This window comes from Gopherus evgoodei, chromosome 1 (assembly GCF_007399415.2).
Source record: "Gopherus evgoodei ecotype Sinaloan lineage chromosome 1, rGopEvg1_v1.p, whole genome shotgun sequence".
Taxonomy (NCBI): domain Eukaryota; kingdom Metazoa; phylum Chordata; order Testudines; family Testudinidae; genus Gopherus; species Gopherus evgoodei.
The window spans coordinates 338,483,848-338,767,133 of record NC_044322.1 but is presented as its reverse complement, the minus strand read 5'-3'; the positions used below and the strand labels follow the sequence as shown (position 1 = coordinate 338,767,133).

General features: G+C 43.4%; 3 protein-coding genes across 3 annotated transcripts; 1 reads left to right on the top strand and 2 right to left on the bottom strand.

Annotated features, from left to right (window-relative positions):
• Window positions 1-46,916: 46,916 nt before the first annotated feature.
• DLD (dihydrolipoamide dehydrogenase) lies at window positions 46,917-75,159 on the top strand. Its single transcript, XM_030541323.1, has 14 exons — window positions 46,917-47,082; window positions 52,048-52,123; window positions 53,262-53,341; window positions 59,061-59,129; window positions 63,208-63,277; window positions 63,714-63,814; window positions 64,197-64,340; window positions 64,555-64,656; window positions 67,090-67,280; window positions 69,035-69,205; window positions 69,805-69,994; window positions 71,489-71,626; window positions 72,445-72,534; window positions 72,676-75,159. Exons 1-14 carry the CDS (start codon window positions 47,044-47,046, stop codon window positions 72,739-72,741), a joined length of 1,527 nt encoding a protein of 508 aa, XP_030397183.1. The 5' UTR covers window positions 46,917-47,043; the 3' UTR covers window positions 72,742-75,159.
• Window positions 75,160-76,961: 1,802 nt separating this feature from the next.
• LAMB1 (laminin subunit beta 1) lies at window positions 76,962-150,627 on the bottom strand. Its single transcript, XM_030540039.1, has 33 exons — window positions 150,443-150,627; window positions 149,764-149,936; window positions 145,455-145,590; window positions 141,955-142,028; window positions 136,924-137,112; window positions 136,762-136,825; window positions 134,898-135,100; window positions 133,209-133,329; window positions 132,829-133,017; window positions 132,299-132,478; window positions 131,777-131,889; window positions 130,468-130,547; window positions 127,121-127,256; window positions 123,794-123,952; window positions 122,967-123,094; window positions 122,622-122,745; window positions 121,872-122,076; window positions 121,558-121,701; window positions 120,923-121,154; window positions 119,546-119,709; window positions 117,765-117,989; window positions 115,734-115,951; window positions 114,926-115,022; window positions 93,638-94,007; window positions 91,752-91,936; window positions 90,528-90,769; window positions 86,419-86,622; window positions 85,870-86,014; window positions 84,184-84,391; window positions 83,852-83,993; window positions 80,655-80,831; window positions 78,311-78,470; window positions 76,962-77,283 (listed from the first exon to the last, which is right to left on the bottom strand). Exons 1-33 carry the CDS (start codon window positions 150,477-150,479, stop codon window positions 77,147-77,149), a joined length of 5,361 nt encoding a protein of 1,786 aa, XP_030395899.1. The 5' UTR covers window positions 150,480-150,627; the 3' UTR covers window positions 76,962-77,146.
• Window positions 150,628-165,318: 14,691 nt separating this feature from the next.
• On the bottom strand, window positions 165,319-256,683 carry LAMB4 (laminin subunit beta 4). The gene is given in 39 exon segments (XM_030554265.1): window positions 165,319-165,458; window positions 167,361-167,379; window positions 167,381-167,515; window positions 168,541-168,717; window positions 169,031-169,169; window positions 169,934-169,964; window positions 169,967-170,140; window positions 180,151-180,225; window positions 180,228-180,294; window positions 184,763-184,934; window positions 184,936-184,964; window positions 186,016-186,221; window positions 189,344-189,504; window positions 191,263-191,638; window positions 192,540-192,633; window positions 194,372-194,592; window positions 194,998-195,222; window positions 197,300-197,457; window positions 198,843-199,074; window positions 199,861-200,004; window positions 205,167-205,344; window positions 206,423-206,543; window positions 207,493-207,616; window positions 210,369-210,552; window positions 216,206-216,337; window positions 220,272-220,422; window positions 221,450-221,529; window positions 222,473-222,582; window positions 226,885-227,064; window positions 227,869-228,057; window positions 230,244-230,364; window positions 231,477-231,691; window positions 231,886-231,949; window positions 241,060-241,221; window positions 241,224-241,256; window positions 243,059-243,132; window positions 246,717-246,852; window positions 254,951-255,108; window positions 256,650-256,683. Coding segments are annotated over 39 exon segments (5,421 nt in total).
• Window positions 256,684-283,286: the final 26,603 nt, after the last annotated feature.

The following is a 283,286-nucleotide window of genomic DNA, read 5'->3' as shown; positions in this document are numbered from 1 at the left end:
CGGCGCGCACACCTAACTGGAATGGATGTGAGCAATCACTCAAAGAAGAACTTGACCTATAACTCCCATAGACCTTTGGGTGAGTCATTTCTATCCCCCAACATGTTGTGGGAAATTTCCCAAAAGGCATTGCACCAGATGGTGGCATGTGGTCCATTGGGATACTTGCCTGCAGTGCACCACACAGTTTGCATCAGTATAAACACTCCTGGTAAGTACATGCAGCACCAACGCAAGCAGCCTAGTATGTATGTGCCTGAGCAATACAAATTTCAGAGGCTGTATTTTGATGTAACCTTCATGGAGCAAAGTTTATAGTGTAGACATGGCCAAACTATTACTGTATTACCTTTACCCCTTAGCACTGCAGAGCCAACATATCTAAGAAGGAGGTGGATTCTATGCTTTCTTGTGTATCATCAGCAGATTATTTACTAAGTGCTGATGAAAGGGCAAATCAATTGCAAATGTCCCTTATCTTTATAATGAACCAAACCAAACTCTGGATCTAAACATGTTCCATCCCCAAACTTTGGAGTGTTTGAAATCAGCTATGGATTTGGATATTTGACCTGGATTCATCTCTACTAATAGCCAGCTCTTCTCCTGAGATTTGCGCACCCCACACTGTAACGGGATATGGAGTATTTCATCTTTTGATCTCTGCTTCCAAGAATATTTATATGGTTTGCTAGCAGCTAAACCTTCCCATCTTAAACATTTTTGCAGCTGTGGTGAAATGAGCTCCCAGTCCCCACTGGGCAGAAATCCACTTCACAGAAACCACCAATATATTTTTTCAGTGGATTATCAGGATTTCTCCGTGGCTGATAATCTCACTTCTCACAAGCTCCGTTTTCACTTAAAAACATATTTTTTTATAAAACTATAAAGAAAGATCATCATGTTGCTTTGATTTTTTTATCAAGATACTAAGGTAACAGTAAATTTGTACTCAGAGGTGTACATTTCAATGTATATTATATTTGGCACTGTTCAAAGCCAGAAACATTAACTAGGGTTTCTCTACATTTCAGTAACTACTGGAAGAAATTCCTTGAATGTTTATATTAATTGATCTATTTTTATTTGTTATCTCACTTAAAGGTGAAATAGAAATAATGTGGAATATTCTGCCTGTGACATGAACCATTTCAGTGGTTAATATTTCTGCATAATCCTGAATTTCATTGTAACAGTCAGATATCAATCTAAGACCAGCTTCTCAAGATACTACCAGAAAAAAACAGATGAGAACCTGTATTGTATTGTTTTATCTTTCAGATAAAATGTCTTTCACCATAAATGTGAATAGAGGAAGATAAGGGAAAAATCCAAAGGTTGAGTTGGTGATTAATGGAAGTTAATATGCTTGTCTTGGTCATTAGAAAAGGACAGAATTAGAGACATCTCATGATGCTGAAAAAATCTACTGTATACTGATGTAGTCACTCAGCCATCCATTTTGTCTGATTGTTTTCAGAATATTATAGAAAATTTTATAATACCATTATATAAATCAATAATACAACTTTACTAGGGTTGTAATCAGTTCTGATCACTCCCAACTAATAAAGACAGCAGAAATAAAAAAGCTTCAGTTCAGAGCTATGAAAATGACTAGAGATGTGGAAATGCTTCCATTGGAGGACAGATAGTAATGATTAGAATTGGTTTAGATCAATAAGGGAATATGAGAGAGAGAGACATAATGAATAGTACAAGGCAGTTCATTTCATTGGCCCTGTGTACCCTTTCCAGTAATAAAAGAGCTAAGTGACATCCAAGAAATTAAAAAGTGACAAATTTAAATTTGATGAAAAGAAATAGGTTTTTTTTTTAAACATAAAATTCAGTTCCACAAGGTATACAGGCAAAGAACTCAGGAGGATACTAAAATAGATTAGACAATTATATTTTTGGACCTTTGGTTTACGTGGCTAGCCAGAATTTGGGGCTAGGATTGTTTCTGTTACAACAACAAATTAATGACACAAGTCATATATAGTCTTAGCATACATTTGTTTACTTGCAAAGAAAGTTCCCAATGTCCTGTCTCTCTGAACACAGTAGAAGCAAACAGCAGCAGGCAGCTTCGTTGCTCAGAAATCCCCAAGTCTGGTACTCCAGCAAGCTCTGTGCCCAAGAAGCTCTGTCTCTCTGCTTCCCCTTTGGGTCACATTCACAACTCCTCTTGTCTTTCTGCCTCCAAATCATACAGCATGCTATTGATATTCCTGTCATTGCAACCAGGACACCCCTTACTCCACACAGCTTAGCTTTACCATGCCCTGTAGGCTAGTGCTTTGGATGCTCACCCCACATCCTCTAGTTGGTTTTCACTATATGACCGAGCTTGATTGCTCCTTCTTTTGAGCTTGAAAGAGGGCGGCTGGCATGGTCATTGGCTTTAATGGGTCTGTGATCGTCTTTGGATTCAAGAGTCACAGACTAGCAGCCAATAGTGCCTGTCGGTACAACAACATGAATGATAAAAATGTCTGCAATTATACTAATGAAAATAAAAATGTATAAGGAGATAAACCCTCATGTTGCAGGACATAAGACAGTTGATAACCACTTGAGGTTAGGGAAAAACTTCTCTGATGCTATTGCAAAATTGTCCAATCTGGGGATTTGTTGCACCCTCTCTAAAGTACTGGCCACTGCCAGGGATTGTATACTGCACCAGATGTACTTCTGATCAGATCTGACATTTCAATTCCCATGTTCTGGGCCAAACCATCTTAGATTGTAATTGTGTCTGATATCACTAGCAAAACATGATAAGATCTAATCAGTTCTGGGATGAAAGACACCCAAGGAAAATCAGCTGCTGTGGAAAATGTTGTTATTCCTCAATAGCTGACATTCTTCCTACTGAATCAACAATGGGACTTAGAGCAGGGGTGCGCAAACTATGGCCTGGGGGCTGCATCTGGCCCTCCAGATGTTTAATCCGTCCCTCAAGCTTCCACTGAATGGGGTTGGGGGCTTGCCCCGCTCTGTTTGGCTCCCAGAAGCAGAGACATGTCCCCCTTCCGGCTCCTACGCATGGGGGCAGCCGTGGGGTTCTGCATGCTGCCCCTGCCCCAAGCGCTGCCCCCAAAGTTCCCATTGGCCAGGAACCATGACCAATGGGAGCTGCAGGGGCAGCGTCTGTGGACAGGGCAGCACACAGAGCCGCCTGGCTGTGCCTCCCTGTAGGAGCCAGAGGGTGGACATGCCGCTGCTTCTGGGAGCCACTTGAGGTAGGTACCACCTGGAGCCTGCACCCCTGACCCCCTTGTGCACCCCAACTCCCTACTGCTACCCTGATCCTCATCTCACCCTCCAAACCCCTCAGTCCTAGCCCAGAGCACCCTGTTGCATCCCCAACCCCTCATCCCCAGCTCCACCCCAGAGCTCTCCCCCTCAGCCGGAGCCCTCTCCCCTGAACCCTACCCCCTTGCCCCAGCCCAGAGCCCCCACCTGCTGAGAGTTATAAAGAAAAGCACTTAGCTCAGTCAGGGGCAGCCTAGAGTAAGGAGAGGCCTGCAAGGTAGGCTTTCCCATGTTAGAACCAGCATGATGGTGGGCTGAGGAAACCTACCTGGAGTTAAGCACTGTGGCAGCAGGGAGGGCTGTGTATACCTGGCTTGAAAGGCAAGAGCAGTTTAAGCCCAGAGACCAAGGCTAGGAAAAGACTTGTGGGGAGGTGTCTCCAAAGAGGTCTGGGGACTGGAGAGGCAAAATAAGTGGAGTACAGCTAAGCTTCCTGCTCATGTAACCAATGATACTTGTATACACACTCTTTATGTGTTATCTCCAGATATTGTGAGGGAACATCAGAGCAGAGGAGGCTATGGGACTAGGGATCAGTTGGTGTATACACCATGATCCCCTGAGAAAGGCAGTTAAACTCCATTGCTGCCATTCCAACCTCCAAATGAAGAGAATAAGAGTGTGCAGCTGTGGTCAAGAGCTAAGGACGGCACAGTTCAGATTCTGATTGTGCTGCTGGAGGCCAGGTACTGGAAAGTATTCAGCAGCATCTCATATCCTTGTGTCCAGTGTCCAGAGAGCCACTATGTGATCATGTGAAATTTATAGATTCTGTAGGACCAGAAGGCTTGTATCATGAGAAGCTCTTTCTGTTCCTGTGGAACATCTAAACTCCACCGGTAACTTAGACCTGGTGGGCTGATCTGCTCCTTTAGAATAGCTAAGGCCTGAGTCAGTCCCACCAGGGAGCCTGTGGAATTTAAATGCTCTGCAAGTGACCCTGTGGGCTCCTCAAATATCTGTACCTAATATCTCCAAATGGAATTATCTAGCTTTTAAAATACACCCCAAAGGCTCTAGGCCTCACTGTGGAAAAACTAATTCAACTAATGTGAAGTCTACGGATGGAGGCATTTTTATAATATGATGTTCCAAATTAAGGTTAGAAAATAAAATAAACATTCATTTTCTGTTAGGAGACCACACAAGAAAAATGTAGCTGCAGAAAGTGTTTGCTTGGAGGAAGTTAGAAGAACACATGCCCAAAATCAAGCTTGGTATGGAAAGCCAATGTCTACGGTATGTAACTATAAAATTGTACACTTTAGATGTTTAAAGATACAGCATGAAATTCTGAAACAATATTATAAAGTGAGAGAGTCTGGATGGCACGCTACATGTGAGACAGAGATATAAATGGATTTCCTGTCCTTTGTATGACGTCAGTGAAATCTCCTATAGAAGTGTTAGTCAATTACAGTTGTGCATTGTTAAGAGTCCTTGTTTCCACATGCTCTTTTTTATTCATGATTATAAAAGCATTTGTAGCTTTCTAAGCTACAGTGGCTTCGTCAGATAGTTCATGCCTTCCAATTATGTGTTCTTTTTATTAACTGCTTTTGTGGCCAAAAGGTAATTAACTTTGAACTATTGACTAAACACTGGTGCTAAGTAACATGTTCCAAGAGTCCTTGAAAGGGCGTTGTTGTTTATTTCCAGGGATGGACCCAAAGCAAAATCACAGCTTCAAGCACCCTTGTAAAACATCAGCTGGATACAGTCACGTGTTATTGTCAGTAGAAATCCTGAGTGACCTGTGATATGCCTGGAGGAGCAGCACATCTGTGGTTCTTTATCCTGTTAAATCATTCCACTTTTTTCTAGCAAATTCAGCCTTTTATTTACTAGGGACTGATCCAGGGCCCACTAAGGACAAGAAGAGTCTTTTTGTTGACTTCAGTGGGCATTGGATGAGGTGTTTAGCGTGCTTTCTCTGCCATGGAGGCATAGACACAGTGGATCATCTGAGGGTCTGATCCTGAGGGATCTGAGTCCCTGGAGCTCCCATTGACTGCAGCACATCCAGGGAGCAGGTTCCTAATGAACAGGCATAATAAATAAATAATAGATGTGCTTTTAAATGTGTTTGACCTAATATTACAGAAAGCACCCCTCGAAACTGATTACTCTTCCAGATGGTCTGGGTCCTGCCATTTTGTGGATTGACCTGCTCAAAGGATCACTTTCAACAGGTTCTCCCCTGATTAAGGTGGTTTCTTTAAAGTAACTCCAAGGTTTCTGGAACAATTTCCTGTCATTTTTTTGTTAAAGGTGAAATTCTCTCAGGCAACTGATTTTTGCTTGTTCTTTGGATGGTTGCTTAAGAGATGTCCCACTGTACCGAGAGATACTTGATACCAAGAATGGATGGAGATTGTTGGGATGATGCAAAGAAGAATGCCAGGACATATTTAAAAGGAAAGCAAAGGTAAAACTGGTTCACTAACATGAAGAAGCAGCTATGCTGAGAGACACAAAAGAATGGGTGATACAAACAGAAAGCAGTTAGAGGTATTGGGGGATTAAGGTGAAGGAACTTGTAGAAAGCTTATGAGGATAATAGATGAGACAATAAATATAAACATATAAGGCTACATTGCAACTTGGGCTCTGTGCTTAGCAACTTAGCAACCCTGTGCAGGCTACCTGTAGCTTGGGTCTGGGCATGCAAGGGAAGTGGACACTGGGGGCCCAGTACTTGCTTGCTGTTGGAGGGGATGGATGTGGAGGGATAGGGATAGGGTGGAGTTCCTCCCCCACAACCAATGGAGGCCAGAATACAGAGTATCATAATTTCCCCACTTAGCTAGAAGGATTCTAACTGTTGGTGTTTATAGGGGTGGGAGCCATGGAAAGCCAGGGCAATCTAAGCGGCTGCCCTGTACCCACACTTTGGCTCTGTCCTCTGGCATTCCTCCAACCACCTTAGCTTCCTGCCTGCAGAGAGCCATTGAATTCAAAATGCCAAGCAACTCTTCTGCCCTTCCTGTCTCATGGGTGCTGGAAGAACTGCAAAAGGTGTGTGTGTGTGTGTGTGTGTGTGTGTGTGTGTGTGTGTGTGTGTGTGTGTGTGTGTGTGTGTGTGTGTGTGTGAAGCAACCAAAACTGGCAACATTTGAGTGGCATTGTGAACCCAAGCTTCAGGTGCCAGCAGGAGGGGGATCTACCCTCATGCCACCCAACTCTGCTCAGGAGCAAAGACGGGAGAAGCTTGAGGCTCTTGTTTCCCCCTGCCCTTGTTGCATCCCTGCCAAGTTCAGGTTCTGAAAAGTGGAGGCCATAGCCTCCCCATTTAAAAAATGGTGGTGGGGAAATGGCCCTTCAGTCACCCCTATCTCTGGCACCCATTCTCAGTCTCCCTAAGGGATCAGATGCAAAGCTATTACAGACCCACAGGGCTGGAAGAGGGATGATATATATCCCCTTTGGTCCTGCCTCCAGATCATCTGTTTCACCCCCAGCCCATGCAAACTCTCTCTTCTCCCCCATCTTTGAGCAGACCCCTGGCCACTGAGGAGGGCTCCTTAAAGACTAGGAATGGACAAAGAAGCACCTGAGTGTTCCCTCTGTACACAGGAGAGGAGATCCAAATGCGGAAATAGGATGTGTATGATACAGTCCATTAATAACAACACTTCAAGAATACAAAACCACACAAACAAATGTACATTCCTTAGTGGGGACAATCTGAAGTTAGATTTTCTGCTTGCCAATTCCTAAATAACCTGTTTCTATCCAAAACTAAACTTTGTTCACAAATAGAAAATAAAACTTTATAATGGTTGCATGAGAAAGCTGACATTATAAGATGGCCCTAAAGTGCTGCAGGCTATTTGAAGTTAGAGAGCACTTTGCTTTGCAGTGACCGTGCATTACTGATGAAAATTGCCATGTTAATATTTAAACCTGAACTTTTGACTCCTGTGGTACGTAACAGTATAACTGTTTGTTTTACCTGTGTTATGTGATATAATGCTTGCCTGGTTTGAATTCATGGTGAATTCATAGCTCAGATATGCCACCTATAAACATATTGTACCAAGGAGATGCAGTTGGACTGAGAGTTGAGATCTTTGACATGAAAAACACAGGACTTTCTCTGGAAAGTTAGAGGAACTCTAGTTCAGATAAAATTTTTATACATGGACAAACTGTCATATTCAGGATGAGGGGACAGAACATATTCTCTGTGACACAGAAACACAGACCTTCACGTATACACCCGCCTCCACCCCTCGTTTCATCTCTAACCTCATTGAACATACTGTTTGGAGTACCTCTCCTCCAGTCCCATCCTAAACCAGCTTCAATCCAGCTTCTTGTCCTTGCACTCCACTGAACTGCTTGCACCAAAGTCTCTAATGACCTCAGCCAAAGCTCAGAACTAGTATTCTATGCTCATCCTCCTTCAGCTCTTCTTGAAATCTTATCCTCCATTGACTTTTAGGACTCATAGACTCATAGACTCATAGACTCTAGGACTGGAAGGGACCTCGAGAGGTCATCGAGTCCAGTCCCCTGCCCTCATGGCAGGACCAAATACTGTCTAGACCATCCCTGATAGACATTTATCTAACCTACTCTTAAATATCTCCAGAGATGGAGATTCCACAACTTCCCTAGGCAATCTATTCCAATGTTTAACTACCCTGACAGTTAGGAACTTTTTCCTAACGTCCAACCTAAATCTCCCTTGCTGCAGTTTAAGCCCATTGCTTCTTGTTCTATCATTGGAGGCTAAGGTGAACAAGTTTTCTCCCTCCTCCTGATGACACCCTTTTAGATACCTGAAAACTGCTATCATGTCCCCTCTCAGTCTTCTCTTTTCCAAACTAAACAAACCCAATTCCTTCAGCCTTCCTTCATAGGTCATGTTCTCAAGACCTTTAATCATTCTTGTTGCTCTTCTCTGGACCCTCTACTATTTCTCCACATCTTTCTTGAAATGCGGTGCCCAGAACTGGACACAATACTCCAGTTGAGGCCTAACCAGCGCAGAGTAAAGAGGAAGAATGACTTCTCGTGTCTTGCTCACAACACACCTGTTAATGCATCCCAGAATCACGTTTGCTTTTTTTGCAACAGCATCACACTGTTGACTCATCTTTAGCTTGTGGTCCACTATAACCCTTAGATCCCTTTCTGCCATACTCCTTCCTAGACAGTCTCTTCCCATTCTGTACGTGTAAAACTGATTGTTCCTTTCTACATGGAGCACTTTGCATTTGTCTTTATTGAACTTCATCCTGTTTACCTCAGACCATTTCTCCAACTTGTCCAGATCATTTTGAATTTTGACCCTATCCTCCAAAGCAGTTGCAATCCCTCCCAGTTTGGTATCGTCCGCAAACTTAATAAGCATGCTTTCTATGCCAACATCTAAATCGTTGATGAAGATATTGAACAGAACCGGTCCCAAAACAGACCCCTGCGGAACCCCACTTGTTATAGCTTTCCAGCAGGATTGGGAGCCATTAACAACTACTCTCAGAGTACGGTTATCCAGCCAGTTATGCACCCACCTTATAGTAGCCCCATCTAAATTGTACTTTCCTAGTTTATCTATAAGAATGTCATGCGAGACTGTATCAAATGCCTTACTAAAGTCTAGGTATATCACATCCACCGCTTCTCCGTTATCCACAAGGCTCGTTATCCTATCAAAGAATGCTATCAGATTAGTTTGACATGATTTGTTCTTTACAAATCCATGCTGGCTATTCCCTATCACCTTACCACCTTCCAAGTGTTTGCAGATGATTTCTTTGATTACCTGCTCCATTATCTTCCCTGGCACAGAAGTTAAACTAACTGGTCTGTAGTTTCCTGGGTTGTTTTTATTTCCCTTTTTATAGATGGGCACTATATTTGCCCCCTTCCAGTCTTCTGGAATCTCCCCCGTCTCCCATGATTTCCCAAAGATAATAGCTAGAGGCTCAGATACCTCTTCCATTAACTCCTTGAGTATTCTAGGATGCATTTCATCAGGCCCTGGTGACTTGCAGGCATCTAACTTTTCTAAGTGATTTTTTACTTGCTCTTTCCTTATTTTCTCTTCTAAACCTACCCTCTTCCTGTAAGCATTCACTATATTAGACATTCCTTCAGACTTCTCAGTGAAGACCGAAACAAGGAAGTCATTAAGCATCTCTGCCATTTCCAAGTCTCCCATTACTGTTACTCCCTCCTCATTGAGCAGTGGGCCTACCCTCTCCTTAGTCTTCCTCTTGCTTCTAATGTATTGATAAAAAGTCTTCTTGTTTCCCTTTATTCCCATAGCTAGTTTGAGTTCATTTTGTGCCTTTGCTTTTCTAATCTTGCCTCTGCATTCCTGTGTTATTTGCCTATATTCATCCTTCGTGATCTGACCTAGTTTCCATTTTTTATATGACGCCTTTTTATTTTGTAGGTCACGCAAGATCTCAAGGGTAAGCCAAGGTGGTCTTTTGCCACATTTTCTATCTTTCCTAACCATCGGAATAACTTGCTTTTGGGCCCTTAATAGCGTCCCTTTGAAAAACTGCAAACTTTCCTCAGTTGTTTTTCCCCTCAGTCTTAATTCCCATGGGACCTTGCCTATCAGCTCTCTGAGCTTACCAAAATCCGCCTTCCTGAAATCCATTGTCTCTATTCTGCTGTACTCCCTTCTACCTTTCCTTAGAATTGCAAATTCTATGATTTCATGATCACTTTCACCCAAGCTTCCTTCTACTTTCAAATTCTCAACAAGTTCCTCCCTATTGGTTAAAATCAAGTCTAGAACAGCTTCCCCCCTAGTAGCTTTTTCAACTTCCTGAAATAAAAAGTTGTCTGCAATGCAGTCCAGGAACTTATTGGATAGTCTGTGCCCCGCGGTGTTATTTTCCCAACATATATCTGGATAGTTGAAGTCCCCCATCACCACCAAATCTTGGGCTTTGGATGATTTTGTTAGTTGTTTGAAAAAAGCCTCATCCACCTCTTCCGCCTGATTAGGTGGCCTATAGTAGACTCCCAGCACGACATCACCTGTGTTTTTTACCCCTTTTAGCCTAACCCAGAGACTCTCCACCCTTCCGTCTCCTATGTCCATCTCCACCTCAGTCCAACTGTGTACGTTTTTAATATATAAGGCAACACCTCCTCCCTTTTCCCCCTGTCTATCCTTCCTGAGCAAACTATACCCATCCACACCAACATTCCAGTCGTGTGTATTATCCCACCAAGTTTCAGTAATGCCAATAATGTCATAGTTGTATTTATTTATTAGCACTTCCAGTTCTTCCTACTTATTACCCATACTTCTTGCATTTGTATAAAGGCATCTAAGATACTGGTTTGATCTTGCCTCCCAGCTTTGCCCTGACCCTCCTTCCTCTCTGCCATTATAGCCTGTGCTCCCTCCTGTTTCCAACCCATCTCCCAGGTCTTGTTCCCCACTTACCTGTGGGCTTTGCTCACTTGTCCCCGTCGAACCTAGTTTAAAGGACTCTGCCCTCTTCTCTAATTGCTCCCTCTGCATGTCCTTCAGAGGTTCCTGCTCATTCCCCCTCCAACTTTCTGTGTGGGTTCCTGAGGTGTCTAGCCTTGGTCTTCTTCAATTTTGCTTCTACACTTTATCTCTAGGTAATCTCATCAGCAAACAAAAATTCAACTACCATCCCTGTGCTGACAACTCACAGATTTACCTCTTGACTCCAGATCTATCTCCTTCTGTCCAAACTAAAATAACAGATTGGGTCTCTGATATCTCCTTGTGGATGTCTAACCATCAGGTCAAGCTCAATATGGCTAAAACAGAGCTCTTAATCTTTTCCCCTAGTTCTCCCCAGTCCTCCTTTCTCAATCACTGTGGACAGTACCACCATCCTGCCTGTCACTCAGCCTGTAATTTGGGCAATATTTTTAAGTCAGAGCTCTCTCTAGGTCCTCACATCCAGGCTATGTCTAAGCCTTGCAGAGTCTTTCTGCATAGCATCTTTAAGATAAGGCCTTTACTGTCCATCCACACAGCTACAACTTTGTCCGGGTTCTCATCATCTCTCATTTTGATTGTTGCTATATTCTTCTCTCCCTGGCCTTGCTGAAAGGAAACTTGCCCTGCTCATATCCATTCAGAGTGCTGCTGCAAAGATCCTTTTCCTTCTCCATCATGCTGACCATCCCCGCCCTCTTTTTGTATCTCTGCTCTACTCCCCCTTCTCTATCATATCAAACATAAGTTACTTGTCCTTACCTTCAAGACCTTTCCCAAGCTATGTTAAATTTTCAAGTGGGCACTTTCATGCTTTCTCCCATGCTGCCCTTCACAACTGGGAGTAGCTCCCTGTAAACATCTGCAAAACTATCTTATTATCCTCCTTCAAATCCCTCCTTAAAACTAGGGTGACCTGATGTCCCAATTTTATAGGGACAGTCCTGATTTTGGGGTCTTTTTCTTATATAGGCTCTCATTACCCCCCACCCTCCATCCCAATTTTTCACACTTGCTGTCTGTTCTGCCTACAAAAAACTTGACAATGGCTAGGCTGATGGTGCACTGAGACCACAGACAATCATGCTGACCAATATTATCTTGTTGTTTTGTTGTACTTCCCCATTGGCCTGAGTGTATTAATCTATTGTCTCTTGACTTGTACTTAGACTGTACTCTCTTTGGAGAAGGAACGGTCTTTGTTCTGTGGTTGTACAGCAGCTAGCACAATGGGCTCCTAGTCACTACAGTAATGAAGATGATGATGATTGATGATGTTACTACCATTTCTAATGCTAACATGAGAAGCACTGCAACTGTGTAATCTTCCAGGGAACAAAAGATCGCTGTTACTAACTTTAGACAATCAACTATATTTTCTATACGTGTCCCATCCACAACTAGGATCTTTCTAAACCATTTCCCTCTCCTCCTCCTCCAGTCTGTGCAGCCCTTAGATCTTTTCTGCATGTGTTCTGGCAAAGAAGTGCACAGACACAGGGGCACAATGATTGTCCCTTAATAATCTGTTTTATAGCTTCTGCCAAATGCATAACAGTGGTTCATGGGAAATCAATAAAATCATTGATTTATAGGTGTGTTTTGCCCAGGGACCATTTTGGGGTGGAGCAAGTGGGGACAAGGTTTAAAACCAGGAATGTAACAACAAAGAAAGGGGGTATATTGGTGAGGATGGTAGGAATCCATTGCAACTTACCAGCCTTGGATTCCAGTTCCTGTTGTGGTCCTCCTCAAGGGGGTGTCCTCAACATATTCCTCCGGGCAGAGGTTCAGAATGACATGCCCTTCACCCTCTGGGTCTTTGGGGCATCCTTTATGGCCCCTGCTGCCTCCTTGCCCTGGCTCTCATAAGCATCCCATTGGACAATAAAGTCAGTGGGGTTGTGAGTCACTTCAGGCTCTGTACTGGGAGCCCTTGACAGCACCCAGACTAGCTTGTCACAGAAGGGGCATGTATGATGAGTCCTCCCAGAATGACTGTTGAGTGTTTTGCCCTCCAGTACAGGAACCTCAGGTGCTTGATGCATTCCCGGCACTGGGTTGGAGTCCACTCAATACCCACCAACTCCAGTCTTCCTGGTACAGGGGACTATTCCTGCTGCTTCAGGCACAGCTGTGGAGTACAGTCTACTCCAACTACACACTGATCAGCACCCAGGTGTGGTCAGCGTGCCAGGTGGCTGCTCTTGGAGCACGAGCCGTGTAGTGCAGCAGAAAACTGTTCTGAAGTGCTTAGTGTCGCTTGCTACTAGTGATGAGAATGGGGGAACAGGCACCTTTATAGACTGGGTAAGGCTCAGGCAGAAGAGGGTTTATTGCACTTTGGGAATGGGGATGGAGGACTATTGAAACTTGAGCCCATCCACACTGCTCCCATCCACACTGCACATCGCCATAGGTAGGGGGCCATGCCTGAGACAGGTACTTACTCACACATCCTAGGTGTGCTAGTTTAATCACCCTGTACTCGCCTTCAGACACGTAATTATGAGTGTTAGATGTGGACAACAGCGGGATTATGGCACAATAATGTGCTTGGGCATATGTACAATCAACTTTAAGGGCTTGTTGACACATAAAATGCTACAGAGGCACAGCTGCGCCACTGTAGCGCTTCCGTGTAGAGACTGCCTATGCTAACAGAACAGGTTCTCCCATCAGTGTAGGTAGTTCACCTCCCTGAGAGATGGTAGCTAGGTCAGCGGAGGAATTCTTCTGTCAGCTCAGCGCTGTCTAGACAGGGACTGGTTGGCTTAAATACTCTGCTCAGAGGTGTGGATTTTTTACACCCTAAGTGATGTAGCTATGCCAACCTCATTTTTTAGTGTAGACCAGGCCTCAATCTAATGTCCAATTTATCAATGTGATATACCTTTCTGTAAATATCTCTACTTATATTGTCTTTTCTAATTATAGTTTATAGACCCACCATAGCTTATTAAGTGATAGTAGTTTGATTAGAGGATCAATGTCCCTCTAGTTATACTTGGAGTATGCTGGAGTGTCAGTATTCCTGCTATTGCTTCATTCCATAGTTAAAAATTACCAGAGGTATCTCTGTGATAATATATTAAAAATACAATAACACTTTGTACTTCTATAGCACCTTCCATCCAAGGATCTCAAAGGACTTTCCAATCATTAATTAATGTAGTCTTACAACATTCCTTTGTAGTAGGTAAACATAATTACCCCTAAGTCCTGAAACTGAGCCACAGATTCATAAAATGATGTAGTCTGTGTTACATCAGAAGTCTGTCCTTGATTAAGTCTTATTACTAAACAAAGTAGTTTTGAAACCTTTCCTGCAAGGACCTTTTCCCTTATTGTGCCAAGACAGTCAAGAACAATTCCTGCTGGAGGCAGAGTTTGGCTGTTAGTAATCAATATTTTCCATTGTTCTATAAATAAAATATCCTTGACATACAAGAGCTTTGTGAAAACCAGATATGAATGTTTAATGATTTATTTTCTTTCTGGCAATGCTCTGGACCTGGGGCCCAATCTTGCTTACCTGGAAGTCAGTGCAAGTTTTGCTTGAGTAAGGATTGCCAGAGTAGGCCCAGTATTTTTTTTTCTCCTAGTATATTATTGAGGATTGCCACTGGAAGCCGCTCTTGGACTTCTGGGTCTCATACTCCAGGGGTTAAGAAACACCACTCTAGAAAACTGCTCCCTACTTCAAGATCTGCTTTTTAAAAGAATGTGAGATGATCGTGAAAGACAGAACGGAGATTTTGGGGGAAAAGGTAACTATTTCTCTTGTGTCACAACCATAGCTGAGGTCTGTCTCTGACACTGTTTTCATCTCACTTGCAACTGGATGATGATGGCCTGCAGAATTGTCAGTACGTTCTCTTGTAGTCTGCACTAATCTGCTCAATGACTGACTAGTTAGACAGGTCAGCAGATATTTATAGTTTTGGTCAGGACATTCTGCATCCGCTGTATGAACTGAATGACCTGATGATTGATTGTGTGTGCTGTCATCCAAGAGGATGTATCTCCACTTTTCCCCAGAGGTGTCTTTTTGCGTCCATTCTCTCTTCTTGTAAAATTGGGCCACCAGCAAGGGTTCTAGATGTGCACTTACCTTGACCCCCTGGCAGAGTTATCTGTGATGGTTGTAGTGGGCATACATAATAAACATACATAATGAACATACATAATGAATGCAGATAAATTAATGATATGTGTTTGTTGAAGATATCCTGAGTGTGGTTTCTGCCCATCTCATAATACAACAGCAAGCGGATATGCAACGAAATTGAAAGGTGGCATGTTCAAAGCTGATACGAGGAGATACTTTTTCTCCCAATGCACAATGAAACTGTGGGACTTATTGCAACAGGCTGTTGCTGAGGTCAAGAACTAGTAAGGTTCAAAGGATATGGATAAGAATATCCAGAGTAGCCGGGCTTAAAATCTCACAGATGATTTCTCAGAGTCCCAGAGCTCGGGGCTCCAGCCCCACAGGTGGTGCTAGGGCTTGGGGTTTCTGCACCATGGGACGTGCCGGGGTTCGGGGCTTCAGCCCCACAGGAGGTCACTGTAGATCAGGGCTTCAGCCCTGGAGGCACTAGGTCTCAAGGCTTCTGCCTTGCAGGAGGCACTGGAGCTCAAAGCTTCTGACTTGCAGGAGGTGCAGGGCTCTGGGCTTCAGCTCTGCCAGCTTGAAAATATTTACCACAGCTCTGCTCCAGATGGCTCTGGCTGAATTTCAGTCCTGCAGAATTGTAATAGGCAGCGTTTCCTGTTATGAAGATTGCCCAGCACTTCCCATTGTAAGACCCTGCTTTTAGTTGTCCATAACTTTGCCAAACTTAACTGTTTGTGCTGAAATTTTCCATGCCAGGTATCTGCCTAAGTCTGACATATGTTTATTTTAAAGTTTCAGCTAAAACAGTTCAGACATTTCTGAAAACAAGGCTAGGGAAAAATATGTTTTCTGTGGTAACAAATCACAGATTTACCTCTTGACTCCAGACCTGTCTCCTTTTGTCCAAACTAAAATATGAGATTGTCTCTGTGATCATAGGCGCCAACTCCATGGGTGCTCTGGGGCTCGAGTACCCAGGAGAAAAATTAGCGGGTGCTCCGTACCCATCAGCAGCCAAGCTCCCCGCTACTCACCTCCTTCTCCCTCAAGTGTGCCACGTCCTCACTCCTCCCCATCCCTTCCTGCACTTCCTGCCCCCTCCACTGCTTAACAGCTGTTTGGCAGTGTTTAGGACTTTCCGGGAGAAACGTGGTGTGCTCAGGGGAGGAGGTGGAAAAGAGGTGGGGCAGGGGCGGGGACTTTGGGGAAGGGGTGGAATGAGGGTGGGGCAAGGGTGGTGCAGTGGCGGGAAAAGGCAGGGAAGGGCTGGGGCCAGTGGTGTGAGAGGTCGAGCAGCCACTGGGCAGAGGGGAAGTCAGCACCTATGTCTCTGATATCCCCTTGTGGATGTCTAGCCATCAGGTCAAGCTCAACATGGCTAAAGCAGAGCTCTTAATCTTCTCCCAAAGATTTCCGCTTATAGATTCATAGACTCTAGAATTGGAAGAGACCTCGAGAAATCATCGAGTCCAGTCCCCTGCCCTCATGGCAGGGCCAAATGCTGGCTAGACCATCCCTGATAGACATTTATCTAACCTACTCTTAAATATCTCCAGAGATGGAGATTCCACAACCTCTCTAGGCAATTTATTCCAATGTTTAATTACCCTGACAGTTAGAAACTTTTTCATAATGTCCAACCTAAACCTCCCTTGCTGCAGTTTATGCCCATTGCTTCTTGTTCTATCCTTAGAGGCTAAGATGAACAAGTTTCCTCCCATCTTCTTATGACACCCTTTTAGATACCTAAAAACTGCTATCATGTCCCCTCTCAGTCTTCTCTTTTCCAAACTAAACAAACCCAATTATTTCAGCCTTCCTTCATAGGCCTCTAGGCCTTTAATCATTCTTCTTGCTCTCCTCTGGACCCTCTCCAATTTCTCCACATCTTTCTTGAAATGCAGTGCCCAGAACTGGACACAATACTCCAGCTGAGGCCTGACTAGTGCAGAGTAGAGAGGAAGAATGACTTCTCGTGTCTTGCTCACAACACACCTGTTAATGCATCCCAGAATCACGTTTGCTTTTTTTGCAACAGCATCACACTGTTGACTCATCTTTAGCTTGTGGTCCACTATAACCCTTAGATCCCTTTCTGCCATACTCCTTCCTAGACAGTCTCTTCCCATTCTGTACGTGTAAAACTGATTGTTCCTTTCTACATGGAGCACTTTGCATTTGTCTTTATTAAACTTCATCCTGTTTACTTCAGACCATTTCTCCAATTTGTCCAGATCATTTTTAATTATGACACTATCCTCCAAAGCAGTTGCAATCTCTCCCAGTTTGGCATCATCTGCAAACTTAATAAGCGTACTTTCTATGCCAATATCTAAGTCGTTAATCAAGATATTGAACAGAGCCAGTCCCAAAACAGACCCCTGCAGGACCTCACTTGTTATACCTTTCCAGTGGAATTGGGAACCATTAATAACTACTCTCTGAGTACGGTTATCCAGCCAGTTATGCACCCACCTTATAGTAGCCCCATCTAAGTTGTATTTGTCTAGTTTATTGATAAGAATATCATGCGAGACCATATCAAATGCCTTACTAAAGTCTAGGTATACCACATCCACCACTTCTCCCTTATCCACAAGACTCGTTATCCTTTCAAAGAAAGCTATCAGATTAATTTGACATGATTTGTTCTTTACTAATCTATGCTGGCTATTCCCTATCACCTTACCACCTTCCAAGTGTTTGCAGATGATTTCCTTAATTACTTGCTCCATTATTATGATAGAACAAGAAGCAATGGGCTTAAACTGCAGCAAGGGAGATTTAGGTTGGACATTAGGAAAAAGTTCCTAACTGTCAGGGTAGTTAAACACTGGAATAAATTGCCTAGGGAAGTTGTGGAATCTCCATCTCTGGAGATATTTAAGAGTAGGTTAGATAATTGTCTATCAGGGATGGTCTAGACAGTGTTTGGTCCTGCCATGAGGGCAGGGGACTGGACTCCATGACCTCTCGAGGTCCCTTTCAGGCCTAGAGTCTATGAATCTATGAATCTATGAATTATCTTCCATGGCACGGAAGTTAAACTAAGTGGTCTGTAGTTTCCTGGGTTGTTTTTATTTCCCTTTTTGTAGATGGGCACTATATTTGCCCTTTTCCAGTCTTCTGGAATCACTCTCGTCTCCCATGATTTTCCAAAGATAATAACTAGAGGCTCAGATATCTCTTCTGTTTGCTCCTTGAGCATTCTAGGATGCATTTCATCAGGCCCTGGTGACGTGCAGGCATCTAACTTTTCTAAGAGATTTTTAACTTATTCTTTTTTAATTTTCTCTTCTAAACTTACCCCCTTCCCATTAGCATTCATTATTTTAGGCGTTCTTTCAGAAGTACCTCCTTTCTCAGTCACTGTGGACAATGCCACCATCTGGCTCAAATGCAGGGCAGGGGGCGGGGAGCAGGGCAAGAGCCAAGAGAAGGAAGGGGAAGAAGAAATAGACTGGGACAAGGAGCATGGGGAAGAGGGAAGGGGGAGAGAGCAATTATGGGTGGGAGCCAGGATGGAGGGACTGACCTGGCAAGGGAACTGGGACAAGGAACCAGTGAGGGTGAAGATTGGGACAAGGAGCCTGGGAGGAGGTGATAGGTGGAGACTGAGATTAGATGAAGAGCCTAGGGAGGAAGACTGAGACTGGGAGTCAGTAGGAAGACGAGAATTGGAGGAAGAGGGTAATGACTGGAGGCTGATAGGGTGAAGAGACAGATCAGGAGTCAGGAGTGGGAGACGAGGACTGGCTGGGTGAGCAGATTAGGAGTGGGATGAAAAGCCTGAGGAGTGGAGACTGGGATTGGCTCGGTGAATGGGATTGGGCGAAGAGATAAGACTAGGTTGGGGATATGTTGGAGCACATGTGGCAAAAGGGATCAAGTTTGGTGATGAACAGGCAGAAGAGTCTATGCACGGTAGAGCACATTCCCCTCAAGAGCCTGGAATGGAACCCAAGATTCTTGACTCTCCCCATTCCTCTGCTGTCAGCACAAATCTGTGAAACCCACTGGCAAAGTGACCCACCCCTCTCATGCTGGTCCACATAGAGGATGACAACTGACTACTGCTATCAGTTACTCTGTTAGCTCAGAGGTCTATGAGGTAGATCTAAAGGTTCCAGCTGATGCAAAGGTTGCAAAATCAAACCCTTAAAAATTAGGAGATGTCAGAAATTCAGGTTACTTTAGAAATGGCCTCCCTTGTGTGTTTGCATTATGACACAGCCTTTAATTACACTTCTGTCCTGTTCATTGAACGAGGCAACGGTCCTGTGGAAAATATCATATGTGGTCAAATAATTTAAGACCATATCACAATGCTATATTCATAAAGAGGTTGAATTAAAGTTCAACAGCTATTTCTTAGCATTTAAGTGCTTGACTTTGTAACCTTAGTGGTGTTCTTTTGATGAAGTGTTTTGGTATGTAATAATAGTTAATGCTACAGAAAGAGTTTTGAAAGGGATATAAAACCTCATGCTTCAGGGCTTAAGCCAATCTCTTACTATTAGGGGTTAGGATAAGATCTCCAAAGGGGCAGAATATCCCATATCTGCCCACTATGCACCTTCCTCCAAAGCATCTGGCTACTATTGGAGATTGGCTGCTGGAATAGATGGATGCCAGGTCTGATCCTGTATGGCTATTCCTATGTTTACTTTTTGAGGTGATAACCTCCCAAGCTGATACTCTGAAAATATCAATTGTACTTTGTTCAGTAATATGAACTGTAGAGATTTAATGACTGCAGTGCTGTAATCTGACATTAAAGCCACTGTGGGTATATAGTTTAATGGAGTATTAATTAGGGAGCAAGTAGAAAGGAGTCTCTAGTAGTAAGGAGACTTGTGGAAAGATGAATGAAATCCTGGTAATCAAAGATAAAGTCAAGAGAACTTTATCTATCTGGACTGTAATATTAGTTCCAATGTGTATTAATACATGAATATCCAAGCACACTTGCCAGATTTCCCTTGTGTATTGTGAATTCCCAGCTCAGAAGCAGAAATTAGGTTCAAAGCAAAAGTGATTATCAAGAGCTTTGAAATAAGCCTTCTTAACTTCTCTTTCAGGACAGCAAAGTGAATGAGATTTCTGGTTGTAGCAGAGCACCCAGTGCATGGCCGCAATCCTGCTAGTGGCTGGGCCTCTTCTGGAGGTGCAGAGCTCCCTCGTCACCCCTCAGTAGGAGTGAGAAAAATATTTTAAAATTGTATAGGCATAAACATGCTCTGATCATAGAAAATGGGTGCAGAATTACAGCATGGTCATTTACAAATATATAGCAAAGCGCACCCAGAGCTAAATCATGAGAACATAAGAACGGCTATATTGGGTCAGACCAAAGGTCCATCTAGCCCAGCATCCTGTCTTCCAACAGTGCCCAATGCCAGGTTCCCCAGAGGGAATGAACATAACAGGTAATTGTCAAGTGATCCATTCCTTGTCGCCCATTCCCAGCTTCTGGCTTCTGACACCATCCCTGCCCATCCTGGGTAATAGCCATTGATAGACCTATCCTCCATGAATTTATCCAGTTCTTTTTGAACCCTGTTATAGTGTTAGCCTTCACAACATCCTCTGGAAAGGAGTTCCACAGGTTGACTGCGTGTTGTGTGAAAAACTGCTTCCTTTTGTTTGTTTTAAACCTGCTTCCTATTAATTTCATTTCGTGACCCCTAGTTCTTGTGTTCTGAGAAGTAAACAACACTTTCTTATTTACTTTCTCTACCCCAGTCATGATTTTAATAGACCTCTATCATATCCTCCACTTAGTCATCTCTTTTCCAAGCTGGGTTTTAAAAATTGGCATCATATTAGTGTCACATTAGCTATCCTCCAGTTATTTGATACAGAAGCTGATTTAAATGATAGGTTACAAACTACAGTTAGTAGTTTTGCAATTTCACATTTGAGTTCCCTCAGAGCTATCTGGTCCTGTTGACTTATTACTGTTTAGTTTATCAGTTTGTTCCCAAACCTCCTCTAATGACACCTCAGTCTGGGACCGTTCCTTAGATTTGTCACCTTAAAGGAATGGCTCAGGTTTGGGAATCTCCCTCACACCCTCAGCCGTGAAGACTGATGCAAAGAATTCATTTAGTTTCTCCACAATGGCCGTATCGTACTTGAGCATTCTTTTAGCATCTCAATTGTCCAGTGATCCCACTGGTTGTTTAGCAGACTTTCTGCTTCTGATGTATATAAAAACATTTTTGCTATTACTTTTTGAGACTTTGGCTAGCTGTTCTTCAAATTCTTTTTTGGCCTTCCTAATTATATTTTTTCACTTCATTTGCCAGAATTTATGCTCCTTTCTGTTTTCCTCGCTAGGATTTAACTTCCACTTTTTAAAGGATTCTTTTTTGTGACTCACTGCTTCTCTTATTTTGTTGTTTAGCCAAGATGGCACTTCTCTGGTTCTCTTACTATGATTTTTAATTTGGGGTATACATTTAAATTGAGCCTCTATTATGGTGTCTTTAAAACATTTCTATGCAGCTTTCAGGAATTTTACTTTTGGTGCTATATCTTTTAATTTCCGATTAACTAACCTCCTCATTTTTGTGTAATTCTCCTTTCTGAAATTAAATGCTACAGTGTTGGGCTACTGTGATGTTTTTCCTGCCATGGGGATGTTAAAGTTAATTATATTATGGTCACTATTACCAAGCAGTCCAGCTATATTCACCTCTTGGACATCTCTGATGGCTGCCATTATGAAACAAGAGAGTCAAATGAGCAGATAACTCACCTGGTAATCCTCAAAAATATCCATTTAAGGCAAAGTGGCAAAAAAGAATGTTGTGCATTTGATAAAATCGTCCTTTATTTCTAGAGTTGTGAGCCCTGCAAGGGGGCAGTCAGATTTGCTCAGCTGATTTGGCTGCACTGGAAACTGATCCTAAAGAACTGAAGTGAAACCTGAAGCTATTATTATTAGTCATATTCAGTGTAGTCAATGGGACTGAGGTATGTGCTTACACGCTTTGCTAGATAGAGATGGACTTAAGTCCATGTTTAAGTTCCTTGCTGAATCAGGTCTGAATATGAGCAAAGTGCAATAACATAGATGACTATTGCCAAAAAATCAGCTAAAATTATCATCAGATTATTGTATAAACAGAATGTTCCATTACACCATGAGTGCAGTATCCTAATTTACTTACAGATACATTGATTCTATTCACTTATTTAGGGCCTCATTCTGCCTCGCTTCTTCACACTGAATAGTATTTTATTCTGTAATTTGTCCCTGAACCCATGGAATTAATTGCGGAGTAAGGTAATATTCACTCTGAGTAAAGATGGCAGAACTTGGCCCTTAGACTTACAGTGCAAAGCAATGGGTTTCTCAAAAGGACTGAAACTGGAAAATAAAAAGTTTGGGTTTCCTTAGCATTTTGGAGTGAGCAGATCCAGAGCCTTTGCAGGCATCAACTATGTATTTTATGTTAATAGAATCATAGAATATCAGGGTTGGAAGGGACCTCAGGAGGCCATCTAGTCCAACCCCCTGCTCAGAGCAGGACCAATCCCCAACTAAATCATCCCAGACAGGGCTTTGTCAAGCCTGACCATAAAAACCTCTAAGGAAGGCGATTCCACCACCTCACTAGGTAACCCATTCCAGTGCTTTACCACCCTCCTAGTGAAGAAGTTTTGCCTAATATCCAACCTAAACCTCCCCCACTGCAACTTGAGACCATTACTCCTTGTTCTGTCATCTGCCACCACTGAGAACAGTTTAGATCCATCCTCTTTGGAAACCCCTTTCAGGTAGTTGAAAGCAGCTATCAAATCCCCCCTCATTCTTCCTTAGACTAAATAATCCCAGTTCCCTGACCCTCTTGTCATAAATCATGTTCTCTATCCCTCTAATCATTTTTGTTGCCCTCCACTGGACTCTCAACTTTTCCACATCCTTCTTGTAGTGTGGGGTCCAAAAGTGGACACAGTACTCCAGATGAGGCCTCACCAATGTCAAATAGAGGGGAACGATCATGTCCCTCGATCTGCTGGCAATGATCCTACTTATACAGCCCAAAATGGCAACAAGGGCACACTGTTGACTCATATCCAGCTTCTCGTCCACTGTAACCCCTAGGTCCTTTTCTGCAGAACTGCTGCCTACCCACTTGGTCCCTAATCTGTAGCAATGCATTGGATTCTTCCTCCTAAGTGCAGGACTCTGCACTTGTCCTTGTTGAACCTCATCAGTTTTCTTTTGGCCCAATCCTCTAATTTGTCTAGGTCCCTCTGTATCCTATCCCTACCCTACAGTGTATCTACCACTCTTCCCAGTTTAGTGTCATCTGCAAACTTGCTGAGGGTGCAATCCACACCATCCTCCAAATCATTAATGAAGATATAGAACAAAACTGGCCCCAGGACCGACCCTTGGGGCACTCCGCTTGAAACCGGCTGCCAACTAGACATGGAGCCGTTGATCCCCGCCTGTAGAGCCCGATGATCTAGCCAGCTTTCTATCCACCTTATAGTCCAATCATCCAGCCCATACTTCTTTAACTTGCCAACAAGAATACTGTGGGAGACAGTATCAAAAGCTTTGCTAAAGTCAAGGAATAACATGTCCACTGCTTTCCCCTCATCAACAGAGTCAGTTATCTCATCATAGAATGCAGTTAGGTTAGTCAGGCATGACTTGCCCTTGGTGAATCCATGCTGACTGTTCCTGATCACTTTCCTCTCCTCTAAGTGCTTCAAAATTGATTCCTTGAGGACCTGCTCCATGATTTTTCCAGGGACTGAGGTGAGGCTGACTGATCTGTAGTTTCCTGGATCCTCATTCTTCCCTTTTTTAAAGATGGGTATTAGCCTTTTCCCAGTCATCTGGGACCTTCCCTGATCACCATGAGTTTTCATAGATGTTGATGCCTTGTGTTTGGAAAATCCTGACCATTTCCACCAAAGGATTAATGTGTTCAGAGGTAGGCTGGAGAATTTGCACAGCACGACTGCCCCATCACTCAGCATCACATTTGTCTTTATGGCTCTTTTTAATTCTTGTAGAAGCTGGTCCAAGGGATCCAGGACCATCCTCTTTCCAACAAATCCTCTCCTTGCTGTGCTAGGTCCACTTGCTGTCATATCCCTAAGGCAATGACAAGAAGAGAAGGGACCACCAGTCAAATGGGGAGCCCAGAGTGGATTTCTTACATTTACATTCATTGCAATGTTTGTCAAAAATGAGAAGCCTGCCTCTTCCCTTCACTAATCTAACACTGGTCTTCCCTCTATCCTTTCCTTTCTGCTCTGTAGGTTCTGATACCTGGAACAGCCTTCATGTACTTTTCTACCTCATCGGCTCTCTGGCTCAGACCCTTCCCCACTTCAGGGCAGCTTTGTCCCACTCCAGCAGGGCAAACCTGTTCTAAAGGTGGCAGATCTGGGAACTTCTCTATTGAAAGGGAAAACCAGAATGGCATAAAGCTGCCATACTGGCCCCTATATAGCCCCCATCCCAGCTGCCAGTGCAAGACTCATGTATTTCCCATGCCAAAAGGGCAGGGCTGGGCTGTTCCATTTGGCAGAACTCCAGTTCATTTCTATGATCAAAAGTGGCATGAAGGTGGCTTAATGCCTTCCTATCTTATATCCTCCTGTAGAGTGTTATGGATCACAGTTAGTATGAAAGACACAATGCACCATAACATTATATTGTGTTCGAGGGGGACAAACCCAGCAGCTGGATCTGAACATTCCGGCACTTTGGAGGAATTCTGCATCCAAACCTGAATTCTAGGTGTAAGCAGAGTCAGGATGAGCTCTACCCTGATATCTGGTGGTGAATTATGGGGAGTGTGGAAAGAATTTCAGGGAGTATGGAAAGGAATTTCAAGTATTTGCATTGGTACACCCACCCCACCTAGCATAGCCCACGGCAGCCTGGGATGGTTATTTTTGACAGCTCTGGGATCCCCAATTTCTTTGTTATTGGGGCAGGAGGAATAAAGTGTTTGTCACCCTGATTATGTGAATGAGGAACTATGAGACTGCTTTATGACAGAGATGACTCAACCTCAATTAAGTAGTACTTACTAGACAAGAGACATGGGTTCCAAAACCCAGTGAATTGAGAGAGGTAGGGGACTGGTGTGTGTGTATCTGACGGTATGTGCCCCTTTTGAGGGCCTGGAACACCAATTGCACATCCTTCCTCTCTCCACTGTTAAAGAGTAGAGCTAATTTTGATTCCATTAGGAGTCCATCTAGAGGCGGCTGAGCTGAATTCACATTGGGCCAATGGTGCTATGAGCTGAAATCACTGAGTGCTGCGTTAACTAGTGGGGGAGCCTGAAGACCTATTGCTAAGCGGCTGACAGAATGGAGCAGTTTGCAGCACGTTGGAGCAGCCCATGGAACAGTGAGCGGAGTGGAGCGGTTTGCGGGGACGGCTGGCGTGGTTCATGGGTCAGCTGGAGTAGCGGCACAGCTGGTGTAGTGGAACTAGTCATGGTGAAGGCTGCAGCAGAACTCCACAGAGAGGTGGAGCAGTTGCCCTGGCCCACATAAGGTGCCCCTTAACACCTTGTGTGGGCCCCCCCCATTTCCACCCAGGCTAGGGGGTAAAACTCTGCAGATAAACTTTTGAACTCTGGGGTGGCACTGACCAGAGACTTTCAGGTTGTTGTACTTTGGGGATATTGGACTTAAGACCCTAAGGGGGAAAGGACATTTCCAAACATACTTGGAGGTGGGTTTTTGCTTATGGTTTGTGTTATAATCCTGTTTGTGGTGTTTCTCCAATGTGATGCTGCATTGTTTCCCTCCTTTATTAAAAGGATTTTGCTACACTCAGACTCTGTGCTTGCAAGATGGGAAGTATTGCCTCCTAGAGGCGCCCGGGGTGGTGGTATGTAAGTGTCCCAGGTCACTGGGTGGGGGCTCTAGCCGGTTATGCATTGTGTTATTGAAACAGAACCCCTGGATACTGAACCCGGCCCTTGTTGCTGCCAACTCAGAGAGGCAGAAAGGTTACATTGGTTTGAGCCTTTTCTTTATGCTAGGGGTTGGGCCCACCTCTGAGGTACAGAATACTCCTACTACTTCAGCTTTGCCATGTTTATGAACTGATGGGCCCAGCTCTGCCGGTAGATATGCATGCATGTATCCCATTGACTTCAAAAGAAGCTGCATGGGTATATCTAAGGGAGACTGTGTATCTCTGTGATCACTCAATACTGTATTACAAAGTAGTGGACTATGTGGCTTCCAGCTGGATTCTGATTCTCTTCTCACCTGCACTGATGTAAATCAAAAGTTCATCCACTGAAGTCAGTCTAAAATTGATATGAGAGGAGAATTAGACCATCAGTGTATTATCTTGGTATCCTTCCAGCCCAGGGATATAGCTGAGGTGGCTTTACGTTCTCTACAGCCTCATCAATTCCCAGGGGCTAGACAACCCCTCCTAGTAATTCCCACACTCTGACTCACTAATGCGGCTCACTCACTAAGATCAAGAGTGACTGAAAATCAGAGGAAAACTTTCCAAGCAGCCGCTACTGCATTTCCATGTTAATATGTTAACTATAATTAGCTTTTGCATGGGTTTATGTAGGCGTGTAATACAATGAAGGTGAAGTTCACATTTTAGAGTTTTACGTTTATTGATCCTGCTTGAGGAGAGATAATAATTAACGTTAGTTCTCTAGTAAACCCAAGGAAGTATCACTGTAGCCCAGGTTGGAAGAGTTGCAATAGTCATTACTTTTGCGGCCCTTCCTGTTTATTGCCAGTAGGAATAGAATGTCTGGTATCGATGTTGGGATCATCTTGAAGTTCTGGAGAAAGAAAAACAACCGAAAAGTACATTGGATGGGAATGGCATGTGGGGTGACATCCATTGGCTACATTATGTCTGTATTTTAAAACTAGGAATAAGCTTAGCTCACAACCTTAGATTTCTTTCTGACTCCTCCCTTCCCTCTCTTCACTGCTCACACACAAGTTTTTCCATTTCTTTCTCTATGACATTTCTAAACCCAGACCCTGCTTCATTCTATGGATTTCTCTTGCTTGATCTACTGTGACCTCCTCTTGCCTGGGCAACCTGACTCTTCTTTCTTCAGCTTATTCAACATATAGCACCTAAAACAAGCTTCCCCTGTTTCTCCTTGGACAAGTCATTCTGCTGTCCTCAACTCTCTGTTCCACACAAATTTCAAACTCTCTTTCCTTACTTTTAAGGCTCCTCACAGCTCTGCTCCTGCCCACATCTCCTCTCTCATCACCTGGTCCCTGCACTTTGACTGCTGTGTTGCCCCCTTTGTCTCCTCTTTTTGCTTTCACTTCTATGACTCTTTCATTCTCCTCTTTACACCTGGAAGTGCATCTCTTTTCCTGGGTGCCAAGCATCCTCACTCCCACTTCCATTCCTGCTCAGACCCTTCTTTCTCTCATAGACTTCCCTTCCGTTGCTTCCTACCCTTCCCTCTTATCCTACCTAAGACTGTCTTGAAGTATCAGAACTTAACATATTTGTTCACTATGTAGGGTGACCATATTTCCCTATGCTGAATACAGGATGCTTGGTAAAATTACTCAAATTCAAGCAAATTCAACTGCAATCAATCAGAACTATGCGCTACAAACATCCAAATTCACATCAAGTTGACTAAGCCTCTGTTAAAAAGAAGTACTGCATAGTTGGATTATTTTTATTTACCTTCTTATCCTTAAGGCTTTAAAGATTCACATTGGAGAGGTGACACACATACTTCCCTACACCTCTCTTACAGAGGAGGGGTGACCGACCCACCCGACCTCCCTGCCTGGCTGTCTCCTCCCTCCATGCAGGGGCAGATTAGGGTTTTGTGGGGCAGAGGGGGCTGCTGTGGACAGGGCCAGCGCTTCCATTTAGGTGACCTAGGCGGTTGCCTAGGGCACCAGGATTTGGGAGGGTGGCATTTTGCCGCCCGTGGTGGCAATTCGGCGGCGGGGGGTCCTTCCGGGCTCTGGGTCGGCGGCAGCAATTCTGCAGCGGGTCCTTCACTCGCTCTGGGACCCGCCGCCGAAGTGCCCCGACGACCGGGAGCGCAGAACGACCCCCGCCTAGGGCGCCAAAAACCCTGGCGCCGCTCCTGGCTGTGGAGCCTACAGGGTCAGGGCCTGAACAGGCTGCAAATCGCTTCCTCCCCGCCATTCCAGAGCTTAGCTGAGGGGTGGAGAGGCTTCCCCATGCCAGCAGGGGCTTTGGCACGTGCAGGCTTGGCTCCTCGTGGCCAGCACCCTGAGCTGGAGGGTCTTGGGCTTTCCTGGGGTGCCAGCCCAGTCAGAGGCAGTGGGGGAAGGAAGGAAGAAGCCTGCTGGCCAGGCTGTTGGTGAACTGAGCACTCCAACTGGGGCTGGTTTTCCACACAGCGCTGGGAGCAGGATGCGCCCTGCCAAGTGGGATATAGAAGAGCAGTGGGGCTGGGTGTGTGTGTGAAGGGGCAAAGCAGGGAGAGGACAGCAAGATAGGGAGCATGTAAAGGGCCGATGGGAGGGCTGCAGAGGTGACACATAACCAGTCACCACCTGGCACCTGCTCCGACTCACCAGTTACTGCAGCTCACAGCAGTGTGCAGCCAGCACCATCCAGAAATGGGATGGGAGTGGGCAGAGCCCTGCTGGCCAAGAGCCAGCACACAGCAGAGGCTGTGCTTATGAACCAGCAGAGGGATAGCCGGTACTGAGGGCTGCAGCTCTGCCCCTCCACCACCCTTGCACACCCACCCCTATCATCAGGCACTGGTCCCCCACCACTGAAATGCCAATAGTCATCCTAGGGGATCCATACTACCGCTTACTTCCCTAGCTCAGGTAGCCATACACTGGTATCATCAAGGAAAGATTCAACTACTAGCTCAGAAGGTGCAGAATGATTGCTGAATGTGCTTTTGGTAGATTTAAGGGACACTAGTGGTGTTTACTCACTAGATTGGATCTCCTCAAGAAAAATACTCTGAGGGTTATAGCTGCTTGTGTACTGCCACTGGGTTCACATGTTCTATAAATTTGAAAGGGCCCAAGTACTGGTAGTTTAGTTTGGCAGATTTAAGGCTCAGTTTAAGGTGTAACCAGAATCAGAATGAGCTCTTCCCTGACATCTGGTGGTGAGCTGTGGATAAGGACTTCAGGGGCTGATCTCATTTGCAAGGGCACACCCACCCTGCCTAGCATGATGGACTGCTTGCCCAAATAGTCACTTTGGCTGCTGTGGGATCCCCAGTCTCTTAGTTATTGGGGCAGGAGTAATAAAGCATTGTTATCCTGGTTACTTGAATCAAGGACAGTAGAACTGTACTTGGTATTTTATGATGCCCATTACTTCAGTGGCTATGGAGAATAATTGATCATCATCCTCTTTATAACATCACTTGACATATTTGAAGACTAATATCAGGTCTACCCTTCTTTTCTCAAGACTAAACATGGCCAGTTTTTTAAACTTTTCCTTATAGATCAGGTTTCCTAAACCTTTTATCATTTTGTTCTCTCCTCTGGACTCTCTCCAATTTGTTCACATCTCTTTTAAATTGTGGTGTCCAGCTGAGGCCTCACCAATGCAGAGTACGATGAGACAATTACCTCATGTGTCTTAAATACAACACCTGCTAATATATCCTAGGAAGATATTAGCTTATTGTATCACACTATTGAATCATTTTCAGTTTGTGATCCACTAGAACCCCCAATCCTTTTCAGCAGCACTACCACCAAGAAATGTATTTCCCATTTTGTAGTTGTGCATTTGATTTTTCTTTCCTAAGTGAAGTACTTTGCACTTATCTATATTGAATTTCATCTTGTTGAATTTAGACCAGTTTTCCAATTTGTCAAGGTCATTTTTAATTTGAATCCTATCCTCTACAGTGTTAGCAATCCCTCCAAGCTTAGTGTCATCTTCAGATTTTATATGCATATTCCTCACTCCATTTTCCAACTCATTAATGAAAATATTGACTAGTCCCAAACACAGGAGTGACTCCTGTGGGCCCCCACTAGATATGCCCTCACAGTTTGAAGTGAAACATTGATAACTACTCTTTGAGTATTGTCTGTCTACCAGTTGTGCACTCACCTTATAGTCATTTGATCTAGGCTGGATTTCCTTTGTTTGCTTATGAGAATGTCATGTGGAACTGTGTCAAAAGCCTTATTAAAATCAAGTTATATCACATTTACTGCTTCCTCTCTATCCATGAGGCCAGTAACCCCATCAAAGAAGAAAATTAGGCTGGTTTGGCATGATTTGTTCTTTTCAAATCCATTCTGCATATTCCTTATAACCTTATTATCCTCCAGATGCTTAACTGATTGTTTACTTTGTTCCACTATCTTTCCAAGTATCAAAGTTAAGCTGATTGGTCTATAATTCACTGGGTCTTCTTTGTTCTTCTTTCTAAAGACAGATACTACGTTTGCCATTCTCCAGTTCTCTAGTTCCTCCACCAGTCCTCCGTGAGTTATTGGAGATAATTGCTAACAGTTCTGAGATTGCTTAATTTAATTCCTTAAGTGCCCTAGAGTGAATTTCATCAGGCCCTAGTGACTTGAATATAGCTAGCTTTTCTAAATATTCTTTCACCTGTTATTTCCGAATTTTGGCTTGTGTTCCTTCCCACTCGTTGTTAATATTGATTGTATTGAGTATCTTGTCACCATTAACCATTTTAGTGAAGACAGAAGGAAAATGGGCATTTTAAGTGAGGTGAAACTTGGGGGTACGCAGGACAAATCAGGCTCCTGAAAAGGGTACAGTAGGTCTGGAAAGATTGAAAGCTGCTGCTCTAAAGTGCCTGTAATTCAGGTTTGGAGATAGAATAAATGCACCCAATGGGAACCTTGTGGGACAGCTGCTGTAGGATGGTTAGGGTCAACACACATAATACAGTGTCTACACTTGCACTGCATCAACCTTAGTATGGTGACCATGGCTCTTGATCGCTCAGGGGGCTGGTGTATTGTGTTGCTATAATGGGTCACTTACATCTGCAAGAGACAAACTTTGATGTAGACAAATGCACAATTTGGTTAAACTAACTTTTAATGTAGACCAGGCCTTAGTTTTTGAGAGGAAACTTCACCTTAATTACCTTGTTTTCCACAGTACCATAATAATTGCTCCTGGGGAAATTCCATTTTATGGATGCAGATTTCACCACCACTGCATGCATGCAAAATTCATCACCTCACAGATTTCTTTGCTTTCCTGCAGAAAATGACCAAGAAGCAAAGGGAAGCTGCAAGAGCAGTCATGCACTCCTCTCCAGCAGCGTGGGCATGTTATTTCAGGCACCCGGAACAGCTAGTGGAGAGGTAAATTGTCTGGTGGGGGAAGGGGGGGGTGAGCTGGAGATGCCCTGGCCAGTGGCTTCTACCCTGCACTAGGCTCAGCTGGGGAGGACGAGACTCGCTCTTTCCCTGCAAGGAGCAGCCAGGGCTGAGTTGGACACCCCCCCCAGAAACCACCTTTGCTCTGCACACACACACCCTGCTGCTTTCTGCACCCATTGCTCCTCAGTCATGGAGGGAAGGGTCACTATATGAGAAGCTGCTCCCCTCTGTGCCCAACCCCAATGCACCCAGACCACCCCAGACCCAGACCCCCTAACTAGGACTCATCCCCCCCTGCACCTTGAACCCCCTCCCACTGAGTCCCTGCACCTGAACCTCACCTCATCAAGTCTCACCCCCTGCATCCAGAACCCCCCCTGCACCCAAGACTGACCCTGCTGAGCCCCATCTCCCTAACTGCCCCTGCTAAGCCCCAACCACCTTCACCTGGACCCCTCTGCAGAGTACCATTCCCCCCACACCTGGAAGCTCCCAAGCCTCTGTGCATCTAGATCTCCCATGCACCTCCCCTCCCAACCTCCCGCTGAGCTGCCCACACCCAGATTGCCCCACAGAGAACCCTCTCACTCCACACCTGGATCCCCCACACTAAGCGTGTCCACACTTGGATCCTGCTGGGCTGAGCCTGCTTGCCCCACACCTGGATTGGGCGCCAGGAGTGGACATGTGTGTGAGACTCTGTCCCTTTTGTTTACTGTATTGGTGCACCTGGCATTGGTGCACCCCATGGTGTTTCGGGGGCCGACTCAATCCTTGTGCTGTGTCAGGGTTAGGTGCATCCTCTTCACTAAGTCCATGTCCCCGGACGGGAGGGCAGGGTGTTCTCCCAGCTCTATGCAGCCAGTGACCTGTGCTCCCAACTGCCATGCTGGAGCCTCCACATTGTTAATATTACAGTATTAAAACGTGACCTAAGACAAAGGCAACATACTTTATTTATTATAACCATTATCATTGAGAAAACTCAAAGCTGGATGATAATATTATCTGCTAGTGAGAACTTTGAACATCATAAAAAATGGATGGTCTAACACTGGGAGTTGCTACTTCAAAGCATGTCTATCTCAGCACTTAAAATGAGTTGGATTCTGGATCTCAAAGTTCTTTCTCTCTTCTCTTTTCATCACAGAATTTCTAGCTAAGGTTGTGGAAAGACGATTATCACAGCATATGACCTGAAGATCAGTGTTACCTTTCCGTGAGCAGAGAGGATGCCACTTTCTCTGAACTGACAACCAGGCTTTGGAAGTGTAACCCTTCTGCCCCTCTGAGTTGGCAGCAACAAGGGCTGGGTTCAGTATCCAGGGGTTCCGTTTCAGTAACAATGCATAACCGGCTCGAGCCCCCACCCAGTGACCTGGGACACTCACATATCACACCCCCCTGGGCGCCTCTAGGAAGCAATACTTCCCCTCTCGCAAGCATGGAGTCTGAGTGTGGCAAAATCTTTTTAATAAAGGAAGGAATCAATGCGGCATCCCATTGGAGAAACACCACAAACAGGGTTATAACACAAACCATAAACAAAACCCACTTCCAAGTACGTTTGGCACTGTCCTTTTTCCCCTTAGGGTTTTAAGTCCAATCACCTCAAAGTCCAACAACACAAAAGTGTCTGGTCAATGCCACCCCAGAGTTCAAGAGTTTATCTGTAGAGGTCCTCCCCGCAGCCTGGGTAGAAAGGGGCACCTTACGTGGTCCAGGGCCAACTGCCCTGCCTCTCCGTGGGTTCTGCTTCCGCCTTCTCCACGAACTGCTCCGCTTCACCAGCTGCTCCACTCTGCTCCTCCAGCTGTCCTCAGAAACTGCTCCGCTCCACCAGCTGCTCTGCTCCATGAGCTGCTCCAGTTCTCCCTGCAAACTGCTCGGCTCCGCTCACTCTGTGGGCCGCTCCACCCGTCCCACAGCTACTCCGCTCTGCCAGCCGCTCCGCTGCCACCAGCTGTCCCGTGATCCACTCCAGCCGTCCCCACAACTGCTCCACTCCGCCAGCCGCTCTGTTCCACAGCATATCTTCAGGCTCCCCCACTAGTTAGCACAGTACTCAGTGTTCTCAGCTCAGTAATTTTAGCTCTTTAGTGATTTCAACTCTTAGTGATCTCAGCTCTTAGTAGGGGAGCCCCCGTGCTAGTGCACCATTAGCCCAAAGTGAATTCAGCTCAGTAACCTGTATTTAGATTCTTGAGGGAATAAAAAAAATCAACTCTGACATTCCACAGTGGAGAGAGAAGGGGGTGGAACTGGTGCTTCTGGCTCCACAAGGAGACTGCATCACTAGGCACAGATACCTGTCCCCAGCCTCTCTCAATTCACTGGGTTTGGAACCCATGTCCCTTGTCTAGCAAGTACCACCCAACTGAGAGTGAGTCATTTGTCACCGAGCAGTCCCACAGCTCAGCAGTCTGGGATAGGGTAGGCGCGCCTATGCAAATACACTCTCTGAAATTCTTTCCACCAGATGTCAGGGTAGAGCTTACCCTGACTCTGCTTACATCCTCCCCCCAGCCAAGAATTTGTCGTCCCGACAAATCACATTCCCTACTATACCAACTTATTGGTCCCCTCCAAAAGGCATTAGATAGCCCACTTTAGCTTTCACAAACCTGTGTGCTAAATGTATAGGCTCCTCACTAATCACCCCAGGTGCATCGTAAGTTAACCGTCTCACTGGTCTTATTATCCTGTCTCGCCTATTGAGAATCTCTGTTGCTATGGTAGGGGGGACATCCTCTTGAGTGACGGATGGGGAGGTTTCCTGTGAGTTCCCCTCGGATACTGGCATAGGCCCCTGCATTTCTAGTTCTAACAGTGGAGGGTCGCAGGTGCTCTGGACATCCTCCATCTGTATGTCACCACTGTCCAATAGCCTGTATAAGTCATTACATGGGGGTCCCACCAGTGGCTCAGGGATGTCAGGAATGGGCCTAAATACTTCTGCCATAGGGTTTAGGGCGGAAGAGGGTGTGCTGTCTTCTGATTCAGCGGATCGAGACTGAAATCTTGTCTTCATCCCAGGATAAACCATGGTTGTGTCTTCCTCCTCAGACTCACTCTCAGATGTGCTGAGTAGGGGTAGGTTAGCTGCAGGGAGCCGGCTGTCCACGTTGGAAGGCGGTTTTGGCACAGCACCTTCGTTCTGCCCAGTTGCCGGTTGTGGCCAATCTCATAAGGGCTGCCTACCAATTCCCCCACAGGGAGCAAAAGGTTTCTGTGCACGGTCTTTGTCTGCCCTGTACCCTCTTCAGGTTTGATCTTATAAATCGGCAGGTCTCCTAGCTTTTCCATCACTAGGTAAGGTATTGCCTTCCACCTGTCAAATATCTTGTGTTTGCCAGCAATACCCAAATTTCGCAGTAGGACTCTGTCCCCTGGCTGGACCTCTTGCAGACGCACCCTAGCATCATATCGCTTTGTTGCGGTCTGCATTCTTCCGAGCTGCAGACGTAGCTAAGTGATAAGCATCCCGTAGCTTTTCTCGTAGTTGGGATACATATTGCTGATGGGTTTCATAGCTATCGCCATCCTCTGATACACCAAAGCACAGATCTATGGGTAGTCTTGGTTCTCGCCCAAACATCAAGAGATATGGGGTGACCCCCGTAGCATTGTTCTTTGTGGCGTTGTAGGCGTGCACCAGAAATGCAACATGTTGGCTCCAGGTTGCCTTCTGCTCTGGCCGCAAAGTCCCTAACATATCCAATAGGGTTCGGTTGAACCTCTCTGGCTGAGGGTCACCTTGCGGGTGGTAAGGCGTTGTTCTCGACTTTTTAATACCTGCTATCCTCAGCACCTCCTTCAGAAGGTGACTCTCAAAATCTAGTCCCTGATCCGAGTGCATCCGGGCTGGGAATCCATAAACTGAGAAATATTTTTCCCACAGTACTCGAGCGACAGTGGTGGCCCTCTGATCACGTGTGGGATATGCCTGTGCATATCACGTGTAATGGTCGGTCACTACTAGGATGTTCCCAATATTCCTCTTGTCCACTTCTAAAGACAAGAAATCAATGCAAACCAGCTCCAGAGGTTTGTTGCTGGTGATGTTCTTCAGATATGCAGCCCTCGTGGGCAGAGTTTTCCTTTGAACACATCGCGCGCAGGTCTCACATTTCCTGCGAACATCTTCAGTCATCCGTGGCCAATAGAATCTACTGCGGATAAGTTCCAGGGTCCTCTCCATCCCTAAATGTCCAAAGTCATCATGCAGGGCCCTCATGGCCAGGGCTCTGTAATCTTTTGGCAGCACTAGTTGATTCCGTTGCTTTTGTAGAGGGTCTGTGGTCATGCGGTGTAGCACTCCCTGAATCAGTTTTAGTTTGGTCCATTCTCTCAACAGTAGTTTGCTCTCTGGGGTAGGTGGGACAACCTCAGCTGGGCCTCGCCCCTCTCTTTTGGCAAGTTGTGTATCACGAATGTCAATATCTTGCAGCTGGGCTTCCTGCCAGTCAGCCGCATTGAGCATGGGCAAGGGAGATTGGTCCAAAGCGATATAGTTCACTGAAGCAGAAGGCACGCATTCAGGGGGTAGGCCCAAAGTTTCAGCAACACATCCATGAATGCTCTCATGGGACTCTGGCTCTCGGCGGCTCACACTGCAAATAGCTCTCACTCCATCCGTGGGTATCACAGCAAGTCTTGGTGCCTGTGGACGCCTGGACAATGCATCTGCATCTACATTGCTTCTCCTTGATCGGTATTGAATGCTGAAGTCATAGCTAGCCAAAGCGGCCACCCATCTTTGCCCTGTAGCATCCAGTTTAGCACTTGTTAACACATAAGTCAGTGGGTTGTTGTCTGTCCACACCTGGAACTGAGCCCCATACAAGTAGTCTCGAAATTTCTCAGTGATGGCCCATTTGAAGGCCAAGAACTCCAGCTTGTGGGTGGGATAGCGGGTTTCACTATCAGACAGTCCTCGGCTGGCAAAGGCTACAGGTTTACACTTGCCTTCCACCTCCTGGTACAGTACCGCCCCCAGACCCTCCAAACTGACATCAGTATGTAGGATAAATGGCTTGCTTGGGTCAGCAAATACTAGGACTGGGGCATGAGTTAGGCAAGTAATGATTTCTCGAAAAGCCCTTTCACATCTCTCATCCCACCGTGGCCCAAAGGGTTCGAAGGGGCCATAGTGTCTCTGCACGGAAGGCCCTTTATTCTTGGTCTTAGATTTGTCCTTGCTGGACTGATATCCCCTGGTAAGATCATTGAGGGGTTTTACAATTGTAGCATAGTTTTTCACAAATCTGCGGTAATAACCATTAAACCCAAGGAAGGTCTTAAGTTCCCTGTAGTTGCTTGGACGTGGCCATGTAGTGAGTGCTTCTATTTTATCAGGATCAGTACTCACACCCTCTTGGGACACAATGTGCCCCACATACTTCACCGAAGTCCTGCAGAACTGGCATTTGTCAATTGAAAGCTTCAAACCATAATCCTCCAGCCTATCAAGCACTTTAAGAAGTCTTTCTTCATGCTCCTCCAAAGTTCTTCCAAACACAATCAGGTCATCCAAATAAACTAACACTTGCAGTAAATTCATGTCTCCCACAACTTTCTCCATAAGACGTTGAAATGTGGCAGGTGCTCCAGAAATCCCTTGGGACACGCGTTCGAACTGATAAAACCCTAATGGGCAGATGAAGGCTGTCTTCTCCTTATCTTCTTCACCCAGAGGGATCTGGTAGTATCTACTCCGAAGATCCAACACAGAGAACCACTGGCTTCCCAGCAAACAGTCTAAGGCATCTTGAACTCGAGGCATTGTGTACTGGTCAACCACAGTACGGCGGTTTAGGGTGCGGTAGTCAATACACATCCGGATTTTCCCATTCTTTTTACGGACCACCACAATGGGCGAGGCGTCTGAGCTGCGGGACTCTGTAATGATGCCATTTGCAGCCAGCTCTTGAAGATGTTGTCGCACATCTTCCATCTCGGAGAGAGCAAGCCTCCTAGATCTCTCTCTGAAAGGTCGAGAGTCATGTAGTCTGATGTTGTGCTCTACTCCTTTTGCACATCCCACATATGCAATGAGAACACCTTGGATCTTTCACAAAGTTTCCTTCTTAGGCGATCTTTCCACTCCTCGGACAATGGTGAATCTCCAAAGTCAAACTTTGCTGGGTCTATTGTTGTCACTTGAGTCTCACACTGGGGTTTTACAATTGATTCTGGCTCAAAGAGGTCTGCTATCTTTTGTCCTTGCCTCACAACAACATCTCTACTTGTTTCATTAGTAATCAGTATAGTCACCTTTTCCTGGGCTTCAGCAAGTAGGGTTATGGTAGGTGTGCCTATGCAAATACACTCTCTGAAATTCTTTCCACCAGATGTCAGGGTAGAGCTTATCCTGACTCTGCTTTCAGAAGCACAGATCAAGTAATGCATAGGGGAGAGCTTGCTGACATTTTTTGGACCAAAAATTGACTTTTTTGACCAAAGTGAAAATTTGTGTAGAAAATTTTCATTTTGGTGAAGATTTTCCAGAATTTTTGACAAAAAATAAAAACAAAACCACCACAACCTGAAAATAAAAACTTCTGAATACGTTTTTTAGATTTTCAACACAAATTTTGTACTAAAACCAAAGCTTTTTCTATGTGTTTTTTGAAAACCAAAAATATTTCAATTTTGGTTTAGGTATAAAATTGAGAAACAAAACATTAATGAGAAATTTAAAACACATTTTTTTTCAAAATTTACTGTGAAAAATACTTCGCATTTTTTGGACCAGCTCTAGTATATCATATATGCACATTACACATTTTTAAGTGGACTATGAGAAACATGAGTAAATAAAATAAAATTTCAGTTGTATTTAATCCAACCCTCTGTGAATGTAATATAATTATTCAAATTATAACAACTACAAAAAATGTGTTCCATGTTAGGTCAGCTTTCTTCTCTTCTGATTCAGGTAGAGAGGAGACGAGGTGAGGGTGCACAGCATTGCTTAAATCAAGTTTCCCCATTTTCCAGCCAATGTGATCTTCAATTTCCTTGTCACAACCTGACTGTGTGGTCATCAGTCCTCTGTGAATGGACCCAGTTGTTGGGTCCCATGTGCTTCTAAGCCCACTGGGTCTGGGTACAGTTTAATCACTCTTTGTAGCTTTGAGTCACTAGGGCAGGGATGGACAAACTTTTTGGCCTGAGGGCCACATCTGGGTATGGAAATTGTATAGTGGGCCATGAGTGCTCACGAAATTGAGGGGTGGGGTGCAGGAGGCCATGAGGGCTCCGGTTGGGGGTGCGGGCTCTGGCGGGGGCTGGAGATGAGGAGTTGGGAGTGCAGGAGGGTACTCTGGGCTGGGACCGAGTGGCTCAGAGGGTAGTAGGGGATTAGGGCTGGGGCAGGGAGTTGGGGTGCAGGAGGGGATGAGGGGGGCAGGCTCCAGGCAGCGCTTACCTCAAGCAGCTCCCAGAAACAGTGTCATGTCCCCCCTCTGGCTTCTACATGGAGGCGCGGCCAGGCAGCTCTGCGCACTGCCCTATGCGCAAGCGCCGCTCCTGCTGCTCCCACTGGCTGCAGTTCCTGGCCAATGGGAACTGCAGGGGCGATACTTGGGGTGGGGGCAGCATGCAGAGCCCCCTGGCTGCGGGGCATCTGCTGCTGCTTCTGGGAGCCGTGTGGAGTGGGGCAAGACCCTGACCCAGACCCTGCTTCCCAGCTGGAGCTTGAGGGCCAGATAAAAATGTCTGGAGGGCTGGATGTGACCCCCGGGCCATAGTTTGCCCACCTCTGCCCTAGGGCATAGTCTCAGGCACAAACTTTTTTTCTGATGCCCTTCCTGGTGTCAGAAACAGTGATGGGGATGGTCGGGCCTAGTGGTTGAAGCCATGGCCATTGGGCCTAGTGGTCGGAGCCAGGGATCAGAGCTGTAATCAGGTGTCCAGAGTGGGGTTTGGGCGAGGCTGGAGTGAAAGCAAGGCTGGAGCAGGAACAGGGTGGAAGCAAGAGCAGGACTGAAGTAGAACTAGGAACAGGGCTAGAGCTGGAGTTAGAGCAAGACAAGAGCAGGGCTGGAGCAAAGCTTAGGGAGTCTGTTGCCACTGTCAGGCACGAGAGAGTTCCAAGTTCTTGAGTGACATTTAGCAGATTGAGCTGCTGTTCCTCCTGTGGGGTTTCTATACTGCCCTAAGAGTCGCCAGACCAGCTCCTGGCTTGCGGGTTGGCTGGAGCCTAGCACAGGAGTGACTCATCACCTTATACCTTCGGATGTGGAGTACTGCTGCCCAGCTGCTCCCCAAATCAATGTCTGAGACCTTTAAGCCACTCCACTTATTTACATGTGGTTCCTCAGAGCCCCACCTAGCCTGTGGGCCCTCTGGGCTTCTAGTTTAATCCTTTCAGGGACAACATGGCAGAAAAGCAAGGAACACAAGCTTTCAGAGTGGTAGCCATGTTAGTCTGTATCAGCAAAAACAATTAGGAGTACTTGTGGCACCTTAGAGACTAACAAATTTATTCATCAGAATCTGATGAAGCGGGTTTTAGCCCATGAAAGCTTATGCCCAAATAAATTTGTTAGGCTTAGCAAAGGAATTTCTTAATCAGACTTTACTCTTAAGCACTTAAGTTACAGATCTTTGAAAACAACAGAAGTCCTGAGATGCATCCTCCCCTATTCTGATCTCACCCCTTCTGTGAGTCCAAAGCTTGTCAATGTTTCAGGATGAGCAGAGTCCATCCTGCCCCCTGTCCTGCAAGGCCTTCATGTGTGTGGTGATGGTTGGCTCCCCACTCAGAGCAGCACCCCACTCTTAAGTAAAGTCTCTGTCTCTTTTGCAATGTGCTCCTCAGAGATTCTCCAGCTCCTTCCCACTTTGTCACGCTTGCCTCACCTGTAAGCCCCTGTGTAGAGAAAACATTGTTCCAGGATAGGCCAACAATTGAAAGACAGTCAATGGTCCTAGATTGCAGTCAGGATGACTTCTCCATGACAATCCTTCGACAAGGTGTCAAGCAACTTTCCCAGATAGGGGAACTGTCTGGAATGCAGTACAATAACCTGCACTAAGGCAAGATTAGACAACATGTGTTCGATACATAATACAAAATGGGGTTCAGTAAAAGATATTACCTCTCATATCCTGGAACCAACATGGCTACAACATTGCAAACAATTATTATTTTAATTAATGATACACTATATACAGTAAATGATATTCTGGCATGCAGAGCCAGTCACTATTATTATTACAAACTGATTGGTAGTGGTGAATATTCCTAGGTGTGAAGGACTGAGTCATTGGAGGTAGAGTGCCTTCCACCTCACAGATTCAAGATGATAAATTGAACCTGTGCTTCAGAAGAGAAGCATCCCCTGCTCCCCTTTTATGACACAGAATAACTGATGCCTCCCTCTAAAGTTTCAGATACTTGGCGCTGCCAGAAGCAGAATGCCGGACTCCATCATAGGTACTCAACCTGGGGGCTAAGAACATGTCCAAGGGAGTTGTGACCACTCTCACTTTCTTCATGGCTACCTGGAAGAAGGGCCTGGAACCTTTTTTCTTTTTTAACATGGCATTACAATATGGAAAAAGTTGATGGCCACTGGACTAGACAAAGCAATGGTCTGATGCAGTGTGGCAAATTCTATATCTCTCTTTGTCCAAATCAATATCTTACAATACTTTTATGGCTTATGCAGTGTTAAGAATGTGATTCAAATCAGCAAAAGTGAAGAGAATTAGAATTGCTGATTCTATGTCACATATATACTTCACTACCTGAGCACAATGGGGTGGCAGAAGGATGGAGTTTCAGCCTTTGCACTGATGCTTCCTAATGGTGTGATTATCAAACACATCTGCACAGTTTTTGTAGTGTGGCAGACTCTGTAACCAATAGCATTCCTTCAGCATAGTTGGATGTGTGTTTGTGTTCCTCAAGAACATCCTTGTCAGATGTGCTATGGACTATTGTGTGTAATCATGTTGCCCTCTGCTGGCTAAAATGTATAGCTGCATTATCATTCTTCCCCAAGCTCCAAATCTAAATCACATTGGTAGGGTAGCATGGGAAGTCCACACCGCTGCTGCTCTGCTTGCCCTGTCCTGTCATTATCCACATGGTTTCATTCTCGAGGACCATTAGTCTGACACCTTGCACAAGCACTAAAAATTACATTTTAAAAAAAGCATCTGCAAGTGCTATAAGAGTGAAATTATACCAGCCAGCTCCAGCTCTAATTTTATTGGTGAAAGGAGGGACAGCAGCCGGAAAAAGCTGAATAAAGATGAGCTCTTAAAGTCAGATTTAAAAGCAACAGAATTGAAAGTACTCAGATTAAAATGGATAATTATTGCACAAGCGTCATGACATAATTGTGTTGGGAATGGGATCTTTATGGTCTGGTGACAATGACTCACAGCTATAAACTCTTTGGAAAACATTTTTACCAGACCCAAACACAGGTAAACCCTATCAGTAGGTTCAGATTGTGTGATACAAACAAGAGAGAACCAGATAACTAACTATGTTTTGAAATCATGTGCAGTTGGGAGGTCAATGGATGTGGAAATATTGCTTAATTTCTGCTGGGAAAATGTAAAGGGTAGGATAAAGATGACAGTTCTTAAATTCATGGGAAAACTTGACCAAGAGAACCAGGAAGGTGTATATAACTTTCTGAGGAAATGCACTGGCATCACAAGTGAAGCTATGTTGGGATAACATTTAAATAAAGAATAAGAATGGGGCATTAACTTTCTTTGGGCTCTCAGCTCTTTTGGCCCTAATATCACAGTTGATGGACATATAAAGATTTAGCTTGTTTGTTTTTGTCTTTGTGCAACAGTATTTTGTGTCTAATACACTCACTGCATCCTTTCATCATTGCACTCTTTGCAGAGACATTACCAGTTACAATGGGTGGGACTACTCTTCTCATGCGGAAAAACCTACACGGAAGGCTCTGGGGGAGGAAATCTCATGAAAATTCCCCTACATCATTCCGTCAGCATGGTGAGTTTTGCCTTCCCACAGAAGATGTAGAAGGGCCTTTCCACAGTCTGGCATATCCCCAGGTTCCCTAGGGGATCTACAGCTGTCTGTGGCCATCTGTGCACCCCTGGAGCTACTGCGGCCTCTAGGGCACCCCCTTCTTTGCAGGGCAGACACTAGCCATGGAACTTCCCTGCCAAGGATTTCTCTTGGCTGTGGTTGCTCCCAGAATTTGGAATGAGAGGGTTTTGTGGAAAAAATAGTACAGCTATGACAACCAGCATCCCAAGGGGAGAACAGGGGGTTTGAACCTCAAAGAATAAGCAATTGAATCAGCTGATTGTATACGGTGGTATTGTGCTATAAAACATATGTTGAGTAAGGTCTTTTATGAAAGCTTGTAATGTTACTAAACATTATGAGGTATGTAAACAGGCTCTTGTTATACATTTATGTGTCTGTGTATATAGAGAAATGTGATCATAAACTTCAGCTCCACCTCACAGCAGTGACCAGAAAGAGAGAGACACCTCCCAAGCCAAGTATTTATATAGATCAGACTCATGTACAACCCAGATAGTGGCAGATTAACACACAGGCCCATGTGGCCCATGCCTAGAGGTCCTGGCCAATTTGGGGGCCCTACAGGAGTGCTGGAAGCTGTGTAGAAGTGGGCATGCCACTGGTGCTGGAACTATGACCCCGCCCCTGCTCCTCCTCTTCCCCCAGGGGCCACGCCCCCTGGCCAGGCTGGAAGCCAGAGCCAGGTCGTGGTAAGAGCACTGCCACCTTACAGAAGCCTTTGTTGCTATGCAGGAAATAAGAACTGGCAAAGAATGAATGATTGACAGAAGTCCTAAGTGCTCCTTAAAAATTAAACAACTATTTTAATTAAAGTTCTTCACAGAAAATATTCTCACTTTTTGGCATACACAGGGCAAGTGACATATTAGGCAACTGCATATTCCTTGTACAGAGTTACATTTAAATGTCCATGACATAATGTGAACATAATAATTTAGTTCACACATTTTAGTAGAGGTGAGATAGAATCTGGAAACAACCTAATCTTGCTTCTACCACTCTTCCTCCATGGGCAATGGGGTGATTTACATTTTGAAACGATGTGGCCACATGATTCAATATCAAAGCACTAAATAATATGTCAGGGGAGGGCAAACTTCAGCCCACTGGCTGGCCCAGCCCATCAGGGCTTTCAATCAGGCCCATGAGATTCCCAGCTCCATGGCGCAGAGGGCCTAAAGCAGGTTTCCTGCCTGCCCTGGCCCCATGCTGCTCCCAGAAGTGGCCAGCACCACATCCTTGTGGCCCCTGGGGCAGGGGGGGAAGAGGGCTCTGTGCGCTGTCCTTGCCTACAGGCACCGCTCCCTGCAGCTCCCACTGGCCAGGAATGGGGAACCGTGGACAATGGGAGCTTTGGAGGTAGTACTCACAGGCGAGGGCAGCGCATGGCAGAGCTGCCTGCCTCACCCCACCCCTAGGAGCCACTTCCGGACATGCTAGCCACTTCTGGGAGTGGCGTGGGACCAAGGCAGGCAGAGAGCCTGCCTTAGCCCTGCTGCATGCCTCTGCCACCCCGGAACCACTCAAGGTAAGCAGTGCTGGGCCAGAGCCTGTACCCCAAACTCCTCCTGCATGCTGCACCCCAACCCCCTGCCCTGATCCTCCTGCTGTACCCCTCCTGCATCCCAACCTAGTGCCCTGAGCTCCATCCCACACTCCACATCCCCTCCTGACCACGACCTCCTGCCCTGAGCCCCTTGCTGCACCCCACACCCTGTCCCACACCCCGCACTCCCTCCCACACCCCAACCCCTTGCCCCAGCCCTACATTCATGGCCCCACATACAATTTCCCCACCCAGATGTGGCCCTCGGGCCAAAAAGCTTGCTCACTCCTGTAATATATCCTTGTTGCCAGAGAAAATGTGTTTGGTAATGTACTAAAATGAGCTGGAACTTTTCCAATATTCAGATCTTCTCTTAAAATGAACTGAAATTCATACCCATCTTTTCTTCAAAAGTTAGTTCTAACAGGGCAGGATGAAATCATTGTCCTGCAGACCTTCCTAAATAAGAACGGCCACACTGGGTCAGACCAGAGACCAATGGTCCATCTAGCCCAGTATCCCATCTTCCAATGGTGGCCAATGCAGGTGCCCCAGAGGGAATGAACACAACGAGTAATCATCAAGCGATCCATCCTCTGTCGCCCATTTCCAGCGTCTGGCAAACGGAGGCTAGGGACACTGTCCCTGCCCATCCTGGCTAATAGCCATTGATGCACATATCCTCCATGAATACAGAATTCTGTTTTTTTGTTTTGTTTTGTGAGGGAGGTATTTCATTTTTATGGGTTTATTTTAGCAATTCTTTAGTTTTATCTAGATTTCCAAAAATCAGAGGTTTTCAGGGCTTTCTCTCTGTATATGTTGTAATGAGTATTGTATATTATAGAGATTGCTCATGCAGTAGTATACACTATAATGAGTAATCTCTTTGTAACATTGCCTAGTGTGCTTTAACATAGTACCGTTTCAAACAGTGGTATATTAAAGTGCACCAGGAAACCTTTCGTGTGTGCCAGTGTGTCTACATGGGCCAATTCATGCACAACGTTAGTATGCTTCAGAAATCATACCCCCATAGTGTGCATTACTGCTCCATGTACATAAATCCATAGATACAAGTAAACGTTTCTAGTATTTCTATAAACATATACACCACTACCTTGATATAATGCCACCCGATATAACATGAATTTTGATATAACGCGGTAAAGCAGTGCTCTGGGGGGGGGGGGCTTCGCACTCTGGTGGATCAAAGCAAGTTCAATATAACACGGTTTCACCTATAACGTGGTAAGATTTTTTGGCTCCCAAAGACAGTGTTATATTGAGGTAGAGGTGTACATTTCATTTTTTTTAAAGCAGGGGTGTTTTATCAGTGTTCTTCAGTTAAAACCCTAAATCAGGAGCCCTAAATATACCTCTCCCAATATTTAACTGGAGGGGAGGGATAGCTTAGTGGTTTGCATATTGCCCCCCCCCTCAACCTAGGGTTGTGAGTTCAATCCTCAAGGGGGGGCCCTTAGGGATCTAGGACAAAATCAGTACTTGGCTCTGCTAGTGAAGGCAGGGGACTGGACTCACTGACCTTTTAGAGTCCCTTCCAGTTCTAAGAGATTGGTATATCTCCATATATTATATGAGGTGCCACCTAAAGAGGGTTCGCAACTGGGTCTTTTTAAAATTGGACAGTGTAGTATTCTGCAAGACATATTTGCAATATGTAACCATCCCTTCTCTGATACTTCAACTTGTTGCTTTTCCATCCATTTTTTATTCTGTATGACTGTTTGAATTTGTAAGATTTTAGTATACTTTTCCTTTAACGCTTTGAGGCAATGTTAACTATTCTGGTTCTGTTTGTTCTCATGTGGTTTGGCAAGCCTAGAGAAAGAAAGTTTCTAATTTTCAAATAGAAGAGTGAAGGAAAGTCAGCAAGTTTTACATTTTGTCTTTACCATAGACTACTTCCATGGAACAAAGGCAAGAGCCAGAAAATGTCATTTTTCTATATTTGGGCTAGTTATCAATCATAACATCTTTATGGGTCAAGATTTCAGCACTGGACACTCTATTCTGACAAATACCACTCTGGTCTTGCTTATTTCTTGCTGAGGCACATGGCAGTTCTGTGCTAGAATATCCCAGCTATTTCCAAGGACTCACTGTGCACCTGTATGTAACTGGAAGGAATCAGTACAATTAAATATCAGACAAACCATGTTTGATGTCCTAACACTACATGGGTAAAAAACTCAACATGATGTTTCCAAAACATCACCCCATTGCGATGTTGCTTCGGAACCTACATATCCCCTTCCGGACGTTGTCAGCAGGGCTGGCTCCAGGCCTCAGCATGCCAAGTGCGTGCTTGGGGCAGCATGCCACCGGAGGCACTCTGCCGGTTGCCGGGAGGGCAGCAGGCGGCTCCGGTGGACCTCCCGCAGGCATGCTTGTGGAGGGTCCGCTGGTCCCGCGGCTCCGGTGGAGCATCTGCAGGCACGCCTGCGGGATGTCCACCGGAGCCGCTGGACCAGCGGACCCTCCGCAGCCACGTCTGCAGGAGATCCAATGGAGCTGCGGGACCGGCGAGCGGCAGAAAGCCCCACACAATGTGCCACCGTGCTTGGGGCGGTGAAATGGCTAGAGCTGGCTCTGATTGTCAGGATGATGTCCTGCTACAATATTGCATGAAACACATCTGTAATACAGCAAAGAGTCCTGTGGCACCTTATAGACAAACAGATGTTTTGAAGCATGAGTTTTCATGGGTGAATACCCACTTCGTCGGATGCATGTAATACAGGCATGCTGGCAAGAGATGAGGAGTTGCCCAATGAAATCTGGAGAGCCCTGGGCCTCCGGGGCCAGGGAGAGCCAGTTGTTGGACGCCACATTGCACTGGGCCCTGGAAGCAGGGAGGGGCAGCTGAGCGGCAACAGCCTTCTGTAGGCCGCGTCTAAAATTTCTAGGCTCTGTAGCTTTAAGAGGCATATCTACATAGCCACGCCCACTGTGGCGGGTCCTGCCAACGAGCTGCGCTAGCAGGCCGCCTCCGCCAGGGGTCAGTGTTGCGCCCTTGCGTGGGGCTCAGACGACGCCACTCAGTCACAGCGTTGTTGCCCCCTCGTCGGGCCTAGTGCGCCTGCGCGAGTCCGCGGAGACCTTGGAGGCGCGGCTGCCAGGGACGAGGCGCTGGGACGCGAGGTTAACGCTGAGGCGGCCGGAAAATGCAGAGCTGGAGCCGGGTCTGCTGCGCCCTCGCCCAGGTAGCGGCCCGGCCCGGCCCGGCCAGCGCGGGCGGGGGGAGCGGCGCTGGGCGCTGCAATCCCGGGTTGGGCCTGGGATACAGACGCGGCCTGGGAGCGGGGGGGCCCGACCCGACCCGACCCGACCCGACCCTACCCTACCCTCTAGTCCGCTCCGGGCCTTGGTCCGGGCCAGCCGGCACCGACCTTCCCCCGGGGCCAGGCCAGCAGGGTGCGAACGTGGAGACCCCGTCTAGCTCCGAGCTCGGGGGCGGGGGCTGCAGGCTGCTCTGTGACCTCTCCCCTCAGCTTGGGCTGCGTGTCCCCGTCCCCCCATCCTCTGAGCCGGGCAGGGGGGGTCTCGGTCCCTGTTCCCCTGCCCCCCATCCCCTGAGCTGGGCAGGGGGGTCTCGGTTCCTGTTCCCCTGTAGCCTGAGCTGGGCAGGGGCCCCCTTGCTGCCTGCTGCTTGTGTGTGACCCTAAGGGCCCCTTGGGTGCCATGGCAAAGGGCTTGCTGTTCTGTAACAGCAGTAACTCGTATCAGGGCTGACAAACTCAGTACCCCTAACACCTTCCTGTTACCGTATTTATATAGAACGTTTCATGGTTGATGTCAAGGTGTTTCTCCCCAGCTGGTTTTGTCAGACAAATGGATGTATAATCATGGATGTATAGTCACGTCTGCCTAAAATCATACGATATGTAGATTAAGCATAGTAAAACCAACACAGTGAGCTACATTTGCTTTCCAAGTCAGTTTGAGGATATGAAGACAACTTGGGGCCAGCACACAGGAGAACAAATGGGGGAAGGGGAGAATCTCAGGGCATTGGGAAGTGGGGCACAAACAACAGGCACCAAGATCCCCTCTATGCAGCTCAGAGCATTGGGGGGAAGAGGCACAGTGTGACGTGCTCCAGGGTTAGCCAAGGTTGAAAGGCATCTCATCACTACCTTCCGTTAGTGTGAAGCAGTCTTGTCTATGCCTGCTGTGGCCTAGCTCCCTGAAACCAACAGCTTCTAGAGTCACAAGCACTTACTTCCAGGTCTATGCAGACCTAACCCTTTCTATGCAAGTTAGTGCTAGGTATACACCAACTCTCTCTACCCCTTTCCCCCTCCCTCAGTGCTCCCTGCAATAACCAGGACACTGGACACTCACAGTAATTACCAGGTAAGCTGTCCCCAAAGAGACAATGTACACATGGCTTGATGGTACAACTTAGGATCAGGTCCTTTGTAACATTACAGCACTGGAATATATTTATAGTGAAAACAATCACTTTTATTAACAAAGACTACAATTTGTCATACTGAGAAAAGAAAAGTGGAAACTATTGGTTACACACACACAACAAAGCATAAAACGCAATCCGAGGTCTACATTTTTTATGGTTTACCTTTCCTCTTTAATAAAATAGATCTGCCCCCAAGAACTGAGTCCTTGACAGAGCTACTGGTTTTCAGGCAAAACCAGGAAAAACGGTTTTCATGAATATCCCCACACTCTTCAAGGTATAGGTCCCGATCTCCGTGTCCAAGTCTGGTAGGTGTTGAACAGGAGAGCGGGTAGGGGTGGGGTCTCTGCAAGCCGCACTTTAATCATAAAAGAGCATGTGGCTCGCAAGCCAAGTTTTGCCACCCCGATATAGCCTGATGTTTGAGCCCCTCTTCGTCAGCCAGCTCCGTAACAACTCTTAAGGCTATTGTATGGGCCTGTTGGTTTTATTACCCAGGACTTTTATTGCATGTCCTCTGGGATGGTGACTGAAGCATGATGGGACATATGACTCTTTAGTTCATAAGGCACATAAATATCTTGCGATGCCAGCTGCAAGAGTGCCATGGGGACACCTGTTCTCACTTTCAGGTAAAATAAACAAGAAGCAGGCAGCATTATCTGTTGTAAATTGTAACCAGACTTGTTTGTCTGAGTGATTGGCTGAACAAGAAGTAGAACTGAGTGGACTTGCAGGCTCTAAAGTTTTACGTTTTTGTATTTTTTTAATACAGTTATTATTTTGTACGTCATTCTACATTTGTAAGTTAAACTTTTATGCTAGAGATTGCACTAGGATACTTGTATTAGTATTAGGATACTTGAATTGAAAAATACTATTTCTTTTGGGTTTTTTTAGTGGAAATATTTGTCATCAAATATAAATATAAAGTGAGCACTGTACACTCCATTGTAATTGAAATCAATATATTTGAAAATGTAGAAAACATCCAGAAATATTTAAATACATGGTATTCTCTTCTTGTTTTAACAGCACGATTAATCGTGATTAATTTTTTTAATTGCTTGACAGCCCTAGATTTTTTTGTTGCTTTCCCTGAATTCTCTTCATAATTATCCCTGGGTTTAAACCAAAGCCTGTCTTACCCTCTCCCCATATTTACAGGTAGGGTTAGTGAGCGAGATAAGATGAAATGTTGCTTATCCTCTTAGACAACTGAACTATGGATAAGGGGTAGAAATGACTGTTCCCTGCCTGTCTCCCATTCAGGAAGTAACTGTAAAATTGAGCAATAAGATGGTCTATTATTGAATTGCCCCACAGTCCTTCCACAGAAAAGTTTGAATGGGGTTTTGTAATCTGTGCTGCCATTAGTTACTATCTGATAATGCCTACTGTATAGTAGCTTTCCTAAAAGAAAAGGACAATCCCTGCTATGAGGCGTTCACAATATAAAGGCAGAGGATGGGGAAAGGAGTACAGCATATTAGTAGAGTGTTCAAAGCCACATATGGGAAATATATTTATATAGGTTTTGTTTTCCATAGGAATTACAATACTAGTTGCGCATCTAGTCTGGAGTTCTTCTCCAACAGTGATCAGTATCATATGCTCAGAGGAAATTGCAAGATACCATGTAGTTAACAGTTACAGGATAATAAGAGTTGTTTCTTCCTAATCCTAGCAGTTAGTAGCTGGTTTGTGCTGTGAAACAGGTTTTGACTCTTGTGTGTTAGATGCTATGCATGCATGTGGTAAGAGACAGTTCCTGCCCTGAAGATCTTAGAATCTAAGTGGACACAATAAAGGTTAGAATGGAAATAGAGGTTCAGAAGGATGAAATGATTTGCTGTAGGAAGCACAGCAGTTTAGTGGCAGAGCTAGGTTTTCCGTATCCCAGAGCAGTGCGCTATCCACTGAACTTACTTCTACTGATTTTTTTTTTTGTCTATGTAATTGTCATGGTATAATTCCCCACTTTGAACCTTAGCGTCCAAAAGATGGGGTACCAGCATGAATTCCCCTAAGCTCAATTACCAGCTTAGAACCTGTAGTGCTGCCACCAACCAGGAATTTCAGTGCCTGGTACACTCTAGTCCCCCCAAAATCTTGCCCGGGGACCCCTAAGATCCAGACCCTCTGGATCTTAACACAAGGAAAGTAATCCCTTTCCCTCACCATTGCCTCTCCCAGACTTCCCCTCCCTGGGTTACCCTGGAAGATAACTGTGATTCAAACTCCTTGAATCACAAAACAGAGAGGACAATTCACCTTCCTCCCTCCTTCTCTTTCCCCCTCCCAGACTCTTCCTGAGAGAGAAAGTAAGCCTGACACAGAGAAATCAGCCTCTCTCTCCCTCTTCCCTCCTTTCTCCCCACCAATTCCCTGGTGAATCTAGACCCAGTCCCCTGGGGTCTCACCAGAATAAAAAAACAATTAGGTTCTTAAATAATATGAGTGAACAGTGTGATACTGTTGCAAAAAAAGCAAACATGATTCTGGGATGCATTAACAGGTGTGTTGTAAACAAGACACGAGAAGTCATTCTTCCGCTTTACTCTGCACTGGTTAGGCCTCAACTGGAGTATTGTATCCAGTTCTGGGCACCGCATTTCAAGAAAGATGTGGAGAAATTGGAGAGGGTCCAGAGAAGAGCAACAAGAATGATTAAAGGTCTTGAGAACATGACCTATGAAGGAAGGCTGAAGGAATTGGGTTTGTTTAGTTTGGAAAAGAGAAGACTGAGAGGGGTCCTGATAGCAGTTTTCAGGTATCTAAAAGGGTGTCACCAGGAGGAGGGAGAAAACTTGTTCACCTTAGCCTCCAATGATAGAACAAGAAGCAATGGGCTTAAACTGCAGCAAGGGAGATTTAGGCTGGACATTAGGAAAAAGTTCCTAACTGTCAGGGTAGTCAAACACTGGAATAGATTGCCTAGGGAAGTTGTGGAATCTCCATCGCTGGAGATATTTAAGAGTAGGTTAGATAAATGTCTATCGGGGATGGTCTAGACAGTATTTGGTCCTGCCATGAGGGCAGGGGACTGGACTCGATGACCTCTCGAGGTCCCTTCCAGTCCTAGAGTCTATGAGTCTATAAGAAAAGCTTTTAATTAAAGAAAGAAAAAACAGTAAAAATTATCTTTGTAAATTTAAAAAAAAATGGAATAGGTACAGGGTCTTTCAGCTATAGACACTGGGAATACCCTCCCAGCCTAAGTATACATGTACAAATTAAAATCTTTTCAGCAAAATACCAGTTTGAACTCCTTTCAGCCAAATGCACATTTGAACTCCTTCCAACCAAATACACATTTGCAAATAAAGAAAACCAACATAAGCCTAACTCGCTTTATCTACCTCGTACTCACTATTCTGGATCTATAAGAACCTGTATCAGGGAGATTGGAGAGAAACCTGGTTGTACATCTGGTCCCTCTGAGCCCCCAGAGTGAACAACAACCAAAGCTAACAGCACAGCACAAAAACTTCCCTCCCTCAAGATTTGAAAGTATCCTGTCCTCTGATTGGTCCTCTGGTCAGGTGACAGCCAGGTTCACTGTTCTTGTTAACTCTTTCCAGGCAAAGAGATATGAAGCACTTCTGTTCTATTAACTCTTACTTATCTGTTTATGACAGTAATGTAACTGGATTTTCTAATTAAACAGATTGTAAGAAGTTGCTGATTCTTATACAGTTATTTTCTTTATGGAGAAAGTTAAACTTTTGTTTTTTCCCCCCTCTAGAGAAGCCATTTTAGTCGAATCCATCATGGCCTACAGGGGATTTGTGCAGTGTCTCTGAGGAGCTATGCTGATCAAGGTAAATTTTGATTGCTGTAAAATAGCTTTCAGGAGACAAAGTTGTATTTCAAATTGAGGCCCCAATCTTACAAGTGATTCTGCAGCCACAAGAGCCCATCCATGTGGAGACAATTGTATCATACCGGTTGATGGTATGAGTGGTTCTTAAACTTTTGTATTGGTGACCCCTTTCACATAGCAAGTCTCTGAATGTGACCCCCTTATAGATTAAAAACATATTTTTTTATATTTAACACTATTATGAATGCTGGAGGTAAAGCAGGGTTTGGGGGTGGAGGCTGACTGTGCACAACCCCCATGTAATAACCTTGTGACCCCCCGTTTGAGAACCCCTATTCTACAGCATAGATATCAGGTTACAGCGTGCAGTGGATTGGATTGACTATACTAATCATTTATACAACATTATTGTTAGAGGTTAAAATAATCAGATATGCCATTTTTCTTACATTGCACAAATGATGTGGAAGGGTTGCTTTTGTGGACCACAAGTTAATCTTTCTATGGACTGGTAGCTAAATATATAGACTCTGCTTCAATCCCAGTTTCTCTTGATTGTTGAGCATGAGATGTGTAACCTAACCCTGTTCTCGCACAGGACAATGTAAAGGTGTAATATTAGTCTATCAGCATTTTCCTTATTTTTTTTAATATCTGTAATAATGCCACATGACACGTTCAAGACCTTTCTTGTAACAGTTTTTTCAAAGGCAGTTAAACATAACTACAGATACCTTTGTCCAAATTCTACAAAGATTTATAGCATATGCAATCCCAGAGTAGATGCAAGGAGTGCAGGTCAGACCAGGATTCAGTCCCTTTACTTCAATTCACAATGGTTTTGTTCTCAAATCTGTAAAAGTGGTTGTTTTTATTTACAGAACAAATAGTGCCCCGAACCATTCCATTTTTTGATTCAGGAGGTTGCTTTTGGTAGTCAAAATTTACCTGTCTAAATTAATTGAACAGCACCATCATTTTTAAAAACTAGCTACTCAATCTGTGGGTAGTCAATGTGTGGCACTATCTCAGAATGTTGCAGGCTAGGTATTCCTATAGTAAAACTAAAATAAACCTACATTATAGCAAGAAAAGTAACTTGAAAACATTTTAAAGTTTTGTATTTTTTCTTTTAGCTGATGCTGACATTACAGTTATTGGTTCTGGGCCTGGAGGATATGTTGCTGCTATCAAAGCAGCTCAACTTGGCTTTAAGGTAAGAGGGAACTTGTGCTGGATAAACCGGGTAATATAGCACTAATCCAGATAAATTCAGTAGGGGTTCTTGCAACATTGGAAAAATGAAGTTCCCTGTCACTGGGCAACCCCGAGCTGGAGCATCCTCCTGATGCAGGCTGTGTTCTGGCAGGCACACCTGCCTCAGTTTCTCTTCAGCCTCTCCCGAAATAATCCAAAGCATCTTCTCAAGTATAAATATAGCCGGAGGAAGGGGAGGGATTACAGAAGTCTCATGCATATAAATCATAACAAAATAAGCCCCAACACCGTAATCCAAATTTCACCAGCATAGTCCAATGAATACATGCAACATACCGGCTTGGCAGGCCCCACCATGCCCCGACTCTCCAGCGCAGTCCACCTCAGCCCTTTCAACTGGATTGCAAGCCTGATCTTTCCAGCGGGAAACACCTTGCTGGGAGCATCCTTTCTAGGGGAATATCCCTTCTCCTGTCCCTCTCATGGTTCATGTTGTTCCACCCTCCTAGCCCCGAAGATGTCTGTGAGTAAGCCCCTCTGCTGCTCCTCTGCCTTCAGCCTGAGACTTTGGCTAGCAGGCAGCCCCCATTGCTGCTGCTCCTGCCTTGAGGCCTCTCCACCCCTCTGACCCAGCCAGCAAGCTCCTGTTGCTGTTATCTTGCTTCATCTTTCTCCCAGCTCCCAAACATAGTCTCCTAGCCAATTCCTCCCTCTTCCCCAAGGAGGGCCTACAGAGCTTTCCACTCTGCAGACTCTCTCTCCCAGGCATCTGTCACCTGCCCTTCCAAATAGAACCAGACTGTTCAGATTCTCAGGGATTTCCTCTCACTGAGTCTCTCCCTGGTCCTATATAGTCCACACATGCTTGCTGACCCTTTTAACGGGCAAAATGGGAGCATCTGCACTGGTTTTCCAGGGCTGTTTGTAGCTTGGGACACCCATACTGTGAGAACTTGATTTCATTTCCAGAATATATAAGAACTAGTTATTACCATTAGTGTTCTTCATCATTAGAGCTCAGCATTTTACAGAGGTCAGTATCATTTTCCCCATTCTACAGATGTGAAAACTGAGCCACAGATACGGGGGAAGTGACTTGTCCAAGATGACCCGAAAGCTCGTGGCACTAGAACCCAGGTTTCCCGTGTCCAATCCAGTGCTGTATCCACTAGACTATGCTGTAGATTAACGTCCTTAACTTTGTCTTAAGCAGACACTGACTGTAGAGGCACCATTTTTCATGTTGGTTTGTTAGTATCTTTTGAACTGCGATTATTAAAATAAGTCATAGTTGATTTTTGTCACTCCGCATGAGGGCCATCAAACTGGCTTAATTTTTATTTCGAATTTATAGATTAGACGGAAACCAATGGTAAACAATAGTCACTACGAGGTGAAACAGCTACATTTTAAATACAATGAATTGAATTGGAGAGGGAAGCATATTTATAAAAGTAGTAAAGAGAATGCCAAGAGGAAAAGTAGTTTTCTCCCAAAAAATAAAACTGTTGGGTTGTAATCAAAAGCAACTTTTAAGCAATCTGCCAAAAAGGATCAGAATGAATAACAAAATTAGTGCCTAACTGCTGAGAGATTCTGTGAAATTGGCTGAGAGAACACCAATAAAAATAATACCCAAGTCTTATGTAGCGCTTTTCATATGTAAATGCAGGATTTCCTGGAACTCATCACCACATTCGTTTATTCTGAAAAACAAAAATTGGTGGAAAGAGAGAATCATTGGTGTGCTTAAGAGCAGTGGAAATGTGCCCCTGCAATGAAGCCAAAGTTATTTAATGCCAGAGTGACCGGTTAAGTACTGTTTGTCATGAACATGAATAAAGATGACTTGGGGCTATATTAAATACATGGACTGAATGTTGGAGATGAGACTATAGATATAGATTATCCTAGGTGTAACTTATATGCATGAGCTTGTTCTTTTTGCTATTCCCTCTGCCTCCTTTGAATGTCCTTTATGAACAAAGCTGCTTTCATGTAATGGGTACTAGTTATTCGTAATTTAGACAGATGATTCAAGTGACCTCTGTTTCACTCTCTGAACAATGGGAAGTAAATGAGTTTTCTAGAGTAATTTTTGAAAATATTGAGAGATGAAAATATATTTTTCTAAAGATATCACAGTTCAGAACAACTGCCCTACATTTTCCCTCAGTGGTCCAGCAAGGGCACCCACTCTTAGGTTTCTAGCTCCCCAGCTGTTGCCTCTCTTGGATGGAGACCCACATCTCACTCCGCTGTGACCAGGGTGTGTCCGGTCTGCCCAGTTCCCTGCTTTCACTGTGTATTTCCCTGTAAAGATGATCTGCCTAAATAGACCTACTTGCTTTCCCTTCACAGATTGGTAACAGAGGTTGCTCTGGGTAGATGTTACCATATAGTTCTTTCTAAGCAAGCCTACTTCATTCTTCACCCCACCTCTGGGGTTTAACTTACTTCAACAGTTAAGTAAGGTTTAACTTAATTCAGTGAGGCTTGTTCAGGATATTGCAGCCTATTGTCAGTGTCTCATATCTCAGCACGAGTCTCACTTCATGAACATAGCTTTACTGGTGGAACTCCCTTAGTTTTAAGCGCTTTTGTTTTTTTTAACCTCCTGGAGGGTGGCAGTTGCAGAGTATTATTTTCCAGGCCCCTGCTGGCTGTCGTGTCCCAACTCCACCCAAGTATAAATGCTGCCCTCTGAATGTTCTGATAGGTTCTTTTTGTGACCACAGTCCCTACAGCACCATATGGCTCACTGGCCATTGCACCAGCTTTTTTGAATCTCAATGGCCTCGTCCAGACTAGGGGAGGAAAATCGATCTTAGATACGCAACTTCAGCTACGTGAATAACGTAGCTGAAGTCGAATATCTAAGATCGAATTACTCACCCTTCCAGACGGCGCGGGATCGATGTCCGCGGCTCTCCGTGTCGATTCCGGAACTCCGTTTGGGTTGATGAAGTTCCGGAATCAATGTAAGCGCGCTCGGGGTTCGATATATCGCGTCTAGACTAGACGCGATATATCGATCCCCGAGCAATCGATTTTAACCCGCCGATATGGCGGGGTAGTCTGGACGTGGGCATAGATGCCTTGTTAGGGATCCTTTAATATTCTTTTGCTTTCTGTGCAGGTCTGGTACAATTGTGCTAAATGAGAGTCCATTGCCTCTAGCACTTTGGCCCCTGTCGCAGTGCTTCAGTGCAAATAGTTCTGTTGCCTTGACCCTTCCTTTGTATATTGGCGGCCAGTACCCTGGTATGACTGAGGTTTTTTGTTTGTTGGTGTTTCCTAGAGTTGGCGCACCAGTACCTGAATTAAAGTGCTCAGCACTACAGCTTTTATTAGGAGCCTTAAAGCTACTTGGCTCCCTAGTTCCTGTTCCATTCTTTTGATGCTACATTTCTTTTTGTGGCTCTATGCTTACTTCTCTTTTGGTCCAGTGTTTCCTCCTAGACATTTATAAATGATGCGTTGTGACATCTAAGGAGGGAGCTTTTAAACCTAATCAGTCTGCATTGTCTGCCTCAGACTCATCTGTGGTATGCAGGGGTATTGAATATGTTTGGATGCATCATGCTAAGCATTGAAGAAACATGTGTAGTGCCTTCAAGCTCTCCTTGAGGTGATCCAGTGGGAGACTCCTCTCAATCTGGCATAAGGAGGAATGGAGTTCTTTGAAGTTTAAGCTCTTAAAGCAAAAACCTGATTCAGCCAAATCCATTGCACCCCAACATTGAGTGTTAGTGCTACCTGCATTGACATAGTCCCTGGTCCCCATTAAGACCAGTGTGGTGACTTTACCCTTGAAGCAGCATGTGCTGTGGTTGAAGCAGAGGGTTCCAGTAAGTAATGGCTTCTCATTGTACTAGGTGAGGCCTTGGCACTTGTAGTTGATGGTACTTAGAAAAATGGCTCGCTGGATGAGATAGTCTGCACACGAGATAAAGGCAGGAGGTGCCAGAAGGGAGCTAGTAGCTCCTTAAGGCGGCAGTCAGAAAGATGTTGGATTGCCCCTCCTGCATTCATGTGCTTGAAGGGCGATTGGAAGAATCTGTGCTCAATGCAAGAAATTCTGGCCTTGACAATGGCGCTTCATGCTCTGGCACGGCCATCACTGGTTCTTATCAAAGCACTTATGCCATTGCCTAGTGAATTCCAGTTAGCTGACTAAGGGCTTGTTGACAGTTAGGATGATGAGAGCTGCTGTTTGGATTCAGATGAGACAGAAAAGTCATCTGATACCGAATACATCACTGTGGAGAAGCACTAAGACTGTGAGTCTGGAAGGGACAATCCTGCCTTTCCTCAATCCTTGCAGAAACTGTTCAAGACAGCTACTTCTAACTGAAGCTGGTCACGGAATCTACAAGGACTATATCTTAGAGGTATCTTGGCCTGGAAGCCCTATGCAAAAGGGTTACCATGCATTTGTATCCTGTTTTGGACCAGCCTATGAATAATGCGGGGCTGAATGTAGCTGCTGTGGTCTTGAAGGCAGCTGAATAAAAGTTTTAGCTTCAAAACGTAGCTTCATTAAGTCCCTGTTCTGGGCTTTCCAGCAGCTCTTCAACATCAGGTTGGTTCAGGAGTGGTTTTGGTCTTCACACCCAAAATGGAAAAGATCAATCCGTGATTATGCTATTATATAGGAAGGGAAAGGGGCTTAAACTTAAACGTTGTTTTAGCAGTTTTAATGCTAACGTCTCATTTGCTTTGGCAGAAAATGAGCAATTTAAGGAAATGGTTAAAGCGCTTCACCCGGATATTCTCCTCCAGACAAAGTTAAACTTACAGCTCCCAAAATGAGGGACTCCCATGTTGAACCCTGTGCACTCCAGAACTTGTTTGCAAGGAGGCAAGGCCAAGATTTCTTGTTTCCAAGAAAAGTTTTGTTTTCTTTCCAGGTATCCCTTCTTTGTTAGCCAATTTTTGCACAGGATGTTGTTCCTGACTGATGCCTTTCTGGAGACTTGTATGTTGTCTGATGGATTTTGAAAAGAGAGATCTTTTCTATCCATCCTTTCTTCCTCCCTGTTTAAACAGTGGGCATTGGCCTTGTTATTGCTGCTCAGAGCAGATTTATTTACATTTTTCTTCTGAGATATCCCTAGAACTTCTTTCTCTTGAAGTGAGAATCCCACAAGGTGGCGGTATTTTTACAGAGAGAAACATTACTTGCCTTGTAATTGTTTCTCTCAAGGTAGAAAGATCATTTGACAAGATTTACTCACCAATCCATTCCCCTCGGTGTTAAAGGTTCTCTTTTTACTTGTCTTTCCCTATTTCATCTTGTTTTTCATTATTCTGAGGCATTTTTTGATCCTATGTCAATTTAATTCAAGGCAGTCATCTTTCAGAGAGCTTCAACTCCTGCTCAATTGAAAGAACTTATTGAAATACTTGAAGGGGGAGGGCAGTGTTTATACTTCTTTACAAGTATGAATGGTGACAGTGGGTTACCCTGCTGTCCTTGCTCAAAAAGTATTTGTTTTAAAAAAATAGAAAGAGAGAGTGAAGAGCTAGGGGAGTTCAAAAAAATCTCCAGCTAAACCCAGGAATGAGAATTCTGCACAATATTTTGTGAGAAGTAGAATTACAGGATGAGTAATTTTCCTTTGTCATTGGTATTCACTGAGATTTTCAAATCTGCTTTTAGGAAATAAAAATGTACTATGGCTCTAAAAGGGTTTTCTCCTCTTCTATTCCAGACTGTGTGTGTGGAGAAAAATGAAACGCTGGGTGGAACCTGTTTGAATGTTGGCTGTATTCCTTCCAAGGCAAGTGTGCATTTATCTCTAATTGGTATCATGTTTTCACTGTGGATAATGGCGATGCAGTGTGAAGAGATCCTCAGATGTTGTAAATTGTCACAGTTCCATTGACTAGAATGGAAAAAAAAGGGGAATGGATAGCAACACAAGGAAAGAGAAACAGATTTATTTCAGAGTGCCAATGAGCTGACAAGATTATGGTGTTAACCAACTAAACACAGTCTAGTCTCTTATACTAGAAACACTGTGATTACCAACAATGAGTCCTGTGGCACCTTAAAGACTAACAGATGTATTGGAGCATAAGCTTTCGTGGGTGAATACCCACTTCGTCAGACGCGCATCTGATGAAGTGAATATTCACCCACGAAGGTTTATGCTTCAATACATCTGTTAGTCTTTAAGGTGCCACAGGACTCATTGTTGCTTTTTACAATTCCAGACTAACACGGCTACCCCTCTTATACTTCACACTGTGATTACTGCAGATGATCAATTCTTTAAACCTCTAGCATAAGTGAGCTTATTCTGAAAGGGCTTGCAGCATTAAGTCAAAGATGGTCATAATGCTGTTTCTGCATTTACAAATGAGTGAGCCATTTATGGTTCATAGTCATTTAGTGTCTATTTTCAGGTTGTTGTTGGCTGTGGCAATGGTCACCTTGAGATGTTCTTGGAAAGGAAAACTCCCATTTCAGATGATTTGCTATTGGGATACTGCAGCTAATATTGCCCCATGTCTGTTGTAATGTATTTACAAATATTTTATATAGATTTACAAACTAACTTGTCTGTTGCCTTTTCTGTTGTGAAAAAAATTGTTTTCCTGTCATCTGATAACATATTTTGCCACATTGGTAACTATTTCTGTTTTCTCATTCTGACTTCTTTGTCTGCTTAAAAAAGGAAAAAACATCATTACAAGCCTCCCATCTGAACCAGTCTTTCAAAGCCCACTTGGTTGGGAGGAATATCTCTGGGGTTTGTTTTGTTTTTTTTGATGGAATTTAAACCCAAGGTCTTAAGCACATCCAGTCATTAAATATCCCTATTTCATTCCTGGTGTCAATAGTAGTGTTTTGGACAAATTTCCAATCTGGGTTTTACTTACTTAAATTCCCCTTGAAGTTTCAGTTGAACACAATAATCTTTGCTCCCGATTTAAGCTATGGTGCAGAAATGTTGCTCTGTGCTGTTGTTTCAGTGGCGAATGAAGTGATCCCTGTATAGAATTTATCTTTTTAAGTTTCTAAAGCACTTAGATAGCCTTCAAGATGAGAGGCTTTGGGAGCAGCACATAATGCAAGATATATTTTATCTGTCACTTGGGAGCTATAGTTAGGGCTCTGGGTCGGTCACAGATTCTGTGACTTCATAAAACCTCCATGACTTCTGCAGTAGCCAGTGTGGCTGACCCGCAGGCCGCCTGAGCAGCTGGCCCCGGGGACGATCACACTGGCCGCTGCTGGAGTTGCTCAGCAGCCAGCCACACTAGCCCTTCTCTGGCTGCCCAAGCAGCAGCCAATGTAGCTGGCCTCGGGAACTGCCTGAGCAGCGGTCCCAGGGGTGGCCAGAGCAGCAGCTGTGTTTCGTCCACCCGCTCCCCCTCGCCCCCCAAGCAGTCGCTGGAACAGCAGTGGACCCTCCACAGCTTTCCCCTCCCCAGTGATGGCCAGAGCAGCAGCAGGTCCCTGGGGCTGCTCTCCACCCTCCCCACCCAGAGCAGCCGCTGGCCCCCCTGGGGCTTCCCCCTGCCTCTCCCTGTGCTCCCCTCCCCCCCCCCCCCCCGAGATTCAATCAGGGTTATTTATGATGCAAGTCATGACCAGGTCATGGTCCATGATTTTTTTGTTTCTTGCCTGTGACCTGTCCATGACTTTTTCTAAAAGTATCCGTGATTAAATCGTAGCTTTAGCTATAGTTATATGGTTAGCTCTGTGATTGCCACCTAACTTCTCCACTTACAAAAATAGGGTAAGAATTGTGAAGTGGGATTTATGCCCTGCTCCTAGGTCTTCTCCTGAGGCTATTTATCACTGCCCTGTGTAATAGGGAGTGCTGAATAGGAAGTATACTGAATCCAAACTACCAGATTGACCGCAACACTCAGAACATGTGCAATATTTTTCATTACAAATTGCGCTCACAGCATGCAAGTGAATAACATAACAGACATAATGATAAACTGTCTCTCACTATTTCAAATTCAAGTTTTTACTAAATCTCCATGGTAATGCCTTCATAGCAAGAGATCCATTAATATCTAAACAAAAGTTTGCACTGCTTTGTGATACTTAGCTTCTGAGCAAACAGGTACATAGAAGGGCTCAGTGCATTTAAAGTTTAGTAGAAAAAGAATTCTAATATAAATACTGGCACATCTGTTTTTTAATTTTGTAAGTCAGCTGAGCATTCTTCATAACAGTCTCTAATAAAGGTAATAGCTTAACTCTATACAGTGTAGTGAAAACCTTTCCAGGCATCTGTTGCAAATCAGGTTTAGCGGTGAATAGTATTGGGAAATGACCTTGAGGATCTGATTAAGGAGCTTTCACTCTTTTATGTCTTGAATTTATCCTCATTTAAGGTTTTTTATGTACATGCTGTTTGAACCTCACAGGCTAAACTTAGATGTCATCCACAGTTTATTTTTGAACAAGGAGAAAAAAGGTCTGTTAATAAAAGGAGAGAATAGTCCGTACTCATTAAGGCAATAGTAAGTTATTAAGTTCTCTGCCAAAATCCAATCACAGTAAAAGTGTTGGTGTGTGTTTGTTCATGGCTTATCTAACATAAACATTTTTTCCTTTCTAATTGCTGAAGACTTACACAGTGGTGATGATGACCGGAGAGTAATTTCTAAGTAGTCACAAATTAAAAAAACAGTTTGATAAAAATGTTCGTTTTGCACATTGATGCTGCTTACATTTATCTGGTTCACAAAAACAAACCTGATTGTCTCAGCCTGACACACTGTAGTTTTACGCAGAAAATATATATACTGTATTATCGTAAATATAAATTATGTATTTTTGAGGTTCATTTGCAGCCTCCCATAGTCCTAGTTTTCTAGACTCTGGCATTCTGCAGATTTTTGCTCCTTTGCCCTGTTGCAGATTCACTGAAGTACAAACACGTCATCCTCATGCATCTCCTCTGGCTCTCCACTTCAGAATACAGTTTAGAATTGTCCTTGTTACAGCAGAACCTCAGAGTTATGAACATCAGAGTTGTGAACTGACCAGTCAACCACACACTTCATTTGGAACCAGAGTATGCCATGAGGCAGCAGGAGAGACGAAAAAAAAAGAGGCAAATACTGTGTTAAATGTAAACTACTAAAAAAAAAAAGGAAAGCAGCATTTTTCTTCTGCATAGTAATGTTTCAAAGCTGTACTAAATCAATGTTCAGTTGTACATTTTTAAAAGAACCACCATAATGTTTTGTTCAGGGTTTCGAACAACCTCCATTACCGAGGAGTTTGTAACTCTGAAGTAGTATTGTATCAGAAGGACAAATATAACTTATTTTTTGAACTAGGTCTGTTTCCTGCTCCTCCTCAAGGTTTTCCTACATCCTCATGTTCCCTCAGATGTGATATTACGTGGTAGGGCAGAGAACACGACAATTTTCCTCTGCAGCTCTGTGTCTCTGGAACATGCTAATTGTGTCTGTCTTGAAGCTCCATATTATTGTAATTCTCAGTGATAATCGACTGGGCCAAATTCATGCCTGCTTTAACTCTGTTAAAGTCAGCAGAATTAAATGAGGCTTGAATTTGGCTTTTCTTTCTCTCGTTTAATTGTCTTAATTTTGCTCTCTATCTGCTTGCAGTTTAACTTTGTAACTGTGTTTAATGCCGAAAAATTTTGGAAAATGGCTTATATAAAATATACCACATAAAATGAAATTGTGTCCTTTGAATAAAGGTTTCATAGTGATAATGGTGAAAGTTTTATTGAAAACTAGCACTAAAATAATTTCTGCTGATGTTGGAATGAACAGTGATCTCAGCTGCTTGAAAGTTTTTAACATGATATTCCCTGATTCCATACTAATGAATTCTTTTTGTCTGTGTGATAGGCTTTGCTGAACAACTCACATCTGTATCATTTGGCCCATGGAAAGGATTTTGCTAGTAGAGGAATTGAAAGTGAGTATGCAGTACAAGTTAGTGGCACTGCAAACAAGTGTGGTTTCGTGCAGTGTCTTTTAAATATGCAAATCTTTGACTACTTTAACTGCTTGAATCGGTAGTAAGAAAACTTAGCAGGTTTTCCAAAATCAACTGAAATGTTAGAGACTTGTTTCTATTCTTTGAAATCAGCTTCTTGGATAATTGTGACTTAGGATGTTTCATTTATTGCTGCAACAAAATAGAAATGGCCTCTAGCCATATTTGAAAAATATAAGGGTTTTTTTTGTATTTTGATGGCTGAATGCTGTCTTTAGCCCAGTTAGTGGGTGTCATTCCGCACATCTTACTGTGACATACAGAACTTATTTGTTTTCAGATAACTTTTGAGTTAAGAGATGGGTAAAGACACTGAAATATAAGGGAAAAGTAAAGCTGTATTAAAAAATTATAGTTACAGGAATCCACTTGAATTTAGAGAAGATGATGGAGCAGAAAAGTGGTGCAGTGAAGTCTTTGACAGGTGGAATTGCCCATTTGTTTAAACAGAACAAGGTTAGTTTGGGCTGTTTGTCTGTCATATTATTTTTCTGGGTAAATTTCTCCTTTTCTATTAAATCTGCTTTTCACCTCAGAGATTAATTAGAATGGGTAATGAATGATCAGCAATGATGGAGTTTAACCGCTTCACTTTTTGGAAGACTTGATTATCTGCAGTTCACTATTTTTATATTTAGAGTTATTTTTTCCTTTTCTTAAAAGAAGGGTGTCGCATTATTCTCCAGTTTGTAATGTAGTGATATCAAGGTTAGTTTGTCAGTGGAGAATTCATGCTTCATCAGAGAGATATTGAGATTCAAGTTATTTTGGTTGTAAAATATTTATGTATTAATTTAAATTGTGAAAGTTTGTATTTTCTGTATTCTCATTTGTAAAGGTCGTACATGTGCCTGGATTTGGAAAAATAACTGGCAAAAACCAAGTCACAGTATCCAAAGAGGATGGTAGCACTCAGGTTATCAATACAAAGAATATCCTCATAGCCACGGGTTCAGAAGTTTCTCCGTTCCCTGGAATTACGGTATAATTTAAATAGTGACCTTTAATGGTACAGTGTTTTTCATTGTTGTGTTATTACTGGTTGTCATTATTGAGTAACAATTTTCTGTAGCTTATTAGTTATTGCTGTGAGATAGCTACTTTAGACAGTTGGAATTTTTTATGTAGTATACAGAAATTCTGTGTAAACGTCCTTTTTGAGGAGGTAAAAAGCTTTCTCCTTTGTTCATTATTAGATTGATGAAGACACAATTGTATCATCAACTGGTGCACTATCCCTGAAACAAGTCCCTGAAAAGATGGTTGTAATTGGTGCAGGAGTCATTGGTGTGGAGTTGGTAAGAGGCTTATTCATACAACTTATGCTTCTCGTAGATAAAGAAACAGAATATAACCATTTGACACAGAATTGCAAATATTAATCTGTACATTGTGTTAGTATTTAATAGGGGATGATATGGCTGAGGGAATTTTTAATGTGTGAGAGAGAGAGAGAGCATTTCCTCTCCAAGTCACTGGTTAGATCATCCCACATTGGCAGTGTGCAAGAGTTGTGATCTGATGGCTGGCTGATAGTCTATATGAAAAGCCAGGTTGTAGTTTAGTTCTCAGAGGACAAGTGTCCACATTATTAAAACTACTGTAACTTATTGGCAGTCTCAGCAGAGAGTTGAAGGATTGAATGAGCATAAAGGGTGAAGTACATTCTTGCTTCTAAAGCCCTCCCAGTTCAGTGTTATGGGGAAGCTTGCACTGCAGTTGCCCCTGCTGAACCTGCTCTGTACATTAATAGAGAACTTTCACTCTAAAGGGCTGTCATTTTAGCACCTTTAGAAGCATAAACACACTTGCAGCATTTAACATCAGGAAATCTTGTTGATAGGATGTTTATCATCGCTAATAACCAATGGAGTAACATTTTGGGATTGAAAGAGGCCATGCAGCACTTCTAGGTCTGTCCCCTTTCTCTCCCTGTACCCTGCCCATCCCCACATAGATCTAATATTTTAAAAATGCATTCTTTGGCCTTACAAAGCTATCTTGAAAATTTGGTCAGACCATGCCATGGCCAACCCAGGCACAAAATCTGCTCACCAGCCTTTTACCTTGATTTTAATGGGGAAAAACAGCAATATTTTACTTTCTCTCTGAAGTGTATGGGTGTAAGTAGGGGAGACTTGTTTAGGACAAGTAGATTTTTGCAAGGGTGGTGATGATGATGATAGCTCTTGCTTTTGCAATTGCTTATGCACTTTTTGGGGCAGTAACTTGGACAGTGAGTTCTCTTAAGTAAAATTAAAGCTATCTGGCATTGTTTTGATAGGTGTCTATATACAACATTTAATTCTATTGCCAAGGCAACTAGTGAGCTAAGTAGCGTGCACAGCTAGTCTGCATGGAAATGAGCTTATGTTATTGTATGTCCTCCCTTTGCCATTCCTGTTCCCTAACTTTTTGCAGGTTTGTTTCATACACCGTTTCATCTTATTGATCTAGACTAGGGATCTCAAAGTCAAATCACCATGAGGGCCACACGAGGACTAGTACATTGGCCCGAGGGCCGCATCACTGAAACCTTTCCATACAACGATACAAAAATATAGTCAAAAATGAAAAAAAATGAAGAGTAATATAGTGTGCTATTGAAAGTCAATGTATTAACTTTTTAAAAACTGTAATGCGAAGAGGGGTTTTAGTAAAATATAAACACCTATAACTATTCCTTATGTGGTCAGTAATGCTGATAATTATCTACACTTTCAGTCTATCAACATAGCTGTAATGGCAGGAACTTTTTAACGTAACTATTCATACAAAATACTTTGTCAAGTATCAGAGGGTAGCCGTGTTAGTCTGGATCTGTAAAAGCAGCAAAGAATCCTGTGGCACCTTATAGACTAACAGACGTTTTGGAGCATGAGCTTTCGTGGGTGAATACCCACTTCCTCAGATGCATCTGAGGAAGTGGGTATTCACCCACGAAAGCTCATGCTCCAAAACGTCTGTTAGTCTATAAGGTGCCACAGGATTCTTTGCTGCTTTTACAAAATACTTTGCCACTTTTAACAAACATTCTTCCCAACTACTCACAGCAAAGAATCATACATGCTGAACTTCATACCTTAGACTGCTTGTCTTGTCCATGAGGCCCTGCCTCTTCCCACCCATTCCAACTCCTTCCCCAAATCCTCGCCCCGGCCCTATCTCTTCTCCATCTCCTCTCCTGAGCGTGCCATGTCCCTACTCCTCGCCCCTCCCACCTTCCACCTGGAAAGTCCTAAGTGCCACCAAACAGCTGTTTGGCAGCAGGAAGTACTGGGAGGTAGGCAGAGGAGTGGGGACGTGACGTGCTGGAAGAGGAGGGGAGCTTGGCTGCCAGTGGAGTCGGCGTCTATGGCGGGCTGCAGGAAATAACTCCAGCCCATGGCCGCATGTTTGAGACCCTGACCTAGACTATAAGATCTTTGGGATAAGGATTGACTTTTTATTACAAATTTGTACAGCACCTAGCACCACAAGGTCACAGTCCATGTGACTGTAATACATGTAAACAATGTAATACATACGTATTCCCAGGTGGAATTATGGGCGCACATCATGTTTATCACCATTGTAGTGCCCCAGTGAAGGCCTTGTTATGGTATGCATTGCCCTATTTTGAAGAACTTAAATCTAAGCAGTAAATATTAAATCATGGAAGATTGCAGTTTCTCTTTCAAAGGTGTTTTTATTTTTAAAAACAAAATAATGGTTTGTTGTATTGACTGCAGGGTTCAGTTTGGCAGCGTCTTGGTGCAGATGTGACAGCTGTTGAGTTCTTGGGCCATGTTGGTGGAACGGGTATTGATATGGAGACCTCTAAAAACTTTCAGCGCATCCTTCAGAAACAAGGACTCAAATTTAAACTAAATACCAAGGTTACTGGTGCCACCAAGAGGCCAGATGGAAAGATTGATGTTTCGTAAGTGCTTAACACGTGAAATACAGGACTGATACATCCTTCCTTACCGGAAATCTAACTAAAAGTACAGATATAATTTACTGTATAAATAAAAGTACAAACAGTGACAGTGGGACATGAATCCAAACATCAACTAAATTCAAAGCTAAGTCTGGTTTAAACTGTACTCCTAACTTATTCAGTTGTTACAGTGAACACAAGGATATAAAATATTTTTTTCTAACTCCAGTATTTGTCTTAATACCAGATGGGGTGAATGGAGGATGCAATTTCAGTCACTACTGAATACCTTACAGTTTGGAAGTTTAAATTAGGCCCTTATTTCCCTGATCCTACAGCACCTTTGTGGGCAAGACTCCCATTGACTTCAGTCTGAAGAGTTGCCAGGGTAAAGACATGGTGTCTTAGTGAAGTTAATAGCAGAAACAAAATCAAAACCTCACCTTTATTGGAAAACGTTCCCTCTGATACAGCATCAAAATCAGTATTTTTATTCTTCAGCGGATGCATCTCCATGAATCCATTAATTCTTGACTCTTTGGTAACTGGTGTTGAGGTAAGGGTCATTTTGTCCATTATAAATTTTCTGGAGGCAAGGAGAGAAATCCAGAATAGAAGGTAGTAAACTCTCCAGTAATGTATTTTCATAACCAAACTAAAAACCCACGGATCGGATTTCTAATAGAAATGCTGATATGAAAACATACAGAACAGATACTTTGTGAAAAAAACCACACTTTGATGCTTTACCTGTATTTTCAGATTGTTTTCTCCCTGTATGGTGTTAGCAACCAAGGAACCTTAACATGAAATATGAATTTTAATGTCTTCAGAACTTATTTGCTTCTGTGCCATCTAGAAGTTAAAATTTTGTCTCACAATATAACTCTTACTACATAATTTTCCACTGCAAGCACTAGTGATTTTTCAAATGACTATGAATTCAGGTGTGGGAAGGAACATAAGGAGTAAAGTCTTTTTTAAATTGAAAAGTAGTATTGGTTTATTAATGAACAAGAAAAACGAACAGTTACATTGACTGTACACAGAAATTACACTTTGTACACTTATCCATAACAAACAGAGAAATAAAACAGCATACCCTTGTCCTTAGCTCGGAGAGGAAGAACTGACCACATGAAAGGAAATGACCTGCTGAGCATGGTTAACCACAGAAACACTCAGATATTGGGGTGATGGGAGCAGCTTATGGACCTAAATAAAATAGTATAACTCAATATATTAGCAATGCTTCATAGATTTCTGATATAGATGAACTCTGAAAAGATCTTGAGATCCCTGCCATCTGCAACTGTGAGTCACTGCAAGAGGGTGATTTCAAGCATTTCCACAATGCTCTCTAACTTCAGAGGTACAATGCTGTGGCTATTGTTTCAGTATTTGTAGTATAAAAACAGAGAATCTAGGATAAAATATTACTCAAGTAATTGTGTAAATTTATGAAACTCATAGTTTATGCTTTAGTTTAGTATATCACTTAATTGTAACAAGAGATTGTAGTATGAGGTGAACTTAAACCGCAAGTCCCATTTTGATATTCTTAAGCATACTATAGTTTGAAATAGTTTCTTGCATTTTATTGAGACCTTTCAATGCCCGTTCCTCTTCACTGGTATCTCTGTATTGATTAGTCAAAGAAGTTACCAGGTCTCAGTGATATTTAACATCTTCATGTTTTCTTGTAAGTGGTATCTGTTGAGAGTTGCTTTTTTTTTTTCCCTCCTATCTTTCAGTATTGAAGCAGCTGCTGATGGAAAGACAGAAGTAATCACCTGTGATGTATTACTCGTTTGCATTGGTCGACGTCCTTTTACTCAGAACCTAGGGCTGGAAGATATTGGAATTGAACTTGATAACAAGGGTAGAATCCCCATCAATACCCGATTCCAAACCAAAATTCCGAAGTAAGCAAGATGTTTAAAACAATTTTTGTTAGCTTCCAAATAGTCACATTATACTTCACGTATTCCTAGCAAAGATAACAGGGTTTTTATTTAGAATTAGAGATCTTTATTAAGAAAGAAAAAAGTTCATTACTCTACAAAAATACTCCTTTTTGTTTTTAATAGTAGCTGATGATAGTTTAACTTGTCTAAGGAAAGGAAAATTCAAATTTACACTTCCAAATAAATTGCTACTGCCTATGGCGTTTTAGAAGCACAAAGGAGGCAGAGCAGTATACAGGATGTGGCCTTTAGTTTTCTCTCGAGTTAAATCAGGTCACATGAAAAGTAAGCATTTAATAAATTACAGTAAAGTTTATAAAGTTATTTGAAAAAATATAACTAGCGCTAATCTATAGAAAATAGCTCTTCAGATCAAATTGGAGGGCTAACCTAGCAAATTAAGTACAGAAGCAGTACACATTTGGCAATTATTTTCATCTGTTTTTGTTAGACTTTCTATTTACAAACATGTTTAAAGTACATTTATCATATATCTAAAATTCTCCACATGTACTTTTTAAACAGCCATGTTTTGCTCTTTTTCATTTGTCTCATAGCATCTATGCTATTGGTGATGTAGTTGCTGGGCCGATGCTGGCTCACAAAGCTGAGGATGAAGGCATTATCTGCGCTGAGGGGATAGCTGGAGGTGCAGTTCACATTGACTATAACTGTGTGCCCTCAGTGATTTATACACATCCTGAAGTTGCCTGGGTTGGCAAATCAGAGGAACAGTTGAAAGAGGAGGTACTGTCTGGTTTCTCTTTGGACCATATTACTTTAGGGTCTTGGATAAGTTAAAGTAAATGCATTTATGGGTTGTGGCTGCTCTGAATCACCATAGATGTGTGTGCCAAGAACAATGTCATGTATTCACTCTGTCAGTGCTCTGATTTAATAAGGCTGGTATCTCAGCATCAAACAGGGTTGAGTCATTGTGAAAGTTCACCCATTAGCAATGTGTATCGAATAGCTGTTGTTTGGTGATGATATTCATCTCTCCCTGTTGCCAACGTTGTGTAAAGCAGATGCAATTCATAACCCAGGGGAAAACTCTTCACAGTTTATAACAAGCTTTTAGTCTGAAATGACCTCTTTTTGTGGCTTAGTTTTATCACGAGTGTTTGGGGAGCTATGTGCTATTATTGAGCAGTGCATTCAGCAGGCATGTAAACTGCAACTGCATGCTGTGGTTCAAAGCACGCTATGCCTAGCATACTGAGTCTGTACCTGCACAGTCATTGAATGTCTGAAAAGCATATATTAGGGGAAGAGTCTGCAAGTACATACTGTAGTTAGTGTACAGATGAGGTCTTAGTGCCATCAGAATGGGATCTGCTGCAGACCTGGTCTTGAAAAGCCACTACTCCTGCTGGAAGTGGGAGTACAGCTGGCCCTGTGAATAGGGCACCAGGGATAGTAAATAGTGCCACACCAAAATATGTCCTCTTGCAGTCTCACTGTTGCTTTCCAAGCACAGCTTCTCTGCCCCCGGGCAGGACTGGCTTTGTTTGGAACCGTAAATGTAAAAAATGTCTTGTCTGGCTGGGAATGCCAGATTGTGGAGGTGAGTTGGTTGGTTTTGTTTTTTGATAAATTGGCATCTGTATAACACGTCTTTGCAGTAAGAAAATACTTGATTTGAAATCATCACCTGTTCTAATTATTTACATTTGAATTCGTGGTTTCTCTTTAATGATTTTTCCAAACATGAAGCAACAATTTAAGAGCTCTAAACTGGTCTCTTGTGAAAGGTAATTTAAATGGTGCTGAATGTCTTTAGTTCATGTCCAAAGTAAGATGGAGCAGTTACACCTTTACAATTCATGCTAATGAACTACTATTCTTGAGTCATGTTTTATCTAATACTGGTAACAGATGTTAAACATTTGTGAGTGTTTTATGAATGGAGAGCAATGCAAATAGTACAATGTAATAATTGTCAGTCAGGTGGGAGCTAACCAAGGGTTTAGATTAGTCAAATAGGTCATCTAAGCTACAGTTTCAAGTGAAAAATGAAGTATACCTGAATTTATGAACGTGTATGAATATAATTTATGCTGAGTATATTAGATGGTAAGCACCTTGGAGCAGGAACTGTCTTCTGTGTATTTGAACAGCGTCTGCACAATACAACCTTCACCCACTCCTGCAATATACACATTCACTAGTCCTTTGTGCACTATTTGTTTCTGCAGTACACTGTGTGAATTGTCAGTGACCCATACCTATATTCTGTAGGGGACAGAATACAAAGTTGGAAAGTTTCCTTTTGCTGCTAACAGCCGAGCTAAGACTAATGCTGACACAGATGGCATGGTGAAGATACTGAGTCACAAAACAACAGACAGGATGCTGGGTGCTCACATTCTAGGCGCAGTGAGTATGATTAAAAATGGGAACCTCTTTCCCAATTTCTTGGCTCCAATGGTGATAACTAATAAATTAAGAATTGTGTTTTTGTATATCTGAAAAATGTAAATCTTCTACTTACCAGATTTTGAGAGGCAGAAGTGTCCTTCCCAAAAAAACCAAAACAAACCACAAATCAGGCCAAGCTTTGAGTCTCTTGAAGTCACTGTATTAGTATTTATTTTACATACTTTATTAACTCTGAATTAGACCTCATCATTTTCTGACCAAGAAAGGGTGGATGCCACTTTTTTTGGGGTTAATCAGGTCTTCTCCTTGAGTCTCCAGGAGGGGGCAGTACAGAACAATGTGAAGTGTTGAGCCATGCCATGGAAACTGAGCTAGCATGTCAAACAATAATAACTAAGAAAAGCATGGGTCAGAATGACATTTTTTTTGCCTTCCTGGCAATTTGTATACAATTAGGGTATTGTTTACCACTGCCATCAATATCAAGAGCGAGTTTTTGGTTGTATGTATGCTTGCATTCTGTCATTTACTCTGGTGTGAATTATTATAGCAGTATAGAACAGTGCAACTGTTGTGTATTTTTATCCTTTCTCAACTATACTGTGTATGTATGACAGGTATGGATAGAGTCATTGACTAAATTAACCAGATGCTAATACTTAGCACTGCTGAATCTGACTAGTTTTTTAGCAAAAGACAAAGCCTACAGGCAAGCTGGCTGGTTCATAGCCAGCTAGTAAGTTAGAAAAGCTTGTGCATAGTTTACATGTCTTTGCAATTGTACAGTTTGCACTAATTATACATGTTACTTACAGGGTGCTGGGGAGATGGTTAATGAAGCTGCTCTCGCTATGGAATATGGAGCATCATGTGAAGATGTAGCCAGAGTTTGCCACGCCCATCCAGTAAGTTGGCATTAAGTAATTTATCATTCTGTAATTTTTTTCTTCATGTTTGGCATATAGCATATACAATTACATAGGAGTTAAAAACTTGTCCCTTCATTCTGTTCTAATGACTTTTACCTTTGTTTTTGCTTCCTGCAGACTGTCTCAGAAGCCTTCAGGGAAGCAAACCTAGCAGCATCTTTCGGCAAAGCTATCAACTTCTAAAATGCAAGCACAATCGTTTGTACATATATAGCACATTTCTTCTGAAAATGGACTGTTGGCTTTTGCAGAAGACTGGGTCTCTGAGTATTTCTAGAACTGAATTAAGTGAATTTCTTTTGTTTAAACATCAAATATTTAAAGACACAGGGTTTGGAACAAGTGGAATTATCCAGTCGCTGTATATTAATACACTTAGAAACGTGTTTGTGCATCATGGGTATTTCAGAAACAAGCTTAAGAGATAACAATTAAAAACCAGAACACATTTCACTTTTGCACAGCATAATGAGGAACGCCGGCCACAGCCCATGGCTAATACCGTCCTGGTATCTGCTTTATTCTTATTTGAAATATTGATATTCCAGTGGAATGCTGGCACTTCAGAATGCCGCTGTCACCTGGGTGCAAAGATGTTGTGGCATTCTTTTATGTGAAATCTTTCACTATATATTAACTTTTTTTTTTTCTTTCCTGAAATGCAGTAACCAAACCTATTGGTTACTTTGATCTAGTAGAGTTGGGATTATTTGGATGAGGCTGTTTACTGCAGGTGAATTGAATCTTATCTTTATTTGTAGAAAGCTAGTCTGGCAGTGTTGGTACCCTTTATCTCCATGCATCATGTTTTCATATTGAAAACATGTCTATAAAATTCTACTTTAACTTGCAAAAAAAATCAAGCGTTTATGGAGAAATGAAAATTCAGTGGAGGAAAATTAACTGAATGTTATTGCCACATAATCGTATCAGTCTTCTCATTTCTAAGGAATTTTCATCGTTCAGAGATGGTTAAAATTATCCTGAAGTGCTTTAAAAACATAAGTTTGTGGAAGGCTAAGCAACATTAGATCTGAGTGCAATGGCACCCTGGGCAAAGATGGGGTTAGGCACCTTTCTGCACTTTCCAAACATACTGGCTGCAGCGGTGCCATGTCAGTTCCACAGCAGATTCTAGGGTGCTTGTTTCCCTTCTTTTTATTTCTGTTTTGTCTGTTCTCGCCTCTACTATTTAATATGTTTTCCTGCAGCAGGAATGTTTCATATTTTGGCTGGGGATTTCAAGTATTTGTAGGTGGCTTGACAGAGAGCTTGATATAGAAGGGTTAGTTCTGCAGCTAACTCCATGCACTCCTTATCGCGGTTCCCTCAGCTCGTCTGCACTGAGGATTTTCTGCAATTCTTCTACCATTGCTCTAGTACAGATTCTGCTTCACTGGTGCAAGTGCAGACCGGCTGTTGGTGTTTTTACCACTAGGTCATCAGAACTGGTCTAGAGCTGCACTGCTGAGCTCCAGAATTTCTGGAGACCCATGTAATGCCTGTGCCTGTCTGTCCCTGAAACCAGCCAAGTTCTTGTGTGCAAGTGATAGGTAACTGCTGGGTATGAATGCACAAATGGATAAGACAGTTAGTCTGTCACTGTGGACTGCTGCAGTTCGCACAATGATTGTGTGAGGGGAAACTGCCCAAGGGGAGCAACTTGTTTGTTTTCCTTGTGGGCTTCATTTACTGGGCTCTTGTTTTGTCCTGTTTCCCCAAAGCATAAATTTGATAGGTCTTGGTGTCAGATGCAGTCATTGCTTCTAAACCCTAATGGGAGGGAACATGCTCAATTGATGCTTTAAAAGAAAAAAAAAAAAGTTGCACAAGATCTGGTCAACTTTGTGTTTGCATGATGAGACTTTTGGTAGTTGTATCCTCCGGCTACTGAACTCTGTATTGATCTGTTCTCTATTTTGAGTAATGGAACTATGATCAGCATTTGGCTACTCAGTATTTTTAGGAAACTAAATAATAGCAAAACTCTGAAATTAATATGCTTTTCTGTCTCTTCTGACTTGTCTTCAGTATATGTGGAGGTGGATTGAGGCCAGCACCCTCTTTTGAGCCTGTCTCAGTGTTCTGAGCTGGCTGAATGCACCCATGAGTTGGTGAGAGAGCCGGAATAAACATGGGCTTACGTGGTAGTGATAGCAAGGAGTTCCCCAAGGGAAGCAAAGATGAAGTGTGTTTTGTGAAACGGGAGGAGAGCTCTGGGACACCTGGAATGGGAAAAAAAGCCTTACATTTTAGTGGATCCAGGACATATTTACTTCTAATCCACCTCTGCCTTTTGGATAAATTCGTTGGAGTCGTCCCCTGGCATATTGTAAGCTTTCTATATGTCCCTTCTGCGGAATACCTGCTCTCTACTTACTAGGGCTGGCCAAAACAATGGGAAACTTTTTCACATCTTGTGAAAAAAAAATTTTTAAGTGCTTTATGCCTGTTTGAACATCAGGGTGAATTTTTTTCACAAATTTCATCTTGTTTTTGTCAAAACAAAACTTCAGAAATTGACTAGCTCTACTACTTACTAATGTGTTTGGAGGCCTGGTTCTCCCTAACCTCTCTAAATAAATAAAATTCAAGCCCTCACATCTTGTTAATGTATCATTCTTCTGTCTCCATAATTCTCCCCCAACTACTCATACAAAAGAATATTTGTAAAGGGTAGAGAAGTAAAATAAGGATACTAAGAACCACATTGTTGGGAGCATACAGACCTGCTGTCAGTTACTCCTTTAACTGTTCTAACAAATGCTTGATGTTGGCAAGAAATTAAACACAATGTGAGAACTTGATACATATTCCCCCCCCCCCAAAAAAAAAAAAAACTTGCAGATAAATTGGATACTTATAGCAATGTAAAGTGGGAATAGAGATTGGGGTAAAAATTGTTAGCTGAACTTATTTTTCCTGTCAAAAATATTTGTTTCAGTGCTTTACAATGGAGATCAAGTCTCATTCTGATTTTCACCAACATTAGTCAAAGTATAAGTGAGTGAAGCATAGTTATGTCTGGACTACCGAAATATGCAGTGCATGTAGTTACATGTTTTGGAAAGTCTTAGTAGGAGCTGGCTGCTATATAGCCATGTACTTGAACATTTTTCAAATATGTAACAGTTTTAAACAAACTGAAGCCTAGGGGAAAATATATGACTGGCAGTACATTTTAATAGACTTCCTTAAACTCATGTATGTAGTGATGTGGGTTCCAGGATATGAGAGAGAGATTTCTTTGTAAGCTCAAAAGCTTTTCTCCCCACAAGAGAAGCTGGTCCAGTAAAGGATATTCCGTCGCCCAGCTTGTCTTGCTAAATTCATGCTGCAGTCAAAGATACTGGCTAACATGGTTGAAGACCACATTGACTGCTGCAGTTATTCTGCAAACATTTTCACATGACTGAAGCAGGAGATTTTTGTATACAGTTCTAATACTCATCTCTGTCTTTCAATCTTTATACCTGTACAATGCAGGCTACCAGTGTTGGTTTGTGTGCATTAGTCTTTAGACATCGTGGGCTCTGCCCTCTATTGCAGAGAAAACCAAGATGTGCTACAACTAGCCTCTGTACAAAGGCAAATGGACAAATTCATTTAAAAGATGGTGAAGCCATTCACATGATTTAGCATCTTTTTTGATAAAGTTTTGGTCCCAAAAGCTCATCTTGTCCTGTGTTCTTTATGAATAAGAGGTTGGACACTGGTGCTAGAAATCCAAACTGCTCTCAATACTACACCCACATGAGAAACACTGTTTGTGAACAAGGATGTGAAACTTGTGTGTCAAAACTACCAGCTAATTTGTATTTAAATGAACATCCTGTAGAAAGTAAGTATTCAAATGGAAATGCTGACTAGTAAAACAACTCCCCAACTCCCAGGCAGGAACACTAGTTCTTCACTCTAAAGGCTGGTCTACACTACCCTCCTAAATCAATCTAAATTACACAACTTCAGTTACATGAATAACATAATTGAAGTCGACTGAGTTAGATCCACTACAAGGTGCTGTGTTGACAGGAGAGCATCTGTCATCTTCCCTTACACTTCTCAGGGAGGTGGAGTACACAAATAGATGGGAGAGTGCTCTCCCATTGATTTAGCATGTCTTCACCAGACCCTCTAAACTGACACTCGCATCGATTGCAGCAGTGCAAATCTACTGGTAAGTGTAGACATGCCCAAAATGTTTTGTCACCCTTCTGTATTTCACAGAAAATGGAACCGCCTTAGTCAAAATTAACTTGTTAAAAGCCCACCTTTTGGAGCTAAGATTTTATTAGAATAGTACTCTATTTGGGTTAAACAAGATTTGCATAAGCTGAAGAAATAATTGATTTACTATTCCAGCTAGTAACAATGAAGTTAATGAATCATACTAGATACATACAGTGGTACAAAAGTACTGTTTTTATTTTCAACATAAAAAAAATTACTCTTTGGTTTTGTAACTTTAAAAAGTGAGAAACCTGTCAAGGTTACCAGGTCTTAGCGTGATGTCAATGAGAACTAGTTTAATCAAACTTAATACTTTTAAGCCCATCCAGGATACACTGGGTCCAGACTGTTTTCCAAGTTACAAGCAGGTGCTGTATACTGCAACTTTCTGGCTGATTGCCTGTAAGAGGGAGCGCACTGTTTCTTCTAGCTCCACCAACTGTTTGGCCTTGTCTTCCAAGACTTTTTGATTGTTCTCATATGTGCTTTCCAAATCTACAGGGAGAAGGGAGAAAAACTAACAGATGACTTATCAGCTGTTTTTTGGGCAGTAAAATCATATCCCTATTTAAAGTATTAATTTATATCTTTGAGCTAGAAAGCTTGAGATCAGATTATACAAATCTGGGCATGACAACTTGTCTCAATACTGTGGAAACAGTGGGAAGTACCGATAAATGAAAACATACAACTGTGTCCTTTAATTCATGTTGTAAAAATGGCTTAGGGATTCTACACAGACTTGAAAGGACATTAGTGTGTGTGTTGGCTCAGTTATGGTCAGACTATGCAGTGAACCGTTGCAAATAAGGGATTGATGTAAGGAAGAATGGCTGGGGGTGAGTACAGCTTCCCCATGTCTGGTAAAAGCAGACAAAACTCCCGTTCCACCCTGGTTGGTAAGGTGAGAGTTCCCTCTCCTGTTTTAATGTGCAGCACTAAATGGGGAATTCTTAGAACTGTTCTGTTGGAGTTAACTTCAATTTTCAAAAAGCAACTCTGCCAGTATCACTTTGGGTTATGATCATGACAGGTCTTACTAGAATAACAGTGCTTGGATGGGAGATATCCAAGACTAAGGTGTGACAGGAAATCACTACTTTTAGTCTTTCAAGGTGCCATGGCACTTTAATCTGAGTAGGCTAATATGTCGTTAGGATAAATTATGTTCTTAATCCTCCCAGCTGAAGTTTCAATTGGATACGATTTTCATTTTCTTTCCTAAAGAGTTGTACAATGTTATGTGCTGTTGATCAGCGACTGCGTTTCTCCCAAGAAGTGGTTGCACCACACCAGTGGGTGAATTGATCTCTGTAAGCGTGTACAAGGATGTTTGGATCATTAGAAAAGTGTTCCATATACTGTGTACATAAGTGTGTGAACCTCCAGCAATTAATGTAATTGGTTAGGAAATAAAATGAACTGTTAATGTTCAGCAGCTGGAGAAAGCACAGTTCATTCTGCAACATGAAACATTACTTCAAAATCTGAAAGGAAAACCTTCTCATGCAGGCAATCTTACCTTTGAGCAGCTGGAGTTTGCTGTTTGCTTGAGCTAACAAGGATTTAGCTTCATTCTGCAGCATTCCAGCTTTCTTCCTGGCATCAGCAGACTCTTCTGTTTTTTTGGCAATTAGGTTTTCAACTGTTTTATATTTGGCATGCAGTTCACTGTCAAGCACCTGCAGTTTCAGATTCACAACACAAGGTGGGGTTAGTGTTCAGAATACTGCAAAGCAAATGCCTGTTTCACCACTTGAACAGATGGTCTTGAAACTTCTGCTGCTTCAGTGAAACAGACATTACCAGTGAGGATGTAGGAATGATTGATTTGACAGCACAGACTGTGTTCTAGTATCATTGCAGCGTTTGGCTCAGTTGTCTCAACATTCAGCTTTTGCTTTAGTTACTCTGCCCCCCTCCCCCCCAAATATTAGCACTCTCATTCATGTTTAATGCCTGCTAATAGCAGATGCTTCTGGTGATCACCCACCCTTTCTAGTTATGTGGCTGGTCTGTTTCAATATCTAAACTTTCATACATTGTACAGGATTCAGCCACAGAATTTGTGACTGGTGAGAGCAAATCCTGCATAGCCTTCCAATATAAGGGTGACTAACAGGCATTGCTTCTGGAAGTGCAGATTCAGTACAGAAGTGACCATGGCATTGCTCCTATTGTTGACTATTGTCAAACAGATGGAGTTGAAAATAGGGCAGCTTGTTACTTAAAGTACTACACCTCTACCCCATTATAACACTGTCCTCGGGAGCCAAAAAAAATCTTACCACGTTATCAGTGAAACTGCATTATACTGAGCTTGCTTTGATCTGCCGGAGTGCGCAGCCCTGCCTCCCTGGAGCATTGCTCTACCACGTTATAGCTGAATTTGTGTTATATCGGGGTAGAGGTGTGTATAATCTTCAACTATCATGAACAGCTCTGGAATTGGTGGTTATCTCACCTATAGTGACTCATGAAGTCACAAGCACTTCCCAGATGTTACAGAAAACACAAGGTTAGTGTCTCAGCTCCACTTCACTTTTTTGCAGAGCAGAAATCTCCTGCAAGTCTCCAAATATCCCTGGCAGGGAGGAGATCCCATCAGGTGTAGAGCTGGCAAAGTCAGCTCCTACATCTCCCTCCATGCAATCCCTGGCCAGGACAAGTGTTGGGACAGGTAGTGGATGCACCAGACAATCTTGTCTGTAGATTAGAATCCTGAAAACTCACCAGCAGTATGAGCAGCATGAAATGTGCCATCTACAGCATGGGTAGGATCTGGGAAAATTGTCACTACTACAGCAAGGTGCCTGACAACATCTGTTACCACTCTTTTTTCTGTCTTTCCTCCTCCCATGCTAGATAATCAGACTCTTGTACTTGTTATTAAGCAGCATTTTAGAGGCACCTTGTTTAAAACTAAGCGGTGCTTAAAGGTTAATTCCAATATCTTCACTCCCTTGGGAAAGGGAAGGCTCCTTTGAGACAGATGACTGTATTGTGGACAATAGATTGGAGCAGTGAGACATCCTTTGATACAGAACTTTTGTTTTCAATTGTCTGAAGGCTGAAGTAAATCAGAATCGTTCTGAAAAAGGTATTGACTTTGGGAGAGACTCCATATAGACATGGCTTAGAAAGACACTGCTATGCTCGCAGAATATTTGACACTTCAGAAAACTGCTTACCAAACACTAACTAGAGGAGCAGGCTGGCAGGTGTTACATTGAGAGATGGAATCTTTTCTCCAGTGACTGAAGCAGTGGGGGAATTCCCTTCAAAGTGCCAAATTACAAGTACCTTGTTTGACAGCTGAATAATGTATTGTACACACAGTGACCTCATTCATAGACCAAGGCACTTCACAGAAGGTAAGAAAACTATTTAAATCCAGTTTAGAGATGGTGAAATTGAGGCACAGGGAAGTGTTGCCCAAGGTAAAGGTCAGTGACAGTTGAGAGTAGAAGTGAGATTTACCTATTTGTAACCCTACACTTAAATACATCAGAATATGGAGATCGCTCACCTCTCCACAACTGACAGCTTTCTGCTCATCTAGGAACTGGAAGTTGGCAGGCTTTTTCTGCCATGTAGGTTGGGGCCAAACCAAGTACAAATTAATGTATTGGCAAATGGACCCAGCATTACCTTACTAATAAATGAATTGGAAGCAACAGATCTGACCTAGTTCACTGAACAATGCCAGTAATATTCCTGGGCAGCTAACTCACTGACGCCTGATGCTTACTAAGCAGGACAAGATTATGGCTAAAGCTGGCAGTAGCACTGAAATGCGTTTGTACCGAATATAGTTCCCAGGGATTGTGTTTTTGAGGAAGTCAGCTGGCAGGTAGGCGTCTCACCTCTTTAACTTCTTCGGCATTTTGTTTCACAGTAGCAATGGTTTCTTCAATCTCTTCCACATTCTCTGAATTTGTAGCAGCCTTTTGTTTAAGACCTTCCACACTCTTCTCTAACTCAGTAAGACGTAGGGTAGCATTGTTTAAGGTTTCTTCAGATGCTGCATTTTCAGATTCAATCTAACCAGGAATGAAAGAACAGTTTAAATAATCCCCCAACAAATGTATGTATTGATATTTGAAATCAGCTTTTTGGAGAAAAAGTCTTGACCAACTATTTAAAACGTCAAGTATCAGAGGGGTAGCCGTGTTAGTCTGGATCTGTAAAAGCAGCAAAGAATCCTGTGGCACCTTATAGACTAACAGACATTTTGGAGCATGAGCTTTCGTGGGTGAATACCTACTTCTTCAGATGCATGACCACAGGATTCTTTGCTGCTTTTATTTAAAACGTCAAGTATCAGAGGAGTAGCTGTGTTTGCTGCTTTTACAGATCCAGACTAAGAGTCCTGTGGTACCTTATAGACTAACAGACATATTGGAGCATGAGCTTTCGTGGGTGAATAGGATATTGAAGTGGGTATTCACCCACGAAAGCTCATGCTCCAATACGTCTGTTAGTCTATAAGGTGCCACAGGACTCTCTGCTATCTAAAATGTCTGTTTCCAAAGTCTATCCTCAAACTGGCATTGTGCAACTCCGAAATATCAGCCAAAATACTATGAAATGACATGAGGGTTTTAAGAGTACGAATTACAATGTACAATTCAAGTGAAGAAAGAGGGGAATCAATTTTGAAAGTGAACTAGGTTGTATGTCATTAAAAGCATACCTTATGAAATGGAGAGAAATAACCCTTCATTCCTTGTACAACCCAAGCTGCCTGAAATCACTGACTTTTGAGTGTCTAAGAATGCAAGACTGGAGCTATAATGTGTTTGTAATTGGTAAGGATAGAGTTCCACTAACTTCTGAGAGCATTCCTGCTGCACATCTGCTACTCCAAAGTGGGGGAGGAGATGCATCTCAGTGTAAGACGTCGCCAAGACATCTGTAGTCTTTGGCTTCAATTAATTGTAAACTCACATGAAATACATGGGATTTCAACAAGCATTTACACATGTTAGGAATCATTCAGCTTCCAGGGCAAAAAAATTCCAGATTTGAAAACGTGAAAGGCATTAGTCAAACCAACAGCTCAGCTAGATCCATTACTGTTCATTTAAATGGAAAGAAAGCACTGCTGTGTTATTTACCCTTTCAGCAATGGATAAAGAAGGGCTGGGTAGCTTAGGAATCTAATAAACTGAATATTGACACTATCAAATTTTAGTATCAGAGGGTAGCCGTGTTAGTCTGGATCTGTAAAAGCAGCAAAGAATCCTGTGGCACCTTATAGACTAACAGACGTTTTGGAGCATGAGCTTTCGTGGGTGAATACCCACTTCCTCAGATGCATGTAATGGAAATATCCAGGGGCAGGTATATATATGTGTGCTAGCAAGCAAGCTAGAGATAACGAGGTCAGTTCAATCAGGGAGGATGAGACCCTGTTCTAGGAGTTGAGGTGTGAAAACCAAGAGAGGAGAAACTGGTTCTGTAATTGGCAAGCCATTCACAGTCTTTGTTCAATCCTGAGCTGATGGTGTCAAAATTTGCAGATGAACTGAAGCTCAGCAGTTTCTCTTTGAAGTCTGGTCCTGAAGTTTTTTTGCTGCAGGATGGCCACCTTAAGGTCTGCTATAGTGTGGCCAGGGAGGTTGAAGCGCTCTCCTACAGGTTTTTGTATATTGCCATTCCTAATGTCTGATTTGTGTCCATTAAATTCATCCTGGTGTAAATTTTTATTCATACCAAAATGAAACATTTCTAATGTCACACATTATATTGTTACTTCTGCTCTACAGCAAAAGTGCAAAAGATGTTAAAGTCACTGCAGCTATTGTGAAAGAAGCACTGGAAGAAGCTGAAAAGGCCCAAAATGCAGCCGGAAAGGCCATCAAACAAGCTGAAGAAGACATTAGAGGAACGCAGGACCTACTTACACAAATCAGACATTAGGAATGGCAATATACAAAAACCTGTAGGAGAGCACTTCAACCTCCCTGGCCACACTATAGCAGACCTTAAGGTGGCCATCCTGCAGCAAAAAAACTTCAGGACCAGACTTCAAAGAGAAACTGCTGAGCTTCAGTTCATCTGCAAATTTGACACCATCAGCTCAGGATTGAACAAAGACTGTGAATGGCTTGCCAATTACAGAACCAGTTTCTCCTCTCTTGGTTTTCACACCTCAACTGCTAGAACAGGGTCTCATCCTCCCCGATTGAACTGACCTCGTTATCTCTAGCTTGCTTGCTAGCACACATATATATACCTGCCCCTGGATATTTCCATTACATGCATCTGAGGAAGTGGGTATTCACCCACGAAAGCTCATGCTCCAAAACGTCTGTTAGTCTATAAGGTGCCACAGGATTCTTTGCTGCTTTTATCAAATTTTAGTGCTTTACAGTCTTGTCAATGGGGCGATCTATGAAGTGGTTCTTTATGAACTGGACTTGATGAAATGAGAATGGTCAAAGTCTTAAGACTTGAGTGAACCAAGTTCTAATGCTAATGGAAGATACTTCATTCTTATAAAAGCCCACTATGACTATTGAAGGTACTTAGGTGGGCTTATTTATGACTGGGAAGGGCCCATCTCTCATTATTTGTAAAGCATCAAGCAAGCACACTTGGACACTTACTAATAATGGATTAGTCCTTTACCTAAATATTCATGCATATAGGGCTCTGCAGTGACATCATTTGACAAACAACAATTAATGCTTCAATAAAGGATTAATGCTCATGTGTTTTCACACTGTACTGGCAAAGTCTTTTACATGGATGGGAGAGTTGGCAGCATGGCTCAGCTACCAGATAATAGACCACCTGCCTTGTAGGATTTCCTGGAGATCTGAGGACACCTGCTGGGTTGGAAGGCACATCCCAGTTCATTCTTGGCACCATTTCTGCACCCACTGCAGTCAGTAGCAAAGCACCGATTGACTAGTGGGGTGGAAAGCGCTCCTTGTTGTTCTCCTAATTCAGAGAAGTTTGCTGTTTGAAGAGCTCCTCTTCCCTTAGCTAAAGCAGTTACCAAGCATCAAACTAGATACACAGTGAATATTTTTTATATATAGTTAGGACTTACTGAGGTAAGTAGGTCCTGCGTTCCTCTAATGTCTTCTTCAGCTTGTTTGATGGCCTTTCCGGCTGCATTTTGGGCCTTTTCAGCTTCTTCCAGTGCTTCTTTCACAATAGCTGCAGTGACTTTAACATCTTTTGCACTTTTGCTGTAGAGCAGAAGTAACAATATAATGTGTGACATTAGAAATGTTTCATTTTGGTATGAATAAAAATTTACACCAGAATGAATTTAGCTTACTATGTTTTTTAAAAATATTTGAATGAAATAAAATAGTCTGATTTAAATCAGTGATTTAAAGAGACAGCTGATACAAAACCGTGTATAGTACATGTTACCTTGCTTTATTTGCTTCCTCTAACAGCATTTCAGCTCTAGCAATGTCTCCAGCACTCTGTTGTAAGATAATCTCTACATCAGAAAGGCTTTCCACACGCTCACGGATATCCTCTGTCAGGGTCTGTAGCTGCTGGGGGCTACTTGGCATCTCCATCTTCAACACTTCATTAGCAACTGCTTCAATGCTATCCAAATCAGCGCTATCCTCTAAAGGTGGCACAAATTCAACAGGATAAGCAGACAGTGAGAGGATTAGCAAGCCATCCATGCCAATGTCAAATTACACTACTGAAATCCTTGTCAGTGTGGTTCCTTAAAAGCAAGAAACTGACAAACAGCAATGGCAAACGAAACATCACCACCACCACCACAATTTGCAGAAAATATGTAGAAAGGTGGTGGTATGCTCAGTTAGGGTAAAATTCACTTCTCTGCAGAATACCACCACAGAGCATAGAGCCCTGCTTAAGTCCCATTTCAGCTTCTTGAGGGGTACTTTTCACCCATTGGCCTCCAGTGGCTTGAGCACAGCTTGGTAATCAGTAGAACTGTGTAATTCCTAACACTGACTTACTGCATGACTTTGGGCAATCTCAGACCTTGTCTGCCCCCCATTTCTTCAGCTGTAAAAGATAATTTGACAGCCTCGTGGAAGCTGTAAGGATCAATTAGATAATGGACCCATGTTCCATGGGAGTTCAACGGGAATGAATTTGATCCAACGTTTGTAATGCTGTGTAGAGTGCAAAATATTATGAACTGAAATGGAATAAGTCATTCCTTTGGGGCACATTCATACATTTCTAAAGTGAAAGAGGGCCATGCACCATGTTTAGATACATGTAACAGCAGCATTTTATGGCTGCCAGGGATTGGGGTTTAAGCAAAAGTTGCCTCTATTGCTCAGATGGTCCTATGGTGCTCTTACATGTATCTAAACATTCCTCCCTGTGTTTGCACAGGACTGAACACATTCTTAACATGTAGAAAACATTGATGTTTGTAGGCCAGCAGTTGCACATAACAGACCTCCCCAATGGAGACTGTGCTCCATCTTCCAAAAGATCTCGCACTTCTCCACAGGTTAGCACAGCTAATGATTGAAATTTCAGTGCTGATTGATGAGGAGAGTTAGCTACACAGTTCCCTTGAAATTAATGGGAGTAGCATGACAATCTCCTAGTAAGTTTTAAACTACTCCACTCCACCACCACCAATCAGCTCTATTGCAGAGGAAAAGGCAAAGTCTGTTAAAGTTCCAATCATGCTGAAACTGAAAGGCCTTGCTCTTCCTCACTGGGGTCCATTTTTTTCATAGCATTGTGCAAAGAATCAATTGCCAATCTGTATTGATAACCTCACCTTTCACCTATAAAGCTGAAAATGGATCCTACTGCTTATAAAAATCTTAAACTTAAATGAAATGGATAATCAAGACAAGAATCGCAGAAACTATAGTATTCAGAAAGGATTTTAAGACTAGGCTAGGCAGCTACCTAGAGAAATGCACGAGAAAAGCTATCTGCAGCATGTGCAGAGTTGGAAGAGTCCACTATTTTGCATCTGTAAATGTTACAGATGTACAACATCCTAACTTTATTAAGGCCTCTAGAAATAAGCTAGCAGAATTTCTCATAACAAAGATAAAAATCACTAATGTCAACTAAGTTAAAGATCATCCTTACGCATCAGAAATTCCCTGATCTGCTTAATAAGGTTTCTTAGGTCTTCATTGCTTCTGTCCACTTGCTCTTTTGTGGCATTGGTTTTGAGCAGAACTTCTTGTGCATTTTGTTTTGCTTTATCTGCTCTCTGTTTTGCCTCGGAGACCTATGGGAGGTAAATAAGGTGGCCTGGTAAAAAACTTCTTTGCACATTAAGGCTCATTTTGCAAACCAAAATGCAATTGATATTTGGAGTCCAAAGCAGTGTGGAAAACTTGTTCTCATAAAAAACTCACAGAATGCTTTTAAAACATGCCGGAATCCACAACACCAATGCTACCTTAAACAACACAGACAAATGTTTATGGATTACACATGGAATTTCAGTTTAAACAAGTTCACTTTATGAGGCTCTTTAAAAAAAATGCTGGTGAAGTTATGCAACTGGAAAGAAACATTTTAAAATGAATGTCTGGAGGAAAAACGTTCTGTAGTTTTGTATCATATCCCTGTTGGGGAAATTTCTTTCATTTTAAATTAATGTTTAGTGATCTACTTGGAAAGAGTTACCATTTTAGAGAGTTCTTCAACTTCCGCCAATGCACTGAGTATGTCTCTGTCAAAATCCATGGCTTTCTGCCATGCACTGTGAGCCACAGTAACCAACCCCTCGCAGCCTGGTCCTCCACATTTCTTTTCGCCTTCATCTGTTCGGCAGTTCAGACCGCCACACTCTGAGTCAGCACAGGAAGCCCCTGAGGGAGTTCCACATGTCTGCAACAGACCAACAAGAAATAGTCACATTTAATTGCCCTTGCTTTGGGGGATGGATGAGGGGGGGAAGGAAAGTGGACCAGAAGCTTTCTGATGATGCTGGAAACATGTAGTGGTACCCGCACCCCTGGCAGTGAAATCTCAGAATGCTTGAGAAATAAATGGTCGTGTAGCTGCTGTACTGCAGCATCAAAAACTAGGGCATTCCCTACTTCACACCTGTATCGTGAGATTTGCTCCAGTACAGAGTGATGAGGGAAGGAAAGCTCCTATGTATAAACACATAGTCCTCCAGGCACAAGTAGTTTGGGTAATAATGGCAGTACCAAGACAGTCATCCACCCTGCACTGGCTTACTAAATGATATAGAATTGGCACAGATTTGGTTCTTTCAATGGAAAATTACCCTCAGACTTCCATTAAAAATGGAGAGGGAAGAGGAGGGCCCTTCCCTCCTGAAGGCAAACCTATGGCTTCAGCTGGCTGAAACTCAAACTTAGTCTTGGGGAAATTGTGACATTTCAACATTTGGAAGAAATCCAAAAATATTTTGAAATTCCTCAAAAATGAAATTTTCCAAAAGATACCATTTGGGGTCTAAGTAAAATGTTTTGTTTAAATTAAAATGTTTCATCCTGAGTTTGACTTTGAGAGTTTTATGTAAAAGTTCAAAAAATTGTTTCGGAACAAAAACATCAAAGTGTTCAAATGTGACTTTATCAAAATGCTTTTTTCTCAAAATGAAATTTTGACAAAAATCAACATGTTCCCCTGTAAAGGTTTAATTTTGAAGAAACAGCATTTTGTAATGTAAATACATTTGATCAGAAAATGTTTAGTCAGCTCTATCTGTGAACTACCCCCAGAGTCCGGATAATAAATGGAATCATTAAAAAAAAAAATCTTTAGGAAGATGGAAGGTTGGGCAAAGTTTTCCTTTTTTGGCAGGGCATGGAAGGAAGCATGACAGTCACAAAAATAAACGTTTTTCAGGCAATATCCCCCCAGTAAAGGTACACAAAACTGCATCAGGTTAATTTTAAATTCTCTCTCTCTAACAAACAGCCTTAGCCTTTTCCTTTCCCTGATGCTTGGCATGCAATCCACTATTCTCAAGAATAGTGTGTCTCAACTTTTCCAGACTCCTGTACCCCTTTTAGGAGTCTGATTCGTCTTGCATACCCCAAATTTCACCTCAACTTAAACTACTTACTCACAAAATCTGACATAAAAATACACAGCACACTATTACTGAAAAAGTGTTTATTTTCTCAGTTTTACCATATAATTATAAAAAATAAATCTAACAATATAAATATTGTACTTACATTTCAGTGTATAGTATACACAGCAGTATCAACATGTCATATGAAACTTTAGTTTGTACGGACTTTGCTAGCTTTTATTGTAGCCTGTTATAAAACTAGGCAAATATTTAGATAAGTTGATGTACCCCTGGCAGACCTCTGCATACCCCTAGGGGTACATGTACCTCTGATTGAGAACCACTGCTCTAGAAAGCAGAATGTCCTGCAGGGGGCTGCACATTCTTAAGGCTCCCAGCAACTAATGATACTGCCTAGAACCTTGATAAACTTTATTTAAACAAGAGGGACAGGAATGTGGGGGAGGGATTCCAACTAAAAGCGCCTCCCCAAGAAAAAGAAGCAGTGTCATGTTAGATAACAATTGCTAAAAGGAGGCATGGCGGAGAAAATAGGAGGGACAATGCAATCTTTAAAGCAAGGGTCCCCAACATGGTGCCTGTGGGCGCCCTGGTGCCCGCTGGGGCGTCTAAGTGCGCCTGCATACTGGCCAGCAGACGAGCATCCACTAAAATGCCACCGACAAGCTGTGTCATCCAGAAGCGTCGCCACCGAAATGCCGCTGATTTTTGGCGGTATTTTGGGAGCGACACTTCTGGATGACGCTACTTTTTGGCAGCATTTTGGTGGCGACGCCTATTGACATTGCTGCTTGTTGGTGGAATTTTGGCGGATGCTCATCTGCCGCCACGGTCCTCCGTGGCTCATCGTCTGGTGCCTGCCAGACAAAAAAGGTTGGGAACCACTGCTTTAGAGAACTCATCCTATAACTTACCTCTAACCACTTAAGTTAATAAATAGGCCCTCTCCATCATATTTGCAGGCCGAATTGTTTTCTAACTGCAGCTGATTTACTTCAAAGGAAAGTTGCAGAAGGAACACTGTGAAATCTCCCAGGAAAAAGCCACCCTACCTCAGATTTACTTCAGCTTTACCGCTGTGCAGAGAATAAGCACCAGACTGCTTCTCAGAGTGTCCTTTTAACTCGAGAGCTCAGAAAAAGGTCTGTTGTGTCTTAGACAGATCAGAGAAGTCCAGGGCAAGCACACAACACGCATAAAGTGGCCACTGGCACATCTACCATCCCCACCTCTACTGGCATTGTCCTACATCCACAGCCTTCTCCTCTCATTTTTACTGGACAAACCCACGTTTGGTGCCATATCCTACTGGACAGGGACAGTGCTGCACAAAACATGGACGGTTGGACTTTAGGCTAGATGAATAGCCTCCTTGAGCATGCATCTAGCTAAATACAGTAACTCCTCACTTAACGTAGTTGTGTTCCTGAAAAATGCAACTTTAAGCGAAACAATGTTAAGCGAATCCAATTTCCCCAAAAGAATTAGTGTAAATATGGGGGGTTAGGTTCCAGGGAATTTTTGTTTTTTGCCAGACAAAAGGCATTATATACATTTTAAACAATTTTAAACAAGCAATTTAATACAGGTATAACTTTTAAACAATTTTAAAGAAACAATTTAATACTACAACCATCATTGCTGAGTATGAAGCAATAGGAGGTGTCCCCACCTTACCCCACACAGGCACAGCTCACTGGCACTGCAGACAATGAGGCAGGCAAGGAGGCTGAAGGTGCCATAGGGCAGGAGAAGTACGTTGCACCTACTGTGCAAGCACCAGGTACGGGGGGCTCAACCCTCGGCCCTCCCACTCCACCCCTTCCCTCAAGCCCCCCGCCTCTCCTACCCCCACCCTCCACCTTCTTCCCCTTTACTCTGCATGCTGTATCCTCGCTCCCCTCCCCTCCCTCCTGCTTCCTGAACTCCGCAAACCAGTTGATTGCCATGGGGGCAGGGGGAAGGCGTTGATCTGCGGGGTCCGCTGGCAGTGGGAGGCGCTGCAGGGGTGTATGGGAGCTGATGGGGGGCTGCCAGCTGTGAACAAAGCAGGCAGCTAAATGATGGTATAGCGGATCATTGCACAACTTTAAATGAGCATGTTCTCTAATGGAACAGGGATGCAAGATCGAAACAACGTTAAGTGAGAGGACCTTAGGTGGGGAGTTACTGTACTACACAACTGTAGGACAATATTTAAAAAAAAAAAAAAAGGGAGAGAAAACAGATGCACCCAATGAAAATTCCTGTAAATCCAAACCATTACATCAGCCAGAGTGAGGCTCAGAGAAGAAACTTGTTGAAGAAGAGTGCTGCAGAGGCCTAGTGGAGTAGTTTTTGATCTTTTGGGGCTCATGACCCCCAAAACCTGGTCTTATAATCAACCAAGTCTGATAATTCTTTGTGGGTGCAGAGGACTGTGGGATTTGGGTCATGGGAAGAAACAATGGGATGACTGAGTACTGTCAGGGAGAGGAGGTTGGAAATGGGATGGGTGCGGTGGGTGGGGTTTGAAAGCTAGTGCATCCCTTGTGGTCCACAAGTCATGTAAGAAGTTCCAGTTCACAATCTCTCTCAGCACACCAGACAAGCATTTTTCCATAAGTAAAACCCACTTCCAACAAAGTAGCACGCTCTGCCTTCCTGCCTGTCATTTCTGCAACAGCACCACTGATGGTTTCCTGCAGGTTCTACACCCAAACAAATCTTAACCATGTACCTTCTCAGCCACTTCAGAAAGATCCAGACTTTGCAGCTTGCCTGCGAGTTCATCTAGAAGGCGTGACTGTTCCTCTTGTTTTGCCTTGAACTGGGCCTCTTGCTCACTGATTAAGTCTTCCACTTCCTGTCGTGTCTGAGCTGACAATTCCACAAGGCTATCAGGGTGAACAGTGGAGGCATTGACTCTCTCTTCTGCCTCCAGGGACATCTGAAAATATTTGGTGATACTATCCAAGGCTCCTGCAGAAATTAGATCCAACTGTTCAGCAATCAGCCCTCATTGCTGAATTTATAGTACAATTTTTATGGGGAATCTAGTGGATGACAAAATTGTATAAGGCCATTTCTTTATAAAACTGAATACAAAGTTATACAAACATTATTACTGTTAGTATGCTTGAACTACGTATGGGGAAAATTCTGCTATCCTTAATCAAACAAACCTCCCATTGATGGTCCCACTGATGCTTTGATTTCAGTGGTCTACAGAATTTGACTAATATTAAAAAGTTTGAAAATTCTTGCAGACTAAGGGTCTGATCCCGCTCCCACTGAAAGCAAAGGAAGATCTGGTCCTAGATTTATAACGCTAGATACTTCTGTGATTCTTTGATTCCATGGAACTGCCTGGTGAGTAGGTGCAATTCACCCACGAGCCGTGGTCCAGCACAAGACCTACACACCACTGAAGTCCAGGCTTGCCGGGGAATACATATTGGCCAATCCTAGTGCAGGCTTTCTACACAGGGGTTAATGTCACTCTCTGTATGAGTGGTAGAATCTAGCCCTGAAGTGTGACACACATTCACAAAGATTCATGCAGTCTTACATACATGAGATTACTAAATTTCTGTAATTAAATGTGAACTAAAGTAACTTCAGACATCTGTATGTGTACTTAATTGTGGTATGTAACAAAATGCAAGTATATCAGAGGGCTTACTGTTAGTACATGTAACTGGTCTACAACTTCTATACATTAAGAGGTTTTAAGATGACTTTGTTCCCTAAGATCTTGAGCTAGTTTTGCAATGCACACAAAAACAGAGACTTCAAAGCAATTCCTGCTAGATCAGCAACTCTGCCAAAACTCAGAAGGAAACTGCACTCACAGAACATGTTTTATTACAGTTTAGAAGATTAACCTGATATTTAAAACAATACACTTATTTAATCGTTTGCTGCCCTGGCTCTTTTCCTTTTTCCCCATGGTACACCTCACCTCGGATATCGGAGATTTTTATAAACTCGAGTTGTTCTGCAAGTTCTTTCACAACATAGTCTAGGCTCTCTGCATCTGTTTCCAGTGCCCTCAGGTGAGTGTCCGTGTTATTGCTTTTTAACGCTATTACAGAGAGCTTATCTTCTATTTCAGCCATCTTTTCTGTAACATCTGCTGTTAGCTTGCTGCAAGCAAAAACACAGAACCTACCTTTACTCGAGGAAAAAAAAATCTATTAGCCTTGAATTTTTTTTTTTTTTTATAAAGAAAGCTGTACAGTAGTTACAATCCTTCCATCCCTCCCTGATCAGTGCTGTAAGCGATTTGTAACAGCTTGCCTTCCTGAATACTGGTTTTGTTTCCTTTATCACAAAAACTACTTTTTAATCTACAACACATTTATAAACTCAAAGCACCCAATTGCTCAGAAAACAGCTGCTTTGTGTAAGATTAACCAGAGCCAGATTCCAGAACTCTGCTGTAATGCTCTTGAACCATGGCAACTGCATAGGTCAGCGTGTCAACTACTATGATCCATACAGAATTTGCTTCTCATCCTACACAGCTACAAATGCATTTTTTGATTACTACAACTGAATGTCAGAAACAAACAAAAATTCTCTGAACACAATGGATTCTTTTAAATACTTTATAAAGATCCCCTTTTGTCAATGGCATCTTCTGGGTGGAGGTGGGAGAAAACATCCCACCTCCAGCAAGAAAGGTAAAAGGTGAGTGATATCAGCTCTTTCCTCTGTTCAGCAAGCGGTTCTCTGCCTGCCAGTCTTTTTGCTCCAACAAAAATTCCAGACTTCTGTTGTGAGGCCTAATAAAGTGGAACCAGAGAGGTGACTGCAGCCACAGTTCACTGACATAGGTACATTGTCATCAATGTGACCTGAACCTGGGACCTCCAGCACCAAAACGCATCCAGCTCTAAGTAGCAGGCTCTTATAAGGCCTCAACTAATAGGAAGACTTAACTGACCTCACTAGGCTTTGGATAAGGACCATCATCACTGGGGCAAGGCACCACCCTCCCCTTCGCCAGGCCAGATGGAAGGGAGGTAAAGGTGAGGTGGTTTATCGAGGAGGTGAGAGGAAGAGTGGTCCCTCTGCATGCCGTCACCTCTCTTGGAATCCAGCACCCATGTATAACAACTCTCCAGGGATCCATGTTAATGGAGCTGGGGAGCAGCCACAAATCATTAACTACAAAACCTCTTCACGAGCATTTTAGCCTCCCCTTCTGGTTTGGATGGGAACGTTTTAAAGGTGCATGGAAAACACTCATATTCTATCAACTGCTTTAAATTATTTCAATCAATAACTATAAAGATTGTTGGTATTTAACCGTCCTAGATTTCACAGGGGCTCACCCTTCTGTCTCCTTATTTTTAAATACCATGAATACAGGACTTCTGCATCTGACACTTCATGAAATGGAGACAACCAGTGTTACAACACTGGTGTTTTCTGTTGACAATGTTTAGTTTTTTAGATTAGAAAGAAGTCTGCATTGCTATCTAGATAGCTATAAAACAAAATTCCAAGAATTCAATCTCTGTCCCTGCATTCTCTCACATAATAGCTGTGCTTGTCCTTTGCCCTGGGGGATCACAAGGAATCAACGTGCTGGCTCCATGTTAATTGGCTGGCAGGCTGACAAAATACAAGCATGGCCGCCCCCTCCAAAGTTTCAAAGATCATGACAGTTTTGGGTCCCAGCTGCATTTTTTTTGCACTCAGTAGAATCTGACTAAGAGCACTGCAGGCTCTTTCCTGCCAGACAGTGAGCGCTCTCAGCTCTAACTGGGGAGTTGAGCACACTGGAGTATCGAGCCCTAACTGAGCTGGAAATAGACACAGAACATGTACTGTACTCACCCTGCTTCCTCAAAGAGATTTCCAATGTTTTTAAGGGGCTCAGCAGCTGGATTCTGAGCAAGGATACTTTTAATTTCATTCAGTTTCTCTTCCATAGTGTTGATAGTTTGCTGGTAAGGGCCACTGACCCCACTGATTTTCAGGATTTTTGCTCTCTCCAGGAACCTCTGTGTCCTATTGGTCAGTTCACTAATGATGACGTCCCACACAGCGAAACACTGATGACATGGCACACAGTCAGGGAAGATGCCAGAGTATCCGCGGGTGCACTTGTCACAGTGGGGTCCCTCGACACCCTCCTTACAGGCGCACAGCCCCGTGGAGCGATTGCACTGAGGTGTCTGGATTCCACGGGGATCACAATCACAAGCTGCGAGGGGAGAAGTAGCAGCAGCAAAGCTTAGATAGGATGAAAATGATAATAAAGTTGGAAGGAAAAATCTTCAAAGCTCTTAATAAAGAAAGAGATGGCAGCAAAAAACAAAAGGGAGAAGCCTTGCAACTATTCTGGAACTGCCATTCATATCTTCCTAGCGAAATGAACCCAAAATAGATCAAACATACATTCCTTTAACATCTAACAAGAGGACTTTGACACCCCGCAGATGAAAGCCTTCAGTTACACATCACATCTTTCAAGAATACCCCATAAATGTAACACATACTAATACTGTGTTCTTGACGGATTTATGGGCCATTTGTATGTTCCTCTAGCAGAGTTATAGGCTATTGTTAAAGTCCCTTCTGAAAATGTCCATGTTCCTGCTAAACAGGCATTCCCCATTTAAAAATGACATGGAAGCAAAATAAAGCAGGTAATCTACACCAGTGGTTCTCAACCAGGGGTACAGGTACCCCTGGGGGAGGTATGCAGAGGTCTTCTAAGGGGTACATCAACTTATCTAAATATTTGCCTAGTTTTACAACAGACTGCATAAAAAGTGCTAGCTAAGTCAGCACAAACTAAAATTTCATACAGACAATGACTTGTCTATACTGCTCTATATACTATACACTGAAATGTAAGTGAGATATTCATATTACAATTGATTTTATAATTATATGGTAAAAATGAGAAATTATGCAATTTTGCAGTAATAGTGTGCTGTGATGCTTTTGTATTTTTAAGTCTGATTTTGTAAGTAAGTAGTTTTAAGTGAGGTAAATCTTGGGAGTATGCAAGACAAATCAGGCTCCTGAAAGGGGTACAGTAGTCTGGAAAGGTTGGGAGCTGCTGATATATACTGCTTGCTTTCATGCCATTACTTCATAATACATCCTCAGTCCTTAACCAATTTATTCTTTTTTTTTTTTTTTTTTAAAGAGAGCATGGATACAACAGATACCAGAATACAGAAATGACTTCTGTTCCGGGCGAGTCAGTTTATGTCTGCACAATTTGGCAAAATGGTCCTTTTGTCCTCTGAATTGTACTCCAACACAAGAGATTGTTTTTACTTTACATCAAAGCGCTTAAATAGTCCCACAGCAATTTGCTATGGAATATATTCCCCACAGGCAAATCCTCAGGCTCCTATTTGAAGGAGGTCAATTCACCCTTTCATCAAACTATTACTCCTGGAAATAAGACACTCAGTAGAGTGGTCAATTAGCAAATTCCATTATACCAATGTAACAGAAAGTAGTGTACATGATATGTAAATTTTCTCCTTCAAAAGAGCCCTAGATTATATTGTATTACATGTGAATTAGGCAAATCAGATCACGGTTTTATTTATAATGTATCTGCAGATTTAAAAAGCAATCAGTTAAAACTATTTAGGCAATTCTAATCTGGCTTTCCAATCAGATCACAGCAAGCAAATAACTCCTGCACCATCATTTACATGATAAAGTGCATCCAAACACAGTGCTCCACTTTGGAGATGTAGAGAAACAAAACAATAGAGGATGTAACAGGGGGAAAAGGAGGCTGAAATTAAGCATTTCCCAATCCCCAGACTTTCTCAGGATAACCAAACTCTGTGCTTCAACTGTCAGCACAAATGTACTAAGTACAGCTAAGATGTTGGATCTAAGATGCCATTATGGATCACAGAAAAGCAGAAATTATATAGAATCTCAAGGGAATAAATCCAATGTTTACAAAATGCTTTGTAAAAATGACACTTGCACACTTTAACTATGTGTTATTTGTGATGTCTTGTAACCTATGCCACAAACTGCTACTAGGACTGCAACATCATCCAGACCAGAAGATAAAGCACAAGTTTATTTCTAAGTAAAACAATCTTAGTTTAAAGAGAAAGCACAATAAAACCTCCCCAAGGACTAGCATAATAAGAAACAATAGAAACAAAAAGCAGAGCTTTATTTTAATCACTTTTTAATTTGGGAGAAATGTTTACATGTTTGTGGTATGGTTTCTTCAGCTACAGCCAACTTGTGCTTCCTCTGTAGCAGTAACAGAACATAAGAACGGCCATACTGGGTCAGACCAAAGGTCCATCTAGCCCAGTATCCTCTCTTCTGACAGTAGCCAATGCCAGGTGCCCCAGAGGGAATGAACAGAACAGGTAATCATCAAGTGATCCATCCCCTGTTGCCCATTTCCAGTTTCTGGCAAACAGAGGCTAGGAACACCATTCCTGCCCATCCTGGCTAATAGCCATTGATGGACCTATCCTCCATGAATTTATCTAGTTCTTTTTTGAGCCCTGTTATAGTCTTGGCCTTCACAACATCCTCTGGCAAGGAGTTCCACAGGTTAACTGTGCATTGTGTGAAAAACTACTCTCTTTTGTTTTAAACCTGCTGTTTATTAATTTCATTTGGTGACCCCTAGTTCTTGTGTTCTGAGAAGTAAATACCACTTTATTTTCTCCACACCAGTCATGATTTTAATAGACCTATATCATATCCTCCACTAAGTCATCTCTTTTCCAAGCTGAAAAGTCCCAGTCTTATTAATTTCTCCTCATACAGCAGCTTTTCCATACCCCTAATAATTTTGTTGACCTTTTCTGAACCTTTTCCAAGTCCAATATATCTTTTCTGAGATGAGCAACCAGATCTACATGTAGTATTCAAGGTGTGGCCATACCATGGATTTATATACAGGCATTCATGATATTTTCTGTCTTTTATTATCGAACCCTTTCCTAATGGTTCCTAACAGTCTGTCGGCTTTTTTGACTGCCACTGCACATTGAGTGGATGTTTTCAGATAACTATCCACAATGACTTCAAGATCTCTTTCTTGAGTGGTAACAGCTAATTTAGATGCCCATCATTTTGTATGTATAGTTTTAACCAGTTACCAATCCATGAGAGAACATTCCCTCTTATCCTTTGGTGAGGGACCATGTCAAAGGCTTTCTGAAAATCTAAACACATTATATCCACTGGATCCTCCTTGTTCACATGCTTGTTGAGCCCCTCAAAGAATTCTAGCAGATTGGTGAGGCATGATTTCCCTTTTCAAAAACCCTGTTGACTCTTCCCCAACAAATTCTGTTCATCTATGTGTCTGACAATTTTGTTCTTTACTATAGTTTAAACCAGTTTGCCCGGTACTGCAGTCAGGCTTAATTGGAGCCCTTTTTAAAATTTGGCATCACATCAGCTATCCTCCAGTCTTTTGGTACAGAAGTTGATTTAAATGATAGGTTATAGATGATGGTTAGTAGTTCTGCAATTTCACATTTTAGTTCTTTCAGAACTCTTGGATGAAGACCATTTGATCCTGGTGACTTATTACTGTTTAGTTTATCAGTTTGTTCCAAAGCCTCCTCTACTGACACCTCAATATGGGACAGTTCCTCAGATTTGTTACCTAAAAAGAATGGCTCAGGTTTGGGAATCTCCCTCACATCCTCAACCGTGAAGACTGACACAAAGAATTCATTTAATTTCTCTGCAATGGCCTTATCGTCCTTGAGTACTCCGTTAGCATCTCAACCATCCAGTGGCCACACTGATTGTTTAGCAGGCTTCCTACTTTTGATATACCTAAAACATTTTTTTTGCTATTGCTTTTTGAGTCTTTGGCTAGCTGTTCTTCAAATTCTTTTTTGGCCTTTGTAATTATATTTTTATACTTCATTTGCCAGAGTAAATGCTCCTTTGTATTTTTCTCATTGGGATTTAACTTTTTTAAAGGATGCCTTTTTGCCTCTCACGGCTTCTTTTACTTTGTCGTTTAGTCATTGTGGCACTTTTTTGGTTCTCTTACTATGTTTTTTAATTTGGGGTATACATTTAAGTTGAGCCTCTATTATGGTGTCTTTAAAAAGTTTCCATGCAGCTTGGAGGGATTTTACTTTTGGTGCTGTACCTTTTAGTTTCTGTTTCAATAATCTTATTTTTCTGTAGTTCTCCTTTCTGAAATTAAATGCTACAGTGTCGGGCCGCTGTGGTGTTTCCCCCGCCACAGAGATGTTAAATTTAATTATATTATGGTCACTATTACCAAGAGGTCCAACTCTTGGACCTGATCCTGTGCTCCACTAAGGACTAAATCAAGAATTGCTTCTCCTCTTGTGGGTTCCAGGACTAGTTGCTCCTAGAAGCAGTCATTTAAGGTGTCAAGAAACTTTATGTCTGCATCCCTTCCAGAGGTGATATGTACCCAGTAAATATGGGATAGTTGAAATCCCCCTTATTATCACTGAGTTTTTTATTTTAATTGTGTCTCTCATCAACCTGAGCATTTCGTAGTCACTATCACCATCCTGGTCTGGTGGTCTGTAATATATCCCTGCTGCTATATTCTTGTTATTCAAGCATGAAATTACTATTCATGTATATTCTACAATACAGTTTGGTTCATTTAAGATTTTTACTTCATCTGATTCTACGCTTTCTTTCACATATAGTGCCACTCTCCCACCTTCCAATATATTTTGTACCCTGGTATTACCGTATCCCATTGATTATCCTCATTCTACCAAGTTTCTGTGATGCCTATTATATCAATATCCTAATCTAATACGAGGCACTCTAGTTCGCCCATCTTATTATTTAGACTTCTAGCATTGGTATACAAGCACTTTAAAAACTTGTCGCTTTTTAGCTATCTGCCATTACATGATGTAATTGAATGGGACTCTCTCTTTTGATTGCTTCTTATCAGACCCTACCTGTATTTTATCATCTTCCATCCTTCTCCTCCTTATTAGGACATAGGGAATCTCCATTTATAGATCTTCCCCTAAGGGATGTCCGAACCACGTGCTCTTCCGCACCTGTCGGCTTTCCCCCAGCCCTTAGTTTAAAAACTGTTCTACGACCTTTTTAATGTTAAGTGCCAGCAATCTGGTTCCATGTTGGTTTAGGTGGAGCCCATCCTTGCTGTATAGGCTCTCCCTTTCCCAAAAGTTTCCCCAGTTTCGAATAAATCTAAACCCCTCTTCCCTACACCATCATCTCATCCACGCATTGAGACCCTGCAGCTCTGCCTGTCTAACTGGCCCTGCATGTGGAACTGGAAGCATTTCAGAGAATGCTACCATGGAGGTCCTGGACTTCAATCTCTTACCTAGCAGTCTAAATTTGGCCTCCTGGACCTCTCTCCTATCCTTCCTATGTCATTGGTACCTACATGTACCACGATCACTGGCTCCTCCCCAGTACTACACATAAGCCTATCTAGACGTCTTGAGAGATCCACAACTTTCACACCAGGCAGGCAAGTCACTATGCAGTTCTCCTGGCCATCGCATACCCAGCTATCTATGTTTCTAATAACCAAATTGCCCATTACTAATACCTTTCTCTTCCTAATAACTGGAATTCCCTCCCCTGTGCGAGAGGACACTGCATCATCATCTGGAAGGAGGGTCCCAACTATAGGATCGTTTCCCTCTGCTCCAGTTAGATGTTCTCCTTCCCTGAGACTTTCATGCTCCTCAACAGAACAGACGCTAGCAGACATTGGGGGAGAGAAACCTTTCTACTGTGTCCCAGAAAGTCTCATCTATGTACCTCTCTATCTGTCTTAGCTCCTCCAGCTCAGCCCCCTGGTCTCCAAAGCCCATGCATACTCTCTGAGGGCCAGGAGCGACTTGCACCGAATGCACACACATGCCACTTGCCCATAGGGCAGATAATCATAAATGCTGCATTGGGTGCAGTAAACTGGGTAGCCCTCACTCTGTTTCTATTTCTTGAATTCTTGTACAAAATAAATCGCCTTTTTACCTTGTTACTTATATATAACTTTCAGTAACCTAACCACCACTCCACCCACACAACTTGATTATTATAATTTTTATTTAGTTAGATGTAAAATAATTTTAAAAAGTTTCCCATCCTAGGCTCCCTGACACACGATTAACACAATAAAATCCTAGCAGCATTAATCATTTCAACAGGAATTCAGGCAGCCAGACAAAGTTCTTTTTCCATCACACTGTGGGGAAACAAACCCTCAGCCTTCTGCAGAAACTCCATCAAACAGGTGTCTCATGCAGCATGCTCAAAATGCCACTGAATTTGAACTATTTCACACCAAGCGGGATGTGGGAGCAAGTTCCAGTCCTGGAGCCCCTCAGAGAGAGGGATTGAGCTCAAATGCCTCTACAGACCACACCTGTGGCTGGGTGGCATGTGGAGGACAGGCTAGTTCCAGGACATTTAAACAGGGCCGCCCGGGGGCAGGGGGTGGGGCAACTGGCCCCAAGCCCTGCAGGGGCCCCGCGAGCTGCTCCGGGTTTTCAGAAGCACTTTGGCGGCAGACCCTTCACTCGCTCCGGGTGTTTGGTGGCGGGTCCTTCAGTGCAGCGTAAGACTCAGAGCAAGTGAAGGACCCGCTGCTGATGTGCTGCCGAAGCCTTGGAGTGCCGCCTGGTGAGTACAAGCGCCAGGAAAAAAAAAAAAAGCCGCAACTGACAGCACTTATGCTGCTCTACCACCACCGCTTCATTCTTAGACGACAATACAGCGGCGGGTCCCTCTCAGGGGGAACGGCCTGCTGCTGAATTGTCGCCGAAGACCCGGCCCTGCCCCAGAACCCCTGAATCCTCTGGGCGGCCCTGTATTTAAAACTTTAGAGGCCAGAACCAACACCTTAAGCTCCACCTGGAGACCAACGGGCAGCCAGTGCAGATTATGGAGCACTGACATCAAATGCATCTTGGGAGATGCCACCCCATTCAATAAGCAGCCCATTGCTTTCTGAACCAGCTTTTTAAGGTGTAGTCCCAGCCAGCGTGCCTCGCAACAGTGTAATCAAAAGCACAGATGACAGTGGCACGGTCTGCATCCAAAAGGAAAGATTGCAACCTCCTGCCCAGACGCAGATGGTAATAACCTGACATGGGGCTTGTCTACACTGGCACTTTACAGCGCTGCAACTTTCTCACTCAGGAGTGTGAAAACACCCCCACCCCCCCCCCGAGCACTGCTAGTTTCTGCGCTGTAATGTGCCAGTATAGACAGTGCACTAGTACTGGGAGGTAGCTACACTCCTCATGAAAGTGTTTTTTTTTTTTGAATACTGGAAGAGCTCTCTCCCAGCACCATGCTGTGACCACACAAGCGCTTTAACACTGCCAGTGTAGACAAGTCCAAAGTTAATGCTGTAATATGATCATACAGCAACTGGAGAGCTAAAAATCACCCCCTCACTAACATTCCTAGAAATTAATGATGGACATGCTCCCTTAAGTCAAAGGGCTTAATGTGGTAGTAGTTACTATTACAAGTAATCTGGGGTGGGTATACATCAAAACCAAATTGTGATACTTCTTGATTCAGGTAGCCTGCAAAAGCGTAAATTAATACCCACCTCTGCCTGTGGGTATCAGTATCTGACCCTGCAAATTACATCTACAGAGCCTACCCGCAGCTTAGAAAAAACAGCTGAATCCCTGGGACTTAGAAGCCTAGCGACAAGCTGAAGAGGTTCCAGCCACTGTCTCAGATTTTTAAGTGACACTTTACTGTCACTGTAACTGTACAGTGTCTAGTTTACAAGATGAGGATACAAAGTTATTAGCTTAAACCTAGTCATCTGATTTTCCCCTGGAAGAACAAGAAACAAATCAGAGACATCCAGGGACACAAGAGAGTATTTCAATGCATATCTAATTGCTGGAAATCGCTCCCAGAGGTCACTTGGGAGAGTGGGTATTAGGGGCTAATACTGCAAATCTGATGAGACGAGCACTGAAGGCCCTTTCAAGCAAAGGTAAAGGTCTTGTGCTCACATGACTAGAAATTGGGGGAGAATGGTTCATTCTTTACTTTAAAACCACCCAGATGCTGATATTACAGGGCAGTCTCTGGTCTTTACATTTCTGCCCAAAACAGATTTAAATGCCGTAACCAGCTATGGTTAGTAACTGCCTTTAAAACAAATAATTGATTGTTCTCTTTCCACATGGATTGGTGGAAGAAAGGCAAGGGTGGGGTAAAGAGCTGCAAATTAATACATGGAAAACTGCTTGCTTTGCATATTAGGATCAGTTACAAGAGGATGATCAAACATATTCTTTAGTAAGTGTCATAGGTGTAGGAACTAGGAGTGCAGGGGGGTGCCGCAACACCCCCAGATTTTACACTGGGTCGCTAGCCCCACACCCAGGCCTCCACTCCCCAGCCTGGGGCTTGAGTCCCAGCTGCTGGCCCTGCTCCCGGCTCCATGCCCTGCCTCCGGGGCATGGGTCCCGGCCACTAGCCCCATACCCCTGGCACTGCTCCCGGCCCTACTGGGGGGTTGGGGGGGGAGGCAGATAGGGCTACGGGGACTGGCTTTCAGCACCCCCATTATTAAAAGACTTCCAGTGCCACTGGTAAGTGGAAAGGGATACAGTGATCAAAAAACTCTCATTATTATTAGCTAAAGAATATGCATTCTAGCCTGAGCAGTAGTGCTGGATCAGTAAATCTAAATTTTGTCCTGTAGAAAATTTTGTAGGCTCAAAAAAGCACCCCAACTTCTGTTGGTCCAATAAAAGCTTTTCAATCTTACACAGCAAGGGTGCTGTGGGGGTGCTGAGAGCCACTGAACCAAACTCTAAACCCTTTATATAATGGAAACCATTCCAAGGGGTTGCAGCAGCAGCACCACTTGCACCCTTAGTTCCAGCACCTACATTACACAGAGTTCTTTGTCAGGTCTCATGTTTCCCTGACCCAAGGAAGAGCTCTGTCTAAGGGCTTGTCTACATCAGAAAGTTGCAGCGCTGGTGAGGGAGTTACAGCGCTGCAACTTAGGAGGTGTACACATCTGCAGGGCACCACCAGCGCTGCAACTCCCTGTTTGCAGCGCTGGCCGTACTCCCGTTTTGTCTCGGGTGTAGAGGATCCAGCGCTGGTGATCCAGCGCTGGTAATCAAGTATAGACACTTACCAGCGCTTTTCTTGACCTCCGTGGAATAGGCAGGTATCCCAGCATACCTTAGGAAGCCTCTGGTAATCAAGCTGGTCTCCTTCCCCGGCTTGCTCCCCTGCTTGCTCCCCTTCCCCGAACCCCGAGCAAGCAGGTCTCCTTCCCTGAGGTTTGCTGGGTGGTTCCGGGAACGCGAGAGCAAACCGCGGCGAAGCTGGTCTCCTTTCCCGGTTTGCTCTCGCGTTCCCCGAACAAGCAGGTCTCCTTCCCTGTGGTTTGCAGGGAGGTTCAGGGAACGCGAGAGCAAACCGCAGCGAAGCTGGTCTCCTTCCCTGGTTTGCTCTCGCGTTCCCCTAACCCCCCTTGAAGCCGCCCAACAGCGCTGCAGTGTGGCCACATCTAACACCACTTGCAGCGCTGGTTGCTGTAAGTGTGTCCACTCTGCAGCGCTGGCCCTATACAGCTGTACTAATACAGCTGTAACAACCAGCGCTGCAAAGTTTTAGATGTAGACATGGCCTAAGCTCAAAAGCTTGTCTCTCTCACCAACAGAAGCTGGTCCAATAAAAGATTATTTTCTCACCCACCTTGTCTCTCTAATATCCTGAGACCAACTCAGCTGCAACACTGCATACAACCTTTTGAAGTTATTCAACCAAAAAGTTCCAGATTATTCAACCAAAAACTTCCATGAAGTTCCAGTTCCAGAAACTCAGGACTTCTGGTTTCATCTTTAAAAGCCAGAGGCTACATCTTAGAAAAGCAGCTAAGTCTGAATGGGGTGAAAATAGTTGACCTCATTCAGCTTTTCAGAAACAGTGACTGTGGCCATGTCTACATCTAAAATTTTGCAGCGCTGGTTGTTACAGCTGTATTAGTACAGCTGTATAGGGCCAGCGCTGCAGAGTGGCCACACTTACAGCAACCAGCGCTGCAAGTGGTGTTAGATGTGGCCACACTGCAACGTGTTGGGCAGCTTCAAGGGGGGTTCGGGGAACGCGAGAGCAAACCACGGCGAAGCTGGTCTACTTCCCCGGTTTGCTCTCGCGTTCCCCGAACCCCCCTGCAAACCGCAGGGAAGGAGACCTGCTTGCTCGGGGTTCGGGGAACGAGAGAGCAAACCGGGAAAGGAGACCAGCTTCGCCGCGGTTTGCTCTCGCGTTCCCCGAACCACCCTGCAAACGGCAGGGAAGGAGACCTGCTTGTTCGGGGAACGCGAGAGCAAACCGGGGAAGGAGACCAGCTTCGCCGCGGTTTGCTCTCGCGTTCCCCGAACCCCCCTGCAAACCGCAGGGAAGGAGACCTGCTTGCTCGGGGGTTCGGGGAACGCGAGAGCAAACCGGGGAAGGAGACCAGCTTCGCCGCGGTTTGCTCTCGCGTTCCCCGAACCCCCCTGCAAACCGCAGGGAAGGAGACCTGCTTGCTCGGGGGTTCGGGGAACGCGAGAGCAAACCGGGAAAGGAGACCAGCTTCGCCGCGGTTTGCTCTCGCGTTCCCTGAACCACCCTGCAAACCGCAGGGAAGGAGACCTGCTTGCTCGGGGAATGAGAGAGCAAACCGGGAAAGGAGACCAGCTTCGCCGCGGTTTGCTCTCGCGTTCCCCAAACCCCCCTGCAAACCGCAGGGAAGGAGACCTGCTTGCTCGGGGGTTCGGGGAACGCGAGAGCAAATCGGGGAAGGAGACCAGCTTCGCTGCGGTTTGCTCTCGCGTTCCCCGAACCACCCTGCAAACCGCAGGGAAGGAGACCTGCTTGTTCGGGGAACGCGAGAGCAAACCGGGGAAGGAGACCAGCTTCGCCGCGGTTTGCTCTCGCGTTCCCGGAACCACCCAGCAAACCTCAGGGAAGGAGACCTGCTTGCTCGGGGTTCGGGGAACGCGAGAGCAAGCCGGGGAAGGAGACCAGCTTGATTACCAGAGGCTTCCTCAGGTATGCTGGGATACCTGCTTATTCCACGGAGGTCAAGAAAAGCGCTGGTAAGTGTCTATACTTGATTACCAGCGCTGGATCACCAGCGCTGGATCCTCTACACCCGAGACAAAACAGGAGTACGGCCAGCGCTGCAAACAGGGAGTTGCAGCGCTGGTGGTGCCCTGCAGATGTGTACACCTCCTAAGTTGCAGCGCTGTAACTCCCTCACCAGCGCTGCAACTTTCTGATGTAGACAAGCCCTTAATCCTTCTTTGAGAGGAGCATTAACTAAATCAAACATCTGACCGATGTTAGCCACTTAATGCACTGCTGGAAGGCGCTCAGATACTATGGTACTGAGCTTGGTACATAAAAATATCTATTCTGTATAGGTTAATTTCACACCTTTAAACTGGGCTGGACAACATTAAATGCAAAACAGCAACTGGTTTGTTCAGACTTGGTGGAACCTCCTGACTGTAGTGGTCCATTATGACAACAAACTATACAGTCATTTGTAAGGTTGAAACTCAGTGTATTAGCTTTTACATAGCTAACAAATAAATGGAGTGTGTGCGTATGTGCGTTTGAATAGTTAGCCATTGATTCAAATTATTATATAAAACATATTGCTAACTCCTCAGCATTACAATTTTCAGTGCTGAGTGTGAATGCAAAACATCATAGCTGACTTTACATGGGCTGCTGAGACTTAAGAATTACGTTGTATAAGAAGGTGCTAGCATATCTTACTTAAGGGCAGTTTCCTGGAACTGAACCATTGCATATGTTAGAGTATTTTAGGAAATGTGTTTATAGAAAGATGAATTAGAACTAAGAATGTTAGTGTGCAAGTTAAATAAGTATTTAACTACAGGTAAAGACTCAAGTACTTCATCAGATAAAACAGCAGGGGTGGCCAACCTGTGGCTCCAGAGCCACATGCGGCTCATTAGAAGTGAATATGCAGCTCCTTGTATAAGCACCGACTCTGGGGCTGCAGCTACAGGCGCCAGCTCACTGCTCAACCCCGGGCTCTGCTCCAGGCCCTGCTCCCACTCCTCTCCCCGCCCCCTCGCCAGCCTGCCATGCCCTCCCTCCTTCCTCCCACCCCCCAACCTCCTGCACACAATGAAACAGCTGATCAGGTGGTGTGGAGAAGGAGGGGGAGGCACTGATCAGCGGGGCTGTGGGTGGGTTGAAGGCACTCGGAGCAGGGGTAGGGGAGCTCAGGGGGGCTGCTGACATATTATTGTAGCTCTTCGGCAATGTACATTGGTAAATTCTGGCTCCTTCTCAGGCTCAGCTTGGCCACCCCTGTATTACAGTGACAGGCACCCTAGAAATATCTAAAATAGAGGAAAGAACCGTCAGTCAAAATCCTCCTCTATTTTCAGCACTTGACAGAAATGTTACTCTCTCTTATACTAGTTCAAGTAGCAGCCAAGTTCTTTTATCTTTCCAAAGGGCATGATATTCTAGTCTAGATACAGCAGTAGAACACCCACACACAATCTTCAGATTTATGAAAAGATATACCGTATATACTCGTTCATGAGCCCATTCATTAATAAGCTGACTCCCCAAGATGGTTAGGTAAAAATAGCAAAAACTGTATGACCCTTTCATAAGCCAAACCTATATTTCAGGGGTTGGCAAACTTTGGCTCCTGGCCCATTATGGTAAGCCGCTAGCAGGCCTGGACATTTTGTTTACCTAGAGCGTTTACAGACATGGAGCCCCTCAGCTCCCAGTGGCTGCGGTTTGCTGTTCCCAGCCAATGGGAGCTGCGGGAAGTGGCATGCCATTAGCTGAGAACAGCCAAGTGCGGCCACTGGGAGCTGAAGGGCTCCATACCTGCAGACGCTCCAGGAAAACAAAGCAACAATGTATTAGATATTCAATTCAATGATTCCATAGTGTTTAAAATCATCAAATTCTGGTGTAGACCTGTTTATAAGCCAACCCCGCTCTTTGATGCATCACTTTTTTACCAAAAATATTTGGCTTATGCATGAGTATATACGGTAAATCTCAGCTCTGTGCTGGCCCAGCATACTGCAGTAAGTTAGACCAAGGCACAATAGCCGTTTTGTAACCACTCTAAATGTGTCAAAGGGCATTTGACACTCCACAAAAGGGCTGAAATGCCATCCCCATAAACCAGAGGTGGGCAAACTTTTTGGCTCAAAGGCCACATCTGGGAACAGAAATTGTATTGAGGGTCATGAATGCTCAGAAAATTGGGGCTGGGGTGCGGGAGGGGGTGAGGGCTCTGGTTATGGGTGTGGGCTCCCGGGTGGGACCAGAAATGAGGAGTTTAGGGTGTGGGAGTGGACTTGGGCTGGGTTGGGGAAGAGTGGTGGAGGTAAGGGGGAGGAGGGCTCTGGCTGGGAGTGCGGCCTCTGGGGATGAGGAGTTTGGGGTAGGGGGTGCTCTGGGCTGGAACCAAGGGGATTGGAGAGAAGGAGGGGGATCAGGGCTGGGACAGAGACTTGGGGTGTGGGAAGGGGTGCAGACTCTGGCTGGGGGTACAGACTCTGAGATGGGGATGAGGCTTTGGGGTGCAGGAGGATGGGAGGGGGATCAGGGCTGGAGCAGGGGGTTGGGGTGTGGGGAGAGGCTCGGGGTGCAGGCTCTGGGCGGTGCTTACCTCAAATGGATCCTGGAAGCAGCATCACTTCTCTTCTCTGGCTCCTACACGGAGGAGATGTGGCCAGGCAACTCTGCACGCTGCCCCATCTGCAAGCACCGCCCCTGCAGCTCCCATTGGAGCACCAGAGGGGGGTCATGCCGCTGCTTCCAGGAGCCGTGTGGAGTTTGCCCACCCCTGCCATAAACTCATGGCTATGTACACTCTATATATACTCTCAAATAATCAAGATACCTAGTTTCATACATCCCATCTGGAGAAATTCCATTTTTCTTTTCTTTAAACAAGTCTAATATAATGCAAACCAAATCACTCTGCCTTTCCAGGGGTCCTTGACCAATAGCCATCTATTTGTTCTAGTTTTCTATAACTGTGGTAGTAACAACCCATATATAACATGAAAAACATTTGATAAATATTATTGCAGAAATGCACAGTTCAAGATATATATACGGAGCCTCATTATAACCCAACTACTTCTCAGGAGTTCAGTCTTTTTGGCTGAAGTCAGAGCAGCAGGAACCCTGCAGGGCTCATGCACTGAACCCTGCTGTTTGGTTGCTAGGGTTTGGAAATGCTCCAGCAGGTTTGCTGGGAGGTTTCTGTTTGATGAAACCTGTATTCTTAACACTACCTTAGCGAAGACATTTGTGCATGTGTACACACACAGAGCTACATACAGTTCAAAGATTAAACAAAAGCACAAGGAGTGTTTCTAGTGGGCCAGCATTACCATTTACCTGATTCTAGACAGTACTGGACGACAGAATTATATTTTAATTCACAGAAAACCACCCCAGAACCTGCACAAGACCATATGTGATGGACACACAAGGCCTCTGCACAGGTGCGAATCTTAACTCTATAATTTCCTAGTTCATCTTTTAGGCACAATAAGCTAAATCAAGTTAAATAAGCTATTTATCTCATGCACTTTTCAAGAATATGGACTAAACGGTGACCAAGGCCCCAATCCTGTAGATACTTACGACTGGATGTAGTGTTTACTATTGTGTGTCATTTCTATTGAAGTCAGTAGAAGCATTCTCAGCTGTAAGAACTGTGCTCAGAAACAGTTTTCAGGTCAAGCCCTAACTTTGTCTATATCTATTTTTTTTCTAGATTTGAACTTCTTTTTTATAAAAAAGCTAGAGAACAAACCAAACCAAACCAACCTGATCTCAGAGATGCAGTCTAGACACAGTCACTAACAACAACGGAAAACAACAGAGAAGGGGAAACCCTCTCCTTCTACGCCTGCTCTTGAGTTTGTGGTTTCCAGCAGAGCAATATAAGGGCCCTCTCTGGATTTAGCACCACCTATGCAATTCTTTTAAGTAATTAAAAGTAACTCCCCAGGATTCCCTGACAATATGCCCAAACTTAGCCGCTGAACACCCAGCAATATTCCCTTCTCACGCATCCCATCTGGTGCAATCCCCTGGGTGGGGGAGGACATCTGGAATATTTGGAGTCTGAGAACAGAGTCACTCATAGATGTAGAATTTATTTTTGCCATGACATGTGTAGCCAGACTTTCCATTCCATAGGACTGAACTCTGTGTGTCAAAAGGTGACATATAACAACTGTTGATAGTGAGGGTGTGTGTGGGTGTGTGTGTGTGTGTGCACGCACAATTTAAAGTTTAGGCCGGGGCATGTGACTGCCCCACGTTGCCTCTGGATCTAAAGCAGAGGTTTTCAAACCATGTGGCACGCACGCCCTCCTAGAGGGGTGTGGAGGAATGTTCGGGGGGGGGGGGGGGGATAAGCAGCAACCAGGGGCAGCTCCAAGCATCAGCACAGCAAATGCGTGCCTGGGGTGGCAAGCTGCAGGGGGCAGCCTGCCAGTCACTCTGACGGCAGCAGTCAGGCAGCCTTTGGTGGCATTTCTGTGGGAGGTCTGCCAGTCCTGCTGTTTCAGCGGCAATATAGTAGTGAGTACACCGAAGGCGTGGGACTGGCAGATCACCCGCAGAACCGCCGCTGAATCTGCGTGACTGACAGACCTCCTGCAGAAACGCTGCTGAAGGCTGCCTGACTGAAGTGCTTGGGGCAGCAAAAAACAGAGCTGCATCAGCGGCAACACCAGGCAGCTCATGCCAGCCCCACAGCGGGGCTCAGGAAGGGAGCACCACCTCACCCCTGACTTACCTCAGGGGGCCACCCAGCCTGTCTGGGCTGGGGGAGGGATGCAACCAAAAAAACCTGGGGGGCACTGCATGTGCTGCCCATGTATCACCTCTGCTGTGTCTCTCTCGTGAACTACTCCATTTTTGAATGAATGGTCTCATTCCACAGAGCCTCTTCAATATCAATAGATGATCCACAATAATGCTCCGAAGTAGAAAGCTGATTCAGAGGTATGATGGCCAAGGTTTTCACAAGTGACCAGTGATTTGGGAGGCCCAATGTGAGATGTCTAAAAGGGCTAGATTTTTAGGAATATCAAGCACCAACCTGGTCTCTGAAAACCAGGGCCCATTAAGACCTTTCCTGCCCTAAAATGGAGGCAACGAAACTCACTAGCGGACTTCTGAAAATCCTGGCCTTAGTTATTTTTTTTTAAACCTATGATATTTAAAATTATAAAGAATTTCATAGCAGTGTGGGCAATAGAGATCTCCCCAATGATTTCTCATCAACAATCTGATCCGGTTTCCACTGGAGCCAACTGACTCAAGATCTCTTGCAGAGGCTTCAGAGCACAGTGTACTTAGGTTGATGTGATAAACCATGCGAGTTTCACAGTCTCAGACAGAAGCCTTTTGCAGCAACTGGATGAAAATCCAGTTCCACAGATGTCCATGAATGAACATGATTTGTTGGGGAAGAGTGAACATGGCTTTTGTAAAGGGAAATCATGCCTCCCCAATCTACTAGAATTTTTTGAGAGGTTAAAACAAATAGGTGGACAAGGGTGATCCAGTGGATATAGCATTCTTGGGACTTCCAGAAAGCCTTTGACAAAGTCCCTCACCAAAGGCTCTTATGCAAACAACACAATCATGGGATAAAACGGAAGATCTTCTCATGGATCAGTAACTGGTTAAAAGATAGGAAGTAAAGGGTAGGAATAAATGGTCAGTTTTCAGAATGGAGAGAAGTAAATAGTAGTGTCCCCCAGGGGTTTGTACTGGAACCAGTCCTATTCAACATATTCATAAATGAGCTGGAAAAGGGGGGTAAACAGTGAGGTGGAAAAATTTGCAGAAGATACAAAATTACTCAAGATAGTTAAGTCCAAGTTAAAAAGGGTTCAAAAAAGAACTGGATATGTTCTTGGTGGATAGGTCTGTTAAAGGCTATTAGCCAGGGTGGTCAGGGATGCAACCCCACCCTTTGATTGTTCCTACTCTTTGTTTGCCAGAAGCTGGGTGTGGAGACGGGTATGAATCACTTGATGATTGCCCTGTTCTGTTTATTCTCTCTGAAGCACCTGGCATTGGTCACTATCAGAAGACAGGATACTGGGCTAGATGGACTACTGGTCTGACCCAGTATGGCAGTTCTTATGCCCCAGGCCAAAAGCCCCTCTCAGCACTTGCAAAATGCCATCAATGAATTCCATCACCACACAACACTCCTGTGGTTTAGTCATTTGTTACAAATTCAAAAAACTCAGACCAGGTTTGTATCACATTCCAAGCCCTAGTAGAGCCTAGTAAACTAACCATTTAGGCACTTGGTCAATAAAAGGACAGAGTGGAACTGAAACCAACCTTGGCTCCTATCTAATGGAGTGGAGTAGGGAGGCAGGATTCTCCTCTCTCAGTCCTGGAGATTTGCAGTATGCAAGATAACTAGAAAAAGCCCATGGGCAGGCTGATATTTCTACATCACGACCTCTTGGGGTCATAGAGCAAGTTACTACAGATTGGCCCATGGGACAGGGAGCAGCTGAATTCTCTGGAGTTCTTTGGCACATAAGGTTTGGGTCATCCAAACCAGGTTGGACCAACCCCCGCATACTGATGAGCTGGTATCTATGGCCTTTCAAAGGCTATGTAGCTCACAAAAGCATGGATGCTTTCTGCTAGATGCGACCCCAAGGAAGATGAAATTTTATAGCTAAGCAAGTCTGCTGTGTTGCTGTAAAATAGAGGGAGCGGGGTTATTAGATTGATAGAAAGTTTAAAGGTACCTAGAAAAAAGGTTTTCTGAATAATACATTATTGCTTTTTCACTTCAGAGTCATTATAAAACAAAAGAGTGCAGAAACCAAGTAAAAGTCAGAAATGCTGGCACACAGCCAAGTCTTGCTGATAACATGTTCTGATGGATTCCATCAACCAGCCTTGATGGAGAGAGCTGATATCAGGAGACAATCACTGCCCTGAAGCATTGAGATTGAAAGCACAGTCAGCAATATTGAACCAGAGGAACACATGCAGCCCTGGGGAAAGCAATTAATATGCTAGTTTGCTCAGACGAAATCTAATACATGCCTTATCACCGAGTGTTTTATCTTTATCCCTAACCACTTCCTGAATAGATGAGACACCCACATCTGTTTAGGTAGGAGATTCCAAGGAAGATCAGTTGAATAGGATTTATTAAAAGATCACTGCAAGTACATTTTTCCCTGCAGGAAACATACCTTAATCTAATCTAGGAGGCTGCTGCAAACCCTCCTGGCCAAGTCTCCCATTTAAACATATCACAGACACAAGTTTGTTCTGGTCTGGACAATGTCTGAAGTTTCTTTCCTCTATTAAATTAACGGAGTGAGACACAACTCAGTTTTTAAACAATTCACTTAATCTGGTTCTGGTATTTTGCTGGTTGTAGTATACTGTCTGACTAAGTATCAGAGGAGTAGCCGTGTTAGTCTGGATCTGTAAAAAGCGACAGAGTCCTGTGGTACCTTATAGACTAACAGACGTATAGTCAGCATACTGTCTGACAGAGTGCATTGTGACTTTATGCAGCCTGAAACAAAGAGAATAATCCTTTGCTAAAAGATTAAATATCTTATGTATTTGGTAAAATTCCTTCAAACATAGTCTAAGGCCATGTTTACATTAGCACTTATGTTGGCAAAACTTTTGTTGCTCAGGGATGTGACACCCCCCAGTCCCCGAGCGACATAAGTTTTGCTGGCATAAGCACTCATGCACAATGCTATGTCAGGGGAAGATGCTCTCCCACTAACATAGCTACCGCTGCTCATTGAGCTAGTTTTACATTGATGGGAGAGCTCTCCCGTCGGCATAACATGGCTACACGAGCCATCTTACAGCTACTGCAAGCTTGTTAGTGTAGACATGGCCTAAGTAACATAAGAGGATGTATAGAGACAGAAAACGCCAATACACTAAGGGCTTGTCTACACTACCAAGTTTTGTTGACAAAACTTGTGTTAACATCCAAAAGTCAACACAACAAAAAAATCACCAAAGGGTGTTCACACTTGCTCCCTCTGTCAATAGATCACGTCCACATTGGGGACACCATCATCGCGTGGGTATGTATCCCACAGTGCAGTGTTATGGGAAAGAAGAGCTGATTGCTGCACATCTTGGGATTCTCTCTCAGTTCTCGCACAACCCCCTCAGCTCCAAGAGGCAGCATCATGAGTAGCTCTGGGAGCAATTCGTGCTGAGGAATGGCAAAGCAGCACAGCAGTCTGCCCCCCTCCCCCTGCAGCAGCAGTCTGTCTGCCACTGTGTTCCTAATGCTAGGCAGAACAGGAGCATTCCAGTGATTTGCTCTTTGTTTGTTCCCCAAACAGAGCAGCACACAGATACTTCCCGGAGCCTTGAAAAGGTAGGGGCGCATGTCTACACTGGCTCTTTGTCGACAATAAAGGGAGGGGAAAAAGACAAAAGTCTCTCATAGGGGTGGAAGTTTTTGTTGCCAAAACTGGGTGTTTTTCGTGACAAAAGTCCCACTGTAGTGTGCACGCTCTTGCTGTTTTGTCGCCAAAAGGCAGTTTTTGGCAACAAATCTTGGTAATATAGATAAGGCCTCAATCTGTTGGTTAAATAGAATCAAAAGTAAAAATTTAAAAAAGACAAGGGAAATACATTTCCACATTGACTTACATGCCCATAAATCCTGCTACTTTAAGATTTCCTCTTGTCACAGTAGTTGCTTGACAATTTGGACAAACTGCTATAGTATAAAGGTTAAGCAATAGTTTAATCCTAATTAAATAGGTTTATTTCCAAATAAAGACCAGTTCTTAACAACATAAGAATGGCCCTTCTGGGTCAGACCAAAGGTCCATTTAGCCCAGTATCCTGTCGTCCAACAGAGGCCAGTTCCAGATGCCCCAGAGGGAATGAACAGAACAGGTAATCATCAAATGATCCATTCCTTGTCGCCCATTCCCAGCTTCTGGCAAACAGAGGCTAAGAACACCATTCCTGCCCATCCTGGATAATAGCCATTCATGGACCTATCTTCCATGAATTTATGTAGTTCTGTTTTGAACCCTGTTATGGTTTTGATCTTCACAACATCCTCTGGCAAGGAGTTCCACAGGTTGGCTGTGCATTTGTTTTAAACCTGCTGCCTATTAATTTCATTTGGTGACCCCTAGTTCTTGTGTTATGAGAAGTAATGAACAACACTTCCTAATCTACTTTCTCTATATCAGTCACCGTTTTATAGACCTCAATCGTATCTCCCATTAGCTGTCTCTTTTCCAAGCTGAAAAGTCCCAGTCTTATTACTCTCTCCTCATATGGAAGCCGTTCCATATCCCTAATAATTTTTGTTGCACTTTTCTGAACCTTTTCCAATTCCAATATATCTTTTTTGAGCTGGGGCGATCACATCTGCACACAGTATTCAAGATGTGGGCGTACCATGGATTTATACAGAGGCAACATGATATTTTCTGTCCTATTATCTATCCTTTTATTACTTATTCCCTACACAAATCTACCGTGTACACCAGGCTCCAGCTAGAATTGCATTGGGTCTGCCCATCCTTACTAAAACAGCATGCCAGAGTAACCAAACATGGACATCTTTCTTTATACCATTATGATGCAAACATCACAACATTAAGAAAGGTGCTGCCAAAGACTATAAAAAAACCAAACAAACCAAACAAAAAAACCTTACTCTTGTTTATAATCCCTTAACCACTGGACATATTTTCCCCTGCTTATCTCTTTTTTCTGTGTGCAAAAAGCATGCCCACCGCCATGGCATATGAACATATGGAGTTGCTGAAATGAATGCACTTTTGTTTCCTTCAATGTGAACTAACTTAATCAAAGTGGTCAACATCGCTCTGGAGAACCAGAGCAGAGCTTGCAACATTCAGGGCAACATAAAGAACTTTTACACAAACTGGTCAGGAGGATGCCTTTAAAGGAAGGTGAATAGATGTTTTAAGAGTTCCAATCACTGAAAGTGTACACAGGCAATTCAGAACACAGCAAGAGAATAGAGGTCAGGGAAATTAGACTCACCTTGGCATGCCACATCGGGGTCACCCCAGAAAAACTCCTGGCACTCCCTGCAGGTGCGGCCTCCAAACCCAGGCATGCACTGACACTGCCCAGTGAACTGTTAGAAATCGGAGTAGAACAGAAAGTGAATTGGTTTTCCTGTATGGAAGGGAACATCACCAGCAAAGCTCTTGGAGCTATTCCCAGCGGCTTGTTGGGAACATGTTCAGGTAATGTTATTTTGGTCTTTTCATATATTGACAAAGACTCAGCAACCGAACTCACTAACAGAATGCAACACGGCTGGACACAGACTGAAGCTGAACGACAAAAACAAACAATTTAAGAAAATTGTGATGCTTCCTATCTTTCTGGACCCGATCCTAAAAAGCTCACCCTAGTGTGGACTATCTAGCAGAGCATGATCTTTAGAACTGATTTACTAGGGCCAAAGTTTCAAGATTGCCAGGGCCCTCCAGTGCCCCATGCCTTTAAAAATAACTGTTGGGGTGCTCAGCACTTCTGACAAGCCAGCCTTTCTTGCCATGTGTGCACTGGGGAAAGAAATATTATTTGGGGCATAGAGACAATGCCTGTGCTGTTTTTAAAATTCCTCTGATGTTTGTCCCTGAACTGCCATTTTTGTCATGACTGTCCCACAGCCCTAGAAGTTATACAGCCTACTGAGAACATTACCTTCTCTTCTGGAAGGCAACATTTGCAATCTGATCTACTGAGCCATTGTACAGCTTTCCTGTGAATACAGCCAATAACTATGCAGAGGAGTATTTTGCTGGATAAGACTAATGAGGCCCTATGCGTTTCTTACCTCATTACACGAAGGCCCGAAGGAACGAGCAACATCACACTCGCACAGTTCACATCCAGTTCCACTGGCCAGTCTCCAAGTGTTTGGTGCACAGCGATCGCAGTTCTGTCCGGTCACATTGGGAAGACATTGGCACTGACCAGTTGTTTTCTCACACTGACAGTCTTCTGAGCTATTGCAGTGCTCTCGCACTGTTCCCAAGTAATTACAGACGCACTCTGTAATGGAAGAGCAGGCAGCCTGACTAACTCTGCTATGCTAGCACAACATTACATTAAATTGAGTCCAAACCTAAATGTTGGTTATGATGTGTTACCAAAAGAGGAGATGGTTTCCAGAGAGATCTGTTCCTATTCAAATGGGGCAAGTTACACAGACATCCCTACCCGCATGTCCTGACATTGTAAGTTACTTAGGCTATGTCTACACTGGCAAATGAATGACAAAACCCCCCACGACCCCAAAAGACAAAAAAGTTTTGCTGCAAAAAGTACCAGTGTGAACAGCAGAAGAGCACAAGCGCCATTCGTTGGGGGTAGAAGTTCTTTGTCGGCAGGAGAGCCGACGAACAGCAGGTACACTTCACAAATTTAGTGGCACAGCTGCAGCGACACAGCCCTATCTCTAAAAGCTGTGTATTGTAAACATAGCCTTAGAAAACAGTTGGTCTGGGAGGAAAAACCTAATGAAGCATCCTTTAAAGTCTGTCTGGGTACATCTGCCATGGTGATGAGTGCAGTATAAATACCTAGTATGGTAAACTACCTTCTCATTCAAATGCCTCTATTAATTTTTCAGAACTTATGCTGCAAGTTATTAACTTTGCAAGATGCAGACAGATCTCAGAGTGTTGCTACATCGGTTTCCAAGTTAAGTTAATTTGAGCAATCATGTAACAAAGGCTTAATCTTGTGAAGTGCTCCTGTAATGTGCACAGTAAGTGACTTGAGGATTCCTACCATCTTTCACGACTAGGACTACATATAATAAGTGGATACAGGGAGTCTTTAAAGCACAGTTATACTCTGAAAAGTGAATTTTATAAGAAGGGGGTTCCATGAGGTTGCAGGTTAATTGTTTTCCATATAAACGTGCTCTCTTTACAAAAAGTGAAAGAGATTATTAGTTTCCAAGTGCCAACCCTGCAAACACACCCTGGGATCTAAAAGTCAGGCTGGATTCTTTCTGGTTCCCACATAACAACCAGAAACAAGAGAGAGACTTTGCAACACAGATCTCTAAAAATTCGGGGGATGGTATGTGACCCACAATAGAACTCAGCTCCTTCCTCCCTCCCTCCAGGAGATGTTTGCTCTGCTAACAGAAATAGTAAAGAACAAACAAAAACGCCACTTTTTTCTGACTAACTTTCTGGACAAACAGAGTAGAATTCTGGAGTCAGAGATTCCCTTTTTTAAAACCATAGAACACACTATTATGTGACTATAACCATACTTAACACTTATCATTCCCTGAGGCAGCCCTTCCTTCTGAGCTTTCAGGAACCCACTCCTGCTGTTCTTTAACGTCCCAGGAATGTTTGTGTAAACAAAAGCCATGTCTTCAGGGCTTAAGCAGCAGCAGGAAATGGCCATGCTCCATCTCTTGATAAGAGGGAAACAATGACTGCTAACAAGAAGGCAAGAAATCCTTATCCCACAAGAGCCCATCCTTTCAGTTGTTTGGGCACATAAATGGTAGGTGTCTCGTCACTCCCAGTTACACTAAAGGACTTCTGCCCCCTGAAGAATCACACTGAACACAAGAAAAGCTGCAAACCCAATGTTTAGCTAGAGGTAATCAGGTTTCTACCATCAGTTTAATCAGAAATGGTTCCTGGTAATTTTAAAATACTTTAATGGAGAATAGCAGATGAGATAACCTAATGTCCTGAGGCCACCTGCAAAATCAACAGCTTCACAGTTTAGTACACTTAACGACATTCTAGAGTTTAGTGCAGGTAAATGAATTCTGACCATTGCTACAGAAGTGAGGAATGGGAAGACCTCCCCTCCCCCCCCCGCCACTTACTTCTACAATCCTGTTGCAGTGCATGTCCATAGTACCCATATTTACACAGCTGGCAATTTTCACCCTCTGTCTGATACAAGCAGTTCAGGCACTTTCCAGACTGCTTGTCACAGGCCCCTGGGTCAGTCATGTCAATGTTGTTGTTACACTGGCATGGCTGGCAGACTCCACCTCTCTCTTCAGGGTCTCCAAAGAAACCAGAAGCACACTCATCACATCTGCTTCCTGTTTAAACAAATAATCCAAGGAATTATTATAGCTCGTTAACAAACAAGTCAATAAACAGCAGGACAGCGTGACAAGAGATTGAAGGTGAACAGTTGAAAGGAAATTGAGTTGAATACATTCAGAGAAACAAAATTTAAAACTTGTCTGGATCCTCAGCAAGTCTAAGTTGAGTAGATCCATTGATTTCAATGGAATTGAGCCAATTTATAGCAGGGTAGGATACAGCTTCTTTTCATGGATTTCAGAATTCAAGGCCCAGATTCAGGGAAGAACTTGCAACATGTGTTAATGGGCATCGCTATTTAGGACCAGGACAGCACTTAAACATAGAATTAGCACTATGCCTATGCATTTACTTCAGTACTGTCCTCAACAGGGATGCTTTGCTTGAGCTAGGGACTCAAATAACTTCTAGCATCATAAACGTTCATTAAAATTTATAGAGATACAGAAATTTTTGCTATGCAAGATGTTCTTTCCTAGCTTTTTCAAAGTGCCACTCCTACCTGCAGTATTTGCCTGCTGGCTGGGAGTGGTTTTTATAACTTCATTATTTATATATCGCTACAGAGGTACATGGTGCTTCACAGATGCATAAAAATCAAAGAATTGCTCTTAAGGTGCTTACAATTTAAATTAAGCTGAACGACAAACACTAGGTGGAGAGATTTGGCAGATATAGGAATAATAGGGGTGGGTAACTTCTCTCTCGCTCCCACTGATTTTCCAGTGAATGCTTACATGCATTGCTTGCCAGAGACTGGCCCTTAATTTGTAAATAAAAACTACAACATTTACAAATATTGGTACTACAGTAACTTCTGCCAGTGCTTATGCTGGAGCTTTCTACTTCCCTCTGTGTTAGAAGTGGGCAATCTATGGCCCTCCAGACGTTTTAATCTGGCCCTTGAGCTCCCGCCGGGAAGTGGGATCTGGGACTTGCCCTGCTCTGGTGCTTCAGCTGGGGAGCGGTGTCGGGGTGCATGGCTCCTGGAAGCAGCGGCTCCTACAAGCAGGGGCAGCCAAGGGGCTCCACACGCTGTCTCCACCACAAGCTCCGCCCCCCGCAGCTCCCATTGGCCAGGAACTGCAGCCAATGAGAGCTGCAGGGGCGGCACCTGCAGACAGGGCAGCGCACAGAGCCACTGGCCGCGCCTCCATGTGGGAGCCAGAGGGGGGACATGCTTCTGTTTCTGGGAGCTGCTTGAGGTAAGTGCCACCCAGAGCCTGCCATCCTGACTCCCTCACGTGCCCCAAAACCCTGCCTCAGCCCTGATCCCTCTCCCATCCTCCGAACCCCTAGGTCCCAACCCAGAGCACCCTCCCACACCCCCAACTCCTCATCCCTAGCCCCAGCCCAGAGCCCACACCCCCAGTTGGAGCCCTCCGGCACCCCAACCACCAATTTTGTGAGCATTCATGGCCCACCATACAATTTCCATACCCAGATGTGGCCCTGTGGCCAAAAAGTTTGCCCATCCCTGCTCTACGTAGTCCCTCTCTGTAGCAAAATTAAAACTCAGTAGATGCACTTTAAAGCACATGGTATTTACCTATGTATCCCATGTTACAGACACACACAATCTGCAGAGTAACAGGATCTTGATAACAGCTGCTGGCAAACTGACGCCCACTTTCTGGGCCATCTGGGCAAGGACAAGGCCGACAATGATCTCCTGATCCCAGGACAGGGTCTCCATAATATCCACCAAGACACCTATATTAAATAAAGGCTTGTGAGACTGCAAGCAGATACTGTACAGACTATTTCTTCTGATGGGAAATCAAACTAGAATGGTTTTCAATGACTGGAGGGATGAGGGAGACAGACATCTTTTATAGGTCTCCAATTGTTATTCACAGTATGAATAACACTACTGTAAATATGTTGTCTTTGGCTCATACTAGCATTACAAGTAATATGCCATGCCAAACCAAACAATTCCATCTCAAATGCTATGTCTTGCCTCTGATCATCACACTTTAAAACCTTCTCTGGTAGGTGTTTAGGCACATTTATATGGAGAAATCAGTTTCATACCTCCTCAACACACACTCCTTTGCTCAAATGGGTGGCCCTGGGCCTGGAGCAAAGATAGGAGGCCACAGACGTGCCCATCATCTGCTTACAGAGGATGGGGTTCGCCTCTTCCCTTCAGAATCTGCTTTGGTCTCCATGGCTGCAAACCGGCTAGAGTCCATGCAGCTCTGGCCAATTCTGCACTAGGGCCCAAGGTTTGGCCCCTAGTTGTGATAATTCTACACAGACTTTTCATCTCTGTAGTTCTTTCAGTTGTACATATTCTCACCAACAGTGACATTTTTTAACATATATTCATTGCTCTTTTGCTGGGGATGGAAGAAAATGGGTCCTGCCATTTTGCCCTCATTAAAATTAAGTGATAACCTAGGTGTCTGAAACAATCCTGAGTTTGTTCATCTCCTTAAAATTTCTGCCTTGCTCTCTGCACAGCTGCTGCTACAAAGTGGACACTATGAGAGGAATTTTCGCAGTGAAAGCTGGCCCTCTTTCTATAAATGGACACTGTCACTTTCAAGACAGCTCCCCCACTCAAGCCTTTCGACTTGTCCTGAACCCAGGTGGTCCAGTTTGGCAGACCAAGACATTTCTATTCATTCGTATTTCTGTGTGCTGAAATCCAAGTCAGATGGACATGTGATATTTACATAGGGGCCACTTCTCCTTTAGAAACAGGAGACACAGGTTCCCTGTCTGGTAATAAGGGTGGGGCAGCCCAGTGCAGAATCAAGGTTTTGTGCTTGATCATGCTAATGTCACCGACTTCAATGGGACTTACTTGAGTAATGACTTTAGGACGGGGTGTTAGCTTTGCCTGGGGCAGTTCAGTGGATAGTGCTTACAGCATGTAATAATGTACCAGTATATCAGCTATAAGAAGAGACCATACCTTTCACAGTTGTGTCCTGTGGTGGAATCGCGGCAATTCAAACATTCCCCAGTGTATGGGTCACAGTCATCCGTGTGGCCATTACACTGACAAGGCTGACAGCTTGGAAATCCCCAGTGTCCAGGTAAGCACCGATCACATTGACGGCCATACACTCCATGGAAACAGTAGCACTGGCCAGTCTCAGGATGACAGAAGGAACTGACAGAACCTTGTAAGTGACATTCACAAGCTAAATAAAATAAAATAAAATAAAATAAAATAAAATAAAATAAAATAAAAATGCAGTTAAAAAGAAGTGATAGTTGGAAAACCTTCTCTTCTTCCATTTATGCAGCTGCAGCCTCTGGACCTGGCTCTGCAGTCATTACCCAGTAGGACTCCAGCAAAAGCTAATGAGAGTTTTGCCCCAGTAAAGGCTGAAAAATCAGACCCTACCATTGTATTAGAATATAAAGATTCAACAGAGTGGAGACTTTACACTGGATTTCTTAGGTTATATTTAGATACAGAGAACAACAGTACCTTAAAGAATATCTTGTTAGAAAGTGTTAGATACCAAAATTCCCCATTATTCGATTTGCCATTGCCTAACTAACTAAAATGAATATGCAGAGATTATGGATTAAACGTACATTTGCATCCATTAGGTCCAAACCCAAAGGTGCCAGGAGCACATCTGTCACATCTTCTTCCAACAACATTAGGACGACACTGGCACCGTCCTCCATTAGAGTCACACACTGAACTTAATGAGCCTTGAGGGTTACACTGGCAAGCTGAATAGTGAAGAGAGGACAGAATTTGAAAAAAAGCACCACAGCTCATAAAACAGGTTTGAGCAGCATCTCTCCACACACACACTCACACCTCCCACCCACATCTTGGCAACAACATTAATATCTGGAAAATTGTGATTTATTCTGAAAGTCAATTAAGTTGTACATACATAATGCTGTCTCATGTAACAGTGCAGAGATGCTAAAAATAATATTCTTGCAGACGTCAGTCATAGGAGTTTTCACAACACTCCTGCTGTTTTCCAAACATCGGTATCTTTGAAATGTTTCCCAAGCACTGTTAGTGACCACATCTTCGCCTGAGCCCCCAACCGTGAATATGTCCAGCGATTTGCAGTAAGGCATAAGAACGAGCTATGAAACAATTATAAAATGACAAAACATTACCAAAACGTTATGCTGCAGTCCATTTTTGTCTGAACTAAATATTACTGTTTCCTAGTACACTGGCTGTTTCCTAGTACACTGGCTTTTTAAAGTAAAACAAAAAACAACAAGATCTTAATTTTCATAGAAAAATTTCTAGCATCCACAAAATAAATATTTTATGGAAAATATGGAAGACCACGTTTGATATTCATGATGTGCCTGCCTCCCTTGTATAAATAAGCCTTTCCAAAGATACAAACTTTAGCATTCAGCACTTAACATGTTAGTGATCCTGTAATATACAGCAAAGAATGCATATCAAAAAAGAAACCAAACGGGGCACATACTTTAAATCTGAAGATGTGTAGAGTGCTTGAAACTGTTGTAAATGTACAGCCAAATTTAGCCAATGGATAACTCCCACTGACTTCAGTGGGATTTACATAGCAGTGGCCAAATGGAAAATACAACACTTAGTATTTTAAGTTTAATTTTTCTTTAAAAACATCCATAAAGTAACTTGCACTTACAGAGTCAATGAGTGTGTATGGGCTTTCCACCTCAGTATCGAAGGAGGAGTACTGTGATAGCTCCAGACGAACAGTGTAATTCAGTCCCTTTTCAAAACATACAGGGCGTGGAAGGACGACATATCTGGATTGGAAACAGAATGTCTGGTTTTCATTTAAAATGTTGAATGCAATAAATCTTTTAAGATGGCTCTATGGAACATCTGGGATAATATTCTGCCTCTTCTTGTTTGATTTTTACTAAGAATGAATGGTAAGTTTTGAAAAGAATGTTTGCACAAGCTTCCAACCAAATCCTAAAAAGACTATTAATCCTAAAATGAATGATACAACAGTTATACAGACCTTGAGCCAGGTGATAATGACACAGTCTGATTATCATCGTCAGGAACGGTATTACCACATCGGCTACTTGTAGGAATCTTGCCTGGGCGCGAAACAGTAATAATAACTTTTTCCCAATGATCTGGTAACTGGAAAAATTGGTCATCATTAACCAATGGATAAGTGATTAAAAACTTCTGATATCAAAACTGCATGAGAATGAGAACTAACAAGATGCACATGTAACAATCACAATTCATGGCATTCCACTCCAGTACAGAGAGTTCACATAGCTCTGGTTACAGAACAATTTATTTGATGGGTTTGTCTTGTTTGTGAACTGTCCACAAACAGATCAAGATTTCCTTGGAATGATTCACATTTATTCCTGTGTTCACAATTATTCCATTAATATATTATGTAAATCTATTTCGGCATATGGATTGCTTGTGGGAGATGTGCAATTGGTCTCCTGTCACACAGCAATCATTTCCACACCTTTTGTTTATTAGTCGTCCTTGCTGTGTTATGCCTAATTTATACATCCTCCGTTGTCCCACAAGGGGTCTGTCAAAAAAATTTTAATTGTCCAGTAAGCATCATGCACCTCAACAGCACAATTATAATAAGGTAATAAATAACGTTTGTGATTCAAACAACAGTAATGGTCAGTATAAGTCTTTTGCATTTCTAGTTATTTTTAGGTAAAAAAGACTATCATTGTACCAGTCAGCTCCTAGCATTCCACAAGGAAAACTCAGGTCTTGTTAAATATATCTGCAACCTGTCATCGCCCTCTCAAGAGGTAACGATGCTGATAAACATGTATGTAAAGAGTGGCCAATTACCTGTGGCTCATAGCGAATCACAACATCATACTCCATAGAATATGGAATATTGTCGACATAGAATTCTAGATATGCCCCTTCAGGGACTCTTACAAATCCTATTCCAGTCCAGGATGGAGTACGATCTTGAGAATACTGGCGCTCAACTATGCTCACTCCCTAAGGAAGAAGGGGAAGTTACTGCAATACATACATACATACCAACCAACCAAATGTAGCTAAAACATTCCTGTTCAATGGTGGGACAGAAATCCACAGGCACAGAAACTCCATAGACTAACTGTGGATTAACAGGTTATTTCTGTATTTATGTTTTCTGGGTTGCTGGTTTGTTATTAAAATCATGCATTATATAGAAAACAAGCTCTCTTTTGTACACACAGATGTAGGCATATCTACACTTTGCCTTCTTGTTTGCAAATACAACACTTTTTCTTTCATTGCACAGAGACTCAATGAAACTACTATTGCATAGTTATCCATCAAATTATTCATTGTAATGAGATTTTAAATTTAAAATACCACTGATATAAACCATTGATAATATTTAAAAACAAGCCTGCACAAAACCGAAACACAAATAAAGTCAAAAAAAGGTATTGCTACAATTCAGAGTGTAATTGATGTAGCTTTTCTCATGTTTTTTCATGTTGTATTTGTAATTATTAGGGCTTCTCTTAAAAATTCAGACAATCATCCAGACAAAAGAGAGATATTAAAAGACAGAGAATCCAGGGCTGACAGGCATAAATCTATGGACTAAAAATATGGCCATTTCCCTTGGTCTAGAATTTCTGTTTTTATCTGGTACTTTATATAAGAATATGAAGTATTTGATACTCAAATTTCCTGTTTGAAAGAGATCAAAACCAATGAATCTGTATAAAAATAAGAGAACATCCTGCACATGCCAAAGGAAACTGTCTTAAGAAGGAGGTAAACAAGGTGGGTGAGGTATTATGTCAACTTCTGTTGGTGAGAGCTTACACAGAACTCTTCTTCAGTTCAGGTCAGGTCAGTAAACCAGCATGCATTTTAAGGAAATGTCAATATGATTATTACATCAGGATGCCCCAGGACAGACTAACAGTTTCCCACAATATCCTGAATGAACTTTATTGAATAAAGTTCAATCTTACTGAATCAGGTTTAATACCTTTGGAGTCCGTTGTACCAAAAATGCAATTGTGTATGTGTTATTGTGGCATTGTATGTACCTTCTCTAGCAGGAAGGGGATGCTAATGTAATGCCTTTGAAGCCACTTCCCACCCCTCCCCTTGGAGAGGTACACAGACCAGTTCAGAATGGATTCTCCATGGACCCTCAGACAAAGAAAAGAATTTTGGACAAATAGCCTGGTTTTAAACTGGCTCAGGGCCTTCTTCCTGATCCAGCAAATGGACAGGGATCTCTGGTCCATGGAGGGCCCCAACCCTTAGGATAGGGTTGGAAGGACTGAGCCTACTAAGGCCCCATAAGATGGAGTGCTTGCTCTGAGCAGAGGCTATTATAAACTTGTGACCAGGAAGTTCATACCAGCTTCAACCCAGAACAAGCACCCAGTTGTTTGGTGGGCTTTGAAGGATTAACTACCAGCCAGAGCCCATGCTAGAGCTGGGGTGATCTGGTAAGCTTGTAAGCACGAGCATATGATCTTTTATTGTTTTTAATGTTTTCTCTGTAGCGCTTTCACCTTGAGAATAAAATGGGCTTGCCTTGCCTAAAAAAGGTTGTATCTACAGCTCTGGGCAGTCACACTGTTAACCATCTCATAAGCAAAAGCAAGCAGGTGTGCTTGGGTAGCCTGTCTCTGCTGGGAATAACACAGTGAAAGCTGGAAACAACTGTGCACCTTGGAAGTATCCCAGTCAGAAGTGAGTGAGACATAGGTCTCCACTGTGTCAGTGATGGCCAAGGGAGCCAGAAGCCTGAGAGCGGGTGCCTTTGCTAGTCTAAAGAGGGGGAGTTCACTGAACCGTGACAGCACCATCATGCATTCTCACACTCTCCAAAGACAGCATGGCTATAAATTACGCAGGCTTTGGGCAAAGGGACATAGTCCTCCAAGAAGGGTCACACACTACCCGCATGCAGTCTGAGAGAAGGGAGCTTTTGGGCATGTTTTGAGATGAATATTCATGGTGCTTTGTGACAAGGAGTCAGGACCTAGGATCTTGCAGACAACTTACTGTCCGGTGTTAGAATCCTGCATGCAAATGCAGTTATTTCATCTCATTCTGCCTAGTAGAAACATTTATAAGTATTAGCAAACACTTGAAAAATTTGAATTTTTTTTTTTGTTTTTTTTTTTTTGTTTTTTTTTAAGAAAAATAGGTTTGCATTTTTCGAATGGCTCTTTTCCCAAGCAAGTGTTTCTCTGAAGATTTCCGCTAAGCTACCCTTCCATTCACAAGGCAAATCCTTACAGTAACCAAGGTTCATGCACTAGCTCATACATCTTGTGTTGCATTTCAGATTCTGTTCTACCTGACTTTCTTTCTGTAGGGTCTCTCCATAAGTTAGGACTCAGTAGAAAAAGCCTGATTTGTCTAATGCTGCAAAGTGACTGCCTTCATTAATTAATTTCAAGCAAACGACTATCTGCTGCTTTTGGAGAGTTACCTCTGTTTCCTTGCTGGAGGCAGGTATAATTGATATAATAGTTTAGCTGCTGACTATGAATTAAGAGTATGGTTCACGACTAATAAGGGGGCAGGGGAGGAAAAGGGACGTGCAGTCTGGGCACAGAGGGCTAACTAAACTAGAGATAACTAACAACATCTATAAATCTCTTCTTTGGACTCTTAACTGCCTCTTTATTCATTAATAAAAGAAAGCCCACTTAGGTGTAGAACACCAAAAATGGACAGCTGTTATGATGCTTAAATGTCTGTTTGCAAAAGCCACACATTCTCTGTGTGGGATTTTTATTGAAACAAGCAATGTGACCCATTGACACAACCCCTAGATTGAGAAATACTGTGTTTACAAATCTAGGTGCAGTGGAATAAAAGAGCTGCTAGGCCAGGAGACAGATTTCATGTACGCTAACTCAGCAAGGGTCAGGAAATGGATTTAAAAAGAAAAACAATGGCAAAATACCTCTCTCCTTTAAATTACTGCATGCATTATCATCCATACCCAGCTTACCAGCTGTGAATTGACTGTTCTCTGACAGGACCTAATTCTACATTTTCCAGTGAAATCTTTGCAAAAACTAAATAGTTACAATATTGGCACTTTTTTGAAACGTGGGATGCTAACTAAAGGGTCAGCAGAGTTTTCCACATTTCTCTTGAACCTGCACATTAAAATTTTCTACTCACAGGACCAAAGTTGGCTTCCTCTGCCTCATAGATGTAGTGGTCTAATGACATGAAGTAATAGCCAGACTCCACTTCATTGCACTGGCGTCCAATCATATGGGGCCGGCACTGACACTGGCCAGTTTCACTTGAGCAGCTGAAATGTAAGGCGAATTAATTTATATTGTGCATATACTAGGAGAGCACCGCGCACACAGAAAATACAATAGAACCTCAGAGTTGCGAACACCTCATGTTATGGTTGTTCTTTCAAAAGTTTACAACTGAACATTGATTTAATACAGCTTTGAAACTTTACTATGCAGAAGAAAAATGCTGTTTTCCAATCATTCTTGTAGTAGTTTAACACACTACTATACTTGCCCTTCTTTTTTTTTTCCCCCTTCATCTCTGCTGCTGCCTGATTGTATACTTCTGGTTCCAAATGAGGTGCATGGTTGACTGGTCAGTTCACAACTCTGAGGTTCTACTGAATTCCTATATTTATCTCTAAATGTTACATTATAAACTACGTGAGGGAACAAGCACCTCCAAACAGCACTTCATCCAAATATTCTTTTTCCCCTCTGGGCTTGTGAAGTCAGTATTTTACAAGATTGGGAAATTAGGGCCCAAAGGTTCTGAAGAAGACAGTGTCATTCTTCAAGCACGGGGAATGGAGGTGGTTGGGAGAAGGGCTGAAACAGAGCTTAACATAACAATATTCTTTGTTCAAAAACTAGCTATTTTATTTTCTAAATAGTAAAGCTACTAACTTTTCCCCCTCAGACTGTCTGTTTTGTTAATTTTATTGTCCTGGAAGTTTCCATACAATATTATAATAGATCTTTTCTTGCATTGAGCTGGTCAAAATTTTTCACACACACAAAAAATGAAAAATGGCCTTTTTTTGTAAATGAAACTTTTTGCAAAGAACAAAACAAAAACTGTTGACATGATTGAAATGTTTTCCATGAAATTTTAATCAACGATTTTTAAATAAAACTCATTTTTGAAATTACTGAAATTTTTCACTTAATAAACTGGCTTTCAGTAAAAAACAAATCACAGCATACTTCTTGATAAATGAAGAATTTTAATTAAAATATTGATGTGAAACAGAAAAAAAGAAATTACAATTTTTTCCCCTGGTTTTCAACCAGCTCTCATTCAGAGGCTTACTTGCAAATATTTGAAAAAGTGCAACAGAAGATAACAGTGACGCGGACCACAACTTTAAACTCTGCTTCCATAAGCTTTCATTTCCTCCAAGAGGAAAAGCCCTTCTAATGAAAGGAAATAAGGAATGCCTTAGCTGTCCTAAAGGGGAATCTCTCCAAGACAGATTTTAACATTCTAGGGATGTTTTCCCTATTTGGATATGAATTTCATTGCCTGGGCCAGACCCCCTCTGTTTCCAAGGTGGTAGTCCAAGGTTCAAAATTACATAGGAGGTTTTCAGATCAGCTTTGGCTGTTTCAGTTTATCTGTCCACACACTACAATCAGGGATCCAGAAAACTGTTATTAAGATGTTTAACAGAATAACCCTAGGCTGGGCAAACATCACCCATTCCCAAAAGGCTAATGTAAAGTTAGAAAAAACACTTGTGAAATGCAGACAGTTCGATTGCATTGTTTCAGGCTGAAAGCACACTTTTCTAAGGAGATTTAGAGAGCCAGAAGGAAAGCACATCTGTTCATTTTCCCACCAGTCAATGATACCCTCTCTCCAGATGGTTTTGCAATCACTGCAATTAACAGGAGGACTAGACTGGAACTCCTTGCTCCAAAATGGCTGACAGCCCTCCCCACCTTCCCTGCTGAGCTGAATGTGTTCATATGAACTGCACAGGAAAGAGCAAGGAGGAGTAAACAGCCGCATAACAGGCATTAGCATTATGGAGAGCGAATAAATCACTCAGCCACTGATGGGAAAGGAGACTGGTAAGAGTGAAAAGGAAAGCCAGACTGTCTCAGGGTAGGAAATTGCTTTCTTGTAAACACTCCCTGAGAGAGAATGATTTTTTTAAAAAGGTTGTTCATTTTAGTTAAATCTTAATCATCCAAATTAAAATAAGTGTAGACAAAGTACTTAAAAGTGGGTTTATAATATTTCATGACTATCTTTGCCATTAGTAGCACCATGAGAATGCTAGAGTCTTGCTTATGTGCATTAATTATGTAAAGAATTGCTCAGTGAAATCCTCATGAGATTCTGAGGGTATGGCTACATTTGGAATTTCAAAGCGCTGCCCCGGCAGCGCTGCGGGAGCGCTGCCACGGCAGCGCTTTGAAGTGTGAGTGTAGTCAGAGCGGCAGCGCTGGGAGAGAGCTCTCCCAGCGCTGCATGTAAACCACATCCCTTACGGGTGTAGCGTGCAGCGCTGATTACACTGACGCTTTACAGCGCTGTATTTTGCAGCGCTCAGGGGGGTGTTTTTTCACACCCCAGTTGCAGCGCTGTAAAGTGTGAGTGTAGCCAAGGCCTAAGTTATACTGGGCCAGTCAGTCGCCCACCCTGCACTCCCTCACTCTGCTGCACTAGTTTCCCATACTGCAGACAGCAACATGGAGGACACAGGAGTCTCCATGCAGCCCCAGTTGGTATATCCACTCCCATGCATGTAGCTGGGAAGCAGGTTGCCACAGCCTTGGTTCCACCACCCCAGTGCACCCATCAGCATACCCCTGTCAGCATCAGCTATAGGACCAGTGCAGAGGAAAACTAGAAGCAGACTGTGACTCTCCAAGTCACAATTCAATTCCTGGACTGCTCTTGGCACAGTGCAATTATGTATGCAGGGCTTACAGCAAAGCCACTCTTGTCCCCAGACTAAGGTCTTGTCTACACTATAACCATTTGTAAGCATTATGATGTCCTGGTGCTATGGAAGAAGGGAACTCTAGCACAGACAGGGGCAGGCATTTTTACCACCATCTTTTTACACTACAGCTTCCTCCTTTTCCATCAGAGCAAAAAATGCTTCCAACTTTCCATGGTACAGACAAACCCTAAGGCCTGGTCTACATGTAAATATTAGATTGACCTAACTACATTGCTCAGAGTTGTGAAAAATTTCACACTCTGCATGACACAGTTAGGCTGAACTACCCCAGTGCAGACATGGCTAAGAATTCTTCCACTGACCTTGCTACCAGCTCTTGGAGAACTGGATTAACTACATCAAACAGAAAAATCTCTTCTGTTGATGTAGGAAGTGCCTACAATATGGCATGACAGTGGCACAGCTGCAGTGTCATAGCTGCTATAGCTACGTTGTAGACATGGCCTGAACGCTGCAACTGCAAATGCAGTGGAGCTCAGTGAGTGAATGATTACAAGAATGTAATTGAAATTAGACTTACTTATTGTTTATTGCTCCCCCTTGGTCACAGTCACAAGGCCGACATCCATCCATGTCATTGCTCAGGCCCCAGTGTTCAGGCTGCAGAACAATAGGCCATTAATGCTGTAATGAGGTGTTGATTTAAAAGCACTCAGTTTGAACTCTAGGCACATCCCAATTTTAAAAACAATACAAAAAAATATATAAAGCCACTGAGCTGCTCACACAAATAGACCTATTTTATCACATAACCTCAAGACAGAACCACTATACTCCATCCCATTAACCTGCTTTTACCCAAAGGCCTGAGAACAGAAGATATGCTTTGCCGCACGTCTGAAAGGTTAACGAATCTAAGCTTTGAGGTGAAAAGTAAAGATGACAGCCAGTTCCAAAGCTGAGGTTTGCTCCTGGAGACCACTCTTCCAACAGCTCCCCCCTCCCTTTAATTAATTAATTTAATTATAATTAGCATGAAGAGAGGAATTTTCATAGGAAGCCAAGTCCCCAGTTTACAGTATGCTCAGGAGACAGATTGACATACTCAGATTTCCCACATAGTTTATGGGCTGATAACCATAGACAGACACAAAGCAAAGCTGGACTAGTCATCTGCGAAAGCAGACCAACGTATCTGAGATGCTAATGGTCTTAGTGCCCTGATTCACATGATGTTTTGCGAGTACATGTTTTTTAATCTCCAATAAGTACTCTATAGCAGGGGAGTAGCAAGTCTCACATATTTTGTATAAAGGGAAAAAAAAGAGGCACAACACACACTCCTTAGCTATCATAGCCTTGATTGAGGTTTGGGTAAAGGGAGTTAGACTGATGAAAAACAGGGATATGGCTGGGAAGATCCTCAAGACCCTGGGCCTGATTTCATAGCAAGCCTCTCTTTTTTGGCTGAGGCAATTCTGCGATTTGGTTAATGGGCAGCACAAGTATGAGATAATCCCAGTGTAAACTGCCTGATTGCAGGAAAGTCAGGCAGCTAGACAGCTAAACATGAACATCTGTTCCCACAATGAACTTCTGGTGCAAAACTGTGCCCCTCAAAATGCAAGTCTGGTTTCAAATATTGACTCTCTGAATACTAGTGTTCCAATAGTCCTGGCTTGCTCATTCACTGTCGTCACAACACCCTTTCTTTGTCAGTTTACATTCAGAAGTACCCATTTCCATCTGTTCTCTCTCCATGCGTCTGCTCTCAATCACTCACACAAGTCTAGCCCCATTTTACGCTACACTTCCGACATGCCACGCTGCCTCTTTCATATTAGTGTATTTTTCTATTACAAATCTAGTCTTATTGCAAGGCTACTTACCAGACACTGCTCACAGTGCCTTCCTGTTGCTAGACGTTTACAATAGCAGCTTCCTGTCTCTGAATCACAAGGATTCCCTCCAGGAAGAGTTCCCAAAGGATTACAGGCACAAGCTATATTGGGAAATACAAGTAAATAAATCAGAACATAGGAGTTTATTTCTATTTTGCACAGTATTTAATACAAATATTTACAGGACAACCATCCTTCATTTCTCAGTGAGCAATTTTATTGCACATTTCTGTCTGTATTCCTCCCCTACCTCCCTGCCAGATTTCTGTAGACTAAGGGAAGGACTTAAATTGAAACCAAGAAAGGCTTTCTAGTGTTTCAACTGAGTTTACAGTAAGATCACCTAGGAGTTCTGATGGAAGTGGGTGGAATCCAAGCTACCTGAAATCTTCAAATCATGTCCTTCCTTCAGTTAAAATCAAGGGCTGCATTAGAAGTTCCTCTTCAAGTGCTTTGGCTCATACATAAAGTAACATTAGTGTATTCCCATTCCATAAATTTTCTACTTACATTGACAACCAAGTGGATTATCTGCACTTAATCCATAGAATCCTTCTTTGCAGAGGTCACAACGTTCCCCTTCCACAAATAATTTACAGCGGCACTGTCCAGCAATAAGGCCAGCAGAGAAGTCAGTGTAGCGATCACATATTCCACCATTTTGGGAGCCAAGTGGGTCACAGTTACATGCTAAAAAGGAAGCATTGCATACACCTTTACTAACTACAGTAACAGAAATACAGTTCTCAGATCTGATTGCTATAGCTCATTAGATACGGCACTGTTTGCATGTGAAGTCACCAAGGGGCCGCTATTTCCCACTTTTTAAACAAAAAGCAAAGGAGAGAGACCACACTTACCCCAGGCCTCCCTCAAAAGCATAGAACATCTGTTCACAAATATTCAGTAACTCAAAGGAGAGGAATGGGGTCCAACAATACAGGTGCAGCTGCTTTGAAATTCCTTAGCTGAATGCCTTAGGTGATCAAAGTATAGACACAATGCACTTCAACATTCTGAGTGATGGCATTTGCACTTACGCTCACAAATGTTAGGATCTCGTATCTCTCTCTCTGGATGCTGAAAGTAAAATGGTTTGCACTGTTCACAGTTGTGTCCCATTGTGTTATGCTGGCAGTCATCACACACTCCACCACTGGTATTTCCAGTTGCCATGTATACAGCCATATCAAAATGGCACTGGATAGAGTGTCCATTACAATTGCACTCTAAGATCAAAGACAAAAAGAGCAGCTTTACTGAAGTAATATGTTTTCACTAAAGTATTAGTCATGTAAATAATATTTTTACAGTTCATTTAATGCAACAAAAACCTCATGAACCACCAATGTAAAATTCATCAAACTTTAGAAGCAAATAAGAATATAGGATTTAGAATCGGTATTGTATTTAAACATACTTTTACATGCATTACTATGGCGTCCTTCAGCTGGTCTCCATGGTAAGTCATGGTAGAAATCCAAACAGAGTTCACAGTTTAACCCTTTGGTATTATGTCTACACATGCAGTGCCCATGGACCTATCATTTAAAAAAATTAAAAAAAACAAATATAATATGTTTGGTTAAAGAAAATAAGGAGGGGGAAAAGCCAATACAATACATACAGTGCATTTAAATTGGAATGTACCTCACCATTTCCCATCTACCTAAAGTATAACCAGTGAACGTTTGGCATACCCTTACCAACTACCATTGCATCAAAAACACTTAAAGAGGACATAATCATATACAGAAAGGGCCAGACTGTGAGTTCCTTGCCTGTGTGAGTAAATGCTCACCCACACAAAGTAGTCCCATTCTCTTCAATGGAATTGCCTGTGTGAATAAATACTCACCAATGAATACAGAGCACACCATTTGGCCCCAAATGCCCTTAGTAACCTGTCAGGGCAAAATCATTAATTGTCCATAATCCATTAACATAGGATTAGCCATATCAGAACATAGGGTCATCTAGTCTAATACCTTCTCTCCAGCAGTGGATACAGAAGCTTTAGAGGAAAGGGGCCAAAGCTCTTCCACACCATAATTGATATTTATCACAATCCTGGCTCAAGCCTCAACATTTACAGAATTACTGGGGAAATCAGACAAGCTGCTCCTGTGACAGTGACAGCCGCCATCTTGGATGACCATGGATTGAATTTGGGAGGAACTCCAGAGCTAGAAGAACATGTCTCTAGAATCTGAGCTCTGCAGGTGGGGCTGTAAACAGACCCATAGCTACTGTGGGCTGGGCACAGAGGGGGATAAACACTGCATGCTGACTGGTGGGCTCCACTCCCATAAACAAGACCAAAATTTCCTCCCAAGTGTTGAATCTGCTCAAAAGTTTCCCCTCACACTTTGCGTTAACCAAGACAATCTCATCTCCCACAAAATTCCACTTCCCAAAACAGCAACCCAACAAACACTGCTTTCAAGCTGGCAACTCACCCAATCTCTTCCCTGTCCAGAAAAAGTCCTACCTGCATCCACTTGGAAAAATCATGGGGAAAACGGACACTGAAGAAAGGAAAATGTACCTGACCTGTTATACAATATTACAACATGCAGGCAGCAGGATTTTCTTCTGCCCTGCTGTTGATCAGTATGTGCACTGACCTCTGAAAATGGATAGCCCTTGTAGTTTTCTTTTTATACTAGTTAACATAAATGCAGTGCTGTTCTTGTTCATTAAAGTGTCTCACCCCTTTGACCCTGCTATTTGCTTCAATAGAAACCTTCAGCGACAAGGTCCATAGGTTAGTTCAATGTTGCATAAAAATACATTCCCTTATATCCATTACAATACTGTTGCCTTTTATTTTTATCAAGTCTTTAATATAATTAGAAAGAAGACATTTCAAAATGTTAAAGTAACTTGAAACTAGTCTCAGCTCTCTGTGTTTGATCAACAACAAAAATGATGAACACGGTTTTATTGTTTGGAAATTAAGAAGAAAAACAAAGGGCCAAATTCTGCCACTCTTACTGATGTACCTTAGTACTAACTTTAATATATCTTCTCAATGTGAGTAAAGCGGACAGAATCAGGCTCAAGGCATTTTAACATTGTTTTAGTGTGAAAAAGTGTGAGCATTTACCATTCCTTCCACCTCTTCATTAAAACCATCCACTGGTGCACACTCACTGGCATGGCCATAACAGAAACAGTTCCCACGAACCACCATGTCATAAATGGCATAGTAGTACTTTTCTTTGATTTCCATCCTAGAATCCAAGAGGTTGTCTCCCAATGTATGTAACTTGGTGAAACTGATTCTTAAATTTGTGATTTTTAATAGGTCTGCAGGGAAAAAAGCAAACAGTTTCTTGAATTAGGTATTGAGTTCTATGAACCGAAGGAAACCAAGAAAACTGCAGATCATAAATTATGGGAAACCTCACACAGAGCAATTTTCTATGTCAAGATATAATACAATATCTGGGATTGTAAACAAGACTTCATCTTGTTTGAATACAAATTTTCCTCACTGGATCATCCCACTACAAATGCCAGAGATGAATGGTCCCCCCGCCAATATGATCACTACATATACTAGATTAATTTAAACAAAACTGGGATCTATTTTGCTTAGGGTGACCAGATGTCCCGGTTTTACAGGAACAGTCCCGATTTTTGGGTCTTTTTATTATATAGGCTCCTATTACCCCCCATCCTCTGTCCCGATTTTTCACATTCGCTGTCTGGTCACCCTAATTTTGCTGTTAATTCATACATCCACAGAATATTAATATTAATGGCACATGCATCAGTGCCACAACAGATGCCTTAGTTTTCAACCACATTTCGGATTTAAAATGTAAAATGGGTCCGGGTTAATATTAAGGAAGTGTTGACAGTGAAGTACGAGCTTCAAGGACCGTGTGCATCTTTGGAAGCACTTCAGTTGGAAATTGCAGAAACACTTAGGATGCAAATATAAGTATTTTCTTTATATGCCCTCACACCCTTTGAATATAATTAATCGTATTTTGATGGGAAAAAAACAACCATCTTGATCCTATCAAATACAAAGTAACTGTTCTCATAGGAAGAGGTCTCGCAGGAAGACAACATTATAGCAATTAATTTGACGTTTGACTCTTTCTGCCCTGATATTATTAAAACCTTGTTTTTCCTTCAGTGTCTGAAAATACCCTTGGCCTAAGCTAATAAAAATAGAATTCCTTATAAATTTCTCTTTTTAAACTTTGGTTAAACAGAAAACATTGAATCAATGTAGCAGCCAGCACACAGCCTTCTACTTGAGTTGTTTTCCTTTGCTGTCTCATCCATGCAGCTTTACACTGTTAGATACTAACTTACACTAAAGCCAAATCCTGTTTTCTTTAGGCATTTTACCTGAAAAAGGACGTTTCTTTTTCAAACTGTATGCTTTCATACAGCAGCAGATTTGTATGTTTGCTTTCCTTTGTCCCAATAACTGTAAATAATTGATGCATTAATTTTAATGTGTTAAGAGTCAGTCCTATAATCAGATCAGTGTGGGAAGGCACTCAATAGTGCCAACTCTAAGAACCATGAGTCAGACCCACAAAAATCTTTAGCTTAGCTAAAAATATCATGAAATTTAAAAAAAAAAAATCATAAATTTGGGGTTCTATTTATCTGCTTTCTTTGGGGGGGTATGTCACATTTTCAAGCTCTTCTCTAAAACAACGAGGTTTAGAATTCCCCCCACATGCCTTTTTTTAAGAAAAATGGAAGTTGAGATTCTCACACAATCCCATAACACCAGGAATTGATCCTTTAAGAAAAACATCAAATATAACGAGACTCATGATAAAAAAATCATGAGTTGGCAACACTGGTTCTTATCTGCATGTGAAGACATGGTGTAGTACTAAGGCAGTACTAGATCTGATTTTTTGCTTGTAACTTTTGTATTTTTAAATGAAAAAAAAATTAGTTAGAATGAGAAAGAAAAATAAGCATGTACATACTTTGAATTCTTGGACTATATGGGTCTTCAATTCTAAAAGCTGGATCTAAAGCACGATATATGACCTAAAGAAAAATGAAAAATGAAAGAATCAACCTTAAAATAAGGGATCTTGAATTGTTCAGAGAAAAAGTCTTCATTATATATAAAAATAACCTCCAACCTCTCCCTCAGTTGAAGGTTCAATGTCAGAATATCGGGAATCACAAATGATATCATCTACTTTCTTCATGGGTCCAGTTGAAATACCAGGGAAGGAGTTCTCACAGTCATATGCAAAGTATCTATATACTTTCCAGGTTTTTCCAAAATCAGATGATCTTTCTATCAGCATTGCAGCTGGGCGGAAGGTCTTTAAAAAAAAACAAAAATAAAAAACAGCAAATGTTTATATACTATTAAATATTATTTGGAATCAATTATTAGAAGGAGCAACTCATGTGCCTAGATTTCAAGATATCTTCTATAGACAGATATTTTTTCTATTTCTTCCCAATTTTCTTTTTACTACTGCTACTACACACTCAGTGTTTGGAGACAGACTATGGTACGGCCTTCATCTGAATCATGCAAATCAAATTAGAGAGTATCTTTAGAATGATAATGATATTTAGTAATTACAGGTACATAGACATTTAAACATACTCATAATGCAACACACAAACTTAGAACAAAGGATTGTTTACTGTAACCTACTAAGACTTCAGATTCCTATTTAAAATGAAGGTAAGAGAGAAATACTTGAAGAATGATCATTATTTTTTATGGTCACTGAAAAAAGTGCAGATCCTCCAGTTACTATAGCTCCTCATTTTCTCTCCCAGTCAGTCCTGGCTCACAGGAAGATCTAACAGGCCCCTCATTTCCTGTCACACTGGGCGGGGACTGGAAAGATGGAGCACAGAAAGGGGAATCCAGTTATACATACTGTATTTCCCCTTCCTTATCCTTGGTCTCTTGTCAAGTCACACATACAGAACAATGGTAATATTTTTCCATCTGCCTCTCTGGTATCTGTCTTAGGGTGACCAGGGATCCGGTTTTCAGCAGGGTAGTCCCTACGTGTCCTGGGGCACTGTGCTATGCCCCGGAAGCGGCCAGCAGGTCCGGCTCTTAGGTGTGCAGGGAGGGAAAAGGCGCTCAGCGTGCTGCGAGCATCAGCTCTCTGCTGGGGGGGGGGCGGTGCCTTCAGCCGTGGAGCCTCCCCACCTAGGAGCCAGACCTGCTTCTGGCACGCTGCATGGAGCCAGGACAACCTGGCAGCCTGCCTTAGCCCTGCTGTACTGCTGACCAGGAGCTGCCTGAGGTCAGCCTGAGCCCCACCCCCAAGCCCCATCCCCCAAACCCAGAGCCCCCTTCTGCACTCCAAACCTCTCATTCCTGGCACCAGCCCAGAGCCTGCACCCCCAGCCCAGAGACTGTGCCCCCTCCTGCACCCATACCCCCCTCCTACACTCCAATCCTCAGCCCCAAGCCCTCCCGAAACCCAGAACCCTCTTCTCCACTCGAGCCTGCACTACCAGCCCAGAGCCCTCACTCCCCTGCACCTCAACCCCGTCCCAGCCCAGAGCCCCCTCCCACACCCTGAACCCCTCATCACTAGCCCCACCCCAGAGCCCTCATCCCCTCCTGCATCCCAACCCCCTGCTTCAATCTGCAGCCCCCTCCTGCACTCCAAATCCCTTGGCCCCACCCTCAGCCTGGAGCCCCCTCCTACACCCCAAACCCTTCATCCCCAGCCTCACCCCAGAGCCCATACCCTCAGCTGGAGCCCTCACCCCTCCCGCAACCCAACCACCTGCCCCAGCCCAGGGAAAGTGAGTGAGGGTGGAGGAGAGCAAGCCACAGAGGGAGGGGGAATGTAGTGTGTGGGGGTGGGACAGGGCCTCAGGGAAGGGGCAGGGCTAGAGTGTTCAGTTTTATGCAATTAGAAAGTTGGCAACCCTAATCTGTCTGCATTATCTTTCTTAGTGCTCTAACAATTGTCTTGTTGGTTGAATAAGCAACTGAAACTGGTCTTTTCCCCACCAGGTTGAGAAGTTCATCCTCAGCCAGTTTTATAAGACTCTACTCCCAGGATCCATAATGACTCTGCTTTAACGGACTTTGACCAAACTTTGACACAGTCTGATATAAAATAAAGAAATGATTAGATTGTATGAATAGCTTTTCTCCTTACCTACCAGCATTTCAAACAACTAAATTAATTATAATTAGCTAATGAGATAAATAAATAAAAGATTCTTAACCCAAACCCCCACCTTAAAAATCTCAATGTAGAAAGCACTGAAATATTAGAATCATTCACAATATGAACTGAACTTTTACATTCAATTATCAGTTTAATATACGGCTTGCATCGAGAGGACAATGTCAGCAATAGTTTGTTCATTTGTTTTATATATGTGGGCAAGATCCTCCAAAAGCCAAACACAAAAGTATTTCTATCACAGTTTTAAAATGTATTACTGCTTAGCTGAAATAATGATCCACATTACTAACTATTTAATCCCTCACAATCACACTCAAATGCAAACCCTTCACTCTGATTTCATAGAATCATAGAATATCAGGGTTGGAAGGGACCTCAGGAGGTCATCTAGTCCAAACCCCTGCTCAGAGCAGGACCAGTCCCCAACTAAATCATCCCAGCCATGGCTTTGTCAAGCCTGACCTTAAAAACCTCTAAGGAAGGAGATTCCACCACCTCCCTAGGTAACCCATTCCAGTGCTTCACCACCCTCTTAGTGAAATAGTTTTTCCTAATATCCAACCTAGACCTCCCACACTGCAACTTGAGACCACTGCTCCTTGTTCTGTCATCTGCCTCCAGATCATTAACGAAGATATTGAACAAAACTGGCCCCAGGACCAACCCTTGGGGCACTCCGCTTGATACCAGCTGCCAACTAGACATGGAGCCATTGATCACTACCCGTTGAGCCCAACCATCTAGCCAGCTTTCTAGCCACCTTATAGTCCATTCATCCAGCTCATACTTCTAACTTGCTGGCAAGAATACTGTGGGAGACAGTATCAAAAGCTTTGCTAAAGTCAAGGAATAACACATCCACTGCTTTCCCCTCATCCACAGAGCCAGTTATCTCATCACAGAAGGCACCCAGATTTCACCCAGACTATTACACATCAAACCAATAGGCATATATGCAGCATTAAAATAGTCTATTGTGGTATTTGTCCATAAAAAAGGTACAAGATCAGAGTAAAGTTTTGCATTTGAGTGTAAAGCAGCCTTCATTCAAAATTAACCAAGTTTTTTGGTGGAAGGGAATTTCCCAGGCTTTTTAGGAAGTACCTGATGACTATTCAGATGAATAGCCATCAACAATTATATGTATTATTATTCATAATTTGTATTAGCACTTAGAAACCTCAGTATTAGCCCAGAGCCCCATTATGTTAGGCACTGTAAAAAAGAACAAAAAGATAGAGTCTTCCCAAAGATCTTATAATCGAAGGATCCTTACTATGTAGGGTTGCCAGGTGTCTGGTTTTCAACTGGAATAGCCGGTCAAAAAGGGACCCTGGCAGTTCTGGTGGGCACCGCTGACAGGGCCATTAAAAAAGTCCGGTTGGCGGATCCTAGGCTTATGGGTGGCCAGGGAGGCTCTGCACACTGCCCCCGCCCCGAGAGCTGGCTCTGCAGCTCCCATTGGCCAGGAACAGCGATGAATGGAAGCTGTGGGGGTGGCACCTGTGGGTGAGGACAGCATGCAGAGCCTCTCCAGCCATCCATGTGCCTAGGGGCCACAGGGACCTGGTGGCTGCTTCCTGAGAGCCGTGGTAAGTGCTGCTGGGATCCTGCACCCCGAACCTCTTCCTGCACTCCAACCCCCTGCCCGAGCCCAGAGTCCTCTCCTGCACTCAAACTCAGTCATGGAGCCCACACCCCCACCTCACTACTCTGCCCCAGCCTTGAGACCCCTCTTGCACCCTAAACCCCTCATCCCCCCCCAGAGCCTGTACCCCAACCTCCTGCCCCAGCCCAGTGAAAGTGAGTGAGGGTGGGAGAGAGTGAGCCATGGAGGGAGGGTAGATAGAGCAAGTGAGGGCAGAGCCTCGGGGAAGGGATGTTTGGTTTTGTGCGATTAGAAAGTTGGCAACCCTATTACTATGCCTATCACATAGCCCTGCAACCCCTTGCATTGCCACACTCTTCCTCCTGTCCCTTGCACCACAATCCTCCGTGCACAGACTAATTTTCCCCAGGCTCACTCCCCTTGTGCAATCCTGTTCGCTCATGCACCAATCCAGTCCTCCTTAATAAATCTCTCCTTCCATCTTTCACCATGACCCCGTACAGCCCTACAACATTCAGTTTTTAAATCCTAATATACACAGATATTTATACATACCGGTGTTTAGAAGCTGAGTTTGGTAAGGAAATATGGGGGTATGGTGGGGGGGGGGGGCACCCTGTGGGAGAGCAATATGTGATGGGTAGTGGCGGAAGCAGAGGTGTGTGTTTGAGATGGGAGCCCAGGGATATTATAGGGATATCTACAGTTGTCCTAGAAAGTTAGCATGTAAAATGTAAATATTACATTCAGCTACAGAGGTCACTACTAATGCCTCCATAATAAAATGTACTTTGAGACACATGGTACGTAATCTGTCATTCCAGGACATCTGTTTGAAAGGAAACAAAGGCATAGATTTCCTCTTGGAGACATTTTCATTTGTCAAGTGAAAATGACTGCTAACAAAACAAAAAAAAACTTGCTTTTACGTTGATTTTGATGATATTGTAAAATACAAAGAACAAACAAATAACCCAAAGCACAGTTTTTGCACACTTCCACAATCTTGAAATCTAAAAGAATGGTAAGACCCCACAGTTCCATTTTTGCTACAAAAGCCCAAAATATAAAATGCAAGTGAGCAACAGAAGACAGCTTTAATCTCCTATTTTATGAGTTTTGGATTTATTCAAAGCAGAAATGTATGTTTATACAAAGATCATTGATTAAAAATTTGAAACCAACAGACTTATGAAGTCCATCTCCCAGGCATTCCAATATTAATAACATTTTTAATACATTTATTAAGGCCTGTATCTTTAAATCTGGAACATTATATATAACCAGTTAAGCCCACAACTGCCCTCCATGACAGATGTTAGATTACACAGTGCTCCAGTTTGTGATTTGTGAGAATGCTATGGATTCTTTACCTTGAAGGTCATAATGAGATGAGTGAAATGGAATTCAGCTTCCAGATCCAGTTGGAGTGTTACATTTTCTAAACCTAAAGGCAGAAAAAGGAAATTCTATGGTAAACAGGAACATTTCTCAGCAATAACTTCATTATTTTCCTAAGAGACCCTCATTCTGGTAATATAAAGACCTTTTTTTTGACTTTGGCTGTTATGTTGTGATAGAACAACATATGGATTAGCACTATAACAAACATTAAGGAATTGCGGTGAAGACACTGAAGATATAGTGTTTGCAAACTTCCTAAACATCACATTACATGGGATTGCCAATTGGAGATGTTATTTCTTATACAGTGCTGTAAGTGTATTTGGTCTGTATGGCATTTAACATATTTCACTTTACCCCCATACTTGAGGTATTTTAAGTATCATTACCCCATTTTACATTTACATTTTACAATACCCCATTACTCAGGTACGGGGAGGTTAAGTGATTCACACACAATGCAGAACTAGTCTGGTATCAGGCCTTCCGCAGAGGCCTCTAGCTGATGCTTTAGAAGAAAATGAAAAACTCAACAGTCCACCAAGGATGAAGCCCTGGCCCTCACTTCGCTCTGCATGGGCAAAAAGCCTGATGTGCAATGGAAACGAACCGTAATTCTTTCTGCTAGGAGCTGGACCGCTGAGATCTCGTGCAGGGGGGTTCTGGAATTCTGCAAATGGCTCTCAGCCTAGGAACATGGGTGTTTGGGGCAGCCTATTCGTCAGGCGAGGGCCTGGATTAACTGGATTAGTACGAACAAACTTTCCTAAACCCCATGTAGGTCCCCTGCTCAAAGTCCATTTAATTCTAGTTTTACAGACAAGGATATTGATTACACTTATAGCCAGTTACGCATAGCTGCATAACAGAAGGAGCTGGGGCAGTGGTCCCCAACGCAGTGCCTGCGGGCGCCATGGCACCTGCCGGGGCATCTATGTGCGCCTGCGTACTGGCCGGCGGACAATCATCCACCGAAATGCCACCAATAAGCAGCAGCATCCAGAGGCACTGCCTTTGAAATGCTGCTGATTTTTGGCAGCATTTCGGGGGCGACGCCTCTGGATGATGCCGCTTCTCAGTGGTATTTTGGCAGATGCTCATCTGTCGGCCATGGTCCTCGGTGGCTCGTAGTCCGGCGCTTGCCAGATGAAAAAGGTTGGGGACCATTTTGCTGGAGGATTCTTTCCTGTCCCCTGTGCGAATCAGCATACACCCAAAGCATGAGACTGGATTACCCTTATCTTGGTTTGCATTACAGAACTAAAGTGCCTAGATAGAGGCAGATGCAAAAAGATAGCTGCGGGACTGGAAGTGGCCTCCCTTATAATGCCCTGATGAGAAGCCCTGCCCCCTCTCTCAGCTGCTGATAAGACTGAGGGTGATGGAATTCATACCATAGCAGTGATGCTGGACACTGGCTGAGGGCTCCAGTTCTAGTATCAGCCTCTGGCAGTGGGTATCTCCAGTTGTAAGACACACACCCCTCCCCCCAACCTCTGCTTGTATATATGTGTATATATATTATATATATATATATATATATATTTGTTAGTAGTTTAAAACAATAATGAACTGTATTTGCTTTTTTCTCTTTGCTGCTGCCTGAGTGCATACTTCCGGTTCCAAATGAGGCATGTAACTGACTGGTCAGTTCATAACACTGGTGTTCATAACTCTGAGGGTGTACTATATCATGAAACTGCCATTGTCCTGGTCAGTTTTACACTTGCCTACAACTTCCTGAACATCAGCAGTGAAACCCAGCCGATTCTTGCTAATTTCACTCAGAGGCTCCTTGAGGAAACTATGAGCAGAAGCAGAAGCATAGGAGCCCTTTGTCTACACAGTCAGAGATTGCACTGCAGGGGTTCACAGTGGAAAGATTATTTTTGTAACCATAAGGGATAGAAGCCTACAACTGTTTTTCAAATGAAAGGTTAAATTTTACAGAAATTGACTATTCAGGTCTCCTCACTCACTAATGAAAGCTTTCCAACTTACCAGCGGCAAGAAAGAGATTTTTCAAGTTGTATAACTATAAATTATCAAAATGTTAGGACTGTATACTGAAGGAAGATAACACAAACAGTTATTTGATGCATGTGAAAAGATCTTTTGAAACAGCTGGAAACTCATTACATTCTAGTTTGTAGCATAAAAAACAAAAATGATTTGGAGTGGGGGAGGGAAGGAAGACAAGTAGAATAACCCAAGGAAAGTATGCAACTTTCCAATATTTAAACAGCTATAATTTTGTGTGGAACACACAGTAATATAACTATCCTTGCTGCTTTATGTCTACATGGAGAAAGAAAGAATCATTTGTTGTTTATTTTTGAGGGACATTTGCATGACCTTATAAGCTAAAACTTTTCTGTTGGTAAGTTGCCAAGTCTATCGCAAAAAACATGAGTTATCTGGAATGCTAAACTAGAAACAGTGGAGACAGATAGCTAGCTGGATTAATCTCACTTGTTAAAAAGGACATAATGTAAACTTCTTTTTAGTGGGTTAATAAGAGTTTTTCAAAACATCACAGTGTTTGTTAAGTTACAATAAGAGCATTTGCCAACATATTTGCCAAATACTATGCCTTCCAAACTCCTTTTTAAAAAAAAAAAAAAAAAAGAGTATCTTAGGAGTTTTAGGATTGGATGGCCTATCTTGAGGAAATTCAGGCAGACTGAGAGCACAGCTGTAAAAGGAAAAAGGAATGGCTTATTATGGAAAGAAATTTTAGAGGGAAAAATACCCCACAAAACTAATGTGTGTGGTTTTTATTTGCTTTGATTTGCTTGCTTTGTTCATCTGGCAGATGAATACATAGCCTGAGCAGAGAAGTGAGGTGATAGTGAATATTGAGAGAGTGGCACTGATTCTTCCATCCTCCTGAAGGGCAGAAGCCAAAGTGGTTTTAAGCTATACCAGTCCTGTCCAGCATGCGGCATAGGCTGTACCAGCCTCAGGGTACCTGGGTGACAACGGCTGGAGCACTGTGCACTCTAGCCATACCTCCTCCCTCCACTGACAGGCATGCTAGGCAAGGCTGGGAGAAACAACAGTATACAGCTGTTCTGGCTGCTCTGTACTGGGATGTTCCTTGGGGGCTGTTTCCTCCCCCTTTGCTCATTCCACTAAGCAAAAGAGATTTGGGCACAATATATTAAAAAAAAAAAAAACCTATATATTTTTAAAAAACCATGATAAGAGATTCCTTAAAGTTTATATTATACTTTTTCCAGCACTCCTAAAGTTCATAAGACTTTGTTTATAATAAAACATCACTCAGGTATAAATCAAAGAATCTAGCTTTACCAAGGGATCTGTGCTTAACACGCTAATGCTCCATGCAGTACTAACAACTAGGCAGACAGCCCTTCAAACAACAACAAAACATAATGGAATCTTTAAGTCAATCAAGGGTGACCAATTATGTTCACTAGAAATTATCTCCAGATGAACTACATACCATTTTCTGACTGCCACCACAGCTTGAGACGGTTTGGAGCAAATGTTGTGACCACATTTTCAATAAGATGGCTATCAGAGTTGAGAGTCTCGTGGAAGGGGAACTTGGAATTGCACGTGAAACATTTTTTGTCCTCCTAAAATAATAAGACAATTAACGTATTAGTCTTAGCGTTGGTTATTGTATCAAACAAAGTAATAGTTGTTCCCTGAAGATAAACATATTTTGCATTAATGTTATGTTTGGCTCTTTGTGCCTGTTGAAGAATAACTCCAAAAGATTTATTTTTTACTTTAAAAATTAAAGAAAGCATCACGTACTCTTAAATTAATACGAGTAACTTGAAGGCCAAAGGGGAAAATACGACAGGAATTAAATAAGCTTTTAGTTTTATTGGAAGTGTGTTTTACTTAAAACTAATTCCAGGGACTATCCCTGGGAATAAAGTACTCCCCAGCACAATTCATAAGTGAATATTAATGTTTACAGAAAACTACTCAACTGATTTATGCTGAAACTTAGACCCAGAAACAACACGTTCAAATGCTCTGTAAAGTAGCGTTTGCTTCTTCCAGTTATAGGTATTCTGGACAAAGCCATGTGCAGCTCAAAGTCCCCTGTAAAGCTTTAGTGTAGGTCCAATTTACTAGGGTGGAATTTCACCACTGAGTCCAAATTTTCAAGCACATACTTAGGATGAGCACAAATGCAACCCTAACTTTGCATGCAGCCCCATGTTGCACCTGTTTGAAATCATGGGTCTGAGTGACTAACCCTCCTCCACACAACAAGTGTAACATAACAGCTATTATTATCTATTCATTTGTATTGTAAAGGTGCCTAATATGTCAGAGCCCACTTGTGATAGACATTGCATAGACGTAACAAAGAGACAGTCCCTGCCCAAAGAAGTTTACATCTTAATTTAAAATGAGAGACAATAGATAGATATGACAGACCAACAGGGGGAGCCCGAGATAACGGTAAAACAGCGTGAATACGCAGCTGGTCACAGTCCAGGAGCCACTAACTATTGTCAAGTGTTATGTGGGCATCCTGGCTCAGGTGGGTTTTACAGAGACATTCAAAAGAGGACAATGTGGTGGTATTGTGGATTTTTTACTGGGCGCTCTTTCCATAGCCTAAGGGGTAGCATGGGAAAAAGCACAATGATGCATGTCCAAAAAATGGACAAACAGGCAGTTCAAGATGGCATTGTTGGCAGAGTGGAGGCTACATTCACATTCACTCAACCCTTAATAAAACAGCACCTCAGCAGTCATGGATCTGAGCATTAGAGACGTTGCTGTAGTATAAAGTAAGTGATGCTGTTTCACACAATTCAGTGCCAGTTATGGCGCCCTTTTCCTGGTAGTCCCCAGGCACAGAGTTCATACTCCACAAGCCCTCTGTCATTCCTGCCATGAGCAAACAAATCAAGACAAGTCTCTTTGGTCTGTGTATTCTCCCAATTCCTTAGGCATGTCCCTATCATCTTCTCATACAGTCAGATTATTTGGGCTAATCTATATGAGCACTCTCAAACCAGCCAGACTAGTGGTCCCAAATATAGATCCAGATCTCCCGTCGCTGAAATCAGGGTCAAAGCTGTCTGTTCCCTAAGGTTTGCCAGAGAGAGGTGAGGGGTCTCAGCATCTTTCAGAATCCCCCTTCTAACCATGTCTTTTCTGCCACGCTCTGCACCTTTGAGGGGGAGGGGCAGAGGGACGAAAGCAGCTAAGGATACAATGCTGACTCAGAATATTTAGTTGCAAGAATAAAAATAAGGGAACACTTGAAATCTTGCAAGGTATGTCAGAAATTTTACTATAGCCATATTGGGGCCCAATCCTGCAAAGTGCTGAGCACACACTATCAAACTAAACGAGCTGACATGACACGTTTGTTCAAGTATACTAAGGAGCAATATACTTTGGGCCAAATTCTATGGTCCTGAATGGAACAAGACTCCCACTGCTTTCAGAGGGAGTTTTGCTCCATTTAAAAAGCGGCAAAGAGTCCTGTGGCATCTTATAGACACACTGGAGCATAAGCTCCAGTATGTCTGTTAGTCTATAAGGTGCCACAGACAGGGCCGGTACAACCATTTAGGCGACCTAGGCGGTCACCTAGGCCACTGGCATTTGGTGGGCACCATTTTCTTTGGCAGCGACTGCAGTGGCCAGATCTTCGGCCACCCTGGTGGCCGCTGGTATTTAGGAGGAGGGAGCTGGACAGGGGAGCACAGGGAGGGCCGACTGCATCAAGTAAGGGTGGGGAGCGGCACGCAGGGCAACTCCCCGCCCCAGCTCATCTCTGCCCCGCCTCCTCCCTGAGCACACTGTGGCCGCTTCATTTCTCCCACCTCCCAGGCTTGCGGCGCCTAAGCTGATTGCTTGCTCCACTTAGAACAACAGAATTTGGGCTAGTGTTCTTGACATTGTAAACTCAGGTTGAGATTATTTATCTACTTTCACATGTAATATAGCTCCATTTATACTGACTGGGTTTTTTACATGTCCCTTCTGTCTTGGAAACCTGGAATGTGCTAGACTATTTTTCCACATAAATTCATATTTTCATTGTTTTACTTGAAGACATACAGATTTAACTACTCTTCTCCCCCCCCCCCATGCCAGAATTTAAACTATAAATGTAATTACATACTGACTTTGATTCAGGAAGTAGTCTAGACGGCTCTGTACAAGCCTGAAGAAGTATGAATTGAACTCTCTGTGCCACATTCTTACTTATCGAGTTAAATTGAGTTTAAATGTATAAGTACACTATGGATGCAAATAGCTAGGCATGCTATTTATACTGCCTCTATATCACAGAATCAGAGAAATCTGGGCTGGAGGGGACCTTGAGAGGTCATCTAGCCCATCCCCCTACAATGAGGCAGGACAAATGTTTGTCTAACCTGTTCTTAAGGGTTCCACAACCTCCCTTGGAAACCTATTCCTGTACTGTACTATCCTTACTGTTATAAAGTTTTTCTTAATATCTAACCTACATTTTCTGTGGTGCAGATTAAGGCCATTAGTTCTTGCCCTACTTTCAGTGGACATGGAGAACATTTGATTGATCACTGTCCTCTTAACAGCTCTTAACATATTTAAAGACTTATCAGGTCCTCCTTTACCTCCCTTCCCCCAGTCTTCTTTACTCAAGACTAAACATGAACATTTTTTTAAAACTTTCCTCATAGATTAGGTTTTCTAAGGCTGTTATCATTTTTGTCAATCTCGTCTGGATTCTTTCTAAGTTGTCCACATCTTTCTTGAAGTATAGCACCCAAAATTGGACACAGTACTCTAGCTGAGATCTCACCAGTGCTGGGTAGAGCAGAACAATTACCTGCTGTGTCTTATATATGACATATACCCCAGAACAGCATTAGCCTTTTTTGCAACTGCATCCCATTGTTGACTCATACTTAATATATGATCCATTAAAACCCCTGATCCTTTTCAGAAATACTACTGCCAGTGGTGGCACTAGGCCTAAGCAGACTAAGCAATTGCTTAGGGCCCCAAGCAACTCAAGGGCCCCTGATTTAATATAACACTCAATATATTGTTCATCTTATTTCATGTAGCATTTTTACAAATGTATTTGTGTATGTTGTGTTGGTAGTATTTTTAATACTAAATAATGCAGTTACCATTGGCCAAATTACATACAAGAACATTTTGTGTTTAAATTCACCTGAACTACTATACTTCTAATCTGACTAGCACAAAAGATTCATCACTGTTAGAGAGAGGAGGGATCCAGCTCCCAGCCCCTGCAGGGTTGTTCCATACAGAATTTTCCTGGCTTTGGGCAGTCTAGTTTTAAATGTCACATGTGATGGGGAATCTCTCAAGAGGGCTGGGTGATGATCACCGCTTTCATGGCCATGCTGGGTGCTCACTGTTTTGCAGAGCTGGGGGCGAGGAAGGCTCTGTTTCAGGATCAGAGCTTGGGGGAACAGGGGAATGGGAGGTGCCAGAGGCTAGCACTAGGCACAGAGCCCCCACAGTGGGATGGTGGGTGCGTTGGCCCCCCCTCAGGACAGCATTTCCAGGCAGGCACAGCCTCTGCCCTTGTTCTCCCCACCCAACTCCCCCACTGCTTTCCTGGGAGAAGGTGCTTCCTTCCAACCCGGCAACCAGACAACCCAGAGCAGGAAACACAGGACGGATGCAACTGTGCAAACAAAGCTGAGCCCCAGGGATGCACTGGGCTTCCTGTCCGCCCCCTCCCCAGCGCCAGCTGTTTGCGCCGCGCAGCCAGGGGCCCCTCCCGCCGGCCGGGTCCTTACCTGGAGATGGCTCACGATGCAGTAGGGCTCGGGCCTGTGCAGCCCGCACGTGGAGCTGGCGGACAGCTGCGAGGCGCGGCCGATCAGCAGGTCGCCGGTGGCCGGGTAGCAGCTGCCCTCGGCGCACCCGTAGCTGTACTCCGGCTCCTGAGCCAGGGCGGCGGCCCACAGCCCTGCACGGGGGAAGGCAGAGCGGGTGAGGCGGGCAGGGCTGTGGGGGGCGCGCTCGAGGAGTGGGGTGCGGACACCCCGGGGCCGACGCTTGCAGAGCTACCCGGGGAAGGGGGGATGTTCCCACATGATGGGGGGAGGCAGAGGAGACCCCTCCGTCCAGCCCCGCGCCCCCCCCAGGTGAGCGCGCCCCCACCGCTCCAGGAACCCGCAGCCCCAGCTGTCTGCGCGGGAGGCAACGCTGGTCCTAACCTGGCCGGGCTGCCTGGCCCGGAGCAGCTGCGGGGACGTGCCCATAGGGGCCAAGGGCAGCTGCTGGGGGTGGGGCAGGAACTTGCCAGCCGAAGCAAGCTGGGCTCTGGGCGACCAAGCCCGCGGGGCTCAGCCCAGCTACCGAGACCCTCGGATCCCAAGCCACGGCTGGGCTGAGCGAGACAGGCCGGGCTGAGGAAGCCGTCCCCGCTACTGCCCTGGGGGACACAGGGCAGCCAGGAGCCGCGCGAATTACCTAGGAGCGCGCCAAGGTGCGCCTGGAGCCAGCCCATCTCCCCGCGCGCCGGGAAGGGAGGCAGGAGAATGCGCCGCCCGGCTTCGCCTTAGGTGCCTGCAAAGGAGACGGTCCCTGGCTGTGCCGCGTCCAACAGGAAACCGGCGTGTCCGCCTGGCTCCTACTGCCCCGCAGAGAAGAAACTTTCAGCTGGAGAGGGACGGGGAGGCGCCTTCACGCAGGCGCTGAAGGTGGGTGGGGGCTGCATCCCCGGAGCCAGGAGAGCTGCTGCTGCTACAGCGGGTTGCACAGCAGCTCCAGCCCTCGCCTTTGTTTCTGCCCACAACGCTAAATCGTGCTAGTTGTTCACAAAGTGCATAGTTCCTTCAGGCTACTGCACCTTTGCGTGAGCTGGGGAAATGGACACGGTTGGACACCCTGTTAGCTCACGCCTCTTAACTAACATTGTTAAAGGCAACTTAGCAGCTAGTGTAGACAGGGTCAAGGTGTGTTGCACCATGTGATAATGGAGCATAGTTAACCCTTCACCTAACGTTTTTAAACATAACAGCCTTGGTCATCACAAAGGGAAGTCAGCTCATTCATTCATCCAGTGGTTTCTGTCATGATCCATATTCCCAAGGTAATCATGACCTCAGGGCAACAGATACCCACTGCTATGGGCTGCTGATGGAGTTGAGGCCTGGCTGCTGGATGGGGCCTGTGTGGATGGGATATGTATAGTTTGACTGGGGAAGGGAGAGCTACCATTGACTTTACCATATACATTTGTAAGAGGTGAGTCATGGAAAGGTGCTGAAGCTCCCAAACACTCAAGGGCAACAATTTCCCTGTTAACCCCAAAAGGGAGGATAAGCAGAGAGAGGCTACCTTAATTTTTATTGTTATTAAGGGTAAAATTCATCTTCATAAAGTTCACACAATTATTAAAAGGTGAAATAGGGTTAAATGTACGGAAAGTTTTAGTCTTTGATTTGTTTTGAGGAGGTGGGTCTATTTTTCCTTAGCTGGACATATAAAGTGGTACTGTCAGATAGTTTTAGGTCTCAAATTGTGTGTTTTAAAGGTTTTACAAAGCCTTATATTAATAAAACTGTTTTCATGAAGTATTTCAGTCAAAATAGGGGTTGTGTATGTGTTGGACTGAATCGTTCCCCTGCAGTTTGTGATCCAAATGTTGCAGCATATGAGCACTGGGAAGAGAAACTGACCAGTCTGTTTTCATTGTCAAAGCTAAGTGTAATGAAGAAAAACAAACCAAATAAATGGTGAAAGTTAGAAGTTTGCAGTTTCAATAATCTAAGGCATTATTAGTAACACAGGGAAATAATTTTTAAATACTCTTTTTAACCTAGAAGTAAAACTTTAAAGGATAAAACAAGATGAACTGAATAGACTGTTTTATTCTGTGATCTGTGTGTGTCTGCTCACACACACATGAGCAACCAGTGGGGACTTAAGGTCCTCCTCACTACAAACAGAGCTGTATAAAGGGATCTAGTTATTACACAGTTGTCCCTCAACCCAGTTGCAAGATGATTCCATTTTAGTCCTGTCCACTCTGCAACTCCAGCTATGGTTTTGTAACCATTTGCAAGTAACTCAGTTTGCTTTATGTCTATACAGCAGCTTTTCTGTCATCACAGCTGTGTGTTTGCATTCATCCATTCATTCATTGCAGCCATTAGTGATTGTCTTCAAAAACTCAGGGAAGATGGGAGAGATTCAAAGGGACTGGAAGAGGGCAAACGTAGTTCCAATCTATAAAAAGGCGAATAAAAATAGAACAACCCAGGGAATTACAGATCTAGTCAGTTTAATTTTAGTACCCAGAAAGATAATGGAGCAAGTAATTAAGCTATCAATTTGCAAACACCCAGAAGATAATAAGTAACAGTCAACATAGATTTGTCAAGAACAAATCATGTGAAACCACCTAATAGCTTTCTTTGACAGGGTAACAAGCCTTGTGGTTGGGTGAAAATGATAATGTGGTATATTTTGACTTTAGTAAGGCTTTTAATACTGTCTCACATGACCTTCTCATAAACAAACTAGGGAAATATAACCTAGATGGAGCTATTCTAACAAGGGTGAGCAAACTTTTTGGCCTGAGGGAGGGCCATGTTGGGGAATAGAAATTGTATGGTGAGCCATAAATTCTCACAAAATTGGGGTTGGGGTGCAGGAGGGGGTGTGGGCTCTGGGGTGGGGTTGGGGATGCAGAGTTTGGGGTGTGGGAGGGTGATCTGAGCTGGGACCGAGGGGTTCAGAGGGTGGGAGGGGGATCGGGGCTGGGGCAGGGTGAGGGAAGGGGTGGGGGCTCTGGAGTGGGGCTGGGGATGAGAGGTTTGAGATGCAGGAGGGTGCTCTGGGCTGAGATCAAGGGGTATGGAGAGTGGGAGGGGGATCAGGGCTGGGTTGGGGCATGGGGAGAGGCTCTGGGATGCAGACTCCGAGCAGCACTTACCTCAAGCAGCTCCCAGAAACAGCAGCATGTCCCTTCTCCAGCTTCTACGCGGAGGTGTGGCACGGAGGCTCTGCACACTGCCCCATCCGGAGGCACCACCTCTACAGTCCCATTGGAGCACTGGAGGGGGCCATTAGAGCATGTAGGAAGTGGAGCGGGGCCATGCTGTGGCTTCCGGGAGCCGCATGGTGTGACCCCTGACCCTGCTCCCCGTTTGGAGTGTGGAGCAATGCTGAGCCGCGTGATGTGGCCCCCAACGCAGTGCTCTGGCCGGAGTGGGACTGAGCTGCGTGGTCTGACCCCTGACCCAGCACCCCGGCTGGAGTGGGGCCCAGTCTCTGGCGCAGCTTGCAGGCCGGCTTAAAACAGCTCGTGGGCCAGATCTGGCCCACAGGCCATAGTTAGCCCACCCCTGTACTATAAGGGGGGTGGATAGCTGGTTAGAAAACCTTTTCTGGAGAGTAGCTATCAGTGGTTCACAGTCAAACTGGAAGGGCATATCGAGTGGGGTCCCACAGGGATCTGTCGTGGTTCCAGTTCTGTTCAATATCTTCATAAATTATTTATATAAAGGCATAGAAAGTACAGTTATAAACTTTGCAGATGATACCAAACTGGGAGGGGTTGCAAGTGCTTTGGAGGATAGGATTAAAATTCAAAATGATCTGGACAAACTGGAGAAAATGGCCTGAAGTAAATAGGGCAAAATTCAATAAAAGACAAATGCAAGTACTCCACTTCAGAAGGAACAATCAGTGGCACACATACTAAATGGGAAATGACTGCCTAAGAAGGAGTACTGCGGAAAGGGATCTGGGTGTTATAGTGGGTCATAAGGTAAATATGAGTCAACAATGTAGTACTGTTGCAAAAAAAAGGAAACATAATTCTGGGATGTATTAGCAGGAGTGTTGTAAGCAAGACACAAGAAATAATTCTTCCACTCTACTTCACGTTGATAAGGATCAGCTGGAGAATTGTGTTCAGTTCTAAGTGCCACATTTCAGGAAAGGTGTGGACAAATTGGAGAAAGCCCAGAGGTGAGCAACAAAAATGATTAAATGACTAGAAAACACGATGTATGAGGAAAGATCGAAAAATTGAGTTTGTTTAGTCTGTTGAAGAGAAGACTAAGGGAGGCGATATGATAACAGTTTTCAAGTACATGAAAGGTCGTTACAAGGAGGAGGGTGAAAGATTGTTCTCGTTAACTTCTGATGATAGGACAAGAAGCAATGGGCTTAAATTGCAGCAAAGGTGGTTAAAGTTGGACATTAGGAAAAACTTCCTAAGTGCCAGGGTAGTTAAGCACTGGAACAAATTGCCTAGGAAGGTTGTGGAATCTCCATCATTGAAGGCTTTTAAGAACAGATTAAACAAACACCTGTCAGGAATGGTCTAGTTATTATGTAGTTCTGTCTCGAGCGCAGGTGATTGGACTAGATGACCAGGTGAGTTCCCTTCCCATCCTACACTTCTATGATTCTGCTTAACCATTACTTGAGTATATTCTGGGAAGGCATCTGTAACATTTTGGGGTGGAATCCAGACCAGTGAGAGATTCTGTCACCACCTGCCCTTTAAACTTGGGTGCCTTAAAATGCTCTACTGCTGTGGCTCACAGCCCAGCCCCCAACAGCATGCAGACAAACATGCAGTTCCCTGAGCCTGTGTGTGCTGTGCAGCCCTAGTTCCGTGCTCTGACCCCAGCAACCCCACTGTGCTCTCCACCAACCTTGGTAACTACTTACGCCAACATCCCCCAGTCCCAAATTTCCCCAAGACCCTCTGCCCTGAAATGTCCAGCCCTCTCCTGGAACACTCAGAATTAATAAGGTTTGTTGCTCCTTTAAAGAGACAAAAACACAGTTTATCCCTTTAACTGGAGTTAACAATCACTTCAATTCAAACATAGCGTGAGGATGGCTAAGACTAAAAATAAAACAGGTTTATTAACAAAAAAAGAGGTTTTAAGTTTGTTCAAATACAAGATATAAAGACAAAATGATCACAAGCAAATAAAAGTAAAAATATTTTCTAATGGCTGAGACCTAATTTAACAAGCTACAGTCTTTGTTCAAAGGAGATTTCTTAACAATTTTTTAATCTTTGCCATTTTCTATCAGTCAGGACCTTCCACAGATGTACAAGGGGCTTGTTTCACTTGTCTTCCTAGGTGAAAGATCTTTGCCTAAGCCGGTTTCTCACCTATATTCAGTTCCCAGAGACTTCAATCCCCTTGGCTGAAGGACCCATCTTTCTCTGGCCCCTTGTGTCTATCCAGTGATGGGTGTCAAGATGGTTTCTTCTCTCTCCTTATATCTTCCCAAACTCACTGTTTTGTCCCCCGACTCAGGATGACCTTTTGCTGTTCTTCCCTTCCTGTGGACTTCTCATCTCCTTTCTGATTCGTATGTAAATAGGGATTCCATTGGTTTTGGTCATATCTTCCTTAATTTCATTGCAGAGAGGTAGACAGCTTCCTTCCCTCTTGTCTGGGGAAAAATCCTGTGTTTAGTCACAGACTTTAAAGCATAATATAAGTGAGTATTCATAATTCCTTATATAGTGTTAATACATACATTTTGCAATGATATTAATCATCAGTGTGTCATTAGCTTTCATAAAAGATCTTACCTGGCATACTTTTATAGTACAGTAATATTGTATACCATTAGTTGATTCAATTATTTATCATTTGACACTCAGACCCCCTGTCTTTGCAGTTCAGTAAACTCACAACTTCTGGGAAAAGATGCCATGTGGTCTGGTGGAGACTTCATGCTGGTTCCTCCCCCACACTGGTGACAGTTGAGTTGTTACCTCCTCCCTTTGTCAGCGTGATGGCTTTGTTTACCTTTTATGTAAATGCACCTTCATTGTCTCTGCCTGATGACCAGGATTGTCAGCCAAGCAAATACACATTCCACTATTTAGGGCAGACTGGCCTTATGCATTACCTGCCCAACACATTTTAAGGACATAATTCTAGCACATATCCATAACTCTTTGTACATGCCCTGTACATACACCACATAAGAATATCAATGATCTGTTAGTTTTCCAATGATGTTACTTGCCACCTTTTGGGTCTATATCATGACAACAGTGTGTTAGGTGTAGTGAGTCTGGCAGGCCTGACAAGAATTGCTGACACAGAGTAAGTGAACTACAGATGGACTTGTGTGTCACAGTATCCCATAGTGCCTCAGCAGCAGCTGCCTGTGCCAAGACCTCTGTGTGTTTTGATTTTATTCCCCCTTGTCCCTTCTGCCTAGATTTATGGGAAGAAGAGGCTGTTCTGCAGCTCACAATGTTCAGTTATTTAGACAATGTCCAGCAAGAGAGAGTGCTGGGAATTTTAAACCAGCCCACATCTTCAGGGTGAAGGAGCCAGGTACATGCTCTGGGGCAAAATCTCCAGAGATCAGGCACATCAAAAAGCATCCTCATGGTGGAGGGAATGTGCACTGTGGGATGGATGTATGGCCGCTTACTAGTTAACATTAGCATAGCTGGAATGGTCAATGCAATAAAATACCAGTGTGCATGACTGCTGACAGGAATTGAACCATGTCCCAGATGAGGCAGCTAACTGCACAGTTAATATTCACCAGTTAGTAACCAATTATTAAGCATATGCTGTCAGGACGTAAATCATGTGTTTAACCAGCCATAACCCTAACTCTTTAGCAGCACTGTAAAAAGTTCATGTGTGTGGATGGGACCTCTGAATGTACACGAGGATCTTACTCATGTATCAGCACATGTCTAAGGTCTCACCTACCAAATGGAAGCGTGCTGCAGCTGGCTTCTCAGTCACAGTTCTACTTGAAGTGCAGTCTGGCCCTAAGGCTGTTTCTCATTAGTGGTGAATACTGAAACTGAGCACTTCTGCATGCAGAATTCTTCTTTCTTCCTCTGGACTCTGTGGGGGCAGGAGGGGATGTGGGTGAGACAGGATTTGCTGGGAGAGTGGAGCAGTTTGTTATTGTAATGGTAGCTTTCCTACCTCATCATCAATCACTGGGAAGGCAGGGAGGAGGGGATTGAGCAGCTGAGAGGGGCAAACAGTCACTTCTCAACTCCTACTCTTTTCTTCTGACCTAATTATTAAACTCCCTGGGCTCCAGAAAGGGGCACATATGGGCTTAATCATTAGGCAACAAAGCTAGCTTAATGCTGAGAAGAAAGTTTTACTAGTAAATAGATACTGGTAAGCTGGCCTGAAAGATGGAAGTATTTGCCTCCTGCTGTGGTTGCTGCTTTCTGGAAACTGTGAGAATAGAGAGAGGAAACATTTAGGCTGAAAGCAGAGCATAATTGTGGACTGGTAATTCAAAGAGTTACTGATTGAATATGGCCCCAGTCCTGCAAAGGCTTACACAGATGCCCAACTTTATGCTCATGAGAAATCAGTGAGACTGCTCACATGGAGAAAGCTTACAAACATGCTGTGATGCTGGTTGTTGGCGTCCTTTAATCTGCGAGAGACGGTGGGAATTGCAGCCTATGATGTAGATGATTTGCAATGTCTCATGTGCCTGAATAGTCCAATCCAAAATTTGCATGATCTTTGGCAGTTATTGCAAATGTATCTTGGTTTGGAGCTTCTTGCTTCCTATGGGCTCTTTTCTCTTCAAGCTGTAGAAGCCAGCTTCTGTCATGGACTTTGATACCCTGGTGGAGATGATAGCCCCACTTGTTATGATCACTTGCCAAGATTTTCCATGGTCAGGATCAATTTCAAATTCCTTCATATCTCACTTGCATGTGTCTTTATAGAGAAGCTTGCGACATCCTGTTGTTCTTGTTACCTCTGATAGCTCCCTGTACAGCATGTCCTTAGGTATGCATCCGTCTTCCAACCTACTCAGATGGCCCAGCCAGCGCCGTCGTCTTAGCTTGAGCAGGGCTGTCACACTTGGTAAATTTGCCTTTCAAAGAACCTCTGCATTGGTGACTTTATCCTGCCATTTGGTGTTGCGTATGCAGCATAAACAATGTAGGTGGAAACTGTTTAACCTTTTCTCCTGATGAGCATAAGTTGTCCATATTTCCCCCACCATACATGAGAGTTATGCTTGGTGCACTAGCATTTTGGTCTTGATGGTAAGCTTTGAGTTGTTCCATGCTTTTTTAGTTAGTCTGCTAAAGGTGGTGGCAGCCTTTCCAATGCAATCATTTACTTCTTCATCCAGTGAGAGATTGGTTATCACTGCAGAACCCAAATAGTTGAACTTTTGGACTACTTCTAGCTGGTTTGCATTTAAGGTGATTGACGGATCTTGTGGAACCTCCTGTCCTAATACAACCATTTTCTTGATGTTGATGGTGAGAGCAAATGCTTGACAGGCACTTGAAAGGCGGTCCGTGAGTTCGTAGTAGATCTTCATTGTAGGCTATGAGGGCAGTATCATCAGTGAATAGAAGTTCCCTGATTAGCACGTCTTTTACTTGGTCTTTGACTTAAGTCGGGACAGGTTGAAGAGTTTCCCATCTGATCTTGTGTGGAGATGCACTCCATCTTTCATGTCCTTAAACGCATAGTTCAAGAGTACCAAGAAGATTCCAAAGAGTGTAGGGGCAAGAACACATCCTTGCTTCACTCTGCTTTTCATCTCAAAGCTGTCTGAAGTGGACTCATCAAACTGGACAGTTGCTCTCACATTTTGTGGAATGAACGTATAAGACTCAGCGGTGGCTCCAGGCCCCAGCACGCCAAGCGCGTGCTTGGGGCGGCAAGCCGCGAGGGGCATTCTGCCGGCACCGTGAGGGCGGCAGGCAGGCTGCCTTCCGCGGCTTGCCTGTGGAGGGTCCGCTGGTCCCGTGGCTTTGGTGGACCTCCCGCAGGCATGCCTGCGGAGAGTCCGCTCCCGTGGCTTTGGCAGTAGCCGCGGGACCAGCAGACCCTCCGCAGGCACACCTGTGGGAGGTCCACTGAAGCTGTGGGACCAGCGGACCCTCCGTAGGCATGCTTCCGAGGGAAGCCAGCTTGGTGCGGCAAAAACCCTAGAGCCGCCCCTGATATGACTTAACAGGGTTTGTGGGCATCCTGTCTTTTCTAGTATTGCAAATAGACCTGCTCCGCTGATTGTGCTGAATGCTTTGGTTAGGTCCACAAAGGTGGTGTATAATGGTAGGTTTTGTTCTCTGCACTTTTCTTGGAGTTGACGCAGAGAAAATATGTCTATAGTTGATCTTCCAGCCCTGAATCCACAGTGTGATTCGGGGTAGACATGATTCACCAGCTGTTGTAGGCGCACTAAGATGACTTTTGCGAAAGCTTTTCCTGCTACACTTAGTAGTGAGATACTCCTGTATTTGTTGCAGTCACCCTTTTCGCCTTTATTTTTATACTAAGTTATGATGTTCACATCACACAGCTCTCTTGGTACCTCACTCTCTTTCCAGCATTTAAGTAGCAGCTGATGAAGATATGATAATAGGCTGTCTTTCCCACACTTGAGGATTTCCACTGGGATGCCATCTTTTCCAGGATCCTTGCCACTTGATAGCAAACAGGGCCGGCTTTATGAAGGGTGGAGCCCGATTTGAATACCTGGCGGTGATCCGGAGCTTCAGTGGCACTTCGGCAGCAGGGGGTCCACTCTGGGTCTTCTGTGGCACTGAAGGACCCCCCGCTGCCGAAATGTCGCTGAAGACCCCTGGAGTGGACACCCCCCACCCCCCGCAGCCGAAATGCTATCGAAGCCCCGGACCATCGCTAGGTAAGTTTAAAAAAAAAAAAAAAGGCGCCTAAGGCATGGGGTCCTCTTAGGCACAGGGCCCAATTCCAGGGAATCTGGCGAATTGGCCTAAAGCCGGCCCTGATACAAATCAGTGGCCTTGCTTAGCTCTTCTACAGTGGGCCCCACATCTAGCTTTGGCATGACTGTAGAGCTCGTATTTGGTCCAGTGGTTCCCTGGTGACTTTTCTTTCTTGTGCACATAGCTCTGAATAGTGCTGGATATTGGATGCTAAGCTAACTTCATTCTTCTGGGGGATTCTCTTTACTTTCTCACTTTTCTGCCCACCATTTTCACTGTACCCCCTAAAGAGTTTTAATATAGTCCTATCCAACTTCCTTATGCCATACATACTCTTCCTTACAGCTTAGCAAGAACAATATGGCAACAATCACACTGCTGACTATCACACTAAATCCAGCTGACAATTTCTCCTCTCCCTCCACCTTCTAGAAGCTTGAAAATTGGACTTTCAAAGCCAGGAGTGGACTAGCATTTTAATATTCATTCTTAATTTTATGTACACAGTTTTAGCTAAAACATAGTTGGCCATGTTCAAAGCTAAAATAAAGTTGAGCACCTTTTCTCTAGAATTAGACAGAGATGTATTTATGTAAACAACTCAAATTGGCAGTGTTTTCCAACGACAAGAGTTAATTGATTTTGTTATAGCACTTTTTAAAAAAGTGATAAAAATGTAAAACAGTGAACCAGAAATTATTTGCATACCTACATTAAGATGCCTTTGTTAGCATTAATCAAAGTTGTAGTTTGGCTCTATCATTTTCACATGAAAGCTATTATACTGTTAATACATATTGTGCACTGCCTTGGAGCACATTTGTGTTGAATAATAAGAATATCTCCACAATCTCATGTATTCCAGTAATTCCCCCACCCTACTACCTCTGCTCTCATAAACATAAAGCTACAACTCTGGAATTTTCTCTTTTATGGATCAAAATGCTGCTTCCCTTTAGATAAGGAATGTTTCACACAACACCCCAGCACTAGAACATGTAATGTTGAGCCTTTTATTACTGTAGAAAATTCTGAATTCTGTAAATGCTGGTGTGGTTGCAAGAGCCTGGGGTTCATTTTAACACTCAGCGCTGATCTTTGCACATGGCAGTAGCCATACAGTTCCTTCAGAAAAACTGAACAAAGTAGATAATGGGATATCCTTTATTGGACAAGGGAGGTGAGAGTTAACAGTAGTAATTTTACCCAGGTTAGGATCATTGTTACTCCATAGAGAAAACAAAAAATTATAGAGTTTGAAGTACTGTCTGATAATACCAAGCACTGAGACTGGGATTTTCAAATCCTAGGATTTGGAAGTCTAACTCCCTCCAGCTCCTTTGAATATCCCAGCCTGATGCTTTCTCTTTCCTGTGCTTTGCCTTAGTCATGCCTGTACAAAAAGAAAAAATCACATCTTTGTGTCTTATATTGTAAAATTCTTCTCATGTTCCTGTTGAAAAAAGCAAGTCTTAGCATGTTAAATCTGATTTTCCTGAAATGCTGCATCAATAGAGATATTAGGAACCACAGAACACAGATTTTCAAAACTTCATAGTCCTTTATATTCACTATTTAATAATAAATATTCTCAAAATGGTTTGTGTTGCACTAATGAAAAATGTGGGCATTCTCCAGTGGCAAAACTAATACCTCTCGGTGTTCATGAGTAGTAATCAAACAAGTTGTAGCTTATAGAGGTATTGATTTCAAATTCTGCTAAGATTATGCTTTCATTGCACTGTTAGTACTTTTTTAAAACACTGATTTAGTTGTAGATTAATTAGAGCTAAACAGGTCTTTCCCATCTTCGATCAGAGCTTTGAGATGTGGGTTTATGAACCCCAGGAGTGGGTTGAGTTAACCATCAGTATCTTGTTTGACCATTTAAGTGACACACCCTTTGCGATATAGGGCCCTGCTCCATAAACACTATGGGCAGGTGCATACTACAAACTTGCATCAGCATAGGCACCGCTGTAGCTTTTTTGATGAAGATGATCTAAGCCAGGGATCGGCAACCTTTCAGAAGTACTGTGCCGAGTCTTCATTTATTCACTCTGATTTAAGGTTTCGCGTACCGGTCATACATTTTAATCTTTTTCGAAGGTCTCTTTCTATGTCTATAATATACAACTAAACTATTGTTGTATGTAAAGTAAATAACGTTTTAAAAATGTTTAAGAAGCTTCATTTAAAATTAAATTAAAATGCAGAGCCCCCCGGACAGTGGCCAGAACCCAGGCAGTGTGAGTGTCACTGAAAATCAGCTCATGTGCTGCCTTTGGCACACGTGCCATAGATTGCCTACCCCTGGTCTAAGCTGACGGGAAATATTTCTCCTGTTGGTTTAATAACTCCATCTCCATGAGAGGGGGGATAACTACATCAGTGGGAGATGCTCTCCCGCCAACATAGTGCCATCTACACAGGGGGTTAGATCAGTATAACTACGTCACTTAGGCCTGGTCTACACTACGAGTTTATATCGAATTTAGCAGCATTAAACAGAATTAACCCTGCACCCATCCACACAATGAAGCCCTTTATATCAATATAAAGGGCTCTTAATACCGATATCTGTACTTCTCCCCGATGAGGGGAGTAGTGCTGAAATCGGTATTGCCATTTCGGATTAGGGTTAGTGTGGCCGCAATTCGATGGTATTGGCCTCCGGGAGCTATCCCACAGTGCACCATTGTGACCGCTCTGGACAGCAATCTGAACTTGGATGCACTGGCCAGGTAGACAGGAAAAGCCCCGCGAACTTTTGAATTTCATTTCCTGTTTGCCTAGCTTGGAGCGCTTGATCAGCACAGGTGACCATGCAGTCTCAGAATCAAAAAAGAGCTCCAGCATGGACCATACAGGAGATACTGGATCTGAACTCTGTATGGGGAGATGAATCTATTCTATCAGAACTCCGTTCCAAAAGATAAAATGCCAAAGCATTTGAAAAAATCTCCAGGCTATGATAGAGGCCACAGCAGGGACTCAGCACAGTGCTGTGTGACAAATGTAACAGAAAGCCAAAGAATCAAATGGACGCTCACGGAGGGAGGGGGACTGAGGACTCTAGCTATCCCACAGTTCCCGCAGTCTCCAAAAATAATTTGCATTCTTGGCTGAGCTCCCAATGCCTGAAGGGTCAAAAACATTGTCGCGGGTGGTTCAGGGTATATGTCGTCAATTCCCCCCTCCGTGAAAGAAAAGGGGAAAAAATCGTTTCTTGCCTTTTTTTCAGTGTCACCGTATGTCTACTGGATGCTGCTGGCAGACACGGTACTGCAGTGTTACACAGCAGCATCCCATTGCCGTCTCTTCCTGATGGCAGACGGTACTATATGACTGGCTGGCCTCGGTGAGGTCGGCCAGGGGCACCTGGGCAAAAATGGGAATGACTCCCGGTCATTCCCTTCTTTAAGCTTTGTCTCCTGGAGATTCAGTCCTTCCTGGAATATCATAGCAGTTGGAGGCTGTGCTTCTCCCCCACACCCTTTAATGTCTAATGGAGATTCAGTCCTGCCTGGAATATCATAGCAACCGGAGGCTGCCTCCCCCCCATTTTATCTCAATAAAGTCAGTGTTGTTTCTTATTATGCATTCTTTATTACTTCATCACACAAATGGGGGGATAACTGCCACGGTAGCCCAGGAAGGGTGTGGGACGAGGGAGGCAACAGATAGGGTTGTTGCAGGGGCACCCCCTACAATGGCATGCAGCTCATCATTTCTGCGGGATGTCTGGGGCTCTGACCCACAGCGGCTGTTTGCCTCTCTGGTTCTTTAGTAGACTTGCCTGATATTCTAGGCAAGACTGACTCTACCTTTAGACAAAATGTAAAGAAGGGAATGACCTGGGGAGTCATTCCCATTTTTGTCCATGCGCCCCTGGCCGACTTCACTGACAGCCGCAGAAGTACAATATGACTGGTAACCGTCATTGCCAACTTGCAAAGCAGCAGACGGTACAATAGGACTGGTAACCGTCTCTGCTAACTTGCAAAGGCAAGGAGATACTGCTGTGTAGCACTGAAGTACCGCATCTGTCAGCAGCATCCAGTAGACATATGGTGACAGTGAAAAAAAGCTAAACGGGCTCCATGGTTGCCATTCTATGGCGTCTGCCAGGGCAATCTAGGGAAAAGGCGCGAAATGATTGTCTGCTGTTGCTTTCACGGAGGGAGGATTGACTGACGACATTTACCCAGAATCATCCGTGACACTGTTTTTGCACTATCATGCATTGTGATCTCAACCCAGAATTCCAATGGGAGGGTGAGACTGTGGGATAGCTATGGGATAGCTACCCACAGTGCAACACTCTGGAAGTCAACGCTAGCCTCGGTACATGGACACACACTGCAGAATTAATGTGCTTAGTGTGGCCGCATGCACTCGACTTTATACAATCTGTTTCCAAATACTGGTTTCTGTCAAATCGGAATAATCCAGTAGTGTAGACATACCCTTAGGAGTGTAGATTTTTTACGCTCCTGAGCAACATAGTTATACTGAAGTAAGTGTGTAGTGTAGACCTGGCCCACCAAACATAAGTGCTCACTAGGACTGCTCTGGTAGTAATCACTATGCCTGGCAGCGTTTGCAGAATCAGGTGCATCATTGGTTTTTATAGCTATGACATCTTTATTATACAGCACTGTAACCTGTCTTTTTTCACGTGGATTAGATAAATTATATTACACGAGCTTTTGATCAAAATATTTCTTTAACCAAAGTTAGTGAATTTACAACTTATTCTAGTCACATTGGGAAGACTGGATTTAAACATCTGTATACAGCCACCTAGTGTGGGAGAGGAAAATTACAACCCATCACCTATGTCCTTTAATGGTCCGATGCTACATGAGAATACCTTCTGTGAACAAACAGGCTGCATGCTTCACTGGGCTGAGCAAGGCTTGCTCCTCCCTGCTGTGTCCCAGCGAAGGTGACCAGATTTTCATAGTGAATCCTGAAATCCCTGTCATGGGGGGACAGGGGTGGTGGTGAGGGTACATAGGGGACAGTTCTGCTTAGCTTCCAGAGGGTGTGCATGGGAGGATGACAGAGAAAAAGGTGCCTTTTCTTCAACCATGTAAACTCTCCATCCTCACACTTCCCAGCTTCCAGACCACCCTGTACAATTTGTCACTATACACACCAGAGGGCCATTGCAAGGACTCTCACAGGCATGAGTGGAGGTTCATCGAAAGGCCTGGTGGTGATGGTAGGTTTTCAACAGGTGAAAAACCCAGTAGGGAATAGCCCTTGTGGTGCATGCATCCTTTGAGCCTGTTACCTATGTCAGTGGCTGAGCTATATTCAGATTCTCCCCTTTTCATCAAGAGGAGCTAGTGTGCTTACTGCTGGGCGTGTCTGTAAGAGTCAGCATGAAAAACAGCCCCTGCTAACTTCTTCGAGTATTTTATTAACAGGTTTTTTTCTAGTGCCACGTAAATTAAACTGGACTGAAAACCAAAAGAAAATTATCTAATTCCATGTATCTAAATACTGTACGCGGCCCTGGCTTAGCAGAATACAGCCATTCAATTCTGAAAAGTTCAGAAAATGGTAAAAACAGAAGCTTGAGCCAATTTCCATTTCCATTTGAGACAGGATGTTTTACCAGGTCCTAACTTTTGCATGTAGCGTATTTGTTTTCTTACTCAGTAATGTCATTTTTTATGGCTATTACTTGATCTTCTAGTTGCTTTAGTTGATCAGTCTTATCTTGTTTAGTCTGATTCAGATCTTAGAGCTTCTTTGCCAAATCTGAAAGAAGAAAGTAACATTTAATGATGCATTTATTGTTGTGCATGTAAAAACTGTGGATAAAACACACGTGTTGTTATCAAATAGTTCCCCTGGAGAAATGTGTGTTGCCACTAACACTATTTGATAAGAACACGTGTGTTTTATCTGCAGATTACAACAGCCTTCAAGATGTTTATTTTTCCAAGTGTGCTTTTATTGTTAGCCATTGTGAGTAAGGCTTTGTCTGCGCTACATAGCTTTTAGCGACACAGCTTTGCCACTACAGCCATGCCGTTAAAAAGGCACACAGTGTAGTCACTGTTTGTCGGCAGGAGAGAGCTCTCTTGCCCACAAAAAAACTTCCACTCCCCATGAATGGCATTAGCTTTATCGGCAGGAGATTGCTTCTGCTGACAAAGCGCTGTTCACAGCGGCGCTTTTCCTCGACAACTTTTGTCTTTTTGGAGTGTGTGTGTGTTTTTTTTAACACCTCCGAACAACAAAAGTTTTGTCAGTCACTTGCCAGTGTAGACATAGCCTTAGTGTGTGGAGACCTTGTCTTTGTCAGCTGCTTTCAGTGGCGATGACTCAAATGAACTGAGCGCTCAGCAGTGTAAATAAAGGCTCACAGTCTGGCTCCATATAACTCATGCTCCTCTCCTTTATGGGAGTTTTATACAGGTAATTCCACTGGCTTCTGTGCAGTTACTCCAGATTTACACAAGGGTTGTTCAGAGGCCCCCAGTCTTTATCATGAAAACACATGCACTGATGATGAATCAAAACTGCATTTTTTCATGATGTGCAGTCCTAAGATTCCCATCATCATAGTTTCGGGGCCTTTGGACTGGGGAATGCTTGGAGACAACAGAACGGGGTTATTTTTCTTCAGTGGCTTTTCTCAAAGTTTATTCTCTCTTGTGCTCTCTTTCTTACCCCCCATTAACATCCAAAAGAATTTACTCCCATGCTGGCATTTGCTGATTGGTTATTTTTATAGGCCGCAGAGCCTGGTAGGAGCAAGCCCAGCGCTGACCCCAGTGCTGCTTTCTTTGAAATCGGTGATAAAACTTCCATATGTGTCAATGGATGCAGGATTGGGCCCATTCAGTAGACTGCTGCTATGTACTTTGATGGTTTGCTAGTGTGGTGATATTACTGTGATTTACTATTAACACACAGACTGTGACTCTAATAAAAGTAAAAACAACAAGGAGTCCTTGCGGCATTCTAAGGTGCCAGAAGGACTCCTCATTGTTTTTGCTGATACAGACTAACACGGCTACCACTCTGAAACCTGTCTAATAAAAGTGGAAAGCTGTGAAAAGCCTAATGCTCAAACAGCATCCCACCAACCTGTCCCAGCCACTCGGTGTTTGCATTCAGTTGTGCTTTACAGATATGCAAAGAATCCCATCAGGACACAAAGGGCCTGATTTTACAAGGTGCCGAATATCCTCAGTTCCCGTTGTCTCCAGTGGTACTTGTTATATTCCACCCCTCCCGACCCATCCCAAATTTTCACCACTTGAATAACTTTTCCCCATCTGCCAGGCAAACCTGCTGATTCCAATGGGAACCAAAGGTGCTCAGTACTGGGCAGGATTGTGCTTTAGGATTGTTGCGACCAGTGTGTTTTTAAATCAGTTCAGTTAAATCGTTGCAGAACCTCGTGTGGTCACGCTTACACTGATTTAAGCTTGGCTTATAGCAGCTTGTGTTAGAAAATGTACAGGCACAGCTAAACCAAGGTAACCAGTTTGAAACTTTGCACCAGTTTAACTATGTTGGTTTTTAAACTGATCGTAGGTAAGGTAGTGCACTGTGTATGTGTGTAGACAAGGCCTTCAGGTTATATTTCTGTCTTTCAGCATTTTCATATGTATTTCACTGCTGGGCATGGAAATGAAAGTGGGACACCTTTTATTCTTTTGATTTTTTTCTTCAGTCTCTTCAGCCAGTTTCTCTGCTGCTTCTTTCAGCTGCTTCAGTTTCTCTAATGTTTCTCTTGGAAGCCCTTTTATTTTTACTTTTTCTTGCAGAATGGTGTATTTTCTCTTAAGGTTTGCAAATTCCTGCAACAACAAACCAACCAACCCCACTTGATTTTGTGTAATGATGTGCCCTGTAATTTATTTGACCTACGAAGAAAGCAGAGATTTTTCTACCTCATTTACCACTCCTCTCTGTTTCACACATTATGTCGTTCATTCTTTTAAATCTAAAACTCACCCAGGATAAATATGCATTGGATGAAGCCCTGAAAATGCAAAATCTAGCAGAAATCAAAATAAAAACAGTCTTGCCTGTTGAACAATCCAAAATAAAGAGAGGATGGAGCTGGAAAAATAAACATAATTTAAGCAGAATTTTAAAAGATTGTGTTATTCCTAGTTTATTTCCCTTTATTGGTTTTGTGTTTGCTTCCATTTTAGACACAAGCCTCAATTCAGTTTTAATGAACTAGGCATAGCATAATTTTTACAAATTTGGTTTAATAATATTTACTTTCTGGCTCCATGCCTGCTTGGTTTTGGTTACTGTGAAGGTTGCAATTTGATTTCTGCTGGATTTCATGTAGTGTAGAGGCTCATTCAGTGCATACTTTGGCTTTTGATCTGTGGCTCTTTGTTAGCCATACACAGAATTCTGGAAAACTTCTACCTAGCTCAGTGGGTACTTAAGAATTTGAGCTATATTGAGCATCAAGGGGGAAAAACAAAACAGTTTTCTCTGAAGTCAAATGTGTTAAATGCAAGGGACAAGATTGTGATACCTTTCCTCCCAGTGAGTAGTATCTTGCCCCAGGATGTAATGTGCTATTCAATGGGAGTAAGGATATCACAGTCTGGCACAAGATTTGTGTTTGTTTAAATTGATGTAAGTAAACAGGACTATTGTTTGCTGGGTAAGTTAAAATGGGAAGGAAATGCTTCTGATTCTGTGCAACTCTAAACTGGATGGCATAATGGAAAATGTAAATAAATCTTGGGAGGCGCATATATGCATATTTACACTACACTTTTCATTCAAAAATAGCAAAAAACATGTGGGAAGGGCAGCAATTTTCTTTCTTGAATATGTGACAGAAATACATTACTTTATCTGTGTCCATAGCTTGCTTTTGTGCCTGTTCTGCATCTGCTTTTGCATTTGCAGCCTGGTTCCCATTCATCAGCATTTTCCTCTGCAGCATAGCAATTTCAACTTCCAGCTCAGACTGTTTTTCTGAAAAGTCCTTTAGTTCATCACTTGTCTTATTCACTTGATTCTCAGTCTATAGGAAAACAACCAGAAGGCCATACTCCCTTTATGCAATGTATAACTAACCTGCAAAACTCACCACTGAATGATATTAAGGCAAACAGATTAACAAGTCCTCTTTAAAGTGGAACTGGTGCTATATCTGGGCCAAAATCTGTTCACATTTACACTGGTCTAAATCTGCAGTATCTTTGAGATCTTTGGTCGCAATCCAGATTTTAGAAACAGGCTGTAATTTAAGTGAATTGCAAGAATCATAACATAACATCACACAATAAATGGATTAAAAAAGCTATAATCATTGGCAACATTGTACATGAAGATACCTGTGAGATTTTTGTCTTAATTTCTTGTATCTCTCCATTTAACCTTACGAAGGTGTCTTTGGTTTGTCCTTTCGTGCTTTCAGCTTCCTTCAGGTTATTTATCAGTTCGTCAAGAGGTGGCAGAGCTTTTGCTGCTTCCCTAAAATAGTTGTATAATATTGTAATGTGTAAATCCAGTAAAAGGCATATCCTCAAATCCCTTTATACCCCCAAACCCAGAAATGCATTACTAGTCCCCTGGTTCCTTGAGCCCAGTATTCACCAGCTCTTCCAAAAATCTAGAATTGCTGTGCCCAATGGGATGGGAAAGCAACCCATCAAAAAGAGAAATCGAGATAGACTTGAAAGTTAAGTTTGGGGTGTGATGTGGCAGGCTGGCTTATGCTGCGCTATCATTCAGGAGGCCAAGGAGCTGAATACATTTTCCTTCTCCACACATTCCTACTCTGGTTGCATATCACCATTCAAACCTCTCAATGAATGAGGTCTCAAATGAAGTGAAGAGCTTCCTTGGGTTGACAATTCTGCTTGGCTAGTTCAGCAGGCAGAGCAGTCAAGAGCTAGCAGAGATGTAGGCCCAGATCCTCAAAGGTTTTTAGGAGCCTATCTTCCATCAATGGGAGTTAGGTGTCTAAATACATGAGACGATCTGGGCTGTAGCCTTTGATGGTTTACATAGCTTTGTGTAGTGAGAAAGGTGTCAGATCATTACCATTGGAGGGAGGCTCCAGTGCAAATGAAAAGTAGGAACATGCTGTAAGGAAAGCCCTGAACTTATCTGCTGTGTAGCCCTTCCACCTGGTGGCTGGCATACTGAATGACCTCACTAATGAATTTGCCCTTGGTACTTGCACTGCAATTTCATTTAGATTTATCACATCAGTAAGAGAATATTCTACTCACTCAGCTTGTTTTGCTTCCACCAGAAGTTGTGAGCATCTTTCCTTTGGTTATTTAACTTGTTCACATTTATTTCATAGTCCTCACAGTGTGTCACAAGGTTCCTGATTTTATCAAGCATATTTGTTAGCTTTTGTGGAGTCCTTGGAAGGTTTACGTCTAGAACATGCTTTGCAACCTTCTCTATATCTTCTGGAGGTGCACTTTCATCTTTAACAAATAGAGTATAGAACATAATAAGATGTACCTTTCTGCACAGTGAAGTTTAAACTTTGGTACAATGTCATGTATGCTGAGTTTTGTAGGCTAATAAAGTTGACAAACAAAGCAAGGCGGGGTCAAGCAATTCTTTCTCCCTTTTTTAGTGTAATGTTATATTTCAAGGTGCTGTTAATCCGTTGTCAGAGCAGGATAAAATGGATTTGAGCCTACTTTGAACTGGTGTATTCAAATTTGGGTGTAAAACTCAATCTCCAGAGGGTTCTAACTCACTGATGTATGCAGTGTTGTTGTAGCCATGTCAGTCCCAGGATATTAGAGAGACAAGGTAGGTGAGGTAATATCTTTTACTGAACCAGCTTCTGTTGGTCCAATAAAAGATATTATCTCACCCTCCTTGTCTCTCTAGATGATTGACACATTTTGCTGTGTTGTGCAAAGCCCATTTCTCCCCCTATCATAACTCTAGTCCCAGATTTGGACCTTAGCGTCCAAAATATGGGGGTTAGCATGAAAACCTCCAAGCTTAGTTACCAGATTGGACCTGGTACTTGCTGCCACCACCCAAAAAATTAGAGTATTTTGGGGCACTCCGGTCCCCCTGAAAAAAACCTTCCCTGGGGACCCCAAGACCCAAATCCCTTGAGTCTCACAACAAAGGTAAATAATCCTTTTTCCCTTCCCCCCTCCAGGTGCTCCTGGAGAGATACACAGACACAAGCTCTGTGAATCCAAACTGAGTGACTCCCCCTCTCCGTTCCCAGTCCTGGAAACAAAAGCACTTTCCTCTTCACCCAGAGGGCATGCAAAATCAGGCTAGCAAATCCAACACACACAGATCTCCCCCTGATTTCTTCCTCCCACCAATTCCCTGGTGAGTACAGACTCAATTTCCCTGAAATTTCCCAGTAAAGAAAACTTTAACAGGTTTTAAAAAGAAAGCTTTATATAAAAAAGAAAGAAAAATACATACAAATGGTCTCTCTGTATTAAGGTGACAAATACAGGGTTAATTGCTTAAAAGAAATATGAATAAACAGCCTTATTCAAAAAGAATACAAATCAAAGCACTCCAGCACTTATATTCATGCAAATACCAAAGAAAAGAAACCATATAACTTACTATCTGATCTCTTTGTCCTTACACTTAGAAACAGAAGATTAGAAAGCAGAACCTACTTCTCCAAAGCTCAGAGAAAGCAGACAGACAGACAAAGACCTCAGACACAAAATTCCCTCCACCCAAAGTTGAAAAAATCCGGTTTCCTGATTGGTCCTCTGGTCAGGTGCTTCAGGTGAAAGAGACATTAACCCTTAGCTATCTGTTTATGACACCCCCCACCCACCAGATCAAAGGGACACCAAGGTGAGTGTTGTGGGAACATGGCCAAAATGTTTAGAAGGTGACTTGGGTGAAATAAATATTTTAAAAGTTTGTGCTAATGTTGCAAAACAACCTACCAAAGGTTAAGCACTAGAAATGACAGTGGTATGCTGTTCAGGGGGCACCATTAACTCCTTCATTCCTGAGGGGTAATTTTCTTAGAAATATTTAACAACAAAGAACAGAAACAAAAGCTACTACACATGGCAATGCTTAGTGTGGCTGAGTTAACATTGCCATAGGCACCTTAACTTTAGTATTTCCTGCCTTTTTAATTTGTAAATAAGAGCAATTATGAATGATTCATTCACCATCATTATCAAGGAAACAAAATCTACAAATTACTAGGACTTATGCACAGTTTTGCCTTTATTTTTGATAAAGTAGTTTAATTGTCTCATTGCAAAGGATGACTCTGTTCCCAGCTGTCACTCCACCACAGCAGGCTGGATGCTACTGGACTGCCAACCCCAAATGTTCAAAGATTATAAATCAAGCCACTAAAACCGTGAGACTGGCTTAAAAATCTTGAAAAATCAGTAAAGCTGGGTTGTTGTTGTTTTTACTTGCCTTCTGGGGTTATTATTATTATTTTTTTTTTAACCTTTAGGATTCACCTATTTCCGCAACAATGAGGCCTGGAAACTTTTTATTTTAAAATGAAAGCAGAGATTCTTGACTTGACTTCAGGACTAGGCTCTATGAACACCACCAAATATTGTGAGATTCACAAGAGTTGGTGTTATAACCTTAGTCCCAGATTTGGACCTTAGCGTCCAAAATATGGGGGTTAGCATGAAAACCTCCAAGCTTAGTTACCAGCTTGGACCTGGTACCTGCTGCCACCACCCAAAAAATTAGAGTGTTTTGGGGCACTCTGGTCCCACTGAAAAACCTTCCCTGGGGACCCCAAGACCCAAATCCCTTGAGTCTCACAACAAAGGGAAATAATCCTGATTCCCTTCCCCCCTCCAGGTGCTCCTGGAGGGATACACAGACACAAGCTCTGTGAAACTACGCAGAGTGATTCCCCCTCTCCGTTCCCAATCCTGGAACAAAAGCACTTTCCTCTTCACCCAGAGGAAATGCAAAATCAGGCTAGCAATCCAACACACAGCTCTCCCCTTGATTTCTTCCTCCCACCAATTCCCTGGTGAGTACAGACTTAATTTCCCTGAAGTAAAGAAAAACTCCAACAGGTCTTAAAAGAAAACTTTATATAAAAAAGTAAGAAAAAATACAAATAGTCTCTCTGTATTCAGATGACACAATACAGGGCAATTTCTTAAAAGAATATTGAATAAACAGCCTTATTCAAAAAGAAGACAAATCAAAGCACTCCAGCACTTATATTCATGCAAATACCAAAGAAAAGAAACCATAGAACTTACTATCTGATCTCTTTGTCCTTATACTTAGAAACAGAAGACTAGAAAACAGAACTACTTCTCCAAAGCTCAGAGGAAGCAGGCAGACAGACAAAAGACTCAGACACACAATTCCCTCCACCCAAAGTTGAAAAAATCCGGTTTCCTGATTGGTTCTCTGGTCAGGTGTTTCAGGTGAAAGAGACATTAACCCTTAGCTATCTGTTTATGACACGCCCCCCAAATTGCAGACAGTGGGGAAGCTCACTGGCGGCAATTTCCTTCTAGAACTTGAAAATAAACAGATCAATACAACACATGCACCTTTACATATACTACTAAGTATATAACTAACAGACTTTTACATGTTAAGAACACTTTTTAACTACTGGATTCTGGGAAACTCTCACGGGAGAGTGCATCAGCAACTTTGTTAGAAGCTCCTGTGATGTGTTGAATGTCAAAATCAAAATCTTGGAGAGCTAAACTCCAACGAAGAAGTTTGTTGTTGTTCCCCTTGGCAGTATGAAGCCACTTCAGTGCAGCATGGTCAGTTTGTAGTTTGAACCGCCGTCCCTAAACATATGGGCATAGCTTTTCCAGGGCGTACACAATGGCATAGCATTCCTTTTCACTGACTGACCAGTGACTTTCCCTCTCAGACAGTTTCTTGCTGAGAAACACGACAGGATGGAAGTTGTGATCTGTTGCTTCCTGCATGAGCACTGCTCCTATACCACGCTCAGATGCATCTGTGGTTACTAGGAATGGCTTGTTAAAGTCCGGGGCCCTGAGCACAGGGTCAGACATGAGCATCGCCTTAAGCTGAGTAAAGGCCTTTTGAGACTCATTAGTCCACTTAACGGCATTTGGCTGGGTCTTTTTGGTTAGGTCGGTCAATGGGGCAGCGATTTGGCTGTAGTGTGGTACAAATCGCCTGTAGTATCCGGCCAAGCCTAAGAAGGATTGGACCTGTTTCTTTGACCTTGGGACAGGCCACTTTTGGATAGCATCCACCTTGGCCTGTAGGGGGTTTATGGTTCCTCGACCCACCTGGTGCCCCAGGTAAGTCACTCTGTTTTGGCCTATTTGACACTTTTTGGCCTTAACAGTTAGTCCTGCCTGCCTGATGCGCTCAAAGACCTTTTCCAGGTGTAGTAGGTGTTCGGGCCAGGAGTCTGAAAAAATGGCCACATCATCGAGGTAGGCAACTGCAAATTCTCCCAGTCCAGCTAGTAGACCGTCTACCAGCCTCTGGAAGGTGGCGGGTGCATTTCGAAGGCCGAAAGGAAGGACATTGAATTCATACACCCCCGCATGGGTGACGAATGCTGACCTCTCCTTGGCAGGTTCATCTAGCGGTACTTGCCAGTACCCCTTGGTTAAGTCTATTGTAGAGATGAACTGGGCACGTCCCAACTTCTCCAATAGCTCATCAGTGCGTGGCATTGGATAGTTGTCCGGACGAGTTACCGCATTTAGCTTACGGTAGTCCACGCAAAAGCGTATTTCCCCATGTGGTTTGGGTACCAGAACCACTGGAGATGCCCATGCACTGGTCGATGGGCGGATTATACCCATCTGTAGCATGTTCTGGATCTCCCGTTCTACAGCAGCTTGGGCATGAGGAGACACTCGGTAGGGTGGGGTTCTGACTGGGTGAGCATTACCTGTATCAATGGAGTGGTATGCCCGTTCAGTCCGTCCTGGGGTGGCTGAGAACAATGGGGCGCAGCTAGTGCACAGCTCCTTGATTTGTTGCCGCTGCAGACGTTCCAGGGTGGTTGAGAGGTTCACCTCTTCCACGCCACCATCTTTTTTCCCGTCGTAGTAGACACCGTCAGGCCACTCAGCATCATCTCCCTGGACTGTAAACTGACTAACCTGTAAGTCTCTGGAATAGAAAGGCTTGAGAGAATTAACATGGTACACTTTAGGCTTTAGTGAGGAATTGGGAAATGCTATGAGATAGTTTACAGTTCCCAGGCGCTCTTGGACTGTGAATGGCCCTTCCCATGATGCTTCCATCTTATGGGCCTGTTGCGCCTTCAAGACCATAACCTGGTCTCCTACCTTGAAGGAACGTTCTCTGGCATGTCTGTCATACCAGGCCTTTTGCTCTTTCTGAGCATCCTTTAGGTTCTCTCTAGCAAGGGCTAAAGAGTGTCGGAGGGTGCTTTGTAGGTTGCTTACAAAGTCCAGAATGTTAGTTCCTGGAGAAGGCGTAAACCCCTCCCATTGCTGCTTCACCAACTGTAATGGCCCCTTAACCTCGTGACCATACACAAGTTCAAATGGTGAAAACCCTAAACTGGGATGTGGTACAGCCCTGTAGGCAAACAGCAACTGCTGCAACACTAGGTCCCAATTATTGGAGAATTCGTTGATGAATTTTCGTATCATGGCTCCCAAAGTTCCATTGAACCTTTCCACCAGGCCATTGGTTTGATGGTGGTACGGGGTGGCAACCAAGTGATTCACCCCATGAGTTTCCCACAGTTTTTCCATGGTCCCTGCCAGGAAATTAGACCCTGAATCTGTAAGGATGTCAGAGGGCCAACCTACCCTGGCAAAGATGTTTGTTAGGGCCAGGCACACAGTGTTAGCCCTGGTGTTGCCTAGAGCTACTGCTTCTGGCCATCGGGTAGCAAAGTCTACTAAAGTTAGTACATACTGCTTTCCTCTGGGCGTCTTTTTTGGGAAAGGGCCCAGAATATCCACAGCTACTCGCTGAAATGGGACCTCAATTATGGGGAGTGGCTGGAGAGGGGCCTTGACCTGGTCTTGAGGCTTACCCACTCTTTGGCATACCTCACAAGACCGGACATACTTGGCAACGTCCTTGCCCATCCCCTCCCAGTGGAAGGACTTCCCCAACCGGTCCTTGGTTCTGTTCACCCCAGCATGGCCACTGGGATGATCATGGGCTAAGCTTAAGAGCTTCCCCCGGTACTTAGTTGGAACCACCAACTGTTTTTGCGGCTGCCATTCTTCCCGGTGTCCAACGGAAAGAATTTCCTTGTATAAAAGTCCTTGGTCTATAACAAACCGGGATCGATTAGAAGAGCTGAGAGGCGGTGGGGTGCTCCGTGCCGCCGCCCAAGCTTTCTGAAGGCTGTCATCTGCTTCCTGCTCAGCCTGGAACTGTTCCCTTGAGGCTGGGGTCACCAGTTCTTCCTCAGACTGTGGACTTGGGCTTGGTCCCTCTGGAAGCGATGTAGGTGATGGGGTTGTTTCCGTTGCTGGTGAACCGCTCTCCGCTGGTGCACCTGAGGGTATTTCAGGCTCTGGCTGAGCCTTTTGGGTATGGCTGTCTGTTGCTTCTGCCAGTTCTGGCTCGCTGGCGCCCTCTGGCGTTGAGTTTGAAGATGTGGTTGCACTTGCTGGTGCTGGTTGCTGTTCCAGTTCCGGGCCTGGGACTGGAGATGCTGTGGCTGTTTCAGTGGTAGGCATGGAATCCGGGTCCACTACCTCTGTCTGGGTTTCTGGTAACACAGACGGGGCGTCTGTGGATGGCTCAGGAACAGGAATGGGTCTGGAAGCTTGCCTGGTTTGGCTACGTGTAACCATTCCCACTCTCTTGGCCCGCCTCACCTGGTTGGCCAAGTCTTCCCCCAGTAGCATGGGGATAGGATAATTGTCATAGACTGCAAAAGTCCACATTCCTGACCAGCCTTTGTACTGGACAGGCAGTTGAGCTGTAGGCAAGTCTACAGCTTGTGACATGAAGGGGTAAATTGTAACTTTGGCCTTTGGGTTGATGAATTTGGGGTCTACGAAGGATTGGTGGATAGCTGACACTTGTGCCCCCGTGTCTCTCCACGCAGTAACCTTCTTTCCGCCCACTCTCAAATTTTCCCTTCGCTCCAAGGGTATTTGAGAGGCATCTGGGCCTGGGGATCTTTGGGGTGATGGTGGTGTAATGAATTGCACTCGCATGGTGTTCTTGGGACAGTTGGCCTTGATATGTCCCAGTTCATTACACTTAAAGCATCTTCCATCTGATGGGTCACTGGGCCGAGGTGAGTTACTGGAGACTGGTGAGGTTGAAGGGTAGGGTATCTGTGGCTTTACTTGGGTGGTATGTGGGGTCTTTGGCTGTCCTCGGTTGTAGGGTTTATGGTCTGTGTGCCCCCTGGGGTAATCGTTCCCCTTGACAGTAGCTTTCTTGCTTTCTGCCAGTTCCATCCATTTGGCTCCAATCTCCCCCGCCTCAGCGATATCTTTGGGATTTCTATCTTGTATGTACTGTGTGATGTCTTCAGGAACACCATCCAAGAACTGCTCCATTTGTATGAGGAGGTTCACTTCTTCCAAGGTTTGAATGTTGTTTCCTGTTAGCCAGGCCTCATAGTTTTTTGCAATGTAGTAGGCGTGTTTGGGAAATGACACCTCTGGTTTCCATTTTTGGGTTCTGAAGCGCCGACGGGCATGATCTGGGGTTATCCCCATCCTGTATCTGGCCTTGGTTTGAAAAAGTTTATAGTCGTTCATTTGCAGCTTAGGCATTTCAGCTGCCACCTCTGCTAAAGGTCCACTGAGTTGTGGCCTTAATTCTACCATGTACTGGTCTTCGGGGATGCTGTACCCAAGACAAGCTCTTTCAAAATTTTCCAAGAAGGCCTCGGTGTCATCACCTGCCTTGTAGGTGGGAAATTTCCTGTGCTGTGGAGCAATAATTGGCGCCGGGTTGTTAGGGTTGGCTGGCACATGCAGCCCAGCTTTTGCCAAATCCAGTTCATGTTTTCTCTGTTTTTCCTTCTCTTCATTTTCTTTTTCCATTTGTTTTTGTTGTTTTTCCATGTCTCGGCGGTGGGCCGCCTCTTCTTCTTCTTGCTTCCTTCTGTGGGCCAACTCATCTTCTGCTTGTTTCCTTCGGTAGGCTACCTCTTCTTCTTCTAGTTTTCTTTTGTGTGCTGCCTCTTGGGCTGCCTGTTCTCTTTGGAAGGCTGCCTGTTCTCTTTGGTAGGCGGCCTCTCTGATCTGTTCTTCTCTTTCTTTCATTTCCATTTGTCGCCTGTGTTCAGCGTCTTTGAATTGCTCTTCGGCCTCAATTTTTGCCTTAGAAGTCATGATTCCTGTTTTCTTGTGTTGGGGTGCCCTCCGGTGTTTCTCTTCTGAACTGCAGGCTCTCTGTTGCCTCCTGAAGTCTGCCTAGCAACAGTGCTTTTTTCCTTTTCTCTCTCTAGCTAATGTTCAATGAAGGGAAACCAGAAAAACCACTTTATTTGCATGCATATAAGTGCTGGTACTTGCCTCCTAATGGGAGGGCTATTGCATGACAAAAGACCCTTAACAGTTTGGTAATGGCTTCTTGCTTATTATGCAAGCCACAAACTGCCAGATAGAGCAGAAAAAAAAATTCTCTCTGGTTCCCTTTTAAAACCAATTGTTTCTCTCTGCTAAAAAGCCCTTAGCAGAGAAAAGAAAAATATAATATTCCTACTGGCTTCTGGATTCTGTCTATCATCCCACCGCTGCCACCATGTTATAACCTTAGTCCCAGATTTGGACCTTAGCGTCCAAAATATGGGGGTTAGCATGAAAACCTCCAAGCTTAGTTACCAGCTTGGACCTGGTACCTGCTGCCACCACCCAAAAAATTAGAGTGTTTTGGGGCACTCTGGTCCCACTGAAAAACCTTCCCTGGGGACCCCAAGACCCAAATCCCTTGAGTCTCACAACAAAGGGAAATAATCCTGATTCCCTTCCCCCCTCCAGGTGCTCCTGGAGGGATACACAGACACAAGCTCTGTGAAACTACGCAGAGTGATTCCCCCTCTCCGTTCCCAATCCTGGAACAAAAGCACTTTCCTCTTCACCCAGAGGAAATGCAAAATCAGGCTAGCAATCCAACACACAGCTCTCCCCTTGATTTCTTCCTCCCACCAATTCCCTGGTGAGTACAGACTTAATTTCCCTGAAGTAAAGAAAAACTCCAACAGGTCTTAAAAGAAAACTTTATATAAAAAAGTAAGAAAAAATACAAATAGTCTCTCTGTATTCAGATGACACAATACAGGGCAATTTCTTAAAAGAATATTGAATAAACAGCCTTATTCAAAAAGAAGACAAATCAAAGCATTCCAGCACTTATATTCATGCAAATACCAAAGAAAAGAAACCATAGAACTTACTATCTGATCTCTTTGTCCTTATACTTAGAAACAGAAGACTAGAAAACAGAACTACTTCTCCAAAGCTCAGAGGAAGCAGGCAGACAGACAAAAGACTCAGACACACAATTCCCTCCACCCAAAGTTGAAAAAATCCGGTTTCCTGATTGGTTCTCTGGTCAGGTGTTTCAGGTGAAAGAGACATTAACCCTTAGCTATCTGTTTATGACAGTTGGTAATACAGATTTGATGCATTCATTGTTCTTTTAAAAAAGGAGAGGAAGCAGGTCAAGAAATGGGTGAAAGGAAAGTCTCCAGTTCCCTCCCTACCATGCAACAGTCAACCCCGTGCCTCTTAGAGAGCATGGAAAACTGCATCCTTAGGGGTCACTGGGCTTTATGCAGGTGAAGTGCAGGAGAGATGAAATGCAGCTCCCGGGGGTGAGGATGCAGAGTAGGCCCCAGGCTTGTAGGCTGGAGCTGCAGATGCTCTGAACGACTTATGACTGTTAGAGTTGCATGAATGTGGACCTCCCCTGCCCCACACACACCAACCCCAGCCACCCTCATTATCACCTTCTGCTGGCCTATACGGGGCTGTGGAATGTATCACTGTGTCCTGATTTCTGCAGGACTAGTGTGGGAAGGCTGAATGTGCCTTGTGCCCTCCGCTGGCAGCCCTGCCTGTCTGGTCACTCCCCACATGTGGATCCTCATGGAGAACCTTCCACACGGGAAATGCTCTGGACCTTGCGGGAATGAGTGGACCAACAATTAGTTGTGTAAGGCAGTAGCCATCCGGACCACTTGCATCTGCATGCTTAACATTAAACCCATTAATAAGTCGTTACAGGGTTGGGACTTAATAGATCTCTGGGAAATAGTCCCAACATACTGATATGCCATGGGAGGGAGAGCTGTGTGAAAGAGCATCACTGAAAGAGATTGATCAAGTCTGAAAGTAGACAGCAGATCAGACGCATGTATGCCGTGTGGCTGTTAAAGCTGAAAATGCCAGTGCATTTTGGGGGTGCCTAGGCTGAGCCATCATGTTACAGAGCAGAGAGGTAAATATCATATGATACTGAAATACAGGAAACAAGATTCAAAGAAGGACTTTCCTTGCATATTTACCTAACAAAAAGTCTTTCACTTTTCTGATGAACTCCTTTGCATTCTCACTATCAATTTCAGTTTGATTCTTAGTTTCTCTAGTTTCCCATGTAACTGTGAGCCTTTCGTCTTGGTATCTTCTGCCATTTTTCTGATGCTTTCAATCTGGAAATATTTTTAAATATAGTGTTATCCTCTCTAGGGTTTCAATGTCATTGTTTGGCAAGCTCGGCTCCCATCGGAACATATTAAAATAATACTTATAAAAGACTCCGGGCCAGGTTCTTGTCCTGTTAAACTGAGTGGGTGTTATAGCATTGACTTCATTTGGACCTGCACCAAAGACAACATAATATATTCTTCCCATTTTCACAGACTGTTAAACAATTATTGTTTTGAAGGCAAAAAATATCTACTGTTAAAAAAACAAGATGCTGTACCTCACTCACTCTTAAAATGATATGAACATTCAGGTTGACTGGAGGGCGGGGGGGAATATCTCTTAATTGCATCTACTCCCCCCCTTTCTGCTTGGAACAAGTGTAAAATGTAACATTATTAAATTTATTATTAAAATTATTACATGAAGGATGGTGCCAAGACCCGGAGGTTTAAAATATGCCCTTAAAAGTTCAGTGTTTCTATTAATACTATATTCATAATCATTTAGGGCTTGTCTACTCTTAAAATGCTGCAGCAGCGCAACTGCACCACTGTGGCACTTCCGTGAAGATACTGCCTATGCCGCTAATGGGATAGATTCTCCCATCAGGATAGTTACTCCACCTTCCCGAACGGCAGGAGCTAGGTCAATGGGATCATTCTCCTGTCAGCTTAGTGCTGTATTTAGGTTGGTTTAACTGCATTGCTCAGGGCTGTGTATTTTTCACACCTCTGACAAGGTAGTAGTTAGTTATACCGACCTAATTTCCTACTGTAGACCAGGCCCCAGTTGATAGTTTTATTTTAATTAGCTATGTTTCAACCATTTTTAAATAGCAAAACAGCTGTTTGTTTTGCTCAAGGCCATATTGTGCTTTAGGTGAAACTTCTATGCACTGGTTCTCTGCAATCCAGGAAGAGAATGCTTCACACAGATTAATTTATCCTTACAATTCCCCTGTAAGGTACTGTAAATATCACCTATATTTTATAAAGAAGGAAACTGTGGCCCAGAGAGGTTAAAGGGACATTGACAACATGAAAAATCAAGTTTCTGTCTGAAAATATTTGACTTATTGTTACAAGTATCACCTATAATTACCAGGATTGAAAGAAACTAGAAATGAGAACAAATTTTTAATATTTTTCCACTTTGTTTACTGTGCTTTTGACAGGATTTTATGTATAGTCATTTTCACTGTTTTGTTGCATAGTTAGCAAGGGAGAACTGGCAACTGAAGAGATCCGTATACAACATCACAGAAACAGAACATCTCATATTTTTAAAGACATTTTTAAAAGTGAAAGAAACTATTTAAAGAGTACGCTCTCAGAGAATGATTTTTTTTAAAAATTACTCGTGAACTTAAATTAACTCTAAGCACGTGAGGAATCCCATGATATCAATGAGCATGCATTGGGACTTATTTAGGTGCATAATGTTAAGCGAGTGGGCAGGATCAGGGCCGATGTCTTGCGAGATCACCTGTCGAGTCTGTGGCACAGTTAGGAATAGAATTTAGCTTTCCTAACTCTCAGTCCTGTGCGTTAGCCATAAGATGACATTTCTTCTCTGATGTAAAAAGGCACACTGGAGCAATGTTCACATTAAAAGACAATGACAGCACATCAGATATTTGGCTTACTAATTTTGCCACTGTTTGTAGTATTGTAGCCAGGTGTTGGCCCCAGAATATTAGAGAGACAAGGTGATATCTTTTATTGGACCAACTTATTTTGGCAAGAGAGACAGGCTTTCAAGCAACACAGAGCTTGTCTTCAAGGGGTATGGCTACACTTGCATTTCAAAGCGCTGCTGCGGCAGCGCTGCCACAGGCAGCGCTTTGAAGTGTCGAGTGTAGTCGCAGCGCCAGTGCTGGGAGAGAGCTCTCCCAGTGCTGCACGTACTCCACATCCTCTATGGGTATAGCTTGCAGCGCTAGGAGCTGCGCTCCCAGCACTGCAGCACTGTTTACACTGGCCCTTTTCAGCACTGTATCTTGCAGCACTCAGGGGGATGTTTTTTCATACCCCTGAGCGCAAAAGTTGCAGCGCTGTAAAGCACCAGTGTAGCCATGGCTTTGCTGGGAAAGGTATGCAGCATTTCACACCTAAATACACGGTGGAACAGATTGTTTTGCATAACTAATGAACACATATTGTGAGAGATCATTCAAAGTAAAGAGGCCCATTAACAGCTCTGCAGTCCTAGGACAAAAAAGGGGAGTTATTGGATTACAGATTGTTGTAATAAATCATAAATCTAGTGTCTGCTGATTTGATCATTATCTGGTGGCTGGATTTCAGGGACTGCATAGCTGTCCTTCTGTAATGGAGAGATTGTGGTAGATGTGATATGCCAAAGCACCACTGTAGTTCCCAACCATGATGACTATGTGAACGAGGCCGACTGACAACTGTCCAACACCATCTACTATAAAGAACTCAAAGACCATCCAACAGCACAATTCACAGAGAAATGTAAACATATCACCAAATCTTTTCCTAAAAAAATCCAAGGGAAACTCTACAACTTCATCCCTCATGACTACACCCCAGGGACCTGCTACATACTTGCTGAGATATACAAACATCATACCAAGCCCTGGCACTCTTACTGAAGGAATCTCAGGACTCATCGAAACCATCCTCAAACCACTCACCACACAAAGGGCCAGCCTCCTCCGGAACACAACTGACTTCATCCAGGACCTCTGTAACATTAACAATCTCCCTCCAAACACTGTTCTTGCCACCAAGGATGTCAATTCCCTACCTAGCAACATCCCTCACAATGATGGCATGCATCACTGCCTCCCTCAAAGATCTACAAGCAATGGACAACACTCAGCTATCCACCCCAAACGCATTGCTAAACCCATCCATTTCATCCCCACCCATAACAATTCCACATTTAACAACAAATACTGAGTCCAAACCATGGGAACAGCCATGGGTACTTGGATGGGTCCCCAAAATGCCAATCTCTAAATGGGCCACCTTGAGGAAGAATTTCTGAAAACACCACAAACCCTATGATATACCTGAGACACATCAATGATATTTCATCCTTTGGACAGATGACCTAGGCTCCCTCAGGTTTCCACCACAACTTTAACAACCACCACCATCCAACACTCTCTAGAACACTCCTGCACCAGCATCAACTTCCTGTACACTACAATCATCTTCAGCAATGGAACTCTACAGACAACTGTATACAAGAACCTCATGGATCACCATGCCTATCTTCACAGATCTAGTAACCACCCCAAGAAATCTGTTATCTACAGCCATGCCCTCAGTTATCACAGAATATGCTCCTAGGATGAAGTCCAGGATACAGATCTTAGCACACTTAAAACTGCTGTCACCATACAAGGATATTCCACAAGAGAAGTAGATTGCTTCAGGGAAATGGGCCACCCAAATACCCCAAAAGAACCTGCTTCAATACAGGGGAAAAAAAAAAAACTTTTGACCACACACACTTAGTTGTCACCTACCACCCCACACTGGAACCCAGATGGTATATCAGTAAATAGTTACAAACCATACTCGACTGGGACCACATCCTGAAATAAATCTTTCCCAACCCTTCTTCTGGCCCTCAAACATCCCTCCAACCTCAACAATCTCATCATCAGAAGGAAGCTCAACCAGGACCCACCAACTCAGAGCAGCACCAGACCCTGACATAACAACAGATGCAAAACCTGCCTATACCTCTCCATTGCTATAACAATCAATACCCCCCACAAAACACCTTTCAAGATCTATAGGTCCTACACATGCCTATCACAACATATGGTATACCTCATCCAGTGGATTAAATCCTCCAATAACAACTACGTGGGTGAAACTAGACAGTCACACAGGAAAATGATAAGACACAAAAACACTGCATCACCTGTGAGGGAACACTTCACAAAGCAATCACTGTATATCTGACCTCTCAGTCCTTGTCCTCAAAGGAAACCTTCACAACATGAGACTCGGAGCTTAAATTCATAACTTTGCTAGACACTAAAAATCATGGCCTTAATAAAGATACTGGATTTATGGCTTATTACAACAATCTGTGAACAATTTACCCCCCTTTTTTGGTTCTATGCCTGCAAAGATTTTAATCGGCCACTTTGAATCCTCTTTCACAATATGTGTTAACTCCTTATGCTAAACAATCTTGTTTCGTGTTTAGCTGTGACACTCGGAATACCTTTCCCAGACCTGAAGAAGAGCTCTGTGTAGCTCAAAAGCTTATCTCGTTCTCCAACAGTAGTTGGTTCCATAAAAGATATTACCTGACCCCCTTGTTGCTCTAATTTTGACAGTGTCCCTTTTATAATATTTGCACAATTACCTTCTGGACATGACAGTTTGGATTAGTCAAATTCTTTGTCTTAATTCCTGCATCATATTTGGCTGCCAAATTATTCCACAGAATACAGTGGATTAGGTTATACAGTACCTGATTTTCAGACTCTTGTAGTTGTCTAGTCAAATTATTTAACAACATGTCTGTCTCTTCAGCTTTCTTGACTGTGTTTGTAGAAAGAGGAAGAGTTCCATTACAGTTTGGGCCACCACATTGTTCATTTCCATTGCTATTTCGACATAAAGTTCCCCCACAACGTGTCATAACACGACAGGTTTCCTGGTAGCCCACAACTCTGCAATAAAAGCACATTAATGGCAAGAAGCAACACGTGATGAGCTTTTCATGATTCTGAAATGTAATACTAGAGCACATAAGAATATTTGCATTTATAATGGCACTTTTCTCCTAAAGGATCCGAAAAGACTTCACAAAATACAACGCCACTGAGATGGGTAGTGGGCGGTGAACCTGCCAACACACACTGTATAATGGTCAATAAAGTGGTGGGACCTTTTGGACAATGACAACAGTGAAAACTGCTAGTCTTACAAAAAGTGCTGTGGGATGCTGAGGCCCTGTGTACAGTATAAATATAGTCATGTCAAGGAATGCAGCTAGAGCTGGATCCTCCCCTTGCCTGGTTACACTTTGTAGATTATTAGGGTTGGAAGGGACCTCAAGAGATCATCTAGTCCAACCCCTACTCAATCCCCAAATTGCCCCCTCAAGGATTGAGCTCACAATACTGGGTTTAGCAGGCCAATGCTTAAACCACTGAGCTATTCCTCTCCCAGGTTCACAGCTGAAGTGTAGGCTGAACCTTAACTATGTGAGTAAAGCCATGGCCTAATCATGAAACCATAGGTCTAACTGAATTATAAAACATGGTTAAGGTCCAATCTATGTTACAAACTGAACCATGCTTGTAACCAGGCTAGACAACAGAATTGTAAACAGGCCCTTTGACATGGCTTTATCTCATGTGACCTTTAGACAGGGCCTTAATGTCCATACAGAGCAGACAGTACCTCTGTTTTTAAGACCTCATCCCCAAGATCCCTCGCACCTCACAGAATCCTGGAGCCTGGGCTTCTGCCTGAGCCCAGAAATCTACACTGCAATAAAACAGCCCCACAGCCTGAGTCCTGTGAGCCTGAGTAGCTGGCACGGGCCAGCCACAGGTCTCTAGTTGCAGTGTAGACATACCCTGAGAGCTCCTTTTCCAGATTTAAAAGTACTGCAAACATTCCTTTAAAAAAAGAGTGTATATCCGTGTTATTGATTGGCAACAGCAAAAGCAAGTATTTATCTCCCGTTTAAAAATAAAACCCATAGCACTTTACCTTTTTATTCAGTTTTTGGATATCTGGAGTCTTGAACATCCTGAGCTGCTCCAAGGTATAGTTTTCTTTTGCGGTTCGATTGCCTAACATGGCAAATATGCCATTCCTGGTGTTTTCTGAGTATCTTATGATGGGGACTGCTCCACTGATTTTCTGTTCAGCAGATAATGACATTTGGTAATACTTCCTAATGTTGCTGAAGGAATCTACATAAAGAGAAATAGCATTTAATATATGAGAGGCAGACCATATTCTTATTGTGTCTAACAAATACATTTTTGATACATGATGAGTGGCAGTAGCTTCGCTAGGTTGTCAGCTGGTTCTTGGCTCTGGATGAGAGGGGAAATTAAGCTGTGACAGCCAGGGATTGTGATTTTCTGTCAGGTTTGTGAATCTTTTATTCAGCCAGCTATAGAGAGTGGGGTTTTGTTTTGTTTTGTTTTTGTAACCTACTCAGGGCTTGTCTTCACTTAAAAAACTACAGCTGCATAGCTGCACTGCTGCAACTGCACCTTTGTAGCGCTTCAGTATAGATATTACCTATGCCGATGTGAGGGGGTCTCTCACTGGTGTAAATAATCTACCTCCCTGAGAGGTGGTAGCTAGGCCAATGGAAGAATTCTTCCATCGACCTAGTGCTGTCTACACAGGGATTTAGGTTGGCTTAACTATGCCACTCGGGGTGTGTGTATGTGTGTGTGTGTGTGTGTGAATTTTTTACACTCCTGAGAAGGAAGTTATGCTGACCTAATTTTCTAGTGTAGACCAGGCCTCAGCTGGATACTAGAGGCCTGATCCAAAGCTGACTGAAGTTATGAAAACTTTTAACTTCAATGGGTTTTGAATCAATCTGCAAAGACAGAGCAGGAAAGTTAATTTAATGAATATGCATCAATTGTGAATATTCATTTTAAGGACATTGATGTTTGTGTCTTTCCACCAACTCTAATTAACCACTGTAATATTGCCATGCTCTAGACTGCCAGCCAAACGAATATTTAGGAGGAGATCTATACACCCTCTGTTTTGCAAGGTCTTATGCAAAGACAGATGTGGTGGGGTCCAATTCACCACCCATCGCTCAGGCTTTCTAACCTTACCATACCAACATCACACAAAAGGGACATAACTCTGATGTGGTGCTGGCACCAAACTGAGGTTAGATGGGGGAAAAGAAAAAACAGACTGAACAGGTAGGAAGGCTCATGAGAGAGCTGGCAGTCTGGTGGCAGTGCTTAGTGTTGGAGCTGTCAGATACTTGGTGGCAAGGCTAATGGATGCATAGGGCCATGACTCCATATGTAGTATAAACCAGAGACCTCAGTTATGGGTGTTTTATATGAATGTCTGACTGTTGGTCTCTAAAAGGTTGAAAGCATGAAAAGGACTCGGAATCTGACCAAATGGCATCAACAGGTTAAGCTACAAAGGTACATAAATCAGTGACCTGCTTATCACTTTGCATAAAATGTTCTCTCTTAGCCCCACTTTGAATAAGTTTCTCCAGCTTTATTGATTGCTTTGAGAATCTGCACAAGTGATCAATGTGGGAATAGCACCACATTGTGCTGAAACACTAGTGCACCAGCCTGAATGGAGGAGTCAGGCACAAAGGGGTGTGGCAGAGTGGATCAGTGCAGAGAAGCTCTGCATCTCAATTAGTTGTTTTCTTTCCTTCCTTCTTTCTTTCAGCTTTGTCTTTTATCTTCTCTTTCATTTTTTAAATCTTAGTTAGCTCCATTTTATTCTTATTGAAATAAAGCAGCAAGAAACTTTGAATTTAGAGAAGTGCTGGTATTTTGCTTCATGTAAGCACTGAGCACATTAATAAAATAACAACAATAGCAAGCCCTGTTTGAATATACACATATTCTATACATTGGAATTAGTTTAAACTTTACATCTTTCTGACAGTATTATAGAAATAAGAGTTAGGTTCTTTATTGTATCATAAGGTGTTTGACATTCCAGCCATAGTCTTCCAGAATCGAAGGTCTTTCTCGTCCTGAGCACTATTTGCTTCGATCAATCAGTAGGGTGGTTTGTACTGTATGTGTTCCACTGTCCTTACTGAATGGACTAACATTTGCTTGATGTTTTTGCCTCGTTCTCTAGAGGCTGGCCTATAAAGAGGATATCAGCCCTACTACTCCTACCAGCTGATGGAGATTCTCCTTAGCACGAGTTAATATTAAGCATAATTCACTTAAGAATGCAGTATGAACAGGAACCTAGTTCTAACACTGCAATTCTCTGTGATGTTGAGCAAGTCACTTCAGCACTCTGAGCTCTGTTTTCCCAGATGTATATTGCGAGGATATTCAGATTCAGATTCCAAGGCCAAAAGGGATCACTGGGATCATCTAGTCTGTTATATGGGAAGTCAGGCCATAGAACTTCCCCAAACTACTTCCTAGAGCAGATCTTTTAGAAAAACATCCAATCTTGATTTTAAAATTGCCATAGTTAGAGAATCTACCACAAGCCTTGGTAAGTTTTTCCAGTGGTTAATTAACTTCACTGTTTAAAATGTTCACCTTATTTCCAATCTGAATTTGTTTAGATTCAACTTCCAGGCATTGAATCTTGTTTTACCTTTGTCTGCTAGACTGAAGAACCCACTATCAAATTTTTGTACTTCAGGTAGGTACTTCTAGACTTCGAGTTTCTCCTTAACCTTCTTTTTGGTAAGCTAAATAGATGAAACTGCTTGAGTCTATCACTATACAGCATGTCTTCTCTGAACCCTCTCCAGTTTATCAACATCCTTCTTGAATTATTGATACCAGAACTGGATACGGTATTCCAGTAGTGGTTGCATCATTGCCAAATAAAGAGGTAGTATAAACCTTCCTACTCGTGACTTCCCTCTTTATGCAAACAATGATCATATTAGCCCTTTTGGCCACAGTGTATGCTATTGATATGACCTGGTTCTTAATTAAATAATGTTTGCATTTATAGAGTGCTTTACAAAATATTACTAAGGCCAGTCAATGTTAGAGGAGGGAACAGAACCCAGGTCCTCTTAACTCCCAAACCCATTATAAACCAGGGGGCTTTTGAGGCCTACCTCTGCCTTTTTCATATGGCTGCTCTGGTACTTCTGTATGAAATTCTGAATGCTTGAAGTCATGGAATTTTGAGCTAAAAGTAGATTTGCAAGTTAATATATGAAAAAATGGTGGCAGTTTTTAAACTATTGAGATGTTATGGAAAGCTAAAATCTGAGAGTTTAAAACCATGCAAAATGAATTAGCAAAAATTGGAGGTGAAATGTCATGAAAAATGTTCTCGTATTTCGATTAGCTATTGGTCTTCTTACCTTTGTGGCTCAAATTATTCAAATTGTGATATAGATGTATTTTCTGTTTCAGGTTTTCGTACAGCTGGTCAGCTTCTTTCTTAATGTCGTCTATGATTCCATTCAGGTTGGGAAATTCATCCATTTTATTGAGATGTAGGTCCATTTGTGCAACTTTTTGTCTACAGAAGACAAGTGCAGGTGTACAGTAATCATTCTAGATTTATTATTAAACTAGGAGTTAGATATACATTATTTTAGATGACAACAGTTTATCTTAGACCAGAAGGAAACATTTGCTTGTGGCATCATCATATTTAGGAAGGCCAGAGGACTAAGTGAAAAAAGGCCAGCATTTACATTCCCAATTTTATTGACACTTTCTGTAAGGATGTCGTTCTGTGCGCTTCAAGCTCAGATCGGTCATGATAAAACCTGTTGTGGAGATTTATCAATCTTCCATTCCTCAAATGCTTAAAGTCATGGAATTGTGTTAAAAATTGCCCATGAAGGATGCAGACAATGCTCCCACAAAAATGTTTGAACATCAGATGTCTGGCGAGCCCCCAGGTTCACATGTTCAAACATGTATTTGCATGTGCAGAGTGGGTGAATGCATATGTGATTGGCTAATTAGGCATTCAGCCACTCTATTTGTGCATGCAAATACTTGTTTGCAGCATGCCATTGTAGTTTTGCAGTCACATGCCTTTGGAAAATCTGGGTGTTAAATCCAGGCCTCTTAAAGTCTTTTAAAGTTCATCTCCTGACTATTATGTGTACTTAGTCACTGCCTCCTTCCTTCTTCTAATGCTTCCTCCCAGCTTGGAGCTTCTTTCTAAAGTGTTTTTAATTGTAAGTTTTAGGAGGTGCTGTACCAGAGCCTTTCCTCCCTTTGTGCTCACCTTGCTCTGACCAGAGTGTCAACATTATTGCTTCACCTCTCCTATTATTCTGATGTGATACCAATACCCCATTAGTTTCAGACATATATTATTAGCACAATGTCCTGATACTGTGAAGCTCTTGTACATTAGTCAGTTATTAATCTATATATTTATTACATATAGCTTCAGATACCAACTCACTTGTGAATATAGAAACCTCCCTGCCTTTCAGGGATTTATACATGCACTTGAATTATGTGCAAGTCTGTGCCCTGGTCTACATTACAAACATATTACATATTACATATTACATTACAAGAGTATGGAAAATCCACATGCCTGAGCGACGTAGTTATACCAACTAATTCCTGGTGAAGACAGCACTATGTCAATGGGCAGGCTTCTCCTGTCGACACAGCTACTGCCTCTCAGGGAGGTGGAGTACCTATGCAGATGGGAGAAGCAATCCTTTCGGTGAAGGTAGTATCTTCACTAAGTACTACAGCGGCGCAGCTGCACCAGTAGACAAGCCCTGTGTCTTGGACAAGAAATCCAGGACTCTGGAGTGCTTGTATTTACCTACTGAAAGGATCTTAAGGCTATCGCAGTCTTTGTGGGCATCTTAAAGTATTTTGATCAGCTGGAAGTTCAGTTTGTTTGAGCTCCTGAAGTTTGGAACTTCTTGAATCTGCAGCTGGGCACAGTTCAGAGCAGACCTGAGGCTGTTCTAAATTATGCTGGTGTGATGAACCAGCCTTCAGCTGACCTTGGGTTCAGTGAAGTGAAAAAGTGTTTTAAAGCCAACTTGGCCCCTTCCTCACCTCAACTGCATCTGACAGGGCTGTGATGCAACTCAGGATTTGAGCTGTTAATGGGATACACAATAATAAATCTATCGATGATTTAGGATCATTAATTGACATCCAGTATCTGCATGGTGATCACAAACAGAACTATAAATACATTGAACAACTATGAAAGTAGAGTGGAAGATTGCTTTTTCAATTCAGTGACATTTATAATGCACTTCTGTTCTACAAGAGAAAATATTACCGAATGTAGCCGTGAAAATCCTTGATCTTTAAGAATGTCTCTAGTGAAAGAACAGGCGTTTTAAAAATTCTATCTATTTCAGAAATCTTATCTTCTAAGCCTTTGAAGGGCATATCACAGCCAGGCCTTGTGCCTCTTTTATCTTCTAGATTTGCAGCAAAGCTCATTAACCCCTGAACAGTTTGAGATAGGGTAGTAATTTCATTATCCCACTGATCAAAACAAAGGTGACACTGAGAGCATGTGGGAAATTCTTGTTTGAAGCCTCGACCACACCTATCACAGAGCTTTCTGGTGACACCAATGCGGCAGTTGCAAGCTCCAGTGTCTTTGTCACACTCGGGTTTGCGAATTCCTTCCTCGTTACATGTACATGCTGCAGGGGAAGGCAGGAACATGACATTGCTTCTTTTAGTTAAGTTGTAGGGGTAAAACATGAAAGATAATGCAATTCAATACAAATAAACATTTTTTGCCATTTATTGACATATTGCTGTTGGACCATGTAGGCTGGGATTTTCAAAGGCGCATAAGGGAGTTAGTCCTAAACACTGTTGCAGTGTTGATCACAATAAGCAAAACACAGTTTTTATTCAAATAATTGCTACAGCAGCAGTTCCCAAACTGTGGGTCGCGACTTCAAATGGGGTTGCATCATCAGCCAATGGGGTTGTGTCAATCCCTACCATTTTGCCCCTCACAGCGTGATCTCATATGTACTATGTGTGCGAGGTCACAATCTATGGATGGCACCATTTTGCTCTACAAAATTGTGTCCCCCATGCTGTCTGGGATCCTGGAAGGAAATAATTCACTAAAATGGGTTCATACTGGCAAAAATTTTATGAACCGTTGTATTACAGGTTTCTTTTATGCACCATTATATACTATTATTATCTGACAGTGAGATCTGTCAGGCTGGGCAATAATCTCCTTAGAGAAGAGCTAAATGCCACACCTTGTGGGTCATTTAAACTAGACTAGTCAAAATGCTCTAAAATGTACCGTAGAGAACAATGCTGGAGTTGCATAGACATGGACTTGGGGATCTAACAAGTCTTTTCCAACTCTAATTTCCATGATTCTATGATAATCTTACAGATGACAAACATGGCAAATATTATGTAATGGTTTTTAATCCATATTCCAGAACAAAAGCTAAATCAAAACTATTTCTCTATTTGTATGTCTTGTCTGCTATATTCAGATGAAGGGCTAACATTTAAAGACAATATTGTGATTTCTGATACAGTACATCCCCCCCTAATAATACTTACAAGTACAATGGATTCGTGGATCACCAAAGTAATTTTCCTCATATTCATCACGTCTTCCATTGTAGCCTAGTTTGCATGAACATTGGCCTGTGAACTGCAAAAACATTCTTCAGTAAACAACTGCCAGCAATATTGCCAGCAATATGATTATGTACGCAGTGTTGTTGTAGCTGTGTCGGTCCCAAGATATTCGAGACACAAGGTGAGTGAGAAATTGGTCCAATAAAAGATATTACCTCACCCACCTTGTCTCAGGAATATGATTTGGAAGAAATAGCACGACCCAACTGAATAAACATTTAATTCAATAGATATATTTTTTTCACTGTGATTTATGACATACAGCTGCACAAAGGATGTAGTGGGATTGGTCACATGCTTTTTTAAAAACAGAATGAGTTACAGGATTGGCCCAAATCTCCCAAAAAAGGTTACCATGCTCCAGCTGCTTAGTGATATATGGTTAAAAGTTGGGAAATCACACAGATGGAAGTGAAAACAAACTAGATGCATGGAAATGCTCTTAGTTTACTGAGATGAAGGATTTCACATGCTCCAGACCTCATTATTGACCTCTGAGAAGATAAATGGCGGACGCTCCTAAATTCAGCTATCCCCAGCTATTTTCTGCCCATCTGAGGCAAGGTTTTTCTATTATATATAGTAAATTTGCTTCATCAAATTCTTATTCCTTCCAAGCTAAACTACTGATCTTTAGATCCCAGTTTCAGGATACATTAACTGTAACTTAGAATCTCAAAGTTATATTGTGCAAATTGCCCCCAGAAAACATATTTTGGAATTCAAACAATAAAATTCACCTGGTTAAATTAACTGGTAAAATCTTTACTAACTTGATCTAATTTGACTCAGAAAAATTACAATTCCAACAATTAAACTAAAGAACAAACAAACAGAAAACACTTATAAAATAAAATCTGAAATTCTTTTAGTTAGAACTATGGGATAAGATCCCACTGCCATGGAAGTCAGTGGCCAAACTCCCACTGATTTCAAAGGGATCAGAATTTCAACCACAGATTCAGCCTTGGAAAAACTTTGGAGTTTTCCAGACCCCCCGAGTCCTGAAAAGTACATATAGATTAAATATGATAAAACATAACTCATTTCATGATAAGATATAAACAAATGACATGACTTCAGTCTGAGAGACAAGGTGAATGAGGCAATATCTTTTATTGGACCAACTTCTGGGAAAGGTACTCCCAGTGGTCACAGCAAAATGGGAGGTAGAACGGATTGTTTAGCACAAGTAGTTAACATATTGTGAGAGACCATTCAAAGTGAAGTGGCCCATTAACACCTCTGCAGTCAAAAATGTTACTTCACCCCGCTTGTCTCTCTAATATCCTGGGACCAACCTGGCTATAACAACATGTCTTTAGTTACTACCACATGCAAATAAATACTTAAAAGGACACTGTGGAGGTTGCCGTTGGGTTCAGAATTTGACTAATTCTTTCCTCTTACACACACTTATAAAGGCGTATAATCCTTGTGTGCCATTTCCACACAAAATGCTTCAGTGCTTCATTTCAGGAAGATACATGAATGTACAGAGCTCATTGTTTATGAGCAAACCTGCTATAACAAAACAGCATGTATTATATGATGCATCCAAACAAAAAAAAAGATAAATTAATTTGTGACAGCTTCAAAGAAAGCTAAGAAATTGTCTAAGAAATTGTTATTAACAATGAGAAAAACAAAAGATTTTGATAATTTATGAGAGATTCTTTGACCGTGTCCTTTCAAAATGTCCCTGTAACTTCAGACATTACATCTCCCATCTAGCAGAGTCATTATCTTGCCTGATTGCACTGGTTACTTTGAGAGTTTCTTGGGTTACAGTCACAGAACTGACATCCTATTCCATGAGACATGTTCCAGTAGCCAGAAGCACACTGGTCACAGGTAGAACCTATTACATTAGGTAAGCAGGGGCATATTCCAGTCATTTGGTCGCACCGGCAAACTCCATTTCCAGGTGGACATATTGCTGGGTTCACACCTGAAAAACTGCAAGTACACCCTGGAAAGAGAATGCCAGTTATTATATTGGGTAAAATAAAAGAATATTTAAAATACATTTAGTAACTTTAATTCTTGTTTCTGTGTGAAGGGAACAAGTTTTTGCTTCTTTTCTTAGAGCATAGAACTGTACTACATCTCATTTCATAGCGGACTCTCTCATATGAGCCATATACACTGGGAGGAAATCTTGAAGAATGACTAGGAATGGCAATTTAACTGACAGTGCTAACACAGTTAATGAGTATTTGTTCAGCACTTTGAAGATAGTGTTATATAAATTGCTCGGTTTCCATCAAGGGTTACCAGCCCTGCAAAAGCCAACTCCTCTGTGCACCATGATTTCTTTAAGGCAGATCTTAGTTCTTGGTGGTAATATCTACTTGCAATTGAATTGTTTACTTACTTCTGCAGTTCTGAAGAAGCGCTGACCCAAAGTAACCTGGTTTGCAGAACTGGCAGTTTGGTCCATGCGTGTTGTATAAACATTTTAAGCATTCTCCTGTAACCTTGTTACAGGATTCTGGATCTGCCACATCAATATTATTATTGCAGGAACATGGCAAACACTGAGCCCCTGGTCTTCCTGGATTCCCAAAGAACCCACTGGGGCACTCATCACACTGATTGCCTGCCAGAAACGAAGGCAAAATCAATTGCTGAGTGCTAGGAACACAAATGAAATAATCTTTTGACAAAACTTCTTGACAATTCCTACTGCCTCTGATAACCTAGTTTTAGATGCGAGTTTCCCAAGTAACCTTATATTATCCAACTGGACATTGTTGCATTTGAGTTGTACAGTAGGTTAATATTACATGTACCACATTGGCCAGAGGCTGGAAATGTGCAGCCCTCCCCCGCACAACATCTCTCACTGAGGAAGTCCCTGCAAGAGTGGTTTTAGGAGTTAGAAAATTTTGCAGGACTCTTTTTGTGGGGTTTTTCCTCAAACAAGCCCATGGGAGGCTAGGGGGTTTGCCACACTCATGGCATGAGCCACAGATCTGCCCCAGAACTAGCAGATCCCCATGATCCATACAGATCCTGAGGGACTTAGTCAGGGCCATCCTCATATAGGCTCCATTTCTTTATTGGCTCTGGGCCTCCTCATCACCCTGGCATTACAGCTGCAATAGAGTCCCAGGGCATTACAGCTGCAATAGAGTCCCTACTTGCAGCTGCCCAAGGGGCTATATTTACTTTATCTCAGAAATCTTCATGGGCTGGTTGGGGGCCAGTGTGACTCCACTTCACCTCTGGCTGGCTCACTCCTAACCAACGCCTGCCCACCCTCTGGTCTTGGTCCATAACAGTCTCCAGAGCCTTTCACAGGCTCTTAGGAAGTGAGGATATTTCCAGACAAGTGGATAACGTCTAACTGTGGAGATCTCCCACTGAGTGCAGATCTTGGAGGTATGACCAGATCCGCAGTAATTATTCATAACAGAAGTGCCCTGGATAAGTAGTGATCAGGACAAGTACAATTCTTCAGGGTTTAATCAGAACTGCAAAGGGCACTTGGCCTGAGTAAAGATTATGAAATTTGACACATTGTTATCATGTCTTATTATTTAGTTTGGATTAAGTAAAGGTGGATACTATGTCAGAAGCTGGCAGCATATTTTGAGAACAAAAGGTTTTGCCTTACATACATGCTGCCAATAGGAAATAAAGCCAGCACTGCCATTTCTATCTGCTGCCTTCTCCTTTAGGAACGGCTGGTGAAAGAAAGATTATCAACTATGTTTTTCCTAAGGGTCTTTGGATACAAACATCAGCTAACTTTATTTTCTGTTTTAAGCATTCATTTAAGGTAACTTTTTCCATCTCACAAAAATAGCTGGTTTCATTCTGATGGACAGAGGAATGGAAAAGCACTTTCATTTCCCCCCTGGAGATTAAGACTAATTTGACACTAAGAAATAGAGTCAAGTTGCTACAAAAACAGCAACATGTAAAATAACCCAGAACGAAACCACCCATTTGCAAAACAATAGTTAGAAGTAAGAAAAAACCCTGTGGTGATTGAGAGATCAGATCAAAACTCACGCATAAAGAGCTTTTCTCTTATGGGGCAGCATTTTAAACCAACATTTTCAAAACAGTTCACTACTTTGGGTTCCTCAGTTTTTGGGTATCCATGGCTTGTTTAGTTCAGAGAGGATGAGCACCTGCAACTCCCATTGACGTTAGCTCAGCAGCACTGAAAATGGGGTCCGAAGGGGTAGAGCCTCAGCTAGTGTAAACTGTGATAGCTCTATTGACTTCAGTGGAGCTATGACAATTTACACTAGCTGAGGATCTGCAAGAGTCCCAGATTGAGCAGCCGATATTGCAGCACACTTTCGCAAATCTGAGCCTTAATGCATAAGGAGTTAATAGGAGGACAGACAACAGGTTTATCCAGTAATAAATGAAAGAAGAAATAGATTAATTTGCTTTGCCGAGTCCAGTTTTCTTGGGTTTCTTCTGATTTCCTTAGTTGCTTGTTGGAACATTAATTGCAGAACTATTGCTTTCTCTGGATGGTCAGTTACTACATGATTTCCCCCTTTGTCCCAATAAACCAGACACTAGCCTTATTTATCTACCTTATTTTCATTATTCCACTCTATCGTTGAGCAGATGGGTGGGAATTAGTTGTAATTTTTCAATCTTTCCTTAAGAACTGTAATATGATGAAAATTAAACTATATTTTTCATACCTGAGTAGCCCTCAAGACAATTGCAGACTAATTGCAAAGTGTGAGGATCTTGGTAACAGGAATCTGCAAAATATCTACTGCTTGCAGGTGACTCTGGACACATACATGGGCGACAAGGGTCTCTTGTGAGAGGATTTCCATAATAACCATCGACACACCTGTCAAAACAGTCACCACAGAGACACATTAAATAATCCTCATGACAGATATGCCTCTCAGATCATGCCGATAGCTTGGTTCATGTTTTAAAATATGACAACACTTGTCAATATAATGCTACTCCCATTATTTGGTACAGAAGCATCCAGGCTTGAAGAGATTAAAGGAATTAGAATCGCTGCTATATTCCCCAAACACGGAGCAAATTACACATTTTTTGTTAAAGGGGCATTGCCAAATAGTTCTGGCTCAATCATCCACCTCCTCAGAGAAGCTTTTAGTCTAATTGGTAATGTAAAATTTTCTAAATGTATATATTTGAAATTTCCCACACCATCTCAGATACACTAAGTAACTGTTATTTATAAAGGACCCACCATATTTTTGTTCTACTACTTCTAAGACAGCTAGTCTACCACCAGAAATCAACAAATAGCCTAAGTGTCATATTGTCTAAACCATTTTCTAGCAGAACTCCCCACAGAATTCAAAGGGAAGTTCTCCTTAAACTGAATGGGCAGAGATGACTCAGCCAAACTAAACTAATCAGCCAACTAACCCTATTACTGTACCAGAATTATATTGACATCACTTCTGTTGCTGCAATAACAGACAAAAAGAAGAACTATTTCCAGCCCCATTAGAAACATATGGGGGAAATAATTTGTCATTCATATGGAAAAACTACAAACCAGCAGACAGAGAACTGTTCATTTAGGCTCCTCAAAGATTATTGCAAACACAAAGTATGAGAACAAGTATTGAGAACTATTGTTTTGGAAAATTTCTTTCAATAATTGGTAGGATTCACAATTCTAAGATATATGCAGCACCTTTCACATGCATCAAGATAACGAGGGCTCAATCCTGTGAGGTGCTGAATGCCTCCTAACAGGTGCTGGAGTCCATTTTGGTCAATTTCACAGTCATCGGATTTTAAAAATTGTAAATTTCATGATTTCAGCTATTTAAATCTGGAATGTCAGGGTGTTGTAACTGTATGGGTCCTGACCTAAAAGAGGGTTGTGCAGGAGTCGCAAGGTTATTGCAGGACAATTGCAGTATTGCCACCCTTACTTCAGTGCTGCTGCTGACAGCAGTGCTGCCTTCAGAGCTGGGCTGCTGGAGAGTGGTGAATGAAAGGTTGCTGGACGAGAGCCCAGCTCTGAAGGCAGTACCACTGCCAGCAGCACCATGGCATGGTGTAGTATGGCCACCCTTACTTTTGCACTGCTGCCTTCAGAGCTGGACCATCAGCCAGCAACCACCACTCCCAGCTACCCAGCTCTGAAGGTTTGAAATGACATTGCCTCACACCAAAAGATGCATCTCAAGCTATTCACTAACATTCAGACACACTTTCTAGATGACAGCCCTTGCATACCTTTCACACCTACTTCCAGTTGTAAACCTGCTGCAGCTAAGGCATGCACCAGTCACAGGGTCACAAAGCTCTGCGTAGCCATTACATGGACACGGGCGACAGGTGGGAAACCCAAAATACCCAGGCAGGCACTGATTGCAGCATCGACCATCAACCTCTCGGCGGCATGAACACTGTCCTGTCAGCTGATCACACAAAGTGCTCACTGAGCCTTGAGGATGGCACTCACATGCTAGAGAAACACAAGAAAAAGGAGATGCTATGTTATGGATCAGCTAAATTCTAAATGTATTTTCCTGAAACTGGTCACCATCTGAGGCCATAAGACTGAGATGTAGCTTCACTTAGATGCAGGGGCGGCTCTAGGAATTTTGCCACCCCAAGCATGGCAGGCAGGCTGCCTTCCGCGGCTTGCCTGCGGACAGTCCACTGGTCCCGTGTGCCTGCGGGAGGTCCTCCGAAGCCGCAGGACCAGGAGACCCTCCGCAGGCAAGCCGCTGAGGGCAGCCTGCCTGCCACCCTCATGGCACCGGCAGAGCGCCCACCGCAGCTTGCCGCCCCAAGCACGCGCTTGGCGTGCTGGGGCCTGGAGCTGGCCCTGCTTAGATGTGCAGAAGGGACTGTAGGGGGTCAGAGATGATTTTTTATTTTATTACTGTAGGTTCATGCATGTCAATAGCTGGAAATCCCCCAAAAGTTTGGTGTGCATAAGCTTATCTGAATCTCTTTGGCCTCCAGAAGCGGGCTGTGAATGACACGAGAAGAGCCTTCTAATAAGTCTTTTGGAATTGTCTGTTTCCAGTCAGGCTGGAATTACCATCAGAGCAATAATTTTTTCAGCACTTCCATTTCCATTCCCAGCAGGAGCCAGAAAGTGCAGAGTCATATGGAAGTGGGGGTTGGGAGGAAAGCTAATTGTGCTCTTTGAATCTCAAATGAGGTTCAGTTGGAGGGATGGGTAAAGATTCAGTTTGCTTTTATATGAAGCACTGTTTAATGTTCACTGTTTAGTACTTACAGTAACATCCATGGAAACCAAAACCAAAACTTTCTGCAGAACATCTGTCACAACAGCGGCCTGCAACATTAGGTTTACATTGACACTGGCCTCCAAGTTGACTACAGCTGGAGCTCAGGGACCCTTCTGGATGGCACTTGCATGCTGTTGGCAAGAAAAATTCACACATACATAATGAAAAATGAAGTTAACTATTTTCATGCTTTCCCCCTCCTTAGCAGGTTTTATACTCAGAGTTACCAGAGACGTGCTAATTGAACAAAGCAGAGTCTGAGTCCCACAAACCGGGGGTTTATCTACCACCAAATTATGTGCTTTGAACTATTTGACAATGTTACATTAATGATGATCTTATACCAGTCATCAACACAAGCCTTAAAGTTCTAATCTGGATCTGTAAAGTTCAGGATGTTGCAAAATTTGGATCCAGATATAAATATGCTCAAAGTCTGAGGTGTTTGGTTAAGGTCTAATACTTTTGAAGGGAGATTTGCTAGTGTTTGGACTTTGAACATGCTCACAAATCCATTTACAGACATAAACTAATGGAAGTGGTTATAGCAAATCATAAATCATTATGTTTCAGCAAAAAAAAATAAAAATGAAATATCTTGATAATTACATCACTTGTGGTAATTCTGCTTTATGTCCTGGCTACCACCAGGAAGAGCAGAGTAGACATGAGTGAATTATTTGTGGCAGGTAACGTACCTGATGAATGTTCACATTTTTGTTCACCATAATAGCATTTGTAGGCCTAGCTGCAATGCTTATTTAATGGGATGCAACAATTTTTCCCTCATAATTTAACCTATACTATACATGGTGGAATAATATGTAGCAGATAATTTATTTGATGATTTTTTTTCTGTCAGTTGTGTATAAATTACTTGTGAATATTTTCCCCATTATTCAACTAGCTCTATGTGTGAGAATTAATCTCTTTCTCTCTTTCACAGATACGCATGCACAAACGCACATGCACAGCCACCCACAGAGCGGCAAGGAATTTTTCAAATGGCAGAAATATTTTCTGGTTTAGATTGAAGAAAGGGTGATATTTTGAGCCTATTTTATCTGAACTGGGTTGCTCATTCTAAGCAATAAGACATTTGTTTGAAGGGCACACAATCCTGAGCAAGACAGGGTAAGTATGACTTATGGGTATTTTTGCAGCACTTGCTGGCAGCCACCAGATTAGGAATCACTGTTTCAGCTCAAATTTATCTGAGTCTTTTGGCTGCTGCCACAGTTGGACAGGTCAGCGTGGGTGAAAGGATGGCAGTTGGGCTATGTTTTTCCAGCACCAGTCCTAGGCTCTGATCATGCTACACATATGCATCACTTTACTGCCATGAGTAATCCCATTGAAAATAATATAACTATTGACGGTAACAAAGTTAAGCCTGTGCATAAGTGTTTCCAGGATTGAGGCCCTAGAATGTAATCACTACTGATTTTTTCAAAAGTAATGAAGAACTGGAAAATTATTCCTGATGAAAACTGAAACATGTTAGCTTTTCCAGCCATATTTGTGACAAGCCTTTTGGAAAGGATAGCATAAATACTGTGGTTTCCCATGAATAGAAACTATGACATTTATAGCGTGTAAACAAGCAATTGTTACAATAATACAAATAATAAATAGTGATAATAATAAATGTCATTAACTCTCTTTTTCTGATAACCATCCCTTCAAGAACAACGACGACACAGAGATGAATAGACAAATTCAAGTATAATTCACAGAAGAGCAAAAACACAACTGGGAAAGCCAAGGACACATTGAAACTGAAGTCCAGTATTGCATCAAAAGAAAATAAATAGTATACTATGTCAGTGATAATCGGGAATCAAAACCACACATTGATAATGCAGCAATTGCAAAAAACTTGTTTTGTTGCAAGTTTGCTATGGGCACAGGAGGGCATGTTGAGATTACAATACACTATGTTGGGGTAAATGCACAACTGTCTTACTATATGTCCCCTAGTGGGCTACCCTGACCAGTGGCGCTAAACATTCACAGCTCACACTATATGGCCAGCATTTGATTACATGCTCTACCTTCTGTAAACCCATGACTGCTACAAATCAGATCTTGTAGCCAGGGCCAGATTAACTGTCCTGTGGGCCCAGGGCTAGTAGATTTTGTGGGAGCCCTATACATAAGTCTTTTTCCTAATTTAAAACAAAATGATCACAATTATGGCATTGAGGCTATTAACGCTATACTAAACTTGCCTTTTAATTAACATAAAGCTGTTCTGTGGTTACATTTCAGTTTTAAAACATGCAGAATATAGTTAAGTTAATTCAAAATAGCCTACTTCTTACCTTAGAACAGCTGTTATATTAGTTTCTTTCTGGGAGGGAGTTTGGATGCAGGAGGGGGCTCCAGGCTGAGGCAGAGTGTTGGGGTGCAGCGTGCAGGAGAGGGTGAGAGGTGTAGGCTCTGGGAGGGAGTTTGGTGCAGGAGGGGATTTTGACCTGGGGCAGGGGGTTGGGGTGCATGAAGGGGTGCAAGGTGCAGGCTCCGACTGGGAGGCACTTACCACAGGCAACTTCTAGCCAGCGGTGCAGCAGGGCTCAGGAAGGCTGCCTGCCTGCCTGCCATACCCCATGCTGCTCCCAGAAGCAGCCAGATGTGGGACATCTCTGCGCACCCCCGAGGGGAGGAGGACAGCATGTTTCTATATGTTGCCAGCGCCCGTAGGCACTGCCTCTGCAGCTCCCATTGGCTGGTTCCTGGCCAATGGGAGCTGTGGGGAAAGTGCTGGGGTTGGAGGCAGCATGTGGAGCAACCTCTTCCCCTTGCCACCAGGAGCCGCAGAGATGTGCCAGCAGCTGGCCATTTCTGGGAGCCGCATGCGGCCACAGCATGCAGGCAGCCTGCCTGAGCCCTGCTGCGCCAGGCCCCCCCCTAGCCTGAGGCCCTGGGCTGCAGCCCCTAAAGTCCTTGTGTTAATCTGTCCCTGCCTGTAGCCACTAGTTACTTTACCTTTTCCTAGAGTATCCGTTTGCCCACATGCAACCACCATATAGTTTCTTCTAAGAACTTGTTTACATGGGGCTGCTGAGGTCACCAAGCCTCATTGCCTCAGGAACTAAGAGTCCCCAAATCTCTCCTAATTTAGGTCATTAAAAAGGCCAAAGAGTTCATATTTTATGCTGCGAATCGTGTCAGAATAGGGCGGTTACAGTGATCTTTAAAGATACCACAAGTATTGTCATTTTTAATGTTTTTGTGCTGTAAGAGAAAGACTGTCATATTTGTTCAGTGCTGATGCAAACAGCTGCTAGAGGAAGCCATTTGCAGTGCACGACAAGTTTTATTAGTCCTACAAAATCGAGGAAACTATGCAACATGCTCTGGAGTGCCATCTATTGGCACTGTATTTATTATCTATTTATAGCTACGTAGATATAGTGCACGCCTATAATAATATTCTACCGAGAGCATGTAAACCAGAGGTTCTCAAACTAGGTGTCGTGACCCCACGAGGGGTTGTGAGGTTATTACATGGGGGGTTGCGAGCAGTCAGCCTCCACCCTCAAACCACACTTCACCTCCAGCATTTGTAATGGTGTTAAATATATAAGGGGGGTCACATTCAGAGCCTTGCTGCGTGAAAGGGGTCACCAATACCAAAGTTTGAGAATCACTGATGTAAAGTCGACCATTGGTGGAAGTGTCTATACCATGCTGTTAGTACAGATACTTACAAACTGCTCCGGCGGTGGGCCAACTCTTCTTCTTCTTGCTTCCTTCTGTGGGCCAACTCATCTTCTGCTTGTTTCCTTCGGTAGGCCACTTCTTCTTCTTCTAGTTTTCTTTTGTGTGCTGCCTGTTTGATTTGTTCTTCTCTTTCTTTCATCTCCATTTGTCGCCTGTGTTCAGCTTCTTTGATTTGTTCTTCGGCCTCGATTTTTGCCTTAGAAGTCATGGTTCCTGTTTTCTTGGGTTGGGGTGCCCTCCGGTGTTTATCTTCAGAACTGCAGGTACTCTGTTGCCTCCTGAAGTCTGCCTAGCAACAGTGCCTTTAGCTAATCTTCAATGTTAAGTAAACCTGAAAAACCACTTTATTTGCATTTATATAGTGCTGGTAATGACTGTCAATGGGAGTGCTATTGTGTGACAAAAGACTCTTAATAGCACCTTAATGGTTTCTTGCTTAACATGCAAGCCACAAACTGCCAGAGAGAGCAGAAAAAAAATTCTCTCTGGTTCCCTTTTAAAACCAAACTGTTTCTCTCTGCTAAAAAGCCCTTAGCAGAGAAAAGAAAAATATAATATTCCTACTGGCTTCTGGATTCTGTCTATATCCCCCCGCTGCCACTCATATCATAACCTTAGTCCCAGATTTGGACCTTAGCGTCCAAAATATGGGGGTTAGCATGAAAACCTCCAAGCTTAGTTACCAGCTTGGACCTGGTACTTGCTGCCACCACCCAAAAAATTAGAGTGTTTTGGGGCACTCTGGTCCCCCTGGAAAACCTTCCCTGGGGACCCCAAGACCCAAATCCCTTGAGTCTCACAACAAAGGGAAATAATCCTTTTTCCCTTCCCCCCTCCAGGTGCTCCTGGAGAGATACACAGACACAAGCTCTGTGAATCCAAACAGAGTGACTCCCCCTCTCCGTTCCCAGTCCTGGAAACAAAAAGTACTTTCCTCTTTACCCAGAGGGAATGCAAAATCAGGCTAGTAAATCCAACACACACAGATTTCCCCCCTGATTTCTTCCTCCCACCAATTCCCTGGTGAGTACAGACTCAATTTCCCTGAAGTAAAGAAAAACTCCAACAGGTCTTAAAAGAAAGCTTTATATAAACAGAAAGAAAAATACATACAAATGGTCTCTCTGTATTAAGGTGACACAATACAGGGTCAATTGCTTAAAAGAATATTGAATAAACAGCCTTATTCAAAAAGAATACAAATCAAAGCACTTCAGCACTTATATTCATGCAAATACCAAAGAAAAGAAACCATATAACTTACTATCTGATCTCTTTGTCCTTACACTTAGAAACAGAAGATTAGAAAACAGAACTACTTCTCCAAAGCTCAGAGAAAGCAGGCAGACAGAAAACAAAGACTCAGACACAAACTTCCCTCCACCCAGAGTTGAAAAAAATTCGGTTTCCTGATTGGTCCTCTGGTCAGGTGCTTCAGGTGAAAGAGACATTAACCCTTAGCTATCTGTTTATGACAGGGTCACCAATACCAAAGTTTGAGAATCACTGATGTAAAGTCGACCATTGGTGGAAGTGTCTATACCATGCTGTTAGTACAGATACTTACGAACTGCTCCATTGTGAATCCGAGCTGACATGCTCACTATGAGCCTTGCACACACTTCAGGTAGAATATGAGGTCCAACTTCTGAAGCAATTTCAACGCAGTGATATTACTGGTACTCATCTAGATCTTTTTGACTGCACAGGTTCTTCACTGAACTGATTCTGGGAATAAGTCCAAGCTTTGGAGTTTACAAAGAGAGGAAAGGGCATTCAGAAAACTACAGTTTACCGAACTCTGCTACTTCAACTCTGCACTTCATGACTGGAAACCCTGAGCTCAGCCATTGCTAGACGTTCCATTTTACTGTTCCAGCACCCAAATCCACATTTATTCTAAGGTTTTGGGAGTTGCCCTAGATTTTGAGATAAATGAGTCTCCATTATATATATCTAGAAAACCAAATTATGGTATGGCCTCAGAATGAGGTTTGTATGGAACTGCTGCTGAAGTCAGAGGTAGCTGCATTTGTGAATCTAAAGGCAGGATTTGGTCAACATTTGTACATCCATTTCTGAGAGAGAGAAAAGTAGTTTGAAGAATTGAAGTCCAAACTTGGTCATTCTCCCCCCTTCCCTTGCCCATCAAACTCAGTTTTACAAAGATTACCAGAGAAACTGATGCTAAAATATTTCAAAATTTTATCTGGAAATGAGCACAAACCAAATACCCACCTCCAAACTTCCTTGAAACTAGGGAAAAGTTTGGATATGAATTTCAAGTGTGACTCCCAGCTCTGCAACGAACCATTCCAAAACTCAAATGTGAACACTTCTGGGAAAATTCAGATCTAGATTTAGATCCAAACTCTGGGATCCATCTCTACACATATCCAAGATTTTCCATGAGGATCACTCATATTAGCTTAGATTTTTTAGAAAAGCTGTGCACAAAGACCTGTGTGCATTTACTCTACTAATGATTGCACTTCATCAGTAAATGAACAAATGATCAATTATACAACCAACTGACTAGTAGCATGTACAATTACTGTGTCCGGACATATAGTTATACTATTCAGACACAGAAATTAGTACACAAATATAAATCTGTATTTGAACATGAAAATATGTACACCCAATACAAATTAGTGTAACCACAAGCATGCTTTTCTGATTTTTTTTGCTAAAATTTGATTTTAAATGGTTAAAATAAGAATTCTAAAGGCTGTTCACAAAATATTTTGAATATACCTCTGTCAAGGAGCGTGAAAGAGGTATAAATATTATTAAAAGGAAGTATGTAACAGGATTACTTACTGAATCAATCAAGATGTATGATATAGTCTTTGGATCAGAGGCAGAAGGCTGTGATAAATAAACATCTACAAAATACTCTACTCCTGGGTCTAAGCAGACAGGAGTATGCAGAAGTGCAATTCTGTTTAGAAGGAATAAATACAGGAGTCAATGTTCCTTTATCAGAAAGTTCATAGGTATAAAGTATTTGCTTAAGAAAATATTTAAAAGATGTAAACAAAGATTTGGATAAGTCTTCTGTGTTCACATGCCTTATTATCAATGGGAGATACATACACATGGTCAGGAGAGACTAGATCCTGTGTGGGAGTTTGACATGGAAGAGTGTGCAACTGACTGGGGCTCCTATGTAGGACAATAATACAAATAATAAGTAATAATCTGTTTGGTGGCTTAATTTCATTGAAATAAGTGGCAACCATTTAGTCACTGTAATAATTCACTGTAGAGTGATTTTTAAGATGATGAAATTTTAAAAACATTCTATTTCTTGCTGGTATCCCAGTCCTGGATCTGCCATGAGCAATGTTCACCTGGTCATTCTGAGGATATTTGTGTAACTCGTTATTCACATTTGTGAACTTCCTACCATTCTTTGGCTGAGACATTAAACTCAAGTTGTTCCCTTCTGTTAGCTATGGAAGTGCAAGTTAAAAACCTTAAGGCAGTTCTGAAAATAGGAGAAGCCAAGGACATCCTTGGGGTCTCTTCGCCAATATTTCATCTCTTTAATGAGGTAGGTCCTAATGCTCAACATTGTGTCTGAGTTATTGGTCCCATAGCCAAAAGGGTCACTGTTAGGAGCTGGGCCTGCATTCCTTACTCAGGCAAACCTTTGACTTATGTGGAGTTTTGCCAGAGTCAGGACTGCTGCATCAGGCCCTCAGATTGCATCCTACTGCTTTCTGGTACTTTGGTGTAGCAGCAATTTGAAAGGCCACATGCCCTGTTCTAATTCTGAGTATATTCCATTCATATTCTCATGCATCTATCCCTTTGCTACAAAACATCTTTGAGAAGAGCATTTGAACACTGAATATTTAGAGTTGTAAAGAAGGTAACATCCTCACCTCTTTGTGGCTGGCAGAGCCAATGCGTGTGGCTCTTGCAGAAGTGCCTTGTTTCTGCAGCGATCACTTGTCAAAGCTCCAGAGGGGTTGACCGCAATACTTCCTATCCAGTCTTCTAAAGACTATACATTTTGGAAGAAAGTAGTGATAGTTTTCAAAAATACCTGACAAATTCTCTTTTTCTCACATGCATATCAACCTGCCAACGTTAATGAGAGCTGAGCTAAATGGTAACAGATTGCAGCAATAACCACCACGTTCCCTTTTTGTTCATTACATGATATTTTTTAGAATGTTCTTTACTGAAAAGTGCAAGAGAAGAACAATGGTTAGTATAATCCAAAGAAGTTAGAAATGGAGGGTCAGCCTTTGAACTGGTGTAAGTGGGTATAGTTCCAATAAAGTCAGTGGAGCTGTGCCCATTTACACCAGTTAAGAATATGTCCCAAGAGGTTATAATGTAGAGTTCAGCACATAAATTTGCTCAAATTGCTAGTAAGTAAAAATGAACTGAGATAACTTTGTAATGAGATTCTTAACATTCCAAATGAATTGTCTAACTCTTTACCTAGGAAAATTTATATCATAGCAGCACAATACAAAATCACAGATTCATCCAGAGCCGATTCTTGCACTCTTTTGCCTGATTTCAGAATGACAGGAGTGGATCTTTATGTAGATTAGTAAACTGCTTAAAGTAAAACAGTCATAACTGATAACCTGAATGGTGGTGTTACTATAAATATCTGAGAAGTGAAGGAAAAAAGGATGTTCTGCTGGGCCTTGTACAGATGAACAAATCACATGTGGTTTATAGGAATAATTGCCAATGGTTTAAACACATCTAAAATGATTATGCATTTTTCATGTGTCAGACGTGAGCACAAGACAAAGTCAGATCAGGGGGCATAGATCAGGAATTCTGGAGGGTGAGGTCTGCCTAGAAAATACTCCCCAGTTCTGGTTCTGTTTTGTTTTATGAATGACAATGGTATGTGGTCCAGGGGGATCATGTGGGGTCAGTGGTGTAAGTAGAATCCATTTCTGACCAGTACGGAGGGAGGTGCACCAGCTAAAGGGGACATGTGGCCTCCCCACGTGACTGTCCATGTGACTCTTCCTTGCTCTGCTCCCAACCTGGGGCCCCATACTCTCCCTGTTCCCTTCCCATGATCCATCGCGCATTACCTGGTGGGGGGCGGGAGGGCTCAGTCCTCCTCCTGCTGTGCCCGAGACTTCAGAACCACAGTGGGGAAAGGAGCAGAACATGGGGCGGCAGCTCCTCTGCTGCAGCTCTCTTGCCCCCAGCCCCTCCCCCTACCCTTCCACTAGGATGACCAGGTGTCCTGTTTTCAACCAGAACACCCAGTCAAAAAGGGATCCTGGCAGTTCCAGGCAGCACCGCTGACCAGGACGTTGACTGTCTGGTTGGCCGTGCCACGCAGCGGGGCTGGCAGGCTCCCTACTAATCTCTGTTCCGTGCGGCTACTGGGAAGCAGTCGGCATGTCTGGCTCCTAGGCTAAGGGGTGACCCAGGGGGTCTGCATGCTGCCCTGCCCTCCGCCCACAGGCACAGCTCCCACTGGCCAGGTCAGGGCAGGGGACGAACTAGCCTGACTTGTGAGCACGCAGCAGGCGGCTGTTGAGGGGTCATGGTGCCCGCCTCTCCCACTGCTGCCAGCCCTCTTCTCCTCCTCATGCTCCTCCTGTGGCTGGGCTCGAGCTGTGGTGCATGCCCTATGATGAACCATGGTCTGTTGCCACATTGCCGGCACCCATCTCCGAGTGCTGGGAATGGGGCTGCTGGAGGAGATGGGAAGAGAACGAGATGAACCTAGCATCCAGTCTGGCCCAGCAGGCTTGGAGAGTTGAGGGAAGGCTTGGCCCGGCAGCATCACAGCACCGCCTTCACCACAGCAGCACTGCCCCTAACCCCAGCCTGGGACAGTCCTCCTGAGTCCGCCGCTGGCCCCAGCAGCCCTGGATCTGGACAACTCCTCCCCCCGAGCCCTGCACCCCTATCACTGCATCCCTCCCTGTCCCAACCCCTCTGTACACCCATACCCCTCACTGTATCTCTTCCCAACTCCCCGCACCCCCATGTCCCTCACTGTATCCCTCCCCATCCCAGCCCAGCCCTATACCCCTTACAGTGCTCTCCCACCCATCCTTTCCACCTCCCAAGGTGCTACCCCATATCCCTCACCCCCACAGCCTTGCACCCTATTCACCTCCATACACTGCTGCACTCCCATTACATCCCTATACACTCCTGTGACCCCCACATCCTCCTGCACCTGTAGCCTTCTGCCTTCTCCCTCCCCCTGCATCCCCATCCACCCCACATACCCCTCCTCTTTCCTTCACTGCTCCCTCTCACCCCCACTCTGCTCTCATCCTTGGCCTCTTTCCCTCCCCGTCCTCTCTCCTCAAGGGAACACATGTGTGGGGGGGGGGGCGGAAGGGGAACCCATTGCTGCCCTCTCAGAAGGACAGTCACAGTGTGTGCTCCTACCTAGCATGTGCCGCCTGCCTGTGACAGCATATGCACTAACCAGCTGTGGTGCATGAGTGGGTCTGGTAACCAGACCCTTGTCCTAGTGCTAGGTTGGTTATCAGAGCCTGTTGATGCATAATTACTTCCCCTCTACAGGCCACTATGAAGCACATGGCAGATTTTTGGCCCTATATATTCTATTTATGGGACAAAAATATGATAGCATAAGGCTAATAGTTTTGCTCCAAACCTTTGTAGAAATCAGCCCCATTTGAAAACAGATGTCTCAGTCCAAAACTCCTGTCATATTGCTGCTCTGGAACAGCATCTCTTAGGAAAGTATTAAAATGGTGAATTAAAAGTCTGAATTCAAACATCTCAGGTTCATAACGAAGAGCGATATCAAAGTCCATTGCAAAGGGAATGTTGCTGATAGTAAATCTTAACCCAGCGCCATTCAGGACACGGGCAAAGCCAGGACCTGTCCATGTGACAGGTTTGCCAGGGGTGGGCTCCCTGAAAACAATATCCAGAGTAGAGTTCCTCTCAGACTGAACCCCACCCTGCAAGGAGATAGTGACATTGTGAACAACAAATACAGGAAAAAGATAGGTGCTTCGGTTGTGCAGAGTCCTAGTTTCTGCAACTAGTCAGCACCATTTTGTAAATACGCTGAAGATCTGGTCTGCTAAAAAAACTCATATATATAAATTAATGTTATAGTCACACCCAGAAAACCTCTCTTACTCGTTGTCTGGGGATTGTGGGAGCTTCTGGAAGTGAGGCTGTGTCTGTTACGTGCTTTGTGCTCTAGCTGGGTTTCTGTTAGTCTGCTTGGTTTTGTTTTGTTTTGTTACTTTCTGTTTCTTTGTTTCAGGGGTGTTGTTGGTTCCTCCCCTTTTTTCCTTGGGGTGAGTGGGTGGTTTTCTCCATGGGGTTCACTTCAGATGGGTTTAGTGGTTTGATCTGCAAGCATGGGGTTCGGGGTGTGCCTGCTGTCTCCTGCACTGCAGAGGTTGTGTTGCTGAGCATTTGGTACGGTAATTGGCTGTGCTAATATAAAAACTGTCTCTTGAATGAGCAAATCTATAGTGACTTCCCTGGCCCAGGAGCAGTTTGTGAATCGTTTGGTACAGTAGGGACTCTGGGTCAAGGAGTCTTTTCTTCAAGTATTTCCTTTGTTTACTCCTGCTAATAAAAGTAGTTTTTTCCAATGTCCCCCTTTCCTTCACAATGAGACAATGGTATCTGCTTGCTCCCACCATGGGAAGATAGTTTCTGCTGTTAGGATGATTCTGTTACACTCAGGACCGGTGCTAGAGCTTTTCGTGCCTTAGGCACACGGCCATTTCGCTGCCCTGCGTGCCACTCCCGCTGCTCCGGTGGAGCTGCCGCAGCCATTTCTGCAGAAGGTCCGTTGGTCCACGGCTCCGGTGGAGCTGCCGCAGCTGTGCCTGCGGGAGGTCCACCAGAGCCATGCGAGACCAGCGGACCGTCCGCAGGAATGCCTGCGGCAGCTCCACCAGAGCCGCGGACCAACGGACCCTCCGCAGGCACGACTGCGGCAGCTCCACCGGAGCCGCCTGCCGCCCCTCCCCCACAAAATGCCGCCCCCCGAAAATCCTGGCGCCCTAGGCGATTGCCTAGTTCACCTCAATGGAAGCGCTGGCCCTGGTTACACTGCAAGAACCTAGATGTGGGATATGTTGTGTCATTCTGCCACCAGTTTTACATGGTTCAAAATAATCTGGAACAGCCCTTGAACCTAGTTTTAATGCACCACATAGATTATACAATCCTTGCTACCTCTGAAAACATGAAATGTTTCTAGTCTGGTAACCCTGGTCATTTGAGGGGTTCCTGCCCATGCACTACTGGATATCGTATCCTTGGAGAGAATGTGGAACCCCAGGATAATGAGCAGGGGGCTTCAACATCAAGGGACCAGCAGGAAACAGACCCTGCATCTGCACTACCAGATTCTATTCCTCTCTCACTGTAAGTGGACTGCATTGTCCAGGGAGCAGCACCCCCCCAAGGACATCTTTGTTGTGCCCCCATCATTTGTGCAAGGACAGAAGTGAGTCCTGGAGGAGCAATTCCCTGCAGAGGAAGCAGAGACTTGCTCTAGAGATGAGGATGAAGAACAAACCAATCAGATGGATTTATGGAGAATTATTTCTAAAAGGTCTAAGACTTTGGAAGCCCCTGAGCTACTGGCAGTGGCTGGAGATGGAGCTGTGTGCCCTGAGAAGGAGGATAGCCTTGCACTGGGAGGGAGAGCCATGCTTGAACCTCTCAATGAGATACTGTCTTCCCTTGGCACGGTGAGTCCTCAAGACCCCACTCCTGCACTGTTGCACTTATGGGTCCCAGCCTAAGGCTGCACTGCCTACCATTCATAGAATATCAGGGTTGGAAGGGACCTCAGGAGGTCATCTAGTCCAACCCCCTGCTCAAAGCAGGACCAATTCCCAATTAAATCATCCCAGCCAGGGCTTTGTCAAGCCTGACCTTAAAAACCTCTAAGGAAGGAGAGGCTTAGAAGGAGATTCCACCATCTCCCTAGGTAACCCATTCCAGTGCTTCACCACTCTCTGAGTGAAAACGTTTTCCTAATATTCAACCTAAATCTCCCCCACTGCAACTTGAGACCATTACTCCTTGTTCTGTCATCAGGTACCATTGAGAACAGTCTAGATCCATCCTCTCTGGAACCCCCTTTCAGATAGTTGAAAGCAGCTATCAAATCCCCCCTCATTCTTCTCTTCTGCAGACTAAACAATCTCAGTTCCCTCAGCCTCTCCTCATAAATCATGTGCTCCAGCCCCCTAATCATTTTTGTTGCCCTCTGCTGGACTCTTTCCAAGTTTTCCACATCCTTCTTGTAGTGTGGGGCCCAAAAGTGGACACAGTACTCCAGATGAGGCCTCACCAATGTCAAATAGAGGGGAATGATCACATCCCTCGATCTGCTGGCAATGCCCCTACTTATACAGCCCAAAATGCCGTTAGCCTTCTTGGCAACAAGGACACACTGTTGACTCATATTCAGCTTCTCGTCCACTGTAACCCCTAGGTCCTTTTCTGCAGAACTGCTGCCTACCCACTTGGTCCCTAATCTGTAGCAATGCATTGGATTCTTCCATTCTAAGTGCAGGACTCGGCACTTGTCCTTGTTGAACCTCATCAGGTTTCTTTTGACCCAGTTCTCTAATTTGTCTAGGTCCCTCTGTATCCTATCCCTACCCTCCAGCGTATCTACCACTCCTCCAAGTTTAGTGTCATCTGCATACTTGCTGAGAGTGCAGTCCACACCATCCTCCAGATCATTAATGAAGATATTGAACAAAACCGGGCCCAGGACCAACCCTTGGGGCACTCCACTTGAAACCGGCTGCCAACTAGACATGGAGCCGTTGATCACTACCCGTTGAGCCCGACGATCTAGCCAGCTTTCTATCCACCTTATAGTCCAATCATCCAGCCCATACTTCTTTAACTTGCTGGCAAGAATACTGTGGGAGACAGTATCAAAAGCTTTGCTAAAGTCAAGGAATAACACATTCATTGCTTTTCCCTCATCCACAGAGCCAGTTATCTCCTCATAGAAGGCAATTAGGTTAGTCAGGCATGACTTGCTCTTGGTGAATCCATGCTGACTGTTCCTGATCACTTTCCTCTCCTCTAAGTGCTTCAGAATTGATTCCTTGAGGACCTGCTCCATGATTTTTCCAGGGACTGAAGTGAGGCTGATGGGTCTGTAGTTCCCCGGATCCTCCTCCTTCCCTTTTGTAAAGATGGGCACTACAGTAGCCTTTTTCCAGTCATCCGGGACCTCGCCCATTCGCCATGCGTTTTCAAAGATAATGGCCAATGGCTCTGCAATCACATCTGCCAACTCCTTTAGCACCCGTGGATGCGGCGCATCCGTCCCCATGGACTTGAGCTCGTCCAGTTTTTCTAAATAGTCCCGAACCACTTCTTTCTCCACAGAGGGCTGGTCACTTTCTCCCCATACTGTGCTGCCCAGTGCAGCAGTCTGGGAGCTGACCTTGTTTGTGAAGACAGAGGCAAAAAAATCATTGAGTGCGTTAGCTTTTTCCACATCCTTTCTCACTAGGTTGCCTCCCTTATTCAGTAAGGAGCCCACACTTTCCTTGACTTTCTTCTTGTTGCTAACATACCTGAAGAAACCCTTCTTTTTACTCTTAACATCTCTTGCTAGCTGCAACTCCAAGTGTGATTTGGCCTTCCTGATTTCTCTTCTGCACGCCTGAGGAATATTTGGGGCAATAGATATGCCAGCTACTCCCACTGAATTTTTTTTTCCTGCATGAATGATATGAATGTTCCAGTTGTGGCTCAGTGTTCTTCTGAGCTGGTTGAATCTGAGGAAGATGAAGAGGACAATGATGATCTCTGACTTCTCACTGGTTCCAGATGTCCCAGTCAGTCAGCTACATAAGAAGGGTGGTACAGCGAGAAGAAGATTTGTGACTTTTTGCATAGCACTAAAGGGAAGCAGTGAGTTGAGGTTGGGGCTCATATTCCTGATTTACAGTGCTTTGTTCACTCAGCCGCCTTTGTCTTGAGAGATGCCTTGGTTGATTGCTGGAAACTTTTCTGTCTCAAAAAGTTGTTGAGTAAAGTGAGGAAGCATGCAGGGGTTGTGACTTTCAGTGACCTCAGTGACTTCAGCCTGTTGTGGTCAGGAGCTGCAGGATCCCTCACATCCAGTGGGAGCAGGAAGCTGTGGGGTACCCCGGGAGCCTCTGGAGGCCCCTGTAGTTCTCAGCTGTGGTGGGAAGTGGGGGAATCCCCAAACCCCCAGCTTCCGCAGGTGGCAGGGGAACTCCCAAGCCCCCAGCTGCTGCGGATGGCAGGGGAACCCTCAAGCCCTCAGTTGCCATGGACAGCAGGCGAACCCCCAAGCCCCAGCTGGCAGAGAACCCCTGGCTGCTGACAGGGCAGATACTGAGCCCCCATCCACTGCGGGCAGTGGGGGAATCCCTGAGCCCCCAGAAGAGGACCCCCAAGTCCCCGGCCACCATGGGTGGCAGGGAAATCTGAGCCCTCGGCCACTGGTGGAGGAACCCCCCAGCTCCTGGCCAGGGAATTCTGCAGCTCCCAGCTGTGGCAGGGGAACCTCCGCAGCTCCCAGCCCACTACTGCTGGGGGTACTCTGCAGCTCTCAGCTCCCATGGACAGCAGTTGACCCCCAAAGCTGAAGGTGGCAGGGGTACGCTTTAGCCCCCAGCTGCTGCAAGCAGCTCCCAGCCCCAGCTTCAGGCAGTGTGGGGACCTGCAGATCCCCATTTTGTCAGGTATATTTTTAATAGAAGTCACAGATAGGTCACAGCTTCCGTGAATTTTTTTTGTTTTTGCCCGTGACCTGTCCGTGACTTTTACTAAAAATATCCATGACAAAATCTTAGCCTTAATGATGATGCTTTAATGATCCATATTTAATCTTCACTTAATGTTTAATGTGGTTTGCTTTATTTTATTCATGCCTTTTTGCTTATACATTGCAATTTTATAACATTTTAAAATACGTTTAATCTAATTTTATGTGAATAAAGGTGTCATCTCTCTCTTCATCCCTTTCTTTCTCTGTTTTCTATATATAACTATAATCTATTTTAAAATATGTTTAATAGACTGTTTTAGCCTGTTTACTCACAGACACATTTTTCTGAGCAGTCTATAATCCATGACTGCAGATGTTTATAACTGGAAAGCTGACAATGGCTTAAATTGCAATGACACTAATAGGTATGATGCAGGTATCCATGTAAGTCTCAGAAGTTGAAAATGAGCCCCTTTCCTTGTCACATTTTTCTTTCTAAATAAATCTCTGAATTTAAGCCTACAGCTTGCCCACTAAACATGGCAAAATAAGCCTGTGTGTGTGTGTGTGTGTGTGTGTGTGTGTGTGTGTGTGTGTGTGTGTGTGTGTGTGTGTGTGTGTGTGTGTAAGAGAGAGAATTATAAAATATCCAGCCCAATTGTATATGAACAACTGAATTAATGTATCAATGAATTAATGTATTCCATTTGCATAAGGATTCTTATACACAGACCTGTAAATTCCAATTTCATAGTCACCAGTGGTTTTACCCATTCCCTAAACCAAAACTCTTGTTGCAATATTAAACATTAGCAGCATTTGTTGCAAGTCTTTGTTGAACGATTACTGTAGTATCAGTTTACCTGTTCCATCCCCTGTTTTCTTATGCTTTGTTTCTTGCTCTTGTTTAATACAATATTTCCATTTTCAATGGTGAAATCATATCCTTGCTGCTGATAATAGATATCACACTGTGGTAAAGCTTTTGGTTTAACCTGAAAAGCAAAAATGGATCATTTATGTGACAGCGCAGTTTGAACAACCTTTAAGCATATGTGGCTACTTAAAATTAAAATCCAAACAATAGGCTATAATCCCTCTTGGAGTAAATGGGTGCAGCTCCAAGAATGTGGCCTAATAAGTGTTGAAAATGTCTCTCTTTCACAATGCATATGTCTTCACTACAAAAAAAACCCTTGAATTAGCTAACTTGGGTTGAAACAGCTGTGAAGACACAGGACCTCAGCTTTTAATTTGGGTTAGCAGTTCAAGTTCAACCCCAGAGTCCCCCTTGAGTTGCTAACATGAGTTAAAAGCAGAGTTGCCATGTCGTCACTGCTGTGTAACCCTAGTTAACTTACTTGAGTTAAGAACACACTTTTATCTGCAGTGAAGACATAACCACCGTTCCAACTAGCTTTTATTGCCACATAGACAATTGACATTCCACACTCTGTCCCAGAAATCTGTTTTCTATTTCATTACTGGAACATAGGTTGATTACTGCTTGTGATTATATCTGATTATTTTCAGATATGCCAAGCAAATAAATAAATTTTTATTATCCCCTGCTTGCGGCTTCTCAAGGACGCATAAGAAAAGAAACATTTGTAGAAATCTTGGCGGATGAAGAGAAGACATTCCAGTAGAACCAAAGCTCGCATTATGGATGCACAACAGCAATGTCTAAATTAAGAAACTATTTTAAATCAATAAAAGACATATGGACTGGCTCAATTATGTGAACTTCTGAAGAATCTGGACTAAGTTCAGAGTCAGTGTATGCAGTGATGTAAGTGAGTCTTAACAAATCTATTAGAGCTGGTGACATTGCACCTCGTAATGCTTTATAGAAATATGCTTATGAGTGTAAATATGACATAATTGGAATAGGTTTTATGCTAGATATGCCATGTAACATAACTTTGCCAAGGTTATGATCTACTGCATGTATTTATCCTATTAGTATGCATGTATCATTTTTATATCTGAAGTTATGAGCATTGGCTCTATGCGTGTATTTAAAGTGTTTGATGTAGAAAGCACCTAAGGCAGACTTGGTCGACATAGTGTGAAGGGGTTATTCAAGTAATTGGGAGCACGAGGCTAACAATGGACCTTGACAGATGTCAATCCACATCTGAGCTTTCCTGGGAACAATTGGGTTAACATGTGGGCAATGGCTCGGACTGCAGAGAATTGAGTCAGGGATCGGTTTTGGGACCAATCTTATTTAATCTTTTTATTACTGACCTTGGCGCAAAAAGTGAGAGTATGCTAATAAAGTTTGTGGATGCCACAAAGCTGGGAGGTATTGCCAATACAGAGAAGGACCGGGATATCATACAGGAAGATCTGGATGACCTTATAAACTGGAGTAATAGTAATAGGATGAAATGTAATAGTGAAAAGTGCAAGGTCATGCATTTAGGGATTAATAACAAGAATTTTTCTATAAACTGGGGATGCATCAGTTGGAAGAAACAGAGGAGGAAAAGGACCTTGGAGTATTGGTTGATCACAGGATGACTATGAGCTGCCAATGTGACATGGCCATGAAAAAAAGCTAATGTGGTCTTGGGATGCATCAGGTGAGGTATTTCCAGTAGAGATAAGGAGGTGTTAGTACTATTATACAAGGCACTGGTGAGACCTCATCTGGAATACTTTGTGTAGTTCTGGTCTCCCATGTTTAAGAAGGATGAATTCAAACTGGAACACGTACAGAGAAGGGCTACCAGGATGATCCAAGGAATGTAAAACCTATCTTATGAAAGGAGACTCAAAGAGCTTGGCTTGTTTAAGGCTGAGGGGAGATATGATTGCTTCTATAAATATATCAGAAGAATAAATACCAGGAAGGGAGAGGAATTATTTATGCTCTGTACCAATGTGGACACAAGAAATAATGGATATAAACTGGTCATCAGGAAGTTTAGACTTGAAATTAGATGAAGGTTTCTAACCATCAGAGGAGTGAAGTTCCAAGGGGAGTAGTGGAGGCAAAAACATATCTGGCTTCAAGACTAAGCTTGATAAGTTTATGGAGGGGATGATATGATGGGATAGCCTAATTTTGGCAATTAATTGATCTTTGACTATTAGCGGTAAATATTTCCAATGGCCTGTGATGGGATGTTAGATGGTGTGGGATCTGAGTTACTACAGAGAATTCTTTCCTGGATGTCTGGCTGGTGAGTCTTGCCCACATGTTCAAGGTTTAACTGATCACCATATTTGGGGTCGGGAAGGAATTTTCCTCCAGGGCAGATTGGCAGAGGCCCTGGGTTTTTTTTGTCTTCCTCTGCAGCATGGGGCACAGGTCACTTGCTGGAGGATTCTCTGCACTTTGAAGTGTTTAAACCATGATTTAAGGACTTCAATAGCTCAGACATAGGTTTGGGGTTTATTACAGGAGTGGGTGGGTGAGATTCTGTGGCCTGTGTTGTGCAGGAGGTTAGACTAGATGATCATAATGGTCCCTTCTGACCTTGAGGTCTATGACTCTATGAGTCATGCATGAATATGTGATTTGCCCATGTGACTCCAAAACTCCATCTTGTAGCTGTAATTCTACACAGGGGAAGAGAGGGGTTTCCATCTACAAGAGAGACTATATAAGGCCCTAGAAAACCCCTCCATATTGTTTTCAGCTGGCTCAAGAGATAGCCTCTTCACCCCAAAAAGATGCCTGAAAGAAACTGGAACAAAGGACAGTAACTACAGGGGTGTGAGTGATTGCTGGACCCAGATTAGGAGGAAGTCTAGTCTGTTAAAGAAGTTTATTGAAACATCTCTGAGGGTAAAATTTACCTGCATTTAGTTTCTTACTGTATTAGACTTAGACTTGAGTGTTTTATTTTATTTCGCTTGGTAATTCACTTTGTTCTATCTGTTATTACTTGGAACCACTTAAATCCTACTTTTTATGTTTAATAAAATCACTTTTTACTTATTAATTAACCTAGCACAAGTAATTAATTCCTGGGGGAGAAAACAGCTGTGCATATCTCTCTATCAGTATTATAGAGGGCAAAAAAATTATGAGTTTAACCTGTATAAGCTTTATACAGAGTAAAACGGATTTATCTGGGACTTTGATCCCATTGGAAACTTGGTATCTGGGTGTTGGAAACAGGAGCACTTCTTTACACTGTTTTCAGTTAAGCCTACAGCTTTTGGGGGACATGGTTCAGACCTGGGTCTGTGTTTGTAGCAGGCTAGCATGTCTGGTCCAACCAGGCAGAGCACTGAGGTCCCAAGCTGCCAGGGAAAATGGGCTTAGAGATAGTCCCAGCAGATCAGGTGGCAGTCCCAAGGGGGTTTCTGTGACCCAACCCATCACAGAGCTATCCTAAAGCTGGCATTAATGAGCAGAGGAAGACACTCACCTCTCACATACGGGAAGCCACAGATGAGATAGAACCACTAAAAAGTTCTTTCTAATCAAGTGCTATGGCCAAAAATGAAGGCCTGTGCCAGGCACCTCAGCACTCCAGAGTATCCAGCTGCCATCATGGCTTCTCAGGATCTTTGGCAGCTGGCCTAAACCTTCAGGATGCTCTAATTTACACTCAGGATTGGCCAGGTACCTGGGCAACTCAAGACTGAAGGAACACAGAGGACACCCATGGGCACCTCTCCACACTTCACCAAGAGCTCCCTAGTTACAGTCAAGGACTAGGGCTAGGGAATGTCAATCAGTCAGTGTAATTTACACAATGAGGAGTGTCATTTAAAATTACAGGGGAGGGTGAGGAAACCATTTTATCTGAAATTATCTTCCATCCTCCTTTCGGTTGCTTTTCCCGCTACAGCACTTTCCGCTTTGCCCTCAGCATGCCACCGACACCAACCTAGATTCCCTTACACTGGTTTACATCACCTTACGCAGCACCTCTGAATACCGCACATAAAAGCAAAACATACTAAAGGTGCAGATCTGGAAAGTGGCTTTGTATGCTCTGCTTCATAGATATAATAATCCAATGGTAAAAAGAAGTAGCCTGGGGCAGGTTCTGTACACCGACGGCCCACAATGTTAGGAAGACATTCACACTGCCCACCACTTGATGAACACCTGAATGAACAGGTGGGAAAAGAAGAGGTGTAAGAGTCTCACCAACGCACATATGTTTACACCATACACAGAGGATAGCTGTTCTACCTTTGCTTTTATTCTTACTGTTCCCTTCACTGTAAAATTAATTCAATTTTTAAATATTTTTCCAGCAACCACTATTTCTTGCTTGTAACGCTGGAGTTTATTCCAGTGCTTCCTTATTAATCAGTTGGCAAAGGTATGTGTCTGTCACCCTTGCTTGCTCTACCAGTTCCACAAACTGCAACATGTTCTGTATTCACTAGCTTGGTTTTACCTAAGCATGTGCATAGAAACATACTGCAAGAGTTGCTATATGGGACCAGACCATGCATTCTAGTAACCTTTTTCCTGGAGTAATGAAGACCCCGACACAGCAAAGTATAGGGCCAATGTTTTCAAATGAGAGTGGCCTAAAGTCCGGCATTATTTTAAAGCCATGGAAACGCCATTTGAAAACCAGGCTATTTATTTAGGTGCCTAAACATGAACGTAGGAACCCAAGTTCAAAACTATTGTCCCAAACCGTACAATGTTGGGGGCCCTGTGCATTGGGAGTCAGGTTGAGGTGGTTTGTTCTTTTCATTTAACTGATCATGACTCTAAATGATTTAAAATTTGCTTCAGAGAGAAAGATAAGGGCATGTCTACATAAATACTTACTGTGTAGCAAGCTAAGATGTCAATCTATAGCCACCCAGTGTGCTGCACACAGATTGTACACATGGACCTTGCTGCTGCACACTAAAAGTTCCGTAGTATGTACTGACATTTCCTGGTCATACTCAAATCCATTTAAACATCGCTAATAAAGTCACAAAATCTTACACCAGAGTGATTTTACATTGCTCAGACATGATGAAACTCTGTCTCTAAACTACTGGTTCTTGGTTTTCACTAACCACGAGATCCCATAACCCTATCAAAAAGATGCAATGTATGCTGGTGTTAATTCTATACAATCAAAAGGAGAAAGGTACTTTAAAATGAGAACTAAATGACTTACAAGTTATTGTGGGCTCCACCAATGTCACAGCCACACGGAGAACAGCCATCTAAATTATTCCCAAGCCCCCAGTATCCTACCTATGATAAGAAAGGAAGATGTATTGATTTTTGACTGTGAATATTTAACTTAAATTACAACCACCCCAATCCTTTTTGACTATGAAGAAACTCTACTCTCATTGGGACTATCTATTTCATTCATTTTCTTTCCGCAAATCTGGCGCCAGTAAACTTGGCTACACAAATGTTCACAAAAAGTAAAACATATAAAGGCCCAATCACGGATTAAGCTCAGTCATTTAAAATTTCAAGAGAATATTCATAGACAATGCTTTTCAATACTTGTCCAACCCTAACTGTTCCCATCTATATTTTCAGCCATGACAGATTCCCCCATAACAGAACATAAAGGGCACAAGCCATCAAGTGTTTTTAACAACAATCACTCAAGGCTGTCATAGTGGGAACATAGTAGAAACAGCAGATGTCACTCATAAGGCAGTAGCCCCTCATCCCATCCCCATTGGAGTCTGCTGGTGGATGTTCTTGGGACAATCTAACTATCTCTACATGGGCACAGCATTTGCTGGTTTAGTCATCTGATGGCTCAATCCTGCTCAACTGAAAACAATGGGAGTTTTGCCAACGACTTCAGCAAAAGCAGAATCTGGCTATGTTCCAGCCAGCCAGACCTGGATGAGAACATGGTTGGATCAATTGAAGCGCCATAGAGGTCTGACTCCAGGTTGCTTTAATTAGAATGGGTGGAGAGACTCATCTGAGGGTTCCTTGTAGCAAGGACTATTTGTTCTCATGCCCTGTCACTCTTTTTTTTCTAATTCTATGATAAATGTTGTGGCCTATGGGCCATTTCCACTTGGCATCGTGTTGTGTTCCCCTTTAACAGGCTGTCCATGGCAGAAGCCATAAGGAGGCAGGACGTGGGCAAGGCAAAGACCTTTGAGGATGTGTAAAACAGGATGCTACATGAAGCAATAATAAAAGCCTCCTGATTACATACAAGGCATTCATCACAATGTGGCCCTGTGACAAAACGCTGGCAGAGGCACTCTCCAGTCACTGGATCACACATCGAGAAAGACAAGCTCCCAGAAGGGTTGCAGGTGCAGGCTTCAAGGAAAGAAACACATAATCACTTCCGCTAGTGCCACTGCAGGAACGAGCCCTACACTGACTTTTGGTGTGAACTTGAAATAACCATTGCACTCAACTGTCAGGGAAACAAACTGCAGAAGACTACCTTCAGAATCCAATTAATACTTAGCAAACCAGCTGTTTCTGAGGGTCAGATCATTTTCCTCAGGTATTTCTGGTGGGCATCTGGAAGGAGAAGTTCTGCTGGTGGGCAAGGGATGGCTCTGGCAAAACATGTTGGACTCTTGGAAGAAGATCTATGCAGTGGTTTCTGCTGCATTCTTCATCTTTGCTCCACTTTAGTATTCTCATCATTGCTGAGCCTAACCTCTGCCTTTATTACCCTTATTGTTATTTATTATTTGATAAGCACAATGTGTTTGCAAAATTTGACAATCCCTGAGGAGGACAAAGATGCACAATTTCACTTGAGACTGGTTCAAAGAAGTGATTGACCGAAAGTTCTTGAGAGTAATGCAGTCTGCAGCCTTCTGATACTCATTGTATCAGGTTTGCCACCTACTTGATCTTTATACCAGCCCAAGGTACAGGGCCTCCTAAATTACCCCCAAAAGAGTTCTCTCACATGGTAGTGCAGACCTCATCTGTTTTGTTTTTGTTCCAGGTGGGTTTATACGGACTTCATGTTTTTATACCCTAAAAATATGAATGGAATGTTCAGCAGGGGATTTTGATGACATTCTCCTTTCCCCCTGTTTAAAAGGCACTGGTTTACCTGCCCAGGTAAATAGTTTCTATATGCTTTTGAAATACTCACCCAGGACATGACTCTGCAAAATCTGACATAAGGTGCTTGCAATGGACATTTGTCTGTGTCACTAACAACCCTACAAACTAATAGCAGAACATTAGAACCTGAGATAGCATGAGTGCTGCTAGCCAGAAGGGCAGTGCATTGCGGGAAGGCATGCTGGGGAAGTCTTGCATAAAGCCCACCTGCACTATGAGTGATTCTAGTCTCCTTCATGATTACCAAATTACTCTGATACTTGTTTAATATAAATAAAAATGTCTCCTGTTTGAAATCCCCTTTATCAAAGGAATCAGATCACATATTTAATATTCCTTCTATTTAAAGGAGAATGGAGCTAATTCTATACCATGTTTTTTGGCAAATCGTATATTTCTAGTCCTACTCTCCTTTATTGACTGGCCTCCTTTATTGTGGGGGACTCATAGACTCTAGGACTGGAAGGGACCTCGAGAGGTCATCGAGTCCAGTCCCCTGCCCTCATGGCAGGACCAAATACTGTCTAGACCATCCCTAATAGACATTTATCTAACCTACTCTTAAATATCTCCAGAGATGGAGATTCCACAACTTCCCTAGGCAATCTATTCCAGTGTTTAACCACCCTGACAGTTAGGAACTTTTTCCTAATGTCCAACCTAAATCTCCCTTGCTGCAGTTTAAGCCCATTGCTTCTTGTTCTATCATTGGAGGCTAAGGTGAACAAGTTTTCTCCCTCCTCCTGATGACAACCTTTTAGATACCTGAAAACTGCTATCATGTCCCCTCTCAGTCTTCTCTTTTCCAAACTAAACAAACCCAGTTCCTTCAGCCTTCCTTCATAGGTCATGTTCTCAAGACCTTTAATCATTCTTGCTGCTCTTCTCTGGACCCTCTCCAATTTCTCCACATCTTTCTTGAAATGCGGTGCCCAGAACTGGACACAATACTCCAGTTGAGGCCTAACCAGCGCAGAGTAAAGCGGAAGAATGACTTCTCGTGTCTTGTTTACAACACACCTGTTAATGCATCCCAGAATCATGTTTGCTTTTTTTGCAACAGTATCACACTGTTGACTCATATTAAGCTTGTGGTCCACTATGACCCCTAGATCTCTTTCTGCCATACTCCTTCCTAGACAGTCTCCTCCCATTCTGTATGTGTGAAACTGATTGTTCCTTCCTAAGTGGAGCACTTTGCATTTATCTTTATTGAACTTCATCCTGTTTACCTCAGACCATTTCTCCAATTTGTCCAGATTGTTTTGAATTTTGACCCTGTCCTCCAAAGCAGTTGCAATCCCTCCCAGTTTGGTATCGTCCGCAAACTTAATAAGCGTACTTTCTATGCCAACATCTAAATCGTTGATGAAGATATTGAACAGAGCCGGTCCCAAAACACACCCCTGCGGAACCCCACTTGTTATATCTTTCCAGCAGGATTGGGAGCCATTAATAACTACTCTCTGAGTACGGTTATCCAGCCAGTTATGCACCCATCTTATAGCAGCGCCATCTAAATTGTACTTTCCTAGTTTATCTATAAGGATATCATGTGAGACCGTATCAAATGCCTTACTAAAGTCTAGGTATATCACACCCACCGCTTCTCCCTTATCCACAAGGCTCGTTATCCTATCAAAGAATGCTATCAGATTAGTTTGACACGATTTGTTCTTTACAAATCCATGCTGGCTATTCCCTATCACCTTACCACCTTCCAAGTGTTTGCAGATGATTTATTTAATTACCTGCTCCATTATCTTCCCTGGCACAGAAGTTAAACTAACTGGCCTGTAGTTTCCTGGGTTGTTTTTATTTCCCTTTTTATAGATGGGCACTATATTTGCCCCCTTCCAGTCTTTTGGAATCTCCCCCGTCTCCCATGATTTCCCAAAGATAATAGCTAGAGGCTCAGATATCTCCTCTATTAACTCCTTGAGTATTCTAGGATGCATTTCATCAGGCCCTGGTGACTTGCAGGCATCTAACTTTTCTAAGTGATTTTTTACTTGCTCTTTTTTTATTTTATCTTCTAAACCTACCCTCTTCCCATAAGCATTCACTATACTAGACATTCCTTCAGACTTCTCAGTGAAGACCGAAACAAAGGAGTCATTAAGCATCTCTGCCATTTCCAAGTCTCCCGTTACTGTTTCCCCCTCCTCACTGAGCAGTGGGCCTACCCTGTCCTTGGTCTTCCTCTTGCTTCTAATGTATTGATAAAAAGTCTTCTTGTTTCCTTTATTCCCATAGCTAGTTTGAGCTCATTTTGTGCCTTTGCCTTTCTAATCTTGCCTCTGCATTCCTGTGTTATTTGCCTATATTCGTCCTTTGTAATCTGACCTAGTTTCCATTTTTTATATGATGCCTTTTTATTTTGTAGGTCACGCAAGATTTCATGGTTAAGCCAAGGTGGTCTTTTGCCACATTTTCTATCTTTCCTAACCATCGGAATAGCTTGCTTTTGGGCCCTTAATAGCGTCCCTTTGAAAAACTGCCAACTCTCCTCAGTTGTTTTTCCCCTCAGTCTTGATTCCCATGGGACCTTACCTATCAGCTCTCTGAGCTTACCAAAATCCACCTTCCTGAAATCCATTGTCTCTATTTTGCTGTACTCCCTTCTACCCTTCCTTAGAATTGCAAACTCTATGATTTCATGATCACTTTCACCCAAGCTTCCTTCTACTTTCAAATTCTCAACAAGTTCTTCCCTATTTGTTAACAATCTTCAAATATGTTAAAGCTATTATAAAGAGGATGGTGATCAATTGTTCTCTATGTCTACTGAAAATAGGACAGGAAGTAATGTGCTTAATTTGTAGCAAGGGAGACTTAGCTTGGATATTAGAAAAAACTTTCCAACTGTAAGGGCAGTCAAGCTCCAGAATAAGCTTCCAAGGGAATCCCCATCACTGGAGGTTTTTACAAACAGGTTGGACCAGAGGCGCTGACTTTCTGGTTTCCCTGGGGTTGTTTGACCCCTGCTACACCCCAGGCCCTACCCTGCCCCCACCCTGCCTCTTCCCAGCCTGTTCCTCCCCTCCCCAAGTACGCTCTGCCCTTGCTCCGCCTCTTCCTACCACCGTTCCTCCCCTTCCCTCCCTCAGGGCCTCCTGAACAGCAGATCACTGACTGTCGGGAGGCACTGGGGGGGAGAAGGAGAGGAGGCTGCCGGTGGGTGCTGAGCACCCACTATTTTTTTCCCATGGGTGCTCCAGCCCCGGAGCACCCACAGAGTTGGCACCTCTGGGTTGGACAAATACCTGTTAGGGGTGGCCTAGGTTTACATGGTCCTGCCTCAGTGCAGGAGACTGAACTGGATAACTTTTCCAGGTCCCTTCCAGCCCTACATTTCTGACTCTATGATTCATTTCAGATAATTTCCAGGAAATACCACCTGGTGCAGTAAGTGATGGCAGACAACCTGATGTGACTTGTAAAGGGGCCAGATTTATTTTTTATCTGCCTCTGTCACATAAAATTAAGTTTTGAAAGGAAAAAAGAAAAAGATCATAGTTTACGTACGTTGGCAGCCAAGAGGATCACTGCCACTCAGTCCATAGTAGCTCGGCCTGCACATGTCACAACGGACTCCCTCAATGTTTTCCTTGCAAAGGCACCGACCAGCAATAGTTCCAAGAATAGGGTCTGTACGGCTTTCACACAACCCACTGTATAATGTACCTTCTGGGTCACAATCACAGGCTACAAACACAGATATTCAAATGGAGATGTGGAAATAATGATATTTAGAAATACTCATTAAACTGCAGGTTCCATAACTGCTATTATTAAATATTTGTATTCAGGTAGTGCCCAGAGACTCCTGTCAGATTCAGGGCCCCAGAGTGTTAGGTACTCTACAAGCAAAGCCTCATCTTAACCAAAATTATTTCAAGGGCCTTCCAGGCAAAACATACTGGAGGGGAAGCTACCCATCCCTTGAAGAATGCAAATACTCCCCTCTTCTCTTTGTGCAGAGGGAGGAGACATGGCCCCATCCTAGTCACTCCTCACCCTCTTTCAGGTACCTAGCATCTCCAGGATGGTAGGAAAAAGCAAACAATACACTCCTGAATAGGGTTCTGGTAAATCCATCTTGAAGGATGCAAGGTTTTAGGGAACTCATTGTGTTGGCCTCTTCTCTTGTACTTTCGCAGGGGCTGGCCTAAGCCTGGCCATTTGTGGCTATTCATATCTATGCTGATTTGTTACAAGAAAGATATCTTCCCTGCCAGACTTCAAAGCTGAATTCAGTGAGGAGCCATAGTTGAAATTAATGCAGGTTCTTCTTCCCCATTAGCTTGAGAATGCTGTTAATCAACTGATCTATACAACGCTTCTGCTTCTGAGGTAGGGAAACATTTTTACATCTATATTGATTATTAAGTGTTTTGATGAAGAAAGCACTTGGAGGGTGTAGCAGCTTACAAAGAGAACTGGAAATATGTAATTTTGATCCAATCATTGCTAGCCATTTATAAAGGGGGAAAAGACCAAGGCACTTATGGATGCAGGCGTAAGGGTCTGAAATTGCTCTGAGAGGATCCCGGTAAAAGAAAGGCTTGCACTGATCACAGTGCTGCCCCATGGTATGGTGCTGACAGTCTTCACATATGCCACCACTGATGTGATCATTAGCTACGTACACGGCCATGTTAAAATGGCATCGGTCTGAATGGCCATTGCATTTACACACTAAAACAGAAAACAAAGTGTGGTTTATTTAAGAGCCAGCACATGTTGATTCACACTTCTGATCATGCTCCCACTGACCTCAATTATTTATGTTAATATTATTTTTTAAGTTGTATTACAGTAGTGCCCCAATCTGTCACTCATGACTACGGCCCCATTATGCCAGGCGATTTACAAGTCCAGGAGCTGTACATAGTACCATGCTCAGAAAGATTACAATGTATGGCCCAGATCCTGCAAACAATTACACTATGCAAGTTAGTACAGTAATTCAACTGACTTTGGTGGGATTACACACTTGCAAAAAGCTAAGTATGTGGATCAGTGTTTGCAGGATTGGGGCCTAACTGAAGACAAAACGGAACCAGTGAGTGTGACAAACAATAGGAGACGGCCGTTGCAACCATTTAGGCCATCTAGGCGGTCGTCTGGGGCGCTGGGATTTGGGGGGTGCCATTTTCTTCAGTAGCGACCACGGCAGCCGAAGGTCCAGCTGCCCCAGTCACTACCGGCATTTAGGCTGAGGAAGGTGGGGCAGGGGAGCACGGGGAGGGCTGCCTGAAGCAAGTGAGGGGGGGTGGCGGCACGCAGGGGAACTCCTCGCCGCAGCTCACCCCTGCCTCGCCTCCTCTCCGAGCACGCCATCGCTGCTTCACTTCTCCCACCTCCCAGGCTTGCGGCACCTAAGCTAATTGGTGCCGCAAGCCTGGAAGGCGGGAGAAGTGAAGCAGTGATGGTGTGCTCGTGTATGGAGCAGGGGTGAGCTGGGGTGGGTGGGTGCCTCAGAGCGGAGGGTAGGGAGCTGTCACAAGGGGGGCACCTCAGGGTGGAGGGGGGGAGCTGCTGCAGGGGAGGTGCCTCAGGGCATGGGCACGGGGGCAGGGGGCGCAAAGTGGAAGTTTCGCCTAGGGCGTGAAACATCCTTGCACTGGCCCTGACAGGAGAGAACTGAGAGGAAGGACAAGGGTAAAAATAATAATAAGTTCACTTGTTTACATATATTAGCAATATGCGTAACTGATCATTCTGAATAATTACAAACTCTTGTTTGGTGTGGATGTGTGCTTTTAAAAATACCAATCAGTGTAAAGTGCCATTCATTTCAGAGAGAGCAATAGGCAGCGTTGCCAATTCTCATGATTTGATCATGAGTAATATGATTTTCGTTACTGCTGGAGCCAGTTTTCATAGGATGTCTTGCCCTGCCCAGGGGAAAAGCCCCTCTGATTGGCTGCCTTCCCCACTTCTCTATCTCTTGGGAAAGGACAACCAATGAGAGCTGCTGCAGGAGGCAGGCAGTGCCCCCCACACCTGCAGAAAGTGGGTCAGCTCCTCTTTATCCCTGTGAAGAGGGAGAGGAGGACACAATTAAAACTGAACAGCACCCCTCCCTCTCCTGCTCAGGCTTAGGGAGGATGAAAAAGACCTGGAGCTGACAACACTACCCAAAAGCCTGGCAGTGGGGAGAATAGTCTTTGGGTGTGACCTCCCCAAGGCCTGGGAGTGGGGATGAAGAATGTCACAGTTGAAGTAAAGTGTCTAATTCTGATCTCTCACTCTTTACCAGCATGAAAATTCAGTGGAGCGACTCACAATTTTCATTGATATAACTGAGAACAGTCAGATGCACAGAAAGATCAGATTCAGCTGTCTGATCTGGCTGCTTTACATCACTGCGGTGGTGCAAAGCAGCTGAAGCGTAAAGGTGAATCTGGCCCAGAATGTTTTAGATTCCTTGTGGCCATCACAATTTTGTAGTGTACTGAAGATGGTTTAGTAATCTGCTAGTAATCTACTGAAAAGAATACAGCTTTGTATAAATTATATTCTCATTTTCAATAAAGACCCTAAGCAGTGAATAATCCCTTTTGCCTTCTTTGCCTTTTCTCGTTCACTGTACTTTTACTCTTTACAGAGAATTGGAAATGGAAATAGCTTTCCTTCACTGAGAGCAACACAAACGTTAGATATACGGATACACCACCAGGGGACGCAGCACAGTTGCCACACATCTCTCCTGATAATGCATTGCTAATACTTGAATCCATTTAGGATATCCTATTCTGCTGGGTTTAAGCATGAGAAACAAGCCCATGTGAAATCTCAGCAGTCCTTGTAGGCAATGCATGGGATTGTACTGTGCTATCAACTGTGTGATGAAAATTAAGTAACTATTTGTTGGGTACCTTTGCAAGCATTATCCTGCGATCCTTCAGCTGGCCTCCAGGAAGCATCATTGTAGAAGTCTTTGCACCTTTCACAGGACATGGCAGCAGTGTTGTGTTGACAGACACATCTGCCATGAACCTGCAACATGTCAACAGCAACAAAAATAATTGAATTTTCTTTAGTCCATTGACTTTGGGCCATTTGGCAGGAAAAAAAACATTCCAACCACCCCCACCCCCACCCCAATATAGCTTTCTTTCATGTGGGATAATATATTACTTTTTGATTCTTGAAGACTGAAAACTTCCATTGTGCCAGAACCAGATCAGGTTGCCTTTCTCCCTTGGAGGGAGAAATTTATTATGTTAATTATAATTAAACATGGTATTCCTGATGTTTGTTTCATCTCCAGAAAGTAACTGATTTCAAGAGTGACTTTGCCTTCTTTGCTGAGATAAGCTTTAAAACTACAAATTAGTCATTTGCCAAAATTGAACAGTTCTATGCGACATGAAGAGTCCCATGTACTCGCATGGCTGGATCGATCCCCCCAAAATGCTATATGCCAACCTAAAATGTTCCCATGTTAAAATACCCAAGTAACCCTAGGCCTTTGGTGTGCCAGCATCAGCAGAGAAATTCAGAGCCCTCTGGCTCCCTCATGTGACAGAAACAATTCTCAGTTACATGAGCAAGAGGCATGGACAGTGTGTGTGGAAACAATGACCAACCTGTCTTAAAGATATTGACGAAATTTTAGAAAAGATACTTCTACTGACAGAAACTGAGGTTTAAACACTTCATTCTGTTCCTGACTCCTTGGACAATTTGCTGTTCACCAGTTTGTTTGTTTTTAATGTAGAAACAGGGAATTCTCTTTGTGTTGATGACTCTTTTCATGCAGCAGAGTTTTCACCAAACCCTACTGGTATTATGGAATGTACCCAATAAAGTAGCCGTTCAAATCTGCACACAACACAGACTACTCACTGGATTACATTTGCACCATTACAGCTCTGGTATTTTCATGCTATTATTAACATGTTTGTGTATCAGTTATTATAGAACTACCAGTCTAGTGCCAACAGGGGTCAGATCCTGGTCACTTTTAATCTGGGCCAGTGTTTTTGATGGAGGACGCAATGTTAAAATATTTTTAAAATGTTGAATCACAAATTACAATCCAAGGATAATCATCCAAAAATTACCATATAGGGAATCCCTTTTAGGATTGGAAGTTTATAGCTTACCATTCCAGGCTGATAGAAAACATCACCCCGCAGTTTCTGCACTGGACTGCATTGGCTGGCATGACCATTACAAAAACAACTTCCATGGACAACCATTTCATAAACTGCATAATAATATTTTTCAAAGAGATCACTTTGCCTTCTTCCAAATAGTGTATCCCCAAGAGTGTGGAGTTTCGTGAAATTTATTCTCAAGTTTGTTAAGGTGGTGAGCTCTGGGATAAGAGAAAGGAAATAAAGAACCACAATTAACCTAAAAACTCTGTTCCCTTGAAAATCTACAGGGTGCTCAGCTGATATAAATTAGCTACATTACGCTGAGTTACACTAGCTGAGGATCTAGACCATAGTATTTAACATTCAAGACAAACAAATAACTATGTGTAAAGAAAACCCAAACTATACATACCCTGGATAGATCGGATATAAGGATTTTCTATTTCAAAGCTGGGATCCAAAGCTTTTAAGACAACCTGTAAAACAAATTACTATATATATACGATCATAAGCCGGTTCATTTATAAGCCGACCCTCCTCAAGATGGGTAAGTGTCATAACCTTAGTCCCAGATTTGGATCTTAGAGTCCAAAATATGGGGGTTAGCATGAAAACCTCCAAGCTTAGTTACCAGCTTGGACCTGGTACTTGCTGCCACCACCCAAAAAATTAGAGTGTTTTGGGGCACTCTGGTCCCCCTGAAAAACCTTCCCTGGGGACCCCAAGACCCAAATCCCTTGAGTCTCACAACAAAGGGAAATAATCCTTTTTCCCTTCCCCCCTCCAGGTGCTCCTGGAGAGATACACAGACACAAGCTCTGTGAACCTACACAGAGTGACTCCCCCTCTCTGTTCCCAGTCCTGGAAACAAAAAGTACTTTCCTCTTCACCCAGAAAGAATGCAAAATCAGGCTAGCAAATCCAACACACACAGATTTCCCCCTGATTTCTTCCTCCCACCAATTCCCTGGTGAGTACAGATTCAATTTCCCTGAAATTTCCCAGTAAAGAAAACTTCAACAGGTCTTAAAAGAAAGCTTTATATAAAAAGAAAGAAAAATACATACAAATGGTCTCTCTGTATTAAGGTGACACAATACAGGGTCAATTGCTTAAAAGAATATTGAATAAACAGCCTTATTCAAAAAGAATACAAATCAAAGCACTCCAGCACTTATATTCATGCAAATACCAAAGAAAAGAAACCATAGAACTTACTATCTGATCTCTTTGTCCGTACACTTAGAAACAGAAGAGTAGAAAGCAGAGACTACTTCTCCAAAGCTCAGAGAAAGCAGGCAGACAGACAAAAGACTCAGACACAAACTTCCCTCCGCCCAGAGTTGAAAAAATCCGGTTTCCTGATTGGTCCTCTGGTCAGGTGCTTCAGGTGAAAGAGACATTAACCCTTAGCTATCTGTTTATGACACGCCCCCCAAATTGCAGACAGTGAGGAAGCTCACTGGCGGCGATTTCCTTCTAGAACTTTAAAATAAACAGATTACTACAACACATGCACCTTTACATATACTACTAAGTATATAACTAACAGACTTACATTTTAAGAACACTTTTTAACTACTGAATTCTGGGAAACTCTCACGGGAGAGTGCATCAGCAACTTTATTAGAAGCTCCGGTGATGTGTTGAATTTCAAAATCAAAATCTTGGAGAGCTAAACTCCAACGAAGAAGTTTCTTGTTGTTCCCCTTGGCAGTATGAAGCCACTTTAGTGCAGCATGGTCAGTTTGTAGTTGGAACCGCCGTCCCCAAACATGTGGGCGTAGCTTTTCCAGGGCGTACACAATGGCATAGCATTCCTTTTCACTGACTGACCAGTGACTTTCCCTCTCAGACAGTTTCTTACTGAGAAACACGACAGGATGGAAGTTGTGATCTGTTGCTTCCTGCATGAGCACTGCTCCTATACCACGCTCAGATGCATCTGTGGTTACTAGGAATGGCTTGTCAAAGTCCGGGGCCCTGAGCACAGGGTCAGACATGAGCATCGCCTTAAGCTGGGTAAAGGCCTTTTGACACTCATCAGTCCACTTAACGGCATTTGGCTGGGTCTTTTTGGTCAGGTCGGTCAATGGGGTAGTGATTTGGCTCTAGTGTGGTACAAATCGCCTGTAGTATCCGGCCAAGCCTAAGAAGGATTGGACCTGCTTCTTGGACCGTGGGACAGGCCACTTTTGGATAGCATCCACCTTGGCCTGTAGGGGGTTTATGGTTCCTCAACCCACCTGGTGCCCTAGGTAAGTCACTCTGTTTTGGCCTATTTGACACTTTTTGGCCTTAATAGTTAGTCCGGCCTGCCTGATGCGCTCAAAGACCTTTTCCAGGTGTAATAGGTGTTCGGGCCAGGAGTCTGAAAAAATGGCCACATCATCGAGGTAGGCAACTGCAAATTCTCCCAGTCCAGCTAGTAGACCATCTACCAGCCTCTGGAAGGTGGCGGGTGCATTTCGAAGACCGAAAGGAAGGACATTGAATTCATACACCCCCGCATGGGTGACGAATGCTGATCTCTCCTTGGCAGGTTCATCTAGCGGTATTTGCCAGTACCCCTTGGTTAAGTCTATGGTAGAGATGAACTGGGCACGTCCCAACTTCTCCAATAGCTCATCGGTACGTGGCATTGGATAGTTGTCCGGATGAGTTACAGCATTTAGCTTACGGTAGTCCACGCAAAAGCGTATTTCCCCATCTGGTTTGGGTACCAGAACCACTGGAGATGCCCATGCACTGGTAGATGGGCGGATTATACCCATCTGTAGCATGTTCTGGATCTCCCATTCTATAGCAGCTTGGGCATGAGGAGACACCCGGTAGGGTGGGGTTCTGATTGGGTGAGCATTACCTGTATCAATGGAGTGGTATGCCCGTTCAGTCCGTCCTGGGGTGGCTGAGAACAATGGGGCGAAGCTAGTGCACAGCTCCTTGATTTGTTGCCGCTGCAGACGTTCCAGGGTGGTTGAGAGGTTCACCTCTTCCACGCCACCATCTTTTTTCCCGTCGTAGTAGACACCGTCAGGCCACTCAGCATCATCTCCCTGGACTGTAAACTGACAAACCTGTAAGTCTCTGGAATAAAAAGGCTTGAGAGAATTAACATGGTAAACTCTAGGTTTTAGTGAGGAATTGGGAAATGCTATGAGGTAATTCACAGTTCCCAGGCGCTCTTGGACCGTGAATGGCCCTTCCCATGATGCTTCCATCTTATGGGCCTGTTGCGCCTTCAAGACCATAACCTGGTCTCCTACCTTGAAGGAACGTTCTCTGGCATGTCTGTCATACCAGGCCTTTTGCTCTTCTTGAGCATCCTTTAGGTTCTCTCTAGCAAGGGCTAAAGAGTGTCGGAGGGTGCTTTGTAAGTTGCTTACAAAGTCCAGAATGTTAGTTCCTGGAGAAGGCGTAAACCCCTCCCATTGCTGCTTCACCAACTGTAATGGCCCCTTAACCTCGTGACCATACACAAGTTCAAATGGTGAAAACCCTAAACTGGGATGTGGTACAGCCCTGTAGGCAAACAGCAACTGCTGCAACACTAGGTCCCAATTATTGGAGAATTCGTTGATGAATTTTCGTATCATGGCCCCCAAAGTTCCATTGAACCTTTCCACCAGGCCATTGGTTTGATGGTGGTACAGGGTGGCAACCAAGTGATTCACCCCATGAGTTTCCCACAGTTTTTCCATGGTCCCTGCCAGGAAATTAGACCCTGAATCTGTAAGGATGTCAGAGGGCCAACCTACCCTGGCAAAGATGTCTGTTAGGGCCAGGCACACAGTGTTAGCCCTGGTGTTGCCTAGAGCTACTGCTTCTGGCCATCGGGTAGCAAAGTCCACTAAAGTCAGTACGTACTGCTTTCCTCTGGGCGTCTTTTTTGGGAAAGGGCCCAGAATATCCACAGCTACTCGCTGAAATGGGACCTCAATTATGGGGAGTGGCTGGAGAGGGGCCTTGACCTGGTCTTGAGGCTTTCCCACTCTTTGGCATACCTCACAAGACCGGACATACTTGGCAATGTCCTTGCCCATCCCCTCCCAGTGGAAGGACTTCCCCAACCGGTCCTTGGTTCTGTTCACCCCAGCATGGCCACTGGGATGATCATGGGCTAAGCTTAAGAGCTTCCCCCGGTACTTAGTTGGAACCACCAACTGTTTTTGTGGCTGCCATTCTTTCCAGTGTCCACCAGAAAGAATTTCCTTGTATAAAAGTCCTTGGTCTATAACAAACCGGGATCGATTAGAAGAGCTGAGAGGCGGTGGGGTGCTCCGTGCCGCCGCCCAAGCTTTCTGAAGGCTGTCATCTGCTTCCTGCTCAGTCTGGAACTGTTCCCTTGAGGCTGGGGTCACCAGTTCTTCCTCAGACTGTGGACTTGGGCTTGGTCCCTCTGGAAGCGATGTAGGTGATGGGGTTGTTTCTGTTGCTGGTGAACCGTTCTCCGCTGGTGCACCTGAGGGTATTTCAGGCTCTGGCTGAGCCTTTTGGGTATGGCTGTCTGTTGTTTCTGCCAGTTTTGGCTCGCTGGCGCCCACTGGCGTTGAGTTTGAAGATGGGGTTGCAATTGCTGGTGCTGGTTGCTGTTCCAGTTCCGGGCCTGGGACTGGAGGTGCTGTGGCTGTTTCAGTGGTTGGCATGGAATCTGGATCCACTACCTCTGTCTGGGTCTCTGGTAACACAGACGGGGCCTCTGTGGACGGCTCAGGAACAGGAATGGGTCTGGAAGCTTGCCTGGTTTGGCTACATGTAACCATTCCCACTCTCTTGGCCCGCCTCACCTGGTTGGCCAAGTCTTCCCCCAGTAGCATGGGGATAGGATAATTGTCATAGACTGCAAAAGTCCACATTCCTGACCAGCCTTTGTACTGGACAGGCAGTTGAGCTGTAGGCAAGTCTACAGCTTGTGACATGAAGGGGTAAATTGTAACTTTGGCCTTTGGGTTGATGAATTTGGGGTCTACGAAGGATTGGTGGATAGCTGACACTTGTGCCCCCATGTCTGTCCACGCAGTAACCTTCTTTCCGCCCACTCTCAAATTTTCCCTTTGCTCCAAGGGTATTTGAGAGGCATCTGGGCCTGGGGATCTTTGGTGTGATGGTGGTGTAATGAATTGCACTCGCATGGTGTTCTTTGGACAGTTGGCCTTGATATGTCCCAGTTCATTACACTTAAAGCATCTTCCATCTGATGGGTCACTGGGCCGAGGTGAGTTACTGGAGACTGGTGAAGTGGAAGGGTAGGGTGTCTGTGGCTTTACTTGGGTGGTATGTGGGGTCTTTGGCTGTCCTCGGTTGTAGGGTTTATGGTCTGTGTGCCCCCTGGGGTAATCGTTCCCCTTGACAGTAGCTTTCTTGCTTTCTGCCAGTTCCATCCATTTGGCTCCAATCTCCCCCGCCTCAGCGAGATCTTTGGGTTTTCCATCTTGTATGTACCGTGTGATGTCTTCAGGAACACCATCCAAGAACTGCTCCATTTGTATGAGGAGGTTCAGTTCTTCCAAGGTTTGAACGTTGTTTCCTGTTATCCAGGCCTCATAGTTTTTTGCAATGTAGTAGGCGTGTTTGGGAAATGACACCTCTGGTTTCCACTTTTGGATTCTGAAGCGCCGACGGGCATGATCTGGGGTTATCCCCATTCTGTATCTGGCCTTGGATTGAAAAAGTTTATAGTCATTCATTTGCTGCTTAGGCATTTCAGCTGCCACCTCTGCTAAAGGTCCACTGAGCTGTGACCTTAATTCTACCATGTACTGGTCTTCGGGGATGCTGTACCCAAGACAGGCTCTTTCAAAATTTTCCAAGAAGGCCTCGGTGTCATCACCTGCCTTGTAGGTGGGAAATTTCCTGTGCTGTGGAGCAATAATTGGCGCCGGGTTGTTAGGGTTGGCTGGTACATGCAGCCCAGCTTTTGCCAAGTCCAGTTCATGTTTTCTCTGTTTTTCCTTCTCTTCATTTTCTTTTTGTTGTTTTTCCATGTCTCGGCGGTGGGCCGCCTCTTCTTCTGCTTGTTTCCTTCGGTAGGCCACCTCTTCTTCTTCTAGTTTTCTTTTGTGTGCTGCCTCTTTGATTTGTTCTTCTCTTTCTTTCATCTCTATTTGTCACCTGTGTTCAGCTTCTTTGAATTGGTCTTCGGCCTCAATTTTTGCCTTAGAAGTCATGATTCCTGTTTTCTTGTGTTGGGGTGCCCTCCGGTGTTTATCTTCTGAACTGCAGGCTCTGTTGCCTCCTGGAGTCTGCCTAGCAACAGTGCCTTTAGCTAATCTTCAATGTTAAGTAAACCTGAAAAACCACTTTATTTGCATATATATAGTGCTGATAATGACTCTTAATGGGAGTGCTATTGTGTGACAAAAGACTCTTAATAGCACCTTAATGGTTTCTTGCTTAACATGCAAGCCACAAACTGCCAGAGAGAGCAGAAAAAAAATTCTCTCTGGTTCCCTTTTAAAACCAAACTGTTTCTCTCTGCTAAAAAGCCCTTAGCAGAGAAAAGAAAAATATAATATTCCTACTGGCTTCTGGATTCTGTCTATATCCCAGCGCTGCCACCATGTCATAACCTTAGTCCCAGATTTGGACCTTAGAGTCCAAAATATGGGGGTTAGCATGAAAACCTCCAAGCTTAGTTACCAGCTTGGACCTGGTACTTGCTGCCACCACCCAAAAAATTAGAGTGTTTTGGGGCACTCTGGTCCCCCTGAAAAACCTTCCCTGGGGACCCCAAGACCCAAATCCCTTGAGTCTCACAACAAAGGGAAATAATCCTTTTTCCCTTCCCCCCTCCAGGTGCTCCTGGAGAGATACACAGACACAAGCTCTGTGAACCTACACAGAGTGACCCCCCTCTCTGTTCCCAGTCCTGGAAACAAAAAGTACTTTCCTCTTCACCCAGAGGGAATGCAAAATCAGGCTAGCAAATCCAACACACACAGATTTCCCCCTGATTTCTTCCTCCCACCAATTCCCTGGTGAGTACAGATTCAATTTCCCTGAAATTTCCCAGTAAAGAAAACTTCAACAGGTCTTAAAAGAAAGCTTTATATAAAAAGAAAGAAAAATACATACAAATGGTCTCTCTGTATTAAGGTGACACAATACAGGGTCAATTGCTTAAAAGAATATTGAATAAACAGCCTTATTCAAAAAGAATACAAATCAAAGCACTCCAGCACTTATATTCATGCAAATACCAAAGAAAAGAAACCATATAACTTACTATCTGATCTCTTTGTCCTTACACTTAGAAACAGAAGAGTAGAAAGCAGAGACTACTTCTCCAAAGCTCAGAGAAAGCAGGCAGACAGACAAAAGACTCAGACACAAACTTCCCTCCACCCAGAGTTGAAAAAATCCGGTTTCCTGATTGGTCCTCTGGTCAGGTGCTTCAGGTAAAAGAGACATTAACCCTTAGCTATCTGTAAGCCGACCCTCCTCAAGATGGGTAAGTAAAAATGTAAAATTTTTATGACTCATTAATAAGCCGACTCCATAATACTGGGGTTGGCAAACTTTGGCTCCCAGGCCATCAGGATAAGTCGCTGGTGGGCCAAGCCGGTTTGTTTACCTCGAGCATCTGCATGCACGGAGGTAAACCTAAGTAAACAAAGTGTCCCGGTCCATCAGTGGCTTACCCTGACTGGCCGGGACAGCGACTGGTGGGGAAATTTTTGGTGGGTGGGGAAGGGGGATTGAAGCTGGAGGTCAGGGGAGTAACCCCTGTGACCACCCTCCACATGACCCCATCCCTAGCCCGGGACCCCCAAAGTCTCCACAACAGATGTTTGAAGTTGGAAGCATAACTACCTTCCTAAATGAGGGCTCAAAGCACTTATAATTGTGCTTGAAGTTAAGCATCTGCTTAAGTGCTTTGCTAACTTGAGGCCTGAAATTGTAGCAATGTAGCAAAGCATGACCCAAATTGGACCCAGGGAGCAGGGGTATGGAGTTAAAGAAATAGCTAGCTCAGCCCTATGTAAAGCTGGACTGAGGGTCAATATTACATTGATGTGCAGGATTCAGAAGGGAATGAAATGGAAAATTGCTAACAAGCCCTTTAGGATAGTAACAAACATAAGAGACTGAAGTGAAAAAGATGAATGGGGGGGCGGTGTCACAGGGTGATTGGGCCCTTTAAAAGTGAGTGGGGAACTGGAATCTGCTCCCTGTGACAAAGGGGAATAGAAGTTAAGTAATTTAAATAGAATTCTCTTGGGTATCCTTCTATATAAATGTTTGCTGGTGAGTCTAATGCTTTTTGCAAATATGTGATCTTCCTTTCCCTGACAATAATGGTACCTGTTTTACTGAAAAATCAAAACCTGCTGTGAAATTTTGTGTAACTCCTGTTTTTTAGCCCTATGAAACTTACAAAAAACAAATTCTTAGTACAGTGCTTTTTATAAATTTGGAAATATTTCAAGACTAATTAATACTAAATATCAGTATATAGCTACAGAGCTACTGATGCATTAGGACACCTAAACATTGAATTTAGCTGTGTGCATGCAGGTTGTATGAAGTAAAGCTGGGTGAATACAATATATTTATCTTCAAAAAAATGTAAATAATGGCTAATTAGTTTTAAAAATTATTTGTGAATATTTTATTGGAACATGTTCATGAAATTTGTAAATATTGGTGAGTATTCACAAATTATTTTCCCCATTTTAGATTCTGGGCAAATAATAACAAAAATGTTAATAAACTAATGCAACATTTAATATATATTACTTAACAAATAATATTCAGCTAGCTTGTGCATGAAGCATGATTTTTATGCATTCTGAGCAGAGCTATGCAAACTTTTATGACACTCAAAGGCATATGAAAGTCTGCTGGTTTCAGATTCATATGTGGGAATGAAGAGTGCTAAAACGTTTGAGGCCTGTAAAACTTTCAGAAAAACTGGGAGCAGAGCTTTTTGCTGTAACTAAAGTAGACTAAATTTCTGGAACCCAAGGTCCATACTGGAAGAAAGAGTATGTTGTAGGTGAAGGGAACAGGAGCAGAAAGGATGCAGGAAAACCAATGGAGGGTGGTGCTAATCTAATGCTGGCCATTCTGATGCTTCTCCGTGGCAATTGCCATCAGTGTCCCATGGGACTCAGTAAAGCTTTTGAGTTCCCTTACTGAAAAACTGGTGGGGGAGACAGAAGACCCTTGTGGGGGATTTGTTAGAGAGACCAGCCCCCAGCCCCACAGGTTGAAGTTAAAGAAAGGAGCCAGCTGGCTGTCACCTTCAGATATCAGAGAATAGGCTTCTGCACAGGTCAGCCGAAGTTTAGGGGGAGTGAAGACCTGTTGTGGGGAGGGACTTATGGTTTAGAGTGGAAACCCGGAGAAACTACATAGTTTTGGATGAGTTTCTGTATGTGTTCATTTGAACCTGAAACTCAAAATAAAACTGAGTGCTCTTGATTTTCTTCTCAGTGTAATCCATTGCAGGCATTTCCCCTTGTAAAACCAGTGTGTGAGAAGAATGAGATGTGGAATACAAACTGGCTCGCTGATCTCTCATTGGCATGAGAAGAAAATCAGTGTAATTTGAAGTAAAAAAAGCACAAATGCTAAGAAATACCTGGCCTTCAGTGGATAGCTCAATATCTGAATATCTTGGATCACAAACAATATCTCCCACTCCTTTTGCTGGACCAGAAGGGATGTTGGGGAAAGATTCAGCACAGTTTTGTGCAAAATATCTAAATATCTTCCAGATGTGACCATAGTCTGTGGAGCACATTGCCGCAGGCCGAACATTGCCGCAGGCCGAAATGTCTGGAAAAAACATTGTTGCAATAATTATTTAATTAGACTTTTGGAACAAGCTTTTACTAGAATTAAGGGTATGTCTACACTGTAAATGGGAAGTGTGAGTGTAGCCAGTGATGAGCTGCCAAAATCTTAACAACTGGTTCCCTCCTCATCCCACAAGAGGGTCGTGGCCCGCCCCTGCCCCCCAGCACTCCTGCCCCATCCAACCCCCCATGTTCCTTGATGCCCCCCCTGGACTCCTGCCCCATCCACCCCCCTTCCCTGTCTCCTGACTGCACCCCGCCGCCCCATCCAACCCCTCCTCTCATTCCTGATGGCTCCCCAGGACCCCTGCCCCATCCAACCACCCCTTTTCCTTGTCCCCTGACTGCCCCTGGAATCCCTGCCTCATCCAACCCCCCTCTCCTTCCTGACTGCTCCCCCGGGACCCTTGCCCCAATTCAACCCCCCTGTTCTCTGCCCTCTGACCACCCCAACCCCTATTCAGCCCCCACCCCCCTGCCCTCTATCCAACACCCCGTCCCTGCTCCCTGCCCCCTTACTGCGCTGCCTGGAGGTGGCTGACGGTGCTACAGCCGCGCTGCTTGACTGGAGCTGGGCCACGCCGCTGCTGCGCAGAGCCTGGAGCACTGGTTCAGGCCGAACTCCCAGCCTCCCCGCTTCCCACGAATCAGCTGTTCGCGCAGGAAGCCTGGGAGGTGGAGGTGAAGTGGAGGTGAGCTGGGGCGGGGAGCGGTTCCCCTGCGCGCCCCCCCTCCAGGTTACCTGCTACAGCACGGGCAGCCCCCCTACCCCAGCTCACCTCTGCTCCATCCTCTGCTCCCTGGGCCTGAATGCGAAGTCGCCACATCTCTTCTCTGCCCTCCCAGGCTTCCCGCGCAAACAGCTGATTCGTGGGAAGCAGGGGGGAGCGGGAGAAGCAGGGCAGAGCATTCAGGGGAGGAAGCGGAGGTGAAGCGGGGAGCTGGAGCACCTAAGGCACCACTTTTGGATAATGTGCTCGGGGGAGCAGCCTGTGGAGGACAACCGGTTCTAAAAGGGCTTCTAAATTTAACAACCGGTTCCTGCGAACTGGCTCCAGCTCACCACTGAGTGTAGCACATAGAGACATACCTGAGCTAGCTTTGACCTAGCAACAGCCACCCAGGACCCTGGGCCCACACTCAAGCAGCTGCCTGTGCTGCTATGGCTTCACTTCTATTGTTACTCAAGCTATATCAAAGTTCACATGAGTATGAGTATGCAGTGTAGATATACCCGAAACAGAAGGGTTTCTTTCTACAGGGGGAAGTTTCCTGGCAAACACTTCTTCCAAATAATGCCTTTTCCAGTTTAGTTTATGCTGCTTTCAAGCCCTAAGGTCTGAACCTACAAGCCCTCTGCACGTGGAACTCCAATAACAGCTGATGACAATTCCAAGCATGCAGGCTTGCAGGATTAATTCCCCAGTCAATTATTTGAGCTACTTGATTTTCTGAAATAGACTGGCTAAGTATGAACTGAAGCACCTAAGAAACAGGGTTCATCAACTGAGTTCTCTCAGCAAAAATGAATCACTGCTACTACCCAAAACTGGGAACAATGGTGAATAAACAATTTTAAGAAAACCAGGTAGGGGTCTTTTGGGAAAAATAGTATGTGACCATGTAATTAAAGACTATAACATAAAGCATACACACAGAAGGGCCAAATTAATGTTGCACAGACAACCTTAATTCCTAACTTTTGAGTGCTTGACTTTGCAACCATGATGTTCTTTACATAAAGCTATGTGAAGGCTCAAGTAAAATATCTAAACAGAATACCTTAAAAGTCAATATAAGATGGCTGAATTTGAATAAGGTTTCTAGGACCAGTCTAATGCTAATATGGTCAATGCCTGAAAAGGAATTAAAAAACAGTGAAGATCAGTGACGTAAAATTATTCGTCTTTCCTACGAGTACACAACCTGCTATCGTGGTTTATGCAGCTGTAGGTTTTATCACAAAAACAGATTTAAATTAAAAGTAGATACTATATGAAAAAATATATTTCTGTGGTAGGTAATTCAATCCTGCTGTAGTTCCTTTGATTCAGCTGTTGAAAATAAGTTGATTCAAGGTATCGTGCTTACCTTGATAATTTAATTCTTTTTATCAAATGCTTCTGAATCCTGTGTAGTTACAAATGATCAGATCTAAATCATTGTAAATCTTTGCTCCAACATTATAAATCAGAGAGAAAGAGAATGTATTGTATTGCAGCAGTTCTCAGTTGGGGGGTTCAGTGGCCCCTGGGGCATCTGTGAGCTGGTTTCAGGGGGTCTGTGAAGCAGGGCTGGATTTAGACTGGCTGGGGCCCAGGCAGAAAGCTTGGATCCCCTAGCCCTGGCACCCCGTGGCAGAAGCTCGAGCCCCAGGGCCCTGAAACCCCGACCCCCGCCAACTGCAGGGCTGAAGCCCAAAGCTCTGAGTCCCTTTGCCCTGTGAGGTAGAAGCTCTGAGCCCCCCACCACCAGAGCTAAAGCCTCAAGCCATGGCACCCCATTACCCAGGAACTCAGCACCCCTCGGGCAGAAGCCCTGAGCCCCAGTATCCCGCAACTGAAACCCTGAAGCCGATCCCTCCAGGCCCTGGAGTTTTTATAGCATGTTGGGTGTGGGAGGGACTTGGAAAGAATAAGGTTGTGAACCACTGGTTAGCATTATTCTGCTGTTTCTTCTACTTCTTCTGAGTTTTTCCTTTAGTTTTTGAGTCTCTTAGCTGGATGCCTGGCCAGCAGCCACCACTTTCTCTGCTCTGCCTTCAGAACTGGGCAGCTGGAGAGTGGCAGCTGTTATGGGGTGTCTACAAGGAGGCTAAGGTAAATTTTGGGGTGGCTATAGCCCCCGCAAGGCCCTTCACTACCACCCCTGCCACAGGGTCTCTGCTATGTGCTTCATCACTCCTGTTTGTGATGCCACTGTAGCCTAATTAATTATTACACATAATTATTTATTGGGACGAAACATACATTTGTCACAGATAACAGGTTCTTTTTCAGGTGGCTACATGGAGTTAATTAAGAAAATAAAATTTGGTGAAGCGGACAGAATCTTTAATTAACGTAGACAAATATAATTGAAATAATAGAAAAATCAGTCTGTACAAGTACAAAAATAAGATCAGTACAATAAAGTGGTTTCCTGCATTTTCATACTTACAATCTTATATTGTGAAGACCATTCAAAACAAAGATGGGAAGGAAAAGTAAGTGCAGCTGTCTTGGGAAACTGACGAACCCCAAAATTAGGGAACTAAACTGGATCTTTTATATTCTCTCTTTGTTTAATTTTTTGAAAACCCAACCATATTTGATAACCTTCTGTGACTGTAACAAATTAATACCTACCTCTCATCAATATGTGGCATATCTGGGGTCCACAATCATGCCTCTTAATATTAACAACTCACATCATAAAATCATAGAACTGGAAGAGACCTCAAGAGGTCATCTAGTCCAGTCCCCTGCACTCAAGGCAGGGTTAAGTGTTATCTAGACCATCCCTGACAGGTTTTTGTCCAACCTGCTCTTAAAAATCCCCAATGATGGAGATTCCACAACCTCCCTAGGCAATTTATTTCAGTGCTTAACCACTGTAACAGTTAGGAAGATTTTCCTAATGTCCAACCTAAACCTCCCTTGCTGCAATTTAAGCCCATTTTTTCTTGTCCTATCCTTAGAGGTTAAGAAGAACAATTTTTCATCACTCATTTCTTAATAATTCCTGTAGGTTTTTGTGGTCCAACTGTCTAATAACCAGATTATTAAAATCCTCTCCAAAACCGGCATCTAACAGAATTCTTTGGTGTGCTGTATTCTTTGTGTTTACTTGTTTTTCCTTCCATGAGAGTGCAGAATTTATAATCAGGGGTTACTGTCTTAGACCTGCCCTTTTCTCACCTAAAACATAGCCGCTAGCATAACTACTTCCACAAGGCCTTGCACTAATTACAGGCCTCAGAGTAGGAGTCGTAACTTAATGGTAGATGGTGACCACAGGGAACACAGCAGGAACATAGAAGTAACCACCGTAAACCAGTTTGGACAAGAAGTAGCAGGTTTGAGAACAAGCTAATTGGCATTAATATGTACGGATACTCTATCTTATAGAATAAGTGCACCCCAACATTATGCGGAGGAGGAATTTAGATTTGGGCATGGAAGGCGGGGTATTTGAATGAATATTCATGCTAGTGCTCAGGCCCTATGACAGGGAAAAGCACCATGTGGCATTAGGAGCAGTTCTCAACCAGAGCTCCACAGCCCTGGGGGAGCTGTGAGCTGGTTTCAGGGGTTCACAAAGCAGGGCTGGCTTTAGAAGGGATGTGCCCAGGGCAGAAAGCTCGGCACTCCGAGCCCTGGCAGCCCGCAGTAGAAGCCCTGAGTTCCCCCAGATGCAGGGCTGAACTTGCAGAAGCCCCGAGCGCTGCCCTCCCTGCCACGGGCTTAAAGATCCTCAAGCCTTGGTGCCCCACGGGGCAGGAACCTGGCAGCCCATGGGCATGGGCAGCAGATGAAGTGTCCCCTGGGGGAGGCTAGCTCTCCTTGTCCTGCTTCTTCCGCCCACAGTCCTACCCACACACCATCCCAGGTCCCACCCCTGCTCCTGCTCAATCCCTTCCCTGCCTGGTCCCCCCACTGCTGCATTCCTTCTCTCCTTCCCCCCTGCCCCTGTGGGGTCCCCACTACCTGCAGCTTGCAGCATCCATCCTCTCTTCCCCTGTCCCCACAAGGCCCCTGCCACTCACTCCCTCCTCTCCTTCAATCACCCCCCTGCAAGGCCCCCGTGGCCTGCCACTCACTGTGTCCCTCCTCTCCTCTACACCCCCTTCCCTGTGAGGCCCCCACTGCCTGCCATGATGCGGCAAGCTGCGGGTTGGGTGGTTCTCATGGGGGAAGGGGGGTAGAAGAGAGGCGGGACACAGCGAGGGGGAGGGGAAGTGGAGAAGAGGAGGGATTCAGGCAGGCAGGGGGTCCTCCGGGAAGGGGCGGAGCAGGGACGGGAAGAGGTGGAGTGCAGGTGAGGCCACCACAGCCCAGGTGTTCACTGGCAGGGCAGCGGCAGCTGCACAGGTGAGGTTTAGCCTCCCCTGGCCTATTATACCCACTGCCTGTGCCTGTGGGGTAGAAGCGCTAGCCTTCGTACCCCATGGCTGAAGCCCTGAGCCCACAGCCCTGCCACTCTGTGGGGAAGAAGCCTTGAGCCTCTCCAACCCCATGGCTGAAGGCCCAAACTCTCCCCATGGCCAAAGCCCTGGGCCACACCTCCACTCTTGGGCCCTGGAGTTTATTTAGCATGTTGGGGCAGGGGGGCCTCAGAAAGAAAATGGTTGAGAACCCCTGCCATATTGTCTTATAGTTTCATAAAGTGATGATTGCAAATATTGATTAGAACAAGCTAAACTAACCAAGTTAAGAAACATTACTTGACTGTAACCTACCATTTTCTGACTGCCACCACTTCTTTTTCCGGTCTTTTTCAAAAGTTGTGATAACATTTTCAGTTGGGTGACTGTTGGGATGGGTATAGGGATTATATGGGTATCTGGAATCACAAAGGAAGCATTTCTCTTCAGCCTAAAAAACAGAATAACCAAGACAAACTATCAGTGCAATCTCTGGCCCCATTATCCAGTAGATAAGCGCATGGCTCAGTGTTTTCAGGACTGGGGCCTGTCTCTTGGGACCTGATCCTGCCAACACTCATGCACACACTTAATTTTACATGTGAGTAATCTCACTGAGCCCAATGGGCTGTCTCATGTGCACAAAAAACACATGTGCATAGTGTAGGATGGGGGCTTTGGTTAGTCAGACCATCAGGGGACCATCAGGGCATGTCAGAAGAATACCTGTTTCCTCTAGCTTTTTCTGAGGAAGGGGAGCTTAAAAGGAAAATCTCAATGAATGTATGATGGTGTTTAGTACTGATGCCAGGAGGAGCTTGTTTCATGGGCAGGGAGTTGTCAAGGGGGAACTTTATTAGAAAATTAAAAACTCTTTTATCTGTTTTGTTACTGGTGCGTAAAGTTTTTCAGCACCGGCAGTGTGAGAGAGAGCATAATGAGATTATGGAGTGACTTGGGAAGGATTTGTGCTCGTAAGGCTGGGGAGGCTCTTGGAGGGAGAACCTATTAAACTGTTATTGAAAATTAAAATATGTTTTAAAAAATTAAATTGGTTCACAGATATCTGAACAGATTCATCCTTGGCTGCACATTGCTATTAAGACACCAAATACAAGTAACACATTTATGCCAGTATGAAGCTGGCTAGCAACCTCAGGAGGAGGCCAGGTGATCCTTTTTCTTTATCCTGCTTATGGAAAGCTGAGTGTTCTACTCACTGGTGTTCTTATGTTGTATATAAAATGTTTGCATGTTTTTAAAATGTATAATTCCTGGGGAATTAGTAAATATTGTACAGAATATGTATGTAAAGTATATAATTATTTCGTGGATTGTAAACACTAATACATTTATATAATATGCAACCATTACTACAGTCTATCTGACCCTGAATGTGTGTATATATAAATAGAAAAAATATCCCACACACTTCATTTTAAAATGCTATTTTTATAGAAAGTTAAAGCTACAATAATGCTTAGTAGGGGTGGAGGTCACCAAGCCTCAGGTTTGTATGAACATGTATAATATGATACTGACTTTGCTTCCTTTGACCTTGCCTGGTAGATTTTTGCTCCCTACATGACAAGCATATGCTTGTCTTACATAGCAAAATCTGCCAGGTTACATTAATTTCTGAAATTTGCAGTTTTACACCTTCTCCAATAGCACATTTTCTTCCTTTCCTTGTAAAATTTGTATACGTACTAAATAGAATAATATTTTAATATCACATATTTTACATAAGCATGCAATTTAGAAACATATAATCACACTTTATAAACAGGACTAAAATATATACAGTGCTCTCCTTCTGAACATAAATATCAAGCTGTGTTTTAAATCTTGAATCAGAATTTTCAGTAAAATGTTCATATCAAGACTTCAATGGGATTTCTTAAAGTGTCTGAAGTTAATCACTTGCATAAATCTTTGTTGAACTGGAGCCTATTCTCTTCCCTCTGTTACTCTGGATTTACATTAGAACAGTATCATAACATTATTTCTAATGATGTTTCAGCAAGCTGCCAATTATGCACACAAAATCAGAGAACACACACTGAGCATGCAGTCCCAAAATGCTATTGCTGAAACAATGTATTCTAATTTCAATAACAATCTTTATTCATCTGCCCTCCTTTATGTTATTAATAAGAGCACTTAGCATTTTGCATCTTCCATTTGATGGCCTCAAACTGAATCTCACAACAGCCCTGTGTATGGAAGTATTAGTATCTTCATTTTACAGGTGACAAAACTGAGACACACAGAGGTTATTAGTACTAACTATTTATAGAACATTGTCAGTGTACCTGACACTTTGCAAAACAAAGTCATACTCTCTGCTTCATAGAATTAACAATTTAAGGGGAGCAAACCTTAAAGGAAACAGATGAGATACTGGTTACAGCAAATGAGGGCATGGAGAGATCATTGGGAAGTACAACATGGTAGCAATGATTGTGGGGACAAAATGGGTTTTAAGAAGAGATTTGAGAAGTCATAGGGGTGGAAATTGTCCAAGCCTTAGTTCTTCCCCATTCCCTTCCACTCCCTGTCCTATGCATTGAGGGAATGTAATCAGGGCCGGTGCAACCTATTAGGCAACCTAGGCGGTCGCCTAGAGCACTAGGATTTGGGGGGGGAGGCGGCATTTTCTTCGGCGGCAACAGCGGCTGCCGGATCTTTGGCTGTCCCAGTTGCCGCCAACATTTAGGTGGAGAGAGATGGGGCAGAGGAGCGCGGGGAAACCCGCCAGCAGCAAGCAGGGGAACTCCCTGCCCCAGCTCAGTCCTGCCCCGCCTCCTCCCCGAGTATGCCGTGGCTGCTTCACTTCTCCCCCACTGCAAGCCTGAGAGGCAGGAGAAGTGAAGCAGTGATGGCGTGCTTGGGGAGGAGGCGGAGCAGGGGTGAACTGCCGCAGGGGGAGTGCCTCAGGGCAGAGCGGGGCATAAGGTGGAAGTTTCGCCTAGGGCACGAAACATCCTTGCACCGGCCCTGAATGTAATCAACGTCCTTCTCCAGGGCTGTGGTTACCCCTCCCTCTGAAGCAATATGATACAGGATTAGAAATTATGAGATATGGATTAGTGATATGGATTAGTGATATGGGAATTAGTAACTTTCTGCGGTGCACCTGCTGTAATATCTTTGTTAATCAAATACAAATGTTGACAATCATTTTTTCAGTTAATGTTATGCTCTCAGAAATAAAATAAACTAATAATAAGCAGAAATATCACAAGAGAGCCAATGTAAAACAACGTTCACCCGGGTGTTCTCATTCGTGTAGCTTTCTTGGAGACAGGTTCTAACTGAGGTGTTCAGTTGTACCATGCTCACTAATCACAAATATTTACAACAACAACTTTTCTCTTGTAAGAACCCTTGACATGGGTCATCAGTGGGAAAATAATGTAGGACTCTCATCGGTTAAAAATCCTGGCCTTACTCCAGCAAAGAAGTTATTTTAGCATGTGCGTAGCTTCATTGACTCCAGTGGGACTATTCACATATGTTAAGTTACGCATATACTGAAGTCCTTTGCTGCACCGGGGCCAGAGTGTTCAGCATCTTATAGGGTCAAGACCCCAAATCACAGGCCTCCACTCTTTGAGCTGAAGGAATAACCCCATTAGATGGAAGCAGCAGTAGGCTCTTATCCTCTATGCAAAATAATAACTAGAGAGGACATGACACTTAACCAGTGTCAGATCACACAAATCATTGTGCTAATGATTCAAGAATGGATGTTCATCTTAACAATATCATATTCACGTTATCAAGGGTAGGCATGAGCAAACAATATTATTCACTATTCATTATTTCTCATTCCTCAATCTCCTGGTTAAAAGAGTTGCAGTAAACAACATGTGCATCTAAGGCCACACAAAACAAATATTAGAGTAAATTGTTATAGGGAATAGTTCATGAATAACCATGTTGCCTGAGAATTGTTCATTCAAACTATTTGGTGGATAATTACAAAAAGTGAAGAGATTCACAGAAAATAGGACTAATTCACAAACTATTTGAGAATGGAAAAAGTGGTTAAATTCATCAGATTGTTGATTTACAATGAATAAGTTGACCAGCACTAGCTCGATACATACCATCTGACTATCTTAGTTCTGAAGTATATTATACTTTAAACATGTCACAGCACTTGATCAGAAGGTGATAAATAGTAATTTTAAAATTACCTCTAAAATGAGTAATATCTCATTCATTTCCTCTCCAGTTCACATCTGGTATTTAGTGAAAAATATTTTTTCTCATGATTATTTATTAACTTCATGGGACCATGTCCTACTGTTCTTGCTCCGGGAAACTCCCATTTATATTAGTAGGAAGTCTGATAACAGGAAATGACTGTTGGATATGCAGAGCCCTATCCATCACTTTCCTTGTCGCCTAAGCTCGACTGCACAGAGATGTAGGTCCCTTCGGAGCTGGGCTTCATGGCATACACAGGATGCAGACTCCCTCCATACGTTTCTACCCATCTGGCCCCTTATGTGGCAAACCTAGACTGATTTTAGTGCAGGCAAGGCCCACTGCAGCCATGTGGAAGGGGACAAGATGCATCTATCAAGATAATGAGTGTATGGTCCTCTAGTGCAAACGGCTTTGAATTCATTACAACTGACTGAATTACAACATCCCAAATATGTGTCACAATGTCAGAACTGACAGTTTTAGCAGCTTTTTCGGGGGAGTGTTCTGTTTGCTCATGCTGGCTCCTATTCCTCTCTGGTGTTCACAAAACTGTCCGGGAAATCAGGCTAACCTCCCTGCACAGTCAAAGAACATACATATGCTGTTACATTTTTCATACACAAAGAATAGTTGCTCAGTTAATTACTTTTTGTTTTAAATTACACAACAAAACAACATAAGAGAGCACATTGTGTATGTGTCTCGTCTGCAACACGCTACATCTAAACTGAACATAAAATGGCAACTGCATCCAACCAGGGCCGGCTTTAGGCCGATTCGACCGATTCCGGGGAATCGGGCCCCACGCCTAAGAGGGCCCCACGCCTTAGGCACCTTTTTAATTTTTTTTTTAACTTACCCCGGTCCCCGGCTGCGCTCTGCTCCGGCATCTTCCATGGTCCTGCTCCTTTGAGCGAAGCGCCGGCGGGAGCGCGGAGCGGCCCCGCTCTCCCAGCTAGAGCTCCAGCCGGGGTAGCAGGGCTTGCCGCGCTCCGGCTGGGGCTCCAGCCGGGAGAGCAGGGCTGCGGGGCTTGCCGCGCTCTGGCCGGTAGAGCAGGGCAGCGGGGCTTGCCACGCTCCGGCCGGTAGAGCAGGGCGGCGGGGCTTGCCGCGCTCCGGCCGGTAGAGCAGGGCGGCGGGGCTTGCCGCGCTCTGGCCGGTAGAGCAGGGCGGCGGGGCTTGCCATGCTCCAGCTGGGAGAGCGAGGCTGCGGGGCTTGCCACGCTCCAGCGGGAGTGCGGCAAGCCTGCCGGCTCCGGCTGGAGCGTGGCAAGCCCCGCGACCCCAGCTGGAGCTCCGGCCAGAGCGTGGCAAGCCCCGCGACCCCGGCTGGAGCTCTGGGCCCTTTAAATAGCCCCCAGAGCCCTGGGGCAGTGAGGTGATCCAGGGGCTATTTAAAGTGCCCGGGGCTCCAGCTGCCTTTGCCACCCTGGTCCTTTAAATAGCTGCCGGAGCCCCGCCTCCCCCATGCATTCCCCAGCGCTCCCACGGCTATTTAAAAGGTCCAGGGAGGGGTAGAAGGGGGTTTGGGGGCTACTTAAAGGGCTGGGGTTCCAGCTGCCTCTGCTGCACCCCCTGACCTGCCCACACCAGTCCGGCCCCCCTGCCTGCAGCCAGCTCTGCACCCCTTGCCCACAGCCAGCCCCTGCCAAACCCCCTGTCCTGTCTCTAGCCAACCCCTGCCACACACCCCTGCAGCCCTGCCCAAAGCCAGCCAGCCCCACACACACTGCTGCCCGCACCAGCCCTGCACACCCTGCCCAACCCGCACCCTCTGCCCTGTCTCCAGTCAACCCCTGCTGCACCCCACTGCCTGAAGCAAGCCAGTTCCACACTCCACTGTCTCCAGATCTGCAAACCCCTGCTGCACCCCCCTGTGGCCCTGCCTGAAGCCAGCCCGCCCCACACCCCCTGTCTCCAACCAGCCCCACACCCCTTGCCCTGCCTGCAGCCAGACCCTACCTCCAGTCAGCCCCTGCCCTGTCTCCAGCCAGCCCCATGTCCACTGCTGCCCTGCAGTTTCCAGGGCAGTAACCCTGCACACCTGCTTCAATGAGGGGGGGCAGAGAGCAGCTGGGACCAACACATGTGCACACCCCCAGGGAGTGGCGGGGACCCACACATGTGAAATGGCGGTCATTAATAGCCAATCAACAGCATATGTGATGCAATGTATATAATATATAATTTTATTATTCATATAGTTATGGAAAGTAAATAATACATGAAAGAAATGAAAGGCTTTTTTTTCCACTTTTTTTTTTAAATCATCCCTGCCAGGGCCCAGCTGAAAATGTTCGAATTGGGCCCCGCACTTCCTAAAGCCGGCCCTACATCCAGCAGACTCTTAGGCCCAGAACCCCGAAGGTATTTAAGTGCTTAACTCAACTGAAATCGGTAGGAGTTAGGAATGGATCTTGAAAGGAATTTAGGCACCTAAAAGATTTATAGGTGCAGTACACAAGAAACAAAATCTTGCCACTGGGACTATGCCTACACTTTGGGCTGGAGGTGTAATTCCCAGCACGAGAAGACATACCCAGGCTAACTCAGTAAAGGTAGAGCATAGCTGTGGTGGCATGAGCCATGGGAAGAGTTAGTCACCTCAAATATATCCTTAGCATCTTGGATAGGTATGTACTTGCGTGGCTAGCCCCTCACACCGACATGGCTACACTATTTTTAATGGGCTGGCTCAATCAGAGCTAGTGAGGGCATGTCTCCTTGAACTGGAATTCTCACCTCCAACTTGAAGTGTAGTCACAGCCTTACAAACCTTCATTCTCCACACGCATGAATGCCCATCAGACTGACAAATACTGCGCATGTTTGCCTTTATGAGGCATTTTACAGGAAAACTACTTGAGGACAGCAGCAGCAAAGTGTCACTGGAGATTCAGGTATTCATTTGTGAATACATTGAGCAGTCATGGGATAAGAGGTAAGGTCCTTTCATGGATCAGTAACTGGTGAAAAGACAGGATACAAAGGGTAGGAATAAATGGTCAGTTTTCAGAATGGAAGGAGGTAAATAGTGGTGTCCCCCAGGAATCTGTACTAGGACCAGTGCTGTTCAACATATTCATAAATGATCTGGAAAAAAGAGGTGAACAAAAAAGAGGGGGCAAAATTTGCAGATGATACAAAACTACTCAAGATCGTTAAGTCCCAAGCAGACTGCAAAGAGCTACAAAAGGATCTCACAAAACTGTGTGACTGGGCAACAAAATGGCAGATGAAATTCAGTGTTGATAAATGCAAAGTAATGCACATTGGAAAACATAATCCCAACAATACAAACAAAATGATGCAGTCTACATTAGTTGTTAAAACTCAAAAAAGATCTTGGGAGTCATTGTGGATAGTTCTCTGAAAACATCCGCTCAAGATGCAGCAGCAGTCAAAAAAGTTAACAGAATGTTGGAAATCATTACAAAAGGGATCGATAAGAAGTCAGAAAATATCATCATGCCACTATATAAAGCCACGGTACACCCACTCTTAAACACTGCGGCAATTCTGATTTCCACATCTCAAAAAAGATATACTGGAATTGAAAAAGGTACAGAGAAGGGCAAAAAAACAAAAATGATTTAAGGGTATGGAAGTTTAAAAAGACTGGAAATTTTCAGCTTGAAAAGAGATGACTAAGGGGGGATATTATTGAGGTCTATGCAATCACGAATGGTGTGGAGAAATGAATAGGGAACTGTTGTTCACTCCTTCACATAACACAAGAACTAGAGGTCATCCAATGAAATTAACAGGCAGCAAGTTTAAAACAAACCAAAGGAAGTTCTTCTTCACAGTACTTCCTTGAACAGTCAATCGGTGGAGCTTGTTGCCAGGGAATGTTAACTGTAACAGGGTTAAAAAAAGAACTAGATAAATTAATGGAGGATAGTTCCACCAATGGCTATTGGCCAAGATGGTCAGGGATGCAACTCTATACTCTGGATATCCCTAGCCTCTGACTGCCAGAAGCTAGGAGTAGATGACAGGTGATGCATTACTTGCTGATAGCCTGTTCAGTTCATTCTCTCTGGGGCACCTGGCATTGGTCACAGTTAGAAGATAGGATACTGGGCTAGATGGACTGTTGGTCTGACCCAATATGGCCGTTCTGATGTTTTTATGTCTCACTGATACATTGCCATTTATGTTGAGAAATAAACATCACACTGAAGACTACTATCAAGCTGTCTTCCAACCCTAACAGAATGTATAATTTCACCAGGCATATTTCTTGTCATCTGACATTTATTTAAACATATCTAGAAGCATCTTCTTATAATGTGCAGTTATTTTATAAATAAGAATAAACCAACCTCAAGGTAGCCTATAATGCAGTATTTCTGAGGGCCAGTCAGTCCACAAACTGATGAAGCTGTTAGTTGTTCACTGCGACCCACCAGAAGATCTCCAACGGCTGGATGATAGGATCCACTGTCACAGTCATCCTCTGCATGCAGGAGACTTAACAGCACTGAACACAAAAGAAGACAAATACAGCTGTAATGGTGTGACATGCTCAGCTATATGCTCCAGAGAAAAGCAGCTACACTGCAACATTGCCTGAATTGTCCTTTGTCTACTCTTTCTTTTGTCCTTTGTTAAAGCTGCTTGACAGGATTCAAAATAACTTCTCTAATTCATAGGTTCGTAGATTCCAAGACCAGAATGGACCATTCGTCTGATCTCCTGTATAAGATGGGCCATAGGAACTTCCCCAAACTAAGTCCTGTTTGAAATAGAGCATGTCTTTTAGAAAAACATCCCATCTTGAATTAAACATTGCCAATGATGGAGAATCTACCACAACCCTTCGTAGGTTGTTCCAATGGTTGATTACCGTCCCTGTTAAAAATGTGTGCCTTATTTCCAGTCTGAACACACCTGCTGCAGATCATTATAAATAAATTGGTAACTAGCATATTGAACATCAGTGCTAAAATTTTGATCAATATTACATTTTGCAATAAATATGTGAAACTGCCAGGTAGTTGTATAGTGCGTCATATGTAGATATAGCAAGCATTTCATTGCAGTATTACTGATAACATCACAGGTGACTCCATGAACAGGGCCAGATTCTGATCTCATTTACATTAATATAAATCTGGAATAACTCTGCTGATTTCATTTGAGTTGCTCCAGATTTATACCAGTGTAACTGAGACTGGAATCTATGTAAGTGATTCCTTAGCATGTCAGATTGTTTGAATTGAACCCCTAGCTTTGGTCTCCATGCCTCACATTTTCCAGGAGAAGATGGAAGTTTAGGAACAGAAAATAATTAGGAATCAGATGATCACAAAGCTTTATGACTTGCTTTGCCCAATGTGACTTCCAATATTTTCCTCCCAGTAAGTTACGTTTTCCTTGCAGGGTTTTACCCTTTTAGGCAAGTTCTATCCTGAAACATTGAACAGGAATGGGAGTCTTGGAGGTATCATTGTTTAACTCTGCTTGGCTGAACTTCTGATAAAAATTGTGATTTAGGATTCTAAGGGAAACTAGAGACAGTATTAATGCAGTTTTAGAAATAGCAGAATAGCATCAATTAAGTGTGTTTGTAGGGAGTGCTGAAACTGTCAAACTTCAGTTTATGGCTTAGGATATATTACAGACAGGCAGCTTACTTGCAAGCATTTTCAGTGGTCAAGCAATAGGAGTGTTTGATTAATCTGCCCTGCTTTGCTTCCCAGATTCACATTTATCAACTGTTGGCAGGCATGGGTTACCTGTTTTAGGGCCTGACCCAAAGCCTATTGAATACAATGGGAGTGTTTCCTTTGACTTTAATGAACTTTGAATCAGGTCTTTGGAATGGAGGTGCTGGAAAGAGGAGTTATTGTAATGTTGTACCTGTGTCTAACCAGAACTATATTTCAGTAGAATTTAATAATCATTTAAAACACCAGAGGAAAGATGAAGCAATGTAATGAAAGGCTGGGAAAATATGTAAATTACACAATATTAACCAAAAAGGTTTAGCCTGGACATGTGTAAAGTATTTGCACTTACCAAACTTTAAAAGAATGATCAGCTCTAGCCACATTCTTTTATGTGACAACCAAACTAACTGGATACCTGCAGGAGGAAAAGAAACCTGTTATGACATTTAACACTTTGCCTCATCAAACCTCTCCTCATGTGTATATTATAGACTCATAGACTCATAGACTCATAGACTCTAGGACTGGAAGGGACCTCGAGAGGTCATCGAGTCCAGTCCCCTGCCCTCATGGCAGGACCAAATACTGTCTAGACCATCCCTGATAGACATTTATCTAACCTACTCTTAAATATCTCCAGCGATGGAGATTCCACAACTTCCCTAGGCAATCTATTCCAGTGTTTAACTACCCTGACAGTTAGGAACTTTTTCCTGATGTCCAACCTAAATCTCCCTTGCTGCAGTTTAAGCCCATTGTTTCTTGTTCTATCATTAGAGGTTAACGTGAACAAGTTTTCTCCCTCCTCCTGATGACACCCTTTTAGATACCTGAAAACTGCTATCAGGTCCCCTCTCAGTCTTCTCTTTTCCAAACTAAACAAACCCAATTCCTTCAGCCTTCCTTCATAGGTCATGTTCTCAAGACCTTTAATCATTCTTGTTGCTCTTCTCTGGACCCTCTCCAATTTCTCCACATCTTTCTTGAAATGCGGTGCCCAGAACTGGACACAATACTCCAGTTGAGGCCTAACCAGCGCAGAGTAAAGCGGAAGAATGACTTCTCGTGTCTTGTTTACAACACACCTGTTTATGCATCCCAGAATCACGTTTGCTTTTTTTGCAACAGTATCACACTGTTGACTCATATTAAGCTTGTGGTCCACTATGACCCCTAGATCTCTTTCTGCCATACTTCTTCCTAGACAGTCTCTTCCCATTCTGTATGTGTGAAACTGATTGTTCCTTCCTAAGTGGAGCACTTTGCATTTATCTTTATTGAACTTCATCCTGTTTACCTCAGACCATTTCTCCAACTTGTCCAGATCATTTTGAATTTTGACCCTGTCCTCCAAAGCAGTTGCAATCCCTCCCAGTTTGGTATCATCCGCAAACTTAATAAGCGTACTTTCTATGCCAACATCTAAATCGTTGATGAAGATATTGAACAGAACCGGCCCCAAAACAGACCCCTGCGGAACCCCACTTGTTATACCTTTCCAGCAGGATTGGGAGCCATTAACAACTACTCTCTGAGTACGGTTATCCAGCCAGTTATGCACCCACCTTATAGTAGCCCCATCTAAGTTGTACTTTCCTAGCTTATCTATAAGAATATCATGCGAGACCGTATCAAATGCCTTACTAAAGTCTAGGTATATCACATCCACCGCTTCTCCCTTATCCACAAGGCTCGTTATCCTATCAAAGAACGCTATCAGATTGGTTTGACACGATTTGTTCTTTACAAATCCATGCTGGCTATTCCCTATTACCTTACCACCTTCCAAGTGTTTGCAGATGATGCCTTTGATTACCTGCTCCATTATCTTCCCTGGCACAGAAGTTAAACTAACAGGTCTGTAATTTCCTGGGTTGTTTTTATTTCCCTTTTTATAGATGGGCACTATATTTGCCCCCTTCCAGTCTTCTGGAATCTCCCCCGTCTCCCATGATTTCCCAAAGATAATAGCTAGAGGCTCAGATACCTCTTCTATTAACTCCTTGAGTATTCTAGGATGCATTTCATCAGGCCCTGGTGACTTGCAGGCATCTAACTTTTCTAAGTGATTTTTTACTTGCTCTTTCGTTATTTTCTCTTCTAAACCTACCCTCTTCTCGTAAGCATTCACTATACTAGACATTCCTTCAGACTTCTCAGTGAAGACCGAAACAAAGAAGTCATTAAGCATCTCTGCCATTTCCAAGTCTCCCGTTACTGTTCCCCCCTCCTCATTGAGCAGTGGGCCTACCCTGTTCTTAGTCTTCCTCTTGCTTCTAATGTATTGATAAAAAGTCTTCTTGTTTCCCTTTATTCCCATAGCTAGTTTGAGCTCATTTTGTGCCTTTGCTTGTCTAATCTTGCCTCTGCATTCCTGGATTATTTGCCTATATTCATCCTTCGTGATCTGACCTAGTTTCCATTTTTTATATGACGCCTTTTTATTTTGTAGGTCCCGCAATTATGCTCAGATCTGCCTTATATTAACTGATACCACTGAAGTAGAAATACGAACAGATGAAAAGAAAACACAGGCTTTGATTTCCTGCTACTAACAGCTACATCAAAGCAAAAGAACATCTCAAAATTGCTTTTGATAAGATTTCAAAAAGTTATTGACACTTACAAATAAAAATAAAATGCTATAAGCAGAAGTCTCATCTTATCATTTAAATATAACCCATTTAACCCTAAACATATCAAGTGAGGCATGATAATTGTCTCATGCCCATATGCATAGCAAAAAGAATGTTATGAGTGAGTCATTAAGCATGTGCAATGAGGAAAATAGTTAATAGATCTGGACCAGGTGCTCATGCCCTGCAGAAAGACTTGTGGAAGGGGAATCATTGGGAAAAAGAGGTTTTTCTTGTGAGATTTTCTCTGCATCCTTCCCTCCAAGGGAAGGATTAGCAATCAGAGTAGTGGAGAAGCGAGACCTATAAATCCCAGGGGTCTCGGAGAAAGCAGATGCCAGTTTCTGTGCCTGCTTGCCTGACACCACAAATGAAGCCATGCTGTCCCCAGTGTACATTATAACCCACTCTCTTTCAAGAGGGGCAAGCAGACACAGAGGTCTTGTCGATACTGCTTGTAGCATTAACTTCTGTGGAGTTTCAGAGAATAGCAGCTTTCCAGGTCCATCCCTGATCCTAATTCCCACACAGCCCTTGCCATGTGGCCTAAGCTAAGATGAAATTTCACAGAGATACCAGGTTGGGGGCATCTCAATGGAACTTGTCACATGAGTAAAGTCATTTACTTATTTGCAGGCTTGGGTCCTGTGCAAGCATAGTTGCAATCTCCATAATTACACAGCTATTTTAGCTATAATAGTTGGAAAAAATTATAAAAGGACAACCAGCCTTCTGTGCTCTATGCTGGGATCTCATTATTTCAGTTCCCCTAATGGACAGCAGCTTTGAAGGATTTTGAAGAACTATATATGAGAAGTTGAATAACCTTTGTGCAGTTGTGCCTTTTGCTATCTAGTTGTAAAGGACATTTCCAGCAGACCCAATTTTCTATGGCGTAATTCAGCAAACATTTTCCTGTTGAGCTGAACTTCAAAATTTGATACTATATGAAAATAACAGACAGACCCAAGTATAATTTTAAATACTGCCACTGAACAGCACTTGGACTTTTAGTAAGATACGTGTCAACAGTAACCTGTCTATCTATCTAGGTAGCTGTTTGGCCTCATCACGACTACAGTATCTGAATTACTAATATTATAAAGTGCTGCACTAACAATATTCACTGAAGCCTACCTTTGCTGTTGCATTGGTTTAACGTGTAAAATGACAATCAGCAACGACATGCTGTAGCTCAATGCATAGCAGGAAAGTTAAATGTTGAAAAAGGTCTTACCTGGACCTGGGAAGATGAAGAGTTTCTAGAAATGAATGGAACAAAATGAAGACAGCAAGACAAGACATACCAGTGAGTTTCAGCTAAGAAAGGAAAGTGCTTACCCTCAGGCATCTGGGCGTAGAAGAAAAGGAAAACTAGTCTAAAACCTGCCAAAGAGGTGATCTGTGAAATCATTCGGCCTGAGTTTTTGCCATTAGCAAATACATGCAGTACATAGAAACCATGACAGATATATTTAGAGCAGAAAATAGCATTGCTTTAGTTTAAGAATTAGTTTATGATTCACAAAAAGCTGGCTTGTGTGTCTTTGATTCTGTGTTCCACTTTGCAGCTGAGAACCAACATATTTATATCTAATTTACAACAAAAGGTTAATAGCATGTGAATACCCTAATTTGGGTAGGGACAATTAAAACCAGAGTAGAGTGTACTTCCAATAGATGTGCACATTGACTTAAAGAATTGATCCTTTGTGTCTGAGGAGACGATGTAGAACCATACACTGAAAATAAGGGCTAGAGGGGCTGGTGGTACAAGTATAGCTAAGAGATCTGGCAATGTACCTAGCACTACCATAGATTTCCTGGGTGGCCCTGGACAAGTCACAGTCACATTTTCAGAAGTGGCTACTGATTTGGGGTGTCTCCTCTGACAGGATTCCGGGGGTGCAGCGTGGGACTGTGGGACCACTGGGCCCCCAAACTCTCTCCAGCCTGGGCTGTCTCTCATAATGTCTTGCTAGTGACCAGCAGCAAACCCCTCTAGGCACTGTGATCACTCAGCACCACAACATGTGGAGCCCCACACACAGCTAGATTGCATGAATGCTCCCAGAGCCACTCCTGAATCTCACAGGGAAAGGCACCTGCTATATCCCCCCAGCTCCCAGCACTGTACCTCAGGAATATACTGTCTTGCACTGCTCATCTTTGCATGTGCAAATTTATTCATTGGTTCACCACTTCACGCATGGAAAGTGGATATAAACCAGCCTTTGCAAACCTAAGCAGTTTTGTCACACACTTCATACAAACTCACTGGTAAAGATAAACAGTAAAACAAATGTATTGACTATTAAAGATAGATTTTAAGTGATATTAACTGAAAGGCAAAAAGTCAGAGTTAGTTACCAAAATAAAATAAAATATAAGCATGCAGTCTAAACTCTCAACCCTATTAGACTGGGCACATCTAGATTACGCAGTTTTTCTCACTTCACTGGATATTGCAGTCCTTAATATACAGGTTTGTCCCTTAAACCTGGGCCAGCCTCCTCTGTTGGAGTCTTCAGTTTTCTTCTGAGTGTCTTGGTTGCTTGCAGCATAGGTGGCGGAAGAAAAAAGGCCAGTCATGGGTCTGCCGTGTTCTGTTTTATACCCTCAGTCCCATGTGCTTGGGGAGCACAAGTCCAGGCATGTGTGGGGGCGTTGCTGAGTCCCTGGCAAGGTTCAGCAATTCCCCTGGTATGGCCTCATGCAGGTTAGTCATCAAATTGTAGCTCGCTTGCTGGACAATGGTTGTTGATGATTGTTTGACATCTCACCCGGGCGTTGGTTACTCTCCTTGCTATTGTCTCTGGGGAGAAAATATCTGCCTGATTCCCCAACTTACAGCACGTTTTAATGACAATCATACAACACAATCTCATAACTTCATATGCACTAAAGAGATACATATTCAGATAGAACAGTGAATTTCCTCACATGGCATGCTTTATATGCAAGATCATGAATATATAAAAATGAGGAATATGGGGGTTATAGGGTGCTCCCCCAAGGTACAGAATGTCACATCTCCAATTTTGGCTCCCCAATTTGAAACACTTTGATTCTGATTTTCAAAAATGCTGAGCACTCCAAAAATGTTGGGCACTAAGACGCTTACCATCAGTGGCTACTTTTGAAATTTTTAGTCTTAAATCCTCAGAGTCTCAGTTTCCTTATGTATAGAATGGGTGCTGACAGGCTTAATTCATTAGTTTGTTTGTAAAACACCTTGAGATCCTGTGATAGAAAGTTTTATAGATGAGCATTATTGTATAACCAGATGATCACCTTTCTATCATTTAATTCTAATGCTGACCAGAAAGTTCTTGAATTCTGAAATTAAGGCTTTAGAGTTGTGACTGTTCTTCTGTCACCAGGACTGCCCTCACAGAAATAATTCACACATTTATATTTTTATAAATGTTTCTCCTCAGAAGCACTTGTAAATTACTTGTTGGAGCACAACATCCTCTTCTCAGGCTGACTTCATCCCCTAGTTAGTGTGTATTCACCTACTGGGGGTATGAATGATTGTAGAAGTGTTTTACATTTAGTGGGCATGAATACTGACAAATAAACACAAAGGATTAAGCAATAAATCATTTTTACTACAAGATGTACATTCTATTTTTCATGATTAAACAAGGTATCAGTGTAGATAAGGGTCAAATATTGCAAGAGAATATTATTCTTAGGATAATACTATATTGTAAGATAATGCTTGATCTTTTATTAATATATTTTGTAAGAAAAACATTTTTGTTGCAGAAAAATTATGTGCAAAAGGAATATAGTAGAAGATTTATGTATAAGTTACAGGTAGGTCCATCCTTTTGAGTTATATTGGATCCCAAGCAAGAGTGTGGCCTCAGACTACTGGAGGTAGACAGGAACTAAGAATCTCTGGTTCCAGCATTGGCAAGGGGTCTGGATTTAGGGTGAGTCATGACTTCCATTGGTGGTTTGGGGGGATTTGGAGCTGGTCTATGACTTGTCAAGTCATCACAGGCTCGATGGTTGCAGTTGTTATGCCTAAGGGCCATCCTTGATACAGCCTGATAAGTAAAACACAAAGTTTCTAACAAATCAATATAGGTTTCCTGCATAAAAACTAGCCAGACTATGATGGGGAGGAAGGGGTGTGTATTTGAGTGTTGACTGCTGGGTGTAATTTAGACTGTAGCAATATTTTACATCTATATTGCACTCTTCATTCTGTGGGGTACAAAGAACTTTAAAAAATATGGACTGGATATTGTTATGTGCTGAGACCCTGTACCTCCCATTAAAGGCAATGGAAATGGGACGTTTTCAACAATTCTCATTGCAGAACTCATGGGTCAAATCCTGAAGTCCTTACCCAGACAAAACTTCCATGCCATCTTTCATCCCTGAGGTTTCACCCAGCTCAGTTCCCAAGGAAACACCAAAACAAGGGACCAGATTTTCGACAGAGCTGAGCACATCACAGTGAGAGCTGCTGGTTTCTGAACATGTTTGAAAGTCTGGCCCAGGATGCTCCGCCCTTGAAAATCTGGCCCTGAGCTCTTTTGAAATTCTGGCCCCTTCCTTTAAAGTCCTTCCATTTTTATTAGAACTGGATGAAAAATTTACATTGAAAATATTTTTGATTAAAAATTCCTGTGGGATTACATGGAGATGTTCTCATGAACATTTTTGGTTTTGTCCTAATTGGGGGGGGGTGGGGTTCACTAAAATATCAAAAGGCTAGTTGTCAAAAAGTGGAAAATTTTGGAGGTTTGTGTTTTTAAAGAAAAACTGAAAAAATTCACAAAAAATTTCAATGAAAACAAAATAAAACAAAAATATCTGTTTTCCTAATGCAACACACTTCCTTACCAGCTCTAGTTTTTATACATGTAAGCCTGTGGCAGCGTGATAGCTCTGGGGAAGGAGCTCTCAGCTTCCATCTCTTGGTGAGCAGACCTCATTTGCATGTTCATTACCAGCTCTTCCAGTGTTGTTACTGGGAGTTCTTGCAATCCAAAGCTCTTGGTAACTATTACTCTGTGTGAGGAGGTGTCAGGAAATAAATCAGGGGAGACACGGCCGTCTGACCAATAGATGGCTGGCACAAACAGGACAACACAAGGGTGCTTTCACTTAAAGCTAAACCTTTACTTAGTCTCAAGTATTTACACACGTCCTCAACAAGATTAGTAAAACACCCCCAACCTTTGATAATTAACATAGCTGAGCGTGGCTTTCGAGTGACACAGTGGCAGCCCGTCTGCCACTGGGGAACACAAGATGCATTCAGAGGGAGAGACCAGTCCTGAAGAGTCCCCCAAACAAGTCCCATTATCTCAAGCTTTTCCCCCTTATTTATACATTAGTAATAGAATGACATGTCCCTTAAAAAAACCTTGTTAAGTAACCATTTCAATGGTCAAGCAAGAAGTTCCTTCTGATTATTGATTAACCAGGTGTGGGTTTTTCCAGAGCCTACAGCCTTGAGACCCCAATAGACATTTCTGGGGCACATCCTGCTCTTCTAAAATGTATCAGCAACTTCAACACAATTCTTATCAGGAAGGACGCGGGGTCAAGCTCCCTTTCTGTGGCGGCCAAAACTCCCTCCTCTCCTGCCTTGGTCAAGCTGAAATTGCTGAATGGCCAATTTGCAGCTCGCTGACTAGGCCGCCTTTAACAATAGGCCATAGTGGTTTCAAGCACTTTACTGGTTTGCCAAAGTCTCCCTGTACAGTGTGACCATTTTGATTAAAATACAATTAAGTATGGGATGTTTGGGTAATGAAATGTTGTCATCCTTATTGTGTGACAAAAACACAACAGAACTGTACATAATATGCCTTGAGCAAAGAGCCATACACCTCTGGGTAATGGAACTGGGACTATTGGGCAGACAGGGAGAGGAAGGGGGCTTTTACCTGATATGGAAGAGTAAATCCCTGGTGGCAAGACTCTGCTCAAGACTCTTCATGCAGTATAACGGCAGAGCTGAGTGAACTCTTGGAGGGACCTAGATCTAGCACCATGAGAGCTATAATCACTATCACTGGCCTAGGAGCCTGGAGACCCACATCTGCCATTGTAATGAGAGGTGAGAGTGGTGAGAAATGACACAGAGGCATATAGGGAAGATGGCAAGGAGATGGCATTGCAGGCATAGGTGGTGGCAAGGCAAGAGATATAGCACAGAGATGGCATCATGGTTAGGGGTGGTACAATGAGAGATGATGCAGAGGTGGCAGCAAGGCATCTGTTCAAGAAGCCAGACAGCACTGCCCCCTCAGGCCTGGAGCTGGACCTCTTCGAGTGCACTCCTAGGCTCTGGGACTTCACTAATACCAAACCCTAAGTGGGGTGCCCCAGAGGGGAAAGGGGAAGGACATGTGGTATCAAAGGGACATTTGTCCATCAGATGTTCACACCAGCAGGGGGGAAACAGAGGCTAGGGACTACTGCCCAAGATACTGTAGGAGTAGGCGTTTTTCTTAACTATTTGTATAAACACATAGTTGATTTAGCATTGTTGTGTTTTCCCAAATTAATGCTGAGTTCCTTTCTCCCATTAATGAAGTTGTTTTTGTTTTATACACAGACTGAGTGCTTGCAAGAGGGTAAGTATTGCCTGCTAAGTGTGCCCAGGAAGGTATGTAGTTTTCCTCAGGTTTCTGGGTGGCATCTCAAGCTGGTGGTGTTTGTTAATTTTACAAAGAACCCACTAGATCAGGTATTGACAGCCTTTGGTATGCGGCCCATCAGTGGGCCGGGACGGTTTGTTTACCTGCAGCGTCCACAGGTTCGGCCAATTGTAGCTCCCATTGGTCGCGGTTAACCATTCCAGGCCATTGGGAGCTGCAGGAAGTGGTGTCCAGCAAATCCCTTGGCTTGCACCGCTTCCCGCAGCTCCCATTGGCCTGGAACGGTGAACTGTGGCCAGTGGGAGCTGTGATCAGCTGAATCTGTGGATGCTGCAGGTAAACAAACCACCCCGGCCCACTAGCGGATTTCCCTGACAGAACACATGCCAAAGGTTGCTGATCCCTGCTCTAGATATTTGATCCTGGCTCTTTTGGCTGCTGAGAACATCTGGCAGAAGAGTTACCTACATGTAAAGTACTAACAAAAGATTTAACATAATCACCTTGATGTGCACATTCCTACTCTGAGCAACATGCAATCACAGTGCTGTATTCCCTGTCCGCTCCCTTCTGTTAATAATCCTCAGTCATTCTATCACATCTAACATTTAGTCTGTCACTCTTTGAGGCAGGGCCTGTGTATTTCTTTGTCTTCAGGGAAGCATGTAGCACATACTTAGCTGCTGTGAAATAATTAACAATAAAATCAAACACCAGCTCACAATAAACTAAGTGTTACATATTTTAAATTCAAAGAAATGTTTATTTGACAGATGTGATCAGTAACGAGCTAATGATGAGAGAGAAATGTATGATTTTCATCTATTTTGAAATGAAATCATGACTTGGGGTATGTCTACACTGCAGTCAGAGTGTGAGTGCAGCGCATGTAGATATACGCGAGCTGGCTTTGCGCTAGTTAATGTGAGTACCAATGGCAGTGAAACCGCTACAGCAGAGACTTCAGCACGAGCTGTAGAAGCCCACCTGGAATGCTGGGTACTTACTCAGGCAGTTAGTCTGCACTGAGGCCTGTGCAGCGGAGGTTTTGCTGCTATTGGTACTAGTGCACTCGCAGAACACAGCTAGCTCAGGTAAGTGTACATATGTCCCAATCACACACACACACACCCCTTGCCGAGGAGACATAGCCTAAGGGCCCCGTGCAGTACCATGGTGAAAAACAGGAACGAGTGTGTTTCTGTTGTCTATATTGAGAAAAACACAACAATATTCCTGTCATAAATATAAAGGGAAGGGAACAGCCCTCCTGTGTACAATACTATAAAATCCCTCATGGCCAGAGACACCAAAATCCTTTTACCTGGAAAGGGTTAAGAAGCTCAGGAAACCTGGCTGACACCTGAACCAAAGGACCAATAAGGTGACAAGATACTTTCAAATCTTGGTGGAGGGAAGGCTTTTGTATGTGCTCTTTGTTTTGGGGGTTGTTCGCTCTTGGGACTAAGAGGGAACAGACATCAATCCATGCTCTCCAAATCTTTCCAAAGAAGTCTCTCATATTTCAAACTTGTAAGTAACAGCCAGACAAGGCATGTTAGTTTTATTTTTGTTTTCTCAACTTGTAAATGTTCCTTTTTGCTGAGAGGATTTTACCTCTGTTTGCTGTAACTTTGAACCTAAGGCTAGAGGGGGTTCCTCTGGGCTCTATAAATCTGATTACCCTGTAAAGTTATTTTCCATCCTGATTTTACAGAGGTGATTTTTACCTTTCTTTCTTTAATTAAAAGCTTTCTTTTTAAGAACCTGATTGATTTTTTCCTGTTTTAAGATCCAAGGGGATTGGATCTGGACTCACCAGGAATTGGTGGGGGAAAGGAGAGGCGATGATTAAATTCTCCTTGTGTTAAGATCCAAGGGGTTGGATTGGTGATCACCAGGAACTTGGTGAAGAAGTCTCTCAAGACTATCCAGAAAAGGGAGCTAATATCTGAGAGTTTTCCAGATAACTCAGAAATCTGGATGGTGGCAGCGAGTCCAGATCTAAGCTGGTAGTTAAGCTCAGAGGTGTTCATGCAGGTCCCCACATCTGCACCCTGAAGTTCAGAGTGGAGAAGGAACCTTGACAATTCCTCATTCATAGCCCAATCCTGCAACTCTTAACCATCTGTAGGATCAAGACCTCAGTCACTGCACAGAAGTTCCCTGTATAGAGTAGCTCTGGGAGGGGCCTGGGATGCTTGTGTGATGGTAGCAGATGGTAGGAATGGTTAATTTTCCGTGTACCCCTCCATGTAAATTTTGCCTCCCCCAATCAGTCATTAGCATAGACGGGAGTGTTGAATAATGCCTGTTAGCATCCTTTGTGCCAACCATCAGTGCTGGCAGTTTGGCATGGGCACAGGTGGAGCGGGTGGCCTTTATACCATAAAGGACCCTGCCAAACACAGGGTGCAAGCTGAAGGAACACTAGCTATACACAAACATGCAGCTCAGCAAAAAATCAGAATGACTGGCATGTGTCACTCACTAGCTGGCCCTAGAACTAACAGTTCTTTGCAACTGATACACGATAGCTGTTACTCCAGCTCTCAGCCCTGTTATATCCCATGCTGATCTAGGAATAGGCGCTGGAGTTAGCAGTGCTGGAGGTGCAGCCGCACCCCCTTGCTTGAAGTGGTTTCCATTACATACAGAGTTTACAGTTTGGTTCAATGGCTCTCAGCACCCCCACTATATAAATTGTTCCAGCACCCCTGGATCTAAGCATCCTGGTATAAGCTGAGGGCATGTTGCATATGTCTATTTATGTAGGCAGTATAGAACGGGAGATGATATGCTCCACAGAATAACTCACTTGGGAGCTGTCCATGTGGGCTGCTCCTAGGGGTATGTGCTGTGCATCCTGCATATACTGGAACAAACTGGGCCCTATGTTTATTTTTGTTAATTCGTTTGATCATTATTGAAATCAGCTTTATATAATTAGAAAGATCAAAATCACATCATAATTTTAAGAATAAGAGACTGTTGATTTTCTACTAATAGTAGTATCTTATGGTTTTGCACAATCTTTGCATGCACAAGAGAGAACATTTTTGTACTTGAAGTCAATAGTTTCCTTGTTGCAAATAAGAGTCCCAGCTTGAGCCTCAATTTTATCTTCCTGGCAGCAGCAACACTGGCGTTCTTTGTAATCAAAGCTAAAGGGAAGAAAAAAGTTGTTGTTGGTAAATTGTATTGTTTTGAAATGTTAAATACAACTTCAGAGTGCCAAGATTTAACGTAAAATTGTTTTTCACAATATCCCCTGAGAACCTGACATCTCTAAGCAGATAAAGAAGAGTATTTTGCAAGCAGACTGGTCTGGCAGATTCAATGCTATTCATAAGATACCTGTTTGCTCAAAACTGCTCACTCGAAACAATAGAATCTATCTTTGCTTTTTGTAAGACTCTTCTACCTTCATCAATCAAACCATTTCACAATTTTCAATTGTTCTTGTCTAAATTAACTGTTTACTTGCTTATAGATCAGGAAGAATGATTCTCCATAAAAGAAACAGCAGAACTGATTAATATGCATGAAGTTAGGAGTTTGGTTTTCCATTCAGTATTAATGTGCACATTTACCCAGATTATTCTATATCTTAAATTTGCCATGCAGCATTCCCTCTCCTGCCTGTGATGTGGGAAAGAAACTGCAGGGAGAGGCTAGCCAGAGACTGAAGCCAGCAGGCAGCTGCAGAACTTAAGAACCTAAGAATGGCCGTACCGAGTCAGACCAATGGTCCATGCAGCCCAGTATCCTGTCTACCGACAGTGGCAAATGCCAGGTGCCCCAGAGGGGGTGAACTTAACAGGTAATGATCAAGTGATCTCTCTCCTGCCGGCCATCACCACCCTCTGACAAACAGAGGCTAGGGACACGATTCCTTACCCATCCTGGCTAATGGCCGTTAATGGACCTAACCTCCATGAATGTATCCAGTTCTCTCTTAAATGCTGTTATAGACCTAGCCTTCACAACCATCTCAGGCAAGGAGTTCCACAGGTTGACTGTGCGCTGTGTGACTGTTTGTTTGCTAGACACTGATGATATCAACCTGCTTTCTACAGTGTTCACTCTGAACATTCCATCCCCTGTGCTGAATGGCTGCAACCCTTTCGCTTGCCTCCCTTCCTTGGTTTTAGCTAATCCCTTCCTAACAACCTCACTGAAAGGATTTAAATAACAAAACCAAACAAAAATAATCACAGAGCTAACAAAGGGCTTGCTGCCATGACACTGTTCACTTGCTTGTATGCTATTTTCATTTCCCCTATGCTTTGTCTTTCTTGTCTCTTTAGACTGTAAGCTCTTCAGGCCAGGGGCTGTCTCTTACTTATGCTGGTACAGCACCTAGCACAATGCAGGGTTGGCCCTGAGATGCAACTGTAAAAAACGTGATAATTTTGGCTGAAAACTCTCAAACTTGTGAGAGGCTGTCATTTGGAAATCAATTTGGCATGATCTCATATACAAATTGTATTCATTTTCTTTCTGAAATGATTTACTTGTAAACAAAATGCTTTCTTAAATATTGTCTTTATTATACAATGAACACAATAAGATACTTTTTCTCTACAAGGATGTTACAAGGAGGATGGAGAAAAATTGTTTTCATTAACCTCTGAGGATAGGACAAGAAGCAGTTGGCTTAAATTGTAGCAAGCGTGGTTTAGGTTGGACATTAGCAAAAACTTCCCATCAGGGCGGTTAAGCGTTGGAATAAATTGCCCAGGGAGGTTGTAGAATCTTCATCAGTGGAGGTTTTTAAGATCAGGTTAGACAAACACCTGTCAGGGATGGTCTAGATAATACTTAGTCCTGCCATGAGTGCAGGGGACTGAAGTAGACGACCACTCAAGGTCCTTCCAGTCCTAAGATTCTATTTTGTCAGACCTGAAATCTAACTATTGTAATAATTCATCCTCTGATGCATTGGCAGGAAAAACAAAACCAAAAGACAAATTCTCCTTGGTTATAAGACCTCTCACTCTAGTGTGTTCAAACTCCTTTAGATACTGTTCTGTATTTTGTTTTGAAAGTTGCTGCGATAGGTACAGAGAGGTTTTATTTATAGCTTCTAGTGAAGATTTACACCTGAATCAAAAATAACAGAGATTAATGGAACTAGTGAGGAACAAAGGCCCAGATCTTCAGAAGTATTCAGGTGCCTAACTACCATAGACTTCAAAGGGAGATAGGCAGCTAAATACCTTTGAGGATCTGGGCCAAAGCTTCTGCCTCACAGTCGCACACTTCCCTGTGCAAGAATGTCTTGTGCAGGGCCAGCTCCAGGCACCAGTGCAGGAAGTAGGTGCTTGGGGCGGCCAATGGAAAGGGGCAACACGTCCGGGTCTTCAGTGGCAATATGGTGGTGGGTCCCTCACTCCCTCCACCGCCAAATGGCCATCAAAGAATGAAGCAGCGCATTAGAGCTGCCCCGGAAGTCCCGCCGATCGTGGCTTTGGTTTTTTGTTTTTGTTTTTTGCTTCGCCACTTCGGGTAGCAAAAAAGCTGGAGTCAGCCCTGGTCTTGTGAAGGGAAGGATACTCAAAGTCTTTTGAAGGGAAGGATACTCTTGGCATTTCCTTCTCCTCGTTCCACTATAAGGAGCCTCTCCCACTGCAATGCTCCTCTTTCTAATCCAGCAGCTGTCTCAGGATCCACACAGATTTTGGGACACCGACAAAGACCCATTGTCTCTACACTTTCATCCTCTGCTGCTACCTAGTGCTGTTTACTAAGCATTAACACCTCCCAGCTGAATTTCCAGTGGGAAACCACTAGTCTTCAGAAAAGCAGCTGTTCTTAGATTCTAACTTCTTTCACTCCTGGCTTCACTCAGGACCATACTGTACTCATATGACAGCTTCTGCAGGACTGGGCACAGAGGCGACCATGATGCACACTGAAACCAGTTTTCCCTCATCTTTTCCATGATAGTGATTTACAGTGAGTTAGTCTCTTCTTCAGTTGTGGAAGCACAGGAGGAAAATAGGGCACTCGGTCTTTTATAGTACCATTCAAAAAATCAAATAATTTCTTCTTATACAATTGAAAATCTCATACGTTTCCAATAACAAATCAGTTTGGATTTTATTTAAATACAGCCTAGTAACTTACTTTTCTTTTTTTCTGCAATGATCACTGCATTTGGATGCATTAACTGAAGTGCTACAATGTTTGTATGCAAACTGGATGACTGTAGGCACCGGCTTACACATTTTCTCACCTAAAAGAGAGATTACAGTCATAAGCGAAGACTTATACTAGTTAAGAAAAAAGTGTGCCTATACTGATTGTATTAAATAATAATTTAGAATGTTCTGCAGATAACATTGATGGGCAGAGTATTCCAAAGTGACCAGTAAGTTTTGGATGTCCCATTATTTTAGATTCTCAACTTGAGACAACGGAAAAGGGCTTGATTTTTCACAGAGTGGGTGGCTCAGCACTGTCTAAAAATCAAGCTCCTTTAGAGGTGACTAATGACTAATGTAGCCACCTACAGTCATGAGTTAATTTGAAAATTCCTGTTCAACTTTTTAACTTGCAAATAGTGTTTTAATTTAGTTTCAGCAAGAAAACAAATCAGAAGACAAATATTGCCTGGTAAACAGCGGATTAGGTCATTCCCATTTGAGTTACAAATTGACCACAGAATAATGCCCAATAGGTTTTCAAGCTCAGAAGTTTTTGCTATATTTCTGTATAGCCTTTGATATCCCACATTGCAGCATGAAGAGTGATTATTGAAGTACAGGTGTACATTTACCAATATGTTTTTTAAAAGGCCAATCATACTTCATTGAAAAAAAAATCAGCAAACTGTAACAAAAGTTAAAGAACTTCCACCATAAAACAGCAAAGGTTAGTGCTTCCAGTATCTATCTATCTATTTGGAGCAAAATACACTTACAGGTACGGAGACAGCAGCAGTCTTTCATATCACTTTTGTGTTCCTGAAAAATAAAATAAATAAGTTAGTATCTAACTGGAATGTCTTCTCCATAACAGTATCAGCTAATAAGGCATAATACTGATCATACTCTATTAATGTTCTACGTACCAAATTAAACTGTTATGAAATGAAAATATTTTCATCCATCCTAAATTTACAACCAAGTTCCAGTGTAATCCACCTATTTACAGCTTTTCCATAACTACGGTGGCCTGAAAAATTGACAGGTTTATTCTGACAATAAGATGATAATTTGCAAGTTAAGATGAATTCTTCTGTAAAGTTTGAATAAAAGTTATCGTGCTCTTTTGGAATTACAGAAAATTACAAATTACCCTGATTGGAGAAATTTGTCTTATACTTAATTCTTCTTCATGTCCTTCTAGTTTGAAAAACGCTTATTACCATCCTTGGAAACTTTTCACCAAATGAAATCTCTTTGGAAACTCATGCACAGGCAGTATTTGAAGAAAAAAAACTTTTAATTAAGCAAAGGATAGGATGGGTGAGCTAGTGTCTTCACACGGCTCCTCTATATCAGGAACAAGGAAACATGGAACACTGAAAAAACAAGTAAGACAGGCAAAACTTCTTTGATAATTTTAACTTGACTTGCTACTATATATGTACACCAAGGAACGTTACAGTTAAGAAAATCTCCAAATCTCCAAAGTATGGAAATAAACAATTAAGGAAAGGTAGAAAAATATTCAAAGATACTCACAATTCAAACAATACAAACTTTTAAATGAATGTACACATATAAATTATGTACAATATTAAAAAAAAAACGTAACTTTGCCCACATCAGAGCCACTCTCCATCTATCCAGCAACAAGACATTCTGAAATCACTAGTTACAAATTAAAAATGTAACAAACTATGCAGACCTCTTGGCTTCCAGGCTTCTCTGAGGTAAATAACATAATAGCTTTCTTTGAAGCATTGGACACTCTGAGGTCTGCAACCTAAGAGCTAGATTCTCTGCTGCACCGTGTTTCCATTGGGTGCAGCAAGGGGATGTGAGTACAAAGGAGTTGGTTGTGACTCCCTGATTTTGGGGTTAGTTTCATGTCAATCCTGATGAAGATTAAAGTAGCCTAGAGGCTTTTCAAAGCTTCATGGCCCCCCAAAGGGATTGTCTGCAGTCTGGGGCTGTTGGAGTGCAGTGCAACCCCAGCACACCTCTCATTGACTCTACTTTCCCCTTGGAGAACTCCCTTGTCTGGAGAACTGGAAAGATAATCTTCTTTCTTGCCCTTTTGCAACACAAAAGCGCTGCCAAAGGATCCAGTCTCTACGAGGGAATGTGGGCCACTACATTTAGAGTGCAGTGGGTGAATGAAAACATCTAGTCTGAACCAGGAAGGTACAGGGTGGCGGAGGATGGTCTCTGAGTCACACTAGAAGAGTGAATAGGGAAGGGAAAAAGGGATTTAAACTCCATGTAGCATGGGGTAGATTTGGCTTTCTGATTCAGTTGAATATTGAATGGGAAATGTTCCTAGACTGAGGAGAATATGGAAAATAATACATGATACTTGTGGTCTCTTGACCATAGTAGGTGGGTGGGCATGGGGAGAGTTGAGTCTCTGGTCGTAAATGGAAGATAAGAGGAAAGATGTTGATGTCTCTTCAAAAGAGTGGGGGGGGGGGGCAGGTGGTGAACTAAAGCAGAGGTTCTCAACCTTTTTCTTTCTGAGCCCCCCCAAACATGCTATAAAAACTCCAGGGCCCAGCGGGGAAGAGAGGCAGGTGCTTAGGTCTTTAGCTGTGGGAAAGGAGGGCGCTTGGGGCTTCTGCCCTGCAGGGCAGCAGGGCCAGGGGCTTGAAGTTTATCCATGGGGCCAGAGGGCTTGGGGCTGAGAACAGCTGAACTAGAGGATGGTCTATCAGCCATATGCGGTGGATGAGTGCTGGTTTGCGAGAGTTTAAAGCATATCACAGTAATTGATGGAAAGTCAGTTCCCTTGTTTGTTACTGATGCTGATGAAGCATAATTGGGGCGTAGGCTCTGTGCGGGTCCTCTGCAAAGGGGTTCATTTCACCCTGAATGAATTAGTGTGTGAACATAACTGTTTCATCAAATACTTCATTCAATTAATAGCATTCTAACAGCTTGTTACATACAGCAAAATATTCATTGACTAAAGTACTTGTTGAAAATGGTGATAACTTGTTGAATGGTGTATTTGTCAAACACTGTTCAGTCAGTTCTAATTGGCAGTACATTTCTTCTTGGCTAGGGCTAGGAAGCAACAACATTTTACAATGTGGAAGAGAATGAATTCCTCTTGGAAACGATACAAGGAAATGTCAGAGATGATTTGTTAGGAAACCTTTGTATTAAGAAGTTAGCTTTCTGCTCCATGCCAAAAGCTTGAGAGCTTCAAGACATACTAGTCCCAGGATCATGAAAAGAAAACATCCCTGTGTCACAAGGCAGGGTTCCTTCACCTTGGTCTGCTTACTGCAAATAATCCTCACATAGAAGTTGTGTCAAGTTCAACACCCAATGCTTTATTTACAGTTCCTTGCAGCTCAAGATGCTTACATTCTTCCTAGGTACAGGGTGAGAGCAGGGCATATTCTCACTTCCCTGAGAACCTGGGCTTCTGAAACCCTTCATTCCAACCTACCTCTCTTCCTCTTCCTGTCTCTCTTTTAGCTGTCCTAATTGGTTAATTATTCAGTCCTTAACCCATTATCTCCCTAATTTGCCCCAGGTGGAGATGCTTACCAAGCCTAATGCTACTCACCATCTGTCACAACCTGGTTTACTTTGGATACAGTTTTACCTGTTAACTGACTGTGCATTTGTTACCTGGAATGCCAAAAGGTACCTCAAATATGAGATACATCATATATATTAGAGATTAATTTGGCCTATTGAGTTGACTAGGTAGATTGTGTTGCTGTTTTCCTCTTATACTCACTGCAACATAGCACATAATGGGATAAAAGCAAGACCAGCAGATAGAAGCAATGAAGGTCTGCAACAGGTACTTTATATCCCAGTTTGATGTTACCTGAGTCTCTTTTCCACAGCTCATTGTAGCGCTTATGATGAAGTGAGAAGTTCAAATGTCAAAACACGATGCAGTTAGAAAGAAACCACTGCATTATATAAAATGACTTCAGCATCTCTTGAGGGACATTTTTTTTTCATGTAGATGTCCTACGAGGTGCTTCAGAATGTTATCTCTGTGTGTCAGAAGAAGGGAGTCTCTAACAAATAGAGGAAGTAACTTCAGCGGGAACAAAGCTATCCATGTATTCACCCGCTTCCCCATGCTCTGCTGCTGTTGAGAAATGTGCCAGACCCACCAACCTCCATTTTCATGGCAGTTCCTCTTCAGTGGCTGGGATCACTGTTCCGCTTTCATGTGCTCACTGTTTCAATTAGCATGTTTTCCCATTTATCTAACACATTTTACAACATTGCATTACTGTACATCACACATTTATTAACATACATTGTTACTCTATGAAGACAAACTATACCATTCTATCTGCTTAAGGTTAAATCCAGGTCTCACTGAAATCAATGGTGAGAATTCCCCTGGATTTTTATGGAACAGCAATTCGGTTCTGTCAGGGTCTCTTTCCCACTTTGAACTTTAGCGTCCAGAAAGTGGGGACCTGCATGTCCCTTCTAAGCTTAATTCCTAGCTTAGATCTTATTGAGCTGCCACCAACCAGAGATTTCAGTGTCTGGTGCACTCCTTGTCCCCCCAAAACCTTCCCTGGGGAGACCAAGAGATTCTGTGATTCAAACTCCTTGAATCTTAAAACAGAGAGGGAATTCACCTTCCCCCCCCCTTCTCTCCCCCTCCCAGACTCTCCCTGAGAGAGAGACACTGATCCCAACTCCATGGATCCTGACACAGAGAGAAATTAATCTTTTCCTCCCCCTTCTCTCCTTTCCCCCACCAATCCCTGGTGAGTTCAGACCCAGTTCCCTTGGGTTTTACACAAGGCCAAAATCAATCAGGTTCTTAAAAAGAAAAGCTTTTAATTAAAGAAAGAAAAAAGTAAAAATTATCTCTGTAAAATTAAGATGGAAAAATGTTTACAAGGTCTCAGCTTTACATAGACTAGAGGGACCCCTTCCCCCCCAGCCTAAGTACAAGTTACAGCAAAACAGAGGTAAAATATCCTTCCAGCAAAATACACATTTGCAAATCAAGAATACAAATATAAAGACTAGTTTGCATTCTATCTAGTACTTACTAGTTAGAACATGAGAGACTGTTTCAGAAAGATTGCAGAAACCTGGTTGCATGTCTGGCTTCTCTTAATCCCAAGAGAGAACAAAGAACAACCCAAAAAGCACAAAACAAAGACTTCCCTCCACCAAGATTTGAAAGTATCTTGTCCCCCGATTTGTCCTTTGGTCAAGTGTCAGCCAGGTTCACTGATCTTGTTAACCCTTTCCAGGTAAAAGAGACATTAATCCTTAACTATCTGTTTATGACAGGTTCATAAAGAATGGCAGGAAAGGAGCCCACAAAAGCCTCCTGGACAGTAGCTGATGTCACTGTGCAGGTGCATATGAGGAAAATGTAAAACCAGGATGCAGCACAAACTGCCTCTATTGTGAGGTAGATAAGCAAACACCCAACAGGCAGCGCAAATGTCAAAGACATATAGTTTAAAAATACAGTTCCAACATCTAAACAATTTAAAAAGCTGATAAAATATATCCTTACATTTTTCATTATCATGTTCATTAATTTGCTCAGGGTCAAAATCATTGGTAAATATCAATGGATATTTCCTCATTACAACTTAAAAATAAATGACTCCATGCATAATAAAATAATACAACAACATTCTATAATCCTGCTCCAAACTCCTGTAACCATACAATTGTAAATAACAGTGTTCTGGACTGTCGCTGTTGAATATTGTTGGTGTCTGATATTTGTTTTAAATAAAGTCTGCTTCAGATCATAGTAAACAAGTGCTAAGACAACAGGACCTTGGTTTATAAGTTCTCATTCAAAAGATACTCAGGAAACTTATCTTGCCCACCTTGGAAGCATGAACAGCTAAATTGACACTTCTGGGATTTTAACTTGTGGTTCCATGGAAGTAGGTATTTTACATCTGATACTTAGACCACTAAGTTAGCTTTTCTGGGAAACTATTTAAATCTATTAACATATACATGTTAATACATACATTTACTGTTGTACAGTGACACGGTGACATGTAAACTTTCACTTATTTTAAGATGTTGTCAGTACCTATCACTGTAACATCTGAGGGCTGTTAACATTAAAGAATTGTACAAAAAAGTCAAATGCAAAAACTTAAAGAGTACAATCCCTCCTTTCCATGATCCCTGGAAGTATGATGAGTGATACAGCAACAGGATAAAATAAAACACAGTTATGTAATTCTCCTAGACTGATTAACAAACACACGTTTTAATTTCTCTCTCTCTCTCCAATATTTTAACTGCATTGGAAATGGAGAGCAGCAGCACAGATGTCCCCCTCTGTTTTCCCAGTCTCACCTTAATGCATGGAGGCTCAGCAGTGGAAGCATCCACATGGTTAGACTGGAGCAGCAGGCAACATATGGAAAACCAGCAAAGCCAAGCACAGAGGCAGCCAGCAGCAAGCACTGAGAGGGGGAAATGTCTCTTGTTTTCAACTGCCATTTTTGTAGAAGTAACTGGTTTTGGGGGACAGTGGGAAAAGTGATCTTCCCCTTGCCTTCCCTCTATGTGCTACTGATCCTCAACAGCAAGAGGTCTAATATTCCTCTGCTACCACCTACCCTGCCCCTTCTTTCTCACTGCACAACTATGTAACTGAGCCCAAGCCCACTGCACTGGGGAGGATGGAAACAAGGGAAATGGGTGAAGCTTCTGCTTCTGGAAGCTAGCTCCTCGGCCCGCCTCTTCTGCCTGTGGCCACGCCCACACTCTACCTCTGCTCTGCCAGTTTTATTAGTGTAAGCCAAGGCCTTTTAGAAATAGTTATGCTAAGCAGTGGTTCTCAACCTGCAGCCCACAAGCCACCTGCGGCCCAATCAGCACACAGCTGCGGCCCACGTGACATCCTCAGAGCCATACAGGTAGTATGGATATTGACGTGGCCCACATAACACATAGAGAGCTGCATATGCAGCCCACAGTGGTAAGTAGGTTGAGAACCACTGTGCTGAAGGCTTTGTTTTAGCTGAGAAAAGTGCAGGCCTAAGATAATAACCCCTGGTCATAAATTCTGCACTCTCATTTGGAAGGACAAACAAGTAAACACAAAGAATACAGCACACCAAAGAATTCTGCTAGAAGGGAAGTTTTTAAGGAGGCTTCAGCACTCCGGTTATTAGACAAGTGGACCACAATCACCTACAGGAATTATTAAGAAATGAGTGATGTGGTTTGTTAATATTAAGAGGCGTGATTGTGGACCCTCAAAATGACACATATTGATGAGGGGTAGGTATTAATCTGTTAGGGTCAAATGATGATCAAATATGGTTAGGTATTCAAAAAAATAAAGACAGGGTATATAGGATCCAGTCTAGTTCCCTATTTTTTGTGTTCATCAGTTCCCTAAGACAGTGTCAACTGAATCAGCCCTCCCTTCAGATGGGCTGCACTTACTTTTCCTTCCCATCTTTGTTACTAATGGTCTTCACAATGTAAGATTGTAAGTATGAAAATGCAGGAGACCACTTTGATATACTAATCTTATTCTTATACAGACTGATCTTTCTATTATTTCAATTATATTTGTCTATGTTAACTAAAGATTCCGTGTCTTCTTCACCAAATTTTATCTTCTTAATTAACTTCAAGTAGCCGCCTAAAAAAGAACCTGTTATCTGTGACAAATGGACATTGCACCCCAATAAATAATCAATTATAATTGTAATAATTAATCAGGCTACAGTGGCATTACAAACAGGATCGATGAAGCACATAACAGAGAGCCTGTGGCAGGTGCAGTGCTGGAGAGAGGTTTGCAGGGGCTATGGTCACCCCAAAATTTGCCTTAGCCTCCTGTAGCAGCTTCTGTTCTCCAGCTACCCAGCTCTGAAGGCAGAGTGGAGAAAGCAGTGGCTGCTGGTCAAGAACCCAGATCCAGAAGCAGGGCAGGATTAAGCTGGGACTGGGTACTGGATCTGAATGAGCTCTCCCCTGACATCTAGTGGTGAGCTGTGGAAAAAGAATTCAGAAGCTGATCTCCTTTGCATGGACACACCCAGCCTGCCTATGTGCTTAGCATGATGAGATTGCTTGCCCAAATGGTTACCTGTGGCTGGTGTCAGATCCCCAGTCTCCTTGTTATTGAAGCAGGAGTAATAAAGGGTTTTTATCCGTCTTGTGCGACCCGAGGGCAGCAGAACTGTACCTGACATACATCAATGGAGGGATTTTCCCTCAACTGAATGGCACTTGCTAGGCAGGGGACGTGGGTTCCAAAGCCCAATAAATTAAGGGGTGGGATTAAGTACTTGTATCTGGTGGTGTGGGCCTCATTTAAGGGTCTTATATGCTATATGACACTTTCTCTCTCCATGGTATAATAAAAAAGCTAATTTAGATTCAACTGAGTCTTGTTACACACAACAGAGCTAAAATCACTGATACCTAGGTCTATGTATTAGACCTACTTTGGGACAGTGTCTCTACTGCAAGAGACTGCCCAATGTGCACCAGCAGTGAGGTTCCACCACTAACAGCTGAAATCACTAAGTGTGTGTGGGGGGACCTGAAGACATCTTGGCAAGTGGACATTTGGTAGAGAGGCACAGCAAGTGGCCAGCAGGATGGCTGGTGGAGAAGGCCAGAGCAGAGCCCCACAACAGTGTGGCAATTGGCAGTTGGGGTGATAAGCAAGTGCCCGAGCAGTGGAGTGTGTAAGGTGTCTCCTTATTCCCCACCTCCACACAGGGTGGGAGGTGAACTCTGCAGATGAACCTCTGAACTCTGGGGCTGCACTGGCCAAGGATAGCAACTGTGAGTGGGATAGAAAGAAGGGATGTGCACGTTAAAGAATACCAACTGAAATATATTAAATACTTCTGGATTTTTTTTTAATTTTCAAATATATTGATTTAAATTACAACACTGAATACAAAGTATACAGTGCTCTATACAGTGATTCCAAATCTGCACTGTAAAAACATAAACAAAAGAAATTCACCTCTTACAAGCACTGTAGTGCAATCTCTTTATCACAAAAGTGCAACTTACAAATGTAGATTTTTTTTGTTACATAACAGCACTCAAAAACAAACAATGTAAAACTTTAGAGCCTACAAGTCATAGAATCATAGAAAATTAGTGTTGGAAGAGACCTCAGGAGGTCATCTAGTCCAACCCCATGCTCAAAGCAGGACCAACCCCAACTAAATCATCCCAGCCAGGGCTTTGTCAAGTCAGGCCTTAAAAACCTTTAAGGAAGGAGATTCCACAACCTCCCTAGGTAACCCATTCCAGTGCTTCACCACTTTCCTAGTGAAATAGTTTTTCCTAATATCCAACCTAGACCTCCCCTACTGCAACTTGAGACCATTGCTCCTTGTTCTGCCACCACTGAGAACAGTCTAGCTCCATCCTCTTTGGAACCCCCCTTCAGATAGTGGAAGGCTGCTATCAAATCCCCCCTCACTCTTTTCTCAGTCCACTCAGTCCTACTTCTTGTTCAGCAAATCACTCAGACAGACAAGTTTGCTTACATCTTCAGGAGAGAATGCTGCCCTCTTCTTATTTACAGTGTCACCTGAAAGTGAGAACAGGCATTCGCCTGGCACTTTGGTAGCCAGCATTGCAAGATATTTACATGCCAGATATGCGAAGCATTTGTATGCCCCTTCATGCTTCGGCCACCATTCCAGAGGACATGCTTCCATGCTGATAATACTCTTTAAAAAAACAGTGTGTTAATTAAATTTGTGACTGAACTCTTCGGGGAAGAATTGTATGTCTCCTGCTCTGTTTTACCTGCATACTGCCATATATTTCTTATTATAGCAGTCTTGGATGATGACTCAGCACATGTTGTTCATTTTAAGAACACTTTCACTGCAGATTTGACAAAACGCAAAGAAGGTATCAATGTGAGATTTCTAAAGACAGCTGCAGCACTCAGATGTCTTAAAAGAGCTGCACTTCGATGCAAAAACTACAGAACCTAAACACCAAAAAAGAAAATCAACCTTCTAGTGGTGGCATCTGACTCAGATGATGAAAATGAACATACGTTGGTCTGCTCTCCTTTGTTATTGAGCAGAACCCATTATCAGCATGGATGCATGTCTTTTGGCATGGTGGTTGAAGCATGAAGGGACATATGAATCTTTAGTGCATATGGCATGTAAATATTTTGTGATGCCGGCTACAGCAATGCCATGCAAACGTCTATTCTCACTTTCAGTGACATTGTAAACAAGAAATGGACATTGCACCCCAATAAATAATCAATTATTATCTCCTGCAAATTGTAACCAAACTTGTTTGTCTGAGCGATTGGCTGAAGTAGGACTGAGTAGACTTGTAAGTTCTAAAGTTTTACATTGTTTTATTTTTAAATGCAGTTATTTTTTGCACATAATTCTACATTTGTAAATTCAACTTTCATAATAAAGAGATTGCACTACAGTACTTGTATTACGGGAATTGAAATATACTATTTCTTTTGTTTTTTACAGTGCAAATATCTGTAATCAAAATATATATAAAGTGAGCACTGTACACTTTGTATTCTGTGTTGTAACTGAAATCAATATATTTGAAAATGTAGAAAACATCCAAAAATATTTAAATAAATGGTATTCTTTATTGTTTAACAGTGTGATTAATTGTGATTATTTTTTTTAATTGCTTGACAGCCCTATTATAAATGGATGCTTTGCATAGGCACCGACACCGTGGGTTCTTCAGCCCTGGAGCATCCACAGAGAAAAATTAGCAGGTGCTTAGCACCCACGGGCAGCCAACCTCCCCCCTCTGCCTTACCCAGCACCTCTCCCCTTTTGGCAGCCCTGCTGATCACTTCGCTCCCTCCCTCCCAGTGCCTCCCACCCGCTGTGAACAGCTATTTCACAGCATGCAGGTCAGGTCCAGGAGGGAGGAAGAGGGGACGAGGCATGCTGGGGAGAAGGGGCAGAAAGAGGCAGGGAAGAGGCAGGGCATGGGCAGAGCAGGGGCGGGCGTTTGGGGGAAGGGGTAGAGTGGGGGCGGGCCTGGGATTGGGAGGGGTCGAGCTTCCCCTGGGGTACAGGGGATGTTGGTGCCTATGATGCTTTGTATGTCCAAAACAATCAAAAACTAATGTATTCGACAAAAAGGGAATGCTAGGGGACATGATGTAAACAGACTTTCAAAAGTTTGTGAGCCAGCCTGTCACTCCCATCTAATTTCTTCAATTAAGGAAAGTCAGAAAAATTTAGTCTCTAATTTAAAAGCCTTACAAAATAAAAATAAAAATATTATAAAAACAATTCAGCAGTTAAAACTCTTGGTGTAGAATGTTCCCTTTAAAAAATGTCAGGGAATCAATTAAACTCTGCAAATGAATTTTAACATAACTATCTTCTACACACGCATACAAATTTGATGGTAGTTGTGGATCTCTTTTTCAAAGTGGGTGAAAACTTTTAAGGGAAAAACTAACATAACTTCTGAAACTGATAAGGCACTGGTTAAACAGTTGTTCTCTCTCTAGGGGCTCCCAGAAAGAATAAAATACAGTCAAACAACCCATATATTAAACACA

Excerpts from the sequence above, each read along its gene's own strand:
- DLD (XM_030541323.1), top strand. The coding sequence starts at position 47,044 with ATGCAGAGCTGGAGCCGGGTCTGCTGCGCCCTCGCCCAG. Across the intron at positions 63,278-63,713 it reads TGCTAGTAGAGGAATTGAAA|TTACAGGAATCCACTTGAAT; the intron begins GTGAGTATGCAG and ends AAAAAATTATAG. Across the intron at positions 67,281-69,034 it reads GATGGAAAGATTGATGTTTC|TATTGAAGCAGCTGCTGATG; the intron begins GTAAGTGCTTAA and ends CCTATCTTTCAG.
- LAMB1 (XM_030540039.1), bottom strand. The coding sequence starts at position 150,479 with ATGGGCTGGCTCCAGGCGCACCTTGGCGCGCTCCTAG. Across the intron at positions 123,095-123,793 it reads TGATTCGCTATGAGCCACAG|TTACCAGATCATTGGGAAAA; the intron begins GTAATTGGCCAC and ends CAATTTTTCCAG. Across the intron at positions 86,623-90,527 it reads TTTCTGAAGTGGCTGAGAAG|ACATGTGGAACTCCCTCAGG; the intron begins GTACATGGTTAA and ends GGTCTGTTGCAG.